At 37.9% G+C, this 288,358-nt stretch overlaps 10 protein-coding genes across 15 annotated transcripts in view; 2 read left to right on the top strand and 8 right to left on the bottom strand.

Annotated features, from left to right (window-relative positions):
- Positions 1 to 21,309, bottom strand: part of LOC311290721 (transcription initiation factor TFIID subunit 4) — a 96,911-nt gene extending 75,602 nt beyond the window's left edge. Inside the window, exons 1-7 of one of the 2 annotated variants that reach the window (XM_084409391.1) lie at positions 20,333 to 21,309; positions 17,675 to 17,817; positions 10,534 to 10,635; positions 8,948 to 9,091; positions 5,666 to 5,788; positions 4,804 to 4,893; positions 2,575 to 2,724 (exon numbers count right to left, since the gene is read on the bottom strand). In XM_084409391.1, coding sequence (XP_084265517.1) covers positions 2,575 to 2,724; positions 4,804 to 4,893; positions 5,666 to 5,788; positions 8,948 to 9,091; positions 10,534 to 10,635; positions 17,675 to 17,817; positions 20,333 to 21,260 — 1,680 coding nt within the window. In that variant the 5' untranslated portion in view covers positions 21,261 to 21,309. The remainder of the gene's footprint in view (positions 1 to 2,574; positions 2,725 to 4,803; positions 4,894 to 5,665; positions 5,789 to 8,947; positions 9,092 to 10,533; positions 10,636 to 17,674; positions 17,818 to 20,332) is intronic. The other variant, XM_084409392.1, reaches the window with a different exon arrangement.
- A 1,326-nt stretch (positions 21,310 to 22,635) lies between these two features.
- LOC311290797 (protein LSM14 homolog) lies at positions 22,636 to 38,730 on the top strand. Of its 4 annotated transcripts, none has more exons than XM_084409507.1 (11): positions 22,636 to 22,939; positions 24,591 to 24,754; positions 24,837 to 24,969; positions 27,689 to 27,781; positions 29,518 to 29,694; positions 29,786 to 29,869; positions 30,747 to 30,941; positions 31,869 to 32,040; positions 32,494 to 32,523; positions 35,154 to 35,397; positions 36,619 to 38,730. In XM_084409507.1, exons 1-11 carry the CDS (start codon positions 22,819 to 22,821, stop codon positions 36,637 to 36,639), a joined length of 1,434 nt encoding a protein of 477 aa, XP_084265633.1. In that variant the 5' UTR covers positions 22,636 to 22,818; the 3' UTR covers positions 36,640 to 38,730. The 4 variants fall into 4 exon arrangements, with proteins under 4 accessions (XP_084265633.1, XP_084265632.1, XP_084265635.1 ...); XM_084409506.1 differs by having other exon boundaries at positions 36,616 to 38,730; XM_084409509.1 differs by lacking the exon at positions 27,689 to 27,781.
- Positions 38,731 to 62,606: 23,876 nt separating this feature from the next.
- On the bottom strand, positions 62,607 to 85,600 carry LOC311291155 (uncharacterized protein; the record flags this gene model as incomplete). Its single annotated transcript, XM_084410028.1, has 6 exons — positions 62,607 to 63,178; positions 64,701 to 64,874; positions 82,490 to 82,663; positions 82,769 to 82,942; positions 83,101 to 83,271; positions 85,596 to 85,600. 6 exons carry the CDS (start codon positions 85,598 to 85,600, stop codon positions 63,175 to 63,177), a joined length of 702 nt encoding a protein of 233 aa, XP_084266154.1. The 3' UTR covers positions 62,607 to 63,174.
- Positions 65,103 to 79,366, bottom strand: LOC311290814 (ribonuclease inhibitor-like; the record flags this gene model as incomplete). The annotated part of the gene is made up of 10 exons (XM_084409527.1): positions 65,103 to 65,277; positions 68,601 to 68,771; positions 70,466 to 70,639; positions 70,906 to 71,076; positions 72,007 to 72,177; positions 72,327 to 72,500; positions 72,615 to 72,632; positions 78,674 to 78,797; positions 79,069 to 79,157; positions 79,224 to 79,366. 10 exons carry the CDS (start codon positions 79,364 to 79,366, stop codon positions 65,103 to 65,105), a joined length of 1,410 nt encoding a protein of 469 aa, XP_084265653.1.
- Positions 85,601 to 117,776: 32,176 nt separating the features above from the next.
- Positions 117,777 to 273,419, bottom strand: LOC311290790 (uncharacterized protein). Of its 2 annotated transcripts, XM_084409498.1 has the most exons (25): positions 273,246 to 273,419; positions 272,473 to 272,646; positions 272,161 to 272,331; positions 271,604 to 271,777; positions 271,284 to 271,457; positions 139,888 to 140,058; positions 139,378 to 139,551; positions 139,016 to 139,186; positions 137,146 to 137,319; positions 136,607 to 136,774; positions 135,820 to 135,993; positions 135,500 to 135,670; positions 134,847 to 135,020; positions 134,527 to 134,700; positions 131,818 to 131,988; positions 130,250 to 130,423; positions 129,179 to 129,352; positions 127,093 to 127,266; positions 126,362 to 126,535; positions 125,429 to 125,602; positions 125,166 to 125,339; positions 121,433 to 121,606; positions 120,480 to 120,641; positions 118,750 to 118,907; positions 117,777 to 118,406 (listed from the first exon to the last, which is right to left on the bottom strand). In XM_084409498.1, the coding sequence occupies exons 2-24, from the start codon at positions 272,502 to 272,504 to the stop codon at positions 118,793 to 118,795; spliced, it is 3,768 nt and encodes a 1,255-aa protein (XP_084265624.1). In that variant the 5' UTR covers positions 272,505 to 272,646; positions 273,246 to 273,419; the 3' UTR covers positions 117,777 to 118,406; positions 118,750 to 118,792. The 2 variants fall into 2 exon arrangements, with proteins under 2 accessions (XP_084265624.1, XP_084265625.1); XM_084409499.1 differs by lacking the exons at positions 271,284 to 271,457; positions 271,604 to 271,777; positions 272,161 to 272,331; positions 272,473 to 272,646; positions 273,246 to 273,419 and adding exons at positions 246,112 to 246,285; positions 246,778 to 246,951; positions 247,426 to 247,590.
- LOC311290813 (NACHT, LRR and PYD domains-containing protein 12-like) lies at positions 140,178 to 189,798 on the bottom strand (the record flags this gene model as incomplete). Its single annotated transcript, XM_084409526.1, has 24 exons — positions 189,444 to 189,798; positions 188,122 to 188,245; positions 181,651 to 181,755; positions 174,587 to 174,691; positions 174,260 to 174,376; positions 173,006 to 173,084; positions 171,289 to 171,484; positions 169,370 to 171,197; positions 168,995 to 169,165; positions 165,187 to 165,357; positions 164,824 to 164,997; positions 163,752 to 163,922; positions 163,457 to 163,630; positions 162,942 to 163,112; positions 161,826 to 161,999; positions 161,506 to 161,676; positions 157,015 to 157,188; positions 156,672 to 156,842; positions 156,343 to 156,513; positions 149,378 to 149,548; positions 147,463 to 147,636; positions 147,145 to 147,315; positions 143,319 to 143,492; positions 140,178 to 140,358 (listed from the first exon to the last, which is right to left on the bottom strand). Exons 2-24 carry the CDS (start codon positions 188,178 to 188,180, stop codon positions 140,178 to 140,180), a joined length of 5,253 nt encoding a protein of 1,750 aa, XP_084265652.1. The 5' UTR covers positions 188,181 to 188,245; positions 189,444 to 189,798.
- Positions 196,765 to 201,991, top strand: LOC311290795 (protein LSM14 homolog). The gene is made up of 3 exons (XM_084409505.1): positions 196,765 to 197,349; positions 198,486 to 198,729; positions 199,882 to 201,991. The coding sequence occupies exons 2-3, from the start codon at positions 198,520 to 198,522 to the stop codon at positions 199,903 to 199,905; spliced, it is 234 nt and encodes a 77-aa protein (XP_084265631.1). The 5' UTR covers positions 196,765 to 197,349; positions 198,486 to 198,519; the 3' UTR covers positions 199,906 to 201,991.
- LOC311290812 (uncharacterized protein) lies at positions 215,617 to 242,957 on the bottom strand (the record flags this gene model as incomplete). Its single annotated transcript, XM_084409525.1, has 17 exons — positions 215,617 to 216,391; positions 216,743 to 216,879; positions 218,521 to 218,682; positions 220,562 to 220,735; positions 227,535 to 227,708; positions 227,798 to 227,971; positions 229,374 to 229,547; positions 229,693 to 229,866; positions 230,012 to 230,185; positions 231,244 to 231,417; positions 236,097 to 236,267; positions 237,209 to 237,382; positions 238,238 to 238,408; positions 240,205 to 240,375; positions 240,947 to 241,120; positions 242,417 to 242,587; positions 242,950 to 242,957. 17 exons carry the CDS (start codon positions 242,955 to 242,957, stop codon positions 216,342 to 216,344), a joined length of 2,607 nt encoding a protein of 868 aa, XP_084265651.1. The 3' UTR covers positions 215,617 to 216,341.
- Positions 247,422 to 269,117, bottom strand: LOC311290811 (ribonuclease inhibitor-like; the record flags this gene model as incomplete). Its single annotated transcript, XM_084409524.1, has 7 exons — positions 247,422 to 247,596; positions 247,733 to 247,906; positions 248,514 to 248,687; positions 249,501 to 249,674; positions 258,248 to 258,418; positions 268,576 to 268,746; positions 269,110 to 269,117. 7 exons carry the CDS (start codon positions 269,115 to 269,117, stop codon positions 247,422 to 247,424), a joined length of 1,047 nt encoding a protein of 348 aa, XP_084265650.1.
- Positions 273,420 to 273,446: 27 nt separating the features above from the next.
- On the bottom strand, positions 273,447 to 285,925 carry LOC311291154 (ribonuclease inhibitor-like; the record flags this gene model as incomplete). Its single annotated transcript, XM_084410027.1, has 8 exons — positions 273,447 to 273,459; positions 273,639 to 273,812; positions 281,684 to 281,854; positions 282,004 to 282,177; positions 283,864 to 284,034; positions 284,515 to 284,688; positions 284,878 to 285,048; positions 285,912 to 285,925. The coding sequence occupies 8 exons, from the start codon at positions 285,923 to 285,925 to the stop codon at positions 273,447 to 273,449; spliced, it is 1,062 nt and encodes a 353-aa protein (XP_084266153.1).
- Between the last annotated feature and the right edge of the window lie 2,433 nt (positions 285,926 to 288,358).

Genomic DNA, 288,358 nt, shown 5'->3' with positions numbered 1-288,358 from the left:
CTGCATATTTCTCGGACTCGTTCCGCTGTTCCCGGACTCTGTCGCTACATTACAGCTCAGAGCCCACAAACCTCGGGGAGATCTCCTCGTGAACCTCGGAACGGCTGCAGGACACACTGTCCAACTCACCGCCACGATTATATACCATGAACGTATCCCATTTTCTCACACGAAAGAGCTTAAAAAAGATCGGTCTTTTGAAGATATTTAATATGCATTACCGTTAAAAAGTTTGGGGTCAGTAACAAGAAATTCATGTGTTATATTGATTAAAAGACAGTAAAGACATTTATAATGTAACAAAACATTTCTATTTATACAATATACAGAGCTTCAAAGGAACATGGTGAAGGAAAATAAATATGAGATGGAAGTAAAAATCATATGTCAATGCTTTTGCGTTTTCTTGCAAATGTTTTGCGCCAAAAGCATTGAATTTTTCATCCCATCTCACATTTTTCCATCACCATGGGGATCCGTATAAATAAATGCTGTTCTTTTGAACTTTCTATTCATCAAAGAATCCTGAAAAATTAAATATATAATGGTTTCCACAAAAATATGAAGCAGCACGACTGTTTTCAACACTGATAATATTCATAAATGTTTCTCGAGCAGCAAATCATCATATTAGAGTGATTTCTGAAGGATCATGTGACACTGAAGACTGGAGTAATGATGCTGAAAATTCAGCTTTGATCACAGGAATAAATTACACTTTACTGTATATTCACATAGAAAACAGTTATTTTAAAATGTAATAATATTTCACTGTTTCTACTGTATTTTTGATCAAATAAATGCAGCCTTTGGTGAGCAGAAGAAAATCTTACCGACCCCAAACTTTTAACAGTAGTGTATATCTGTGTATTTGTGGCTTTGAAATGATATAAAGGGAGATTATTTTCTTTTTTCAATAGGAGAAAAAACATTTCAAAACTAAATGAACACAAAGAAGTCATTTTCTTTCATATTCACCAATATACAATGCATTACGCTAAAAAGCAATACTTATCATTTATCAATCTTTTTTTAACTCTTTGCATATAAAATTTATAAAAATGGCCTCAACAAGCTTCTGAATGAATAATAATGATATGCAAATATGGGTGATCATAAGTTTCTTTCTTCTGTTGGACACAAATATTGATATATAGATATAGATATTGAAGAATGTTGGGAACCAGAGAGTTGATATAAGCAGTATTTTTCTCCTTTAGTGTTCAGCAGAAGAAAGAAACTCGTGCAGGTTTGAAACAACTTGATGGAGAGTAAATGATGACAAAATGTTCATTTTTGGGTGAACTATCCCTTTAATGAGGTCATGGCACTGATGATGATGTCCAAATGAAAAACATTTAGGGTAACACTTTATTTTACAGTGTCCTTGTTACATATGTTACATGTACTTACCATAGTAATAACAGTAAATTATGCATAATTACATGCAACTAATCCTCAACCAGACCCTAATCCTACCCTAACCCTATAGTAAGTACATGTAGTTGATTAATATTACTCAGTACTTAAATATATAATTACACTGTAACAATGACACCTTAAAATAAAGTGTAACCAAATGTAGTTTCAAAGTGACTAAAGAGGGAGTTTTGAGTTGCAAACATTACAGTCGCAAAGTACATTAAACTGGTTTATTCAAAAGAGCAAAATCCCTGAAATTACACGTAAATTGCACAGATTTGATGTTTTTTTTATTTAACCAGATACAACTTTCTGAGATGAAAAATCTCTTTTACAGAAGTGGCCTGGCCAAGATGAGCGGCACCGCACAACATTATCAAAAACTAAACTAAAAAATAAACACAAGATGATGTGCGTTTTCATCTGGCAGAAGATGCGTTTAGGGCGTTTGCAATGTCTCAAAACATTTCCTGTTAAATGTTAAATGTCTTTAAGATGTGTACTGAAATCTGCTTTTTTAAACAAGTGCATCAGATGTTTGTTGTTTTGCAGATGGATTCCTTTAACAGACGTACATGTGCTAAACGTGCTCTTATTTCCACACTATGATCTCACACAAGATACTAGTTATGGTATAGTATCTGCTGAAGTGTATGAATGAAAAAGAGAAAAGTGAAGCATATATGTGACCCTGGATCACGTCACCAGTCTCGAGTCGCACGGGTATATCTGTGGCAATAGCCGACAATACATTGTATGGGTCAAAATTATAAATTTTTCTTTTATGCCAAAAATCATTAGGATATTAAGTAAAGATCATGTTCCATGAAGATATTTTGTAAATTTCCTACTGTAAATATATAAAACATGTATTTGTGTGAGTGAATGCAGCACAATCTCCAACATAAATGAACAACTTTAAAGGAGATTTTCTCAATGTTTTTTTTGCACCCTCAGATTCCAGATTTACAATAGTTGTATCTCGACCAAATATTGTCCTATCCTAACAGACCACACATCAATGGAAAGCTTATTTATTCAGCTTTCATATGATGCATGAATCTAAATTCCATCAAATTGACCCATGTGACTGGTTTTGTGGTGCAGGGTTACATCTGAGCCCAGAAGAGCGAGTGAGTGGTGAGATCATACTTGAGGCAGGACAGCGGTGCTGTTGGGCTGGTGTGGACGAACACTGACACTCGTCTGGACCGGCGTCACACTGCTCTTGTTGGGCTGTAGAGGTTGAGTGAGAGAATGCTGGCTGTTCAGGAGAGACAGGCGCAACGCAGGGAGACTTTTCTGCAAACACAAACCCAATGTAAAATATGAATGCCATGATTTTATTGCCTTTTTTCCTGTCACATATTTCAGTAATCATTCATTCACGCCTTTTAAACAAATTCATCCTGTGAAAACATGGAATGTCTATGAATGTACAATTGAAATTGTAATTTAAAAACTTTTGCACATTTCTAATCGTGCTGCTTTGACAGGGAAATTTTCAAATACTGAACTTCTGATATAATTTTGGGGAAAAAATCTACTTGTAGAAGACCAGAACTTTTTTCCTTTGGAATAACGTGCACTGATGAATCATTCACAACAATAAAAGCATCTTATATGTGCAATTCCAATTCCACTTTAGAATATAAAGTTCTGTGTGTGTGAATTGTGATTTTTCTCATAGAGGCCGACAGAGATCATTAACCTCAGTAATCAAAGACGTCTCCCTGATGTCCCCGAGAGGACACCGCAGGCTCCCGATGTCTATTTCTGGAGGATTTTGACGTAAGCCAGCTAGCGTAGCATGACAGCGCGGCCGCATTAGCGTGCCAGGTCAGACCGCGCAGGATATGACACGTATTACGCCTGGCTGGACCTACTGAGCACGAGGAACCCAAGCCACATGTGTGTGTAACTCATTACAAGTAACTTGAGTTACGTAATCAGGTTACTTTTTCAAGTGACTAGCAAAGTAACGCATTACTTTTAAATTTACAGCAAAATATCTGAGTTACTTTTTAAGTGCAGAGACACATGTTGTGTGTAGACATGAAGGTTATTGTCGTTCTAGACTAAATGTGAGCATGCATTTACTAATCTCACTTGCACAAAAAATATTCAGTATTCCTCAAAATGAATAAAATATGTGAAATGCAAAATCAGAATAATACGCAAACCTCTAATAATTAAATATGTTGAATAAAACAAATATTTGTCTGCATTTAATCTCACTTTATTGACCAATGTACTTGCTGCTAATCTTCGATGATTCAGTTAAACCATAAGCAAAAATGACTTTAGATTTTTAGTTTTTATTGGTAAAGTACTGTAAGTGTTAAACTTTCTTCTCCCGCATCCTATTCTCCCGTTATCCAGAATGGCAGCACAGCTGAACGGTTTGCTTGAGCGGCGCCCTCTACTGTACACATGTGAATTTGCTTTTCCTTCAGCCTTATTATTTCAATTTTGGTCTGAAAGGGCCTTTACACTTGCCCAAAAATAGAACTAGAAATAGAAGAAAAAAACAAGCCCAGCCCAGGTGAGAAAAAGTAACGCAAAAGTAATGTAACACATTACTTTTCTTTAAAAGCAACTAACGCAATTAGTTACTTTTTAAAGGGGTGGTATAATGCCCTTTTCACAAGATGTAAAATAAGTCTCTGATGTCCCCAGAGTGTGTGTGTGAAGTTTTAGCTCAAAATACCCCACAGATATTTTTATATAGCATGTTAAAATCGTCACTTTTTGAGGGTGAGCAAAAACGCACAGTTTTTGTTTCTGTCCCTTTAAATGCAAATGAGCCGCTGCTCCCGGCACAGAGGGCGGAGCTTCAACAGCTTGTGTCCTTTTACCTCACACACACATGCACTGAAAATGTCTAAAACTTTTAGCCTTTATGTTCAAACCGAAGTCAGAAAGATGGAGAGACTCAAGAAGAAGTGACAACATGTAGAAGCAACAGGACATTTCTGAATGGTTAGTTGATGAATTTATGAAGCTGATGTGTAGTTATCTTCTACTCATTGATTAGCATATTCTGTCATGATAATCTATAAATCATGTTCCGGGGGCGGGGTTTATGTAAATTCTAGGGTTTGTGATGTCACTAACCCGGGAGGAATGTGGTGTACTCTCTACCAGCCGTTTGTTGTAGTCCTTAAAAAGTGATTTCTGTAAAAGCAAATATCTCCCTTTGCTTTGAGCTTTGAGCGTTGTAACTTTGCAGATGTTGTTTATGCTCACACAGCAACATTACACACTAACTAAAGTTAGAAAAGTCAAATCATAATCAACCACCCCTTTAAGGGAGTAACGTAATATTGTAACGCATTACTTTTCAAAGTAACTTTCCCCAACACGTGTGTGTTATCGTACCTTCAGGAAAGGGACCAGGTAAGGCTGCGGCGACGACTTGAGCTCGGACTGGAGCCGGCTGGTGAACTCCTCTGGATCGATCTTTGCGTCCTGAGAGGAGCGACAGCAGATGTTCATGTGTACAGCGAAAAAACATGCAAACTACAGGAAGAGGAGATGATTAGTGCAGGATGAAAATGAATGAGTTTACATGAGTCAAATGTCATTTTCAAATGTCAAGCTCAAATTTATTTGTATAGCGCATTTAAAAACAACCACAGATGACCAGAGTGATACACACACATAAACCAAATAAAACAAACACAGTAGAGAATGTCACAGTAGCAAAACTCGACTCAAGGCAAGGCAAGTTTATTTATATAGCACATTTCATACACTATGGCAATTCAAAGTGCTTTACATAGAAAGGAATAGAAATAATCACAAAATAAAAGCAAGGAAAATGGAAACAGTTAAAGTGATTTACATAGAAAGGAATAAAAATATCACACTACGGCAATTCAAAGTGCTTTGCACAGAAAATAAGCACAAAACAAGGGAAATTAAAACAGTTAAAAGAGATAAATTAAATAAATTAAAGTCAAATTAACCTTAGCTTTCAACTCAAAATGAAAGCTAAGGAACACAGGTGGGTCTTAAGCAACGACTTAAAGATGTCCGCAGTCCGAGCTGCTCTTATATGAACCGGAAGACTATTCCAGAGATTAGGACCAGCCACTGAGAAAGGCTCGCTCTCCTTTATTTTTTAACCTGGATCTCGGAACTGGATTATACAGGGATTATATTGGGGATGCAAAAATGAGGCCCTTAAAAAGAAGATCAAGAAAATCTGATGTTTCTGAAGCCGAACCGGCACACGTACCAGTAAATCCTGCACCAGTGCCTTCACGTTTCGAGACGTCTCCGGGGACGGGGAATTATGGGACGCCAACTTGATCAGCGTCGCCAAGAAGTTCTTGCACTTCTTCACGTTCTCCTGCATCTCCTGTCGAGCAGAGTGAGACTTTTAAAGACACGTGGAATCGTGCGCTCTGAGCCTCATAATGACACATCACAGGCCGAGCTGAGAAGCGTGTGTTGATTTGGACGGATGCTCGTGTCAGTAAACAGTTTATCCGGTTCTGACTCACACACAGACGCGCTCTGTTGTGCTTTTGTTGTCATAATCAGCGATCGGCGCTCACGGGGAAATAAAGTATTTTAATGAAATCCTCTAAATTCCATTTAAATGCTACCAAACTGTCAATCATTTGAGGTTAGAGAACGTGTCAATCAAAAGTCTTTTTTAAGGCGGGTGCGTGTTTCGCTGATCATCTTCCTGAGGTCGACGCTGAACTCAAATAATACATGAATGGGTGAATCTCATTAAAACATTTCCAGGTCACACTTCACCACAAATTCAAAAAGGAAAAAAGGGGCTTATTTTCAGGAGTGACACTGTGACTTCATGACAATTGAAGGATCCGGATGTTTTAATTTAGTTTTCTTTTTTTTTCTTCTGGTAATTCCAATTATTCTTGATTGAATTAACATGTGATATATCATTACGTATCAATATTTAATCATTTAAAGCTGCTCTAAGCCATGTTGGGTGACGTCACGTTGAGGCAGAGGTGGACAGTAACAAAGTACATTTACTTGAGTACTGTACTTAAATACACTTTTTGAGTATCTGTACTTTATTTAATTTTTCTGGACACTTTTTACTTTAACTTCACTACATTTGAAAGACAAATATCGTACACTATATTTCTGTCAAGGTCCTTGAGTAGAAAGTAGTAACGTCAGTCAGGGGATGACTTTGGTTGCAGGAGTTGCATTTTGGCTGGAAATGAAAGTCGGATTGACGTCAGAGCCCGACTGATGTTGGTTTCTGACGTCAACCCGATTGTCGTTTTCGACCACAATACAACGTCTCTCCAACGTTGGAGATTAACGTCAATCTGGAGTTGGATTCTGACATCAACCTGATGGTCATTTTCAACGTTGGGTTTGGTCTTCTAAATGCGAATTTTGTCATTGTTTTGGAGCACACTAGCTTATAGATAACAGTAAGGCTGACATATTCATACTAAAAGCTGAAAAACTTTAAATAGGGCAGTATTTGAGGGAACAGCCATTTGGGCGTCGGAAACCATTGTGGACGTTATTGAGTGACTTATTCAATCTCACATTCAATCCCACTACTGGAACTGTGTTCTGGAAATAAATGTGATATTGATTTGAGGGTATGCAGGCATAGATTCAGAGGCATAAGGTACTGTAAGTATTACACACAACAATGCAACAATAATTAAACAATGCATTGAAATGTACTTTTGATACTTAAGTACTTTTAAAAACAAGTACTTCTGTACTTTTACTTAAGTAAAAATCGGTCTTAACAACTTTTACTTGTAACAGAGTAATATTTGACCAGTAGTATCTGTACTTTCACTCAAGTAAGGAAGTTGTGTACTTTGTCCACCTCTGCGTTGAGGCTAGCTCGACCCTCCCTCCTCCTCATCCCGTCCCCTCCCCCTCCCTTCTGTGCTTCCTGAAACAGGCTTTTCCGATGTAAATTCAGGAAACTTCGCGTGTTCCTAAGTTCTCCTTTTCCCTATTCTTTGCTATTTGTTCATCGGAACGTCGTCTCTTTGGTCGTGTGTCGGCCATATCAAAATTCAAGAGAATATGACTATAACGTTAGTTGTTGTCGTTGTCTACATCTTTCCTCTAGCTAACTTCCCTCTTCATGCTTCTCTCTCCTCCCACCTCCACCCCCACCCCCAAATCATTCTTGTCTGTGATTGGCTGGAACAATGTTTGTTATGTTTCGTGGTCCAGCCTGGGCCAGTTTGTTCTTGTTGCCGTTTGTGGAGCCTGTGGTGTCTACAGAGACCGCGTGTCTTTACAGTGTGTTCAGGGGACAGGCAGCTAGCGGATAGTGAGGAGATGTTTGCTGGATGTGACAAAAAATTTTTCACCCTAAAGAACGCGTGACATCGCTTAGAGCACCTTTAAATAATGTATCATTATTTCTGTCACATTATGAACAAATAATAAAATAATTAAAATGCTATTTTTTGTAGGAATGAGAATTTGAGAAGGAAATGGCAAGAATTGAAAATAATACAAAAATAATGTCATCATATTAATAAGCTTCAATGCAAAAGCTAATTTTTTATATTCCTTTTGATTTTGGGGTTAAATATGACCTGTACAGATTCACCTGGATATACTGTTTAAAAGTTTGGGGCCAACATAATAAATAAATAAAAGAAATGAACACTTTTATTTAACAAGGATGCATTAAATTGATCAAAAGTGACAGTAAAGACATTAATAATGTTACAAAATCTTTAAATTTCAAATAAATGCTGTTCTTTTCAGCTTTCTACCCATCAAAGAACCCTGAAAAATAAAATGTATCACGGTTTTCTCAAAAATATGAAGCAGCACAACTGTTTTTAACACTGATAATAATCATAAATGTTTCTTGAGCATCAAATCATCATATTAGAATGATTTGTGAAGGATCATGTGACACTGAAGACTGGAGTAATGATGCTGAACATTCAGCTTTGATCACAGGAATAAATTACACTTTACACTATATTCACATAGAAAACAGCTATATTAAATTGTAATAGTATATCACTATTTTTACTGTATTTATGATCAAATAAATGCAGCCTCAGCGAGCAGAAGAGACTTCTTTCAAGACAAATCTTACCAACCCCAAACTTTTAAACACTAGTGTGTATGTGAACATGCATCTCTGTGTGTTTGCGTGCAGATGTTGTCTATAGGCGGACTCTGCCAAATGTGTGTCTGTCTATGCGTGAACATCCAGATGTGTTACCCTGGTGTCTGCTGGCAGCTGTGTGTGTGTGTGTGTGTGTGTGTGTGTGTGTATGTGTGTGTGTGTGTGTGTGTGTGTGTGTGTGTGTGTGTGTGTGTGTGTGTGTGTGTGTGTGTGTGTGTGTGTGTGTGTGTGTGTGTGTGTGTGTCAGGGTGTGTGTGTGGTTTGCATGCCATGGCGCTTAACCAAGTCCTGACAGTCAACCAGGGACGCTTGAGGGGTCCAACAGTCACTCAGTGGAGCTGAGAAAAGGAATAGATAAAGAGAGAGAGAAACTTTGATACGGGAGGGCACACAGACCTGGGAGACGACCGGGGCTCCGGGGGCCGGGGCGACTGCGCTCTGAGGGGCCAGTGGCATCTGAGTGAGGGACCCCTGGGGGCCCGGGGCCGGCTGGACCTGCTGGGGAGCTGTCACTGCCACGCCGGCTGCCACGGGGCCCTTCTAGAGGAGGAAGAAGCAGAGACACAGAGATAAACACAAGCTGACGTCTGCCTGCCAGCAAGGCCACAGAGAACAGGAGAGACGGCCACAGCGCGCACTGTCACATCGCGTGTCCCGAGAGAGCGCAGGACGACAGGAGCGAGGAGAGAGAGAGAGAGAGAGAGAGACAGATGGAGGAGGAGGAGGAGAACAACTCGGGTCACGTGATCCGCTGCACCTGACGACTCACAGTTCTTTGTCTTTACACTCTTAAAAATAAAGGCTCTAAATTGTGACCCTGGACCACAAAACCAGTCACAAGGGTCATTTTTTTAAAACTGAGATTTATAGATAATCTGAAGGCTGAATAAATAAGCTTTCCATTGACGTGTGTGGTTTGTTAGGATAGGACAATATTTGGAAAATTCTTAATTTTGTTATGTATTATTTTCTTTCTTTTAAAAATAAAGGTTCTAAATTGGCATCTATGATTCCGTTAAGAACTTTAACAGCCATGGAACCTTTCAGTTGCTCTTTAGAGTTCTAAAATGTTCTTCACAACTAATTAAAAATGATCACTGGAAGGTTCTTTGGGGATCCGAAAATGGTTCTTCTATGCCTTTTTTAAAGAGTGTATGAAAAGAAATAAGCACAGGAGTAGATTTAATGCTACTCGTTTTCAAACGTTTTTATTTATAGACACTATAGCAGTGGCAATATATTTAAATAATAAAAAATAAAAAAATTAAGATAATTTTAGGATTTAAGATTTTAGGCTTCATAAAAGTCACTTAAAATAAAGTGACAGTTGTTGAGGGAACCAATTAAAATAAGAAATATGATGTCAGCTTGCATCTTGAATTTAGGCATTTCCAGCTGTTTTTTAAGCTTGTTTTTTTCTTATTTTAAATCATTTTAAGTCATACCCTTGGATGTTTGCTGAGAGCCATGATAAAAATACAGTGTCCTTGTTGCAAATGTTACATGTACTTACCATAGTAATAACAGTAAATTCAATTATGCATAATCATTTTGGGCCTAAATTTGGGCCTAACCCTCAACCAAATCCTCCTACCCTAACCCTATAGTAAGTACATGCTGTTATATAACTACACTGTAACAATGACACTCTCATTAATTCATTTTTTTAATTAAAATAGAATTTTAACACAGAATTTTTTAATGCATTCAATTTATAAAACCTCTGAAATTCACTGGTCAGATACAGCTGGCATTTCTACCATCATAATGCTGAAATAAAAATAAAAACAACAAGAGAGAGAGAGAGAGAGAGAGACAGAGAGAGAGAGAGAGAGACAGAGAGAGCGAGAGAGAGAAAGAAAGAGACAGAGAGAGAGAGAGACAGAGAGAGAGAGAGAGAGAGAGAGAGAGAGAGAGAGAGAGAGAGAGAGAGAGAGAGAGAGAGAGAGAGAGAGAGAGAGAGAGAGAGGACTGGTGCTCACAGCGGGGCCGGTTGCGGTGCTGGTCTGGGCCGGTGAACTGGACTGGACCAGTTTAGTTTGAGCCGCGGGAGCGGGACGAATCGCCTGAGTGCTAACAGGAGACTGCAGGGAGGAGAGGAGCAAGAGAAGGAGAACATAAAGAAAGGAGGGGGAAAGAGAGAGAGGATTGAGAGCCGCGTTACAGAGGAAAAGACAAATGATCAGATTTGAAAAACAGAGCACTAGTGGGTGAGTAACTTCACGACACTAGAGATCTGACAGAGTTTTGTTTAGTACTGAGAGAACTAGAAAGACTCAAACACATTTTAAAATGTAAATCATGACAACTCTCATTATAATTTTAGTATGTTATTGAATATGCCAATGTTAATGTATTTGGTCACTACGCTGCTGCTGCTGCTGCTGCTGAGTAAGTATGGACTTGTAACTTCTAACAGACACACACACACACACACTGCTGTGAACATGTAAGATTTTCTGCTGCTGCTTAAATAGACATGAGTCCTGTGTCAGATCTAGGCAGGTGGAGCTGGGGAGCAGGAGGGGTTCAGAGGAACTGCAGGACTAGCTTACAGCAGACTATCAACCAGACTATTTAAATGTTGAGCAAGCAATCTCATTGGCTGCAGGATCAGCAGAGGCCAATCAGCTTGTGCCATGCGGTGATGATGTGATTGCTTGTAGACTGCAGGGGGCCAATGTTTCGGAAAACACTGAAGCTTCCCCGGGCGCCGCCATTGATTAGCGGACCCCCACCTGCTGTTAGCATGCCATTGACTCCCATTCATTTTGGCGTCACTTTGACAGCGAATAACTTTCCATCTGAGGCGTTTAAAGACTCCATTTGTCCATTATTTATTTCTAAAGAAACACGAAAATCTATAAAAGACTCCATTACCTTGTATCTTATGTTATGGCCCCTTAAAAATAGGCTAACGATTGCGTCATAACCACGCGTCTCTCTGTCGCACAGTAGAGAGATTACCGTATGGACGGGAGGAGAAGCTCGCAGGTAATCGGGGGGACGTGGAGGCAAAATGACAAAATAATTAATCAGAATACTTAGCAAAAGTTTCTCCTGCTCCTAGCTCATGGACAGCTCCTACTCACACTCTCCGTCTCTGCAAGATTTGGAAGGGAATGATTCAGATTTCTCTCGGCACAGCTACTAGAAGACAGACGGGTTGCTCACGTCACATCTACGTCGTCAAGCTCAGTTTGAGTCTGCGCAGTACGCTCAGTGCTTCTAATTGACTTCACTTTTCTCCGTTGAATCCAATGGGGTCGCTGTGTCCATTTCTTTCACTGTCTATGGTAGATGGCTGGTAGTTTCATGGCTGAACTATATATTTCTTCAACAGAATTTATGGCATAATGTTGATTATCACCGTTTTTCCCCCTGAAAAATCATGTTTGCAATAATGAACTTATAATGAGACAATAATGAAAGTGGACGTCTATGGGGTCAGACATTCTGGAGAATTTCTTTTCAGAATCAGGAAAAAAAAAAATTTCACCCTGGTCCAAAAATGAACCAGTCTGCCTGTAAACCTTCAACCTTCAATCCTTTAAACTATATAAAGCAGGGCTACGATGATACAGAAAGCAGAGGAGCCACAGTTTAACAGCTCTGAGGATTCGAGGGCAGATGCTCGTCTCTGAGCTCCTACAGAGAGAGAAGCGCCTGAGACACGGAAGAGCTCGCGGCCGCGCGCGAACACACACACACACACACACACACACTGACAGCGACGCCATCAGAACGAGTCTCTCGCTTCGTGCGGAAAGTTGAGTTGGCCTGTAAAGCTCAGGCAGTTGGAGGATGAATGATTAAACGCTTTCGGAGGAAAGAGGAACGTCTTCCGCTCGCAGGAGCGCAGGATGACTGACAGCAGGATGAAGGAGAGACGCCTGGGAATATAAACCCTCACCTCAGACACACGACACTGACTGACTGTCCTGACAGAGTTTATCTGGGAAAAACATTACCGCAGTAAATGTGATATTTTGCTAAATTACTAAAAGTGAAACTGCAGTAACATGTGGGGCCTATTAGTCAGTACTGCTACTAAAGATTTAATTCATAATAACTGTAACTATGATATTTTGGCTGAAACTATGATTACTGTGGAAAACTTTAACTGCTGTATGTAGAGTGAAAACTAACACTAGATGAGTAAAGTTTGTCATCAAACTTGACAAAGCCAGGTCTGAAAGTTTAAAATAACTTTGAAAAAAGCTTGAAATCTGAAGTTTTACTCAGAGAAAGTAAAAATAAAATTGCTTGTATGTGCCTACCATGATTTAACACATTGTTAGCATGATTGGCATTTTGCTAGCATGTTGTTGTTACCATGATAACATGTTATAATATGTTGTTAGCATGTTTTAATATGTTGCTAGCATTGTTTAAATTTTTTACATTTTGCTAACATGATTTAACACGTTGGTAGCATGTTTTAACATGTTGATAACATGATTCAATACATTACTAGGATGATAAGCATTTTGTTAACATTTTTAACATGTTACTAACATGATTAGCATGTTAACATTATGATTAACATGTTAGCATAGTTCAAACATGATTAACATGTTGTTAGCATGATTAACATTTCACTAACATACTGTTACCATGATAGGAATGCATGCCAACATGTTTTAACAAGTTGGCAACATGTTTTAAAAATGCTACTATCACTGTTAGCATTTTTTTAAACATGTTGTTAGCTTGATTAGCATGTTGCTAACATGTTCTAGCATGATTAACATGTTGCTAGAATATTTCTAACATGATTAACATGTTGCTAGCCTGTTTTAACATGAGTCTTGATGGGACTTGACATTGTCTTGATCGTCCATTTAACAAATAAGCTTAAAGTCCCCCTGTGGTGAAAATCCAGCTTTTAATGCTGTTTATGTGTCTATGTGGTGTTTTTAACATGCTTTAAGACAAATCATGAGTAAATTCATAAGTCGACACCATTGCTGAGTATTTCCTCCTTAAAACTGCAGTGAACCAAAGACAGTCTCAAAAACACGAAATCGCTGGTGTTTCTGACGTCACAAACTACCTTGTAACCAATCAGATCAAAGTGTGATCGTCAACCAGAGGATCTCTGAGCTGAGTGAGTGAGTGGAGGCGGGGCTCATTTGCATATTCATAGAACCACTTATACTAAATAAGGGTGTCGAGTTACATTCAAGATATTTGAAGGCAAGAAGACATTTTTTAAGGCTACAGGGGAACTTATAATCTTAAATCGTAGATCAGTATGTTGGCTTGACAAAGCCAACATAACTATATAGTGTGTTTAGATCTACAGCAATTTTATTTTAATGGTTGGCTTTGAAGAAAAATCCTCTTTTTTCTCTGCATTTCTCCTCTTATCTGTCTTGTTTCTCTTATGTTCCTCTACTATTGTAAGTCACTTTGGACAAAGTCGTCTGCTAAATGCTCAAATGTTAATGTGACGTAAACTAATTTGCTAAATATCAGAAATGTAATGTTTTTTAAAGACTTCTGAATGGCCTGATTTATTATTAGACATTGAGCCACTCATAAATCCGAGCGTCTGGCGCCATCTGGTGGCCATGAGTCAACATTACACTGACAAACTCATTTTATTATTATTATTATTTTCATTAGCCATTATTATAGGCATTGCCTATTAGTAAAATATTGCAAAAAAAAAAGGCAAATAGAACGGCTGCCTCCTTCTTGTGGTCGTATACTGTAAAAATATCCATACTTATATATTCAATTCCATATAAAGTAATTATAAAATTCAATAATTATTATAGAACTAACTATTACAGAAGCAAAAAATACTATTTAAATTCAGTTTTGTTAGTGTAAACTGGCATCGAACCCAGAGGAACACTGTACTGGAATATTCTGAACATGGATATTAATATGTGAACAGAGAATAGCTAACTGGATTTTCCTGTGGACTTATTCATGTTTGACACAAATAATCAAAACAAATAACTTAGTGTTTAATTTACACAACACTAAAGAAAGAGGATTATTAAAAGAGCAAAGAATAAAATAATTTGAAAAGCTTGATTAATTTACAGTAAGGCTGATCTCAGGGTGCAATAACTAAAGCGCGCCACTAGATGTCAGCAGTGCGTGTCTCCATCATCACTGCTACTGGCGATCAGGACTCACTCTGGGTTTATCACTGGACGGAAAAACAAACCGACAGAATGTTTAACGCAAAGAAGTTTTACTTTACAGATGGTCAGTCAGTGTTAACATAATTTTTGCATACTGATGTTTCAGATTTGGTGCAAATTTGCACAAGAAAATAGTGAAAGTTGAGTTTCTGAATTGGTAAAACCCCTTTTATATTTTCAAAAGATGTGAAGCAACTCTCCAGTAGAATAAGGAAACGTTTTATTAATATTGTTTATAAACAGGAATGATATTGGATTTAACATTAATGCATGAAGTATCATGATCAGTGTTTTACAGGCCAAATGCTTCACAACGTTGTGTTTTCTGCTTATATGAAACCAAATAATACAAGTGTCTAGTGTGCAAGAGTGCTCTGTATCTGTGGACAGGTTATTAATTATTAATTCATCAATTTACCTGCTATTTCATCTTTTCCCGGGACCCTGAAGAAGCATCATCTCAGGATCGATCACAGTTGATCTGCTTTGTGTCTTTATTTTGACAAGAATGAAACATTCTGACAGCAGTAGTTCATATCGCACTGAGCTAGAAGAGATATCGTATATGTTTACTGTGTGCAGATGATTTGATTATGGTTACTACTAGTAAAATCCTAATCAGTTCAGATGTGACCCTTTGGTGACCCCTGGTGGGGGTCGTGACCCGCTGCTCCAGATCCACACACTACCGGATCATCATGATGTTCTCCTTCCACCACAGATACATTCGTAAATAATAATAAAAAGAGAGTTATATATAATGAATGATGTTGACTCTCAATCTCAGGGAATATAACAGGAAAAGCATGTTCAATCTCTCAGCATATTCAGTCATATCAGTGACATTTTGCGTTATTAAATACGTAATAAAGTAAGTATTAGTATTAAGTATAATTATTAAATTTAAAAAGGTTGTCTGAACGCATCCGGTCTGACTTCAAACTGCTTGATGTCAGTTCGGTTTATAAAAGGAGGTTTAATATAACTAAAACAATTTGGGAAAAATTCGGTCTTGACTTTAAAGTGCCCCTATTATGCTTTTTCGGATGGGACCATTAATGTAATGAGTAATAATGCTGTTTGTGAATGTAAAAGTTCTGCAAAGTTGTTGTCTCCTAAAAGAAAAAAGAAAAAGTTAAAAAGTTTAAAAAAAAAGTAAAAAAAGAAAGATTCAATTCTGAACTGCCTGAAGTCAGTGATTCTAGTCTGTTACAAACTTAGTAACAATATAACATATTAGCATAATGCCAGCCTGTGGTCTTGATTGGCTGAGCAGCGTCTCTTAGCTGTAGTTAACACTGTAGTGTATCTGAGACTGGAAGAGTTTAGTTCGTGTTGTTCGTATCGAGAAGACGCTGTTTTCTGCTGACAAAGCAAATCCACTTTGATGAGATTGATACGGTAAAACCCACGCCATCGTTACTGTTCGTATCACTGTGATCAAGAGCTGAGATTCAGACTGGACCATCTGACCAATCAGAGCAGAGTAGACCAATCACAACAGACTGGAACATCTGACCAATCAGAGCAGAGTAGACCAATCACAACAGACTGGAACATCTGACCAATCAGAGCAGAGTAGACCAATCACAACAGACTGGACCATCTGACCAATCAGAGCAGAGTAGACCAATCACAACAGACTGGAACATCTGACCAATCAGAGCAGAGTAGACCAATCACAACAGACTGGAACATCTGACCAATCAGAGCAGAGTAGACCAATCACAACAGACTGGAACATCTGACCAATCAGAGCAGAGTAAACCAATCACAACAGACTGGAACATCTGACCAATCAGAGCAGAGTAGACCAATCACAACAGACTGGACCATCTGACCAATCAGAGCAGAGTAGACCAATCACAACAAACTGGACCATCTGACCAATCAGAGCAGAGTAGACCAATCACAACAGACTGGAACATCTGACCAATCAGAGCAGAGTAAACCAATCACAACAGACTGGACCATCTGACCAATCAGAGCAGAGTAGACCAATCACAACAAACTGGACCATCTGACCAATCAGAGCAGAGTAAACCAATCACAACAGACTGGAACATCTGATCAATCAGAGCAGAGTAGACCAATCACAACAAACTGGACCATCTGACCAATCAGAGCAGAGTAGACCAATCACAACAGACTGGACCATCTGACCAATCAGAGCAGAGTAGACCAATCACAACAAACTGGACCATCTGACCAATCAGAGCAGAGTAGACCAATCACAACAGACTGGAACATCTGACCAATCAGAGCAGAGTAAACCAATCACAACAGACTGGGCCATCTGACCAATCAGAGCAGAGTAGACCAATCGCAACAGACTGGACATCTGACCAATCAGAGCAGAGTAGACCAATCACAACAGACTGGAACATCTGACCAATCAGAGCAGACACTGCGAGAAAAGAGCTGATGCTGCAATTATATGATGAGAAAATTAAAGTTTTTTGTTGTTGTTTTTTTACCTTTGATGAGTGTAAGTAAACATATTTATGGAGACCTTTTGTAAAACCTTTAAAATAGTATAATAGGGGGAACTTTAATGCCTGTGATTTTGGCAATCCTATAAGATCATTACAGATCCCACTGTACGACATGGATCTGATAAACTTTAGTACGACATGTATGTAGGCTGAACGATGATGACACCTATCTATGACGCAAGTTAGGTTAGTAGTATAAAACATCAATCAATACACCATTTCATGTTGCATTTTTATTGGCTAGTCAGTAGACGAGGTCGTAGCAGCAAACACACACTGAGATGATCATGCTGAATCTCTCTCACTGTGCGATGAAGGATCACCGTATAAGAGCCACGAGCACAGACATCTCCTCGACTGCTCATCTTTCATCAAAATCAGTGTGTACCGGGCATAAGAAATGACTTTCAGTGAGTGTAGAGCCGTCATCAGACTGTGTGTGTGTGTGTGTGTGTGTGTTGTACCTGCGGGGTCGTGACCCTGAAGGTGGCTGTGCTGGTGGGTGTGGAGGGTCTCGGTGAGATGCTGTTCTGAGCCTGAGCCTGAGCCAGAGCCTGTTGAGGAACCATCACCAGCTGACCCATCTCTGTGCGGACCAGCACCATACCTCCAACACACACAACATCAGTTATTCAGCGGTGACCGGGACACACACACACACGCTCAATATACAGCAGTGCATCACTGACAGCATCAATGCATGCAACAAAGTTACTTACAATCAACAGCTGAAGCTCCAAAAGGAGATTCTGACTAATTATTATGGTTTTTTCCATCGCATATGTCAGTCTGGTGTCTTTATGCACATGCATTTCCCTCAAAATAACACGTGAAAAATAGCATTTGGGGAAATGACAGGAAAAAAGTTTTAATAAGTTGACAGTGTGTATTGTGAAATCTATTTCAAACCACATTTGTTCATATTATGCATGCAGATAATATTATTTTAAAGAATAAATCCAACACTGTACTGTCATTTATCACACAACTAGTGAACTCTGTTGATCAAACATGGAGAAAACGTGAAGGAGAAAAGAAATACTTCTATAATACTGACTCTTTTACATGATTATGTTGTTAGAAATTCATTGAAAATTAAAAATTTGTTTAGATTTTTTAAACACATTTTAAGCACTTTAAAAACTAACATTATGTCACATTATTAACATTATGAAATGTGCTATATAAATAATCTTTCCTTTGACATGCTATATGTAAAGTTTTTTATAAAAACACAACCAACGACTCGTTTAACAGCATATCACTGATTACACACATGATTACACTCACATCGGTTTAAAACAGCGATCGGACTCGGAGCTGAGATGAAGTTTAGATGCATTATTTACATTCACTTGTTTCATAACTAGTGCTGTAAACACTAATAATCTATGATAGTGATGATAGACTTTATATTTACTGAGCAGCAAAGTTTCATAATGAATCATACTTTAAAATCTAAACTCAGTCAACAAATACGGTAGACTAGAAACTGTCATCTGTGAAAGTTGTGAGATATCCTGTGACTTTCTGCTCATTATTGACTCCAAACACACTCACACTCATCAGTCAGCATCCACACACACCTGTGGAAACCTCACCTGCACCGAATAACAAAAACCCCAGCCTAGTTTGTACAGATCTGGGCTTGTAACTGAAAGACTTTAAACAGGTTTTATGTTTGAATCTCATCCATAATCTTATTTTTCACCTCTGTTCATTTGGAGATGAAACTAAAGTTATTAAAGTTGCATTAAAGCGTCGATGCTGCGGCCCCGGGAAGTATTCGCACCGACTCGTAAATGTAATGACTTGTGTCAGCATCATCTGGTGAGAAGTTTGTTTACATATACTGAAACCACATACATCACGGGGAATATTATTGGTCATGCATAAAAATGTTATTTCATACAAAATATTATATTACATAACAAAACATCACAGCAAGCATCAGCGTAAAGAGAGACAGCACGAACAAACTTCTCAAGCAAAACATCTAAATTCTTTGAAATTTAGTCAAGCAAGAATGACATTTACTATTTATAATTGTCACTTAAGCATCTAAATACTTTTTGGCCACTGAAATATATCATACTGAATTATTTATTTATTTTAAAAAAATTGCAAATAAAGTAAAAAGTCTTTAGAGGTCTCAGGACAACTCGGGACAGCTGACAGGCCAGCGCTGCATCATCACGAAATTACTCGCGCTGTGTGGATATTTATGTGCGCGCACACATATAGTGAGTTTACTAGTAAACATAGTTGGTTAAGTCTTAAGTGAACGTAAACAGTTCTATGCATGTGTAACAGTATCAGTATATTAGATCTGTGCATTAGCTCTTAAAGTGACAGTAGCCTAATATTCCTAATATTCCTAATATTCCTAATATTCCTGTTGCTGTCTGTGTTTTTAATGTTAATCAATCAACAAAGTTAATTAAACAACAAAGGACAAAGAAAAAGTCACTCTTGACTTAATAACTTTTGTAACTTTGAAATAAGTTGAAATACTAAATAACTAAAACATTATTATTATCCTTTAATAAGGATTAATAAGAATCTTTAGTTTAAACAGTGCAATTTTGCGTTTAAAAGACGTCTAAAACAAGGCAAAATTAAATGAAACGACTTGTCTATTCTTGGGAAATGGTTTAGACATCTATTAAATTTTCACTGACAGCCCAAATTTTGCCTTGTTTTAGACGTCTGGGCTGTTTGGACGGCTATTAGACGTCTTTTAAACGCAAAACTGCTTGCTGGGATGTTTGCTGGATATGCAGAGTTATTTTACATTTGATTACTTCATTAAAATACTGTACCTGAAAACAACTGTCAGATCTACCTGAAAAGCATTGTTTATTTTATTTGAATCTTTGTTATATTGTATTTATTAACTTGATATAATTTAAGTTTCTCGTGATGTTAGAAAACCTTTGATCGAAAAACTTCTTAAAAGAGCCGAATTAAACCAGACAGTGAAGGAAGAGCATCAACAAGTGCTCATGACAGAATGCACCTGATGAATGTCTAGAGAGACCGACAAGAAGTTTGAATATAAGAGTTTCCCAGACTTCCATCTGTCACTTCAGAGTTGGCAACATGTGAAAAAGACTCGGTACCTGGTGGGATGGTGAATCCGGGTGGCAGCTGAATGGTAGTTTGCTGTTGCGGTGGTCTGACGATCAGCTGCGGCGTTACGAGCCTCTGTTGCGCAGGAGTCTGCGCGGGTCTGACGCCCGGAGCCGCACTGACACTGACAGCGGGTTTGACAGGCGTTGCTGCGGGCGCGGCGGGAGGCGACGCGGCTTTCGCGTTGTTCCCGGGTGCTTTGCTGTGGTTCACCTGCGCGCCCGCCGCTCCAATCCGCGCGCCCTGCTGGACCAGCGCGGACACCGACGTGCCGTTTCCATTCTGCGCGATGCTGGCGATGATGTGACGCGGGAGTCGGTGCAGGGCGATGGTGGGCGTCCCGCGGTCCAGCGCGATCGCCTGCGGGTTACTGGCCACGGTGACAGTCGGGCTGGAGGTGCTGGGTGATGCTGATGCTGATGCTGCGCCGTTGAGACTGTGGGACGCTGAGGCGCGTCGCGCGCGCGCGTTCGGGTGTTTCTTGCGGGTGTCCCTCGGGCTCTCACCTTTGTTGCCCGGTGCAGGAGCGGATCCCCCGTCGGAGGCTGCAGCCGTAGTGATGATGATGATGCTGCCGTGAGACTTCAGAGGACTCTCCTTCTCCAGGGCTTTGGCGTGTTTCTCCATGCTGGCGTCTTTCGGGTCTGAATCCGGGTTGCGCGCCGCTTTCCGCGCGTTCTGCTGCTGATGTGTTTGTTGTTGTGGTTCTGATGGAGAGTCTACAGGAGCTCTTCCTCCTGCTTGCTGCTGCTGCTGCTGCTGCCTCGCGCTGCCCGGGCGCGCGTTCTCGGGCTGCGCGCGCGTCGCGTCGCGTTGACCCCCCAGCTGAGACTCCAGCGAGCCCACTAGATCGCTCACGGCTTTCTCGTCCACCTCGGAGAAGAGCATGTCTTCCAGAGGGTCGGAGGCGCCCGCCATGTTCGCTCGCTCTGTGTGTGTGATGGGCTGTCTGCTGGTGCGCGTCCACGAGCGCGAGTGCGCAGTCGTGTTACTATGGCATTGTGGGAATGGATATGACGTCAGAGGGCCAAAGCCAAACAGTTGTCCCCCTGTTACAACTCAAGGCGGTCGAGGATAGTCTACTCTCTACTACTAGTAGGCTACACACGAGTTTGGAGGGAAAGGATAGATAGATAGATAGATAGATAGATAGATAGATAGATAGATAGATAGATAGATAGATAGATAGATAGATAGATAGATAGATAGATAGATAGATAGATAGATAGATAGATAGATAGATAGATAGATAGATAGATAGATAGATAGATAGATTGTATGAATACAATTACATATACCATTTTATTGATTTCATTAAATATTCCATTAATATGCATTCTGTCTCTCTTTTATTAATAAAAGGTCAATGCAGCAAGTGAACGTTGCGTATACTTTCAAATAAAGTAGGGCAAAAGATACAGCATATTCAAAGGAAATTGACATTTAAGCTTTAGAAAATAGATTATGCTGGAAAGGTTTATGAAAGTTTCTGATTTCAAAGCATGATTACAAACTTGGAATAACATCATAAAGCTTTTACACTTTCACTGTATTCAGTGCTTCGTTTTTTTTTCTTTTTTTTTTTTTCTGCTGTTTGTAATCTGACATGCCAGATATGTAATTGTGAAACAACAAATGCCTTTGCAGATCTGCTCTCCTCATTGGCTCAGTGTGTGTGAGATCATAGAGCTCATCCTGAACACTCATAACATATCAGTTTCACAGCCACTGTTAACAAGGGTATGATAATAACTGTTGAATTAATAGGCTTATATTGATTACTTGCAGTAACTGTTGATGTGGTGGGATTTAATTTCATTTAACTTTAATTATTAATTTAATTATATATTACATTATTTTGTAATATAACAACATAATATAACATAACATAACACAATAACATGACATAATATAATATGACATGCTATAATATAATATAAAATGTCATGATATAATATAATATAAAATGACATAATGTAATATAATTAATAACAATGAACAATTGTAATAATTAACAATTCTCAATTCAATTGTGCTTGACAATAAATTCTCATTTAGCCATTCAGGTCAAATAAGTTAGGGTTAGGCTAGCCCTATTTCATTCTTTGGGTTAAGCTAACCCTAACCCAAATCAAAATGTCCCTTTATTTACTTCTTAGGTCTTACATTAAATAATACGCGTTAAATCACATTTTCTCTTACATAATTCCCAATGTAACGGGAATTTTCCTAAAATCCTGCGAACTCTCGCGATACCAGCGTGAGGGAGCGAGGGAGGGGGGCTAGGCTCGTTTCCCAGCATGCAACTCGAATCAGTTCAGTGCGGAGGAAAATGAACTCGGCCATGTCGTGTTAAACACAGGCTGAAAGAAAACGACGTCAAATCACCGAGAAACACTCTTAAGTCCGATAAAACCGAGCGCAAAGACGACCAGAGGACTCGAGCAGCTTCACGGGAGTGAATTAGAGCAGAAAGATGAGCGGAGGGACGCCTTATATCGGCAGCAAGATCAGTCTGATCTCAAAGGCCGAGATCCGATATGAAGGAGTTTTATACACGATCGACACTGAGAACAGCACTGTAGCTCTGGCTAAAGGTACATACAATATATACACACACTCAACATTATATATATGTACATTTAATATACCCACAGAGGACGTATATGAGGGAATTTCACATCAACACAGAGAATTCAGTGGTAGCCCTGGCTAAATGTAAACACAATACACTGACACTCACATATTTACACAAATCAGAGATCCTCCTGAGACAGCACACACGTTTTTTCAATTTAGTATTTGTTCATGTCAATACATTGTTTAGAGCATAAGAATCAAATGGGGAAAAAACATTTTTTTGTTATGCTGTGTCTTCTGTAGTGGATGGGATGAAATGACATGGGCAAAAACAATGGGATTTCTTTTCATTCGCCAATCAATTTTTAGGTTTCAGGATTTTTTTTAAACCACACTTTCTATAAAGATGATTCTCAACTATGTTATGAAAGATGTAACGGAATTAATTTACATGTCATTATAGGCTACTATATAACGATAATGCTATAAAATGGCCATAAATGGGTAGTCCTATACTATACAATGTATCTAGACACTGTATCTAATTTGCATAATAATGTGTTCCTGTGGCAACATGTAATGAAAAAAGAAGAGTAATAATTGGTGTAATTTTCGTAATAGTTGTTGTGTTATAAATATGATTTAAGTCCTGGTGTCCTGTTTTGTAAAGTCATATTTTTATATAAAAAAAAACAAACATAACATTTCCCTTAGATGTTTATTTATGACAAACAATTAAAAAAATAGTCCATTTTAAATGATGACAATTTCAAAATATGATCATATTTCCATATTAATGCTAAATTTGATCAGTAATTTAATGTCAGTCGTGTTTAAAGACCAAGGAGAAGTTGTTATGGTGAAACCTCCAAGCATTTGGTATCTGAAAAGCCCTGAACGTGCTCTTTACGGGACATTTAGACTTAAAACTGTTACATGTGTGTTGTCAGAGAAATTCACTACAGTATAATGTCCTCTACTGTGTGGACCAAAGTCTGTTCCTGGCTCCCAGGAGGACATGAGAGAGGTTGAATACACTAACACTGACAACAGCACTTTTCTGATCAGTTCGATCAGGCCTAAATCAGTTATAAACATTACAAAGACAAAGTAAACATACACACGACAGCACCTGGCTACAGGACCTGTAGGAAGACAGGGAGTGGATGAAAAAATTATATATGTGACCCTGGATCACCACGAGTCGCACGGGTATATCTGTGGCAATAGTCATCAATACATTGTATGGGTCAAAATTATCGTTTTTTCTTTTATGCCAAAAATCATTAGGATATTAAGTAAAGATCATGTTCCATGAGGATATTTTGTAAATTTCCTACCGTAAATATATAAAACATGTATTTTTGTGAGTGAATGCTGCACAATCGTGAACATAAATGAACAACTTTAAAGGAGATTTTCTCAATGTTTCGATTTTTTTGCTCCCTCAGATTCCAGATTTACAATAATTGTATCTCGGGCCAAATATTGTCCTATCCTAACAAACCACACATCAATGGAAAGCTTATTTATTCAGCTTTCATATGATGTATAACTTTCAATAAATAAATAAATTAACCCATGTGACTGGTTTTGTGGTGCAGGGTCACATATTGCTTCTTTTTTTGTGTGTGTGTGTGAATTTGAACATTTTCCTTTCTCTTCCAGTGAAGTCCTTCGGCACTGAGGATCGCCCCACGGACAGGCCTATCCCCCCTCGAGATGATGTCTTTGAGTACATCATATTCAGAGGAAGTGACATCAAAGACCTGACAGTGTGCGAGCCGCCCAAACCCACCTGTAACCTTCCTCAGGATCCCGCCATCGTGCAGGTGAGCTGCACACACACATTCAGGGGTTTCTGCAGAACATAAAGCCGTGTGAATGCTAACCTGCTCTTGTGTTTATGTACAGTCGTCTCTGGCATCCACCGCCGGCCCCTCGGCTCCTTCCTTCCAGTCATACGCCCCCTTCAGTCGGGCCCCGTACAACCAGTTCAGCTCCAGTCCCCTGGTGTCCCAGCCGTTCGGAGCAGCGGTCACTGGTGGTGAGTTCACACTCGCTCTTGTTGTTTACAAGGGTTTAATGTGCAAATAGAGCTCATTTTCAGAATTTTTGCCAAATATCAAATCGAAACAACATCAGGTGCTTTAAGGCAAGACACTACAGGCAAAACTATTGTTTTGTTTTCCATGCGCTGGTCAGTTTTGAATAATATAAAACAAGGACAGGCCAAACATTAGTCCCAAACTGATAAGTGATATCTTCTTGCAGAGCGTAGATCCAAAAGTAAATCAAAGATAAGAAAAAAAAGATCCGTACACGAATATCGGCCAAAAAGCTCTTGGACTTTTTTGCACTTTGGCTCTTTATTTGTGGCCTCTGGAAAATAAATCTTGTGAGCTTTTTGGCCGATATTCGTGTGCGGATCTTTTTTCTTTTATTGTTTTCCATTTGATCTATTTACAGTAGGGCTGTGTGATTAATCGTAATTGATTTTTCTATTTCGATTTTGGCTTCCAATGATTATGAAAGCAAGATTATCGAGGTAAAAGGATTATTGTGCCCTCTTTTCGCACCCTCTTTTCGTTCCTCCCTAAAAGCCAAATCTTAACATCCAAATGTAAAATGCAGTCTACTGTTGCTAAACTGCGGGATGTGCGTGATATTAAAACCGCATTAAGCCACGAAAGACACACTGTTCAGGTACGCGCCTAAACGGTCAAATAGCCTACACACAAATGTGGAAATGCTGTTTTGGTGAGTATCCTCATAAACACAGTCAGTTATGTTTTAAGTGAACGTAAACAGTATCGCGTGTATTGCATCCATGCAGCTCTTAAAGTGACTAATAAATCTGCTGCTGTTATTAATGTTAATCAAACAAAAGACAAAGGCTGCGTTTACACTTGGCTTTAACATGCGAGCTGTATCCGGATGTTGTCCACATACACACTGAAAAGACAAGTGTAAACGCGCTTCTGATGGGAATGTTATCCGATCAGCGTGTCCAGGTTCGGAGGTAGTCGAGGACGCATTGTGATCGGATCTCAGTGTAATGTAAACGCAACCCATGCGAGATCCGATCTGTTATCCAGATACAGAAGCCACTTGATGTGGACAGGTGTAAACACACTATGTCCTGATTGGCTCATGATCCGATCTGCTTGATTGGATCACGGTGATCGCATGTTAATGCCAAGTGTAAACGCAGCCAATCACTCCCTGCTCTTGAATGAATAACTTTTGTTTTAATAAGGTTGGGTCTATATTTAATGTATAACTGGAGTGTTATTTTACATTTGATTGCTTTATTCAATTTCTGTTGTTGGCTATTATGATCTGAATACCACTGTTAGTACATCTGGAAAACCTAAAGCACTGCTTATTTAATTACAGTTTTTGTTCTGTTGTATTTTTTGTTGTTTTGTTTGTAATTTCTTGCTTTGTTATTATTGTATTGCTGACCGTTTACTTGTCTTTTGTAACTGTTTTGAGGACTTTTTACTTGCATGAATTAAGCTAGTATTAGTTTTTGCTGAAGTATCGATCATTATGAAATTTCACAGACATTTAAAATGATTCATCGTGACTTTGAGCATATAATCACCCACCTATAATCGTGTGAAATAATCATGATTTCAATACTGACCAAAATAGCCGCGATTATGATTTTTGCCATAATCAAGCAGCCCTAATTGGCAGATTTCAATTAGTTCATATTTTTAAAGGCCGTTTTCTCAAAATCAGTCTGAAATCTCCACTTCAAGAACTTGGTTTCATTCTTACATTTATTGTGAAGGTTTTTACAGAAGGTTTACAGAAGGCGTTCAATCATTCTCCTGATTTATGTAACATTTTATTCCTAAAACATAGTGGAATTTTTTTTCTCCACTAAGTCAATATATGTCATCAAAAAATAAAGAAATGTGAACCTGGCTTTATCTAATTTTTGGACTTTCTGTTCTGGAGATGTATAAAAACGAGTGCATATATTATTAGATAAGGCCTCATTTGCATGTGTAAACATAACTTTTCAGAAAAATGTTACACTATTAAACTGTGGTGCCTTGCCTTGAGAGTTTGTCTACTGTTTGTCCTTATATTTTGAACTGTCCTGTTTTTGCCTTTGGTGCTAACATGGTATAAAAGCAGTGCAAGATAACTGGCCATATGTGAATAAATATGCACAATTTATACAGAGCATATCTGTATTTCAAATAGCAGGAGTCTAATCTGAAATGTGCATTACATTTTACATTTATTCATTTAGCAGACGCTTTTATCCAAATGAGAAGCAGTTAAACTAACAATAGGACAACAATATGCAAGTGCTGTGACCCTTCCCAGTTTAATCTAACGCAGTACGTGTACTTTTTAAATTATTTTTATAAAGATAATAGAATAAAAGATAGTGTTAGCACATAATATATGCTAAAAACCAGAGAAAAAAAGTAATTCGGCCCTTCTTGAAAACTTTACTACACTGTTGCCATCTCTTACATTAGCAGACAAGCTATTGCTCTTTTTCAATTCTTTGCAGTGTGTTTGAATACTTTTAAATGGATGGGAATATTCTGAAAATACAGTCGTTGTTTCATGAGGCACTTGCTTGGAGAAGATGCACAGAATATATTTTGAGTGAGTGAGGAACGGATCTTATGGAAAGGTTGATTGCATGAGTGTTTGACTGCTGCATAACCTTCACACTAGTGTGTGACGTGTTAAAGCCCACACTTAAAGTTGTGCACTTCCTCCCCTCACAGGAACGAGCTCAGGTCCTGCGTTCGGTAGCGAGGCGAGCACTACTGCCCCTCAGTCCCAGACCTCTCGCTCGCTGAGTGCTCACAAACCCGAAGGTAACCGGATGGCCGACGCTAACGTGTGCAGAGTGGCTTTAGTGTGTTCGTCTTTTGGCCCGTGATGATGCAGGATTACAGCATGTGTCTGTGCCGTGTGATAGTTTTATGACTCGAGTTCATTCTGTCAATTAGTGACTTTAAAGACAACATGAAATCAAAATACTAAATAAATTGTGGTCTTATTGTGCAAAGAAATATACAGTTTTCATTAAATTGCAAGAATTCTGTTGATATAAGCAATGCCAGACTATAGAAATCATAGCCACTTTTCACAATCCAATCAGAATGGATAAAATTTGTGTTTCTGTGATGTTAAATGCATTGCAAATGATGCATATTTCATGTTGTCTTAACCCTTAAATGCATGAATGTTTCGCCAATCATCATTATTATATATTCAGGTCTTCAGCGACTCAGGTCTATATCTAACACATATAGCCCTTTAACTGCCACGTTAGTATAAATAAAACTCTTGATATTTTAAAAACAATTACAAAAGGATAAAATAAAGCAGATTTTGTTACCTTTTGGAACTTGGAAGGATTCAATTTGAGTTGATGCTTTTTACCATCATCACCGTCATCGACAGTACATTCAGCATCTGGCTCAAATTCACCATCTCAACCATATTCTTGATTGGTTTCAACGTCTAAAAAAATGTCTTCAACGTCTTCTCCACCAGATCCACCATCAAGACAGTGACACTAATATCTGATTGCGTACAGTACTTACTCTACAATAAATCACAGCCATTTCAAGGTTTTGCTGATGATGCTTCTGTTTTCTTTTGTTTTATGCCTCAGTAATTATGAGTGAAACATCATATCATTGTGTGTCAGAGATTCGACTATTGTTGCACAGAAAAAAAGGTTACACAAGGACACTGTAAAATAAAGTGTTACCGAAAAAACTATACTTGCACTATTACATATTCGGGTCACTAGCGACCCTATACACTTCTATAAAAATGTAATAATTGTAATATTGTTTATAATGAATACAATGATTGAGGAATACTAAGAGGGTTGAGATCTAATTTCTAATAAAGAATGAATGTAGGACAGGGTAGTAAATGACGTCCTGGGTCGCTAACGACCTAAGGAATACGTTTTAGAGTTAATTAAGATTTACCGCATGAAGTGATACAGAGAACTGGTGTTTCCGTCATCTAAGGGCATTTTCACACCTATAGATCGTTTGTTTTGTTCCGAAACGGGGACTTAATTTGTTACAATGTTGCATTTTCTTGGTTCGGTTCGCTTTCACAAGGCAACCTGTGTTGCCAAAGTGTGTAAATGCAAGTCACATGCGAGTACAACTGTCCTCTTATTGGTCAGAATTTCCTCTGCGTCATCCATCAAGATGATTGACAGGTTCGCTCCATGAGCTTTTTTTTTAACTGTGATAACTAATGTGCTCTCTCACAGAATCAGGCACTACTGGTTTTTATATAACATATTTTCCATTATGAATAATAATACCATTTGGTCCGTTGGGATCGAATTGCTTTCACACCTCACTTAAACTTAAGTTCGTTTGCAATCGGGCCGAGACCACCGCGTTCAGGCAATCTCGGAGCGGTTGTTTTGGTGCTGATCCGAGCACGATTGCCTCGTTCACATATGCCTAAACGAACCGAACCAAAGGAGAAAACGCACCAGGTTCCAAAACAAATGCAAAAAATTGTTTTGTTTTTTTGGTCCGTTGTTCATTTTGTGAGTCGTCTTTTTCAGGTCGTTCCAGCCCATCTTTAGAGCACTCGAGGAAGACCCCGACCAAGGAGCATTCGGTGCAGACGGCCCCGGTCGCTCCCCCTGCGGTGTCCACCAGTTCAGGGAGTCAGAGGAGCGCTGGAGCCGCCCGACCGGCCCTCAACACACAGAAATCAGCGGAAAACCAGGAGCAAAAAGGTGAGAATCAGGGAAGTTCAGAGCTGGAAACTTATGTACAGATGTCGTTGAATTGTGAATTGTAATAGTGATATCTTTTGTTCATCTACAGCGTCTGATGTCCAGAAGATTCCTCGGCCAGAATCGGATTCAAACAGGCCTGATAACAAAGACCCAATCAAACGCCAGTCTGGCGGTGAGTCACTTTAAAACGTCTCTTCCGCATTTGCATATACAGAACTGGCCAAAAGTGATGTCCGGCCTAGGAAAATTGACACCTTCACCCTTTATTCAAGCATTATAAAAAAAAAAAAAATGTTTTTAAGATTATCTAAGCATATTTGTGTAGTTGTGCTTGGAGTCAGTGGTTTAATTTGTGATTTACATGCCAAATTGTGCGGGCATAATTTTTGGCCAGGCTATCATACAAAGACATTATGAACACATGCAAAAATGAGAGAACCAATGAAATATTAATATCTGATTAGCTTGTAGTCAATGTATGCATTTTCCTGTGAGCTTTTTGTTTTTCTATGCATTTAATTTTTTGCATAGTAAAATAAAGCCTGGAGCTGCAGTTGTTTTTTGCCAAACAATATTTTTCCCTCATATTTTGATGGTTTAATTGAACTTGTCCAGAGGGGATATTTGTTTATCCTGCATCACTTTTGGCCACTACAATACCATTTTCTCATGGAACTCTTTTGACAGTATTTTATATTTGTATTGTATATTTGAATGTACTTCTCTTTTATGAATGCTTTTCTTTTATATTGTTGTATTTCTCTTTAAAACTTTTCTTGTTTTTGTGATGCGCTTTGAGATGTAACTTTTAAAGGCGCTATAGAAAATAAAGTTTATTATTATACTGTACTTCATTGATCAGGGCCTTAAGCATCATTGTTAGATACATACTACATAGTTGTAGTTTGACTTTTTTGTGAAATAATATTTTTCCCTCATATTTTGATGGTTTAATTGAACTTGGTTAACCAGCATTGAACGTTTTTAATGACCCTGCATCACTATTAGCCACCACTCATCATTTGTGTAATGGTTGTTTCTCCCTCCAGGTGGCGCTCCTCCAATGAGAAGGGGGCGGGGCAGTGGTGGCGGAGGGGGCGGCGGCCAGCGCGGGCGGGGCAGATTTAACGGGCGTAGAGACGGACCAATGAAATTTGAGAAGGACTTTGACTTTGAGAGTGCCAACGCCCAATTCAATAAGGAAGAGATCGACCGCGAGTTCCAAAGCAAACTCAAGATTAAAGGTACAGTTACAGAGAACACAAACATGCATCATTAGCTATGTTTCCATCCAAAGTTGCGAATTTATGTGCAAAATTGGAATATCGCATAAAACGTTTGCAAATAAAGCACTGTGAGTCAAAGAGAACAAAATCATCACTTCCTTGTAAACTGGCGATAATTATCACTAAGAAAAAAGGAATGCAATAGGCCAAGCCACTGTATAATATAGGCCTATATATACTCCTCAGAGCACGCAGACGAAACACAAACGTTAACTTTCTTTCGGAGGCAGACGCCTGGGAACGCAGTCGTTTAAGACCGTTCTGGAAGGTAATTATACTGAACCACTTTGATGACAGAACGACCAAAACAGCATTTCAGATGCTGTGCATTGAGATCAGTCTGCTGGTTGGTCCAGTTATGCCGTCCTATTTATCCAGTAAATGTGTTTCCATCATAGTTTATGCTCATGATAAAAAAAAATTGGTAACACTATTTTACAGTGTCCTTGTTACATATGTTACATGTACTTACTATAGTAATAACAGTAAATTATGCATAATTACATGCAACTAACCCTCAACCAAATCCTAACCCTATAGTAAGTACATGTAGTTGCCTAATATTACTCAGCACTTAAATATATTATTACACTGTAATAATGACACCTTAAAATAAAGTGTTACCAAAAGAAATGTATGCAATATCCCAAAATGCGCATAAAAATCGGTGGATGGAAACATGGCTATTGTGCTTTTCGAGGGTTTAAAACATGTTATTAAATGTAATATTATTTATTTTTTGTTTAAATGCTGAAATATGTTGTTAACAGGTTTTGTGAGGTTCTCACTTTTTATGTTTTTTTTTTCATTAGGGTGATTTTTTTTTTTTTTTTTTACTGACTGTTTATTGTCAGATATGAGTTATAATGTCACTTTGCGCTGCAGATGAGAAGAGTGAGAAATCGGAGAAGACTCTGAACGGGGAGGAGAAGACCGATTCGGGTGTGGAGACCCAGAACAGTGAAGGCAACGCTGACGAGGAGGATCCACTGGGACCCAACTGTTACTATGACAAATCCAAGTCGTTTTTCGACAACATCTCCTGTGACGACACCAGGTGAGATCTCAGCTCTGTAGGATGTGCTTTAAGGGCTTTGATTTCAGTTCACAAGCTCTCGATCTGATATCGATTCATTTGGAAATATTGAGTTCATGTTTATTTTTTGTATTCGTACTGTTTTTCACATACTCTATATTAGGAAAGATACAGTAGTATGCTACATTAGTCACATGACCTCACTACAATGTTTAAGTCAGTATTTAAGTCCTGTTATTTCCTCGGAATTAGTTATTTTGCAGAAGTCCAGTTTTGTGTAAAAATGTCTTTTTAACAGTCTGAGTGAAAGATGTTAATTGTTGATGCTTTTTCATGTCTCACCTGGTTCAAACAGGGTGTAAATGCTTTGAGTGATTTAGTCACTATGGATTCAATGTAGTAATTTGTTGTTGTAAAGTTTAAAAATAACTGAATGAATCCTCTAACAGACATGCACTCTTCTGTCTTTTCTAGAAAGGAGAAATCAGGAGGTGCTTTTGGAAGGTATATATTTGGAGTCTTTTATTTATGTACATATATAAATGTTTTTATGAAGCCATGCTTATGATTCAGACTACCCAAATTCACATGTTGTCATGCAAGATTATTTATTCAGCTAGAAATGACTGTGACTGTGAGCTCTTTAATGTATTTGAAAAATATCCACTTTTACAAACAGTTAAAATCATTTAAATTAATTGGTCAGTGTGTTGAAGCCCTGATCAAATGATATATAACAAATGGGCAAATCAAAAATGTAAATTTGTGTTTTCAGGTGGCATGTTAAATGATTAGCCTACTACACATTTTGTTGTGCACTCATACAATAAATCCTGCCTGTTGCACATTTGTTCTTGACATCTTATAAAGCAGCTATTTTTTTGTATCAGACTGGAATACACTACATGCATTCTGCTCAGATTTTCAGTGTGGATGAGTTGCCAATAGTTGCCGAAAGTCTGCGCCAGTCTTCAGATTTTAGGCAGTCGGAGTTGAAAGATTTCACAGAAAATGTGTGTAATGATGGGCACAGGCTTTTTGTAGCTTCAGACTATGATATCAAAACATATTTGATATTTCGAGCCAATTTTAGAACGAATATCACAGTGAATGACGCGTCGTTATTGAAACCGAAGCTGTCCTTTATCTATTTCCTTCATCTTTATCTGTCCTTTAGTGTTGCGATAAAATACGATAACAATAGAAAAGTAAATGAACAGAACACGCTGAACAAATTAGCCTCAATATTTGAGTCATCAGCACAGATAAAACAACTGACTGCGCCACTCACCTCTACCTCCCATTGTAATCTATACTGTCTGTACTGTGAGTCTATGCTGACCGCGTCGTTTTTACTTTTGCGACTCGGCACACAGAGTTAATACAACAACTACGGTGGTCATGTTCTGCAGATCCATGTTTGTCTCGTTTCTCACGCATCTCCTAGCAATGTCTTGTGTGTTTCTGTGTGAGTTTGTTGTGTTCGGAAAAGTTGAAAGTCTGCTAGTGTATAGGAGCTTTCGCATCAGGTGGTTATTGTAACTCAGTTATAGGAACTAGCCATTCATTTACCATTATTCCATTTTCCTGGTTGCATTCGCACCGCCAGTATGAACTCTGAAGTCACAACTATGTAATTTAAGCGTGGCATTCAACATCTAGAGGATGGAGGACACTGTGAGCGGAGCTGTGTTTTTGTCATAATAACGGAGATGGAATATAAACATATAGTTGTGCGATTGAAAGAGCAAAAAGCAGGGCCAAGAGACGAAATCTATGACAACTTGCAGTGCTTCATTTCATCGAGGCTGAGAAAAGAACAACGCCGCTGACAAAGGCCTTATCAGGTAAATGCCGTTAACATTAGCTTTATGTTTATGTCTTATCCGTGTTTTACATGTTAATGGAGTAAGTATATGTAAACTGTGTTTACACGACTTTTTAAAAATGGCTTGTGCCAGTGTTTTGGATGGCATGCGTTCGGCCAATCAACGTAGGAGTTAATTTTGTCCCTCCAAAAGGCGCTTCTATAACTAAAATCCTTCCTAAATCTTGCGGTGCGAAAATTATTATAGTTATAGGCACTATAAAAAGGTTCCTCTGGTGCGAAAGCCCCTTATAATCCTCAGTCATTTAGTGTATGATGCTTAGGCCCGATTTCACAGACAGGGCTTAGATTAAGCCAGGATTAAGCCTTAGTTCAATTAGGACATCTAAGTAGCTTTTATAAATATGCCTTAGAAAAAACATTACTTGTGTGCATCTTGAGAAGAAAGTTGCTTTCAGTTAAAACAGCTCAAACACACATTGTAGTCGGGCTATCTTAAGCCTTGTTTGTGAAACCGAGGGTTAGTGTTTTAAATCTGTCCATATGTGAAGTTGTGTAGTGTATTCCAGTGCTGAGATGAATGTCGTGTAAACGTTGCAGATTAGACAGGCCGCCTGCCAAAGGTGGATTTTTTTTTCACACTGGGCCTTATTTTAAGGATCTAAGCGCATGGTCTAAAGCGCACGCTGCAAGTTCACTTAGTGCGTGTCTGAATCCACTTTTGCTAGTTTAACGACGAGACAAATGGTCGGCGCTCCCGGCGCATGGTCTAAAAGGGTTGTCCCTATTTTCTTAATGAGTAATGGGTGTGTTTTGGGCGCAACGTGCAATAAACCAATCAGAGTCTCATCCCCCATTCCCTTTAAAAGCCTGATGCGCTTGCGGAAACGGATCTGCTCGTGCGTGAGGTTAAAGCGTGCAAGCAGATCATCTATGGGACATAGTGTATGCGCATTCGGGACCCGCCTATAGACGCATATTACTAACTCGCTCTTTTAATAACAAAAAAAAAAATGCTGCGCCATTGACTTTAGACCAGGTTTCAGTTGGTCAATGGCTCAGTCTATTTCAGTTGACTCAAAATATCAACGCACCAAAAATGTGCCAGAACCCATGGGCACACAGATGGGCACAAATTCATTTGCTATTTAAACAATGTGGTGCAGGACATGAAAATGATAACTGCGTCGGGCTGAAACTATCAAAAAACACTTGCGTCGCGGCTGGCGCTGCTTTGCACCGGGTGTATGATAGGGCCCACTGTGTTGAATTGCTTTCTGATGTGTTTTTCATTCCTTCTCTTCAGGGAACGGAGGCAGACCTGGGCGGAGGAGAGGAGGATGAACGCAGAGACGTTCGGTATTCCACTGCGTCACAACCGCGGGCGCGGGGGTTTCCGTGGCAGAGGCGGCGGCATGGGCTTCCGCGGGGGGCGCGGGCGCGCGGCTAGCAGGGGCTCGTTCATGCCCTCCCGCGGGGGTGGAGGCGGGTTCAGGGGCGGCTTCAGAGGCGGCAGAGGAGGACGGGAGTTCGCGGACTTTGAGTACAGGGTTAGTACTTCCTCTTTTACCCCAGTAATGGACCAAACATTAATATTAGAGATGCACGATGTGTTGCACAGTGTTATTTTTAACTAAAAAACACTGTTGGCAATTGAAATATAGCTAAAATTAAATTTAAATATTAGATGAAAAAAATGTGCCTTGGCAACTAACTGAAATAAGTTTATTTACTAAAACTAAAATGAATTGAAGCAATATAGATTTTTTTTTAACAATAATTTACCAAAGCAGATAACAAATTTACAAAAATGTAAAGTAAAATTAAATGAAAACTAATAATATAAAAATGAAAGCTAATTTAAAGTATTAATAAATATTGTAATTGCATATAAATAATACTAAATTGTTGTGATTATTGCAGAACCAATATTTATTTATTGTATTATTTCTTTTTTTGACACTATAATAACAGAACAGAACAGAACTGAACGATGGTTTATTTAACACTTTTGTCAATACTGTAATTTCTGTAATATCACTCTTTCCTTGCATACAAAACAAAACGGTGACAGTTTTACTCTGACTATTTAATAACTATAAATTTAAATATTTGTTTTTGATGTAGAGATGCATCATTTGAAAGAGCCCAAATGTCACTAAAGTGTCTTTTATGTAACATCTAATTTGTGCATTAATGGCTGCGCACTAATACTTTATTAATTAGGAAGGCAAGTTATTTTATTGAATCCGATATTACAAAACCAATATCCGATTATGAAAAAAATCTTAAATATCGGTAAAACTGATCATCGGTCGATCTCTAGTATCAGCCATTTAGAGTCTGGCTGGCATTTTGTCTTATTTGCCTGATATTGGACTATTGAGATTTTCCCACAAAATTAAATAGTTTGCTCTTTTTCTACACCAATGAAATAAGAGCAAATTGATTAAATATGTCTCATAAATATTACTAATATTAGTTCATCTATTATGGCCCTACAGATTTCATTGACAGAATCCTGGAATCCAGTCGGAAAAATGGAATTTACTGTATAATATCACACAATATAAACAAGACTGAATTTGGGAAAAAGTCTAACTAATTTCATAGGGCCCCAATCTAAGTACTGGTAACATAAGGTTACGGTTAGGTTTAGAATAACTCAGTTATTGTTATTGCTATGATAAGTAGACTTTAAGGACTGTTAAATAAAGTGCTTTTCTAATGTTTGTCTTTGTTCTGTTTTTTTTTCCCGTTTGTTTCAGAAGGAGAACAAAGTGTCGGCGTAGTCCAACATGACGACCAGATCATCCGAACAGCCAAGAATCTCCGATCATCACGTCTAGATTACCGCTTTGACTCCTGACTAACGGGAACGCCTCTGTCTAACACCAGCGCAGGGACGCCTGCCTTCAGCTGGACACGCAGCTTTCAGTTTCTCCTTTCTTCCTTTTTTAGAAAAAGAAAAAAACAAACATTTGATGATCTTCTGATCTGCGTTCCATATGTTCGGAGGGGAGAGTTTGTGTACAAAATGCCGTAACTTCCATTGAATGACGATGATGATGATTATTATTATCTGGTATTTTTGCATCAACCTTTAGTTCCTTTGGTAATAAACAGAGGATGGTATTTGATATTATTCTGTTAGGTGTACAGAACCCCGCTGATACTGTGAGCGCTCCTCAGTCAAATAGCTTTATTATGTTATGATTTCCTTATTATTTTTATTTTTATGGATCTGTTCTCTGTCTCTCGAAGCACTGACACCCAGTGTCGAGGCTGTGGAGTTCGTGTCCGAGCTCTGACACCTAAACAAAACACTTTCAGTTCGACTCGCTCATCCGTCTGTTAAACGCAGGTGCTTTGCTTCAGTTCATAGATTGACATGGTTTGTAGAACTAGGTTTTGTAATCACCTTTTTAGTTCACTAGTTTATGGATAATCTGGTCAAGCCGTTTGTTTTTTTGCTGCATTCTACCGTTAACGTCAGACACCATTGTCTAGCTGTAGGTCAACTCACAAAAACTGGTTTATGATTGAATGTATCGATGAATTCAACTCTTTCTTTTAAGCGCTTTTGTCCTGAAGTCCTCTCTATGCAGGCGGTCGCGTTCTCCCTGCTGGATCAGACTGCTGTTCCTGTCTTCAAAATGTATTTTTAATATTTGAGTGCCAGTTATTCTTGCCTTTTGATGTCAATTATGTACATTTCCAAGAGGGCTTTTTGATATAAACTCAACTCGAACCTCTTTAACGACGAGCCCCATCACCGTTTAATGCCGAGATCTTCTGGAAAGATCCTGAAACCCTTTAAGAATCCGATTGGATGTTTTGAAATCGCGTTCATGTGCTCTTTAAAGACGACGCCGCCAGAGAGTTTCACACGGCACACATGATGCGAAGGCTAAATTCGATGTCATTTCATAATGCTCTTATACCAGATGAATCTCGTCTCGGAACGTAAACGTGATCGTTTGGATGAATTGTGGAGGGATTATTTTAGTTTAGTTTAAAATCAGGGACGTTCCCATTTTGCAGTATTCCAGCAACTTATAAGCAGGATAAAACGACTGACGCATCGTGTAAAAACCTTTACGACATGTTTCCATGCTCAGTCTGAACAGGCGGCGAGTTTCACCTGAAATAAGTGTCCATAATAAGCCCATAAACCCCTCTATTGTGAATAGTTCTGTTTCCTGTTTGATACACGTGTATGTTAATGTGTTATTTCAGGTACCAGCTGTTTATTGCTCTGTTAATGGAGTGAAGTTTGTTTACCCGGCGATCTCCTCTGAATGTCACTGAAGCACTAGTTCCTGCACTGTTAGATGGGAGGTCATTGTTGTTTTTGGTGTGCTTCATATTTTTAATTTGTGTTTCAGAGATCCAAAGACCGAATTACGGATAACATTTGGAGGAGAAGTGCTCTCTCTCAGCTGGTTCTGCGTTATTTTTCTCATGTCTGTCCCCAGAGTTTGCCGTCTCTACTTGTGTTAGCTATAAACCGCTCCCTTTAAAAAGCACTACGAACTGCAGAGATGTCCCGCAGGCAGCTAGTGAAACGCAGTCTGACCGATCGCTCAGACCAGGGCATGATGGGAAACCTCTGAGCGAACCACAGATATTGGTGCTGAGATGTGAAACGAGTCCTCAGGCCTGATATCGCCATGAAGTCGAGAGTTTGAACTGGACAGCCGTGCAGAAGCTTGATGTGATTACTGTGGTCAGTCCTCTGGAGGAATTTGATTGGCAAGTTTATGATTTTGTTTCTGTTTTTCTGAATTAAAGCAGTTGTTCATGGTGTGCTCGTAGAGGGCTTCAGACGGGGGCAAACTAAGGTTTTTAATCAAGAGAAATAAAGAAATAGTTGTTCAGTATCCTGTCCGTCCGTGTGTGTGTGTGTGTCCTTGCTTTTTTATCAATAAACATTTCTGTAAACGATAACAATTAGTCGCATGTGCAATAATAGCATTTTTATTGTTCGATTATTTTAACCCTTGTGCATTAATTTAAAAAAAGTTACACATGGTGTAACCATCTCCACTCTATACAAGGGCTACACAAAAGAAAGGGGTTCTGGTTTATGATAATTGTCTGTTACAAATCACACCAGAATCTTCAGTATGAGGGATCCATCTGACTTATTTTATATTGCTTAATTGCACAGTGAAAATGAAAATCCCCATCAAAAATAGCCATATGAATTAACAAAACATTGAAAACAAAACCCAAAAAGGAAATAAAATAAACTATACTTTGACAATCATAAGCAGCTTGTTTCAGTCTCAGATGGACACAATAGCAGTATTCAAATATTACCCATTCGTTTAAATACCACTTAATTCCATGGATAACATCACTTAGACAATCACATTAAAGCATAACTTATCTGTTAGGGTCCAAAGGTGCATGAAAGACATGAGCCAAGTCTCTGAGGGAAATCGTGAGAGAAGTCTTGGAGTCCAAGCAACAGCATCAATCCACAATGATCCATGGGGAAAAAACAGGATCCACTTTCACCCACAGTCCTTTCAGTAATTTTTCCATGTATCCACCTTACTCATTCCTGCAGGCGTTTTCTACATTCTCTCTTACAAAGAGCATATTAATACTCATTCAAAGTTTAGCAATATGTCAAAACATCACAAGTCAATCATAAAATAAATTCACTTAACATTGTGTACAGGTCAGTAATGGAGGCCCAAAACAGATAAATCACCATCTCCCCTTCACACCTGTGACTTTCCCCAACACCTTCTTCTCTCCAGCATTCTCACCGTGACCTCTAGTGGCCGGGATGAGAATTACACCATGTAATAGTGGAACTGTTACAATAGGTCCATAGTGGACAAAAAGTTGGATTTGTGATTTGCAGTAGTTTTCTCTCTCCAATAGAAGCATACAGACAATTGTATTTTATTACACACGTACAAACCACACTCTGATATCCTTACCAACACACCCACACAATTATCGATGCATAATTTATCCAATTGGCTCTATAATATGCAGAAGCAGAAAACAGCAATAATGCGAGTATTTGATTTATAGGCCAAACCTGAAAAATTGGCAGCATCTAGACAAAATTAGTAAAAATTCAAATTTTTAAGCCTTGCCAACAGAATGAAAGCCTCTTATAGTCAGCTGCAAATATGACTTGACCCCAAAAAAATTCTAACAAAAGGTTTCTCAGTGGTTTACAGTAGTATCAGATGTACTTAAAAACATACTAAAAGTTTACCAAAGTTTGACTCCAAGAAAGGCCCCATTTTCAAAATGGCGGCCGTCAGGACCCTTAAAATGACCATTACTCCTTTGTATTCCTCCTAGACCAGGAATACTGGTGCCAGATACATGTTTGGGCCATGTAATTTTCTAATTAACATATTTGCATGATATATAATTGATTACAGTACAATTATATATTAAAGCAATTGGTTACAAGCATATTTATGCAAAAAATAAGTACAATTTCCCTTAAGGAGAGACACTACAGGTGAATAGGGTAAATTTTTTAACTAGCAGATATCACCATGAAACTTTCCCAGTTGATTGTCTACATTAAGATGAGAAAAAAATGTATTGCAAGTTTTCTGTAATTTAATGTTTAAATATGCAAATTAGGCATTATCTAATTAAATATGCGCTTATTTGCATATATATATATATATATATATAATTTTTTTTTTTTTTACGAAATCTGAGTATTGGATAAAGCCAGGTTCAAAATAATTTGTTCATTGTGTCCACATATTAGATGGGGAAAAAAATTACGGTGTATGTGATGACAGGGTGCAGGGTGCTCCAGCAATCGCGGAGCAGCGGGATGATTTAGAACGCCAACTTTTGTTGAATTTATGAGAAATCTAAAGACGCAAACAGACAAAGTGTAGTAAAATAAAGAACTAAATGTGTATTTCAGACTCTTTTTTGCCACAAGTCTGAAAGAAGACATGTTATTGAAGACAAATATCCCAAAATCTCAAAATTGACCAGTAAAAAAAAAAAAAAGATGCTTATGCCTGCTGTGTCTCACCTTAAGTAATTGCATATTTCTCCTTTCTCATATCGTTTTGCCTAGTGTTGGTGGTTTCTGTGGTTTATAACCATTCTTTTGATTCCAATAAAGAATAAATTCATTAGAACTGTGTGGTACTGTCAAATTAGTCAAAACAGGGCTGCCACGTGAAGGCATGTGCTGATTGTCTGAACCCGTATAGAATCACACCAATTCATTGGCTGATGGTGTGGGCGCCTCCTCAGTGGTGCAACTTGAGAGCGGATTGACGTGGACAAAACTTTGGTGACATAATCAGGTCTAGGCCATAAGACCTGGGCCACACCTTCACAAGACCTGGGGCAAAATCCATACAAGGCTCACTCACAGAAAGAGCCTGCAGATCCCCCACGCGTTTGAGAGAGGCCAACGCTAACAAAAATGCCACCTTGAGAGTAAGAATCTGGTCCGGAGCTGACTCCAAGGGTTCAAAGGAGGGCTCTAATAGCCCCTCCAGAACAACTGATAAATCCCAGGTGCGGACAATAATAGGATGTGCAGGCCTCAAGTGTCTAACTCCACGCTTAAATGAGGAGACCAGACAGTGTTTACCTAAGGGGACCTCGTCTGACTCCCGATAGGCAGCGATAGCTGACATAAACTCTAAAGGTAGTTGCAGCCACTGCAGCCACAAATTTATCCTGCAGGAATTCCAGCACTGAACCGACCGGGCAGCTGAACACCAAGACTCAAAAACCTTGCACTTAGAGAAATACAGCAGTCTAGTAGAAGGCGCACAAGCGTTATCAATGGTCTCATAAACATCACTGGGAAGACCAGATGCCACTGTCGCTAGCGATTGCCTCTTATCGCCCACAGCCTCTATATCTCGGGTCAAGGATGCCAATTCCTGCCCTGGAGCTAAAACAGCAGATCTCTCCTGATATGAATCTGCCAAAGGGACTTCTCCACCAGGGAGCTCACTTCCGAGAACCACGTCTGGGATGGCCAGAATAGGGCTACCAGAAGGAGGCGGATCCCACACTCCCTCATTCTGCAAAGGACTGCAGGGATTCATTTGATTGAAGGGAATACATACAATCTCAACTCCAATGAGTGAGGGCATCTATCCACAGAGGTGTCGGATGAGCTGAGACAGGGAAAACCATAGGGGGCACTGTGTCGAGCTCTGCGACGCAAAGAGGTCCGCCTCGCCAAACATGCTCCAAATTAAAGCCACTGTTTAGCAGTGCAACATCCATTCCCCCGACTTGAGCTTCTGTCTCGACAGAAAGTCCGCTGCGATGTTCAGGTCCCCTGGAACGTGAACTGCTCTCAGCGAAAGAAACCTGTCTTGAGCCCAAAGGAGGAGGCGGTGCGCATGCCTGTCGAGGGTGCGCGACCACGAGCCCCCCTGGTGATTTACATGGGACACCACTGCCATGTAGTCCGTCCTTACAATGACATGAGTCCATCAGGGCCGGGAGAAATTGATCCAGGGCCAGATAGACAGCTTTCAACTTGAGGCATTTTATGTGCCACGAGAGAAGCTCGCCCGTCTAAACATCGTACGCCGGTCTGCCCTCGAAGACCGCACCCCAACAAGTCAAAGAGGCGTCCGTCGTGACAACCTGCCAATGGCAAACTAAACCCATCTTGACACCCTGAAGTAAAAAGGGGGAGTATTTCCACCTCCAAAGAGCATGAAGGCAACTGCGCGACACTCTCAGCAGGCGGAAGGCAGACCAAGAAGGGCGGATGCCCCTGAGTTTCATCCAGCACAGGAATGGTCTCATATGAGGGAGACCCAAGGGGAGCACAGGAGAGACTGCTGCCATGAGCCTCAGAAGCCTGCGACATATGCCCACCGCTACATGATGGCCGAGCCTGAAACAGGCCAAGCACGCACGGAGACTGGAAACTTGAGCAGGGGCCAGACGGGGCTGCATCGAGAGAGAATAGAGTTTGGCAGAGACCAAGAGACCAGAGGTGGTGGAGAATAACGTCCCTGTGACGAAACACCAATTCTCTGGAATGAGCCAGAATGAGCTAGTCGTCTAGATAATTTAGTACACAGATGCCCTGGAGCCTCAAGAGGGCCAGAGCTGCATCCATGCACTTGGAGAATGTCCGCGGAGCCAAAGCTGGACCAAATGGAAGGACCCAATACTGATACGCCTTTCCCCCAAAGGTGTATCTAACCTGAGGTCTAGTATAATGCCACCTTTATACTCAAAAACATCTATATAGTCCAGTCATTTTAAGCCAAAATGGGGGTCAACCTTGAACAAATTGCAACAGAAGCAAACTCAACTGATTTTGTATCCTCAATATGTCCTGAGTAAGGGAAAAAAAGTCCAGAAGAATTCCATTAGGGGAAAGTTTTGAAAAAGACCCAAACATAGCCTATTCACGCCTATTCATTCTTTTTCTTACGTGAATAGGGTAAAAAAGTTAACCTTTAGATATCACCATGAAAATTACTGAGTTGATTACTTGCATCAAGACAAACAAAAAATGTATTACAAGTTTTTTTTAAATAGTTTTTTAACATGGACAAACAGTGCATCTTTGTCAAATAATGAAGGAGTTTGGACATTTTAAGGGCTTCCTGCCCATCTTGGACGCCATCTTGAAAATTACACCTTTCTAGTTGTCAAACATTGGTAAACTTTTAGTATGTTATTAAGGACACCTAATACTACAAAAAACAGCTGCGAAACCTTTTGTTAGAATTTTTTTAGGGTTAGGTGTTTTTTTCCCATATATGCAGCCGCCTATTAACAAAGATTGCATAATTTTATAGTCAAATGGCCCTTGGATTAAAAAGAGCAGTTTTAATGGGTTTCAATTGGGACATTTAAAGGTCCTGAGAGGAACCATTTTGTGTACCTAGAGCTTTAAGGAAATGAGGGTGAAATAGTAAAAATCCAATACAAAAATACACACCTGTGCCAAAATTTATGAAATTGGCATTAACACTGGCAAAATGTAAAAAAAAAAAAAAAAAAAAAATTCATAAGGATGCACAAGGGTTACATTTTAATGTTCTTTTAAAAATATATTTAAATGGAATAACCTGATTCAAAAACAGTTGCTGAGGAGGGGTCAAACTAGAAATATTTTGGTTCACATGAATCACATATTTTAAGCTAGCGAGACGTAGGCTATAGTTGAGACACCTTAAATAACTTAAGTGCGCAGCAAGCACAAGTTGTGATTTTTGCTGTGCACATGCGTATTAGTAGCCTGGGTACCAGCCCGAACCCCGCACCCCGCCCACAACATTTCTTGGTCGGGAAGTTCGTGAATTCTGACTAGAATACGAGTATGACGAAATCAGGCTAGCGTATTAGTGTCCTCTTTTATGACTTAAAGGTAACTGGTAGGTATCATCACAAACGTTATTCTGTGCCCTAAAAACGGGCATATTTTATTTCATGCATGGGCGGATCTACAGGGGGGCAAGGGGGGGCAGGTGCCCCCCCCACTCTAGAGCCTTGCCCCCCCAGCTGCCCCCCTAACTTTGGTGATCCAAAAACTGTACTTACAAAAACAACCCACCACTATGTCCAATACATTTACCAAAAGTGAACAATTTAATTTTTAATTTTAAATGTATTATTCGCCCCTCCCCCCTGCCCCTCAAATACTTGCGTGCGGCGCCGCGTTCGCTCAGTCTGGCTCACAAACACAGCAAGTCTGCAAGGTGGTCCTGCAACCCGACTAGACTGAGCTGCCCCTGACAGAGCCTCTGAAGGTGAAGTGAGTTTCCCCAGGTGTAGTTTAAACACACGTTTAACTTAAAGTTACATTTGTAATGAATTTATTGTATGCTAAAGACGATTCAGCATCAGCAAAAACAGCGAGTCTATTACGTTAGCCAAAATCAGCGGTCAAATCGCTCCCTCGTGATTTGTAAGAGCACTCTTCCCTTTGATTAGCCTAATTTTGATTTTAGTAAAGACAAGAACAGCTTAATAAAAAATATAAAATATTGAGGGGCAGCGCTAGGGCTGGGCTAAGGGGGCTTAAGCCCCGAATGTTTTTAGTAAAGCCCCGAATATTTTGTTCAATTGTCTTTCTCACAGAGCAAAGCAATTAATCAGAAAAACAAATGTGAATAAGATTACAGCGGCCGCGATTACCTAATCACGAACAGTGCATATTACATTTTTATTTATATTTTTCCCTTTGCATTGAAGGTACTTTTGACGTGCTTTTGCAGCGTTGAGCATTGTAGCCAATCACAGACATGTCTGTTGATCACATCGGCCAATCAGAGGCGTTTAAATGAGTCGCTGTGCTGAAGATGTGTTTTGCGCGAGCTCACCGAGTTCACGTTCGCAAACCTGGCTGTCATTATTATTGGCAATAAACTTAAGATGCAAATAAGAGATTCACTTGATATTATTATTGATGCTGCTCTGATGCACTACATTACGCAACGCTCTGTTTGTTGTTAGGAAGACTAAAAGTTCAGCGGTCTAGCTCATCAATGTCAGAATGATTAAATAAGTTAACGAATGCCTGGTAAAATTTTACAATAGAAAAGTTCAACTACCGAGACAAGCAACGTATAGTTTGGGCTTCGTGTGCACATCTAAACGATCAAATATGTCAAAATGGCTGTCTTGGAGATTCTTAAACTGTTTATTCACTTAAATACAGTTTATGTCTTAAATGGGCGTTAATAGTTGGGAGAAAATATGATGCGTAATAATGATTAGAGATCTGCATTTGGTCTTAAAGGGGCAGCAGTCTAATAAACCTGCTGACGATTGCTCCATTAATGTGAATCAAACAACAAAAGGCAAAGAGAAAATCAGTCGCAGCTCTTGAATAAATAATTTTGGCTTTTATAACTTTAATCTATGATAAACTATGCTGTGTTATTTTAAATCTGACTTTATTAGATGTCTTTTTAGCCCATATTACTCCTGAACAGTAATGCCGACATTACTGAAATTAAAGCACTGGGTATATAATTTGTATATTTGTTTAATTGTATACTTTTTTTGTTTGACCATGTGTTTGTACTTTGTTTTTGGTGTCCTATGTCTTCTGAATATAAAACACAAAAGCCTGCACCCTTCTGCAACATTCTGCATGCATGTTTTATTTGTTTTGTTAAAGCATTGCTTTTTCTTTTGCTATAGATATTTATTTTACATTTCAAAATATAAAGCAATATTAAATGTGTTCATAATAGTTTTTTCCCCCTTTTTATATATAACAAAAAGAACCGATATAGAAGGTAAAGTACCGGATCGATAAGGAGTATTGGTAAGAGTAGTAATACCGTTAAAACCTTAACGATACCCATCCCTATTGGCAGCAACGAATTAAAAGTTATGGCCAATTTAACTGTGATTAAATTCAGTATATATACTTCTGCCATTTGTTGCCACCCCTCAAAAATTCCTGCCCCCCTCTCGCCACCCCATAAATATTTTTCTAGATCCGCCCCTCATGGTATTGCGTCATGCAAGGTCATTGCAAAATCTAGAGAAATGTGCGAGTTGGCCAGCGGGGGACAGTTGAGACACACATGTATCTACTGTAGCCTACCCCGCGGCTCCTGCCAGCCAGTTAAAGATTGAACCCCTACTGGAGTTCTATTACGAAACACGCTGTTTAGTTGTTCAGTGTTATATAACAGGTTAAATGTCGTAATTAGCCAGCATAGGACGCAAATGAAAATAAAATTTGATATTTGTGATATTTAAACTGTGTAGGCAAGGCAAGGCAAGGCAAGTTTATTTATATAGCACATTTCATACACAATGGCAATTCAAAGTGCTTTACATAGAAGAAATTAAAATAATAAAAAGAGATAAGAATAATTAAAACAGTTTAGAAGAATACAAAATAAAATACAGTACAAACAGTCGGACGAACATTGGCACAGTGCTCATTCAGTAAATGCATAGTTAAACAGATGTGTTTTGAGTCTGGATTTGAATGTGACTACAGTAGGAGCACGTCTGATCTCCTCTGGAAGCTGGTTCCAGCTGCGGCTGGCATAATAGCTAAAAGCGGACTCGCCATGCTTAGAGTGAACCCTTGGTATTTCTAGCTGATATGATCCTAATGATCTGAGTGATCTGTTGGGTTTATATTCAGTGAGCATATCTGCAATGTATTGAGGTCCTAGGCCATTGAATGATTTATATACCAGTAATAATACTTTAAAATCAATCCTAAATCTAACTGGGAGCCAGTGTAAAGACCTGAGGACTGGTGTGATATGTTCATATTTTCTGGTTCTGCTCAGAATCCTGGCGGCAGCGTTCTGTATGAGCTGCAACTGTCTTATGGTCTTTTTGGGAAGTCCAGTGAGGAGTCCATTACAATAATCCACCCTGCTGGTGATGAAAGCATGCACAAGTTTCTCTAAGTCTTGTCTGGAAACAAAGCATCTTATTCTTGCAATATTTTTCAGATGATAGTATGCTGATTTAGTTATTGCTTTGACATGACTACTGAAACTAAGGTCTGACTCTAGTGTCACACCAAGATTCCTGACTTGATGTTTAGTTGTTTGACCCCTAGAGTGAAGGTATGCGTTCACCTTGAGAACTTCGTCTTTGTTTCCAAACGCAATGACTTCAGTTTTGTCTTTGTTTAACTGAAGAAAGTTTTGACACATCCAACTGTTGACTTCATCAATGCATTGGCACAGGGAGTCAATGGGGCTGTAATCGTTGGGCGATAGGGCTAAGTAGAGCTGTGTGTCGTCTGCATAGCTGTGGTAAGCAATTTGGTTCTTTCTCATTATTTGGCTCATTGGGAGCATATACAGGTTGAACAGGAGTGGTGCAAGAATTGAGCCTTGAGGGACTCCGCATGTCATGGATGTCCACTCAGACTTATGGTCTCCTATACTCACATAATAACCTCTCCCATCTAAGTATGACCTGAACCATTTTAGGACTATCCCAGAAAGCCCCACCCAGTTTTCCAGTCTGTCAAGAAGTATGTTGTGATCGACAGTGTCAAATGCAGCACTGAGGTCGAGTAGCACCAGCACTGATAATTTGCCTGAGTCAGTATTTAAGCGAATATCGTTTATTATCTTTATGAGCGCTGTCTCTGTGCTGTGGTGCGGTCGGAAACCAGATTGAAAATTGTCAAAGTATCCATTCGAGCATAAGAATTTGTTCAGCTGATTGAAGACAACTTTTTCAATGATCTTGCCTATGAAAGGAAGATTTGAGATCGGTCTATAGTTGCTTAATATGGTCTTATCCAGATTGCTCTTTTTCAGGAGGGGCTTGACAACTGCAGTTTTTAGGGAGTTTGGAAAACTACCAGAGAGAAGTGAAGCATTTACCACTACTAGAAGATCTGCTTCTAAACTGTTTAACACACTTTTGAAAAACGATGTGGGAAGTGTGTCGAGAGCGCAGGTTGATGTTTTAAGGTGCTGTACGGTGTCTTCCAAAATTTTGCCATCAATTTCTTTGAAATCAGACATAGTAACTACTTTCTCTGGTGGTTTGATCTGTCTGACCCCAGCGCAAGTCAAGGATGTGCTGATCACCTTTCTGATATTATTGATTTTCTCAGAGAAGAAAGAAGCAAACTCACTGCACTTGCTGTCTGAGAGCATTTCACTGGGAATCTGGCTTGGGGGGTTTGTCAGTCTCTCTACAGTAGCAAAAAGAGTGCGTGTGTTGTTTAAATTGCTGTTTATAATATTTGAGAAGAAAGTCTGTCTAGCTTTGCCTAGTTCCATATTGAAAGCATGAAGGCTGTCTTTGTAGATGTTATAATGGACTACAAGTTTTGTCTTCCGCCACATGCGCTCTGCTTTTCTGCATTGTCTTTTCATATTTTGCACTACTGTTGAGTTTCTCCAAGGTGCCTTTTGTCTGCCACTCTTCTTCCTGACTTTAACAGGAGCAATATCATCAATTACACCTTTAACTTTTGAGTTAAAAGAATCAAGGAGAAAATCAACAGAGTCTGCAGATATGCTTGGTGTTAAGGATATAGCCTTCATAAATAGTACACTAGTGTTCTCATTTAAGCATCTCTTCTTGACAGACACAGATCTCGCTTCAGTGGCAGGAGAGATCAATATATCAAAGAAAATACAGAAATGATCAGACAGTGCTACATCCTTAATAACAATCGATGAAATGTTTAGACCCTTACTGATAAGTAAATCTAGAGTGTGTCCACGATTGTGTGTGGGTCCATGTACATGCTGAGTCAGATCAAAAGTTTTTAAAACAGTTTTGATTTCTTTTGCCATATTGTTTTCTGCATTATCTATATGGATGTTAAAATCTCCAGCAATGGCAAAACAGTCAAACTCTGAGGTAATTGTTGATAACAGTTCTGTAAAGTCCTCAGTGAAGGCTGGAGAGTATTTTGGCGGCCTGTAAATAGTGATAAGTAAAATGCGTGGAGCACCTTTTAACACAATACCCAGATATTCGAAAGACGGGTAATTCCCAAATGATATTTGCTTACATTGATAGATATCTTTAAAAAGAGCAGCTAGACCCCCACCTCTCTTAACAGCTCTGCAGACACTCATAAAAGTAAAGTTAGGAGGGGCTGCTTCATTGAGGATTGTTGCACTGTAGCTGTCTTCTAGCCAGGTTTCATTTAGAAGCATAAAATCCAGGTTGTTTGTGGTTATTAAGTCGTTAACTAGAAGTGATTTATTTTTAAGTGAGCGAATGTTTAAAAGAGCTAACTTAACAGACTTACTTTTCCCCACAGCAATATTAGTTTGACGTGTAATAGGCACCAGATTAGTTGGGTTTGCTGTACGGCTATTGAAGGCCTTAGACTTTCTATCATGTAATAGAACAGCAATAGAGAAAGATACAGGCACACTGGGTTCCCGCTTGTTTTGTAAACATTTGAGAAAGTTACTGTTATCAAAACGGGGACCCGACACATATCACTGAGAGCTGGTATCAGTTGTTTTTGGTTCACCTCGAGCAGAAGGAGGAGGGTGTGGGCCCTGGCGTTGTGGCAGAGGCCGAAGAGCTCTCACAGGAGGGGGAGGGGGAGGGCGAGCTGGGCCCGCAGGCTTTGGTGGTAGTGGTGCCTGTCTTTTTTTAGTTGGTATCTGGGGGCTTGCAGCAAAAGAGTGGGATAGTCTGGTTCCAGCATGCACCAGTTCTTCCATTTTCTGTGAGAAGCACAATAGTGGCGTTGCAGGGGAGAGGGAGAAAGTGTCTGGTGAGAGGGGCTGTTGCTCCGGTGTTATAGGAGGCTGTAATATGCTGTCCTGGCTTCCCTGGCTGTTTTCCAGGAAGTCGTCCTTGGGTGCTGAATCTTCAAGCAGTTCTGATATGGCTGTCTGTGGTGAGCTCTGTGTGCAGGGCTCAGCTGAGATTGTGTCCGTGAGCAGAGGTTGTTGTGGCGGAGTGGTGTTATCATGTCCATTTTGCTGCTGAAGTGAAGTCCCGTGGTCATTCATACTGTGTCCAGGTGTGTGTGTGCCATTCAGATTGAGTGGATTGGCACAAACCGCAGAAGGATGATTTAGGGAGAAGTAGATATTGTCCTTTAACACTCTTGAACCAAGTTTGTTTGGGTGATGGCCGTCCCGATGAAACAGTTGTCTCTGACTCCAGAAAAGATTGAAATTGTCAATGAAGTTTACTCCTTTTATATTGCAGGTTTTTTGCAGCCATGTATTAAGCCCAAGCAACCGTGAAAACCTGTTTGTTCCTCTTGCTGGTAGTGGTCCACTGATGAATGTTGTATGCTGTGTAGCCTATTATTAATGAATATATTAAATACAGTGTTCCTGTTTTATACATTTTAACCAGTGCTAAATTAAATAAAATTAATGAATTTAAATGGATGAATAAACAAACATGTTGCCCAATTGTTATTTTCTTTTATTTGTCTTTATTATATTTGCAATGAACGGTTAGTTACATTTACATCATTAAAAATGGGTGTCTCAACTGTACCACATATGGGTAGGCTAGTTGAGACAAAAAGCACCTTATTTTTATGAGCTTGTGGAAAATATAAACTATATGAGTAGCCTATTACTGATTGATAATATCTTAGTCTACAAGCTAATGTAATGTCATGTGGAAATTCACTTCTCAGTATCTATTTTTGTGTGAAAAATCAAAGCGCAAAAAGTGTCTCAACTGTAGGCTACTCGGTCTACCTTATATTTGCATTTTAGATTTTTTTTTTTTTTTTTAGCAGACGCCTTTGTCCAAATGAGGACTAAATTAAGCGAGTCGTCGTAAAGAGGCAAAAACAACGCAAGAAGTCTCAACGCAAAATACAAAGTTCAGGCATTGCTCAGAGTAGCGTAAACCAGACAAGGGAGGATTAAAGGAAAAGGATTTTTTTTTTTTTTTTGGCTGAGTCTTCTGGACGACTCAAAGTGTCAGTCAAGCCCAAGATATTAAGAGTAGATTGAGATGCAAAGGCTGGAATAAAGTCAGCTTTATTGACTGCTGACTGACAATCCCATAGACCCACAGAAAGAGAGAGAGGTGTGTGTGAGGATGAGAGAATGGGACGCAGATTAGGCTAACAGTATTGCGCTGCTCTCTGTGCGTGATGAGAGGTTGTCGAGAGACAACAGGAATGTTTTGAAAGCACATGTTGAGTAAGGGAAATAAGATAAAAGTGGGAAAGGAAAGCTGAGAAGAAGATAATTAAGTGCCTTACAGGTGTCCTTGCTCAGTGGAGTCGCTCAGTGGAGTCGCACAGGTAGAGTCGCACAGGTAGAGTCGAAGGTCTTTACCTGAGAGCTGAACGTTTCCGCGACAGCGCGCACACAACACAAATATATAGGCTAATGCTTTCAAACTCTTGAGTGAGGACAGCTGTCTCCGCACAGCAAAAGCAAATATCCCGAGAATGGGAGAAATGGAAACTATAGCTGTTGGACAGCGCCACACTTCAGTGGAATAAAATTCAAACTGCTACACTTTTCAGACGCGGCTGTGTTCTGTGAAGGTAAAATTTAAAAAATAAGCAGAGAATAGAAAATAGCTCTACCTAGTGGCAAATAGTAAACTGAGCAACAGGAGAACAGGAAAGTTTTTGGTTTAATATATTCTTAATATATAAGACTGCCAATGAACTAATTTCATGTTGTTTTATATTTTATTTTATTTAAAAAAATATCTGCATGATGCCGCTGCCTTTGTGATGTTGAATTTAAATGACATGTAAAATAAAGACATGTTATGTTACACTGTGATGTAATGGTGTTTTCTGGAAGGGACTAAAGAACAAAGTATTTTCATCAGCTGAAATGCAGAATACAAATGTTTTTATTAAGTTAAATAGACATTATATAACAGTTTCAGGTTATGTTTTAGTGTTGGTAACATGTCCCACATTGTCCCACACAAACTTATAATCGTCCCACATTTGGTTTGTTTGATGGTGGTCCCCCTAGTGTACAGTGTTTGTGTCCAGACATAGAAACACTGACAACAGAGAGTATAATGCTCTATGAAGTAAATGTATCTTATTAGTGGAATATTAAACGAAATATATAACACATATCTGTGGTGCGCGAGCTGATAAGAGAAAAACGCGCAGTGGATTGAGCGCGCCGCGGCACAGACGCGCGAGCTGGTCGAGCGCATCCCTTTATTACAGACATCAGTGGAATGTTTGTAGTTCAGTCGGATGTCAATGGCAAAGAAAGTAAAACGAGGCATGTAGCTGCTTATTATTATTATTATTAGAGAGAGAGCGAGAGAGAGAGAGAAATAGAGAGAGAGAGCACTTCTGTTGAATCATCTTGATTGCTGATTGTAGCTGTCGCAGATATTTTTTCACCTTTGAAAGTTTTTGGTTTGTTTGTTTGTTTTTGTTTTATACATTTTGTGTAATACTTATGTGAGAATTGTAGGCTATTGATCTACATGATAATTTGGTAATAGTGACACCTAGGCTACTGGGAAAATGATTAACATAAGACGTAGGCTATTGGTCATGTGATTTTATTTTTTGCGTGCTTACCGGAAAAGGAAAAAGAAAAAAGATAAGAGAGAAACACGAGGTGTCCATTCGATGTTTGTGATATGGAATATCTTGATTCCGGAAAGGAAAACATTAAAAGATCGAAGGCATCAGTTGAAGCGTGATTTTTCTGATCTGGAGAAAACCTTCAGGAGCCGTTATAGTGAAAAAACGTCTGTTTACATTCCCCTTGAGACTGCAAGTTCATCGTGGAAAAGGAAAGATTGCCAGACCTCGATGTGAAGAGCATAGTCCAGTCGACCTCGGTGGAAAACTGCAGCTGTTGTTTAAAGTGAGGACGCCGCCATTCTACTCGATTTCGTCGCATTGAAACTCTATTGCGTTTCGCGTGACTACATTCCTTGCCGTGCGGAAGGGCAACGCAAGACGATAGTGCTGCAGTGACGAATGACAGCCACAAGGCGGCAACGTTGCAATGTTTTTTGGACAATTCAGCTTTCAATAAGAGTTGGTACCTTTGGATTTACAGGTCAGACTGTATTTTTTCAGCTTGAATTTTCATTTCTTGGTTGAATAACATTTACTCAAGTTAAAATAGATAGCAAATGATTTTAACAAATGTTTGCTTTTGATACCTTTCAAGTTAAGTTGATAGAAGTGTGTAACTTGTTTAATAATTGACATTGTGCAATTTCCTCATGTTATCAGGGTTTAAAGCATAATAATAGTGTAGTTTAAAGCAAGTTACCAAACATGGAACAAGATAGACCAGAGAGCTTTGTCTTAGACCAAGTTATTCAAGCTCTTGAAGAAGAAAAGGCACAATTAGAGGGGAAATTAGAAACTGATATTGATGTCACTGACAGAGAAAAATATGAAGAACGCTTAGCTGAAATTAATGCAGATCTGGAAGTTAATAAGACGAGATTCCAGGAATCATCACGAGTTGAGCAGGCAGTTAGACGATCAGAAAGAGAAAGGCGTCCAACAGAAAAAATGCTTGAGTTGAGACATGACGAATTAGCAAAAAGAGAACGGAAGTTTATGTTCACGTACTTAAACTTCAAAGCTGAAGCTCAGTTCATCAGATCCAAGCTGAAAGAAGAGTGCTCTAAAACCGAGTTAGATGATATGATGGTGACATCAGAGAAACGTGAAGCAGAGTTAAAACAAATATATGAGAGTATTCGTGCACTGAACGTCCCATCTCAAGATATAAGGAGGAGAATGGATAGCTGCACTTCAGTTACTAGTGAAATAACTGCACTACTGAAAAGACGTTGCGCAGAAGTTGGCACAAAGGAGTTTGATGCTGAAGCTGTAAAAGAAACACTCACTCTGTTACTGCAAAGAGATGACGCCAGGTCAATTTATGGTTCAACTGTGTCGAGAGCTGAAAGAGATAGTCAGCATGGAAGTAATATGTCAGTAAAAAGAGCAGAAGCAGCGGCACGCTTAGCTGCAAAACGTGCTGAACTGAAGAGAGAACAAGAAATCTCAGCTCAAAGAAAAGAGGTACTAGCCCAACAAGAGAAGTTAAAAATGCTGGAAGAGCAAAGAGATCTTGAAGTAATGGAAGCTGAGTATATTGTGTATGCAGAAGAGGAATCAAGATTGAATGCTGAAATAGGAGATGCTAAAGAAAGAAGCACTATGCCTCCAAGTCAGCTTCCACTGCACCACAATAACCCTTCTTGCATCAAGAAAGAAACTTTAGCTCAACCTTGCTCTGAAAATGAGCTAGAGACAAAAGTAGATGAGGTCTTGTTAGTGAAAGCACTAAAAGAATCCCTGGCAATGACTAAACTTCCAGCTCCAGAGCCATTCACGTTTACGGGTGACCCACTCAAGTTCACAGAATGGCGCACCTGCTTTAAAGCTTTGATCGAAACGAACTGTACAAGCCCAGCACATCGGTTGTTCCATCTGAAAAGGTACATAAGTGGAGATGCGCTTAGTGTACTAGAGGGAACGTTTTATAGGAGTGATGAGGATGCATACACACAAGCTTGGGATGCCCTGAACAAACGTTATGGACACCCCTTTGTAGTTCAAAGAGCATTCAGAGCAAAGCTTAATAACTGGCCAAAACTTGGACCCAAAGAATCACTGAAATTAAGGGAGTTTAGTGATTTCCTCATCTCTTGCAAAAATGCAATGCCTCATGTACATGGTTTGAAGGTTTTGGACGATTGCGAAGAAAACCAGAAATTGCTTCAGAAACTTCCTGACTGGATAACAACTCGCTGGAATAGGTATGTCACTAAAGCACTAGATGAAGAAAAGCCATACCCAAGCTTCACTGAGTTTTCAGACTTTGTGGCAGAGGAGGCACACATTGCATGTAATCCTGTTTCCTCTCTACTTTCTTTAAAACATGCAGATGAAAGGCCTGGAAAGGATCAGAAACGTCTCAAGGCCAGTGCTCTGGCACAAAATGTTAAACCCTTTGCAAAGAGTGCATTGGAAAGAGAGAAAGGCACTAAACTAAACCCTTCTTTCACTCAGGATAAGAGACAAATAGAATGTGTCTGTTGTCAGCAAAATCATTTTATATACAAATGTGAAAAGTTTGCGGCAATGCCTCTTGAGGAGAAGAAAAGGTTTGTCATCAACAACAAGATGTGCTTTGGTTGTCTCAGGGTCGGCCATGTCTCCAAAAACTGTAGAAAGCGAGCTACTTGCAACATCTGCAAGCAGAGTCACCCCTCTCCACTTCATGAAGAACGCTCTCAAGGAGGAAAGCCAGAAGTTTCACCTGATGAAAGGGTTTCCACTAGCTTATGCAGTGTGGATATGGATAAAGGTAATCACACTTCGATGATAGTTCCAGTTTGGCTCTCTTGTGCAACTAAGGACAGCACAGAAATTCTAGCTTATGCATTACTGGACACGCAGAGCAGTAATACGTTTATCAGTCAGGACATCTGTGACAAACTGCAAGCAAACACAGAACCTGTGAAGTTAAAGCTGTCCACAATGACTGATAGAGCTTCAATAGAGAATTGTCAGAGAGCAGTTGGACTAAGAGTGAGAGGTTATAGTCTGCAAGAGTACATCGAGTTGCCACCTGTATACACTCGAGAATACATTCCCTTGGAACGAGATAGCATTCCTACTTGCAAGAAGGCTCAGAGATGGATTCACTTGCTCAGTGTTGCAGATAAGATGCCAGAGTTGTTGAATTGTCCTGTAGGGCTTCTCATTGGCTTTGATTGTCCAAGAGCTCTAAAGCCAACCCAAGTGATATCAGGGAAGGAGCACGAACCATATGCAGTCAAGACGGACTTAGGCTGGAGTGTAGTGGGATCCATAACACCCAATGTTTGCTCTAGAAATAGAGCAGGGTTCTGTCATCGCATTTCTGTGAAGGAACTCCCAGCAATCACACCTGCTTCAGTAATCAGGACGTTAGAAGCAGATTTTCGAGATACAGACTCAAGAGAAAAGACAATATCTCAGGAGGACATTCAATTTCTTCAACAGTTGGATGAAACGACTCATCACAACAAAGAAGGACATGTGGAAATGCCCTTGCCATTCAGAGAACGTCCTCAATTACCGAACAATAAGCAACTGGCTACGGTTCGTTTGAAGCATTTGAAAAGAAAATTGGAGAGAAATCCCAAGTACAGAGAAGACTATGTGAGATTTATGGATGGTGTCTTTAGAGATGGTGATGCCGAAGAAGCAGATTCCACACCGAAAGAAGGCAACGCCTGGTACATTCCGCACCATGGGGTGTATCATCCCAGGAAGCCAGAAAAAATAAGAGTGGTATTTGACTGTTCAGCCAAATTTGAAGGTACATCTCTAAATGACCACTTACTCACAGGCCCAGACTTAACAAATGCTCTTACTGGAGTGTTGTGCAGATTTCGTGAACATCAGATTGCAATTGTTTGTGATGTGGAAAAGATGTTCCACCGCTTTCATGTCAGTCCAGATGATCGTGATTTCCTGAGATTCCTATGGTGGGAAGAAGGGAACACCGGAAGGGAACCCAAGGAATATCGCATGCGAGTACATATTTTTGGAGCTGCATCCTCTCCGGGTTGTGCGAACTACGGCATAAAATATCTTGCCAGCAAATATGAGAGGGACTACCCACTAGCAGCGAGCTTCATTCGCAAAAATTTCTATGTGGATGATGGACTTGTCAGCGTTGATTCCATCGAGAAGGCCAAAAAGTTGGTTAGTGAAGCGCAAGAAGCTTTGACTAAGGGAAACTTGCGTTTACACAAGTTTGTGTCCAATAGCAGAGAAGTCTTGAGTGCAATTCCAGAGAGCGAACGTGCCAGTGTTGTGAAGGATGTAGATCTGAACTACAATGAGCTTCCAATACAGAGTGTACTGGGAGTAAAGTGGAACATAGAGATGGATACATTCTCATTCAAAGTTGACCTTAATGAAAAGGCTGCCACTCGGCGAGGAATTCTGTCAGTAGTTGCAAGTGTGTACGACCCATTAGGTTTTCTCGCACCCTATATCTTGACTGGGAAGAGAGTGCTCCAGGAGATGTGCAAACGAGGGGTAGGATGGGATGAACCTCTTCCTTCTGATCTGAAGCCAAAGTGGGATACATGGATCCATGACTTGGAGAACCTCCAAAAGGTCAAAATACCAAGATGCTTCATTCCTGAAAATATGGGCAGAATCCAGAAAATAGAGTTGCATCATTTTTCAGATGCCAGCAGTGAGGGTTATGGGCAGTGTTCATACATCAGGATTGTTGCTGATGAACAAGTACATTGTGCACTGGTCATGGGTAAGGCCAGAGTTGCCCCTACGAAGGTTTGCAGCATACCACGCCTTGAGCTGACCGCAGCCACAGTTTCTGCAGCAGTAAGTCATGTTCTTAAGGAAGAGCTTGATCTGAAGGTAAATGAGGAGTTTTTCTGGACAGATTCCCAGGTAGTGCTAGGTTATATTAAGAACGAAGCCCGGCGCTTTCATGTTTTTGTGGCTAATCGTGTGCAGAAGATAAGAGACTCTACAGATCCAAGACAATGGTTCTATGTGGAAACAAGTCAGAATCCTGCAGACTGTGCGTCTAGGGGTCTCAAGGTGGCAGACCTGATAGACTCAAGTTGGTTGATAGGTCCCAAGTTCTTATGGGAACGAAAGATTAGCACTCATGAAAAATCCCCAGTGCTTCTAGTAGGTGACCCAGAGGTAAAGGTCCTGAAAACAGATGCCTGTGTAAGAGGTAGCTTCCTTGAAAGATTCTCAAGATTCTCAGATTGGAATACAGCCCTCAATACTATTGCTAGGATCAAAAGACTGGTGAACAAAAACAAGTCAGGGTTCATTAGTGTAGAAGAGAAAGAGAAAGCAGCTATTGTGCTCATCAAGGCAGCACAAAAAGAAGCCTTTGAAGAAGAACTGAAATTGCTAAGTCAAAACCCTGCTAAGCTGCCAAAGAACAACAAGTTATACCAACTTGATCCAATCCTCGAGAATGAACTGCTCAGGGTTGGAGGACGACTAAGAAAGTCTAACACAGCGTTTGAGTTGAAACATCCAGTAATTCTTCCTAAGGAAGGCATTGTCACACAACTAATACTTGACCATTGCCACAAGAAAACTCAACATCAAGGCCGTGGTCAAACCTTGAATGAGCTCAGAGCCAGTGGATATTGGGTATTAGGTGCAAGCAATGTAGTGGCCAAGAACATCAAAAATTGTGTTACTTGCAGAAAGCTGCGTAGATCAGTCGAAGAACAACGTATGGCTGACCTTCCAGCTGACCAAGTGGAACCCTCACCTCCATTCTCGTATTCTGGTATCGACTGTTTCGGCCCTTTCTACACAAAACAAGGTCGGAAGGAATTCAAGAGGTATGGACTGTTGTTTACGTGCTTGAGCTCCAGGGCTGTACATTTAGAGATGCTAGAAGATCTTTCCACCGATGCATTTCTAAATGCCTTAAGATGTTTCATAGCAATCAGAGGAGCCGTGCGACAGATCAGATCCGACCAAGGCACAAATTTCGTGGGGGCTAAGAATGAGCTGGAGAAAGGTTTGAAAGATCTGGACCAAGAGAGGATCTCTACCTATCTTGCAAGTAAACAATGTGACTTCCTTATGAATGTTCCTGAAGCAAGCCACATGGGAGGTGTGTGGGAATGCCAGATAAGGACTGTTAGGAGTGTGATGAACGCTGTTCTGGCACAAGCTAAAGGAAGACTGGATGACACTTCATTAAGGACATTTTTGTATGAGGCAATGTCGATTGTAAATAGTCGTCCGCTTGCCACTAACACAATAAATGACCCAAAGAGTGTTGAGCCTTTGACACCTAATCATCTGCTCACAATGAAGACCTCAGTGCCCCTTCCTCCTCCTGGCAAATTTGTCCATGAAGATTTGTACGCTAGGAAAAGATGGAGGAGAGTGCAGTACTTGTCAGAACAGTTTTGGAGCAGATGGTGCAAAGAATATCTGGCCAACATAAGCCTCAGACAACAGTGGCACACGCCTAGAAGAAATGTTCATGTAGGAGATGTAGTAATTCTCAAAGAGGACAAAATAATACTGTTTATGAAAGTGTTGAAAGATGAATGAAAGTTAAGTAACAGCTTACAGGAAAATTGCAGGATTTATTTTATTTGTTCAAAATATTACTGACATAAATCCTTGTAATTTTGGTGGCAGTGTAGCTGTCGCAGATATTTTTTCACCTTTGAAAGTTTTTGGTTTGTTTGTTTGTTTTTGTTTTATACATTTTGTGTAATACTTACGTGAGAATTGTATTGATCTACATGATAATTTGGTAATAGTGACACCTACTGGGAAAAGGAGTAACATAAGACGTATTGGTCATGTGATTTTATTTTTTGCGTGCTTACCGGAAAAGGAAAAAGAAAAAAGATAAGAGAGAAACACGAGGTGTCCATTCGATGTTTGTGATATGGAATATCTTGATTCCGGAAAGGAAAACATTAAAAGATCGAAGGCATCAGTTGAAGCGTGATTTTTCTGATCTGGAGAAAACCTTCAGGAGCCGTTATACTGATCGTTCACTCAGCACGTGTTATTTGGATTAAAACTGAATCGTATATGTAAGTTAAACATGAACTGTTTCCTGATTTATGTATAACTAGTGATTCCCTACATTATCACTGAAGAGACGCCGTGTGGAAAGAGTTTCAGAAAGACATGCAGTTTTAAATTACATCTCCGTTCTCATTCTGGAGAAAGACCGTTTACTGTGATTGCTGTGGTAAAACATTTTTAGGAGGACAGATGCATTCTGCAGAACCACCTGAAAGTTCATACAAAAGAGAAGACTCATATGTGTTTTTTTGTAGTTTTAGCTATAAAAGTACTTTAAAATTACACCAGAAAAGACACAGCAGTGTGAAGGATCATTTGTGCTTTGATTGTGGGAAGACTTTTGTTTGAGATGCTGAGTCGCGACTGCAGTGAAGAAAAACTTTACAGTGTGACGAGATTCATTTGGTCAGAATCTCTGGAAAAACATGAGAATCCACAACTGAGAGAAGCCGTATCGCTGCCCTCCATGTGGGAAGGTTATCTTCTTAACTCAGTCATGCAGAAACAAAATGTTTGATATCTCAGTATTCATCGTCAGATCCAGAACATTCAAATACTATTCTGTGTCCTCACCAAACATGAGCCAATAAAACATTGAGCAATAAAACCTGTGACTTCTATATGAATATGCAACAAGACAATGAAACACTGAGTTCATCTTCAAGACCCAGTGTCAAGTGTGAGATTCAGATCAACTCAAAGATGATCTCCTCCCAAATGAACAATATCTAAATCTTTATGCTTGTATAAGGTTTTGCTTTACAATATTATTCAAATAATTATGCTTTATTAGGATTATTGTATTTTGTATCATTTTTATTTAAAGGGGTCATATAATGCCATTTTTGTACAAGCTAATATGATTCTTTAGGGTCTAAATTAAAAGTTTGTAATATACTTTAATTAAAAATTCTCATTAGTATTGTAAGAAAACACTAATTTTACCTGGTCAAAAACAGCTCTGTTTTCAGCACGCCGTTTCAGTGCATGTGTCTTTAAATGATAATGAGCTTTGCTCACCCCGCCCCTCTGTTCTGTGGGTACACCGTATCTAACACAATAACCACGTGTTATTCGTTATAAACATGTGATTATGAATTATATTGAGAACGTCGTACATAGAAAACATGCTGTAATGTACCCTGAGTGTAAACCTTAGACGCATTCATTGTGAAGCCTGCAGCAAGGTTTGCAAATTTCGCAAAGATTAATATAAATACTAATATAAAGGTTAATAAAACATTACACTCACATCTTCTGGAGGTTCAGCAGTAACATGTTGGTACCGATCCGTTTTTTCTCGTTTGTAAAGCTGTCTGGTGTGAAATGATTCGCGTAAACATGAAAGCATGGACGATCGTGGGGAATCCCCGTGAGGGAATCCCCGCGTCACACGTCAATCCTTTGGGCATATCTCTTCAAAAACAAAACTCAGCCACTGCATCTTCAACTGCTCAGATTTAGGAACATCCAAATGACTGCTGTGTTCCTTATTACATCTAAGAACAGAACACCACAATCGCGTAGACGCCATTCTACTCCAGCATATCAACAATGGCGGACTACTATGACGACGGCTGTCACAGCTTGCTCAGGGCGGGTCTTGTGTTGAAGCATGGCTGTCAATCACAATCGCGGGAGGGGCGTACGATCTTATGACGTCACAATATCGAACGGCTTGATTTCATAGATGGTCAAACATATAAGGAGATTAAAACAAAACCACTGGATGGATTTTAATCATGATAGGATGGTTGTGTACAGGCACTGCCAACAGACATTTCAGTGCAATCAACTTGTAAAAGTGCATGTACCATTATATGACCCCTTTAAATGTAATTTTATGGAGTAATAGTAGTGAGTGACTTTTGACTCTCTTACTCCTATTAGAAATGATGTAAGCTCCTTGCTGCAAGGTCACACATTACAATAAGCTTATAACAAAAGTTAATTGATATTTACCAAGAATGATGAAAAAGAAGAAATAGAAATATTGTTCAGACTTGTACTTGTGTTAAAGTCTTTTTGTGTCTCTTCTGTTTTGGGAAAAGACAGACTTGCGGAAAGAAACTTTAGAGTTGTGTGTTTGCAAATGTAGGCTAATCTCTTTTGCCATAAAGAGTTGAGCTGACTTCTGCTCTTGAATACATTTAAGTAAAATTTTCTTCGATTGATTGAAATCCTTAGTCCATAAGTCTTAACTGTACTTTCTCTATACAAAATATATCACAATTAGTTCATTTATGTCTTTCATAAAGGAAAGTAGAACATTTCTCTAATACTTGTTGGTAAATGTTCACTACCAAAAACTACAAAAAAGATTGGTGCTATTTCTATTTGTAGGCTATTGATGTTTTATATTATTATATAAAACTTATTCTTCACATGATATTGTGTTGACCTCTAGTGGTGAGCTCGAGAAATTGCATAATCTCTCTGCATCTGCTGTTGCATCTCAATACCAGTTACACTACAATTAAGGGAACTGAACTAATTAACTTTTCAAAATTATACATTTTAAACTAAACAAAAATAGCAAAGCTCTTTCTAATGCAGGTTTTGTTCCTCACTATGCTTTTTAATAAATGCTTAAAACATTAAGTGTGGTATGTTTTTCTTTATAAACCACTTTCTCAAACTATTTTACAAAAACAATTGCAGTTTTTCTTTATGAACCATTTTCTTAATAAATCGCTTTACAACAACAATTTACAGAGTTTTTATTCATAAATAAATTTCTTCATATACAATGATTATTACAAGTGTCTTTCTTGATATAACACTTCCATTATATAAGGTTACAATTAACCATAAAAAATTTTGTATTTTATTATGCTAACATATTGTGTAATTATACGATACAATGAGAAAATTATAATTGCAGATCAAAAAGCATTGGATAGAATATCTAGACTGGGGAATGCGAAAGCTACAACTTAAAATGTGGATTATGGGTGATAACAGGCGTTATCCGTATGTCAGTCAAAGAAGAGACAGAGTTTCATACAAATAAAATTGTATCAATAAAAATAAATATTCTGTATATAAATTGTAAGCGAAATATAATTGTAAAACAGATCAAAGATACATTTGACAGATTAAAATCTTTGCATCAATGTATCACACAATGTAATTTTAATTTTAGACTTTGTTTCTATCATTTAATTTGCTAAATTTCACAATTACAATAAGAAATGTTTTAATTGCTTAATTATGGAGGAGTTTCCCAACATCATTATGATGAAGGTCTTATACTGAAGACCCATATTCATGCTTATCCTCCTCTGAGCTGAGATCAGGCTCATCTCCCTCATCCATTTTACCTGTAAAAAAGCAAAACATCTTGAATGAACATAAGCAAAACTTAATACAAATACTTCTAAACAATATTTCAGGGTTTTTCCTAGGTCAAAAATGGTCTTCTGTGGTGGCTGATGAACACGGTCATCCACACACACACATGCTCAAAACACACACACACACACACACACACACACACACACACACACACACACACACTACATTCCATGTTTTATGGGAACATTGTATTGACACACACACACACACACACACACACACACACACACACACACACACACACACACACACACTCCATTCCATGTTTTATAGGAACATTCTATTGGCATAATTGTTTATATTCTGTAAAAGAAAACCTGTATATTCTCTCCCCTTACACTAACCCTACCCATCACACTTTTTTTGTTGCATTTTTGGTTTTCAAAAAATAATATTCTGTATGATTTATGAGCTTGTTTCCTCATGGGGACCAGGGATTGGGGGGATTTCAGATATTTCTATCTTTATGGGTAAATTTTTCCCAATACCGTAGGGTTTACCTGAACACATACACACACACACACACACTTGAATATGTGATTTATGGGGACTCACCATAGGCATAATGTTTTTGTTTTTTTACTGTACAAACCATATATTCTATCCCCCTACACTAACCCTTCCCATCACACAAACCTTACTGCATTTTTTGGATTTCAAAAAACAAACAAAATATAGATGCAAGCAGCAATTATCGGGTCCAAGCACAAAGAACACGACAAGTCATGCAAACATGGCTGGGAGCATCAGATCAACTGCAAAAACTCGCATTTAAAAACATTTTAAGATGATTGTAGGCAAAATGCCTGAAAAATCAAATACAATCACTAATAATGTGATTTAATGGTTTATCACTTTCGACCAATAGATGGCACTGTTACAAAACTGATGTGGTCTGGTCAGGAGTAACGGGTTTTTACCATAGACTGGTTTTTACCCACAAGTTCTGTCAAATATGTACAGGCTTCCTCTGCAGTAGGACTCAAAATCCTGCAGAAGGGAAGATGAAATTTAAATGTCTTTATGGCTTTAAGCAATATGTGAGAAACATCAGCACAGAGAAAACTGGCTTGTGAAACTGCATGTTTGTGAACATCTGGAGACTCACAGAACTGCTGTAGAGAGATACAGTGATGCAGTGAACCTGGGCTTGATGGCATTAAACTACAGTTTCAGAAACATTTAATACCATACTACTGAATACCATCAGTACAATTCAACCCTCTACAATGGGAGTAAATCACTTGCATCTGCGACTAAATTTTCACTCTGGGCACTAAATAATGTCTATCACAACCCTCAGTCTGGTGATTAAACTAAAAAATGTACTAGCCAATGGCGATTCTATTGCCAAGGTGTGCGTAGTATGTTGCAATTGTATCTAAACAAAACTCAGTAACCCCCACTACATAACCTGTGGAGCTTATTGTATTACTGAAAGAATATTTTGTATGAATATTTATTTTGCATTATTCCATCATGTCTCACCTCAGTGTCTTGAGATGACAGTTCTGATCCTGTAGTAAATCATCGAGCTCCTTCACTCCTGATTGTCCAGGATCATTTCCTCTGAGATCCAGCTCTATCAGGTGTGAAGGGTTTGATCTCAGAGCTGAAGCCAGAGCTTTATAACCTTCTTCTGTGATACTGCAGTCTGAAAGCCTAGAGAAAAGACATTTATTACCACTCAAAAGAAATACACGAAAAATTATTTGCATGAAAAACGGTCAAATGCACTTTATTTTCATTTATTTTAATCAGAGAATCAATAAATAAAAATCACATCTGACAGAAGCATGTATTTTCCTTTCCTTTTATTTACAACAGTAATATTTTAAATTAGAAAAATTAAAAATGTGATTAGTAAAATAAAATAATGGGTCATTGAACTCACCTGAGTCTCTCCAGTGTGCAGTTTGTACTTTCTAATCCGTTCTGGAGTTTCTTCACTCCTGAATCCTGCAGATTATTGTTGCTGATGTCAAGCTCTTTCAGACTGGAGTTTGATCTCAGGACTGTAGCGAGAGCTGAACAGCTTTCCTCTGTTAGACCACACTTACGCAGCCTAAAATGACGAACAGGACAGAGAATTAATACTTATATTTAGTGATCACTAAGAATGTGTGTTTTGGCCAGTGTTTGGTTCAGTTGATTGCTTTACAATAATTAAAAATGTACTTTTATGTAAACAGAGCTGCAATGTTTACTTTGGAAAATGATTTGATTATTTCTTTGAGAGAGTACATAAAAATACTGTTTTATACATAATAAACCTGAAAAATTATTTCATTTTCTAAGCTAAGATACATGTGTATACAGTGAAAGTCATGTCAGCATTGAAATACAATAATATCACCAATTCAAAAATAACCAAAAATGTAAATATTTAAAAAAGAAAATGTTGGAGAATCTGTATAACATATTTGTATAACATTATATTGTGTTATATATATATATATATATATATTTTTTTTTTTTGTGTGTGTGTGTGTGTGTGTGCGTGCGTGTTAAACAATTAAAAAAATTAAACAGAAGAAATTTTTTTTATTTCAACACCAATGTTTTGTCATTTTCATGACAATCTAATCAAATGGACATGTATAAATCAAATTTAAATATAACATGCAGAAATGTAGATGAATGTTAATACACACTTCAGTTTCTCCAATCTGCATTGTGTATTTTCCAACAGAACACAGATCTTCTTTATTCCAGAGTTTCCTAGTTTATTCTCACTCAGATCCAGCTCTATCAGGTTTGAAGGGTTTGAATTAAATGCTGAAGTCAGAGCAGCACAACCTTCTGCTGTAATACTGTTATTATTCAGCCTGAAGAGAAGAGAAAAAAGGGAAAAAGAAAAAGACAAGAATGTCTCCTCAGGGTTTTTTTTTTCTGCCCAAAAACACGTCCACAGTAACGGAAGGGTCATAAGAGAGTGGGGGCCTACTTTATTAAAGAATATGCATTTCAATAACACTGCAAAACTAGCAAAATGTAAGTAAAAACTTCTTAAACAATTAAGTAAACAATCAATGTAAAATCTAAGCAAATCATGAGCAATGAGACAAACACAACAGAACAGAGAAATGTTTTTTTCAGGTAGGAAATACTACATGTAAAAAATAAGGAAAAGAAATACTACCAACAAAATTTTATCAAATCATAAAATAAAAAACAGCATAGTCTGCATGAATTAAATATTGCTCCAAATGTTTTTCAGTCAGTTCATTTTGTTTGGTTAACATTAAGGACACAGAGAGCAGCAGGTAGGCTATATTAAAAGTTGTCACCTAAAGTTGTCACGAATTCAATATATTGATGTACATCTGATTTTATAACTGTTTACGCTCACTTAAGACATAACCGACTAGGTTTACCTGGATACTTGCCAAGTCAGGCATTTTGACAAACAGTGTGTATTGTAAAACTATACTGTACTATTGTACAAGTGTGTACAGAATATTAATGATGGATGGATTGTGGGTATATGTTTTGATCATCATTCTGAATCTGATCCAGATGTAATCTTTGGGCCTGTTTACACCTGGCCACTTGTGTTTTTACTGATCGGATATCTGATTTATCAAAACGATTCCATTTACATTTGGTCAAGTGGTTGATTTGGTTCAATTCCCGCGCTATATGCAGATTTAATGGAGTAAAACAACAAATACTGTATGAGCTGCATTTTATTACAATACAACTTTAACATAGTAGGATGTCCTGTTACTTTATCCTCTACAGTAAAAGACCTGGGTGTTATACTCGACTGTAACCTGTCTTTTGAAAATCATATTTCATATGTTACAAAAAACACCTTTTTCCACCTTAGAAACATTGCTAAGCTACGTGATATGCTATCAGTTTCTGATGCAGAAAAGCTAGTTCATGCATTCATGACCTCGAGACTAGATTACTGTAATGCTTTATTAGCTGGTTGTCCTGCATCCTCAATAAACAAGCTACAGTTAGTCCAAAATGCAGCCGCTAGAGTTATTATGAAATTAAGACAATGTCTGTACTATGTTATGATTGTACTGTACAATTAAATACAATCGTTGCTGAGTCTTCAGTCTGAAAACTTTACCTCAGGAAGGATGTACATTAACTGAATTAATTGAGAATCACAACTGAAAATCATGAAAAATCATTTATCCACGCAGCTGATTTCTGTAAATTAATGTAAAACTAAATGTATCTTGCAGCACAGGGTGAAGTCAGTATATACATTAACAACGATTTAAGACAAATATAATAAATTAAATCTAAAACTATGTAAATGGCGCTCTGTGGCACGACAGAATTTTGAACAAGGTCCTGAGCCGTAGCTGGGCGCCGCTGACAGACGCCGAATGACGCTGCCGGTGTGTGTACACTCATAGAGAATAATGTGTTCAGATTTTAAAGACGTGACGCTGCACATTCTGATCCTGTAGTAGATCATCAAGCTCCTTCACTCCTGAATGTCCAGGATAATTTCCTGTGAGATCCAGTGTGCAAACCCCTTAAGCCGAAGGTGTGTTGAGAAATTTTGTCAAGTGAGGCGCTAAAACCATGAAAGCTGCAGAGACATTTGAACTCAAAACATCCGGGCTGTGTTGGGAAGCCAAGAGAATATTGTTTTAAACAGTCATGTTCATATCATTAATTTTATTTGATAAATTACATTTACAGTAGGCTATGTAAATTGGGGTGAATGAACTTTGTTGAACATTTCTGCTAATCTTGTGTGCTAATCTAATTTCTCTTGTGTGTCTGACCTGTTGTTACAGGTATGTTAGCCTGGATGTGGGGATGTATTATTAATTAATTTGTTAAAAGAGTGTTCCCCTTGTGTGTTTGACCCATTCATTGGTCTGACCTGCCCTGTTATTGTTACAGGAATGAATGGTTACCTGCTGAGTATAATGAGTAAACCTGCCAAGTCTTTTTTTATACAAGGACAGTCTTCATCTATATAGCTGACTTGACCTAGTCTGCTACAGTGGCATAACACTTAACAGCAGAGTAGAATAGGGCTCTATGAGAGAGTTTTTGTTGTGGCCCTGTGGCCAGTTGCATGAAAATAGCTGCTAAGTTAAAACTGTGTTTTAAAACTAGTCTGGTCAACCAGCAATTAGCTATGGCTAATCAGTCTTAATTTTCAGAACTAGACCACTCTGCCTTTTTATGTAACTGGCTTAAAGAGATGATCAATCTTAAAGAAAAAAATGAGATGACTAATTTGTAAGGCTAGTCTAAGCACTTTATGTAAGCGGCCACTAATCTATATGATGGCTCAGTTAATCTTGGATTAATCTACAATGTCAATATTTTGAAAATGCAATATCAGATAGTATATTGTTTTAAAGATGCTTTGTAAAGTATAAAACAATGTAAAATACTTACATCAGTGTGTTGAGTTTACAGTGTTTATCCTTCAGTAGAGCAGCGATCTGATTCACTCGTGTATCTCCTAGTTTGTGTCCACTCAGATTCAGTTCTCTCTGGAGTAACGGGTTTTTACCCACAATTCTTCTCACATACTCACAGGCTTCATCTGCAGCAGGACTCAAAAACCTGCAGAAGGGAAGATGAAGCAGGAATTAATTCAGTTTTTGACAAACTGAAGTAATTATTTTATTAATAGTCTAATGTAAATCCTTGTTAACTTTGACAACAACAAAAGGTTATGCAGTTTACTGCATTACTGAATGTACAGCCACTTTTCCACTTTTGGGCCAAACTGTTCTAAGAACAATAAGAAACCGTTCCAGTAATATTTCCGCTTGATCCTGGTCTGACACAGCACAACTACAAACTGTCCTCAGGCCGGAGTACTCAGCACGATTGGCTAACTGTGCTGAACCACGCAGGTAGAATGTGGGTAGTGACGTCAGCACTGACGGTTCGCAAAGACCCGCCCCCTTTAGTTACTGTTCTGTTGCTATATCCGACAACTCTTTCACCACACATCATGGCATGCCACTCTCACGCCAGACATCATGTTCTCAAGAAGTGAAAAATACATTGTGGAGCAGAGAGGACACTGACAACGCACCGACAGACAGGACAGAGCAGGATACTTTTTATATAAAACAAAGTCTCATCTTTCAAATTTAGTAATTTTTAAAGAAATTTAAACAATAAATACCGTTTTGTGGCTCTTTAATGTGTTGTGACAGATAGCAGTAGCGCCTCAGTTAAAGCTACTCATGAACTGATCATCTCTTCCTTGTAGTTAATTTATAGCATCAAATAAACATCAGAAGGAATGTTGTCTCAACTGCGGAAAGCCGTCAACTCAGTACACACCATTTTTCAAGTTCTGATCCACGGACGTTAATCTATTAACTCTCCTGACTGCTTTGTCGGACAAATTGGCGGATTCAGCGGATGGTGGAATATGATTGGTCAGATAGCCTGTTAATCAAACTCCCTGCTAAGGGTAAATTGGACACTTGTCTGTCGCATGGCTACCAGTTTCTCTGTAGCTGCCAAGGCGCACTATTTGATTGAAGTAAACACAAGTAAATAATCAAATTAAAATCCTCCATCCTCCATAAAGTGATCGCTATTTACATCTAATGCCATCTGTAAACTATTGCATTACCAAGGAAATTACTGCTGCAGTTGTATTACATTCCAAAGAGCTCTGCTATCAGCCCCACAATTGAAAATTAAAATCACATCCGTTCTAGCTGGGCCAGATCGGCATGGAATAGAGCGGTAAAGCAAGGAGAACAGTTTGGCTAGATGGTGGAAAAGAGGCATACATTTCTCTTAATTCATCTGTATGTGTCAGGGTTCTGTCACCTCTGTTGGGTTTGTATCTGGTTTGGTGACAGAGCTCTCACATTCCCGGTTTGTCATGTGTTTGTGTCTAGTCTGGTTTGTTGAGAGAACATGGCTTGTCTTGTATTCCTTGTGCCATGTGCTCTCCTGTCAATTGTCTGGCCCCTCCCATCTTGTTACCTGATTATTGATTAATTTGCCCCACCTGCCTTGTTCGTTACCCTCTTTTGTTTGCTCCCTATTTGGTCTCCCTGTGTTTGCAGTCCTGTGCTGTTTCGTTGTCTATGTTTCCCTTGTGTTTATGTTCCTGATTAATGCCTCTAATAATCTTGTTTTTCCTCCATGGGGAGGTTTTTGTTTGTAGTTTTGTGTTGTTTATTTATTTAATAGATTCCTATCTGCACTTGAATCCTCGCTTCACTTTTTGACCATTCCGTGACCGTATGTCATTTATTTTGTATTATTTCATCACGTCTCACCTCAGTGTCTTGAGTTGATAGTTCTGATCCTGTAGTAAATCATTGAGCTCCTTCACTCCTGATTCTCCAGGATCATTTCCTCTGAGATCCAGCTCTATCAGGTGTGAAGGGTTTGATCTCAGAGCTGAAGCCAGAGCTTTATAACCTTCTTCTGTGATACTGCAGTTTGAAAGTCTAGAACAGGAATGAAAATGTAACGTGATTAATTCATTATTATAGAAATTCCAGAAATTAAAGTTTACTTGTAAGTCAGATTACTTTTTTCATGAAATTAATTTTAAATTCAAGGCAAACTATCAGAGTTACTTTTTTCAAATAAGCATGTTACTCTGTATTTTGTTATTTGTACAAATAATATGCAAACTAAACTTAGTTTCAGTCAGAAACTGATGACTAAATATGTAAACAAACTAAAGGCCCAGTGTTGCACATCATCTCACCTGAGTTTCTCCAGTTTACAGTTATTTCTCAGTCCATCAGAGAGCAGCTTCACTCCTGAATCCTGCAGATTATTATTACTCAGGTCAAGATCCTTCAGAATGCTGGAGTCTGAACTGAGAACTGAAGCCAGAGCTGAACAGCTTTCTTCTGTTAGATCACAATTGCTGAGCCTGATAATAATAATTGAAGAACATCAATAATGAAGATACATAATACCATTAATTGTAGGATAAAGACTACCATGAGAAGTTGACCAAAATGTATGGTGTTCCAGCCCTAAACAAATAAATAAGACGCTAAAATCCTGCAATGATTCTATGCCTTATAGCATCAACAGAATCACTGTTTTACACACAGCCACCATGCAGTAAATTCAGAGTTAAGATACAGATCCACACAAGGTGATCTAGAACTCAAATCTGCCTTATAAACTGTTACATGTATAGAATATGTTTTCCATAATTCAATAAATTGACCACTTATAGTGAGCTGTTACATATTTTTGTTTTCAAATAATGTGTCTCAGTAATTTCCAGTGATGTGATATTGTTCATGTGTTGTGGTCACCTAGTTCCTTAAATGCCACATGAAAATCTAGATTTTTCAGAGATAGGAGAGTTGGTTATGGAGCTGGTTGTATGATATGGTTGTAAAAAAATCTGTCCTCATGAGTGACTGTAACATAAGTGCACTGAAAGGAAATGTTTGAGCCTTTAATGAGCAGAACATGGAAGTACTAGTGCAAGTTGTCCATAACTTTTTCTTTAGGCCTTACTAGAAAAGGTACACAAGCATCTCTTTTACATAAACCTGTTTACCACCTTTCTGTGGACAATAATAATGCATTGCAAGTTAAATCCAGCAAATAACACTGAAATTTGGCAGATTTTATATTTATATTTTTAAATACAAATATTTATAATTGTAAATTAAATCAAATCTGAGTTGAAGACAGGCTTTTGCAAAAAAAACTAAAAAAATAAATAATAATAATAATAATAATAATAATTGACAAAAGACAAGGGGAACAGAACATCCAGTGTGTCATATTCATGTGATTTCTGTGGTGTTGAGTGTAGCTGATGGTGAAATGTACTCACTTGAGCATCTCTAGTTCACACACAGGCTTCTTCAGTCCCTCACAGATCTCTTTGACTCCAGAGTCCAGCAGACGGCTGTTGTTCAGGTTCAGCTCTTTCAGGATGGTTTTAGAGGAGAGAACAGTAGCTAGAACTGAACAGCTTTTCTCTGTCAGTTCACAATTATTCAGCCTAAACATAGAAACAGCATTATTTATTATTCAGCACATATTCACCACACACCATACCAACAGCTCTTCATATCTGCTGACACATATGACTGACAGTCATTTACAATCAATTAACAGAGAAGTTATAATGTATAAATCACACTGACTCACTTGATTTTCTCCACTTTGCTATGAGAGTCCATCAAAAGAGCAGAGAGCTTCTCTCCATCCAGATCTCCTAATTTATCTTCACTCAGATCCAGTTCTGTCAGCAATAATGGACTTTTACCCAGAACTTCAGTGAGACAGTCACACGCTTCCTGTGCAGCATCAGTTTTCAAAAACCTACAGGAAATAGAAGATAATTTTTTGGACAAATGTTTAGACATAAGATATTGTTTTGTTTCTGCTGCTTTGTTTGCGATCAAGACCGGTGACGTAAGTGATAATGAGCATCACCTGCAAGCCACACTGGGCCTGAAGGACAAGAGAGGACAAAAAAAACATATGATAGTACTTTTACTAGCTTTACAGCTAAACTTTTACTAGTACTTTTACAGCTAAAAACCCATGAAGAGTTATTGTGTAAATGGTCAAGACAGCAGCAGGAATGCCTCCATCATACACACAAAGATCTGCTACAAAGAGACATGGTTCAGAAACCTGTTCCTAACTGTAATGGAAAACATTGCGAATTCTTGAGCATTCTGCACTTTTTAGGGTTGCATCTTGGTGACATCATGTCTTGTTTTTAGTTTGTTTAGATATATTTGGCCCGTGTTGTGTTCATGTACAGTACTGTAACAAACGAATTGCACCAAAGTTAGTTTGGAAGTGGACCAAGACCCACCTTTCCATCATCTCGGTCCGCTTGTTTGGTGTGCACCAGGGTAAAGATTACATTGTTCACACTTAATCAAATGAACTGCACTAACAGAACAATCGCACCGGGGTTTACTTTAATCCAAACTTGTGTTCAGAAATGTATGTGTGCAATTTAATCCACAGAAGAAAAAAAATGCTTTCCCTTTGGAATGGTGTTTCTTCTCATTCTTCTAATGGCTTGGGTAGAACATCCTGAAAGCTTGGATAGGTAACGTTTTTCAAAATGTTGTTATACTGGCCAAAAGTCTTGTCACATCCTTAAAGCAATCAATAATTAAAGTGTTCTAAAGTGTTCTATATTTATCTTCTTTGGAAGTCTTTTTAGACACTAACATTTTCAGACCAATTTCATTTGGTCCGAATTAAATTATTGGGAGTCCTACCTGCCAGTGGGTTTTAATGGGTTTTTGATTAAATGCTTGAAATAATATCTGTGGTAAACACAACCTCAATATATTTTCATATTTTAATTCTACAATATAAATAACATCAGTAATACCCTCTTGTGATTTTTTTTAAGCTTTTACTTGTCTTGTAAAAAGCAGTTGCTAACAAGTGGCTAAATGCAACTACAGAGATCGTTGGGGAAATTAAACATCATCAGCCGAACAGGTAAACTCATCTACTCACTAGTCCATTTTCACAGCCTAGTTAATTGCACTCTTGCAAACTATTATAGTTGTTAGACTTGTAGGAAGCTTAGTGATGGTGTCATTGAAGTCATGAGTGTAGTGTGGCCATGTTGTAGTTAGTTTATAGCCTTTTGACTTCTGCAGATTGTATTTACACATCAATATTCTTAATTTGTGAAGATTATTATGATGAAAAATCATAAGCTTTTGACCTTATTGAATCCAAGATTGATAATGTCAGAGAGAAAATTATAACTATGCAGCCGTCTACTACAGTATCACATCAGTAGTGTCCCTGAGGAAAAATATCATTCATTCGTTGCAATAGGAGAGGAAGAATTGTCTAAACTCGTTAAATCATCTAAAATCAACAACATGCATGTTAAAGAATGCTACTGAAAGAGATGCTTCCAGAGGTCACAGATCCTCTCCTTAATATCATTAATTCATCTTTGTCACTAAGATATGTAACAAAAACTTTTAAGCTGGCTATTATTAAACTTCTTACAAAAAAAAAACACAACTTGATCCAAGTGAAGTGGTCAATTATAGGCCGATCTCGAATCTACCCTTTTTGTCAAAGATACTAGAAAAGGCAGTATCCTCACAACTATGCTCCTTTTTAGAAAGAAATGGTATCTGAGGATTTCCAGCCAGGATTCAGATCGTATCATAGTACTGAGACAGCTCTCATCAGAGTCACAAATTATTTGCTCTTATCGTCCAATCGTGGTTGTATCTCGCTATTAGTGTTATTCAATCTTAGTGCTGCACTTAACACTGTCGACCACAACATTCTTTTGAATAGACTCGAAAATTATGCTAGCATTAGTGGAATTGCATTAGTGTGGTTTAAATCATATTTATCTGGGGCCGTATTCACAAAGCATTTTATCTTACCACTAGGAGTACTCCTAAATCGCACTAAAGGATTTTAGCTAGGAGTTTTCTCTTAAAAGTTATTCACAACGCCTTTCAGACCTACTCTTAGTAAAGAAAAATGACAACTCCTAAACTAAGCGTGAGTCTTCATTGCTATGGAAGACGTCATTACTCATGCAGGAGCTTGACTGAAGTGACCACCTTGATTAGCTGATGATTGTAACGCGGGAATGATTCCAAACACCTCCCCTATGATGATGAGTGACACGTGACAGGTCTCAGAAAGCGTGCGCTACACAAGTAGTGTGAAGGACGGAAGATGATGAATAACTGAATAAATAGCCTAAATGAATAAAGAGTAAGGCAAAACAAATAGCCTAGTAGCCTAATGAAACATATGGATTGATGCAATATCTTTGCAACATTATTGAATTAATCTGTCACTATATGCCTCTGCCTACGTTTGCAAAGAGAAGAACATTTTAATTTGATTCACAATGAAACGTTACAATTAGTTTACATGCAATGAGTAGCCTAGTTTTGGTTGTTGTTGGTGGCGTTATTGCATCTCTAGTTATGCCTACAATGCAAAATTGTTCCCTCGCGATTGGAAGCTCCTGTAGCCGCCGTATACGCATTTTAAAACATCGCAACGTGAAATGCCACAAAAAACGGTTTGTGAATAGGTCTTAGTGAGTTAGGAGTCCTCTCGACTTCGTTTAAGCTGTCCCAGGCTTAGGTGCTACTTTTAGGGCTAAAATGCTTCGTGAATTACTCTTAGTCAAAAAAATTAGGAGTCCTAAAGTTACGAGTGACACGCCCATTATTTTTAGGAGTTGCTCCTAAATTCGCCAGTTAGGAGCTACTTTTAGCCTTAAAATTGTTTGTGAATATGGCCCCTGATCATTATCAGTTTGTAGAAATAAACTAAGAGATGTCATATCGATCACAAGTTCAGAATGGAGTACCACAAGGCTCAGTTCTAGGACCATTGTTGTTCATTCTGTACATGCTACCCTTGGGAGATATCATTAGGAAGCATGGGATTAGTTTTCACTGTTATTCACAAAATTAACAGAATGCATAGCTGATCGGTTCTGTCAACACTGCATTGGCTCCCTATTAAACATTGTATAAATTAAAAAATATTGCTAATTACTTACAAAGCACTAAATGGTTTAGCTCCCCAGTACTTGAGTGAGCTCTTAACGCATTATAGTCCTTCACGTCTATTGTGATCTCAAAATTCTGGCCAGTTGATAATACCTAGAATATCCAAATCCACTGCTGGCGGTAGATCCTTTTCCTATTTAGCACCTAAACTTTGGAACAGTCTTCCTAACATTGTCCGGGAAGCAGACACACTCTGTCAGTTTAAATCTAGATAAAAAACACATCTCTTCAAACTGGCATACACATAGACCACTATACATTCATATTATTCAAATCAGTTAAATGATTATAAGGCTGCATAGATTAGGTCAGTCGGAACCGGGAACACTTCCTATAACACCCGATGTACTCGAGAATGAGAATGGCATCTATGCTAATGTTAACTATAATCAGCCGGACCCAGGCTGTATCCAATTTAGATGGTGGACCTGCGCCTAGACACGACCACAACGCAAGTGTCAGCAGAGGTTGTCAACTTGATTGTCCCCTGTGAAGGCCTCATCGACACGCCAGCCATTGGCACTGATCTTCAACAAACTCGTCTCCATACGTGCAAGATCACTCCGATCTTCAACCAGATGGAACTGGATAATATTTTGAATGTTCCAATCTGACTTCTGACCTGTAATGCTGCCTGAATCGTTATCATAAACTGTTCGTTTGTTGGCCAGAGGAGTTTTTTTTTCTCCATTCTGTCACCTGATGGAGTTTTGGTTCCTTGACACTGTCGCCTTTTTCGCCTTTCTTCGCCTTTGGCGCCATTGGTTTTTGGCTTGCTTAGTTGGGGACATTTCATTTATTATTCAAAAATATTATTGATAACCCCCACTCTCCACTATAGAGAACATAGCCGTTAACCATCATCAGATTAGAGGCCTGCTTTCCAAATTTTACAACATTTTAGTACTTTCCTCAAAAGAAAGTAGTCTTTCTTATTTACAAGCAAGGAAAACTGATTTACAAACAGAAATTTCAGATGATGAGTGGAACAATTCTTGCCTGTTGCCACAGACGCAGACTATTAATACCAGGTTTAGATTGCTGCAGTACAAATGGTTATTTAGAACCTATATTACTCCTGTAAAACTTCACCATTTTGATTCTAATATTCCTGATGTCTGTGTAAAATGTGGTGTAGACAAGGGAACTCTTCTTCATTGTATGTGGCAGTGTCCAGAACTTCAGATTTTTTGGAAGGAGGTTACTAAATTTGTTTCCCGTTTGATTGAATGTAACATGCCTATGGACGGTAAACTCTGCTTACTTCACATTTTTCCTAATGGTTTTAAAGGGACTACAAAAAAGAGGAAGCTTGTTAGTTTCTGCTTATTGCAGGCTAAACATGTAATCGCTCTGAACTGGGAGGACACAGAAAGACCAAAGATAAACCAGTGGATTAAACTAATGTCTAGCAACCTTTTCCTTTTTATGTTTCTTTGTATATTTTTTTCAGTTGTATGTCTGGAAAATGTTTAAAAATTCAATAAAGATATTTGGGAAAAAATATATATATATATTATTGATCTGCCTGCATTGACACCATTATATCAGACCTGAACTGAGCTGGACGATGACATTATGGTTTTATCCAGAGTAGCTGTGGCTATATATATATATATATATATATATATATATATATATATATATATATATATACATATATACATATACACATATATATATATATATATATATATATATATATATATATATATATATATATATATATATATATATTAAATTGATCACTTTTTTTGCTTTTCTTTTTTTTTACAACAAAAATGAACCATCACTGAGCTTACTTAAGCTTGACTGTGACACTATTTTCTTCCGGAAACAAATTTGTTGCATTATTTTCCTGTTTCCCAGTGACTTGACTTGACTAAATGAAGGTGACTTGACTTTAACCATACTAAAGTTCACACAACAACTTCCAGTTCAAACACTTTAAGGAAACATTAAAACTGTGTACAGCTTGCATCGGTCATTGGTGGACCATAAAGCTGAGTTTGCTAAGTGTGTTCTACACGCAGCCGATAGATGGCAACATTAGCTTGAGAAGTGCTGTCGGAAATAATCTACACAAAAAATAAATGTAGCCCATTTAAAATTTGTTGTCATTATGCAGATTGTACAGTAACTGTTCAAAGTCAATTCGGAATTCATTCGGGAAGTACTTCTCAGAAAAACCCATAAGAATTACATCTTTGTGTTCTGCTAAGACAATGTAATACAATGTTCCAGACAATCATAATCTTCCATATTTTGTGATGTGATTAATTCAACAATGAATCAAAAGAATACATGTCTTCTCAACTGATTACTGATGTAGCATTGCATTATGGTAGCAGAAAGTTAAAATACAATTTCTTCACCTGATGGTTTTCAATCTATAGTGCACATCCTGTAGTAAATCACTGAGCTCCTTCACTCCTGATTGTCCAGGATCATTTCCTCTGAGATCCAGCTCTATCAGGTGTGAAGGGTTTGATCTCAGAGCTGAAGCCAGAGTTTTATAACCCTCTTCACTGATACTGCAGTCTGAAAGTCTGAAAAAACAAAACAATATTATGTATTCTTTGTTGAGAGATAGTTTATCATACAAGTACTTAATTAAAAATAAAATAATTCTGACAAACTAACAAAAATGTATGCTAAACTTGTTTGCTTTTCTCCAAAATGATCTACTGTATATATACATTAACCAAAACCTTTGATAATAAATGTATTAATTGAATCAACTGTCCAAAATAATTGATTTATTCAACCACATATTGTTTCAAAATGAATTTCTTCAGTTATACACAAAAGGAGATGTTAGGCAGGATATTAGGGTGTCACAGTAAAACTGAGATGAAGAGTCAAATTATAGCATTCATTTTCATCATTTTATCTAATCAAACATTATAAATGTATATAGAAATGTGCAATGATATAAATACACACTTCAGCTTTTCCAGACTGCATTGTGTATTTTCCAACAGAACACAGATCTTCTTCATTCCAGAGTTTCCTAGTTTATTCTCACTCAGATCCAGCTCTATCAGGTTTGAAGGGTTTGAATTAAACGCTGAAGTCAGAGCAGCACAACCTTCTGCTGTAATACTGTTATTATTCAGCCTGAAGAGAAAGAAAACAAAGACAGGAAACATTCTTTAGTTTATTTCTAGAATACAACAACAATAATAAAAAGAATAATGGTTCTTTTTCTGCAAACCCTTTAAAGAACAGCAATGACAGTAAACTATAAAATACTCACATCAGTGTGTTGAGTTTACAGTGTTTATCCTGCAGTAGAGCAGCGATCTGATTCACTCGTGTGTCTCCTAGTTCATGTTCACTCAGATTCAGTTCTCTCAGGAGTAACGGGTTTTTACCCACAATTCCTCTCACATACTCACAGGCTTTATCTGCAGTAGGACTCAAAAACCTGCAGAAGGGAAGATTAAGCAGGAATTAATTCAGTTCAAAACTAAACTTGATCTCATGAAAATACCAATTCAGAGGTTCTCCTCTGGCAGTTCTGGCAGTCTTGTCTTTGTTTAATATGACAGTGTCTTTGTTTGTGTTCACCATGTGCTCCTGCTCCTGTGTTCCTGCCTCCTTGTTTCCAATTCCCTCACTCTCTTGTTTAGTCATTGATTAGTCCTACACTGCTCAAAAAAATAAAGGGAACACTTTTTAATCAGAGAATAGCATCAAGTCAGTTAAACTCCTGGGATACTGATCTGGTCAGTTAAGTAACAGAGGGGGTTGGTAATCAGTTTCAGCTGCTTTAGTGTTAATGACATTAACAGCAGGTGCACTAGATGGGCAACAGTGAGACAACCCCCAAAACAGGAATGGTTTTACCTTTATCTTTTCGGACTGTTTTTCACCAGTTTTGCATTTGGCTAGGGTCAGTGTCACTACTGGTAGCATGAGGCGATACCTGGACCCTACAGAGGTTGCGCAGGCAGTCCAGCTCCTTCAGGATGGCTCATCAATACGTGCCATTGCCAGAAGGTTTGCTGTGTCTCCCAGCACAGTCTCAAGAGCATGGAGGAGATTCCAAGAAGACAGACAGCTACTCTAGGAGAGCTGGACAGGGCCGTAGAAGGTCCTTAACCCATCAGCAGGACCGGTATCTGCTCCTTTGTGCGAGGAGGAACATGATGAGCACTGCCAGAGCCCTACAAAATGACCTCCAGCAGGCCACTGGTGTGAATGTCTCTGACCAAACAATCAGAAACAGATTTCATGAGGGTGGCCTGAGGGCCCGACGTCCTCTAGTGGGCCCTGTGCTCACTGCCCAGCACCAGGGAGCTCGATTGGCATTTCCCATTGAACACCAGAATTGGCAGGTCCGCCACTGGTGCCCTGTGGTTTTCACAAATGATAGCAGGTTCACCCTGAGCATGTGACAGACAGGAAAGGGTCTGGAGAAGCCGTGGAGAATGTTATGCTGCCTGTAACATCGTTCAGCATGACCGGTTTGGTGGTGGGTCAGTGATGGTCTGGGGAGGCATATCCATGGAGGGACGCATAGACCTCTGCAGGCTAGACAATGGCACCCTGACTGCCATTAGGTATCGGGATGAAATCCTTGGATCCATTGTCAGACCCTATGCTGGTGCAGTGGGTCCTGGGTTCCTCCTGGTGCACAACAATGCCCGGCCTCATGTGGCAAGAGCATGCAGGCAGTTCCTGGAGGATGAAGGAATGATACCACTGAAGGGCCACCACGCTCACCTGACCTACATCCAATAGAACAGTGGTTCCCAATTCCAGTCCTCGTGACCCACTGCTCTGCACATTTTGTAGGTCTCTCTTATCTGACACACTCAGTTCAGTTCATGGAGTCTCTCCTAATGAGCTGATGATCTGGTTCAGGTGTGTTAAATAAGGGAGACATACAAAATGTGCAGAGCAGTGGGTCACGAGGACTGGAATTGGGAACCACTGCAATAGAACACCTCTGGGACATTGTGTTTCGGTCCATCTGACATCACCTGGTTGCACCTCAGACTGTCCAGGAGCTCAGTGATGCGCTGGTCCAGATCTGGGAGGAAATACCCCAGGACACCATCCGTCGTCTCATTAGGAGCATGCCCCGACGTTGTCAGGCATGCATACAAGCACGTGGGGGCCATACAAACTACTGAGTACCATTTTGAGTTGCTGCAATGAAATTTCAGCAAAATTGACAAGCCTGCTGCATCATGTTTTCACTCAGATTTCCGGGGTGTCTTTGAATTCAATCCTCTGTAGGTTGATCATTTTCATTTCCATCAAACGATGTGGCATCCTTTCGTTCATAACACATTACCCAGTCCATATTAGTATAGATATCCAGCATGATATTTTTCCCCATTGAGATCTGATGTGTTTTCAAAGTGTTCCTTTAATTTTTTTGAGCAGTGTAGTTTGTGTGAGTGTGATCTTGTCTAGTCTGCTGGTTTGTCAATAAATCCCTGAACAATAGATCCATGACAATAATATATAGCCACACAAAAACATAAAACTTGCCAAAACCCACTGGCAAAAGTAATGATTATGAATGTGTCGTGAAAAACAGCAAGGAGACAGCCTAATCATTCATTGATATGTGTTTTCACCTGACTCGTCACTTCTGCAGTAGTGGACAAACCTATATGCAAATTGATTACATAATCTGAGAATATTTTTTGCAGTTGAATTAGTTAATTTCAAAATAGACATTTCAAGCTTTCTATAAATATATTTCCTATGTCTGTGATGCAAGTACACTGAGTTTCATTCTATTTTTTGACATGCTCAAGTTCACACTTCACAGGGACTGAGACGGCAGACAGCGCATCCTGTTTGTTTTCATTATTTTATAAAAGCACAACGTTTTGTTTTTATATTGAGCGTGCACAAATAAAATAAGCCCCTATACAGTTTTTAATTATGTAGTAATCTTACCTGTATGACCAAAAGTAACAGAGTATCTTAAGTTAAATGCAAGTGATTGCACCGGCACCTCCATGTTAACTGTCATGCAGCACACTGCTATTCAACTTCAACACTCTGCACAAACATATGAATATGCACCAAATAATATCACACATTTTTCTATGTTAGCATTTGAGCGAGCTGTAATATAAAGCTGCTAATAGTTAATGTGATAAAAATGTGATGAGGCATATTTGAGGTCGGTGAATGATAGGCGAGCATTTAGATTTCCTGCCCAACTGTAATTACCACAAGGACCAGCCAATAATGATCCATCTGTCGTGGACTGCGTGACTTGACACTTCCTCTGGAGTTTTTTTTCTTCTGCGACTTACCAACTAATACAATTTGGTCAACTAAGCCTCTTCTTGTTGACTACTAGGGTGCAGCCCTAATCTGTACATTATGTTTTGTTTGTTTTTTCATCACGTCTCACCTCAGTGTCTTGAGTTGACAGTTCTGATCCTGTAGTAAATCATCGAGCTCCTTCACTCCTGATTGTCCAGGATCATTTCCTCTGAGATCCAGCTCTATCAGGTGTGAAGGGTTTGATCTCAGAGCTGAAGCCAGAGCTTTATAACCTTCTTCTGTGATACTGCAGTCTGAAAGTCTAAAAGCAATTGAATAGTCTTATAAGTCAAACAATTAACTAATTCAATAAAAACAAGATTTCTTTTTCAGGATTATCATATTCATAATTCTCAGGCCTTAAAAAGTCTGACAATAATTTTTTATATATATATATATTTTTTTTTTCTGTAAGTGACAACACTGACATAAGATTTCTGCCCATGTTTAAATTCAAACCTGAGTATCTGCAGTGTACACTGTGAATTTCCCAGTAGAGTGGAAATTTCTGTTACTCCAGAGTTTCCTAGTTTATTCTCACTCAGTTCCAGCTCTTTCAGGTTTGAAGGGTTTGAATTAAACGCTGACGCCCAAACAGAACAACCTTCTGCTGTAATACTGATGCAGTTAAACCTTTAGAAGACAGAACAAAGCAAAAAATAAAAATGGTGTATATATGCATAATTTTATCCACGAATATGAGATTTGCATTATAACAGATTTTTAAAAATTACTTACTTCAGCTTTTTCAGTTGACACTGTTCATTCTTGAACAGCACAGAGAAGATCTTCACTCTTGAGTCTCTCAGTTCAGTCCCACTCAGATTCAGCTCTGTCAGATTTGACGGGTTTGAATTTAAAGCTTCAGTCAGAACACGACAGTCTTCATCTGTGATTTTGCTGTTATTCAGACTAAATAAAGAGAAACATAGTTAGAAGTTTTATTTACACATTTGAAGAGTTGACAACTACTGGTTATGGTGATGATGACATTGCAAAATATACATAATACGCTAAGGAGCAAGTTCACACTTATAATAAAAAAAATATATTGCTATGATAAAACTTACATCAGTGTGTTGAGTTTACAGTGTTTATCCTGAAGTACAGCAGCAAGTTTCTTCAATCCTGAGGGTCCTAGTTTACATTCACTCAGATTCAGTTCTCTCAGGAGTAACAGATTTTCACCCAGAACTCCGTTCACAAACTGACAGGCTTCCTCTGCAGCAGAATTTAAAAACCTGGAGAAGGGAAGATAAAGCAGGATTCAATAAAATTCTTGACTAAACCTTTATTTAAAAAAGCATCTGATTGCAATTGAAAACAGTGTTAAATGTATTATGTTCAATTTACTTTGCAATGGATTGGATTAACCCTTGGGGGCTCAACCTGTTTTTGGGGCCCGTGAGATGTTTTGATATGCCCTGACATTTGTGCTTTTTTCAGTTGCTTATAAATATATTAATGGCAAAAGTGTTATTACACTCTATTTAGCACAAACAGGGCTACCATAATATGTGAGCAACAACATGTTTGTATTTTTTTGTAATACATTGATTTAAATTTTGCAGGACATTTCTTGTTTGGAAAGGCAATATGTGTGGGGGCGTGAATGATCATGAATAATGCTCTGATTCACACCTGAGAAGACAATGACCCGCATAATGAGCCTTTCAGTCAGGTATGTCAAGAGTATGTATAGGGAACTAAAGAATGTGAGGAAAAAATTATATACTATATAAATATACAGATGTGGCCTTTAAAAACGCGCGTTTTCTCCCGTGGCATTCGGCAATTCGTCTCGCATAGTCTCGCAGAATTCTGCAAGTGCTTTCAGGGGGGCCTACTTAAATATTCCCTCAATGTTTTTCGCTTCACAGAATTTCCACCAGGTGGCGCATAAAAAACAACTTTACATTAGATTTTTTATTTTACTTCACATTACGTCATGATTGTGAGAAAACATCCACGATAAAATATAAATTATAAATAGTAGTAGACACAAATATTTACAGTACTGTATTATACAGACATTTGAAAATATTTGTAAATCCAAAAGGTTCATCAAAGTTGTCTTAATACAGACAACTTAATACAGTATCTTAATACAGCTGTATTTTTTTTTTTATATACACTAAATCACCCTAACATAATGAAAGGCTTAAATAATGCGACTTACCCAGATTCTTAATTCGTGCAGATTTTTCTTGTGTTCTTGTTCTTGTGAGGTAATGTTGCAGCACAACGCGTTGCATTTATATTTTGGGCGCATCTGATGCCATTACATTATAAATAAATATTTTAATTGAACTGTCTTAATGCATTAAGCATAACGATTTTTCCACGTTAGTCTCAGAATGTCCGGGGTTGGCTTGAGGTCTTGCCGACAGTTTGTAAATCTTTTAAATATTCATATTCACAAAATCCATATAAAGGGTGATCAACAGTTATGACTTCTAAAATAAAATAAAAATGACCAGATAAGAGGTATCTGATTGACAGTTTGACAGATGTTGTTTTAAAAATTGATTACATCATTATGGGGAAGTGGTATTAAATATTTGGTAAAACATAATAGGCCTACAATTATTTTAATTACGCATTTTTATTCAGTTTTGCTTTTACAAAATGTTCCCTGTTTTCTATATAATTAATTTAACCAGAGATGTGCGTTATATCGCCTTTTGATAATTCTTTGTGTTGTCGAATTTTGACACAGTTTCATTGTTTGTTCGTAATAATTTGATTCATAATTATTGAATTTTTTCTAAAAGTAGCAATATTTTAAAGAGATAAAAAGACAGAGAAATGACAGAGAAATTACGTTAGTCTGGTCACAATTATGGCCAGATCAATGAATCTATTGCAGAAATACAAGACAAAGTGCATGAGAAAATTAGAAGTATGCAAAAGAGCACAGTTCAGATATTGTTAACTGTAATTGAAGCGGGTTTTATACACGTTTCTGCTTTTTTAAATTGACAATTTAAAATTTTATTCGCCAACACATCAACACGTTTTGTGATTGATTTACGGATTTATTACAGAAACTTGTCAGAAGCAAAGATATTGTACTAGCATAGGGGTCGATTTCTGTGGTTAGAATATGTCTAAATACGCTGTGAATGTGCATTATACGCTGAGTTTCGGTTCATTTATGAGACGAACTCCAGTTCACTCGCCGGCGCCACCATGTCGTGATTCTGCTATATTACTTCTTAAATCCAGGCAATTGGTTCATGAAACATTGATTAAAATTAAGATATAATTAATACAAAACGAAATTCAATTTAAAGAAAGGCAGCTGTTCTGTTTGAGGAACATAACAATATTGCTGGCCATAAACTGAGAAAGTGCACGTCCGGTGTGCGATAACTCGAGTTGTTTTAGACGCGACGCGCCACGCTTCTTGTCCGGTGTGCGACCCCCTTAACAAAAAGAAATCAAGGGACATTTAGAATAGATAAAAATGTGCGTGTTGAGAATTTATTTGTTAGAAGACTATTTAAAAGAATAGTTACGAAAGTTAAGATTAATAAGTTAAAATGAATAAGTTAACAATTACCGCATCGCTAAAAAGAGACTTGAGAGTTTGAAAAGGAAACTAAGCAAGGATGTCACACTCTACAGCAGATACAATGAAGTTGTGGAGGACTACTTAAAACAAGGAATGGCTGAGGATGTGCCAAGGGAGCATGCATCACCACAAGGCAGTCAGACATATTACCTACCTCATCACGCTGTATTGAGAGAGGATAAGGCAACAACGAAACTGCGGGTTGTGTTTGATGCGTCATCCCACGAAGATAGAAGTCCCTCACTAAATGACTGTCTCTTAACAGGTCCCAATCTGAATCCAGATCTGATGAGTATTTTGATCAAATTCAGACTGCATGAAATCGCATATATGGCAGATATCAAGAAAGCATTTTTGCAGATTTCACTCTCAGAAAGAGATTGGGACGCTGTAAGATTTCTGTGGTTCATAGGACCACCAACAGAGGAGAAGGAGGTGACGCTTCACATGCTGAGAATGACGAGAGTGGTGTTTGGAGCTTCATCAAGCCCATTCTTACTCGCAGCCACCATTAGGAAGCATTTAAGACAGTATGAGCTAGAACACCCACAAGTGGTAGAAGTCCTCAGCTCCTCACTCTATGTCGATGATTTTATTTCAAGTGCAAGTGAGGTGACAGAGGCACATACAGTGACAACAACAGCCAGGAACATTATGTCTGCTGCAGGCATGGAGCTATGTAAATGGATGACAAACTCTCCTGAGCTCAAAGAAAAATGGCAGAAGAGCTTGATGGATTTTGCTGTGCAACCAGAATCACACGGGTCTCTGCTGAAGATGCTGGGTATGGTATGGAGACTGGCCAAAGATGATTTTGTGTTCGACCTCAGGGGGCTGCTTGATATTCTGAAAGAAAGAGAAAACACAAAACGAAGTGTTCTGCAGTCTTCTGCTCGCATTTTTGACCCTCTAGGATTCCTGACTCCCTTCACCATCAGGATTAAGTGCTTGTTCCAAGAGATGTGGGAGAGAGGGCTCAAGTCGGACGAGGAACTGCCACCTGATCTGCCACCTGATGGCAACAGTGGTGTTCAGAGCTCCCTCAACTGCATCAGGTCTCAATTCCACGATGGTACCAAACACACATGCCACAGCAGGACGGTCAAGAGTTAAAGCTACATGTGTTCTGTGACTCGAGTGACAGGGCTTATAGTGCAGTTGCTTATCTTCAAGGAGAAACAAAGGAAGGAGAAGTGACCATAAGCCTGGTTGCATCCAAGTCCAGAGTGGCTCCACTCAAAAGGATGACACTGCCACGCCTGGAGCTAATGGGTGCTGTAATAGCAGCCAGGCTGGGGAATACCCTCATGAAAGCACTGCAGCTAGACAAGACACAACTCAGACTATGGACAGACTCAATGATAGTGCTGCATTGGATTTGTGGTTCTGCTCATAAGTAAAAACAGTTTGTAGCAAATAGAGTCACAGAGATCCAGTCTCTAACTGACCCACAGTCATGGTCTCACTGCAAAGGGAAAATGAATCCAGCTGACCTCCCCACCAGAGGCCTAAATGTGCAGGACCTGAAGCAGAGCACATTGTGGTGGAATGGTCCTTGTGTTCTGATGTCATCTGATCAGTCAGAGAGCACTCAGGAAGATGTCCAGGAAGATGAGGTAAAGTTGGGACTCAGATCCAAATACCAGATTGCTGTACAGCTTGTTAAGCAAGACCAAGACTTCTTTAGCCCTATTTTATGTCTGGAGAAGTACAGCAAACTAAAAACAGTGCTCCGGGTAACAGCCTGGATAAAGAGGTTTATCACCAACACCCGCTCAAGCATAAAAATCAGTGGTGAACTGACGGCAGAAGAGCTGAATGAAGCAGGAAAACACTCGAGGGTTCAGAACCAGAGTTTCAGCTCTGAAATTGATCTGCTGAAAGCAGGGAAATGTCCCAACACTGACTCCAGAATCCGAGAGCTAAAACCATTTCTGGATGAAGATGAGCTGCTCAGTGTGGGAGGAAGCCTCCAGCATTCTGATCTCTCTTAGAGAGAAAAGCACCCATGGATTTTGCCCAACAACCACCGATACACAGAAATGTTGGTGCAGTATGAACATGAGAAGATAATGCATGCGGGTGTAAGAGACACTTTAGTGCAGACAAGAGAGAAATATTGGATTTTGAGGGCACGACAGGTAGTGAAGAAGGTTGTGTCCAGATGTGTACTCTGCAAGAAATTTAATGCAAAGGCTGGACAGCAGACTACCGCGCCACTGCCAAGAGACAGAATAACAGAGTCACCGCCATTTGAGACCACTGGTGTGGACTTCGCAGGGCCACTCTATGTGAAGACACAGAACGTTATGACAAAAGCGTATATAGCACTGTTCACTTGTGCTGTAACCAGAGCAGTGCACTTAGAGCTGGTCACAGATATGTCTACAGAGAACTTCCTGCTAGTGTTGAAAAGATTCATCTCAAGAAGAGGATTATGCAAGGTGATCTATTCAGATAACGCCAAGACGTTCAAGAGAGCTGATCAAGATTTGAAGGAGCTCTGGAAAGGCATTAAAGATCCTCAGCTACGGGAGTTCTTCTCAGAGAAGGGCATCACCTGGCGGTTCATAGCTGAAAGAGCAGCCTGGTGGGGCGGATTCTGGGAGCGGTTGATAAGGTCAGTCAAAATTATTCTCAGAAAAGTGCTTGGCAGAGCTAAACTCAACTTTGAAGAAATGTGCACCATTCTGACTGAAGCTGAAGCCATAATATAACTCGAGGCCGCTCACTTATGTGCACAATGATGTGGATGAGCCAGAGCCACTAACACCTGCTCACCTTCTTGGTTGGTCAGAGATTGACCTGCTTGCCTCCTAAGCCATGTCCAGCTGAGACTAACCATCCCACAGCGAACAAGGAGGAGATAAACAGGAGGTGGCGCTACAGACAAAGACTTATGACCAACATCTGGAACCGATGGCGGAGAGAATATTTGCTGGGTTTTAAGTCGGCTCATCGCTGCGACACCCCACAGCCTTCTCTGCTGAAGGTCGGAGATGTTGCACTCATCGGAGAAGATAAAACCCCAAGACAGAGCTGGAGGCTAGGAAAAATTGAGGAACTGTTTCCAGGTCGCGATGGCCGTGTGAAGTCATGTGTAGTTCGCACAAGTTCAGGGACTGTACTGCGGAGACCCATCCAGCTTTTGTATCCTTTGGAAATTATATAAACTGTAGTTTATGGGGGGGAGGATGTTGAGAATTTATTTGTTAGAAGACTAAAAGAATGGTTACGAAAGTTAAGATTAATAAGTTAAAATGAATAAGTTAACATTAATACCGACAGTTAATACACAAAACTAAGATTAACAGTTCATATGTGGTTAAAAACGAACTATGTGTCATTATGATTTGTGAATTGACTTCTTTTTGCCAAGATGCATTGAGCAATGGTAAAAGTCACGTGAAGTTTTGTTGATGGTTCTGGGAATTTTTGGCAACAGTCATCTTTGTTGATGATTTGCTAAACAAGCACACGCTGTATTTACTCTTGTTTTTTTTTTTCATTAAACGTCTAAATCGAAGCAACGTCTCGCTTCATTATTCTTAGTTGCTAAGATGATAAATGTACAACAGTGCGATTAATTGCGATTAACTGCGAGTTAACTATGACATTAATGTGATTAATCGCGATTAAGTATTTTAATCATTTGACAGCACTAATATATATATATATATATATATATATATATATATATATATATATATATATATATATATATATATATATATATATATACACACATACTCACCTAAAGGATTATTAGGAACACCTGTTCAATTTCTCATTAATGAAATTATCTAATCAACCAATCACATGGCAGTTGCTTCAATGCATTTAGGGGTGTGGTCCTGGTCAAGACAATCTCCTGAACTCCAAACTGAATGTCAGAAGGGGAAAGAAAGTTGATTTAAGCAATTTTGAGCATGGCATGGTTGTTGGTGCCAGACGGGCCGGTCTGAGTATTTCACAATCTGCTCAGTTACTGGGATTTTCACGCACAACCATTTCTAGGGTTTACAAAGAATGGTGTGAAAAGGGAAAAACATCCAGTATGCGGCAGTCCTGTGGGCGAAAATGCCTTGTTGATGCTAGAAGTCAGAGGAGAATGGGCCGACTGATTCAAGCTGATAGAAGAGCAACTTTGACTGAAATAACCACTCGTTACAACCGAGGTATGCAGCAAAGCATTTGTGAAGCCACAACAAGCACAACCTTGAGGCGGATGGGCTACAACAGCAGAAGACCCCACCGGGTACCACTCATCTCCACTACAAATAGGAAAAAGAGGCTACAATTTGCACGAGCTCACTAAAATTGGACAGTTGAAGACTGGAAAAATGTTGCCTGGTCTGATGAGTCTCGATTTCTGTTGAGACATTCAGATGGTAGAGTCAGAATTTGGCGTAAACAGAATGAGAACATGGATCCATCATGCCTTGTTACCACTGTGCAGGCTGGTGGTGGTGGTGTAATGGTGTGGGGGATGTTTTCTTGGCACACTTTAGGCCCCTTAGTGCAATTGGGCATCGTTTAAATGCCACGGCCTACCTGAGCATTGTTTCTGACCATGTCCATCCCTTTATGACCACCATGTACCCATCCTCTGATGGCTACTTCCAGCAGGATAATGCACCATGTCACAAAGCTCGAATCATTTCAAATTGGTTTCTTAAACAATCAACATAGGAGTTAATTTTTCTCCCTCCAAAAGGCGCTTCTATAACTAAAATCCTTCCCAAATCTTGCGGCGCGAAAATGGTTATAGTTATAGGAACTATAAAAATGTTCCTCTGGTGCGAAAGCCCCTTATAAGGTTTAATGTATGATGCTTAGGCCCGATTTCACAGACAGGACTTATATTAAGCCTTCGTTCAATTAGGACATCTAAGTAGCTTTTATAAATATGCCTTAGAAAAAAATATTACTTGTGTGCATCTTGAGAAGCAAGTTGCTTTCAGTTAAAACAGCTGAAACTATCTTAAGCCTTGTTTGTGAAGCCGAGGGTTAGTGTTTTAAATCTGACCATATGTGAAGTTGTGTAGTGTATTCCAGCGCTGAGATGAATGTCGTGTAAACATGTTGCAGATTAGACAGGCCGCCTGCCAAAGGTGGATTTTTTTTCACACTGGGCCCTATTTTAAGGATCTAAGCACACGCTGCAAGTTCACTGAGGGGCGTGTCTGAATCCACTTTTGCTAGTTTAACGACGGGACAAATGGTCTGCGCTCCCGGCGCATGGTCTAAAAGGGTTGTCCCCAGGGTTTAAATTCGGATTTATTATGTGGGGGGTCTCTCCCTAGGGGGGTCCGGGGGTATGCCCCCCCGGGAAATTTTTTTTTGAAAAATAAACTATTAAATGGCATTTTCTGGAGAGTTTTGTGCAAAAGAAATGGATAAATTGAGTCTTACATAATCTGTGAAAAACTGCAAGGTTAAGAGCATATTTGCATTGTTGTAGTATCAACAGGTATTAGGACATTTAGCATTTACATTACTGTTAATCAGCAGTGGTAGAATGAAACGAAGTACAAATAGCTTACTTCGTTTCTGTAGGCCTAAGTAGAATCAATAGTGCATACTTTTGACTTTTACTTCGTTACATTTTGCAGTAATTATTATACTTTCTACTCCACTAGATTTCTACAACGTTTCGTTACATTTTCTGATCAGTTTTTCCCCTGCCAAAACAGGGATTGAAAAAAATGTCCTGTTTTCGGTGCTGATGCGGTGGTGACGCGTTCATGTAAGGGTGGCGCTGCCAATAAAGCACCTAAAAGCTGTCAGAAAGAACCGGCAAAAGTAATGATTATGAATATGTAAAATATAGCAAGGAGACATTTTAATTATTTATTAATAAACAAGTGTTTTCTGTGTCAGTGCCCTGCATAGATGAAGTTGACGATGCTATCCTCGCAATCTTCGCAGTAGTGAACGCGCCAGAGAGAAATGCACATTGCACATGTTTTCTTTCGTTTTGAATTGTCATGTTTAAAAGAAGACCTTCCAAGCTTTCTATATAGATATATTTATCAGGTCTGTCAGGCAAGTAGGCTCCCTTGAGTCCAGTTCACTCGCCGGCGCGTCCGTGTCGTGATTATCTATTGTCTATATACTAGCCTATATTTAAATGAAATATATGAAACATTGATTAAAATTAAGATACAATTAATACAAAACGAAATTAATTTTAAAGAAAGGCTTTGTGCTTTCTGTTTGAGGTCTCAGTGAAAGTTTTAAACAGTCTTTTAGTGCCGCTTTCAGCGCTCACGTCTGTAACATTGTTTTTTCCTCATATGCGAACATGAAAAATAAAATAAAATGAATATGTTATGTTCTGTGGAGAGCCAACCCTTCTTCATCCGGAGGGTAGTTACTGTGGTTTGCAGTGTAATTCACAGAATTACAAAAAAAATATTTCGCCACCTAAAAGTTAAAGATTTTTTGTGTCACGTCCACGGCATGTCATGTGTAGCCTATTTTCCTCATATTAAATATAAAACGCTTGATTACACATTGTATTACCTTGTTATGATATAGTGACCCATACAATGTGCCAAATATATTTTCATTACCTTGTCTTTCAATGCAGGGCACTGTTTATACAACCAACATTGTGCTGAACTTGACTAAATTGATCTGCTGCTGCAGCGCGGCCAGCAGCTCGTGTTTTTTTTTTTTTTCATTTTTTTTTTTTTTTTTTTTAAGGCAGTAACGTTAGAAGGTTCTGGAACTTTTGCGCGCTTCCACATCCCGTGCAACAACGGATCTCCCAGGAACATTCATTATTGCTGCGTACATTTATCCGTGTCGGAGTTTTGAGAAGTAGCCTATAGATGCGCATGGCATGCGCGAGCGGTGAGCGATCATGGTCGACTGACAACGAGATTAAGCAGCTGAACAAGACTACGGCCGTGTCACGATTGTTCTCATCTCAGCTCCGCCGAGACTAAATAGACATGCCATTTCAAAATCTTTCATTTATAATCAGAAATATGTTTTCAAAAGCATCACTTTCATCAAATTTTATGTGACATAATTTCCAATAAGAAACTGACTGCAAACGAGCAGGCTTATGTGCCGGGGCTGAGCCCCGGAGAGCCCCGGCCCAATTTAACCACTGTTTGTCCCTATTCTCTTAATGAGTAATGGGTGTGTTTTGGGCGCAGCGTGCAAAAAACCAATCAGAGTCTCATCTCCCAGTCCCTTTAAAAGTCAGATGCGCTCGCGGAAACGGATCTGCTCGTGCGTGAGGTTAAAGCGTGCAAGCAGACCATCTACGGGACATAGTATATGCGCGTTAAAGGACCCGCCTATAGACGCATATTACTAACTCGCTCTTTAAATAACAAAAAAAAATACTGCACCATTGACTTCAGACCAGGTTTCAGTTGGTCAATGGCACAGTCTATTTCAGTTGCCTCAAAATAGCAACGCACCAAAAATGCGCCAGAACCCATGGGCACACAGATGGGCGCAAATTCATTTGCTATTTAAACAATGTGGCGCAGGACATGAAAATGATAACTGCGTCAGGCTGAAACTAGCAAAAACACTTGCGTCGCGCCTGGCGCTGCTTTGCACCGGGTGTATGATAGGGCACAGTGTGTTGAATTGCATTCTGATGTGTTTTTCATTCCTTCTCTTCAGGGAACGGAGGCAGACCTGGGCGGAGGAGAGGAGGATGAACGCGGAGACGTTCGGTATTCCACTGCGTCACAACCGCGGGCGCGGGGGTTTCCGTGGCAGAGGCGGCGGCATGGGCTTCCGCGGGGGGCGCGGGCGCGCGGCTAGCAGGGGCTCGTTCATGCCTTCCCGTGGGGGCGGAGGCGGGTTCAGGGGCGGCTTCAGAGGCGGCAGAGGAGGACGGGAGTTCGCGGACTTTGAGTACAGGGTTAGTACTTCCTCTTTTACCCCAGTAATGGACCAAACATTAATATTAGAGATGCAGGATGCGTTGCACAGTGTTATTTTTAACCCCAAAAAAAAACACTGTTGGCAATTGAAATAAAGCTAAATTAAATGTAAATATTACATGAAAAAATGTGCCTTGGCAACTAACTGAAATAAGTTTAAGTACTAAAACTAAGATGATCTACACTTTTACATAAAGTGTCTTTTATGTAACATTTGTGCATTAAAAGGTGGTATCAGTGATTTCAGGCCCAAAAATATTTTTATTTGTTTTCCTAACGATCCGCTAGCTGCCCGCCCCATAAGCATGCCGTCAAAAAACCGCGTCTCTGTAGGCAGCCTAGGCTCTGAGATCTGCACACAAAAACAAATGGTTTCACCAACCACTCAAAAAAAAAAAAAAGAAGTGTTCCAACCAATCACCGACAGGGGGAGGGTGTTGTGAGGTTGAGCCAGCTTCTTCTTCAGCTCCGACTTCGCGTGCAGCCGTGCAGGAGCACAAAACCTCACAACACCCTCCCCGTCTGTGATTGGTTGGAACACTTTGTTTTTGTTTTGAGTGTTTGGTGAAACCATTTGTTTTTGTGTGCAGATCTCAGAGCCTAGGCTGCCTACAGAGACGCGTTTTTTTGATGGCATGCTTATGGGGCAGGCAGCTAGCAGATTGTTAGGAAAAAAATATATATATTTTTGGGGCTGAAATCACTGATACCACCTTTAATGGCTGTGCACTAATAGTTTATTAATTAGGAAGGCAAGTTATTATACCTTTGTGCACCACTCGCAATTCTCAAGATGCCCACATTTAGTGTTGAATCCGATATTACAAAACCAATATCCGATGAAAAAATGGCATTTTGTCTTATTTGCCTGATATTGGACTATTGAGATTTTCCCACAAAATTAAACAGTTTGCTCTTTTTCTACACCAATGAAATAAGAGCAAATTGATTAAATATGTCTCATAAATATACCTAATACTAGTTCATCTATTATGGCCCTACAGATTTCATTGACAGAATCCTGGAATCCAGTCGTAAAAATGGAATTTACTGTATAATAATCACACAATATAAATAAGACTGAATTTGGGAAAAAGTAAAACTTACTTCATAGGGCCCCAATCTATATATTGTGAAAGTACTGGTAACATAAGTCACAGGTTACGGTCAGGTTTAGAATAACAATATTGTTATTGCTATGATAAGCAGTGTTGTGCCTGAACGCGTTCATTGAACGATAGTTCATGAACTCGTTCATATTTTGGGCGAACGTGAACTGAACGTACCGTATTACTGCCTGATGAACGTTAATGTGAACTCGTTCATTCTGGTGTCTGTGAACGCCACGCTCTCTCAGTTTAAAACTTCGTTCAATAGGATGCCAGATTTCAATAGAACCTTCCAGGCGAAAACCCACCTAAAACCGGCCTTAATATGTAGCGGAAAAAACACCCAATCTGGCAACACCAGCCACCAGTGTAGACTGACTCTCTTGTTCGATCTCGTTCATCAAAATGAACAAATGTTTTTTCGAATCATTTCGTTCATTTAAGGGGCTTTAAATGTTATACTATTAACTGGCAAATTCCCCGAACACATCCACCTACGCCATCTTGATCATATTCTGAATTAAGAAATCATTATAATGCAGTCAAACATCGTTTACAGGGAACATATAATTACTTTACCTCGAGTCTTTCGTTCATTTGTCACGTGACAGATGCAATGAATGGATTGTTCGTGAACGACTCATCACTTACGTTACAAATCAAATCAAAAAGCAGCAAGGAGGCGTCGTATGATCATTTAAACGAGTTTTATGACAAGGTCAGTGAGGATGGGAAAAATCTGACGCATAGCTTCAGTGTTAAAACTGATAAAATAATTGTCTGTGGTTCTTCTATATGGGCTGTGGCAATAATTTTGAAAAATAATATCTTGCAGCAACATGGAAAAAAAGAACGAACTAGTTCATTTTAAAATTTGTGAACTGAACTTTGAACTAGTTCATGTAGAAAGTGAACTTTCCCAACACTGATGATAAGTAGACTTTAAGGACTGTAAAATAAAGTGCTTTTCTAACGTTTGTCTTTATTCTGTTTTTTCCACGTTTGTTTCAGAAGGAGAACAAAGTGTCGGCGTAGTCCAACATGACGACCAGATCATCCGAACAGCCAAGAATCTCCGATCATCACGTCTAGATTACCGCTTTGACTCCTGACTAACGGGAACGCCTCTGTCTAACACCAGCGCAGGGACGCCTGCCTTCAGCTGGACACGCAGCTTTCAGTTTCTCTCCTTTCTTCCTTTTTTAGAAAAAGAAAAAAAAAACATTTGATGATCTTCTGATCTGCGTTCCATATGTTCGGAGGGGAGAGTTTGTGTACAAAATGCCGTAACTTCCATTGAATGACGATGATGATGATTATTATTATCTGGTATTTTTGCATCAACCTTTAGTTCCTTTGGTAATAAACAGAGGATGGTATTTGATATTATTCTGTTAGGTGTACAGAACCCCGCTGATACTGTGAGCGCTCCTCAGTCAAATAGCTTTATTATGTTATGATTTCCTTATTATTTTTATTTTTATGGATCTGTTCTCTGTCTCTCGAAGCACTGACACCCAGTGTCGAGGCTGTGGAGTTCGTGTCCGAGCTCCGCCACCCAAACAAAACACACTTTCAGTTCGACTCGCTCATCCGTCTGTTAAACGCAGGTGCTTTGCTTCAGTTCATAGATTGACATGGTTTCTAGTACTAGGTTTTGTAATCACTTTTTTAGTTCACTAGTTTATGGATAATCTGGTCAAGCCGTTTGTTTTTTTGCTGCATTCTACCGTTAACGTCAGACACCATTGTCTAGCTGTAGGTCAACTCACAAAAACTGGTTTATGATTGAATGTATCGATGAATTCAACTCTTTCTTTTAAACGCTTTTGTCCTGAAGTCCTCTCTATGCAGGCGGTCACGTTCTCCCTGCTGGATCAGACTGCTGTTCCTGTCTTCAAAATGTATTTTTAATATTTGAGTGCCAGTTATTCTTGCCTTTTGATGTCAATTATGTACATTTCCAAGAGGGCTTTTTGATATAAACTCAACTCGAACCTCTTTAACGACGAGCCCCATCACCGTTTAATGCCGAGATCTTCTGGAAAGATCCTGTAACCCTTTAAGAATCCGATTGGATGTTTTGAAATAGCGTTCATGTGCTCTTTAAAGACGACGCCGCCAGAGAGTTTCACACGGCACACATGATGCGAAGGATAAATTCGATGTCATTTCATAATGCTCTTATACCAGATGAATCTCGTCTCGGAACGTAAACGTGATCGTTTGGATGAATTGTGGAGGGATTATTTTAGTTTAGTTTAAAATCAGGGACGTTCCCATTTTGCAGTATTCCAGCAACTTCTAAACAGGATAAAACGCATCGTGTAAAAACCTTTACATATTTCCTTGGTCAGTCTGAACGGGCGGCGAGTTTCACCTGAAATAAGTGTCCATAATAAGTCCATAAACCCCTCTATTGTGAATAGTTCTGTTTCCTGTTTGATACACGTGTATGTTAATGTGTTATTTCAGGTACCAGCTGTTTATTGCTCTGTTAATGGAGTGAAGTTTGTTTACCCGGCGATCTCCTCTGAATGTCACTGAAGCACTAGTTCCTGCACTGTTAGATGGGAGGTCATAGTTGTTTTTGGTGTGCTTCATATTTTTAATTTGTGTTTCAGAGATCCAAAGACCGAATTACGGATAACATTTGGAGGAGAAGTGCTCTCTCTCAGCTGGTTCTGCGTTATTTTTCTCATGTCTGTCCCCAGAGTTTGCCGTCTCTACTTGTGTTAGCTATAAACCGCTCCCTTTAAAAAGCACTACGAACTTCAGAGATGTCCCGCAGGCAGCTAGAGATACGCAGTCTGACCGATCGCTCAGACCAGGGCATGATGGGAAACCTCTGAGCGAACCACAGATATTGGTGCTGAGATGTGAAACGAATCCTCAGGCCTGATATCGCCATGAAGTCGAGAGTTTAAACTGGACAGTCGTGCAGAAGCTTGATGTGATTACTGTGGTCAGTCCTCTGGAGGAATTTGATTGGCAAGTTTATGATTTTGTTTCTGTTTTTCTGAATTAAAGCAGTTGTTCATGGTGTGCTCGTAGAGGGCTTCAGACGGGGGCAAACTAAGGTTTTTAATCAAGAGAAATAAAGAAATAGTTGTTCAGTATCCTGTCCGTGTGTGTGTGTGTGTGTGTGTCCTTGCTTTTTTATCAATAAACATTTCTGCAAACAATAATAATTAGTCGCATGTACAATAATAGCATTTTTATTATTAGATTATTTTAACCCTTGTGCATCAAAAAAAAAAAAAAAAGTTATTCTTGGTGTAACCACCTGCACTCTAAAGGGCTACACAAAAGAAAATTGTTTGTTACAAATCACACCAGAATCTTCAGTATGAGGGATCCATCTGACTTATTTTATATTGCTTAATTGCACAGTGAAAATGAAAACCCCCATCAAAAATAGCCATATGAATTAACAAAACCCCAAAAGGAAATAAAATAAACTATACTTTGACAATCATAAGCAGCTTGTTTCAGTCTCAGATGGACACAATAGCAGTATTCAAATATTACCCATTCGTTTAAATGCCACTTAATTCCATGGATAACATCACTTAGACAATCACATTAAAGCATAACTTATCTGTTAGGAAGGTGCATGAAAGACATGGGCCAAGTCTCTGAGGGAAATCGTGAGAGAAGTCTTGAGTCCAAGCAACAGCATCAATCCACAATGATGCATGGGGAAAAATCAGTATCCACAGTCCTTTCAGTCATACAAAGAGCATATTAATACTCATTCAATGTTTAGCAATATGTCAACATCACAAGTCAAGCATAAAATAAATTCATTTAACATTGTATACAGGTCAGTAATGGAGGCCCAAAACAGTTAAATCACCATTTTTCCTTCACACCTGTGACTTTCCCCAGCACCTTCTTCTTCTCTCCAACATTCTCACCGTGACCTCTAGTGGCCGGGATGAACATTACACCCTGTAATAGTGGAACTGTTACAATAGGTCCATAGTGGACAAACATGTCCATGTCAAAAAAATGTGAAGCTTAGGAGCACTGTCACGGCTGTATACTGTGTATTGTCGTCTTTGCCGTGTTTGGGTGTGTTTTGCTCCTCCTACAGGTGTGCTGCGGAGCTGAGGCAATCAGGTGGATTGGGTGCACCGGTGCACAGGTGTGCCTGTCATTAAAAGCGTCCTGTTTGGCGTCCTCATGGAGCGTTCCATTCTGTCAGATCGATCCCTGGCCAGGACCGAGATGTTGATCGGCGTTGCGGCGTACTACGAGAACTTGAGAGACAGTCGTTGTAATTAAGAAAGTGAAAATAAAAGAGTATTGTAACCGCCGTCAACCGTTTCCTCCTCCTTCATTGTTGCTCCCTAATAAGGGCGTAACAATTGGGGGCTCGTCGAACTAAATTTGTGTTTGGATTCGTGCGAATGATTTTGAAAAAACGTTGTCTTTGAAGGAGGGTAAGAGGTAGGATATTTGAATTTAATATATTTGTATATTATCCATCTATTTGTAAATTGCAAAAGTTGGAACGCTCCATTAATTAGTTAGGCTCTATAACATAATTTGTTGGGAGTATTTGAAGAACAAACCTTCCGGGTAGGTTTAGTGCGTGTCTTTGGGCACGTAGTTTTTTATTTTAGTTTGTTATTTTTGGTTGGCTCGGGGCTTAGAGCAGTTGTCTCGGGGGCACATCCGAGGTTTGGGGGGCGACTCGGCAATTGGTCGTCTTCCCAAACTTGCGGGATTTAGTGCGTAAGTACCCGGTCTTGGGCCAACTGAAGACTAGGGTTTATTTAGTTTAAATGGATGGTTTGGTTTCTTTAAATAAACCCTGATTTGTCACTTTAAAAAAAAAAAAATCCTTCTGTCGTTTTGTGCGTAATATTTGCTGAGCGTGTGTTTTGTAAGCGTGATATTGGTAATTATGGCAACCGATGTTATTGAAGCATTTTCTCAGACTCCGTCCGAGGAATTGTTAGAGGAAATGACCAAAGAGCAATTGTTAGAGTTAGCTGCGTATTATAAAATCGAGCTAACGTATAATCAAAAAAGGTCAAAAGACGGAATTAAGCTAATCCTTGAAACTGCGCTGTGTGATCTTAAAATCTTGAGAGGAAAATCTAAATTGCCGGATTCAGCTGCGTTGCCTGCCGTGAGTACGCCTGTTCCAACCCTTCCGTTGTCTGCTTTAAGCACTCTTTCATTTGAGCAACAGAAAGAGTTGTTGATGATACAACGTGATACTGAGTGTGAGAAACGTCGTTTGGAATGTGAGAAGGTCCGTTTGGAGTTAGAGTTGGAGGAGAGCCGGCAACAGTTAGAGCAACAGCGTTTACAGATTGAAAGGCGTCGACTAGAGTTACACGAGGAAGGTAAGCCGGTGGGTGCAGGTTTTGATACTGATTCGACGAAACTGAGCGTGGCTCATAATTTACGTTTAGTACCGCCGTTTAATGAGGCTGAGGTGGAGATTTTTTTTCTCCTATTTGAGCGAGTCGCAGTAGCATATAAATGGAGTAATGTTGAACGCGCTATGCTGCTTCAGTGCGTTTTAACAGGTAAAGCCCAACAAGCCTATTCTACGCTATCTGATGCTGACAGCCAGAATTATGAAGCCATTAAAGCGGCGGTGTTAAAAATTAATGAGCGTGTCCCAGAGAGTTATCGGCAAAAGTTCCGTACGTTACAGCGAAAGGGGAGTGAAACAAATGTTGAGTTCGTAAGAGAATTGACTGTGCAGTTTGACCGTTGGTGTACAGCGGCAGATAGTACAACAATGGATAAGCTGAGAGAGTTAATTTTATTTGAACAATACAGAAATACACTTCCCGAGACGATAGCTACTTATGTTGCGGAGCGTCAGGTAAAAACTGCTTCAGAAGCTGCACTGCTGGTGGATGACTGGGAGCTTATTCATAAGCCCCGTGCTGATAAATTCAGTGAACGTCAGGTTCATACACGGGGGAATTCTTCCGTTGTCCCTATCGGTCCAGCCAGGCGTTTTGTGAGAAAAACAGCGAGTGACTATGATAACTGTAACTACTGTCTGGGTAAAGGACATTGGAAGTCAAATTGTCCAGTGCTTAAGTCAAAATTTGTTAGACACGCCCATTCCGCGAAGCCTGCTGTCCTGGCTACTTCTGTTCCTGTATTAAATCAGGCGGGTACTTTGAAAGGAATGCCGGTGGTAGCGCCCAAGAATGTAGAGAATCACCAGCACTTATTTGAACCATTCATTTTTAATGGTTTTGTGTCGCTTCCAGGTGGTGTTGAGAGAGTGGCAGTGAAAATTCTCCGAGACACGGGGTCATCCGAGTCGTTTATTTTGGAGTCGGTGTTGCCCTTCTCAACTGAATCGCACACTGGTAGCTCGCTTTTGATTCGTGGCATTGGGCTTAATACGTTATCCGTACCCCTGCATAAAGTTGATTTGACCTGTGAATTAGTGCATGGGGTGGTGGATCTTGGTATACGTCCTATTCTACCTGTTGATGGCGTTTCACTGATCCTCGGAAATAACTTGGCCGGCGGACGCGTTTGGGTTAATCAATCGCCCTCTTTGGTTGTGACTAATGCACCGTCCTGTACTGATGGTCCGGATGACAGTGCGCAACAGTATCCGAAAGTGTTCGTCGCGTGTGCAGTGACTCGTTCTGGTGCTCAACCTAGGGCTGAAGAGAAAATCAGTGACGCTGAAACGTGTTTCGTTTTGAGTGATTATCCCATAGTGGTTTCTCGGGAAGAGTTGTCTACTGAACAGCAGAATGATGAAACATTAAAACCACAATTTGAACAGGTTGTTGACAGCACTGAAATTCGTGACAGATCGCAAGGTTATTTTATTGAACAGAATGTTTTACTGAGAAAGTGGTCTCCACATGCTGTTGATGGTATGGGAGATTCTGTCATTCAGGTCGTGATACCAGTAAAGTTTCGCTCGCTAGTGTTGAAAATGGCTCACGATCAGCTCGCCGGTCATGCTGGTGTTCAGAAAACTTATGACAGAATTCTTCGATACTTTTACTGGCCTCGTATTAAAAAGGACGTTGCCAGTTTTATTAAGACCTGTCATACGTGCCAGCTTACCGGCAAACCGAACCAGTCGTTAAAACCGGCTCCTCTGCGTCCAATTCCGGCTGTATGTCAACCGTTCGAACATCTTATAATTGATTGCGTCGGTCCTCTTCCTCGTTCGAAGGCTGGAAGTGAGTACCTGTTGACAGTGATGTGTCAAGTTACGCGTTATCCAGCTGCGTTCCCATTGCGCTCGATTAACACAAAATCTATTGTGAAAGCGATCACTCAGTTCATGTCTATTTTTGGGTTACCAAAAATTATCCAATCAGACCAAGGAAGTAATTTTACTTCGAAATTGTTTGCGGAGGTGCTTTTCGAGCTGGGTATTAAACACAATTTGTCAACAGCGTATCACGCCCAGAGTCAAGGGGCACTCGAACGTTTTCATTCTACGTTAAAATCACTATTGAGAGCCTACTGTCTGGAAATGCAGCGGGATTGGGAAGAGGGTCTTCCGTGGTTGATGTTAGCAGCCAGGGAGGTTACGCAGCAGAGCATTGGGTTTAGCCCAAACGAGCTGGTTTTTGCACACAAAGTCCGGGGGTTATTAGCTGTCTTGCGTGATCAATGGATTGATTCAGAACCACCGGAAAAAATTTCAGAGTACGTGCTGGGTTTTCGTCGTCGGCTTTCATTAGCTGGGGAGTTAGCTGGGAAATGTTTAAATAAAACTCAGGGGAAAATGAAAAAATTGTTTGACCGATACACTGAACAACGGAAGTTTAGTGTAGGAGATCAGGTCATTGCGCTTTTGCCTGTTGTAGATTCCCCGTTTCAAGCCAAATATACTGGGCCGTATGAGATAATACATTGCGGGGCCATGGATAACTACACGATTCTGACGCCAGACCGAAGAAAGAGATCCCAAGTCTGTCATGTAAATCTCCTTAAGCCTTATTATCAGCGAAACCGACCGGTCTCAGTGGCGCCTGTGGTGCTAGTGGACAGCTCCCCTCAGTCAGGTGTTTCACAGGACATGAGTATGTCTGTGGACGAATTAGATTCTCCTGATGACTGTGTGTTATTGGGTCGTTTAAAAAATTCTGAAACGTTGAAAAATCTGTCTTTCAATCTTAAACATTTAGACGCGACGCAAAGTCAAGAATTGATGAGTTTGCTTTCTGAGTTTCCGGAGCTGTTTTCGGATGTTCCAACCCAAACGACACAGGTAGAGCATGATATCGAGGTGGGCGAGGCTGCTCCTATCCGTCAGCGTTTTTACAGGGTTCCACTGAACAAACGAGAAGTGTTAGAAAAGGAAGTCCAGTATTTGCTGGATAACGGATTAGCCGAGCCTTCATTTTCCAGCTGGTCCTCGCCGTGTCTGTTAGTTAAAAAATCGGATGGTACGTTCCGTTTTTGTACAGATTATAGGAAACTAAATTCTGTTACAAGACCAGACTCTTTCCCTCTGCCGAGAATGGAGGACTGTGTCGATCAGGTCGGTGCCGCAAAATTTGTGACAAAATTAGATTTACTGAAAGGCTATTGGCAGATTCCGCTGACAGAGCGCGCGCGCGAGGTTTCATCATTTATAACACCTAACGGATTATTTTCTTACCGGGTTATGAGCTTCGGTCTTCGAAACGCACCGGCGACGTTTCAAAGAATGATGAATAGAGTTATTGCGGGACTAAAGGGCGTGACGGTTTATCTGGATGATACGATCGTGGTAAGTGATACATGGCCAGAACATCTTAAACGTTTACGTTTACTTTTGGTCCGTCTCTCTCAAGCAAATCTTACATTGAATCTCGCCAAGTGCGAATTTGCAGGAGCGACAGTTTCGTATCTCGGTAAGGTAGTGGGGCAAGGACAGGTGCGTCCAGTGAAGGAGAAGGTGAGAGCAATAGATGAATATCCTGTTCCGGTCACTAAAAAGGAGTTAATGAGTTTTCTAGGTCTAGTGGGTTTCTACCGCTGTTTCTGTAGGAACTTTTCGACGGTCGTTGCCCCTTTAACGGATCTATTGAAAGCTAAAGCCTTGTTTGTTTGGTCTGAGTCTTGTCAGAATGCCTTTGAGGCAGTGAAATCGTTGCTTACTACGACACCTGTCCTTATGGCACCTCAGCTGGAGAAAACTTTTAAGATTCAGGTAGATGCCAGTAAAGAGGGAGCAGGGGCAGTGTTAATTCAAGAGGATGATGCAGGTATTGAGCGGCCGGTTTGTTTTTTCTCGCGTAAGTTCAATAGTCATCAGAGGAACTACTCCACAATTGAAAAGGAGGCACTTGCGTTAATTTTAGCACTCCAACATTTCGAAGTGTATGTAGGTGGGAACAGCTCAGCGGTAATAGTTTATAGCGACCATAATCCGCTTACATTTTTACATTCTCTTAAGAATCCAAATCAACGGCTGATGCGTTGGTGCCTGTTTCTTCAGCCCTTTCATTTGGATGTTAGGCATTTGAAGGGCTCAGAAAATATAGTGGCCGATGCGCTGTCTAGGGCACCATTGTAAAACACTTTGTAAGTTGTTGCCTTGGATGAAGAGTTAACAGGTTTGTTTTTTTCTATTTATTATTCTATCCACGTGGGGGAATGTTTTGATATTGTGTATGTATAGGCCTATACTAAAATGATGTGTTGATGCGGTTATGAATGCTTATTGTTGGCGGAAACTTATTGGTTTCCTTTTCTTAAGGGGGGGAGTGTCACGGCTGTATACTGTGTATTGTCGTCTTTGCCGTGTTTGGGTGTGTTTTGCTCCTCCTACAGGTGTGCTGCGGAGCTGAGGCAATCAGGTGGATTGGGTGCACCGGTGCACAGGTGTGCCTGTCATTAAAAGCGTCCTGTTTGGCGTCCTCATGGAGCGTTCCATTCTGTCAGATCGATCCCTGGCCAGGACCGAGATGTTGATCGGCGTTGCGGCGTACTACGAGAACTTGAGAGACAGTCGTTGTAATTAAGAAAGTGAAAATAAAAGAGTATTGTAACCGCCGTCAACCGTTTCCTCCTCCTTCATTGTTGCTCCCTAATAAGGGCGTAACAAGCACAAACTTAAGTTTGGTCTCATTTTAAAGACCCTTGGCAGATTATTGTTGAAGTAAAAAAAAAAAAGTGAAACTTTTTAAAAGTTATAGAGGTATATGATTTATCATTATTTTATATGTCTGATGAAGAGCCTGCGTGCTCGAAACGTCACATACGCTATGCGATAGTTGTCTTGATAATAAATATTTTTTGATAATTTTGGAGCTTAGGTGTTGGCGACTTTATACTTTATTTTTTAATCATTATTTTATATAAATTATATATTTTATGAAACATGTTTAACTCTAAAACTGCTATAAAATCAAAGCCATAAATCTAAACAACTTGTGGTCCAAGTTTGAGGTTGATATCTCAGAAAATGAGCTTTCAGTAAGATTTAGTTTGGCGCAGTCCCAAATTTTCCCCATTAGATGCCAGCAAAGCTCCACTGGTGTACAGTGGTTGGATTTGTGATTTGCAGTAGGTTTTCTCTCTCCAATAAAAGCACACACACAAACCACACTCTGACATCCTTACCAACACACCCACACAATTATAGCTGCAGAATTTATCCAATTGGCTCTATAATATGCAGAAGCAGAAAACAGCAATAAAGCGAGTATTTGATTTATAGGCCAAACCTGAAAAATTGGCAGAAATTCTAATTTTGAAGCCTTGCCAACAGAATGTAAGCCTCTTAACAAAGATTGCATACTTTTATAGTTAAATGGCCCTGGGATTAAAAATCGCAGTTTTAATGGGTTTCAATTGGGACATTTAAAGGTCCTGAGAGGAACCATTACCGCTTTAAGGAAATGGGGGTGAAATAGTAAAAATCCAATACAAATACACACCTGTGCCAAAATTGATCAAATTTGCATTAACACTGGCAAAATGTAAAAAGAAAAAACTGAAAAAGACACAAATTTCCATAAGGATGCAATAAAGGATAAAAATATATTTAAATTAAATACCCTGATTCAAAAACAGATTCTGAGGGGTCAAACTAGAAATATGTGGGTTCACATATTTTAAGCTAGCGAGACATGTGTACAGTTGAGACACACCACACCACATATGGGTACAGGTGAGAAAGTTGAGACAAAAAGCACCTTATTTTTATGAGCTAATTGTGGAAAATATTACCTACTTATGGGTATTATTGATTGATAATATCTTAGTCTACAAGCTAATGTAATGTCATGTGGCATGTCATGTGGAAATTCACTTCTTCTCAGTATCTATTTTTGTGTGAAAAATCAAAACGCAAATAGTTTATAATACCCTATATTTGCATTTTAGATTATTATTATTATTATTATTAGGCCTATTATTTTTTTTACCAGACGGCTTTGTCCAAAGCGACTTACAAATGAGGACTAAATTAAGCGAGTCATCGTGAAGGGGCAAAAACAACGCAAAAAGTCTCAACGCAAAACACAAAGTAGCGTAAACCAGGGAGGATTAAAGGAAAAAGGATTTTTTGTTGTTGTATTTTTGCTGAGTCTTCTGGACGAATCCAGGTCTCAGTTAAGCCCAGAATACTAAGAGTAGATTGAGATGCAAAGGCAGGAATAAAGTCAGCTTTATTGATTGCTGATGCTGACTGACAACCCCGACCCACATAAAGAGAGAGGTGTGTGTGAGGATGAGAGAATGGGACGTAGATTAGCAGTATTGCGTTGCTTTCTGTGCGTGATGAGCAGGAATGTATTGAAAGCACATGTTGAGTAAGGGGAAATAAGATAAAAATGGGAAAGGAAAGGAAAGGGGAGAAGAAGATAATTAAGTGCCTTACAGGTGTCCTTGCTCGGTGGAGTCGCACAGGTAGAGTCGAAGGTCTTTACCCGAGTCGGTCTTCATGACGAGGCTGAACGCTTCCGCGCGCCTCCCAACATTGGAGTGTCCGTGCTCAACTAAGGCAGAGGCGGCATCTATGCCGGTGAACCGAACAATGGAGTAATGATTCAGTTCGACTCCAAAGACAAGACGATGCTCACCCGACTGGCCAATAGGAACGTGGCCCCGCCCATGACACAATTTTCACAGTGAAAGCAGAATCCTGACACGAGAGCAAGAAATTGCATCGAGAGCAAAGAAAAGCGTTTTGAGAGAAACACTTTTTTTTTTAGAAAAAATGTTTTCACACTGATAGCAAAATATATATATTTGAGAGTTTTTTTCAAAGTATTTTGAGAGAGATTTTTTTTATCAGAAATAATTTGTAAAAATTCAAATTTATATATTTTCTATGAGAAAATACTTTCTCTCAAAACTTTTTTTAGTCTCAAATATTATTATTTTTTGCTATTGGTATGAAAACTTTTTCTCTCAAATATATTTTTTTCTCTCATGAAATGCTTTTTTGCTATCAGTGTGATAACTTTTTCTCTCAAACTTTTTTTTTCTTCTCTCAGATCATTTATTTTCTCGCATGCAATAAAGACACAATTCTCTCTCCATATTCTGCCGGCGGAGTTCTCGCCACCTTTCGGAGGTTTTTCCGATGTAAATTCGGTACTTTGCGTGTTCCTTATCCTTGTCCCTCTTCTTTGCAATTTGTTCATCGGAACGTCGTCTCTTTGGTCGTGTGTCGGCCATAATTCAAACTTCCCTCTTCATGCTTCTCTCCAAACCCCACCCTCAAATACTTCTTGCCAGTTATTGGCTGGAACGCTGGAACCATAGGGGCTGGAACCAGTGGTTAAATTGGCTTTTGTAGGGAGGGGGAGCCCTTATTTACGGTGGTCATCATTAAAAATTGCGCCATAAAATGACTTAATGTGTTTTACACCAAAGGGGCTATTTTTCCAGTATTAATGTGTAAGGTTGAGTAGTTATTCAAACAAAGATAAATACTTTACAGTTTTTTATTATTTTTTACCTTTAATGTTAACAAGCAGGCAACGGATTTCACCCTCGGAAAACGTATGAAATTGAACATGTTTGAAAATATTGGTTGGCAAATACACTGTTAACCCTTGCTGTAAAATAAGGCCAAATTCTGACAATATCATACCATTTTCCATTAAAACAGTAATATACCGTAGAAAACAAAAATAGCCTACAGGAATATACTGTGAATTAACAGTGCTCAAAATCGACACTCAGAGGCTGTTTTCACAATCACACCCTATACCCTCATTCACTATTCCCTACATTAGTTCACTAATATAGTCCCCTTAACAGTGAATGAAAAGACGTGAGTGAATTGAGACACTGATGAACACCTGATAAGCAGAATCACTGAAGGACAGAGAAGAACAGAAAAAAGAGAAACACAAGAACTGCAACTGACTTCCAGCCACCGAGTGTGAAACCAGTTTACAAACCAGTTTAACATGATTTCTTTCATACAAAAGTTATTGTTGAGAATTAACAGATATTTAGTTGTTGATGTTTTATTGAAAATAATAAAGTTATTATCACCATGATGGAGATCAGTATTTGTTTTAGTTGGGCTCTTGAACCATTGACTTTATTATATCAATTTTTCTCTGACTGCTTTAACTATGAGTTTATAAAACACATTTGTTATGCCAAGAAATAATCAAGAGAAAGATGATCAGGTGTTTATGACTGTTGTGTTGATTACATAATCATCCTGGACATGTCTGATTCTCTGATCTTAACCAGTGTAAAAGCTGTGGACTTATTTCTATTTCATATTAATCATATTTGTTAATCTATAACGTGAAATACAATGTTTCTGTAATTAGTTATTCTGAAGTATATTGAAATAATATTTTAATAGTGCTTTAAAATATCTCCTACTTGTCTTAGACACAAACAGACATCAACAATCAGCATATGAATCTCAACAATGGTGACAGTAAAAACTTTCATGTCGCAATGCATGCTGGGTTCCAGGATAGTATAAAACTCCCAGCATGCACTCCTGCATGAATGAATAAATAAAAATAAATTATTGCCACCACTGATGAAAGACATATGCATTAACAATTTCTGTAGATGTATGACAGAAATAAAGTCATACTGTTAATAATAAGTGTAATAATGTGTAATGGCTGGAAGTCAGTTGTAGTTATTCTGTTTCTCTATTTTCTGTTTGTGTGATCCTCTTTCCTTCAGTGATCCTGCTTGTTAACAGCAGGTGTTCATCACTAATGCTCAACAATCACTTATTTCACTTATTCACTTATTATTCAACATATTCACTTAATTATCTCACTGCAACACTGCGTCAATGTTACTTTTTACTCTTTGTAGTGTGGATTTTCCTGTGGGGTTGAAAGGGTTAACAGTGAAAGATAAAAAGTCACACCCACGAAATGTATTTTAACAGTAATAAACTGTAAGTTATAAAACACTGTTGCCAGTAGTTTACTGTAAAATGTATTTTTTGGGTCACCATTGTGCTGAAGAGTAGAGCCTGTGCTTCAGTCCAGGAGAAGATCTACAGACATTGATGATACTCTGCATGTTGCTTTATTTAACAGGCGGTGCCTGTGTAGTTGCTGGTCCAGTGGAAATCTTTTTATGTTCAATAGTTTTTTAGTGGTTTCAAATGAAAGAAGTTCACAGTAATACTTTGCTCACATTATTTATGCATTATAAATTTTAGTTAATACATTTAAATGACAGTTGGTCAATTTAAGGCAGTCGGGTTCTGCAAGTGAAATTAGTTAACTTGAGTTTTAATTTAGTGGATTTTTACAGTAACATACTGTAGATTACAGCAGGGACGTCGTTTGGCCTATTTTAGGGGGGCTGAAGCTACCCCAAAATGTTCCTAAGCCCTCCTAAATGATAACAAGAACAACAATAACAATTCGATTTATCAATAACCATATCCTCATTCATATTTAGACGCAACAAATGATATATATAAAGCTACAAAAAATAGCCGAAAAGTCGGAAGTTGGACTGAAGTACAAAGAGTCGAGATGATGCACCGCACCGTCTCGTTGAATTGGTGTGAACTGTGGCAGCTTTCAGAGCGTTGCAGACCGGAGCGCTGCAAGAAACTGGAAGATTCATCTCGTCTCGTCGTTACTCTAGTCTGAAGTTGAACTCGCCCCCCTTTTACTCTTTTACTGTAAAAAAACCTGGTAAGGTCTAACGGTGTATGTAAACATCTTTTTAAACAAGAAAATTATGTTGATTTAAGAGAATCAGGGCCAATTTCTTTGGCAGTTTATGTTATATTAGTCAGATGTTAGATAATTATATACTTTTTAAATATTTTATTTTTAAATATCAAATTGGTGTAAAAAAGAATATGAACATTTTAGTAACTAAGCAGAATTGTATTAGGTTTAGTAACAATTTATATTGTTTACATTGTACAATTTCTGATAAACTACTTTTTTTTATTGCTTGACACAAATTTAATGATTTCAATTCAGTTCAGTGCTTGTGATTTGATTCAATATTGACTCATTTGGATAAATATTAGGTAGGCTACACAAGATAGGCGTTCATTTTTCTCAAGACAAAAAAAAAAAAAAAAAAAACTCACCTAATCAGCCCAGACATATAATGCGTTTTTTGAAATTATAACAACAACAACAACAACAACAACTGTATTTAACATTGTTCATTAGCTACAGATCATCCGTTCACGTGACGCTAACAGTTATAGGGATCTGTCACGTCACATTTACAAGCGCCAAAACGGTATTTATTGCTTGAATTTCGAAATAAAATTGACAGAATCTGAGAGATGAGATTATTTTTTATAACATAAGTATCCTGCTCTGTCTTGTCTGTCGGTCTCCGTGTCCTCTTTGCTTTGCAATGTTACTGTGCTTGAGAAAATTGATGTGTGGCGTCACGTGAGAGCGTGAAAGTTGGCAGCGGGCCTTAGCAGACAAATCAAATAAAAAACAGTGCGAGCGAGGCTACATTAGTCACATTAGAAAATGAAGTTGTAGGTTGTGTTTGAAATGAATAATTACGTATCTTATTTATCTGAGGTAAAGTAAACCAAATACTCACGTATGCTCGATAAAGAATTAGACGGCACAATGAGCCCATCGGGCGGTTGAATTTAAAAAATTGATTTTGTTAGCCGTTCGCGGGTTTCCATGGTAACGTCGCTGGTGGGCGGGGTGCAGACAGATTCGCATATGACGTCGGATAATTCCATGTAGCCTGGGTGTCTCTGTGTAGTCTTGCTAATTATTCAGTCTCATATGCCATGTATTTACCAGGAGATGAAAAATAATTCAAGTGGAATAACAATATTTGGTGCTGAAGGAGACGGAGCTGAGCTCCGGCATGGTGTGTTGTGGACCCGAGGAGGCGGAGCTGCGCTCCGGTGCGCTCCGGCCCAATTTAACCTATGGCTGGAACACTATTTGTTGTGTTTCGTGGTGCGGGTGAGCCCAGTTTGTTTTTGTTGCCGTTTGTGGAGCCTGTGGTTTCTAGAGAGACCGCGTTTTTTTTACAGTGTGTTCAGGGGACAGGCAGCTAGCGGATAGTGAGGAGATGTTTGCTGTATGTGACAAAAAAATGTTTTGGCCTAAAAAACGCGTGACATCACTTAGAAGAGCACCTTTAATTTTTGGCAATCGTGCAACAAATTTACACAAAAAAAAAACTTATGATAAATGACATTGAATTGAAATAGAAAAAGTAAAATAACTTAAATTTTTAAAATAACTTAAATTATTCAGAGATATTGTTGACTTTATTGTTGAGTAATAATCGATGAAAAATTATGCTGGAAGCCACATATACATTGTATATGCCAAAATATCCAAATCAATTGGAAGTGTGTGGAAACACTTACAAAACGAAGACTGAACCTATATTCATACTTCAAAAGAGAGCCTTAAGAATTGTAAATAAAACCACTTATAGAGCACCAACTCCACTTTTCATCAAACTAAAAGCACTAAAATTCAGAGATATTGTTGACTTTAAAACTGCTCAAATTATGTATAAAGTAAATAATCAACAGCTATCGAAAAGTATCCAAGGGTTGTTTCAAATGAGAGAGATCAAGCATCACTTAAGAGGAATTTGTATATATTTGCACGGGGGTTACGGGGGTCTTGACCCCTTCAAAAATCAGATCCAGCTAATATAACCCCACAATATCATCACATCATTCAGATTAAAATAAATATGAAATATTCCGAATGAATACTTTTGTTCGTTTTCTTTATTAATTTCATTTGCCAGCAAGAAAGATAGTTTTTGAAATTTTCAAAAGACACTTATAAATGCTAAATATCACTGCATTACAACCAAAGGAGTTCATTTATGGAACAACTGCAGTGAAGAGATGAAATCATGTACAACAATGAGCAATTTTAAGAGAATATTTAAAATGAATATATTGAATGGATATGAAAAGGAATCGAGGCGTTAGTATTGTACACTGACTGTATGGTTTCTGGGATTAAATACTTAATCTAGTTTGGATGGATTATAATTGGGTTTGATATAGACAGACGGAAAAGAAGAAGATAGATGTAAATGTGTATACATGAAGGTATGCATCTGTGTCTATGTGTATACATGTGTTTAGTGTATACTGTAAGTACGGTGTATGTGTATGTAAATATTTAAAGCATGTTTTGTATTTAATTGAAGAATAAAAATACAGAAAGGGGGTAGGACCAGAAAAGTTGATTTTTGAACTTCTTCCTACTCCTTTTTGAACATGGGAATTTCTTATTTGAATTACTTACAATCATTTTGGAAGCTTGTGCTGAGAAGTCCATGTCCTTATTTATCTGTTATTTTAATTATATAGGCTATATACACTCACCTAAAGGATTATTAGGAACACCTGTTCAATTTCTCATTAATGCAATTATCTAATCAACCAATCACATGGCAGTTGCTTCAATGCATTTAGGGGTGTGGTCCTGGTCAAGACAATCTCCTGAACTCCAAACTGAATGTCAGAATGGGAAAGAAAGGTGATTTAAGCAATTTTGAGCGTGGCATGGTTGTTGGTGCCAGACGGGCCGGTCTGAGTATTTCACAATCTGCTCAGTTACTGGGATTTTCACGCACAACCATTTCTAGGGTTTACAAAGAATGGTGTGAAAAGGGAAAAACATCCAGTATGCGGCAGTCCTGTGGGCGAAAATGCCTTGTTGATGCTAGAGGTCAGAGGAGAATGGGCTGACTGATTCAAGCTGATAGAAGAGCAACTTTGACTGAAATAACCACTCGTTACAACCGAGGTATGCAGCAAAGCATTTGTGAAGCCACAACACGCACAACCTTGAGGCGGATGGGCTACAACAGCAGAAGACAGTTGAAGACTGGAAAAATGTTGCCTGGTCTGATGAGTCTCGATTTCTGTTGAGACATTAAGATGGTAGAGTCAGAATTTGGCGTAAACAGAATGAGAACATGGATCCATCATGCCTTGTTACCACTGTGCAGGCTGGTGGTGGTGGTGTAATGGTGTGGGGGATGTTTTCTTGGCACACTTTAGGCCCCTCAGTGCCAATTGGGCATCGTTTAAATGCCACGGCCTACCTGAGCATTGTTTCTGACCATGTCCATCCCTTTATGACCACCATGTACCCATCCTCTGATGGCTACTTCCAGCAGGATAATGCACCATGTCACAAAGCTCGAATCATTTCAAATTGGTTTCTTGAACATGACAATGAGTTCACTGTACTAAAACGGCCCCCACAATCACCAGATCTCAACCCAATAGAGCATCTTTGGGATGTGGTGGACGGGAGCTTCGTGCCCTGGATGTGCATCCCACAAATCTCCATCAACTGCAAGATGCTATCCTATCAATATGGCCCAACATTTATAAAGAATGCTTTCAGCACCTTGTTGAATCAATGCCACGTAGAATTAAGGCAGTTCTGAAGGCGAAAGGGGGTCAAACACAGTATTAGTATGGTGTTCCTAATAATCCTTTAGGTGAGTGTATAGGCCTCCAAAATGAAAAAGGTTTAATTGATGTTTGTTAATCATTAAATTTAGGTGAATGTTTGATTATTCAACTCTTTATTGAAATTACATTCGTTCATCCCGATTCCTGTACGCTTTGAGTCTCACACCGGCCGGTACGATTTCATAACCACAAGCTTGTCAGTCTCTCAGTCTAGAATATATTGTTTAGTCCCCATAGATCTGAACACACTTAATTAAGGTAAGATTATATCTAACCAGAGGTCACGACCATTACCATAGAAACAAGCTGACCAACTTAACTACTTCTAATGGTAACTTTGTATAATCATGTCATGGTTCCTATAGGGGAGAGCGAGGCACAACCTAAAGGCCTGTTCACACCGGGACGAATTTCGCGCGCGATATTCGCCGACGTTTAACGCCTCGTGACTAAACAAAGGGCGCCAATGTGAGTGTGCACACCGACGCGAAAAACGCCACGCGTAAAAGCGTCATTTTTAAAAAAACGCCTCGGGTTCGTTTTTTTGGTTTGACGCGCCGCGTCAAAAACTATCCGACCAATGAGATTGGCGCTTTTGCTCACGTGTCTGGAGCTTCTGAAGTTACAGTAAAACACAACTTGGGGGCGCTCAAACACAAAACGGTCTTGCCGAGCACACATACAGGCGAAGAAGATAGCGTCTTCACTGCTGGGAAGAAATAAGACGAGGAAGATGCAAGGCAAGATGAATGTAGAGCTGCTGGCCTCGTTGGTGTCGGAACATAAAGAACTATATGACAAACGCGACTACAAAAATCTTGATAAAAGAGAACTGTTATGGAGTGGTATTGCAGAGCAAATGGGCCTTGATGGTGAGTTTCATTTTACTTAATTGTCTTTCATGTACATAGGCTTGTAACTTCCCACGAACGTTTGACAATCGCGCCATCTAATGTCAGGGAATGAATTTGCATGTTCACTCGGCTCATCGTCAGCGAAAATCGCTTGGGTGTGAACACAAAAAACGCGTTGAAAAACGCTGGCGAATAACGCGCGCCGATATTCGTCCCGGTGTGTAAGGCCCTTTACACTGTAAAAAAAAATTACATCCCCAAGTCGAAAATTTCTAGTGACTGATAACATCTACATTTTTCAAATAGTCTGACGTATTATTTCTCATTGAGCCAATGTTAACAGACTATTGCAACAAGTTGGCAATACGCTGATTTCACGCAGCCGTTATTTTGAAATCGAAAGCGAGGCTCCGGTGGGAAGAAAACCGGAAGTGTCGCCTTTAATCATAGGAGAGTCGTGAATGCGATGGCGTATGGTTGTGTTTAATGATGTTGTGTCAATTCTAAAACTGTACATACATTTCTTTCATACTTTAGACTATATACAGTGAAATTTATTTATAAATAAAATAATTTTTATATATATAATTCAGAGAGTAAAAAAATGAAGCAGGAATGAACTATATACATATCCTATATTAGATATTATCTTCCAATAGTGTAAATCGCGGCAGCAGCTTCAGGTTGGTAGTCCAAGGCATTGTTGTTTATCTGTACTTCCGGGGTTCTTCCCACCGGAGCCTCACTTTCAAGTTCAAAATGGCGGCTGCGTGAAATCAGCGTATTGGCACTTGGGCCAATTTAAAAATTTAGATGTGAGTCGTGACCAGTCACTAGAAAATTTTGACTTGGAGAGGTTAGAATTTTTTTACAGTGTACGCGGGGCTAGTTTTAATAACTTAGTGTATTTACTAGTTGCCATATCAACACTACATAAAAAAAAAAAATAGAAAAAAATTGGAAAGATATCACTGAACATTTATTTAACCATAGCAAAAGTTAATTTCTTGCTTATGTTAATTTTTCATCTCTATTTTTGGTGTTTATTTTAAATTAGACAAATCCTATATATTTTAATCTCCAATATGTTATTTAACAGTTGATATGGTTCTTTAATGCTTCGCTAACTAGCAGAAGACACTCGCCGGGTTTAAATCCCAGTTGTGCAGGCGGGGCATGTTGTCACACTGCATTATTTCAGATTCAATATGAAAAATGCTGCAGATGACACCATCAGGACTGTGTTGGAATTGAGAATAATTTCTTTAGCCCAGCATCATCAGGAAAGTAAAAAAAAAACCCATAGGCCTATAAAACTGCCAATTTTATTTGTTCATTATTTATTTTATTGGATTTTAGTTGGACTTGGTCAGAACTGTTTAAAAAAAGAGTTATCTGCATGATGCCGCTGCCTTTGGCCTCAGTGATGTTGAATTTAAATGACATGTAAAATAAAGACGTTATGTTACACTGTGATGTAATGGTGTTTTCTGGAAGGGACTAAAGAACAAAGTACTTTTTTATCAGCTGAAATACAGAATACAAATGTTTTTATTAAGTTAAGTTTTAAGTTGTGTAGCCTACATAGAAACACTGACAGCAGAGGGTATAATGGGGATACAAAACAAGGCTGTCTATGAAGTAAATGCATCTTATTAGTGGAATATTAAACTAAATATATAACACATATCTGTGGTGCGAGAGCTGATAAGAGAAAAACGCGCAGTGAATTGAGCGCGCCGCGGCACAGACGCGCGAGCTGGTCGAGCGCATCCCTTTATCACAGACGTCAGTGGAATGTTTGTAGTTCAGTTGGATGTCAATGGCAAAGAAAGTAAAACGAGGCATGTAGCTGCTTATTATTATTATTAGTAGTAGTAGTAGTAGTATTAGAGAGAGAGAGAGAGAGAGAGAGCACTTCTTTTGAATCATCTTGATTGCTGATCGTTCACTCAGCAAAGGGTTATTTGGATTAAAACTGAATCGTATATGCAAGTAAAACATGAACTGTTGCCTGATTTATGTATAACGAGTGAATCCCTACATTATCACTAGAGAGAAGCCGTGCACATGTGATCAGTGTGGAAAGAGTTTCAGAAAGACATGCAGTTTTAAATGACATCTCCATTCTCATTCTGGAGAAAGACCGTTTACTGTGATTGCTGCGGTAAAACACATTTTAGGACAGATGCATTCTGCAGAACTCCTGAAAGTTCATACAAAAGAGAAGACTCATGTGTTCTTTGTGTGGAAAGAGTTTTAGCTATAAAAGTACTTTAAAATTACACCAGAAAAGACACAGCAGTGTGAAGGATCATCTGTGCTTTGATTGTGGGAAGACTTTTGTTTGAGATGCTGAGTTTTACAATGTTTACAAGTGTGTACAGTGTGACGAGATTCAGTTGGTCAGAATCTCTGAAAAAACATGAGAATCCACAATTGAGAGAAGCCGTATCGCTGCCCTCCATGTGGGAATGTTATCTTCTTAACTCAGTCATACAGAAACAAAATGTTTGATATCTCAGTATTCGTCGTCAGATCCAGCACGTTCAAATGCTATTCTGTGTCCTCACCGAACATGAGCCAATAAAACATTGAGCAATAAAACCTGTGACTTCTATATGAATATGCAACAAGACAATGAAACACTGAGTTCATCTTCAAGACCCAATAATATTCAAATAATTATGCTTTATTAGGATTATTATTGTATTTTGTATCATTTTTATTTAAATGTATTTTTATGGAGTAATAGTAGTGAGTGACTTTTGACTCTCTTACTCCTACTAGAAATGATGTAAGCTCCTTGCTGCACGGTCACACATTACAATAAGCTTATAACAAAAGTTAATTCATATTTACCAAGAATGATGAAAAAGAAGAAATAAAAATATTGTTCAAACTTCTACTTGTGTTAAAGTCTTTTTGAGTCTCTTCTGTTTTGGGAAAAGACAGACTTGCTGTAAGAAACTTTTGAGTTGTGTGTTTGCAAATGTAGGCTAATCTCTTTTGCCATAAAGGGTTGAGCTGACTTCTGCTCTTGAATACATTTATTTAAAGTAAAATTTTCTTTGATTGATTGAAATCTTTAGTCTTTAAGTCTTAATTGTACTTTCCCTATACAAAATATATCACAATTAGTTCATTTATGTCTTTCATAAAGGAAAGTAGAACATTTCTCTAATACTTGTTGGTAAATGTTTACTATCAAAAAAATAAATAAATTCTATTTGTAGGCTACTATTGATTTATTATTATATGAAACGTATTCTTCACATGATATTGTGTTGACCTCTAGTGGTGAGCTCGAGAAATGGCATAATCTCTCTGCATCTGCTGTTGCATCTTAATACCAGTTACACTACAATTAAGAGAACTGAACTAATTAACTTTTCAAAATAAACAAGTTTTTACTTGTATTTTATTATGCTAACATATTGTGTAAATATACAATACAATGGAAAATGAGAAAATGATAAATGCTGATCAAAAAGCATTGGACAGAGTATCTAGACTGGGGAATGCGAAAGCTACAACATGTGGTGGATTATGGGTACATGAATGCTGTCAATATTAAATCTTAGTCTGGGCTGGTGTGTGATAACAGGCATTATCCGTATGTCAGTCAAAGCAGAGAGACAAGAGTTTCATTCAAATACAAATGTATCAAAAATAAATATTCTGTATATAAAATGTAAGCAAAATAAAATAAAAAACTGATCAAAGTTAAATAAGTAATATAAAGATACATATGACAGATCTGACATTAAAATCTTTGCATATGTATCACACAATGATGTAATTTTAATTTTAGACTGTTTATATCATTTAACATATTTAATTGCTAAATTTGATAATTATAATAAGAAATGTTTTAATTGCTTCATTATTGAGGAGTTTAATCCCAACATCATTATGATGTAGGTCTTATACTGAAGACCCATAATCATGCTTATCCATCTCTGATCTGAGATCAGTCTTATTCTCCTCTGAGCTGAGATCAGGCTCATCTCCCTCCTCCATTTCATCTGTAAAAAAGCAAAACATCTTGTATGAACACTAAATCGTCAAATAACCAGTCAACATAACTCACAATGTGTATGTATGTTTCTATTAATGCTGCATTATTTAATTTCTAAGCCTGATCATTTTTAAAATACAGAGCTAGTATAATTAACTGTACATTTGTTAAAGCAATGCTATTTAAAGCTGTTTAAATGTGCTATATAATACAGGTATGAAAAGCTTGAATTTGTAATAGCTGTGGGTTTTGCAGTGTTACTATTTATGAATTGCTTTTTTAGCCACATCTCGCTAAAATTACCATCATACACACACAGTATTCATTTATTACAGTATTATAGCATGAACCTTCTGAGGATCCTTCATCTGATGATGGCTTTTCTTGAGCTGTTTATTTCACAGGTTCATCCGGGGATGAAGTAAACCACCATCCACCAATGCTACTAATGCCACTGATGAGGTTTACACCAGTTTTCCAGAGAACGCCGCCTTCTTCCTCTACGAGGCTGTGAGGAGGAATTAGAAGAGAAAATAATCAGTGTTGAGTGGAACAAGTTGCAAATTAATTATTATATTTCAATTAAGTACAAAGTGTAATAGACTGAAACTAACATTACATTCCTGTAAACAGATTAGTTTCTGATTTTACATCATTTGGCATACACACTTTCACCTAAGCTAAACTTAATACAAACATTTCTAAACAATATTTCAGGGGTTTTCCTAGGTCAAAAATGATCTTCTGTGGTGGCTGATGAACACGGTCATCCACGCACACACACACACACACATGCTCAAACACAGTACAAACAGTACAAACCGTATATTCTATCCCCTACACTAACCCTTCCCATCACACAAAACTTGCTGCATTTTTTGGGATTTCTAAAAAACAAAAAGTAAAGCTGCAAGCAGCAATTATCAGGGCCATGCACAAAGATCCTACGGTGGTTTCATCTTGATCAGACTAACGGTTTCGAAGATATTGTGCTAAATCACGATCTGACTTGTAAATCATGCCGTGAATATGAATATGATTTTTAGGCAAACCGTTCAGAAGTGTATAATCTGCACGCATCTCTGCACCAGTAGGTGGCGCTGTGCCGAAACGCAGCATGTAACCTCAGGTCATGCTTGTGATGACGTACCAAGTTTGGTCTGAATACGATAAAGCTTGTGGAGATACAGCCTTATGTCTATTTTCGCAAGCGCTCCGTAAAATTCTTTGCAAGTTCTCTTTTTGTCGGCATAGTCTGCAGATGATCAGATTAATTTTCGTGAAAATCGGAGCAACGGCCCAGGAGGAGTTAGAAAAAGTAGGTTTTACATTTAGGAAACATTTTCATGATGGAAATAATTTAAAAAAATTATTTTGTTATTAGCATAAACGTGAGTCCAACTTTGGACAGGTGGTGATTGAGTTAGATACTCCAAATTTGCCTTAAAAAACAGTTTAGTGTTTTTTAAGCCATTTGGTTTATGAGGACACAGAAAAAGACAGTATAGACTTTATTACTTTATAAAATACTATAAATGAATGCATTTTTTCCCATCATTCTGTAATAAGATGCCACATCAGATCACAGAAGGGAGTTATTTTAAACATTTGATTGATGTTATATTGAAAGAAACATGATATTAATGTGATAAATTGTGTTTTTACGGTATGCTAAGATAACATGCTAGCCCTTATGCACCTGTTGCCAGAGGAGCGATAATCCACTAAGATCACTGGAGTGTTTCTTTGAAAGGGCATTTGATACAAACGGAAAGAATGTGAAGTTAGATATTTGATCAACGAAATAAGGCATTTTTATTCACACTGTTTTAATTACTTTAAGTACCTACATTACTTAAGAGTAATAAAATGCTCCATGTCATTGTCACAAGTGCATCAGTTATTTCAGATATCACTTTAGATGACCAAATAAAGCTTTGGCGGGACAAACATTATTTTGGTGAAAGCCAAAATATTTTTAGTGCCAATAAAACCCTGTATTTGTTTTTTAAATATAATACATCTAAATTAGCATTCCTATGTTTGTTAGTGTTACTGCAACTAAAGGATGTTTACTCACCTCAGGTTACAGCTTGAGCTGTTCATCACGTCGATGAGCTTCTGCTTGGAGGATCCGATGTAATTTTTACTCAGTTTAAGCTCTTTTAAAAACTGGAGTGCTTTTGTGTTTGTCAAAGACTGAGTTAAAGAAGAAACATCTGTAATGCCACAGTCGTTTAGACTAGAAAGAGACAAACAGACAGAAGAATTTTTATTAGTTTAACTTTTTTAACTCAAAATTTTTCAGGAAACATCAGTCATCTCAATAGAAACCATGTGATGAGAGGCTTCCAGTGGCAGAGAAATTCACCTACATGAATTTTACATCAATATCAAATCTGACAGGAAAATTCACAGTTGCCTGATTTGCTCATCAAAGTTACACTAACTATTCAAGGCTATCATTTAATTGGTGTCTCCTCAGCCCAGCATTCTTCAGTGCTGCAGAATAAAGAAGCGGACTGGAAAATGTTTCACACCTGCTTCACATCTGGTCTACTAATATTTAATTACTAATATCATCTAATTAATTTACACATTATTGTACTTTAAGCTCTGTTTGGTTTAATGCATGTGTTCTAGGCAACTTAGTCATGCAATTAACCCACTGCTGTTTACTCTGTGGCTGAAATCATCTCATCATACTTGTACATTTTTCAAGACTGTGAAGTTACTGACTGACAGAGGGTCATTGTGCCACAGAGTACTGTTGAATACAGTATAAAGCTAATGGATTATGAAATCATCACCTGCCACCGGCCTGCCACTATGGCCAGAACTGACCTGCGCTTGGTACTTGGTGGGTGTCAATTTAAGACCCTGCTTTCATCAGATCACTAAGGAAAATGATTTTCCATAAAATAATGTAAACTCAGGCTCTTCATGAGATATTGAGTGAAAGTGATTTGGTTAAATTGTTTTATGTAGAAGTGATTTTAAGCATTTTGATTCTTGTATGTGAACGTTACTGACCTCAGTATCTCCAGTTTACACTTTGAATGCTTCAGTAAGTCACACAAGATCTCCAGTCCTTTGTTTTCTATTTGATTCCCACTGAAGTCCAGCTCTCTCAGGTGTGAAAGATTGAAACACATTCCTTCAGTCAGGAGATAGCACTGATTCGCTGTAATACTGCATCCACACAGACTGAGGACAAAGAGAAACAACAATGGCTCAAACACATGTAAATTCACCATGAGTAAGTGTCGTACAATATAATACAACAAAAACATGGAAACTTAATTATATAACCGTAAACCATGAGAGGAGTATAACTAGAAGGAAACTAGTTATAACTCAGGTAATAATTAAATCATCTTCAAAACTTCTGAGAGTTATAAATGTACATTAAGACAGGTTCAATATAAAATTGATTGAAAAACTGAATCAACAAATTTATTAGAAATATAATTAAATGGACTATTTTCTTTTTTTCTTTTTACATGCTTTTTGGGAATGCAGTCAGGTAAGACGGTTCTGGTAGGTAATTATACCGAACAACTTTGACAACAGATTTTGGTATTTCTGAATGTCCAAAACAGCATTTCAGATGCTGTGCAACGAGATCAGTCCACTGGTAGTCCAGTTATGTCATCTCATTGTGCAAAGTCACATGACTTTTTTTAAATGCGCATCAGGGAATTAATTTGGTAAATGTGTTTCCATCATGGTTTATGCACGTTTTCTTGTTTAATAAAAACCTGAGCTGGATGAATTTTTTATGCACATTTTTTATAATCTATGCACATCTTGATATTTGCTCAAACATTTATTTTGGATCATTTTTAACCCAAAAAAGTTACGGACTGCAGCTTTAACAAAAGCCATCTTTACATTGCAAAGGTGGAACAAGCTGCATCTGAAATAGCATGAATGTTTATTTACACAAACTGTTTAATGTTACTCATAAATTATAAAGTTAACAGGAACTCATTACAGGGTCATTACTGTTAATTAATGCTCTTGATATGAAGACTACACATAATCAAGCCCAATCTCCTGGTACTGCGCATCTACAGCACGAGCTCATGCTTTCATTTTGCGTGCTCTTTATATGCATAAATGACCTTTTACGTGCATTAAAAACACACTTTTTTATCGTGCATATGATACGAAATATACACACCCAACCGCTATATTTTGCATACCAGATTCATGTAAAATAATACTTTTGCGAATAAAGAGCACATTAGATAGGCTATGCAGTGGCAGGAGCGATCGTGAGGCTGTATATTGAGTCTAGCCCGAGTTTAAGCACTCACAAACACTCCGATTAAATCAGGAAAGCTGACGACACTGCGACATGAATCTCTTGCATCGATTCTGCACTTTGTTATTTATTATGGGAGAATTCTAGCCTGGCTCCGCCCTCCTACGTACTTCCGCTCAATCTGAATTTTCCTACTCCCGTACTCCGTCTGGGTTTGCGGTATAGAGCTGGTAAGTCCCGCCCCCTTCGCTAACCCCGCTGGACCTCTAGGTTGAAAAATTGTCAATGCAAGTGAATGGGAGAAAATAATTATTTTCTGGTCCCGTTTGAATTGTGCCATGAATGTGAACATATGTTGTCTGTGAATTTTTTTATATAATTTTTCGTGTAAAGAATGCTACAATTTAGCGGGTAGAAGTTTGATACGGTTAGACTTTGTGTGAGAGAACTTTGTGGACTACAACTCTTCGCTGCATCAGACGGGAATCTGAAGAAAAAACAGCCCATTTGGTTTGAATGGTGACATTTGGGTACAAAACACACAGGCATCTCGATCTGTCTCCATAGATTATCGCAGCATTAGCACCGTGATTTGACAAGTGGAGGGAAAATGTGTTATGGGGTGACGTCACATAGGCGACATGTAGTCTTTCTCGTTATGTCTTTTCCACAACTGCTAGCCGAAGAATCATACCATATACTGTCAAACTCGTAACATGACAAATTATATTAAAAATTCACAGACAACATATGTTCACATTCATGGCACAATTCAAACGGGACCAGAAAATAATTATTTTCTCCCATTCACTTGCATTAACGATTTTTCAACCTAGAGGTCCAGCGGGGTTTTACGGAAGGGCGGGACTTACCAGCTCTATATTCATGGGTTTTCTCCGGTCAAATTTTTACCGGTCCAATCAGCGAAAAGAGGGAGTGGCTGAGAACGATGACGTTGAGGTCGTGCGCTAGTTTGAGTTGTAAGGTTACGTCACAACCAAATGTTAGCGATTGGTTATGGCAGATCCAGAATGGCTCTGGGCAGATCCAAAAGTTTTAAACTTCAACAGAGTATCTGCCTTCAAGGAGGTTAACGCTTGTCAATGGAGAGTGGCCAGGTAGGTAGGACCAGACTAGGAGAATTAGCAAGTTCCAGTCAGAATTCAGTCAGAGAGCGCGCGCACTGAACAGAACTCTTCATTTCAGCGATGACTAATCTGAATGTCTCTGATTGGCCATACCACTCATAAGCTCAACAGAAACGTGTGCGATTGGTTATAATGCTCAACGCTGCTAAACGAAATCTGATGGAATCGAATGAACGTCAAGTATTGTCTAATTTGTTTAACCAATATTATCACTTAAATTAAGGAATAGTTCACTTTAAAATGAAAATTCTGTCATTCAAACAGAATATGAATATGAGTATGAATTTCTTTCTTCTGCTGAACAGAAAGGAAGATATTTAGAAGAATGTCAGTAACCAGACAGTTTTTGGGTCCCATTGACTTCCATAGTAGGAAAAAAATATACTATGGAAGTCAATGGGACCCAAAAACTGTCTGGTTACTGACATTCTTCTAAATATCTTCCTTTCTGTTCAGCAGAAGAAAGAAATTCATACAGGTTTGAAACAACATGAGGGTGAATATATGATGACAGAATTTTCATTTTAAAGTGAACTATTCCTTTAAACATATATTCTATTATATAAATATTTTTAAACAAATTTCCATGACTTTTCCAAAATTTTCTTGGTTTATTTATTTTCCCAAAACTTTCCAGGTTTTCATGACTGTACGAACCCCCAACCCTGTGTTATACATTTTTACAATGTATGTAATGATACAATGTGTAGCCAGTGTACTGTCACTGTCTTTTAAGTAAGCAATCCATATGTAGATTTGTGTTTATGTTTTTGTTGCTTTTCCATTTGATTAGTCTTAAATGTCTTCATTTATTGTTTGCAGTGTGTTTGGCAAGCTTCACACCATATCCACGCTTTCCTCCAGTCACAACAGTGAACATTTACTTGCTTTCTGGAAGAGATAAAGCCACTTGAAATTGAGTTTTTATTTTATTTATATTCTAAGTACCAATATTCAATATTTTTTGTATAAAAAACTGCTAACATCCAGAAACATAAGATCTCTTAAAAACATTTCATAAAATACATTTCATGGCCCCATTTATAAAAGTAGATTTTGTAAAAAGTACCATAAGTGCTGTAAAAACCATTTAACTCCATCAGAATAATCTATTATCAGTTTTTAGTCTGTTCTCATTTTGCAGTTTGTCAGATTTCAGCATCTGAAACTTTCTACTGATAGACATACTGAACCATCAGTCCATTAGCTCAGTCCTTATTTTCATGAGACAAGGAACTACCAAAAGACACAGTGCTATAAACAATGTGACTGGTCCTGTTGTCTTAAAATAACTAAATAGTGAACTTTAAATCACACTGTAACTGCTGTAAAGTATAATGATACTAACTGTAGATTTTCCAGCTTGCACTGTAACCCGCCCAGCAGAACACTAAGTCTTTCAGCTCCAGTGCGTCCTAGTTCATTCCCACTGAGGTCCAGCTCTCTCAGGTGTGATGGGTTTGATTTCAGAGCTGAAGTCACAGCAGAACAATCTTCAGCTGTTATATCACAGGATCTTAACCTGCAATGGGAGAAATGAGAAAAACTTTTCATTCTGTTTCATTTAAACACCAAAGCACTATTTTCTTTGCTGTAAGTGAATCTACTGACCTCAGTCTCTCCAGTTTACAGCGTGAATCCTTCAGTAGCTCATACAAATGCGTCACTCTTCTGTGATTTAGTTTATTCCCACTGAGGTCCAGCTCTCTCAGGTGTGATGGGTTTGATTTCAGAGCTGAAGTCAGGAAGCCACACTGCTTCTCTTTAATACTGCACTTACACAATCTGAAGATTAAAAAACAACACAAAGACTCAGACAAAGACAATGACTTAGATCTATGATGTCATCTTATTCTCTTTCCCCACTATTGTTCTCCAGAATTTTCCAGCAATCCATGTCTTCACAGTTTACAGAAAGGAAGAGTACAGAATCTCTAGTACAAAAGAAACAGCAGAAACAAGAGACTGATGTTTTTACCACATAAACAAACTAAAAATGATCATCAAACATTACTTGAGCTCACAAAAGACGCGACATGTGAACGGCCCCTAACGAGGGAACACACCTGAACTGAAGACTAATTACAAGTAACCTAGGACACTAACAGGCAGGGAACGAAAGAAAGCAGATCCAATTACCAAATTAGAAAACTGACCAGAAGACTAAAACAGAAATCAGGACATGAAAACTTTAAACAAACTGGAAATGTGACCGTATAGTTCCCATTGATTATTTTTAACACTGGTCACACTAGTACTGTGTGCTGGAAACTGTTATAACAGCAGATGTGAATAGCATAAAATTTCTGCAGAACAACACGTACACAATTAGTACACTGACATTTGAATTGAATTGAATCAAATTAAATTGAATGCAATTACTCGTTAGTTAGGCACCTAAAATTAAGTGTGACCAATAGGAAATGCAGTTGCAGTTCAGGTGAAATGCTGCAGTATAAACAGTGTAACCTAAGCTCTGTTGTCTTTAACTAAACAGTAAACTTTAACCACACTGTAACTGCTGTAAAGTATAATGATACTAACTGTAGATTTTCCAGTTTGCATTGTGGGTCCTTCAGTAGATCTCCTAGGTTTTTAAATCCTGAGTCTCCTAGTTTATTCCCACTGAGGTCCAGCTCTCTCAGGTGTGATGGGTTTGAGTTCAGAGCTGAAGTCACAGCAGAACAGCCTTCATCTGTCATATCACAGCCTCTTAACCTGCATTATGAGAATGTAGCAAGAAAATAAGACAGAAGAAAAGAAGATAACTCTTATTCTGTAAAGTCACATCCTCTTCGTAAACAGACAAAACAAAACAGACATTCAGAGGAAGAGAGATCATCATTCAGGGCAGTACACTGCAACATGTACACTGAAAAAAACATAACTACCTTCCTAATATCCTCTGTCCAGCTGTTTTGGAGTGATGCATTCATCAAAATCAAAATTTGTTTATATTTACAAAATACAATTAAGTTCTCACAGCAGCTGCAGTTTTCCATATGCGTTTTATCCAAATAAACGGGTTATTCTCTACTGTGACAGGCGGATGATTTGTGTGCACAGTGTGCAGACATGACTAATCGATAATCAAATTCATTATTTGATTTATTTGATTATAAGCGATTTTTGTATGTTAAAATAAGGTTTATGTACATCCCTGTCATTTATTTCACCAGATCACTAAATACTAAAGTTGGTATTTTTTACAAGTATATAGCTTAGTGTTCAAGCAATTTTAAGCAGTTTGATTCTTGAATGTGAATGTTCCTCACCTCAATCTCTCCAGCTCACAGCGTGAATCTCTCAGTACACCAGATAAGTGCTTTGCTCCTGAATTGTTTAGTTGATTCCCACTGAGGTCCAGCTCTCTCAGGTGTGAGAGGTTTGGAAGTAGAGCCGAAGTCAGGGTGTGACACTGTTTCTCTGTAATACTGCATCTACGCAGACTGAAGACACAAAGAGAAAAGACAATGAATCAGAGCTGATGATCAAACTAAGATTTGTAAATATTTGTAATTCTCTCTTATCAGCATTTTGAATTTCAGAAATGTCAATAAGTTATGGCAGTGGTTCTCAAACTGTGGATAGGCTACTGCAGGGGCGCGGGAGATCAGCAGAAAGAAAAGAAAAAGCAGCCGTTGCAAAGGCGTTCAAGTGCATGAATAACAGTTAGCGCTCTGTCTTTATAAAGAGGCATCGAACGGCAACTAAGTTCAGACTGTTGACTTGTCACCGTTGGAACAAGCCCAACAGAGAAGTTGCTCGCCACATAAAAGCACCACATAAAAGGGGGGGGGGGGGGGGGGTGTCATGGGGGGTTAGGCGGCAGATCTTTTTTAAAGGTTTAAAGGGGGGCACGACCGAAAAAGTTTGAGAACCACTGACTGAGTTAGGGAATGTTTTTTCAAAATGCAAAAAAGTTTACACAATTTCAGATCAACTTCGAAAGGGGTTCTTCCATGTCAATGTCAACATTTGGGTGCTACATTTTTACAGTCTCTCTCTACCACCAAATCAGATCAATAATGTTGATGACATCATTCTGCATTTAAGTTTCCATTAATATTTTCTGTCAAATCAAATGCACCCTACATTTTTATACTGCCCCAGGCATGGGAAAAAAATGAGTTACTGGTATTGTAATAATTGGTATTGCCAGATAAAAGAGATCTTCCATGCTATCAGCCATCAGCTGATTGTTTAACAGCTTACGATCAGAGCTGATTATATCCTGTCAATCAAAAGAGGGAGGGATTAAGATAAATATCAGATGATAAAGATCGGTGGCCGAACAATTGGTACATCACAATTTAATTTGCTTTGTTCTGGAACAGGCACTAAATTATTTTGCAGCTTTAAAAAAAAAGAAAAGAAAAAAAAAAGTCATGTTTCAAAACTCTCAATTAGACACCTCCTCGGGACAGTTTTTTCAGTCCCGCTCCCAGCCCCTCCCACTAGATTCTGTCCTGCTCCTACAAAAACATATGTAACCTTCTGCGGCTCCCCACGCATACTTAGATCACTACGTCCATGAAATTTCCATTAAATAATTTCAAGTTACATGTCGCCTTGCCACAACATCATAGCACATTTAACAGAAAAGCAATCATAGGCTACTGTGTGCATGGTTTGGCATGGCAGAATACATGCAAAAACCGCTCCCTTTATAATCACTATAAAGCTGACATCACACAAAACTTAGTTATAATCAGTTAAGTTGACTGCACAAAAAAATATTTGTTTGTGATATTGAGGGGACTCATGAGAGTGTGAACAAAATCCAGCACTGAACAAAAACTATGGAGTTTTGAGCAGTGAGTGGATTAACTTAAATACATCTGATTGGTCACTGCGTAAAAGAAATCAACAGTCTGTGATAGGCTACATTGCTCGATGCTGTAAAAATAAAACTCTGCATTTTCTTGCATTTGTAAATCAATTTATTTTTATTTGAGTTGTTCCTGTTACTTTTGTGCAATAGATGAATAATAATTTCTTTGTTTTTAGATATCTTATGGATGAGATCCCACGGGATTGCAGGTCTCTATCCACAACCAAATATTTGCACACATCAACATACTTTAAAGTAAAAACTCTGTAGATATAAAATATAAGCTTTTGGAATTAAAGCATATACAGTATGTGTACTTAATTTAAATTATATACAATCTGTGAAAGTAATTTTTATCTAAATGTGTATGTTATTAATTGTTTACTTAATTTTAATATATAACATTATTGTCTGCTAAGAGAAAAACTGCTCTGACTCAAACAAATGAGGGAATGGTATTATCCACTACTGTAAAAATAATATTAAATGTAATGTAACATTTTATGTCACTAAAACAAAATACTTACATCAGTGTGTTGAGTTTACAGTGTTTATCCTGCAGTAGAGCAGCGATCTGATACACTCGTGTGTCTCCTAGGTCACGTCCACTCAGATTCAGCTCTCTCTGGAGTAACGGGTTTTTACCCACAAGTTCTGTCAAATATTTACAGGCTTCCTCTGCAGCAGGACTTCTCAAAAACCTGCAGAAGGGAAGATGAAATTTAAATGTCTTTATGGCTTTAAGCAATATGTGAGAAACATCAGCACAGAGAAAACTGGCTTGTGAAACTGCATGTTTGTGAACATCTGGAGACTCACAGAACTGCTGTAGAGAGATACAGTGATGCAGTGAACCTGGGCTTGATGGCATTAAACTACAGTTTCAGAAACATTTAATACCATACTACTGAATACCATCAGTACAATTCAACCCTCTACAATGAGAGTAAATTTTTACTCTGGGCACTAAATAATGTCTATCACGACACATTGGCTAATCAACTCAATTTACTCGCCAGTGTGTGTGTTAGAGGCAAAGTATGAGTTTGGAATAGTCAGAGTGTTCAGCAATTGAAAATATATCTGAGCGCTTGAGAGTTTCGCTCTCCGTCTGTATTATTTCAATTCAGCTCAATGGATGCGCAGCCAGCATAAGGATTGTCCACATGAGCACCACCAGCCCTAATTTCAGTTAAAATGACAAATATGTATGCATACCAAGTTTTAGTTCTAATTACTAAAGTTCTATCATTAAATATTGCTTGATTATCATTATATAATGCTTGATTGACTGATGTTAAGAGTGTACGTTCAGATATTTAAAAAGCTGTGGCATTTTACAAAGACAAGCAGATATTGATGGAATCAGATATATATATATATATTTTTTTTTTTATATTATCAGTCTGGTGAGTAAACAAAAAAATGTACTAGCCAATGGCGATTCTGTTGCCAAGGTGAGTGTAGAGGGTTGCAAATGTATCTAAACAAAACTCAGTAACCCCCACTACAAGACTTGTGGAGCTTATTGTATTACACATATTTTCTATTAATATTTAGCATGCATATTTATTTTGTGTTATTTCATCACATCTCACCTCAGTGTTTTCAGTGAACACTTCTGATCCTGTAGTAAATCACTGAGCTCCTTCACTCCTGATTGTCCAGGATCATTTCCTCTGAGATCCAGCTCTATCAGGTGTGAAGGGTTTGATCTCAGAGCTGAAGCCAGAGCTTTATAACCTTCTTCTCTGATACTGCAGTCTGAAAGTCTAGAAAAAAAGGGAATTTATAAAATTCATCAAGTTATTATTTTATGATTAATATAATTAAACATATTTCATACTGTTTAACAGTGTTGGGGAGTAGCTAGCTACAGTACAAGTAATGATACCACTAACATAACTACATTTTTTTGTATCTGGACAGTAGCTCAGCTACTTTAAAACATTGTAGCTTTTCCAGTAGCTAGATATTTTTTCGTAGCTGTGTAGCGCGACTGAAAGCTACACACCATTTTGCATTCTGATGAATCATGAGCCTGTAATGCACTGAAGCAGCAGAGTCTTCTTACTAGATAAACTACATTTGTTCATTACCACCATCTGTTGTTACGTCATGCATTTTGCGACTTTACAGTCAAACAAGAGATTGTCTGATGATTATAAAAAAGATGTACAGGAATGGATATTTCATGTGAATCGGCTGTAATTTATGCAAACCAAAGATTAAAATGCAGTCTACATTAAAGACTTAAAGCACATATGGAAGGTGAATAATAGTTTTTTTAATGTACTACTTATCCTGCTTTATTGCACTCTATATCAAATGTGTATTTCTATTTTAATTACAATAATGAACCACCATAGATTAATCTGTCCTGTTAGTTTTGTAATGAACCTAAAAGATCACTAATCGAACTGAAATAAAATTGCAATATAGTAGTGCGCTTATTACTTGGCAAAGGATGGTTGCGGTTAGCCTGGGTTTCCCCATACTGCCTTGCTCGCAGCGCGATTCTATTCACGCTCAATGAGACTTGGTCTGACGTTAGCCAGGCTAGGTTGCGGTGGGATTTCAAGCAAAGCGCGAGCAGCTCATGATTTGCGTCTCAGAGCGGCTCTTTTCACAGTAAATAGCCTACCGCATGTGCTGTGAGTTTAACCTGCATTTTTGATTACTCCTGTGTATCCAGTTTGAGTTTGCATACATTTTGTTCTTGTATTGATGTTACATTTGTAACATTTTGCACTTTGACAGTAAGTTTGAGATCAAACGATTGGGACACTTTTTGCCATTCAAATGACTGGGAAAAATTGTCCCAGTCAACCTGAATTCACCCTACTCATTGAAACCATAATTGCATTACAACATGTTGTTTTAAACCCCCCAAATATTTTACTAATAACATTATTCATTAACAAATATTCAGTTATTTGTAACAATGTCATTGTAAAAAAAAGAAGGTTCAATGTAGCTAGCTACTTTTTAACAGAAACTTGTAGAGTAGCTACAAGCTTGAATGTAACTTTACTTTAACTTTTGAGTAGCTTGTAGCTTGTCAAACTACAGATTCAGAGTAGCTTCCCCAACACTGCTGTTAAAACATAAATTGTACTATGAAAAAAAACATTCAAGTTAAGTGCAATCAAACAATAGTTTGTACCTGAGTTTCTCCAGTGTGCAGTTTGTATTTTCTAATCCGTTCTGGAGTTTCTTCACTCCTGAATCCTGCAGATTATTGTTGCTGATGTCAAGCTCTTTCAGACTGGAGTTTGATCTCAGGACTGTAGCGAGAGCTGAACAGCTTTCCTCTGTTAGACCACACTTACGCAGCCTAAAATGATGAACAGAAGAGGGAGAATTTACAAACACATTTCCAGAGACGTTGGTACATTTTGTAAAATGCACCAATAAAATCAACAGTCTTTCTTTAACCTTTATTTAACTGACCTTGTTTTACTGACCAACTTAATTGTGTTTTGAAATAAATAAAAAATGTGACGGCTGCATCACACGCTAAAAGAGTTGGGACTGAGGCATGTTTACCACTGTGTAACATCATCTTTCCTTTTAAATAAACTTTTTAACTGTTTGGGAATTAGAGTTTTGCAAGTGGAATTTTTGTCTAATCTCGCTTGTTACAAGACTTCAGCTACTAAACCGTCCATGGTTGTTGTTCTCTGAATCTCCTTTTCATGATGAGCCATACATTTTCAATAAGAGAGATCTGGGGCCGTATTCACAAAACATCTTAAAGGGCACCTATTATGACCCTTATCACAAGATGTAAAATAAGTCTCTGATGTCCCCAGAGTGTGTATGAGAAGTTTTAGCTCAAAATACCCAACAGATCATTTTTTACAGCATGTTTAAATTGTCACTTTTTGGGGCTCAGAAATACACGCCGTTTTCGTTTTCAATGAAGCTAACTTCGGCAGCTTGGTGTCATTTACACACTCATTAAACTTTGACGGGTGAGGTGCTGACAAAAGACGGTCATTGCAACATTGTAAAATGATGGCGCCATGGAGCCATGTGCTTTTTTTTTTTAAACTAATTTAATAGGGTTTAATGTTACATTATCAGCTTGGAAAGTACGCTAATTTGACTAGAAAAAGATTTAAGAAAGTTACAATTCAGGAAAAAGGTGGATTGGCAGAAGTACTTGCTTTTTGGTGTGTTTGCATTGCAGGAACTAGGAATTTTAGTTATAGGAACTCCTTTAAAGGGGAACTAAATTAGCTCCTACTACAGAGTAGGGTCTAAACCAGCACTATGGGTACTATAGTGACGTAAGTGTACACTGACTGGCTGAATACATGAGAAACGCAGATACTGAATATTTTTAAAAGATGTGTAAACACAGTTTAGATATACTTACTGCAAGCTTACATCACTGAGTTCCAACTGGTGGTGTGCATGCAAACAGGAAAATTACCCCAGGGGGATATTTTAAGAGTTCAGGTGCAAAAGCCTCTAAGTGCCATCTGAAATTTTCTTCTAGAATGATCATTTTTATCAAGCTTGTATATTTAAATTCAATAATTTCACTTAAATGGCAATGAAAATTACCTATTAATTGTCATTTAAGTGAAATTACTGAACTTAAATATATATGCTTGAATAAAAATTATCATTCTAGAAGAAAATTTCAGATGGCACTTAGAGGCTTTTGCACCTGAACTCTTCATTTATTCTTTATTCCCCATAACTACGCAGGTGCAAAAGCCCTTAAAGGAGCTGTATGTAGTTTTCAGCAGCCTCTAGCGGTGATGTTTCAGATTGCAACCAATAAGTTTACAAGCGCGTGCTCGAATTTATGAGCGAGCACTGTGGGTACCGGCCAGACTGAGACGCAACACACAAAGCATCACCACAACATGCTGGAAACTCAGGTAAACTCCCACTGCAACGTTACAATAAGAGGCTACTTTTATCAGCTTGACGTTGAACTAATGCTCCATGCTCGTACCATGATAAGTATGGAACCCTATTAACCGTGCCGAATTTTGCCACTGCAAGCACCACTTCACATTTTCTTCAGGAAATGTACATTCTAGGTTTGTAGATAAGGTTTCTCCATGATTCAAATGCCCTGCTGATGTTGATCCGTGTTTTTTACCCGAAGTTCATCCGATTCACGTCTGGCCTGACGAGCTTCAGCAGAACATTTTTATTTTATTTTTTATCAATATGTGGAGTTTGTGTTGGAGTCTGTGTTGTGCTGGGCGCAGGTCGTTTCTTAGTGTTATCAGGCATGTCATAAGTTGCATAAGTCATAAGTCCATGTCATAAGTTGCAGTGTCGTCGCTGTTGAGTGCAAAGTCAGTAGGCTAGACGAGGCGAGAGGCTCGGGAGCGCGCATGCAGGTGACGTCACTGGCGGTAAATCCGACCCGGGACCTTCACATAAAAATAAGAATACTTGCTTTCAGAGGTAATAGCAAAACCCGCAAAGTGGATCATTTTAATGTGAGATTACAACCCCTTCACACACAGACAATAAAAAAAGGATTCGTTTTGGTAGAAAAGCTACATACAGCACCTTTAAAGAAGGGTTTCAAACTAATTTTAGGTTAAGGGCCAGAAGGGCAGAATTACTCTTTTTTTTTTTTTTTTTTACCTTAGTGCGCTGACAATTACATTAATATTAACCATACAAACTACAATTTCTATCCGTCTGTATTCAGCGTCTGCCTGTGTTAACGTATACAAATTGTGGATGTTTTACACAAGCTGTTTTTTGCAGGTCCGGAATAGAGATCGGACAAAAATAAAAATAAATAAAAAAAGTTTAGATTTATGGTCAGTGGAGCAGAGCATCTCTATTTTTATCTTTTAAATGTACAATAACAAGTGAACACAATACTCACTTCAGTGTGTTGATTTCACAGTGTTTATCCTGCAGTAGAGCAGCGATCTGATTCACTCGTGTGTCTCCTAGTTTACGTTCACTCAGATTCAGCTCACTCAGGAATAACGGGTTTTTACTCAAAATGTCTCTCAAATACTGACAGGCTTCATCTGCAGCAGGACTTTGTAATATCCTAGAAACAAAGACAGTACATTGATATTTCACAACTGTGCACGGCACAGATGTGGTAAAAGAATATTGATGCAAGTAAGTGCAGAAATATAGTTTGATGGTTTAATTTACTTTCAGATAAAATCTTAATTTGTAGAAAACACTCACCTCAGTGTCTTCAGTGAATGGCAAAACATCTTTTGTACATTAATGAGGTGTTCCACTCCCAATTGTCCAGGATCATTTCCAGTGATATCCAGCTCTATCAGGTGTGAAGGGTTTGATCTCAGAGCTGAAGCCAGAGCTTTACAACCTTCTTCTGTGATACTGCAGTCTGTAAGTCTAGAAAACATGAAAACTTAGAATGAACACTAGAACTAAAATGAACACTGCTGTAAATACAGTCAGTTTTGAACTGTAAATAGTTGAGATAAGAAGGCATGTTGTGTAACAGTATATTGGATTAGTATTCAGTCTTAAGTGACAGCAGCCTAATAAACCTGCAGCTATCATTTTAATCAAAGAACAAAAGACAAAGAGAAAAACCCCTCACTGCTCTTGACTCAATAACTTTTGTAACTTTAGTTGTAAGCATTAGCACCTGAAAAACATAAAGCTGTGTTTGTTTAATTTGTCTTTTCATTCTATTGTATTGTGCCACCATTTGCTATTTATTTGTTCCTATTTTATTACTACAAAACAAAATAAAAAAAAACTATTCTTAGATTATCCTCACTTCTGAAGGCGAGTGGACTCAAATATATATAACTGATAAGCAAGTGTTGTGGTGTTGAGTGTAGCTGATGGTGAAATGTACTCACTTGAGTATCTCTAGTTCACACACAGGCTTCTTCAGTCCCTTACAGATCTCTTTGACTCCAGAGTCCAGCAGACGGCTGTTGTTCAGGTTCAGCTCTTTCAGGATGGTTTTAGAGGAGAGAACAGTAGCTAGAACTGAACAGCTTTGCTCTGTCAGCTCACACTTATTCAGCCTAAACATAAAAACAGCATAATTTATTATTCAGTACATATTCAACACACATCAGATCAACAGCTCTTCATATCTGCTCACACATGTGACTGACAGTCTTTTATAATCAATTAACAGAGAAGTTATAATGTATAAATCATGTTGACTCACTTGATTTTCTCCACTTTGCAATGAGAGTCCATCAAAAGAGCAGAGAGTTTCTCCCAATCCAGATCTCCTAATTTATCTTCACTCAGATCCAGTTCTGCCAGTAATAATGGACTTTTATCCAGAACTTTAGTGAGACGCTCACACGCTTCCTGTGCAGCATCACTTTTCAAAAACCTACAGGAAGTAGAATTACAAATCAGATAATATTCCAATTTTATGCCTTTTGCAGCTTCATCCTGAATGAGTCACTAAACAGAGTAGAATGATTTACTACAAGCATTTGTATCAATGAATTAAACCAAAATGAAATTTACAGCATGTAATAACCATAAAATATACATAAACATACAGAACGCAAACAAACAATATGCCATTTTCATGTATAACCAGTAAGAGAAAATACAGAAATGTATTTTCATTGTTTTCACTTATTACTTCTTTACACATAAAACAGAATATCTATAATTACAGTAGCTGATCAAAACTAAAACATGCCCAAAACTAATACTAACAGAAAATGATAATATGATATGATAATTTGTCCAAACACACACGACACCGCCAGACAAATACACTGAATCATTATCAGTAATTATATGCTGAACACAAATATAACAAAACTACTTATTAATGGAAATAATAGGGGAAATTCTATTGTCCCAGTGATCAGACAATAATATCTCGGCCACTGATATATTTTGCACCTCTAGTCTAGTGTAGTATTAATGTATAGTGTTGTGTAATATCTGGTTAAAATCATAGTTATGATAATTGTCTCGTTTATCACCTGATGGTCTTTAATTTACAGCGTTCATCCTTTAGTAAATCACTGAGCTCCTTCACTCCTGATTGTCCAGGATCATTTCCTCTGAGATCCAGCTCTATCAGGTGTGAAGATCTCAGAGCTGAAGTCAGAGCTTTATAACCTTCTTCTGTGATACTGCAGTCTGAAAGTCTGTGTATGAAAGAAGCTGTTAAGCACTTAATGATCTACACTACATAAGCAAAACACGTGTATAAAGTGAGATGACTTTATTTAAATCATAAAAAAATAAAAATAATTATTATAATTATTATAAAAAGCATTGCCAAATGCTTGGCAATTAGAACATTTGGTGTGAAAATTTACCAATATTTTTATTTTAATATTAGCAAATATCTGACCCCACAGACAAGCACAAGATGTCTTAATATAACATCTGCCTAATTTGAATATTTCAATTTCATAGAAACATAGCAATGTACAAAAATGGTAATTTCAATTAAATGGATGTACACAGAAAAGTACATTATCATGCAGAAACGTAGATAAATGAAAATACACACTTAATTTTCTCCAATATGCATTCAGTATTTTCCAACAGAACACAGATCTTCTTTATTCCTGAGTTTCCTAGTTTATTCTCACTCAGATCCAGCTCTATCAGGTTTGAAGGGTTTGAATTAAACGCTGAAGTCAGAGCAGCACAACCTTTTGCTGTAATACTGATATTATTCAGCCTGAAGAGAAACAAAACAAAGACAGGAAACATTCTTCAGTTTATTTCCATTTCCAAAGTTTATTTCCATTTTTTTAATGAACAGCAATGACAGTCTTAGGGTACGCTTACAACGATATGCTGAAAAGTTTTTCCTTTGAGTTTTCCGCATACAGACGACACCATTATCAAAACGATCCCCTTTCCCACAGATCCGCGAAACCGACTGAAAACACTGTATTCTGCTGCCAGTCCACTAGATGGCGATGAAAAACTGTAGACTAAATACATAATGCGCATGTGCATGATGTAATCGTCTTCACAGATTGTCAGATTCGCGTCTTTGCTGTTTACATGGAGACCGTTTTCAAAAACTTGCACTTTGAAACCCGTTTTCAGGCGCCCAAACGCAAAATATGGGGATCATTTTGACAATTGTCTGTGAGCGAAAAAAAATCTAAAGGAAAAACTTCTCCATTTTAAGCATATCGTTGTCGTGTAAATGTACCCTTAATTGCTTCTTGTATTATTGTGATTTGTAAGTTATAAGTGGCATAAATGCAGGTTTATGCACAACTGCCAGCCTGCAGGGTGAGTAGACTCCAGAAGCTTCAAACACCTGTTTGCTGCTCAACAGTGGATTTTTTTTCATAGCTGGCCTTTTAATAAAATTAATTTGTTTTACAGAAACATTCCTTAATAATCCTTTGTCTGACCAAGTTCTTCTTTGCTCACAAATTCACAAATCTTTTGACAGTTTGACAATCTCTATTTCATTTTCGCCAAATGATAGTTTTCATGCCTATTGTAAGACAATGCATTATTTCATGCTTTTCATCTTCAGAAACATCTTCCTTCCTCTGCATATTGCATGAGGACTGCTTAATAATGTGGAACAACCTCTTTAAGAAATGTTACCATTTACCTAAGACGACGTGGCAAAATACTATAAAACTTTATAGTATTTTTAACTTTATAGTAACTTTATTTAAAAATCCACAGTACCCTCAAGACTATAACCAACAAAGGTCCAGGCAGGCTCCAAGATGTCTGCTCTAGCACCGATATCAACTTTTCTTCTCCTGCCGACATTAGCCAGTCTAATGGACTTCAGAGACAATCCAGGTGCAGGAAGGAAAGATAGATAAAGCCCATAAAAAGCACTTCTCTCCATTTGATTCATAGAATTGCAACTTCACCATCAATGAACTGCTGATGTAACCCCTTCTGTCCTAACCGAACCGCATTTAACACTTCTGTCCTAATCAAGCTTTGCTGAGGCACTTCTGAAATGTCTTCCATGTGTTGTTGTCATGGTCTCAAACTCAGTTCCTGGAGGGCCACAGCCTTGCAAAGTTTTGCTCCAACCAGCTCCAAATGACATGTGCTTGGAAGCTTCTAGTAATGCGGAAGAGCTGGATTAGCTGGATCAGGTGTGTTTGATTAGGGTTGGAGTAAAACGGTGCAGAGCTGTGGCCCTCTAGGAACTGAGTTTGAGACCAGTAGAGACAGATCTACTTCTAAATAAACAATATTCTTGTCATGAAAAATGAGACAGAAACATCAATTGTGAGCGGGGTGGCCAAGCTCCACTCCTGCAATAAGAGCACTGTATCAAATGATACATTTAAATGTCAGTACATATTAGCTGATGACACTTAATATAATGTGGGATACTTCAATGCAATGTATAAATTTGAAACGTGTTAATTACTCACATCAGTGTGTTGAGTTTACAGTGTTTATCCTTCAGTAGAGCAGCGATCTGTTTCACTCGTGTGTCTCCTAGTTCACGTTCACTCAGATTCAGTTCTCTCAGGAGTAACAGGTTTTTACCCACAATTCCTCTCACATACTGACAGGCTTCATCTGCAGGAGGACTCAAAAACCTGCAGAAGGGAAGATGAAACAGGTTTAAAATCAACTAAACTTAGTGTAATCAGTTTGTTTCATTTACCTTGAAATAATTTTAATATAATAACCTGCACAATTTGTTGTTGCATAAAAGTTAGTGAAATAATGTTTCTATGAATAATTCACCAGCATATAATTTATGTTATATTATTTCATCACGTCTCACCTCAGTGTTTTCAGTGAACACTTCTGATCCTGTAGTAAATCATCGAGCTCCTTCACTCCTGATTGTCCAGGATCATTTCCTCTGAGATCCAGCTCTATCAGGTGTGAAGGGTTTGATCTCAGAGCTGAAGCCAGAGCTTTATAACCTCCTTCTGTGATACTGCAGTCTGAAAGTCTACAGATAGGACATTTATTTATAATAGGATTTATTATCCTTTAATATCAATATCAATATTAATATCACTGCAAAAAAGACTTCACTACAGTATTATTTTAAAGGGGTCAAAAGCATTTTTTTAAATTGTATAATGTTTGACTGCGCAGGTTGACTGCAGTGCTACAAAAATACTCAGAACATATCAAACCTTCTGTAACAGACAAAGCAATAGTGACACAAACATTGTTACTCACACTTGTATGTTGCGACAAAAGATCAAGAAAAAATGTATTCTCAGTTCACAGCCCCTTTAACTTTGAACAAAATAAATTTTCCTTAAACAAACAATCTCACCTGAGTTTCTCCAATGTACAGTTTGTATTTTCTAATCCGTTCTGGAGTTTCTTCACTCCTGAATCCTGCAGATTATTGTTGCTGATGTCAAGCTCTTTCAGACTGGAGTTTGATCTCAGGACTGTAGCGAGAGCTGAACAGCTTTCCTCTGTTAGACCACACTTACTCAGCCTAAAATGATGAACAGAAGAGGGAGAATTTACAAACACAAAGTACTTGATGCCAACATGTTTTTGTCACCAAATGTCTTTAAGATGCTTTAAATCTACAATAACATATGAACACAATACTCACATCAGTGTGTTGAGTTTACAGTGTTTATCCTGCAGTAGAGCAGCGATCTGATTCACTCGTGTGTCTTCTAGTTCACGTTCACTCAGATTCAGTTCTCTCAGGAGTAACGGGTTTTTAATGTAAAAAGCTTCAGTCAGATATTTACAGGCTTCATCTGCATCAGGACTTTGTAACAACCTGGACAAAGGAGAAGTATGCTGACATTACCTGCTACCAATGATGTGCAAGACTAGTCGACTAAACGGTACAGCTGCTAGTAGTCAACACTAAAAACAACAGTCGATTACACAAAGAAAAATAAAATACACAAGATTTTTTTTTATCAAATTACTGTCGTTTTAATGTTTCTGTGACGAGCAGAGCACGGCCCAGAGCCATGAAAACAGAGCTCGCATCCCAGGAGCTCTGGAAGGATAAAAGGAGTAACGACAGTGTACGACGAGAGAGGACCAGGGCTGCGTTTCCAGATAACGATGGATCTTAGCACTTACGAGGATTTTCTACGAGCGACTTTTTGAATGTTCATGTTCATTTCACGTGCGTTTCACAAAAACGAACTTAGCACGATCGCACGCAGCTGTGCTTTAAGTGCTACTTAAGAGTCGCTGTCCGTTTGTGAAGTGCTGAAATGTCACCTTGTAGAATGGCTCGTAATTGTAGCACACACTTGTATTTTGGAATCTATAAAAAGCACAAACCTTCGGGTGGAGACACCAGCAAATTGGCTGAACCAAAAAAAAAAAAAAAAAAAAAAAAATTATATATATATATATATATATATATATATATATATATATATATATATATATATGAAGAGTTCAGATGCAAAAGCCTCTAAGTGCCATCTGAAATTTTCTTCTAGAATGATCATTTTTATCAAGCTTGTTTATATAAGTTCAGTAATTTCACTTAAATGGCAATTAATAGGTAATTTTCATTGCCATTTAAGTGAAATTACTGAACTTAAATATAAGAGCTTCATAAAAATGATCATTCTAGAAGAAAATTTCAGATGGCACTTAGAGGCTTTTGCATCTGAACTCTTCATATATACACATTTTTCTAAAAGAGGAGATTAATGTCATTTTAGATGAGGTGGAGCTATACAAACCTATTATTTTCAGTAGGTTTAAGGGCAGTCAAACAAATAAACAACAACAAAAAATCTAGGAGGATATTGCTAGAAAACTGACTGCAACTAGGGGCATTAAAAGATCAGGGAAGGAGGTCAGGAAGAAGTGGCAAGCCTTGCTAAAAGGAAATGGGCACTGCAGAGGACAACATTTAATAAAACAGGTGGTGCCCAATGAGTCCTCCCTTCTCACAGCAGAGGAAGAAAAGGCATTGTCAATACTTGGCACAAGTGCTTCAGATGGCATTTGTGGTGGTATTGACATCCATGGAGGAGTAGGGGTAACTCAACCTGAGCCTGAGTCAGGTCCTTCATGCTCAGAGGAACTATCAGTTTCATCTGCCATCTCCCAGCACATCTCCTAGTCCTCCAAACAACCCTCCCAGGCCTCAGCCTCCATCTTCTGTTGTCCAGACTGCAGCCACACACCTCAGCAGTTTGAGAATCTTTGTAGTTGTAGTCAGGACATATGAGAGTGTCCTTACTTAACAGGGAGGAATAAGATGAAGAGGTGGTGGAGGAGGAGGTCAAAGATGGCATGATGGGACCACATGATGGCCAACCAAGAAATGCCCAATACATGGCACAAGTCATTGACAGATTTTTTTAGTTCATCCCTATTTTTCCCAGTCTTTGAAGCATATTTCATCTTTTATAAAACAATTTGTTCATTCATTTAATTTAGATTAAAATTATTGGATTAAATTATTTCAATTTTTTTGTTTTTGTTTTCTGCCCTTTTTAATTATTTCATTTAAAAAATTCATTAAAACAAAAAACGAGTAATAAAGTGTACAATAAACTTGAAGTAGGCTACAGTCGAAACCTTATAATCACATTGCACTTGAATAAAGGTGTAATCTGCCGGATGTCCTGCAGGTGACCTCATAACTCTGTCTTCTTACGATGCACTTAGGGATTTACGATTACTCCAGAGCACTCGTAGATCTACGATGATTTTCAAGTGCTACTTAAATTACATTGCTTTTGGGAAACAGACCGTAATATTAAGATCAGTCGTACGATCGTTTTTACTATCTTCTTTGGCTTACGATGCTTTTGGGAAACGCAGCCCAGGCCTGGGACATTTAAGTTGCATGTTGTTTATGTATGTGCAGCAGTCGGCCATGATGCACCTGACGTTTACTTTCGTTTTATTTACTTTGTCAATAAAACTTAAGTTTACAGTTCACCGGTTCCCCCTTCTTCCCTGAGCCCTGAACTTTGTTACATTTATATTTAAAGGCATTTTAAATAACACATTAAAATAAAACACTGGGGAAAATAATACCTTAAGCTGTAGGCCTACTCTTTTAATTTTACCTCAGATCTCACATGCGTTTTCTTCCTGTCAGTCGCGGTGAGCTCAGAAATGTCCGCGTTTGAAAGACAAGCAATGAGCGGGAGAATTTTGAATTAAAAAAAAAAGTTTTAAAGGGAAAAAAAGTTTTATGAAAGCTGTGACACGTCAAACTGGCATAATTCCACTGGAGCCATGCGTAAACATATTCAACACATGAACATAGGTGTGATAGCCAAAGCAATCAAATGCCAATCATGTCATTCACTTCAACTCTGAGAAAAATATCTTATCTCTGTGACGACAGCAACAGACATGTTCCCACTCAGTTCTGTTGAGGGAGAAGGCTTCCGAAAAGTCATAACGCAAGGCAAGCGTACTGCATATTTATGACCTTTTTAGCAGCATTAATTATGGGATTCGACTGTTTGATTTATTGTTTCAAATGGATCATATGTACGCACAAGTCTTTAGGGGGTTTCTTACTTTAGACTAGTCGAGTCGGTTACAAAACTTCCATTTAAATGACTGTCAAATTAGTCGAAGCGCACATCCCTAACTAACCTGCTATAGTGATATATGCTAATGTTGTGAAAAAGACTTCAGTCATTTCATAGCTTTTATAATTGTTTTTTGATAGTAAAATTCTCGCCCACCTAAAATGCTTTTAGGATTATTGAACGTTACTATTTTAATAGCACTTACCTCAGTGTTTTCAGTGAACACGTCTGATCCTGTAGTAAATCATCGAGCTCCTTCACTCCTGATCGTCCAGGATCATTTCCTCTGAGATCCAGCTCTATCAGGTGTGAAGGGTTTGATCTCAGAGCTGAAGCCAGAGCTTTATAACCTCCTTCTGTGATACTGCAGTCTGAAAGTCTACAGAAAATACATAAACACAAATTTTAATTAACATTGCACTGTAATATCAATAAATATGACTAAATCACACTACATCTTAACATCTTAACTGAATCAGATATGCCACAGTTTTATTCTGCTATTAATCACCAGGAATCTGTTATTGTTACATATGGGTGAGTTTGTTCTAAATTTGATCTTAAATTTAGGTTATTATAGTTAGCCTATAGGCTACATGTATTAATTCATTTTCATTAATATTGTATTTACTTAGGGATACAGATGACGCTGTAAAGTTATTATAAAGGCCTGCTCATGCAATGACAAATGTTCCTCAAAAAAAGAAGTCTGCACTAAAAAAAATTAAAAAAAATGGAAAAAGCCCAACCCCAAATTAAATTTTTTTTTTTTAGGGGTGTAACAGTACACAGAAGTCACGGTTTGGTTAGTACCTCGGTTTTGGGGTCACTGTTCTATACGAGTTTGGTATAATAGGAAAAATGGTCACACTTTAGTTTAGGATCCAATTCTCACTATTCACTATTAACTACAACTTTGCCTCAATAAACCCCTAATTACTGCTTATTAATAATTAGCTATGTAATTGTTAAGTTTAGATATGTGGGAGGATTAAGGGATGTAGAATATAGTCATGCAGAATAACACATTAATATGTGCTTTATAAACAGGGGTGCACATACGTTTTTCAGTCTGGTTCTCATGAGAGCACCTGGAGATTCGGTCTGGTGCTCACACAGCACAGAGTGTGACCCATTAAATATAACTATATATATATATATATATATATATATATAAAAATGACTAATAGTATTATTGCACTTTATTTAGTTTGTTTTTTGGTAACACTTTATAATAACTGCACACTATTAATCATTAGTTAAGCATTAGTAAACAGTTAATTCATCATTTATAAAGCATTAATAGACATTAATAAGCAATTTATAATTATGGCTATAAATGCTTTATTCTTGATTTATAAGCATATCTATAATGTGTTCAATAATTGTATTTTCATAATTTATTAATGATCAATTTATTATTTTTAAATGAAGTATTGCATTATTTACAAACCAGTTAATTAGGTGCCTTGTAAAGCGTTTATAAAGGAGATTTAAAGACTCGGTTATCTTCTAAACAGAAAAAGGAAACAAACACAACAGTGATACAGAACAAAAAAATATTTAACAGCCTTTAAAATCTCCTTTGTAAATGCTTTACAAGGCATAACTAGTCCTCACTTTAGATGAGCTCACAAAAATAGTTAACTGACCACTACTAAATGCTTTATAACTACCTGAATTAATCATGAATTACAGTAGAAATACATGTTAATAAACCATTTATTAACACACTAAGTAACTATTAGTACATGTCTGAATAATATGTATGAATGTACATTTAAATAATTTATTAATCATTTACTTACACTTTCTAAGTGATCTTATGAACCACTGACAACTCCCAAATAACTGGTTTGTAAATAATGCAATACTTATACAATAAAGTATGAAAATACAATTATTAAACACATTATAGATATGCTTTTAAATCAAGAATACAGCATTTATAACTTTATTTATTTATTGTATTTATAACTGTATTTATAAACTGCTTATTAATGTCTATTAAAGGGTTAGTTCACCCAAAAATGAAAATTATGTCATTAATGACTCACTGTCCATTGCCCAGAGAGCTAATACAGACATCATCAAAGTAGTCCAAGTGACCCCAGTGGCTCAATCTTAAGTTTATAAAGCGACGAGAATACTTTTGTGCGCAAAAAACAACAAAAATAACGACTTTATTCCACTATTCATTTTCTTCTCTCTGGGCCTCGAGTTTTTTTACGTAGTGTTTTAGCGCAGCGCTTCTGGGTTGTACGTCAGACGCATCACACACATGACCAGCGTCGGCCAATAGTGAGCCTACGTGTGATGTACAACACAGATGCTCTACGCAGTTATACTACGTGAAAAAACTCGAGGCCCAGAGAGAAGGAAATGAATAGTGGAATAAAGTCGTTATTTTTGTTGTTTTTTGCGCACAAAAGTATTCTCGTCACTTTATAAACTTAAGATTGAGTCACTGTAGTCACTTGGACTACTTTGATGATGTCTGTATTAGCTTTCTGGACATGGACAGTATACCGTACATACATTTTCAATGGAGGGACAGAAAGCTCTCGGACTAAATCTAAAATATCTTAAACTGTGTTCCGAAGATGAACGGAGGTCTTACAGGCTTGGAACGACATCAGGGTGAGTCATTAATGACATAATTTTCATTTTTGGGTGAACTAACCCTTTAATGCTTTGTAAATGAATTAACTTTTTACTAACGCTTAACTAATGATTAATAGCATGCAGTTATAAAGTGTTACCAGTTTTGGTAATAAAATAATAAATAAAATAATAAATCGTGTGATTATACCATTATATTTTAAAATAAAAAATTTGCAAACCTAAAACTCAGCAAGCTCTTATTTTGGCAGGTTGCCAAGAAGTAAGTATAGGCACTGCCAGTTTTAGCCTTTTTTTTTACAGTCTATGGTTTTAGCACTGCAGAGTGAAGCGTGTTATTAGCCATGTTTCCATCCAAAGTTGTGAATTAAACTTATGTGCAAAACTGCAATATCACATAAAACATTTGTGAATAGAGCAGCGTTTCCATCCAGTGAGTCTAAGAGAACAGAATTGTCACATTCTCATAAACTGGCGCTAAATATTCACTAAGAAAAGCAGGAAAAGCTACTTACTGTATATAATCATTTTCGCATAAGCCTATAATAAATTACTTGCGCCTCAGAGCATGCAGACGAAATGCAATAAAGCCAATATCTTGCTTTCTTCTCTGCAGTGAACTAGGGTTACATGCGTGACAGAGACGTTTGTTCTGCCTGGCAGCATTTAGTCCCCCTGAGTTAGTTGGTACAGTCCTCCTATAGTGTATTACAAACTAAGCAGTAAATAGAAAGCACTCTTTCATTAGTCATATTCTAGCAGGGATGATAAAAACAAAAACAACAGGTATTTGGTTACAATCCGCTACAAAATTTTATTTTGTGATATAAAAGACAAGATAAATGGAATAATGAAAAAAAGTAATTGTGTATTTGAAGTGTCAGAATTTGCTCCACTTAGGCTATATTTAAACATTCAAAGCTTATGCCTAACCCTCCAATACTTTCCGCAATCTGCTCCCTTTCAAAGTAAACTCCTTTGTTCGTGAGAACAAAAAGACACATTTAAAGTGTGCCCACTAGTGGACCTCTCTTCAAACGCTCAATACGCACATGAGCTATTCTACATGTTTTCAAACAGTTCATCCTATTTAACCAATACTATTTAGATTTTTTTTCTCATTGAATTAAATTTATCAAACAAAACCAGAGCTGCCCAATATCAATCTCCAAACCCTGTTCCAGATTCTTCCCCTGGTATTTAATGTCACTTAGCAAAAGAGTCAGTGAGCCACCAAGGCAGTGTGTTATTTATAACGGCAATAGCTCTGGGCATTTTGACAAAGTGTGAATCTTATTGGTTGGTCAGTTTTCTTCAAAGTGCAATGGAAAAAAATAACAGCTCTCCATAAAAGACAAAAAATTCACGTCAGTCTGAATGAACAGCAGTTTATGGTGAAATGTACTCACTTGAGTATCTCTAGTTCACACATGCGATTCTTCAGTCCCTCACAGATCTCTTTGACTCCAGAGTCCAGCAGACGGCTATTGTTCAGGTTCAGCTCTTTCAGGATGGTTTTAGAGGAGAGAACAGTAGCTAGAACTGAACAGCTTTTCTCTGTCAGCTCACAATTATTCAGCCTGAACACAGAAACACCATAATTTATTATTCAGTACATATTAAACACACTTCAGATCAACAGCTCTTCATATCTGCTGACACATGACTGACAGTCTTTTATAATCAATTAACAGAGAAGTTATAATGTATAAATCATGTTGACTCACTTGATTTTCTCCACTTTGCTATGAGAGTCCATCAAAAGAGCAGAGAGCTTCTCTACATCCAGATCTCCTAATTTATCTTCACTCAGATCCAGTTCTGTCAGTAATAATGGACTTTTACCCAGAACTTTAGTGAGACACTCACACGCTTCCTGTGCAGCAGCACTTTTCAAAAACCTACAGGAAGTAGAAGAGAATTTTAGATGAGATAATTTGTTATAATTTTATAACTTTTGCTGCTCCCATCCTGCTTATGAGTGGAGTTATAAATCAAATATAGAAAGATATATAGATCATTCCCAATAGTATGTTTCATAGTGTATGAGTGTGATGTAGGAAAATCAATTCCAGGTCAGGTTAGGAAATTCTTCTTATCAATTCCTTTCTGTGGATTTTAATGTGATTTTAAACCATTCAAGATGACTGAAGTACTTTTGTAACTGAATTTGTAATGCATATCTTACATTTGATTTCAGTTTCTGTACCTGAACATCTGAAAATCTTAACATTTGTATCTTTTAGTTGTATTTATTTGTGTTATTGCTTATGTGTTTATTTGTTCTTATTTAATTGCTGAGTATTTATTGTATTTAACGATGCTTGTAATTTAATTTAGTTAGAATAGCTGTTTTTGCTGTGGTATTTTTGTTAAAACCATAGGTAAAAGTTCCTTGTATAAGTTCTTTAGCTTTTAGATTTTTGTTCATGGTATTCAGCTGCAACGGAACATTTCGGAAAAAAGACTGTGAATGATATTGTAACAGTTATTCTGTTTAGTTTAGTTTTCATGGACTTTTAATTTGCATTCTTCAGTTCCTTTTTTCCTTTGTTCAGTTTTCCCACTTCTCTGTTGTCATGGTAACTAATATGATTTGAATCATGTTCAAATGTGTCGTCGTTGATCACCTCATTTTTACCTGTGTATTTAAGTTCCTGTGTTTTCAGTTCTAATGTGTCTGGTCACATTAACGTTAAGTTGTGTTTGCTCGCCTGCCTGCCTTTTGGATTGTTTACTCGTATGGATTATTAAAGCCTTTTTGAACCTAATCTTCATCATCCTGTTCTTCCTACAACCCAAACGTGACATTTTTATTTTTTTACCTTATTGGAATCAAAATTAGGAATTGATAAGAATCAATAAGCAGAATCAGAATTAGAATTTCAAAAAATTCAAATGTCCAACTCTAGTGTGATGTTTCATTTGGTTTTTGGTTGTTCCTAGAGTTTAGAATTTGTTTCTAAAGCATTCCTTTTAAGTTTTAGCTTTATAACCATAAACTAACGCTTACATAAGGCTGCAAATAGTTTTGTGTGTGTGTGTGTGTGTGTGTGTGTGTGTGTGTGTGTGTGTGTGTGTGTGTGTGTGACAACCAAATAAGAACTTGTATAGAATGTTTTCTTCAATTAATAATTTTATAGATGTCAAATATTTTTTTTCAGTTTGTGTTGATGAAAGAGAACTTGCTATTATTAAATGTAATCATTTTTTTGGTGTGTGAAAAATGAACTAGAAATTCTAAAATTGGAGATAAGCAGCAATCACTACAAAATTGTAATGTTTACTGGATATTATGTGATGTTTTAATGTTTATTACAATTGTGGAAATAAATTGCTTCATTTATTGACAAAATATGCAAGTTTTACTGTTTAAGGAAATATAAAATCTGCACCGTTTTCATCAACGCAGCAGAAGTGTAGTAACTGATAGTGTTAATGTTCTGTTTATACCACAAGTGTATTGCTTATGAAAACAAATTCATGATCTTGCTAAATTTAATCCTCCATATTATGTGATGTGATTAATAAACAATGGATCAATACAAGACATGAAAATCAACTGATTATTGTTTTGTTGCAGCATGGTTTCAGGTTATTTTAAAAGTACAATTTTATTAAATATTTCAAGGTTTTAATCACCTGGTCTTTAATGTACAGCGTTCATCCTGTAGTAAATCATCGAGCTCCTTCACTCCTGATTGTCCAGGATCATTTCCTCTGAGATCCAGCTCTATCAGGTGTGAAGGGTTTGATCTCAGAGCTGAAGCCAGAGCTTTATAACCTTCTTCACTGATACTGCAGTCTGAAAGTCTACAGAAAAACAGAAGAAAAAACAAACAGTTGTTGTTATTCTATTTGGAGACACAGATTATCGCATCACTAATGGTATTTATGAATGGCTTCTGACAAATTGGACAAATTATGAACAAATTATTGCCATATAAAATAAAATCTCCCTTAGATATAAATACAATATATGCATTGACCAAAACCTTATTAAATTAAATAACTTTAATAACCTAATCTTATTAAATTAATAGTTCACCAAAAAATGAAATTTTTCAAATCAACATGAATTTTGTCCTCATGTTGTTTAAACATTCATTTTCTTCACTAAACACAAAAAGAGATGTTTAAACATAATTTTAGCCTCAGTCATAGTGTAAATTTAAAAAGTAGTAAAACTTTTTTTTAAGTTCATCTAATTAAATAAACCTTAATAAATGTACATAAACATGCACAAATGTAGATGAATGTTAATACACACTTCAGTTTCTCCAATCTGCATTGTGTATTTTCCAACAGAACACAGATCTTCTTTATTCCAGAGATTCTGAGTTTATTTCCACTCAGATCCAGCTCTATCAGGTTTGAAGGGTTTGAATTAAACGCTGAAGTCAGAGCAGCACAACCTTCTGCTGTAATGCTGTTATTATTCAGCCTGAAGAGAAGAGAAAAAAGAAAAGAAAAGAAAAGGTCTCCTCAGGTTTTTTTTCTGCCAAATCTACAGTAACGGAAGGGTTTTCATGGTCAAAGAGAGTGGGCACACTTTCTTAAAGAACACAGCAATAACATAGCAAAACTAGCAAAATGTAAGTAAAAGCTTTTTAAGCAATAAAGTAAACAATCAGTGTAAAATCCAAGCAAATCATGAGCAATGAGACAAACACAACAGAACAGAGACATTTTTTTTTTTCAGGTAGGAAATACTACTACATGTAAAAAATAAAGTAAAGAAATACTACAAAAATTGAATCAAATCATAAAATAAAAAACAGCATAGTCTGCATGAATTAAATATTGCTACAAAAGTTTTTCAGTCAGTTAATTTTGTTTGGTTAACATTACGGACACAGAGAGCAGCAGGTAGGCTATATTAAAAGTTGTCACCTAATGCACGGATTCAATATATTGATTTACATCTGATTTTACAACTGTTTACGCTCACTTAAGACATAACCGACTAGGTTTACCTGGACACCTGCCAAGTCAGGCATTTTGACAAACAGTGTGTATTGTAAAACTATACTGTACTATTGTTCAAGTGTGTACTGAATATTAATGATGGATGGATTGTGGGAATCTATGTTTTGATCATCATTCTGAATCTGATGCAGATGTAATCTTAGGGCCTGTTTACACCTGGTCAGTTCTTGTGTTTTTACTGATCGGATATCTGATTTATCAAAACGATTTCATTTACACTTGGTCACATAAATGTGTCTCCGCAAAACAGATATAAATCTGATCTTTAATTCCCGCGCTATATGCAGATTTAATGCATAATGCAGAGTTCACGACACCGAAAACAACAAATACAGTATGAGCTGCATTTTATTGATCATCAGCTAATTTCAAAATCGAACACTGTAATAAGAGAGAGCGCAGAAACAGCACTGGTAAGATCATTTAGTTTCCTTACTTTTACATTCATTTGCGGCAGTTTGCTGAAGAGATGCTCAGCTGCTCATCTGCGGTGATGTGTGTTGCAGTAGCACTCTCATATCTGGCTATAACCTCATATAGCCTATAACACACTCTCACACGTTTATTTTTTTTGACATTTTTGGGAGGAGTAACATTTACACAGTGGTGCGCCGTCAGGGCCAGCAGGGCCTTCTCTGCTGGCCCTGTCAAAATCAAAAAAATATATTTTTTCATAATTAAATTAAATTATTGTGTGTCTGAACATGTCTAAATTCAAGTCTATCAGTACGTTACGATTATATTCCCAGAAAGAAAGAATATGGTTATTTTTTGTGAGTCTGAGCTGGATTTTCCATATGTCATCTAAACGCAGCTCCATGGACCAGCACTAGTATAGCTAGCCTTCCGTTGAAGCTGCCATTTTCCATTTGATCATAACTTTGACTGACGTGTGTTTTCAGCCAATCAAATTGTGATGCGTAGTGAAAGAACGCCCCAGAGGCCCAGTGATGTGTCGACGGCTAGCCCGCGCTGATGTCATCAACATGTGTGGGGGGAGGTTGCATACTGTCTATGGGAGGTTGCTATATAATGTTAAATCAGATAGAATACATGTACAATAACAATTTTTGGGAAAAATAACATTACGATCAATTTCAATAGTACACTGGGTCATTTTGGGTACATTTGAGAATTTCTACGTGAGTGTTGATCGTTACTGAAGGCCCTTACTGAAACCCCACGGTACGCTACTGCATTTACATATGTAGTTTCAACAACCATATGCATTTAGACTTGTTTAGTTTTAACTGGAATGCATCTCCACCTCCAGTTGTGGTTTGAGCGATTGGATTTAAATCCGTCTCGAATGCGTTTCGGAAGGCATTTATACCTGGTCTTTTCACGATCAGATAGCTATCCGATCTGAGGATTTTTGGATCCTTTGTTGGATACATTGTCTATTCAGATATTCATGCAACAAAATATTCTCGGGGCCATGAAAGTGTGGTGAAAATGATCAAAAATGCTGGCAACCTTTTAAAAAAAGAGAGGAAAATAGTTAAGTGCAATGGGCTATGCAGGGGAACTGAATTGGGTGCTCGCATGCTGACATGCTTCGTGTGTGTGCACACAGGGGTCCACCTGTAAGCTTATGAGTGCAGAATGTAGTTCTCTTTTACAGTTTATTGCACTTTTAATAACTTATTAATCATGTTTTACTATTTTCTAGCTCATGTTAACTTTAATTAACCCTGCGCTCTGCAGATACACTAACTTACAGTGATATAAAATATATATCAAAATCTCTATGGATTGAAGCTTGTCGCTCAGGGTGTGTGATATTGACATAAAAAATGGTCAATCTCAATATTTTCTGGGATTTTATTGATAGTAGTGACAGAAATGACTTTTCCAATAAGTTTAAATAGATTTTTACCTTTTATGGGCATTTTAGCTTAATGAAGCATTTTTTTCTAACCTAATTAAATGTGTGCATAAAATCATAAATAAATCATATTTTGCATTAAATTCTAACATTTAATCAATGAAGTCAATTAGAATAATAAGACAAAATGGCTGTTACCAAGCAAATTAAATCAGTATCAACAAAATTCATCTTTGCAATGCAGAGGAAACACAGAAGCTGCTTCTGAAGTGACATTTAGATGCATTTACAGTCACAGACTGTTTAATGCAACTCAGTGGGACATGAATACATTTAACCTGCAGTTACAAATGCATAAATAATATTTTGATGTTTTAAACATAAAAAGCTGAATACTGATATTTGAAATTGTTAATAAAAATAAAAAGATACTTTAAATTGTGAATTAAAACAGCTAGTAGGTGGCAGCAATTCACTGTTAAAGGTCCCGGTCTTCGTGATCCCATGTTTCAAACTTTAGTTAGTGTGTAATGTTGTTGTTAGAGTATAAATAATATCTGTAAAATTATAAAGCTCAAAGTTCAATGCCAAGCGAGATATTTTATTTAACAGAAGTCCCCTACAGCGAACGGCCGGTTTGGACTACATCCCTCTACTTCCTTCTTTAATGACGTCACTAGAACAGTTTTTTGACTAACCTCCGCCCACAGGAATACACAAAAAAAGGGGGCGTGGTCTTGTTGCGCTCCCACGGAGAAGAGGAAGAGTTGCGTTTGTACAGTGTGTTTGTCGCCATGTTGTCGAGACGCTGTTATTTTCATCCAGGAGTCCAATCACCTTTGTTTGGCCTTCCCTGAGCGCATGCATCTCCACGTTATGGTAAGAGGCGTGACCTTTCCGGGCAACGTGCGCTAAGCTGCTGTCGAATCACAACACAGGAACCGCTGGCACAATCAGAACTCGTTACGTATTTCTGAAGGAGGGACTTCATAGAACAAGGAAGTCATCAGCCCGTTTTTAGGACAGTGAAAACAGCGGTATACAGATAAGTAAATTGTGTGAAAAATACTGTGTTTTTTTACACGCGAAACATGAACACATGATATATTGCACACTGTAAACACAATCAAAGCTTCAAAAACACACGAAAAACGGGACCTTTAATGAGTGAGTCATTGCAATTCAAACGATTCATTCAAACTGGTGATTCATTCAGACATACAGCGGCATTTTTGCCCCCTTATCTTAAATTTTGGGGAAATCTAAATGCATTTTAATAGACCAAATATAGATAAATATATATAAAACAGACTAATGCCACTCTAAATGCGCACTCGCACTGGTCAAACCTACTAGAATACATCACGTTTCTGTGCACTCTATGGGTCATATCATACACGCGGTGCAATGCAGCGCTAGGTGTTAAACAAGTATTTTCTGCTAGATTCTGCCCGATGCAGTTATCATTTTCACGTCCTGCCCCACGTTGTTTAAATAGCAAATGCATTTGTGCACATCTGTGAGCCCATGGGCTGCTGGTCTGTAAACGAGGTGTGTTCAGGCGCATTGTTGGCACGTTGCTATTTTGAGGCAACTGAAATAAGACTGTGCCATTGACCAGCTGAAACCTGGTCTAAAGTCAATGGCCCAGTATTTTTTTTTTGTTATTTAAAGAGCGCATTAGTCATGTGCGCCAATAGGCGGGTCCACAACAAGCATACACTCTGCTTATTACACACACATACCAAATATTACAAATAAAAAGGATTACAATGTAAAAGATTAATATTGTGTACATAAAGATATGGTGGAATCTGGCTTGTCCCATAGATGGCCTGCTTGCGTGCAGTGGATCTGGACATGCCCTAAGTGCACTTGCGCCGTGTGCTTTAGACCATGTGCTTAGATCATTAAAATAGGGCCCTATGAGAGAGCTTTTGTTGTGGCCCTGTGGCCAGTTGCATGAAAATAGCTGCTAAGTTAAAACTATGTCTTAAAAACTAGTCTGGTCAACCAGCAATTAGCTACGGCTAATCAGTCTTAATTTTCTGAATTAGATCAATCGGCCTTGATGATAAGTCTTAAAGAAAAAAATGAGATGACTAATTTGTAAGGCTAGTCTAAGCACTTTATGCAAGGGGCCACTAATCTACAGTATATGATGGCTCAGTTAATCTTAGATTAATCTACAATGTCAATATTTTGAAAATGTAATATCAAATAGTATATTGTTTTAAAGATGCTTTGTAAAGTATAAAACAATGTATAATACTTACATCAGTGTGTTGAGTTTACAGTGTTTATCCTGCAGAAGAGCAGCGATCTGATTCACTCGTGTGTCTCCTAGTTTACGTTCACTCAGATTCAGTTCTCTCAGGAGTAATGGGTTTTTACCCACAATTCCTCTCACATACTGACAGGCTTCATCTGCAGTAGGACTCAAAAACCTGCAGAAGGGAAGATGAAGCAGGAATTAATTCAGTTTTTAGCAAATCGTAGTTTTTTATTTATTAATAGTCTACTGTTAATCCTTGTTAACTTTGACAACAACAAAGATTATGCAGTTTACTGCATTACTGAATTTACAGCCACTTTTCCACTTTTGGGCCAAACTGTTCGAAGAACAATAAGAAACCGTTACAGTAATATTTCTACTTGATCCTGGTGTGGCACAGCACAATTACAAACTGTCCTCAGGCCGGAGTACTCAGCACGATTGGCTAACTGTGCAGAACCATGCAGGTAGTATGCGGGTAGTGACGTCGGCACTCAGAATTGACAGTTTGCAAAGACCCGCCCCCTTTAGTTACTGTTGCTGTATCCGACAAGGATATAACAACTCTCTCGCCACACATCATGTTCTCACGCAGTGAAAAAAACATTGCGGAGCAGAGAGGACACAGACAACGCGCCGACAGACAGGACAGAGACGGATACTTTTTATATAAAACAAAGTGTCATCTTTCAAATTTAGTAATTTTTAAAGAAATTTAAACAATAAATACCATTTTGTGTCTCTTTAATATGTCTGACAGATCAATGTAGCGCCTCAGTTAAAGCTGCTCGTGAACCGATCATCTCTTCTAGTTATTTTATAGCATCAAATAAACATGAATGAACATCTGAAAGAATGTTGTTTCAACTGCGGAAAGCCGTCAGTACACTCCGTTTATCAAGTTCAAATCCACGGATGTTAATCTATAAACTCTCCTGACTGCTTTGTCGGACAAAATGGCGGATGGCAGATTATGATTGGTCAGATAGCCTGTCAATCAAACTTAAGCAAGGAGAACAGTTTGGCTAGATGGTGGAAAAGAGGCATAAAATTCACCTGTATGTCATTTATGTTATATTATTTCCTCACGTCTCACCTCAGTGTCTTGAGTTGACACTTCTGATCCTGTAGTAAATCACTGAGCTCCTTCACTCCTGATTGTCCAGGATCATTTCCTCTGAGATCCAGCTCTATCAGGTGTGAAGGGTTTGATCTCAGAGCTGAAGCCAGAGCTTTATAACCTTCTTCTGTGATACTGCAGTCTGAAAGTCTACAGAAAAGACATTTATTACCACTCAAAAAAAATACACGAAAAATGATTTACATGAAATACGGTCAAATGCACTTTATTTATTTTATTTTATTTTAATCAGAGAATCAATCAATAAAAATTTTTAAAAATCACATCTGACAAAAGCATGTATTTTCCTTTCCTTTTATTTACAACAGTAATATTTTAAATTTGAAAATTAAAAATGTGATTAGTAAAATAAAATAATGGTTCATTGAACTCACCTGAGTTTCTTCAATGTACAGTTTGTATTTCCTAATCCGTTCTGGAGTTTCTTCACTCCTGAATCCTGCAGATTATTGTTGCTGATGTCAAGCTCTTTCAGACTGGAGTTTGATCTCAGGACTGTAGCGAGAGCTGAACAGCTTTCCTCTGTTAGACCACACTTACGCAGCCTAAAATGATGAACAGAAGAAGGAGAATTTACAAACACAAAATACTTGATGCCAACGTTTAGTGATCACTGAAGATTAGTGCTTGTGAGTTCTGTAGGGTTCACCCGATTTAAGATAATTTAAATGTCCAATAAAAATGTTAGAAAAGTTCAACTCACATCAGTGTGTTGAGTTTACAGTGTTTATCCTGCAGTAGAGCAGCGATCTGATTCACTCGTGTGTCTCCTAGTTCACGTTCACTCAGATTCAGCTCTCTCAGGAGTAATGGGTTTTTACCCACAATTCCTCTCACATACTGACAGGCTTCATCCGCAATATGACCCAAAAACCTGGAAACAGAGTAAGTACATTACATGCCATTTCATTTGGGTATTTTCATAATCTTGTGAAACGGCCTTTAGTCTTTTCAAAATCGAATTTATAAATGTGTTTTTGACAGTTGAATTCTCTTTTGGCAAAAAAGGGATTAAGACTATAGAGTGTTGTTTTAATAGCACTCACCTCAGTGTCTTGAGTTGACAATTCTCATCCTGTAGTAAATCACTGAGCTCCTTCACTCCTGATTGTCCAGGATCATTTCCTCTGAGATCCAGCTCTATCAGGTGTGAAGGGTTTGATCTCAGAGCTGAAGCCAGAGCTTTATAACCTTCTTCTGTGATACTGCAGTCTGAAAGTCTACAGAAAAAAAATTAAATTACATATTAAATTTTACTTTGTACAGTAGTTATGATTAATTAATTACGGGACAATAGTCTGAAATCACAAAATATGACAAAATCACACTAGATCTGAATACCTTACCAGATATGAGTAATTGTTTGCAGCAATAAGTAAAAATGTAACTGTAAAAGTTTACAGTATTTCACTACATTTGAAGAAGGAAGTATTTGTAACATGTTTGTAAACTTTAAAAGGAATATAAAGATCTACACACTAAAATGAAAAGCTTGACAGTTTAGCTCTTGCAAGTGTAGAAATCAATTTTTTTAAGATCAATTTTACTACTGTACTGTGAAGCTCCATTTATATAATGTTTTATTTTACAGTGCAAATGTATTACAATAGTAGCATACTTCTGTCTTTATTATTATTATTATTATTATATTTAAATGGTTTGGCTTACTAAAAACACCAGTGTGTAATTAATATGACAAATATTAATACACTATTAAATACTATCACAACTAAAAAGAAGACTGAGTCAGCTTTAAACTCCAGGTGCACATCAATGTAAAGACATATTTTACTCTTTTCAATTTGGTAACTGAAAAGGGGTTGGAGCTCTTAATTTTTCTCTCTGAATGTGTACCACATTAATGCATTAAAATGTACAACATTATATGCGGGTTGGGAGGAGGGCAGGCAGTCTTCTACTTAACCATATAACCATGGTTTCGTCTGTAACTAGTGTTCTATTTACTATTTCTATTTTTCTATTTAACTGGAAGATAAATACCTAAACAGTTACAAGGAATCCCCTTGCACTGCAGCGCACACTTGCTGGCAAGGGAGATAAATTCATGAAAACGCACAAGCCGACCCTGCAGCACAAATCTTGGGGAGATGCCCAAGACATTCAATTGTGACAAGACACCAGAGGCTTTTGGAGGTGACCTGGATCCTGAGCCTGTCCCCACATGATGAGAATGAGTTTAAGGTAGTCTTCCTGTGCAGCTGGTAAAAAAATTCAACCAGGTACCAATGGTAGCCGCCGCAAATTTTTCTGACATACCTCTGGCAAAGAAGGCTGAGCCAACTAAACCTGCCATCAAGCTTGCACAAGCCTAAAGCTATGCCATAGAGGTTGGCAAGAATGCATATGGCTTGTCCTGCTCAGTTAGTTCCATCACTAACGGGTAAGACGAAGCTTCGGTCAGAGAGGAGTGTAAAGCCACAAGCATGTGGGGTAAAGAATTAGAAACACGGCCAAAGCATTGCTGTAAAATTGTACACACGGGACAGTAGCTCATCAGTACATCTGTACTTGACATTGGGGCATCGCACGTTTTCCCAAAGTGCCTCATTAGTAGACACAATGAGTGCTGCCACACTAGATTTTATAGGTGGTGCTACCAAGTCCCACTATTTCAGGGTCCTGCATCACAGCCAGTGTGTGAGCCAACTGATCCAGGCATGTTGTCTTTGAGTTTTCGTAATGTTGTCACCAATACAGACGTAAATAATGGCACTGACGCATTGGGTGCAAATGCATTTTCTAATTAAACAACGCGGCGCAGGACGCGAAAATGATAACTGCGTCGGGCAGAGACTAACAAAAACACTTGTGTTGCGGCTGGTGCCACATTGAATAAAACTTCACATACACACTCTGGAGACATCAGAGACTTATTTTACATCTTATAAAAATGGGCATACTAAGTGTCTTTTAAAGGAGCTGTATGTAGTTTTCAGTGGCCTCTAGCGGTGATGTTTCAGATTGCAACCAATAAGTTTACAAGCGCGTGCTCGAATTTATGAGCGAGCACTGTGGGTACCGGCCAGACTGAGACGCAACACACAAAGCATCACCACAACATGCTGGAAACTCAGGTAAACTCCCACTGCAACCTTACAAAAATAGGCTACTTTTATCAGCTTGACGTTGAACTAATGCTCCATGCTCGTACCATGATAAGTATGGAACCCTATTAACCGTGCCGAATTTTGCCACTGCAAGCACCACTTCACATTTTCTTCAGGAAATGTACATTCTAGGTTTGTAGATAAGGTTTCTCCATGATTCAAATGCCCTGCTGATGTTGATCCGTGTTTTTTACCCGAAGTTCATCCGATTCACGTCTGGCCTTACCAGCTTCAGCAGAACATTTTTATTTTATTTTTTATCAATATGTGGAGTTTGTGTTGGAGTCTGTGTTTTGCTGGGCGCAGGTCGTTTCTTAGTGTTATCAGACATGTCATAAGTTGCATAAGTCATAAGTCCATGTCATAAGTTGCAGTGTCGTCGCTGTTGAGTGCAAAGTCAGTAGGCTAGACGAGGCGAGAGGCTCGGGAGCGCGCATGCAGGTGACGTCACTGGCGGTAAATCCGACCCGGGACCTTCACATAAAAATAAGAATACTTGCTTTCAGAGGTAATAGCAAAACCCGCAAAGTGGATCATTTTAATGTGAGATTACAACCCCTTCACACACAGGCAATAAAAAAAGGATTCGTTTTGGTAGAAAAGCTACATACAGCACCTTTAAGAGAATAGGGACAACCCTTTTAGACCATGTGCGCCGACCATTTTTCCCGTCGTCAAACTAGCAAAAGTGGATTCGGACACACACTAAGTGCACTTGCGCCGTGTGCTTCTAATAATTTAGAAATAAATGGCCATATTCTACCCTGATTTTAGCCCTCTGATTTAAATGTATCCTTAGTTTTGGTTTGTGTCATGCCAAAGTGTCATATGTTTTGCTGTGCTTTGTCAGAGAGTGCTCTTATGCAAATCTGTTATTTTGTGTTTGTTTTCATGCATGCAAATATGCACGCAACTACTTTTACTTTTGGCTAATTTGGTGGTTCAAAAGACCAAAACTTCAGCAAAACCTTGCCGTTTGACTCAGAAGAACAAAATGAATGTGTTTCCTTGATGAATCAATGCTGCAGAACTTGATGATGCAACCACGCTTACTAACGAGCCCCTGAATGTCCAACGAGACAAATGTGATACCACTGAAAAGCTGAGAATCTCCCCTTCACTGGACTTTTTAAATAGGTTAAATAGGGCGTTTCATAGGTTAGCTCCAGGTAGTTTGTTAAGAGCTAATCAAATTTCAGAGGGATCTCCTGTCTATAGGTCTCCTCAATTCATTCCACAAGTTATTGATCTGATATAGGTCTGGGCCCTGACTGGACCAAAATGTTGTTCAACTTTTTCTTCTTCTTGAAGCATTCTTGTTGATTTAAATTTGTGTTTGGTGTTATTATCGCACTCAAAATGAAATTCTATTTCATCTTTAGGTTTGTGATTTTGTTGTCAAAATAGAGTTGTATAGAGCAGAATCCTCCATAATGTCACTCGCATTTCAGAATGAAAACAAAAACCCAAGAACACTATACCCTGGGTTCTCAGACAAGGCTTAAACCTAGTCTCAGACTAAAATGCATGTTTGAGCTGTTTTAATTGATATCTTAAAATATGTCAGTGCCATTGTTTTGTCTCAATATGTACACCAGTAATGTTTTTTCTAATTTATGTTTATAAAAACTACAATGCCCTAATTGAACTAAGGCCTAATCATGGCTTAATATAAGCCCTGTTTTTGAAACCAGGCCTATATTTTCTTATTTAGCATGCAAAGTTAAGTTAACTTTAATCTTGCATCACATAGTCGCCGGCGATGCATAAAAGATGTGATGTTAGTAGCTACCTCGATTTTTATACATTTTTAAAGCTACTCCAGTAACGTCAGGAGCTATGGAAAATTTGCCTGCAGATCAATCACATCACTATGGCAGTGAGACTTTGAGAAGTCAGATGGTCGTTCAGTTGTTGCAAATGCGCCCAACGCACCTGAACACACCTTGTTTTCAGACCAGCAGCCCATATGGGTGCACAAATGGGCGCAAATGCATTTGATTTTTAAACAACGCGGCCCAGGACGCGAAAATGATAACTGCGTCGGGCTGGAACTAACAAAAAACACTTGCATTGCGCCTGGTGCCACATTGCACCGGTGTATGATAGGACCCTCTGTGTGCGAGTGATGTATGTTTGTGTGCTTAAATGAAAACAGTGCATTAATATAGAACGAACCTGACCTGAACATGTGAATTAAACTGTTTTATTGCACAACTTCCAGCCAATCAGATTTGAATATTCAGACAGACCACTTGTATAATTAATTACAATAAACCTGTAAACATTGGGTTGATTTTAATATCTTTAATTTAGTTAAAATGTGCACATAGCACTAAGAAAATATTAGTATTAGATCAGCACAAAAAAGTTATCAAACATCCTTAAAATGTGGTGAACTGTACTCACTTGAGTATCTTCAGCTCACACACAGGATTCTTCAGTCCCTCACAGATCTCTTTGACTCCAGAGTCCAGCAGACGGCTGTTGTTCAGGTTCAGCTCTTTCAGGATGGTTTTGGAGGAGAGAACAGTAGCTAGAACTGAACAACTTTTCTCTGTCAGATCACAATTATTCAGCCTAAACACAGAAACAGCATTATTTATTATTCAGCACATATTCAACACACATCAGATCAGCAGGTCTTCAATTTTGATCACATATGTAACTGATAGTCTCATATAATGAATTAACAGAGAAGTTATAATGTTTAAATCATGATGACTCACTTGATTTTCTCCACTTTGCTATGAGAGTCCATCAAAAGAGCAGAGAGCTTCTCTCCATCCAGATCTCCTAATTTATCTTCACTCAGATCCAGTTCTGTCAGTAATAATGGACTTCTGCCCAGAACTTTAGTGAGACACTCACACGCTTCCTGTGCAGCATCACTTTTCAAAAACCTACAGAACACAGAAGAGTATTTTAGATAATTCTGTCAAAATGTTTGTTTTTTTGCACCTTCCATTCTTTCAAGCTAAGCAAATACATGATGCACAATGCGAAAACAATGCAAAATCAATAAAAAATGTTTACTGTATGTTAAAATATATCAAAACTAATATATAATTATTGTGAGGAACCTTGATTATTTCTAACTGTATTCAGTAAATTATTTCTAATGATTTGAGTCAGTCACTTAGCTAGGTACAGCAATGTGGCGAATGTAGGAACCAGTCTCCACCTTAAACAGATATCTATACCGAAGGCTGTGTATCAAATCCATTCAAGCAGATAATTTTCACTTGACTGTGCTTTTCCATTGTTTTTCTAGTACTTTTAGTTGTGGTATCGAAATTGTGAAATTTCACTGGTAACTAAAATGTAGGTTTCAACCTTATACAAAGTTATGGGTCAAAAATAACTATTTTATTTATTTATTTTAGTTTTGGTGGGGGCTAGTAAAAATGATTAATTGAATTGTATCAAGAATCAAATTAAGAATTTTCAAGTCATATACACAACATTATTTAAAACATAATGACATTATTTTATAAAATTTCCATGGAGCTTTCTGGAAGCTTATTACCCAGAATGCTATAATTTATCTAAAATTTTAAATTTGAGAATTAGAAGATTGTTATACGATTACAGAAATGGTGTTAACTGATTTTAAAATTAGTTTTGGAGAAGTCTAATCAGAAATTCAAAATTATGTAATTATGTTTTATCACAAGGTTCGTGTCACAAAATATAGTTGTGTGACTGTTGAATTTCAGTAATAGGTATGCTGTAAATTCCTCAACCTTTAATTGCCATTCCTCTCCAATTCCCAATCCCCTTAGTTTCATATAGCAGATATCACATTTGTGGCTTATTTTGAAATATTTTAAGACATTAATCACCTGGTCTTTAATTTACAGCGTTCATCCTGTAGTAAATCACTGAGCTCCTTCACTCCTGATTGTCCAGGATAATTTCCTCTGAGATCCAGCTCTATCAGGTGTGAAGGGTTTGATCTCAGAGCTGAAGCCAGAGCTTTATAACCTTCTTCTGTGATACTGCAGTCTGAGAGTCTAGAACAGAAAGGAAAATGTAACATTCAGACGCTTATTCAGTTATTCTACAATTTATAAGAACAGAACACAAATTGTGCATGTTCTACACTAAAAAAAACAAGCAAACTAAATTTCAAATTTTCATATTAAAATCATGAAATGGAACCAATAATAACTTAAAATAAACTTATTAAACTGAATTTCTCATTAATAGAGATTTACATATTAATTCATACTTACAGTGCTTAGTACAATATTTAATAATACTGCAACTAATATATTTTAGCCTTAATAATCTTCATAATTTTCAAGACTATAATATATATTATCATATTGAAATGTGGATAAATAAAAATACACACTTCAGTTTAGTCAATCTGCATTGTATATTTTCCAACAGAACACAGATCTTCTCAATTCCTGAGTTTCCTAGTTTATTCTCACTCAGATCCAGCTCTATCAGGTTTGAAGGGTTTGAATTAAACGCTGAAGTCAGAGCCGCACAATCTTCTGCTGTAATACTGTTATTATTCAGCCTGAAGAGAAAGAAAAAGGAAACACTCTTCATTTAATCTTAAAACTTTCTTTATGAAAAATGACAATGTTATTTTTATAGATATTTTACATGTTAAGTATTAGACCAAGTAAAATACTCACATCAGTGTGTTGAGTTTACAGTGTTTATCCTGCAGTAGAGCAGCGATCTGATTCACTCCTGTGTCTCCTAGTTCACGTTTACTCAGATTCAGCTCTCTCAGGAGTAACGGGTTTTTACCCACAATTCCTCTCACATACTGACAGGCTTCATCTGCAGGAGGACTCAAAAACCTGGAGATAGAGGAAGTACATTGACATTACGTGCCATATAATGAATTTTCACAAGTTTTTCCAAGAGCCTTTAGTTCCCTTTCGAAAGGGAACTTGCACTGCGCCCTGAGACGCTTTGGAGAACGCCTCAGTGTGACTGATGACTGAAGTACTGTGTTATCACGGCAATCGTATTGGCCGGCGACAGCCATGGCGTCACTACTAGCGAGACCAGGAAGTATAAAAGGGCGCCTAGAGAACGTGTCATCCTCTTTTTGTTTCCCTTTTCAGGGACTGTGTTGCTGGTACTGTGGAGAGAATATCATGGCTTCCTACAAGCACTTCAGGAAGTGTGCCGACCCGTGTAAAAGATTTCAGATATCTGGTGACACTCATGTCCTCTGCTGTCTGGGTGAGGAGCTGTTTCCCACGTTGTAAGAGAAAACACTAGAGACCACATTGGTGTGAGTGTGGCAGGCCTCCTCTTCTTCGAGAGTCATCCTGCTGAGGCCTCCACTCCCCATAGCCCTGTGGAGGCGGTATCTGTCTCTGGTTAGAGACTGTGGTCAGGTTCATTCTTTAAAGAAAGCAGGTTGTTGGCTTCAGCTGATAGAGCATGATAGCCTCCCTGGTATGGGGGTTGACGTTGGTCCCCCTGAAAAGTGGCAGGCTAGAGGCATTTGGGTCTGGGCCATTAAGGAACCCCTCTCTAAGTCCTTCGTGTGAAATCACAAAGGTGCTCCCTTATTAAAGCATGAAACTTGGGCAGTGGCCATAGGAGGTAGTGCTACTGACAGCCTGGTGCGTACCAGTTAAGTAGTAAATGTATTTGTGCTTGTCACAGTCGTGATTGGCAAACATCCCCTCAGCATGGGGGCATTAAAACTACTGCACATTTATAAAAAAAAAAAAAAAAACTCACTTCAGTGTCTTGAGTTGACACTTCTGATCCTGTAGTAAATCATCGAGCTCCTTCACTCCTGATTGTCCAGGATCATTTCCTCTGAGATCCAGCTCTATCAGGTGTGAAGGGTTTGATCTCAGAGCTGAAGCCAGAGCTTTATAACCTTCTTCTGTGATACTGCAGTCTGAAAGTCTACAACAGAAATGAAAATATAAGATTCAGCTTATTAACTAGTTATACTTAAAATCACCAGAACAATTTTAAGCCCTAAAGGAAATGGTTCGTGAATTATCGTTTCTTTCTTGTACAAATTAGAGAATAGAAAAAATAAGATATAGATGCAAACAAAAGAGACCTTTAATATGTTAGAAATCATCTGACCTGAGTTTCTCCAGTTTACAGTTATTTTTCAGTCCAACAGAGAGCAGCTTCACTCCTGAATCCTGCAGATTATTATTGCTCAGGTCAAGATCCTTCAGAATGCTGGAGTCTGAACTGAGTACTGAAGCCAGAGCTGAACAGCTTTCCTCTGTTAGATCACACTTACTGAGCCTAAATAAAATATTACAAAACATGATGAAGACACACAACTGTACCATTAACTGTAGGAAGTAGAGAAAAGATCAGAAGACTACAACCTGAAAAGATTATTTGATTGTTATGAATTTTACTTTCCAGCTATTATTAATACTGATGTTTAAAAGTGTTTAACAAAATTTATCTCATGTAATTGCTGTGTAAGTTTGACCTGAATGAACCATTTGTATAAAAATGAGTTGTCTAATCAGGTTCATCATCAGGTTCACTCTTGAGAGATCGCTCACAGAGATGAACGACATGCTTGCTGACACTGACATGTTCAGGTCAAGCTAACGTTACTCCTCTCGTTCTAGAGAGTATGTTGCTCCCTGGAGCCTCTATGCACAAGCCCAAGGATATACCCTAGATATCCTCGGATGTTTGCTCTGAAGAAAAGAGCCTAATGAGAATCAGGAGGAGAATCCTGAGAGCCATTTGAATTAAAATGAGTTGTCTAATCAGTGAGAAGTATTCAAACCTTATTTGAGACAATTTAGAGTGACTGTTAAAAGTTCCTTTTTCTGGGTCCAACGGTGAAGGTGTCTTTATTAGTGCCAATTGGAAACCTGAAGTTTTTACTGAAGTAATTGCATTGAATTAACGTTACAAAGTGATGTTGCTTTAGTATCACTGTTGCACCCTCAGTTACAGGTGAAGCAATGTTAAGATTTCAACCACAAATCAATGGTAATGCTATTGAATCAACACTATACTATGATTCTACATCACTGATGCGGAATCAATATTGAAATGAAAAAAAATAATCTATGGTAATTTTGTTGAATCAACATTACACTATGATGTTGATTTTACATTGGAGATTTGCTAACGAAACACATTCAGAAAGGCAACTTGTAAACATCACAATATACATATGAAATTGGATCATGAAAAGTTGGTATCGATCCATCTTTCAGAATCAACTTTTGTAAATCCTGTGTTTTACTTATGTGCAAAGTAGTCTGGTGTCAAATGACTTTCACATACTGGTATATTAATTTACTTGGACACATTCCCTTCATAAATGAAATGGGAGTTTATGGAGACTCTTATGTTTATTATTACAGCCATCAACAGATCAGTTATAATGTTTACGTAGCTGAGACATATAACAGGCATATAAGACATATAACAGATGGTCAGTCCTGAGTGCTGCTGTCCTGCAGAGTTTTGCTCCGACCCAACTCACCTTCCCTTCAAGTAGCTTTAATAATCCTGAAGACATTCAGGTGTGTTTGATAGGGTTAAAGCTAAACTATGCAGAACAGCTGCACTCCAGGACCGATGTTGTCTATCCCTGCACTAGCTGTTCTAGCAACAATATAACAATGGCGGACTCTGTGCTTCTCACTCAGGGCTGTGTCTATGCTAATAGGAGATCGTCACCAGTGGGTGGGTCTCTCAAAAACAAACAAAATATTTTCTCAAAACAAGCGAATCCAGATTTCATTGACATCATTGTAGGGAGAAATCTGGAATCGCTTGTTTTGAGAGAATGTTTATGATTTATGGGGATTTAAAAAAAAGGATTGGGTGGATATTAACCATTTTAGGCTGGTTGTTTACACACACTGTGGACACACATATGTGTTCAAACACCTTATAAAAGTAATTTTTGCATAATAGGTCCCATTTGTTTTTATTTATAATTTAATATAAATGTATAGCTATTTTTTCCCCGAAACATTCTTGTTTTGAATAGGCTACCATTTAATTTAAAGGGGACCTATTATACAAAATGTACTTTATAAGTTTGAACACAGGTGTTTCCACAGTGTGTGTAAATAACCACCCTATAATGGTAAAAATCCACCCACTCCTTGTTTTATAATCCCCATAAATCATAAACAGCATAGTTTAGCTCCAACCCTAATCATACACACCTCAATATCTTCAGGACTACTAAAGCTATGTGAAGGATGGTGAGTTGGGTTGGAGCAAAACTCTGTGGGACAGCACCACCTACAATCCGTGAGCCTGTGATATGTGTCAGCTACGTCAACATTATGTAATAATAAACATGGAGTTTCCATAAACTCCAGCATCTGAGCCACTAAGTACGCAGTGGTGTAATTTTATTTATGAACGGAATGTGTCCAAGAAAACAGGTCAATTTTACATTGTGTATGTAATTTTACACCAGACTGCTTTGCACACGAGGGTGAGTAAAACACAGGATTTCCGCAGAAGGTGATGGAGATGGATCGAAACCAACTGTTCATGATCCAATTTCATATTTATTTTGTGATGTTTGTAAATTGCCTTTCTGAATATGTTTCGTTAGCACATTGTCTGTTGTTTCTTACTGTATTCACAAAGACCAAAGCCATGCCGTTATTTTATTTTTTACCCCAAAATGCTCATTGTCTGTATAATTCATAAATGCATCTTCATTCTTATTAAGTCTCTCAAACAGTGTGTAACTTCAGCCATGTTAACTGTGCAGTATGCTATCAAGCTAATTCAGCTGTGGTTAAACAACACAATAAAACGTGCGGAGCGGACAGAAACGATCATGAAAAATGCTTGCGTTTGCAGCGCACACTTCATATCAGTTCAGGTTGAATAAACTATTGTCTTTTGTTGGTATGGATTATGGTTTGATTACATGTCTAAAGATTTCTCATTCATGCCCACCTAATCAGAAATTGGGGAACTAAGTGATTTCTCACGTAACGCTTACTTTTTACGCGCAATAGCTAACTTTGTTAGTCGTACAACTACAGTAGCAGTTTACCAACGACCAGAGACTAAACATAAATGAAACCTTTTGTGTCGTCTCTCTTTCTACAATTATACACACTATACACACTCGGTTTTTCTTTTATGTAAGTGTAGATGTCAGGCCACTCCTGTCAGTTCGTCCATCCATTGAGTCAAGTGTGCCAATTTCTATATGTCATAAACTAAAGGGCACTAAAGGGCAAGGCTTCTAAAATTTGGGGCGTGATATTTAAATGACTGTTTTCAGCTGGCACATTTATCAATGTATGATCAGTCATAGGATGGGATTGGCAGCATACAAATGTCTCATGAATTATGAAATCACACGTGAACCCTGTTGCAAGATGATTTCTGTGCTCGGATCTGCGCTCGTTTCTACGTTAAGACTGATAAATGAGGCCCAAAGAGAAGCAGCAAAAAGGGAAGTTAAAATTAAAATTTTAAAAGCTAAACAGGTATTAATGTGAAGTAGAGAGTAAACTGACTGAAAAAAATCTTGCATCAGCTTAGTCTGGTATGAAAACTATAGTAGGTATATAGTAAAGTATGATGTCTGGAATTCGGACATCAATTGCGGTTCCCAAAAGCAACGTTAGTCAACAAACTTCGTCGTTATCAGCGTAGTGTTTCATGTTTTAAAGTTTTATGATTTTTTTTTTTTTTTTACATGGATTGCTCAATCTCCTGTCTGCACAACAAATTTATCCTAGGGTACTAAAAAAGACACCTTGACCTTGATTATACTGAATGTTCATTGGATGAACAGATTAGTCAACTCAGATATTACCTTCGCTATATATCAGTTCATTCTTAATAGTATTTAAAAATTACCACAATTAATTAACAATATTTCCCTTTGTTCTAATTGTTACATCAAATAACTTACCAAAGTGTCTCCAATTTACACTTTACACTCTCCAGTCTAGTGCAGAGCAGCTTCACTCCTGAATCCTGCAGATTATTATTGTTCATGTTCAACTCTTTCAGATTGGAATCTGATCCAAGAACTGCAGCCAGAGCCGAACAGCTTTTGTATGTCAAGTTACAGTCATTTAGCCTACAAAAGAATTACAGATTACAGAGTTTTCTACATAATACTTATATACTAAAATTATAATAAAATAGTCAAATTAGACTTTATTTCCACTGTATTCATTAGAGGAAAAATATAAATAAATAAAAACTACAGATATAAATTAAATATATAGATGGTATACAATTAAGAATTAATTCAGATAAAAACAAAAAGTAAAAGACTTACAGAGCTCTTTTGGAGGCTTTGATGACCGCTGATAGTCTAATTAGACACTCGTCTGATTTCTTAAATTTCTCAAGCTCAAAGTCTTCCAGCTCCTCCTCTGATGTCAACAACACAAAGACCAGAGCAGACCACTGGGCAGGTGAAAGGTGAGATGAGAGACTTCCTTCTCTAAGTTGTGTTTGAATGTCTTTAACCAGAGTTTGGTCATTCAGTTCATTCAGACAGTAGAACAGATTGATGGACCTTTCTGGAGATAAATTTTCTTCAAACTTTTGCTTGATGTACTGAACTATGTCCTTGTTGCTCTGGTCATTGCTGTCTTGCTGTGTCAACAGACCTCGTAAGAGTGGATAATTAGACTGAAGTGATAGACCAAGAAGGAATCGAAGGAAAAGATCCAGATGTCCATTGTCACTTGCGAGCGCCTTGTCCACTGCAGTTTTCAGCAAATCAATCATGGCTTCATTTTTGTTTTCCTGCTCTGTAGACTCTTGAACAAACACACTTTTCTTATTGATGTCTAGAAAAAGATGTGCATAAAGGGCTGCAATAAACTCTTGAATGCTCAAGTGAACAAAGCAGTACATGGTACCAATAATGATTCCCGTTTCCTCTTTAAAGATCTGTGTACACATGCCTGAAAACACTGATGCTTTAGAGGCATCAATACCACAGTCCTTCAGGTCTGTGTCATAGAAGATCAGGTTGTTTTTTTCCAGCTGATGAAATGCCAGTTTCCCCAGTGAAAGGATGGCATCTTTATCCCAGGAAACATCTGGTCTGTATTCTCCATCATACTTTTGTCTGCTCTGCTGGATCTGAAAGCGGAGAAAGTGTGTGTACATTTGTGTCAGAGTCTTGGGAAGGTCTTCAGTATTTGATTCCTGCAGTGTTATAGAGGCGTCCTCAGTCAGATTTTTTGTATTATTTATTTTCTCCTCCAAAATGTTTTGGAGGACAGTGGCTGCAATCCAGCAGAAGACTGGGATGTGGCACATGATGAAGAGACTCTTTGATTGTTTAACGTGATCAATGATTCTGTTGGCCATTTTCTCATCAGTGAATCTTTTTCTGAAGTACTCTTCCTTTTGTGCGTCATTGAACCCTCTGACCTCTGTCACGCGGTCGACACAGTCAGGAGGAATCTTAGTGGCAGCCGCTGGTCTGGTGGTGATCCAGATGAGAGCAGAAGGAAGAAGATTTCCCTTGATGAGGTTCGTTAGGAGAACATCCAGAGAGGCTGGTGACGATACATCACGCCACGTCTCATTGTCCTTAAAGTTTAAAGGAAGGCGACATTCATCCAATCCATCAAGAATGAACAGGACTTTGAATTTATCCTCTCTTGTAAGGTTCAGTCTTTTTATCTCTGGGAAAAACTGACTAATAAGGTTCATCAAGCTTTGTTTTTCTTTCTCCTTTAAATTCATCTCTCTGAATGGAAGAGAAAATATGAAGCTGATATCATGATTTTTGCTTCCTTCAGCCCAATCCAGAATAAACTTTTGCACCGAGATGGATTTACCGATGCCAGCAACTCCTTTTGTCAGTACAGTTCTGATCTTCTTGCCTTGTTCAGGTGATTCAAACAAATTTGTGCATTCAATCTGTATCTCTTGTGATTCAGCACGCCTGGAAATCTCAATCTGTCTCACCTCATGTTCTGTATTGACCTGGTCACTGCCACCCTGAGTGATATAGAGATCTGTGTAGATGTCATTCAGATCTATGGAGTCACCTTGCTTTGCAATTCCTTCAAACACACATCGATACTTCTTCTTCAGGTTCAATTTGAGTTGTTGTTGTTGATGAATAAAGACAAGCTCATCTAAACACACAAACAGAAATTAAAATACTTGATCCTACTTTTCTCTCCTGACTTTAAGTGACAACATGACAGATGGTCATGAGCCTCTTACCTTTTAGAGTATCTGCAAGTTCATCTTGCTTCATACTTTTTAGGAAGTACAGTGTGATATCAAGAGCTGCTTCTTTGATGCTACACATGTCATCTATATAGTCCTGCACAAAGTATTGGGTGTTCTCCTTTTTTAGTATTTTCTTAAACTTTTTCAGCTCATTCTTTATGAATACAATAATTTTGTGCTCAAGGTCCTAAAAGCATAAAAACAAAGATGGGTACAACAACAAAATGTAACCAAATTCACATCCATATATGAAACATATGGTTAAACAAATTACAGACATCAGAAGAACAAGCATTAATGAAGCTGTGATAATGTGAAACTACAAATAGTAGGGGTGTAACGATTCATCAACTACATCGATATATCGATTTATATTCTTAATGATCCAACTACATCGATCTGTGCTCGGCAAGTTATATCGATCTAGACATATATCGATCTAACATCGTTTTAAAAGGTAATGAATCGATTGTATCGATACTATGAAATAACGCATTGGATTTAAGCACGTCAGACTTAAATCACCGGCAAAAACAGGATGTTTTTTTCTAAGCACTTTTAATGATAAAGGCGTTAACCGTTACTCGATTCAGTCTGCCTATCTGTGACGTGATCGCCATGCGTGACACGCCAGCAGCAGCGTGAAGACAACAAGCAGCGCAAAGTCTCTCACCTCAGAAAAACGGACTTTCCTGTCCTCTCAGCCACTATACTGCAGTAGCGCGCACTCTTCAATTGCACGCGCAAATGCGGCGGCGCGCGCTGCAGGCTTATATAGTTTCACTAGCTATAAAGCACAAAATAAACTACAAGCATGCAACGTCGTTACGTTTTAAATTAGAAAAAGTGTTGTCCACATTCAGTATCTGCAGTCTGATGATGTTGTCAGGCTATATGTCCGTGTCATTATTCTATCATTATTTTCATAACTTGTAACGAAATAAAGTCTCTCACCTCAGAAAAACGAAATCTCATGTCCTTTCATCGTTATACTGTGCTCATAGCATGCACTCTTTAATTGCACGTGCATAATTAATTGTTACCTGATTCTCTTTCAAGAATCTTTGGCTAAAAAGTCACTGAATCGATTTCAAGTCACTGAATCGTATCGGATCGTACCGTTCTAAATGAACCAATATCGTCCTTGAATCGTATCGACAACCACGAATCGCGATACGAATCGAATCGTTGTTAAAACGAATCGTTACACCCCTAACAAATAGCATATAAAATAAAAATGAAAACTCCAGAACACCAGTTAGCTTGAGCAAACTATTTATGCAATAATTTTAGGTACAATTATTGAAAGTACCTAGTTAAATGACAAACAAGTGTTTGCCTATATGCAGTTTTTACAGGTGCATTGCTGCTGCTGGATTATGCTGTTAACTTCTTAGACAAAGGCAGTAAATGTAACACACATACCAGAATTAAGGTAGGCAAATATTATAATTACAGAATGTCAATATGACTGTGCCCCAAATCATACATAAATTACAAATCATACAGAATTGTAGAGTTGCTAAATATTTTTTACATATAATTGCAAGTTTAATGAAGCTGCTTGTCTACCAACATGAAAATATATTAGTCATGATTGACATGTGGATGTGTACACAACTGAAATGCTAAATACATTAGTTAGTGGTCTTTTTTAGAATAAAAATACACTATTTTACAATAATTACAAAACCAAATTTTTCCATACCTGAAAGACCATGTTGAGATTTTCTCTGAACTTCTTGAAGCGGTCACTCTGAAAGTCTGTTTTTTTCTCATACTGAATCCTGTTAGCAAAATAAATGTGCTCATTGTTTATAGTATATCTAATAAAATACAGCATGTGCAACATTAGACAAAACTAGAACTGGAAACAGCATTTTTTTGCAAACAAATGTCAAAATTTGGTTGTTTAATGTTCTTGTTTCATGTCTGTCATGTGATCCCCTGTTCAAGTCATGTGATCTGGCCATGTGTTCCCTTGTCTGTTGTGTCATGTTGTCATTGATTCATCGTTTCATTGTTAACAGGTGTCCCTTGTCTAGTCATTAGTCTTGTGTGTATTTAAGCCCTCATGTTTGCCATGTGTCTTGGTCTAGTTTTGTTCCACTGTAACGGCTGTCGGTAAGTGTCATGATTCATGTCATGGTTTTGTTTTGTTTTGTTTTCTTTTCTTTTCTTTTCTTTTCTTTTCTTTTCTTATGTTATTATAATCAAAGCTGCACTTGAGTTCTATCTTCAAACTTGCCTGGATTCATCACAACAAATCTACAGTATGTTGATAAGGAGCTTCAAATGTATACAATATAAGATCATTCTCAAGATCAGTATGACCAGTGTTTTCTGTTTTTATTTCTTATGGGGTATTTTTTTTATTTCATGAAGGTATATGCAAGCATCCTTAGTGATTAATCTCTGTAAAAACTGACTGAAGACATCAATGTCACAGTCCAATAGCCAAAGAGTATTATCACACAACTCACGTGACATAGCAAATAAACGTTGTCTTTTTAAAGGGATAATTCACCCAAAAATGAAAATCCTGTCATTTACTCACCCTTAAGTTGTTCTAAACATGTATACATTTTGAAGAGTGTTCATAATTAAAGTGCATGGTCCCAATTGACTCCCATAGTATTTTTTCCCTGCTATGGAAGTCAGTGGGGCTCAACAACTGTTTGGTTTTCATCATTATTCAAAATATCATCTTTTTTATTCAGCAACTTGAGGGTGAGTAAATGATGACAGAATTTTCATTTTTAGGTGAACTATCCCTTCATGTATTTTAACACATATGCAAGGTGCTGCCTTTTATTCAAAAGGCACAATGTACAACATTTTAAAAGCCAGTTCACTTTCAAAAAAAATAATAATTATGAATTCTAGCATGGTTAATAGTTTATGTTGTAAATTAAACTAAAACGTGACCTGTGTTATTTAAAAGTTGTTTTTGTATGCCCACCTGTTGAGAAGAAAAGATGCCAGTTCCACATCACTGTTCATTCCCTTTTGAACCTTTAGACTTTCCCACCGTGCAATTTCTGCACCAATATTTACTGTGGTCTTTTGTCCTTTGTAACTAAATCACAAAAAACAACAAATCACATGGAAACTAAAAGATTCACAGATGTCTTTATAATTTGGTCAAACAATTATCAAAGCAGCAGATTACCTCTATCCAACACTGATCATTTCAGAAAAAGGTTTTAATGTAAATAAAGTTTCATGATACTCACTGAAATACTTTCTAACACAGTAAATATGTGACCAACAAGAACACAAGAAATACCTTTTGGTAGATGTTGTTTTCTCACTGAAGCTTGGCTGTCCACCACCTTTTGAATGGTCACTCCTCATAGACACTAGGCTGGACTCAGGTGAGCCGGATCTTTCCCTAATACACAAAGAGCAAGCAGAATCGATTTATTGCAGGAGGTCCCACTGTAACTGATATCTACATCTGCTTTTCAGTTCTGTTAGCTTACATTGCTACTGCTTTTTTAAGTTAAGTTTTTATAAACAAAAATAAATCCACAACATTGATAATAAACTTCAGAGTCATTTTCAGTATATAAATCAGAATCAGAATGAGCTTTTATTTGCCAAGTGTGTGCAAACACACAAGGAATTTGTTGTGGTTTTACAGGAGCTCTTGGTACATACATATAAATAAACATACATATATGACACGAGAACAGAAGAACATTTAAATAAGACCAAGTGAAGAAATAAATAATAATGTATACATCTGGAACGGAACAGAAGACTTCTGTACAGATTTGTAAATTATGTACTGTGTATATACAACCATATAAAAATATGTATATATATATATTGTGAGGTTTGTATGTCTTGTAATAAAATAAAGAAGCAAGCACAGACACAAGTGTGTATTTCTTTCTTCTCTTTGCTACTCTTTTCTTTTCCTTCCTTCCACTGTCATCTAGTGACTAGCCTACACAATAACTCTGCAGACACAACATTTCCAATTTTCTTTGAAGTATTTTGGTCAGGGTACTGTCTTGGAGCTTTACAACATGATACCATACTCTATTCCAAACACTGTAAGTATTATAGAATTAAAGAATTACTTTAAGAAACAATTTACCTCTTTATATAAAAAAAGTTATATTAGCAAAACAAATAGACTAGGTCGATTTTCAGATAATGTGACACCCTTGGGCATTTTTTAGTAAAAGTTGGCAAACAGACTTTTCTAAGGGTATTTTTTCTGCTGAATCCATTTTTGCTGTTTGCCAAGCTGTATCTCTTATGTGAAACCCAGTAGAGCGCAAACTTCAAGATGACCAAAATGTCAGGAAATTCTATATTTATAAACTTTACATCATGCATGACATCAATTAACGAGAAAGTTTATTTAGGTGGGAATTAAGATACTTGTATGTGATAATGATAATTGCATTATTTCTCATTGTAGTCATGAAAATATCTGTTTTTCTCCTTATTTCAAATGGACAAATAGAATATCTAAAATGCGAGAGTCATTTGTTTGGAGTCACATGCATACTATTGTCTTTGGATCAAAGTGTGTGAATTGAGTTCAGAGTTATCCAAGAGGTTTTTTATTCTACTTTCTACTTTCTATTACTTTCTGCAGTTATTTCCACACATCGTATTTTTTATCAGAATTAATTTTTATATCCAAAGAGCGACATGAACCAACACAAAATATTCCAGTTGTGGAATTGTACCCATGAAGTTGGTCAGATTATAAGATCACCAATTATGGAAGCTGTGTGTAGTTTGAAGCCTGACCGGTCAATGTTATTGGATACTTGCATTATATGCCAAGAATCCAAGAAAGATAAGCTATACAATGCGACAGAACAGGGCCTTTTGACACTAAAAGCAGCTGCACAAAGTAGAGGCAAGCTTCACGATCCTCATCACAGAGAAGCAATTGACAGAGTGCTTCTTGTCCAGAACACAGAACAGCACGTGGTCTGGCACCGCTTGTGCTATGCGTTCGCGGTATTCCCATCCAGAGCGCTGGTCTCTGCATGCGTGGATAATCAACGAATAACCGTTGCCTTGCCAGAAGGGGTCGTGAACACGATCACGCAGTCTAGAGCTCCTTCTACGAGAAGACTCTACGTGTCTAAATGGTCAGTGTTCTCCAAATGGTGCGCTACAAAGAGCCTGGACCCACGCACATGTGGGGTTTCGTGGGTGCTCTCATTCCTTCAAGAGCTGTTGGACAAGGGCAGGTCCCCTTCCACGCTCAAAGTGTATGTCGCCGCTATTGCAGCGTTCGCAGAGTCGACGCGCAGCCGTGCGATAGGAAGGAACGAGCTCATCATCCGCTTCCTTAGAGGAGCCAGGAGGATGAACCCCCCGACCCCCTTCGGTTCCTATTTGGGATCTTTCTTTGGTCCTAGAGGCCCTGAAAGCTTCTCCCTTTGAACCGTTAGAATCCGTGGACGTAAAATACCTTTCGCTCAAGACGTTTTTCTGATAGCTCTGTCTTCAGTAAAACATGTGGGGGATCTACACGCGCTATCCGTTAGCCCCGCGTGTCTCGAGTTCGGACCAAATGACTCTAAAGTCATCCTCAAACCGAGACACGGTTATGTCCCCAAGGCGATTGGCACTCCCTTTAGGGCGCAGATCATCTCCCTATCGGCTCTGCCAGCATCCGATAGCGAGGACAGTGATAACCTCCTATGCCCCGTCAGGGCGCTGAGAGTTTACATCACACGCTCTGCCGCCTTTAGGCGTTCTGAGCAGCTCTTTGTTTCGTTTGGCGGGCGCACCAGGGGTCTCGCCGCCTCGAAACATAGCCTGTCCAGATGGATAGTGGACGCTATCGCAGCAGCTTATGCGTCCAAACACCTGCAGTGCCCTATGGGCATCAGAGCCCACTCCACTAGAGGCATGGCCACGTCGTGGGCTTGGTCCAGCGGGATTTCTATTCATGACATTTGAATGGCGGCAGGCTGGGCCTCCCCCTCTACATTTGTTAAGTTTTATAACCTGGAAGTTTCCGCCTTGCAGGCTAGACTTTTATCAGTCTAATTGGTGTGTATGTTCTGCCCAGTTTGTTCGTGTACAGGCTACTCTCACGTGACTATTAGCTCTTCTGGTTGAGCTGTACTAAGGGCGAAATTCTCTATACATAGACCGGCGGAGCCACTCTGTATTTCCCTATGAAGTGCTTATGTACATGTGCTGGCCCGCGTTGCTGGCCGCCTGTTTCCCTGGGACTCACGCACTGGATGCTCGGCGCGCACGCCATTGACAAGGGGTTCCCGTAGCGTAAGCAACTTACGCAATACGAGAGAACCTCTCGTAAGAGAACGTACTTGGTTACCTAACGTAACCTCGGTTAGTCAGACTACTGTTTGGAATTGATCAGCTGCAACTGCGCCTTAAGATGTATGATTGCACGATGTAAATGTAAAAAGTCTCGTCTGCGTTGCTCTGCTGCATGCAAGTGCAAGACAAGTAATGCAGAATGTAGCAAAATGCTGAACTGAATAAGAGCACTGCTCTGTGTTGTTGTGATCATATTGGAGAATCTTGTTGTACCATTACATTTTATATGCCATGCAGTTCATGTTTTAGTTATTATTCAGCTAATGTTATGTCCAACTTTATAAGGTAATTTTAGGCCAAGTTTACTGTGTTTATTTCCTTTATCTGTTCAAAGCTAATGTTAGTGGTGTGACACATTACCGTGATAAATAAACCAAAAGAGAATTTAGTTTGGTTAAATTTAAGTCCTTAAACTTGTTTACATGGACATGTAAATGTTGAAAAGTAATAAACACTCTTAACATAATGTAATAGGATGATGGTTTAAGATATAGGCCTTTTGCTGCCACCAGCATGATGTTGATGTTCTTACATGGACATACTCAAATACACAAAATTACAAGTCAGTGTTTACCAGAAATATTGTAAGACAGAATGACTAACTTGTTCTGACTATTCTGTTTGTTTCCTTTACTCAATAAATGCTATAGCACAATAAAAACAGTTTATCTTTGAGCCAGTGCTGAGAAATTTGCTCATTTTGGCGTATGAGGCGGTCATCTTGGATTTTGCACTCTACTGAGTTTCATGTAAGAGATACAGCTTGGCAAACAGCAAAAATGGATTCAGCATAAAAAATACCCCTAGAATAGTCTATTTGCCAACTTTTACTCAAAAATGCCTGAGGATTTTTATTTAGGCACATTTTTTGTGATTTCAACCTGGTCTAAAATGGTGTATTAACTCCTAGCACTTTCTTTAAAGCTGCAGTCCGCAGTTTTTCCTCTTTGTCGCCATCTCTGTTCGAAATCTGCAATTGCAGTAATTCGCGGAATTATCAACTTTACGTGGGTTGTGCCTCGGCACTGCACAGCGTGGATGAATTCATGTTTTGAGGAGAATGTGTCAGTCGCTGCGCCGGTGTGAATACTGGCATTCGCAATCAAAGATTCTACTTTTTGGAAGTATGACCAACATAAGAATTTTCACCAGAAAATGTAATCCGAACAGAAGTAACATCCACTTTTGTTCTGACCAACTAAGGGGAAAAAAGCATTGCAGTAAATCACGCTGATTAAATCTAACGATCGCTTATCATATCACGTTAAACCATGCAAATTATTGTTCTCAAATTGTTAATGTTAACAACATCAGCATTGCACATCTACATTTAATGCCATTCCGATGCTTATCCTTGTTTTCGCATGGGCTCGGTTGTAGTCTCTTTTTTTTCCCTTAGCTGATCCGAAGTCCAAAGTCTTTTGCATTTTACAACGGGTGATTCTCCAGTTGTCACTGGTGATTGTCGTTTGAACCTTTCTGGATCCGCCATCAAATTGATTTTTAATTATATCAAGTGCTGTGAGAAAAGGCTATAAATCTCCACCTCCAACATCCTCACACTCATAGCCTACTAGCCAAGACTACTCTTTATGTGTACAGATGTGATTAATGATGCAAAGACATGCTCGAATTTCCTGCGGAAATCCACCAGTACCACTAAAATTAAAAACATTATTACAAGCTTACTGTTTTAAATCGAGCTAAGGCAAGCAGATAGTTTTGAACACTGGCTGGTTATGTACTTGCTCAAAAATTTATTTTGGATAATTTTTTACCCAAAAAAGCTACAGACTGCAGATTTAAGGAGTGCCTTAATAATGTTAAAACTAATCCAAGTAAACAACCAAAACAACAATTGACTGGATTTGAATCATGGACTATTTCAGTACCATTGCATCTATTTATTTCTCTAACACAAAGTCCTTCAACCAAGCTGGTTGTTTAAGAAATCTCACACTTCTTCTAGGACTCGTTTGCTGTTCCTTTACATGAGCATGAGGCTGTAAGCTTGGTTTCCCTTCTGGTGTTTTTCCCAAACTTATCAACACCTCATTTGGAACTCCAGTGAGACGAGACGCAATCCATTTCTTCCCATCTTCCAACAGGAAGGTATTTGGACCAACTCTCCTTCTCACCAAACATGGAGCAGTGTACCTTGCTGAGCCTTTGTGAACATGCTCTGGTTTCTTAATACGCACCCAGTCGTTTTCCTTGAATTTGGGTACCTTAGCTCCTCTCTTTTTGTCAGTATAGTCTTTACATTTCTGCTGTTTATGTGTCACAGTGTGTTTGATCTCAGAATATGTCTTCACTTACATGCTGACAGACAGGATGTCCAATTTTGTAAGCATACTGAGGCCACGCAGGAGTTCAAAATGTGTTTCTTTTCCAGAATTGCAAATTGAATTAATTGTTTCAACACTCTATTAAATCGTTTCTACTGCCCTGTTGGCCTGTGGATAATATACATGTATGGAGTACATATGTTGAATGTTACCCTCCTTCAGAAAGTCAGCAAAAGCAGTAGATGTTAGTTGTGGACCATTATCAGACACTAAGCATTGTGGATTACTTTCTCTACTGAAGATGGTGTCCAGGAAGATTATTGTATTGTGACATCTGTTGTCACTTGCGATACAAAAGCTACTTCTGGCCATTTACTATAGTAGTCTACCAGTGTTGTGGAGTAGCGGCAATCCCATGTAGCAGACTCAAACGGTCCCACAAAATCGATGGCTACCTTTTGCCATGGACCGTTAGGTAGTTCCACAGGTACGAGAGGAGCAGGTTCAGGCTGTTTTGTCGTTCAGCTGACATGTCAAACATGAGGCAATCAGAGTTTCTACACTTCTGCCCATTTTCAGCCACCAGTAGAGCTCGCAAAGCATTTGTTTTGTCCGTTCATTGCCATGGTGTCCTTCGTGAGATAAATTCACTAGTCTTGTACGCAGAGACAATGGAACTAATAGGCAGTGATCCCCTCGCATAATTAGCAGATCCTCCACAGAAAGCTCATGTCTGATGTGAAAGTAAGGTTCTAGTTCTTGTTTCACTGACTTCTTGTTTTTAGGCCAGTCATTCTTGATCTGTGCACGAAGTTGGGCTAACTGGAGGCAGCTCTCTGATGCAGAAGAGAACTCAGAGACTGACAAAGCAAGTAAGTGAGAAACAGTGGCGACCATTTCTGGTTCATCTGTTGGTTCACTCGTCTCCATTTTTCAATACTCCACACACAAGCCAGTGCTTCCTTTCTTTGAGCTGATGAAAGAGTTCGGGAGGCAAATGCCACGATGCGCTCAGTACCATCAGCGTTTAGCTGAGAAAGGACTCCTCCCACACCTTAATCAGAAGCAACTCACGCAAGTTGGCAGTCAGGGATCGAATAGAGCTAGAATGGTGTCTTCAGGGTGGTAAAACTTTGATCAGCCTTATCAGTCCAGAAAAAGTTCTTGTCAGTGGAGGTTCTCAAAACTTCACGCAGGGGTTCAACCACTGTTGCGTAGTCAGGGAGAAATTTACTATACCAAGACATAAGGGCCAGGAATGAGCACAGTTAGGCCGTGTCACGAGGAGCAGGTGCGTGAACAACAGCAACTACATTATCAGGGTCTGGATGTAATCCCTCTTTAGAAATCGTGTGAATAGTTTCATCAGTCCGCTGTGTCCTTTGCCTAAATTTGCCTTTGTGACAACATTAACTGCAGGAATGAAATATCTTCTAAAATATCACTGTTCATTCCCTTTTGAACCTTTAGACTTTCCCACTGTGCACCAATATTTACTGTGGTCTTTTGTCCTTTGTAACTAAATCACACAAAACAACAAATCACATGGAAACTAAAAGATTCACAGATGTCTTTATAATTTGGTCAAGCAATTATCAAAGCAGCAGATTACCTCTATCCAACACTGATCATTTCAGAAAAAGGTTTTAATGTAAATAAAGTTTCATGATACTCACTGAAATACTTTCTAACACAGTAAATATGTGACCAACAAGAACACAAGAAATACCTTTTGGTAGATGTTGTTTTCTCACTGAAGCTTGGCTGTCCACCACCTTTTGAATGGTCACTCCTCATAGACACTAGGCTGGACTCAGGTGAGCCGGATCTTTCCCTAATACACAAAGAGCAAGCAGAATCGATTTATTGCAGGACTCAGGAGGTCCCACTGTAACTGATATCTACATCTGCTTTTCAGTTCTGTTAGCTTACATTGCTACTGCTTTTTTAAGCTAAAGGGATGGTTCGGAGTAAAATCGACCTAGGTTCCAATGCACCATGACCCAAACACTTTCAATAAACAAAAAACAAAACAAAAAAACAATCCAGTGAAGAAATGTTTTTTTTGTGTTGACACAAATCTTGTGCGATGTCCTAATCTGCCAGGATAATCACACAACGGGTACAAGTCCGCTAATGACACGTCCGATTCGCGAACTAATGACTCCTTTGAACCAATTCCATTTAATGAATGGTTAAAACTAGTGATGGCAAAATGAGGCTTCCTGAACCACTGAGACCTCGCAGCTCATTGCTTCAGCCAAAAGTTCATTACTCGAAGCTTCATTCAGCATTGCTCACTAGTGACCCCTAACTACTGCGCAAAGAAACAGCAGACAAATTAATTCTGAACCAGTGTAAAGTAAACTGCAACAGAATAGTCTGGGGTGGTAAAAATTGTTTCTGGGGGTTATTGTGCAGTGAACTGTTACTAGTTTTAGTGTAGTGTTGTGCTTGCTTATTGGACTGGGGATATAGAGAAGCAACACTGCAGTTTGGGGTGGGTGAAGGAAGGATTACAATAGATTTTTATTGAGAAACAGAATTATTTCAAGTGTGTTGGGGTTTAGACGATTCCTCATCTCGGACAAAATCTCTCCAGCCTTGGAAAAGATCCTTTCACAAGGAACAGAGGATGCAGAGGAACATAAAAATGCCAGTGCCAGCTGGTATACATGAGGATACTGATGCTTCTGTTGAGCCCAGACAGGGGAGGATTTCCTCTTTCTTGCTGGCTCCATTACCAGGAAAAAGGAAAAACCCGGTGGCGCGAGTTTCGAAGACCCTTTTTCCGGAAGCGACACTCAGACCGAACCGATGACGTATCCACACAAAAACATTTTTGGTAAAATTGTACTTTTAAGAGTAGATTTAAATGTGGGTACTTTTACTTCAACTCGAGTATATTTCTAATGAAAAAACTGTACTTTCACTTCGTTACGTTGGGCGGCGTTCCTCTCGTTACTTTATTTTAATGCAATAGGCTACATGTTGTTAAATGAGTAGTTTTAGTTATACCAAGCATGCTGTATCTTTTTTCTTGGCATGAACAATGCTCAGTTCACAAATTAATCACTCTTTTGAGTCGATTCTGTTCAGATTTCATCAAACAAGTTGGCAGATCTGTCTAAATTGGTTCACGAATCAGTTTGAATGATCTGATCAGTTTCCTGCACTCACTGAATCGTCTGAAGCGCTTTCAATTCACACTCGACTCGGAGTCGTAACAGGAAGATTTAAGGACATCAAGCGCGTTGGATGAAATGGTCGTGGACCTACAGTTCAGTCAGTGAAAGCAAATCTGCAAATGCATCATATTTTTGTCAGCGATGAAGATCTTTATTAGTTGAACATCTTCGTAAGCTGTCTGTGAATGAATGATTCCACAGGACGATACATTCGATTTCCTTTCATTCAGGTAATACATTTTACAACCAAACAGATTATTACGCCATGATAGCACTACTACAAAGTATGACATTACACGTTTTTTGGACATATACATCAATTTATACATTAACTAAGCAACCATTGTCCACAGTTTATGAAATGAACACCCGCCATCCCATGGTAATGTGTGTGCAGTAATGTGAATGCAAAACTCTGCAGAGTCACTTTATTTCGACATTGTCTAATAATCCAAATTTAATTGTATAAGTTACTATTATACAAACCAAAGGACAGGCAATGATTTTCGGGCTACAGATGGCAGAAATAATGCTTGTCTCTTCTGTTTTTGTAGCAAAGAAAGCCTATCTAATTATGATAATAATAGTCATTTATATTAAAAATATCAAAATAATATCATGTTATTTATATATTTATTATTATATTATTATTATTATATATATATATGTGATCCGAAGTAACTAGCTACTTGAGTAGTTTTTTCATTAGATACTTTTTACTCTTACTCAAGTAACTATTAAAATAATTACTTTTACTTTGAGTAAATATTTCTATAAGTACTTGTACTTTTACTTGAGTACAGTTTTTGGATACTTTACCCACCTCTGACTGTTTGTGGTAAATGCAGTTGGGTTGTCGACGTCAAAACACTAAATAAGCTGTGAATCAAATAAATGTATTATAAATAATGTTATGACATTTTTTTTTACTCTTACACTGAATGTTTGGATTTTGTGAAGGTGTGAATCATTTTTGGTTAATATTTAATATGATAAAGTCCTGTGTAACGAATTATTAATGAAGGCAGGCTTCTGGGGGGGTGTTTGGCTCGAGGTCATGGTGCAAAGGACCCTAGGTTGATTTTACTCCGAACCATCCCTTTAAGTAGGTGACATAGTATTTTGAGATTCTGTGTATGGGCATTTTACCCACCGAGCTGCTGTTAACTACGCCAAGGTAAACTTTTGCATTCTATCACCCCTTTAAGAATTACAGCAATGCAGGGATCTAGAATACACTGATACACAAAGAACCTTGTGTTTTTTACACTTTAAATGCAATAAGACGATGAAGAGAATTTAGTTTAGTGCACGCGCTGTGACAGCTGCTGTCTGTGCATTGCAATTAGGCGTGTGCGCTCATCAAATTTAAACTGGCAAGGCACGCCACGTTTCTCATACACAGTTTAAAAGCGGCTGAAATCACAGTAACAAGTATCTTGCAGGTGTCGTCGATGGATATTGCTTATATTGGATAGCATCCTCGATGTCGGTGATCTACAGTGAAAGTGGACATCACGATAACAACTAAGTGGTGAATGGAACTTGTTTACAGGTCCCGCCGTGGTCACATTTATGCCACAGTCATTTTGCAAACAGGTTATTCAGTCCTTGATGGCATCGGAGGTGTTATATTCGCTTGTTGGACAGATCACAATTTGAATTTTTGCAATGCAATAAGACCCCCCTCTCGATCTGTTATGCTCTTGAGATGCCATTTTGCTGGAGCTGTCAAGGTAGCCTATCATGCCAGTCAAAGATGGGCACAAATACATCAAAAAGTATTTAATTACAAATTACAAATACATACTCATCAAATGTATTTAAATAAAATACAAAATACTGCTGTGAAAAAAGTATTTAATTAAAATACAAGTAATTTGTAATTAATACAAGTAATTGTAAAAAATACAAACACAATTTACAGTCTTTTGTAGTGTAAGTGTGGAGTTAGATACATGTAAGAGTATAGAATATCGCAATATCATCATTTAGTGCAGAAGATCCGCTTTTAACGTACATGTTGCCACATACTGTCATAATAAAAGATAATTACGCCTATAACACTATATTTGTATTATATTATACAAAAACTAGTTAACGCTACTGTGAGGGTGTTTCTAATACCGTGGCTGTGACAAAGTTGACATCTTTCGTCTGACTGCCATTATCAATCTATCTCTATTTTTTTTTTACTCTTTTTGAAAGTTGTGAAAACGCTGTTGTGGCGTTTTACTTTTGCTATTTGAGCAAATGGGAACAAAAAATATATTTAATGTAGTCTCTCATTCACTGCTATAGAAGTTTACCCAACTATGACGCCTTCCACTTCTGAGAAACCCAGAAATGTGAACAGGGTCAATAGGATGTGTCACATCACGTGATTTACTTGCCAAAAACTGTGATAGGCAATTTGGTTGTATTTTATTACTATGGTCCTAGGGATAGTTCACCCAAAATTGAAAATTAGCCCATGATTCACTCACCCTCAAGCAATCCTTCGTGTAAATGACTTTCTTCTTTCAGACGAATACAATCAGAGTTATATTAAAAAATGTACTGGCTCTTCCAAGCTTTATAATGGCAGTGAATGGCTGTATATTTTTTGAAGTCCATCAAAGTGCATCTATCCATCATAAAAGTGCATCTATCCATCATAAAAGTGCATCTATCCATCATTAAAGTGCTCAACAGGCTCTGTGAGGGTTAATAAAGGCCTTCCGAAGTGAAGCGATGCGTTCGTGTAAGAAAAATATCTATATTTAAAACTTTATTAACTAACATAACTAGCTTCCAGCAGACGGCCGTACACAAGTCGACTTGCGCCACAAAAGTAACACTTGACGACGTATGGCGTAGGATGTAGGAGAAGCGTAAGCTTCAACGCCTCTCTCGGTTCAAACAAACAGGACTGGCCAACAAACTCAAGCTCCTCCCACATTTCTCTTTAAAAATTGTTGTTTTAGGCTTCTAATTCCTGACTGGTGTATTGTTTTGCTCTATCCTCTGCGCTTCCGCATTCGTCATTACGTCGTGCATCAGGTCAAGTGTTACTCTTTCACCGTAAATCGATGCGTACGGCCACCGGCCTTATTTTAGTCGATAAAGTTTTAAATGTGGATATTTTTCTTACATGAACGCATCGCTTCGCTTCAGAAGGCCTTTATTAACCCCCGCAGAGCCGTGTGGAGCACTTTTATGATGGATACATGTGCTTTGATGGACTTCAAAACTTAAACAGCCATTCACTCCCATTATAAAGCTTGGAAGAGCCAGTATATTTTTAATTATAACTCAGATTGTCATATACAATTATAAGGAAGAATGTCATATACACCTAGGATGGCTTCATGGTGAGTAAATGATGAGGTGATTTTCCTTTTTGGGTGAACTATCCCTTTAACCCTGGTGATGAAAGTTAATATATGCTAAATAAAATGATATATTTAAAAAAGTATTTTAGTATTTTAAATACAAATTACAGTCTCTCTAAGTATTTAATTACAAATTACATTTCATTTATTTTTGTTAAGGAAAATACAAATTACAAAATACTCAAAAGTAATTAAATACGTATTTCAAATACATGTAATTAAAATACTGCCCATCTCTGATGCCAGTGATGTCACAGACCATTGAAGCTCAAGATGGCTGCGCCCTAGTAACAAAACAACAAACTAACATCACTGTTTTCCCCCCATGTAACCACTTCAGCAGTTTTAAGTGTCCTACCACAAATAAAAATAATAACACATCTGTTATTTTACCTTTACTTCCTATTTCATTTCAGTTCCCCTTTAAAGACGGAGTTTGGTTTAGTGTTGATGGCAAACCTTGTTTCCCGAAACATTTCTTCAACCAATATGCTAAATTGATGCACGGGTTGGAACATGCATCAGAAGGGGGGATGGTAACTTTTGTTTTGGAAAAAAAAAAGAAAAGAAAAGAAAAAAAGATGTTTGCTTTGGATATTGTTTGGAAGACCCCATTTATGGGAATGGAAGGGGTTAAACAACGAGTGCCATCAACTGAGTTGTGTGAACATGACATGTTGTAAAGACATGTCTTCTTTTCTATCTAACATTTATGTTTAGGTAAAAGCAGCTCAAGGAAAGGCAGCTGATACCCCACTGCACGACATCAAACCGGGAGATTTATGAAGTTATAACGGGATTATGAAAATGTGAAAGTTCTTGTTTAAATTTTAGTATAGTGATGGTTTTGGTGTTAGTGTACCTGCCATGTGTAATACTATATTTCAGCTTTAGTGGAGAGAATGGTGAAAAGTACAGTTTCATACCAAATGCTTCAAATGTCTAATTATGACGATCAATTTAATGATGCATATCCAAAACCAAAGAAATTTAATGATGCCACGACCAGCGGATGTTACAGCAAAACTTATTGAGTTAAGAGTTGTTTTTTCCATTCTGAACATCTATACTATTTCTTGTTTTTACTATGTTGACTGAGGGTCTGATTTAATGTCAGGAGTGCAATAACAGTGTTTATTCATTCAGCCCGGCTTCAGATAAAAATCTTTACTTACTTGCTAATTATTAAGATTAAGAGAGTGATCACCACCTTTTGAACGGTCACAGAGTCTGATCTTTCACTAATGACAAAGAGCAGAACAAGACATTTGATGTTCCAAATGGTAATTATATACAGTTTAACAGTTTTAAGTAGTTTAACAAAAACTATATGAACTATTTCTATCTTAACCGCAGACATTAACTTTGAACACACTAGTTATCTTTTGCTGTGTTTAACATTTGATTTGCCAAAAGTTCATTTTTTTTTTCCACTCCACAGATTCGATTGGATGGAAACAAGCTGTTTGTTCTAGAATTAGTGTAAATTGTGTAAAACATTAGAAATTTCTAAACTAAAGTTTTGCGCACAATAATAGTGAGAGAAGCACTCCTTGTTAGGGTTTTGTTCCTCACAGGGAAAAACCTGACACTCCTGTAGTGTTTAAAATGATAGTGTGAAAACGGCTGCAGTCTTACCTCTGTTTCTCTGAGAGACTCATCTTAGAGAGAGAGTCCTTTCCTCGCTCCTCCGACATTACTGCAGTTAATCAACCAGTGCAAGCAGATCAACACGGGTATGTAAAAGTCAGCTCAACATGACCTGGAGATACAATATGTTAATGAGATGTTACAAACAAATATACTGCCATGTAGTGCAACAAAATGGCGTTTTAATACTTCAGATCATTAATTAAGGGATAATCCATGACCAGCAGTAAATTAAACGAGTTTAAAGCACAACATAGAGGCAAAGAACCACATGACAAAGCAGAGTGCATTCAAATTGTTTCATGCACAGCTAGCTCTATTATTTATATATATATATATATATATATATATATATATATATATATATATATATATATATATATATATATATATATATTAACTGAGCATTAGAGAGTAATATAATGTAGCCATTTCGTAGCGAAGCATCTTTATTAATAAGTCGCAGGGAAACGTTATAACATTGCTGGCTTAAAACTTCTCACAACACGTCTAACCCAGATTGCACAGGTATGTCTCTAAGATGCCCGTTAAAGAACGCTTCATGTGGAAACATCTGATAAATACAGTTTTTATACATTCTAAATCATAAACTGCTTAATCTTAAAAATAATTTTTAAATGTCTATTTTAACATCTGACAGGAAACATCTTAGAGACATATTGCAGATGAGCAATATTTTTTTTTACACTCATTTATTTCCAAAACTGTTTATTTCTTTATTAAATTATAATTATTCTTTTCATTTTTTATTTGATCATTGCCCAAAGTTCACAATCTATTTTATTATTTTTTAAATGCTCCTAAATGAATGTGCGCATTGAGGAAAAATGTAATATACATCGAACATAATAATTAATATCTGTGTGAACCAAAATATTATATTCAGCAGATTATTATAATTGTATTAATTATATTTGACATAAACGAACATTCACTATGAGGTTAATCTGTCTTAACTCTGAAGGTCTATTTTAAAATACTTTCGATTTCGCATTATCACAAAACAACCCCCCGAAATGAAAAAGGAAAACCCTTCTGAAACGTATTATTGGTTTAAAATAACCATTTCGAATAAACTTCATGTATTAACTTTCATCGTCTTCAAAATATTTATTCGTGTAAGTTAATTTCTAGCAGCATCTGCGTCTGTTTGGAGTAACGGGCCTATAATACTTCCGGGATAAAACAGGCCTACTTTAACTTCGAATTTTAAATTACGGTGATAAAAACAGAATAAAATCAATACTATATTTCCCAAAATAACTGTAATCAAGAAAGCTAAAACTTACTTTAAGTCTGAACAGAAATTAGACTTTAATTTCATTTCAGTCCTTCGGAGTGTTCGCTTGTCACATGATAGTACAGTCACAGGTGGAGGAGATTTCTCGTCTGTTCATCGATTAACTGCTCAATATGACTTCCTCCTTTTGCAAGTTCGGGTGTGTGTGCTGTTTAAACGAGTGTTCTCACTGATACGCTTGTTGTAATGCGCGAGTTTTCACGAGTTTTATAGTCTTAATATTATTTCTTATTCAAAAGTGGTTTTCTTTCGTTTAACACTTTCGGTTTCGTTTCTAAAAACGAAGTGCGCATTTGCTCCTCATTCTGCCTGTCACGTGTCCTGTTTTCTTTTTTTTTATCCTCAAGTCTCAAAATCTACCAGTACTGTAATTGCATTAGGAGACATCAAGGCAAGGGATGATCACACCAAATAGGCTATTGATTTGATTTAATATAAATTAATGAATTAATAAAATCTATTATTTATTTTTTCTTTTGTTGCCTTGCGTTAGCTTGCCTCTTCTGGGAAGACCCTGTTTACTCCTTGCATTAAAACATACTCCACATGGTGGGGCAACATTACAGTAGATATTGGAAATATGTGAACTTGTTTTTTTACAGTCTATGGTGTGAACACACACAAGACACATTTATAATAGGCTTATATGTATATATGTATGTAAATCTCTCTCTCTCTCTAAGTAAAGAGTTAAACTGCACACTCACTCAAATATTTTGATAATTTTCAACGTCATACATGATAAAACACACATTAAAAACTTTTCCCATATGGTTTGAATGTAGATTCTGGTTTGAGTTGTTTCTTATAAATGAGATGATCTAATTATCTAATTTATATCTTAATATACATTTTTCTTAAAATAGCTTACAGATCTGGACTAAAATGTAGGTATGTGCACTTAATGTGGGATTTATCATACTTATCATACTTTATCTTTACCAAGTTCTCTTTAACTTGCATCTCATAAAGGTGTGTGTTTGCTAGCTACTTAAGGAAATGAAAATCTCTTTGAAGATCGGGAGCAAATTGATGCAACCCACACTCACCTGACATCAATTCTGGGCAGCGCACACACCCACACACACACACCCACAGTGACAAGATCAAATTCACCATGGATTTTCTTTTTTTTTTAAATGTATATATATTTTTTTTATCAGTGAGCAGAAGCACATTGACAGGAGGATAGAAAAACAGTTAAAGCCGTAGGAGAGTAATCTACGGGAGTCATCATAATTCATAAATGGGGTTAATACAATTTTTTTTTGTGAACAACAATATTGTCTCTTTCTTCTAAATGGCCCTTGGAATTTTAGAAAAGGGATAAATTGTGTTTGTCTTCATAAAATGCTCTGTAGGACACTGTTTTGTAGCTGTATGACGAGAATAGTACAGCAGATATTTCATCAAGGATCCATATGATTACACGGTACTGTATGTCTAATGGGCTAAATATGGTTAATGTGTAAGTTTCGAGCGTCGATTTAAAGATGTTATTTCGTAGTATATCCCCCTACTGGACACATCAGGAACAACAGGGGCGTAAAACTGCCTGGGCCGTATATCTACCGGCTCCAGGTCTGCAGCCTCCCATGTAGAGGGTTTTCACAACACGTCATCAATCCGGAAGTCGGCCATATTGGCGGCACTGAACATAAACAATGCCACTGAACTGAACGGATTATGCTGCTGAAAAATTGTCATGTTTTGGCCTGTACTAATCGGTCGCACCGGGAAAAAACATTTGGAGTTCTATAGACTGCCAAAAGTTAAAGAGAAGTGTGCAAAAAACTGATGAAAGAAGACATCTGTGGTTGAGAGAGACACAGCATCAGCTCATCAACCACATGTGCAAATGAAGCGTTGACTATGGCTAAAATGTTGACGTAAAAATTAGTTCACTATGGCTATGTTCACATTTTCAGTCCAAATCCGATTATTTTTGTATCCGATTGGAATCTGACATAAAATGATGTCCACGTGTCCATGCAGCTCTTTCGTTTTCCGGAATATCTGCATTGGTTTCTATGGCAATGACGTTGCATTGATGGAGGGGTTTGCATTTGCAATAGAGATGTTGTCTTATTTAAATTTTACAACATGCAAATGTGTAGCCGCTGGACTACTGTGTCTTGAGCTGCAGAACTGTTGGAGGCTGGTATGCACAGCTTTTTTTCCGCACTATTGTCTCCGCCGGTTTCAAAAATAATAATTTTCTGCTCGTCCGGTACTTTGCAATAACACAGCCTTGTTTCGGCAGCGACTTTCAGCATGTTTCCTATAACAACGTCTGACGTTTACATTTTACGTGGCGTTAGAAAGTCACATAAACCACAAGAAATCCGACCAGAGCGTTCAGACTGATTTCCTGATATGTGATTTGAATAGGATTTAAAACCACATATGGATGTAGCCAGGGATGGGCAGTATTTCAGATACATGTATTTAAAATACGTATTTGAAATACAAAATACTATTTTGTATTTTGTATTTTAAAGCCTTTGGAAAAATTCAAATGTAATTTGTATTTAAATACATTTAAGGTGAGTATTTTTGTATTTTCAAAATACATAAAATACTTTTTGCCAGTCAACCTCTTTATCAGGGTATTGATTTTGTGCATCAACTAGTTCAGACATTCGCTCGCTCAGCATTGGATCAGCGATTTTTTTTTTTTTGGAATAAGGTGAGAATGTCATGATCTATTCTACTTGTTGATTAAAGTTAAAATAGTGCATTATTCACTTCAGTTAACATGAAAGAATAAAAGTGCACAGACAAGTGGGAAAATAGTAGCCTGGGAAAACCCAGACAAACTTCCGACAAATTTAGATTTGCTCTGCAAGTAGTCTGGCAAAGAGCTCATTCAAGCCGATTTCTAATCCGTCCAAATCGAGGCACCAATCAGAAACGTTGAGGCGGGCTTTACACAATGACGATCGCTCTGATTGGTTTTAGGTCTATCCAATTGCGCCCAGAGGCATTTGAGCGACGTCCGTTGGTGAAGCGCACCAACTTTTAAATGCATTATTATATTCAAATTGCAAACACATGAGGACAGTCTCCATGAAAGACCCACTGGCAGATGAACGTGCTACTACATTTCTCTCCGAAACGGTAGGAAATTAAATTCGATTTAAAAGAGGATTTTAACTGTGACAAGATGATTGACAGGGCAGTTTACGTGACATGCACGCGACAGATCCGTCCGATAAAGATGACGAAGTAGTATGTCCCAAAGCTTGCCTACTTTTTTGCTACACATTCAAAAGTAAATACCTTTTCTTCACAAAAAGAGTACAGACTTTTATGGCGTAGTGTAACTTAGGCAAATTGGGATGCAGCATATTATGGCTTTACACGATGACGATCGCTCTGATTGGTTTTAGGTCTATCCAATTGCGCCCAGAGGCATTTGAGCGACGTCTGTTGGTGACGCCCCTTTGGAAATTAGTTATTAATGAAGCTTTGCCAGACCATAACTCAGTTACTACTGAGAATGGTCTGGTTTTAACCAGGCTAGGAAAATAGCGTTAGCCAATCAGTCTTGACCGGTTGTTGATTTTTATCAACTAGCTTGTCAAATGTGTTTAAAGCATTACTGCATGTTAGGGCTGGGTGATATGACACTATCATAGTGATGATATAAAGTGTGAATTGATGGAACTTTTTCTAAATCGTTTACATAGATAGGCCTAATTGTGGGGTAAGCTAATTTATCCGTGCAGCTTGGAGTGGAAAAACAAACACTGATGAATGATACTCCACAAAAATCTTCAGCTTTTAGTTTTATTGTACATAAAAAATAATAATAAAAAAGGGGGTGGAGTGTCAAATGAATCTAAATTAATTCTAAATTAAATCTCTATTTAGATACACTTTCTAATTTGAATAAACTTATAGAAACAAATAAACTTCACATAAAATAAACATAAAATTACTTAAAAAGCATTGGACTACCTGCAAAAAAAAAAGAGTTTGAAATTCAGTTTATGCTGTGGAATCAAAACTGATATTGAGAATTGTGAAAACATGATATTGTTACTGTGAAGTAAAATTGAGGTCATATGGCCCATCCATATTCTTAGATATTAGAAAATGTTCCCACAGTTTTACATACAGTATGAATATTTTAATAGTGTTCCACAAGTAATAGACTACATTGTAACCAGAAATAAGTATATAAATGGCTGCTATTTTCCATAAGTTTATTTGTAATTGCCAGAAAGAAAAAAAGAAAGAAAGAAAGAAAGAGATGAGGTTAGGAATGAAAAGTCAGTACGGCCTATGTAGTTTCTTCATTCATGTGACCTATCCCTGCACTGGATGGCCAATTCCACATGTATTTTGTGTATTTTCAAAATACAAAATACTGTATTTGTATTTAAATAAATTTTTTCACACAGTATTTTGTATTTGTATTTAAATACAATTTTCCACGCAGTATTTTGTATTTGTATTTCAAATACATTTCCATGTATTTATGCCCATCTCTGGATGTAGCTTGAAACGGATTTCATGTGATTATTTTTGCTGTTCACGTTAGCTAATTCTGATCAGATTTCAATCAGATATGAACAAAAATCGGATTTGGACTAACAATCTGTCAAAATGTCACGATCTTTCCTGCTTACTAAGTCCTTCTCTATATGATTTAGCAGCTTCCACATGTTTTTTTTCCGTGATTTAGACATCATAAATTAGTGTAACAAAGTGTTCAGTAGTACATTAACAGTGCAATCCATGCTGTCGTTTACATCCGAATATCTCCAATATGGCCGCGCATCCGAGTAACTGACCAAACCGTGACGTAGGTGCAAACACTCTATAGGGACAGAGGGGAAAACTACAAGGATTAGATTCTACTATTTTTATGTGGCTGGGGGCACTTTCTGAGCACTTTTTTTCTTGGATGTAATGCTGCCGCAGTAGCCCAGAACAGACAACATTAGTCCCAGAACATTGGTTAGTGCGCATGCACATGAACGGGGGTGTGGGGAGTGGAGGAGAGAGAAGCATGAAGACGGAAGTTAGCTAGAAGAGAGATGTCATAGACAACCACAACGACTAACATTAGAATTATATTCTCTTGAATTTTGATATGGCCGACACACGACCAAAGTTCCGATGAACAAATGGCAAAGAAGAGGAAAAGTAAAAGGAACGTGCGAAGTCCCGAATTTACATCGGACAAGCCTGTTTCAGGAAGCACGGGAGGGAGAGGGAGGGGGAGGGGGCAGGATGAGGAGGAAGGAGGGTCGAGCTAGCTTCCGTTTTGTTTGACAATACTTCGAACGTCAACAAGAAGTGACGTCACCCAACATCGCTTAGAGCACCTCAAGTCGAAAAAAACTGTGATCAGCCCAAAGTGGGCGTAACTCGAAGGGGCGTAACTTGAAGTCTTGCAGGCTGCAGACAGATTCTATTGGCTGTAGTGGACATGCACCATTACGTTTAGAAATAGACTAGCTTTGTTTCCAAATGAACCCCTCTTCTCAGGGAACCAAGGTTATGTTAGGTAACCGGTGACGTTCCCTTTTGAGTCGGTCACTCGACACTGCATCACCGAAGATGGCGCTATCGGGATCTAAAATTCCGCCGTAAACTCAGTCATGTCGTGATTGCCTCCAGACTGCATTAACAGCCGCCATTCAGTTACATGGATAGGCAACGTCACTATCGCCTAGCAATGTTCATCCAGGGATATCAGACATCCATAGCGCGAGGCTGAGCACTGCTCAGTGTTTATGGTTAATGGCGAAGGTCGTGCCAAAGCCTTGTACTGATGTCCACTGCAGCGGCGATGCCGGTGCTGTCATGAACATGATACAAGCGTGGTAAACACCGTGCAGATGAAACATGAAGGCAGCAGTAGCACTGGTGCCGTCAGTCATATACAGGTGCTGGTCATATAATTAGAATATCATCAAAAAGTTGATTTATTTCAAGAATTCAACTTAACAGGTGAAACTAATATATTATATAGACTCATTACATGCAAAGTGAGATATTTCAAGCCTTTATTTGTTATAATTTTGATGATTATGGCTCACAGCTTATGAAACCCACGAAATCAAAATCCCAGAAAATTACAATATTACATGAAATCACACAGTAATTACACAGTAATACCATGGTCATTGAACCAGGTTTTGGTTCTTTTGGCAGTGTGGGCCGGTGCAAATGCTGCTGGAAAATTAAGTCAGCATGAAGTGCTCTGAAAATGTCCTGGTAGACGGCTGCGTTGACTCTGGATTTAATAAAGCACAGTGGACCAAAGTCCTCTTTTCTGATGAGAGCAAATTTTGCATCTCATTTGGAAACCAAGGTCCCAGAGTCTGGAGGAAGAATGGAGAGGCACACAATCCAAGATGCTTGAAGTCCAGTGTAAAGTTTCCACAGTCAGTGATGGTTTGGGGAGCCATGTCATCTGCTGGTGTTGGTCCACTGTGTTTTCTGAGGTCCAAGGTCAACGCAGCCGTCTACCAGGAAGTTTTAGAGCACTTCATGCTTCCTGCTGCTGACCAACTTTATGGAGATGCAGATTTCATTTTCCAACAGGACTTGGCACCTGCATGTGCCAAAGCTACCAGTGCCTGGTTTAAGCACCATGGTATCCCTGTTCTTAATTGGCCAGTAAACTCGCCTGACCTTAACCCTATAGAAAATCTATGGGGTATTGTGAAGAGGAAGATGCGATACGCCAGACACAACAATGCAGAAGAGCTGAAGGCCACTATCAGAGCAACCTGGGCTCTCATAACACCTGAGCAGTGCCACAGACTGATCGACTCCATGCCACTGATCGACTCCATGCCACGCCGCATTGCTGCAGTAATTCAGGCAAAAGGAGCCCCAACTAAGTATTGAGTGCTGTACATGCTCATACTTTTCATGTTCATACTTTTCAGTCGGCCAGCATTTCTAAAAATCCTTTTTTTGTATTGGTCTTAAGTAATATTCTAATTTTCTGAGATACGGAATTTGGGATTTTTGGGAGTTGTCAGTTATAATCATCAAAATTAAAAGAAATAAACATTTGAAATATATCTGTCTGTGTGTAATGAATGAATATAATATACAAGTTTCACTTTTTGAATGGAATTACTGAAATAAATCAACTTTTTCATGATATTCTAATTATATGACCAGCACCTGTATATCAAAGTGAATGACGCGTCGCTATTGAAACCAAAGCTGTCCTTTATTTCCTTTATCTTTATCTGTCCTTTAGTGTAGCGATAAAATACAATAACAATAGAAAAGTAAATGAACAGAACACGCTGAACAAATTAGCCTCAATATTTGAGTCATCAGCACAGATAAAACAACTGACTGCGCCACTCACCTTTGCGTAACTCCCATTGTAATCTATACTGTCTGTACTGTGAGTCTATACTGACTGCGTCATTTTTACTTTAATAAGTTAATACAACAACTACGGTGGTCATGTTCTGCAGATCCATGTTTGTCTCGTTTCTCACACGTCTCCTAGAAATGTCTTGTGTGTTTCTGTGTGAGTTTGTTTTGTTCAGAACCAGTTGAAAGTCTGGTAGTGTATACTTTTGCATCAGGTGGTTATAGGAACTCAGTTATAGGAACTAGCCATTAATTTACCATAATTACATTTTACTTGTTGCATTTGCACCGCCATTATGAACTCTGAAGTGACAACTATGTAATTTAAGCGTGGCATTCAACATCTAGAGGATGGAGGACACTGTGAGCAGAGCTGTGTTTTTGTCATAATAACGGAGATGGAATATAAACATATAGTTATGCGATTGAAAGAGCAAAAAGCAGGGCCAAGAGACGAAATCTATGACAACTTGCAGTGCTTCATTTCATCGAGGCTGAGAAAAGAACAACGCCGCAGACAAAGGCCTTATCAGGTAAATGCCATTCACATTAGCTTTCTATATGTTTATGTCTTATCCATGTTTTACATGTTAATGGAGTAAGTATATGTAAACTGTGTGTTTACACGACTTTTTAAAAATGGCTTGTGCCAGTGTTTTGGATGGCATGCGTTCAGCCAATCAACATAAGAGTTAATTTTGTCCCTCCAAAAGGCACTTCTATAACTAAAATCCTTCCCAAATCTTGCGGTGCAAAAATGGTTATCTAAGTAGCTTTTATAAATATGCCTTAGAAAAAAAAACATTACTTGTGTGCATCTTGAGAAGCAAATTGCTTTCAGTTAAAACAGTTGAAACATACATTTTAGTCGGGCTATCTTAAGCCTTGTTTGTGAAGCCGAGGGTTAGTGTTTTAAATCTGTCCATATGTGAAGTTGTGTAGTGTATTCCAGCGTTGAGATGAATGTCGTGTAAACATGTTGCAGATTAGACAGGCCGCCTGCCAAAGGTGGATTTTTTTTGACACTGGGCCCTATTTTAAGGATCTAAGCCCATGGTCTAAAGCGCATGCCGCAAGTTCACTTAGTGTGTGTCTGAATCCACTTTTGCTAGTTTAACGACAGGACAAATGGTCAGCGCTCCCGGCGCATGGTCTAAAAGGGTTGTCCCTATTCTCTTAATGAGTAATGGTTGTTTTTTTTGCGCAACGTGCAAAAAAAAATTCCCTTTAAAAGCCAGAGGAGCTCGCGGAAACGGACCTGCTCGTGCGTGAGGTTAAAGCGTGCAAGCAGATCATCTATAGGACATAGTATATGCGCGTTGTGGACCCGCCTATAGGCACATATTACTAACACGCTCTTTAAATAACAAAAAAAAATACTGCGCCATTGACTTTAGACCAGGTTTCAGTTGGTCAATGGCACAGTCTATTTCAGTTCCTCAAAATAGCAACGCACCAAAAATGCGCCAGAACCCATGGGCACACAGATGGGCGCAAATGCATTTGCTATTTAAACAATGTGGTGCAGGACATGAAAATGATAACTGCGTCGGGCTGAAACTAGCAAAAAACACTTGCGTCGCACCTGGCGCTGCTTTGCACCGGGGTGTATGATAGGGCCCACTGTGTTGAATTGCATTCTGATGTGTTTTTCATTCCTTCTCTTCAGGGAACGGAGGCAGACCTGGGCGGAGGAGAGGAGGATGAACGCGGAGACGTTCGGTATTCCACTGCGTCACAACCGCGGGCGCAGGGGTTTCCGTGGCAGAGGCGGCGGCATGGGCTTCCGCGGGGGTCGCGGGCGCGCGGCTAGCAGGGGCTCGTTCATGCCCTCCCGCGGGGGTGGAGGCGGGTTCAGGGGCGGCTTCAGAGGCGGCAGAGGAGGACGGGAGTTTGCAGACTTTGAGTACAGGGTTAGTACTTCCTCTTTTACCCCAGTAATGGACCAAACATTAATATTAGAGATGCACAATGTGTTGCACAGTGTTATTTTTAACTAAAAAACACTGTTGGCAATTGAAATATAGCTAAAATTACATTTAAATATTAGATGAAAAAAATGTGCCTTGGCAACTAACTGAAATAAGTTTATTTAATAAAACTAAAATGATAAAATGAATTGAAGCAATCTAGAATTTTTTTTAAACAATAATTTACCAAAGCAGATAACAAATTTACTAAAATTTAAAGTAAAATTAAATGAAAACTAATAATATAAAAATGAAAGCTAATTTAAAGTATCATAAATATTGTAATGGCATATAAATAATACTAAATTGTTGTGATTATTGCAGAACCAATATTTATTCATTGTATTTCTTTTTTTGACACTATAATAACAGAACAGAACTGAACGATGGTTTATTTAACACTTTTGTCAATACTGTAATTTCTGTAATATCACTCTTTCCTTGCATACAAAACAGTGACAGTTGTACTCTTTCAGACTATTTAATAACTATAAATTTAATTTTTTTTTTTTGATGTAGAGATGCATCATTTGAAAGAGTCCAAATGTCACTAAAGTGTCTTTTATGTAACATCTAATTTGTGCATTAATGGCTGCGCACTAATAGTTTATTAATTAGGAAGGCAAGTTATTTTATTGAATCCGATATTACAAAACCAATATCCGATTATGAAAAAATCGTAAATATCGGTAAAACTGATCATCGGTCGATCTCTAGTATCAGCCATTTAGAGTTTGCCATTTTGTCTTATTTGCCTGATATTGGACTATTGAGATTTTCTAAATTTCATAAATATAGCTAATACTAGTTCATCTATTATGGCCCTACAGATTTCATTGACAGAATCCTGGAATCCAGTTGTAAAAATGGAATTTAATAATCACACAATATAAACAAGACTGAATTTGGGAAAAAGTCTAACTAATTTCATAGGGCCCCAATCTAAGTACTGGTAACATAAGTCACAGGTTATGGTTAGGTTTAGAATAACTCAGTTATTGTTATTGCTATGATAAGTAGACTTTAAGGACTGTTAAATAAAATGCTTTTCTAATGTTTGTCTTTGTTCTGTTTTTTTTTTCACGTTTGTTTCAGAAGGAGAACAAAGTGTCGGCGTAGTCCAACATGACGACCAGATCATCCGAACAGCCAAGAATCTCCGATCATCACGTCTAGATTACCGCTTTGACTCCTGACTAACGGGAATGCCTCTGTCTAACACCAGCGCAGGGACGCCTGCCTTCAGCTGGACACGCAGCTTTGAGTTTTTCTCCTTTCTTCCCTTTTTAGAAAAAAAAACAAAAAAAACATTTGATGATCTTCTGATCTGCGTTCCATATGTTCGGAGGGGAGAGTTTGTGTACAAAATGCCGTAACTTCCATTGAATGATGATGATGATTATTATTATCTGGTATTTTTGCATCAACCTTTAGTTCCTTTGGTAATAAACAGAGGATGGTATTTGATATTATTCTGTTAGGTGTACAGAACCCCGCTGATACTGTGAGCGCTCCTCAGTCAAATAGCTTTATTATGTTATGATTTCCTTTTTATTTTTATGGATCTGTTCTCTGTCTTTTGAAGCACTGACACCCAGTGTCGAGGCTGTGGAGTTCGTGTCCGAGCTCCGCCACCTAAACAAAACACACGTTCAGTTCGACTCTCTCATCCGTCTGTTAAACGCAGGTGCTTTGCTTCAGTTCATAGATTGACATGGTTTCTAGTACTAGGTTTTGTAATCACTTTTTTTAGTTCACTAGTTTATGGATAATCTGGTCAAGCCGTTTGTTTCTTTGCTGCATTCTACCGTTAACGTCAGACATGTCTAGCTGTAGGTCAACTCACACAAACTGGTTTATGATTGAATGTATCGATGAATTCAACTCTTTCTTTTAAACGCTTTTGTCCTGAAGTCCTCTCTATGCAGGCGGTCGCGTTCTCCCTGCTGGATCAGACTGCTGTTCCTGTCTTCAAAATGTATTTTTAATATTTGAGTGCCAGTTATTCTTGCCTTTTGATGTCAATTATGTACATTTCCAAGAGGGCTTTTTGATATAAACTCAACTCGAACCTCTTTAACGACGAGCCCCATCACCGTTTAATGCCGAGATCTTCTGGAAAGATCCTGAAACCCTTTAAGAATCCGATTGGATGTTTTGAAATCGCGTTCATGTGCTCTTTAAAGACGACGCCGCCAGAGATCGAGTTTCACACGGCACACATGATGCGAAGGATAAATTCGATGTTTCATAATGCTCTTATACCAGATGAATCTCGTCTCGGAATGTAAACGTGATCGTTTGGATGAATTGTGGAGGGATTATTTTAGTTTAGTTTAAAATCAGGGACGTTCCCATTTTGCAGTATTCCAGCAACTTATAAACAGGATAAAACGACTGACGCATCGTGTAAAAACCTTTACGACATGTTTCCATGCTCAGTCTGAACAGGCGGCGAGTTTCACCTGAAATAAGTGTCCATAATAAGCCCATAAACCCCCTCTATTGTGAATAGTTCTGTTTCCTGTTTGATACACGTGTATGTTAATGTGTTATTTCAGGTACCAGCTGTTTATTGCTCTGTTAATGGAGTGAAGTTTGTTTACCCGGCGATCTCCTCTGAATGTCACTGAAGCACTAGTTCCTGCACTGTTAGATGGGAGGTCATTGTTGTTTTTGGTGTGCTTCATATTTTTAATTTGTGTTTCAGAGATCCAAAGACCGAATTACGGATAACATTTGGAGGAGAAGTGCTCTCTCTCAGCTGGTTCTGCATTATTTTTCTCATGTCTGTCCCCAGAGTTTGCCGTCTCTACTTGTGTTAGCTATAAACCGCTCCCTTTAAAAAGCACTACGAACTGCAGAGATGTCCCGCAGGCAGCTAGTGAAACGCAGTCTGACCGATCGCTCAGACCAGGGCATGATGGGAAACCTCTGAGCGAACCACAGATATTGGTGCTGAGATGTGAAACGAATCCTCAGGCCTGATATCGCCATGAAGTCGAGAGTTTAAACTGGACAGCCGTGCAGAAGCTTGATGTGATTACTGTGGTCAGTCCTCTGGAGGAATTTGATTGGCAAGTTTATGATTTTGTTTCTGTTTTTCTGAATTAAAGCAGTTGTTCATGGTGTGCTCGTAGAGGGCTTCAGACGGGGGCAAACTAAGGTTTTTAATCAAGAGAAATAAAGAAATAGTTGTTCAGTATCCTGTCAGTGTGTGTGTGTGTGTGTGTCCTTGTTTTTTATCAATAAACATTTCTGCAAACAATAATAATTAGTCGCATGTGCAATAATAGCATTTTTATTGTTAGATTATTTTAACCCTTGTGCATCAATTAAAAATAAGTTACACATGGTGTAATCACCTCCACTCTATACAAGGGCTACACAAAAGAAAGGTTTTACTATTGAAAATTGTCTGTTATAAATCACACCAGATTCTTCAGTATGAGGGAACCATCTGACATATTTTATATTGCCTAATTGCATAACCCCCCCCCCCCCCCCATAAAAATAGCCATATGAATTAACAAAACATTGAAAACAAAACCCAAAAAGGAAACAAAATAAACTATACTTTGACAATGATAAGCAGCTTGTTTCAATCTCAGATAGACACAATAGCAGTATTCAAATATTACCCATTCGTTTAAATACCACTTAATTCCATAGATAACATCACTTAATCACATTAAAGCATAACTTATCTGTTAGGGTCCAAAGGTGCATGAGGGACAGAGGCCAAGTCTCTGAGGGAAATCGTGAGAGAAGTCTGAGTCCAAGCAACAGCATCAATCCACAATGATCCACGAAAAAAATAAAAATAAATCAGTATCCACTTTCCCCCACAGTTCTTTCAGTCATTTTTTCATGTATCCACCTTACTCATTCCTGCAGGCGTTTTCTACATTCTCTCTAACAAAGAGCATATTAATACTCATTCAAAGTTTAGCAATATGTCAAAACATCACAAGTCAATCATAAAATAAACTCACTTAATATTGTATACAGGTCAGTAATGGAGGCCCAATCGTGACCTCTAGTGGCCGGAATGAAAATTACACCCTGTAATAGTGGAGCTGTTACAATAGGTCCATAGTAAGTAAAAAAAAAATTTGAAACCAAATAAAAGTTATAGAGGTTTATGACCAGTATTTTATGAAACATGTTTAACTCTAAAACTGCTATAAAATCAAATTTGAAGTTGATATCTCATAAAATGAGCTGTCAGTAAGATTTTGTTTGGCGCAGTCCCACATTTTCCCTATTAGATGCCAGCAAAGCTCCACTGGTGTACAGTAATAAAGCGAGTATTCGATTTATAGGCCTAATCTGAAAAATTGGCAGCATCTGGTTAAAATGAGTAAAAATTTAAATTTTGAAGCCTTGCCAACAGAATGAAAGCCTCTTAACAAAGATTGCATCATTTTATAGTCAAATGGCCCTGGGATTAAAAATCGCAGTTTTAATGGGTTTCAATTGGGACATTTAAAGGTCCTGAGGGGAACTATTTTGTGTAGCTATAGCTTTAAGGAAATGGGGGTGAAATAGTAAAAATTCAATACAAAAATACACACCTGTGCCAAAATGTATATAATTGGCATTAACACTGGCAAAATGTAAAAAAAAGACAAATTCCACAAGGGTTAATGCTCTTTTAAAAATTAATTTAAATGAAATACCCTGATTCAAAAACAGTTGCTGAGGAGTCAAACTAGAAATATGTTGCTTCACATATTTGAGAAGCCTTAAATAACTTGCGTGCGCAGCAAGCACAAGTTCTGATGTTTGCTGTGCACATGCGCATTAGTGTCCTCTGATCGTGGGAAATTTGAACAACGGACGCATCTCCGATCCGAAGATACCGGCAAACGTTTTTTTCTTATGTAAGACGTTCACTTCGCATGCACTCTCCACAGTGAATAGCTTATTATTCCTATATGACTGTTAAACGTAACTGGTATCATCACAAACGTTATTCTGTGCACTAAAAACTGGCATATTTCATGGTATTGTGTCGTGCAAGGTCATTGCAAAATCTAGAGAAATGAGCGAGGTGAGCTGTTAAATGTCGTAATTAGACACGCAAATGAAAATAAAATTTGATATGTGATATTTAAACTGTGTATTATTAATGAATATATTAAAATCTTGTTGCTGTTTTATCAATTTTAACCAGTGCTAATTTAAATAAAATTAATGAATTTAAATGGATGAATAAACAAACATGTTGCCCAATTGTTATTTTCTTTTATTTGTCTTTATTTATTATATTTGCAATGAACGGTTACATTTACATCATTAAAAATGGGTGTCTCAACTGTACCATGGTACTGTCTCAACTGTACCATGGTACTGTCTCAAATGTACAGTGGAAATTGTGGAATTGTGGAAAATATAAACTATATATATATATATATATATATATATATATATATGAGTATTATTGATTGATAATATCTTAGTCTACAAGCTAATGTAATGTCATGTGGAAATTCACTTCTTCTCAGTATCTATTTTTGTGTGAAAAATCAAAATGCAAAAAGTGTCTCAACTGTACTCAGTCTACCTTATATTTGGGTCAATGACGTGACGGGTCATTTTTTTTGTCCAAAGGCCTTAATAATAATTAAAAAAAAACAAATATATAACATCCAAAGTATGTAAGGTAGTACAGCTTGATCTCTTTTACTGAATCCAAAAGGTTTTAATTATATTTTACTACATATAAAGATTACATTTTAAAGATTTTGAAGTGTCAAAAGGTCATTCAGTTTAACCGTTCGAAGGCCAATACAGCAATTTCATTTGATTAAAATATCTTAAAATTTAATACATTTATATATTTTATATATAATAGTCATTGCTTTGTTATGAGAAAGAATGTCCGGAAAAATTATTTTCATTGATGTCATTCAGAGTAACCAATATAAAGGGCTCCATTTTGGATCAAGTCATGTGGTCATTATTATTCGACAGGATGTGACATCATTCAGACACCTGCAAAGGACCACATGGTTGTGAAGCAAATTAATTAACTCTCTCTTAACTATTAGAAAAATTCAGGTTTTCACTTGCTCATACACATGTCCCCAAATATCAGGTCATTCGGTACAACCGCTATAAAACATGCAATGTTGTAATATTTTAAAAACTTTTACTAAATATAAAATGTTTGATTGTTCTTTTGGTAGCTAGCTAGCAAACTAACAAGCTAGGCAGCTAGATATCAGCCTGTTAGCATTGAATGAAGATTTTATCATTCGTTATAACCAAAAGAGTCATTCAGTTAAACCGAAATTTTGGTTATAACGAAGACTTACTGGTTGTATCGAATGACAGCAATGTATGTTGGTCATATTTGTACATATCTGGAATAAATAAATAAAACATTTTATTAAAAATGTCCTGGGCTCGCATGAACTTCAAGCCGGCTAAGTCAAGGTCCCTCGTGCTGAAGAAAGGGAAGGTTACTGACAAGTTCCACTTCTCACTTGGCACCACCAAGATACCATCACTGACAGAGGAACCTGTGAAGAGCCTGGGGAAGGTGTTCAATTGCAGCCTGAGAGACGCAGCTTCCACAAAAGCGACCAACCAAGACCTGGAGACCTGGCTGGCCGTGGTGGACAAGTCTGGCCTTCCTGGCAAGTTCAAGGCCTGGATTTACCAGCACGGTATTCTCCCTCGGATCCTCTGGCCCCTCCTGGTGTATGAAGTCCCCATTTCAACGGTGGAAGGCTTTGAGATGAGGATCAGCAGGTTTCTGCGCAGGTGGCTGGGACTGCCTCGAAGCCTGAGCAGTATCGCTCTATATGGGCAGAACAACAAGCTGAAGCTCCCCATGAGCAGCCTGCGCGAGGAGTTCATGGTGACGCGGTCCAGGGAGGTCCTGCAGTATCGGGATTCCAGTGATCCAAAGGTTGCCCAGGCTGGGATTGAGGTCAGGACAGGGCGGAAGTGGAGGGCTGCCGTGGCAGTGGACGACGCAGAGTCAAGGCTACGGCAAAAGGTGTTGGTGGGCTCAGTGGCACAGGGGAGAGCTGGCCTGGGCAGCAGAAGAACTCCTCGCTACGACAAGGCGGAAGGGAAAGAGAGGAGGTCGCTGATCCTGGAGGAGGTGCGTGCAGGAGTTGAGGAGAAGCGAGCTTGTCAGATGGCTGGGATGCGGCAACAGGGCGCCTGGACAAGATGGGAGCAAACAGCGGAGCGCAAAGTCACATGGACTGAGCTTTGGAAGGCTGAACCCTACAGGATAAAATTCCTGATCCAGGCGGTCTATGACGTGTTGCCAAGTCCATCCAACCTCTTCTCCTGGGGAAAGGTGGAGACACCAGCATGCCCCCTCTGCCAGAGGAGAGGAACGTTGGAACACATCCTCAGCTGCTGTCCAAAAGCCCTGGGCGAAGGGCGTTACCGCTGGCGGCATGACCAGGTCCTAAAAGCCGTAGCGGATTCTATCTGCAGTGGAATTAGCCACAGCAAGAGCCTCTGCCCAGTGAAGACCATAGCTTTTGTCAGAGCTGGGGAGAAGTCAACACCAGCTGCCCGGGGCACCTCCTCTGGCCTGTTGGCAACGGCGCGCGACTGGGAGCTGTCAGTTGATCTGGGCAAGCAGCTGAAGTTCCCTGAAGCAGTTGCCATAACAACATTAAGGCCAGACATTGTGCTCACCTCAGAGGCCTCCAAGCAGGTAATTCTCTTGGAGCTCACAGTGCCTTGGGAGGACCGTATGGAGGAGGCCAATGAAAGAAAGAGGGCAAAGTACTCCCAGCTTGTGGAGGGTTGCCGGAGCAATGGGTGGTGGGCAATATGCCAACCCGTCGAAGTGGGATGTCGAGGGTTTGTGGGCCAATCCCTTTGCAGGGCCTACAAAATGCTTGGCATCACAGGGGCGAGCCAGCGAAGGGCCATCAAGTTGGCCACTGATGCTGCAGAAGTAGCATCAAGGTGGCTGTGGATCAGGAGAGGAGAGGCATGGCGTGTAGGGTAGTAGCGCTACCTGGACATAAGCTGGGACCTGATCACCCCAGCTGGGTCGCCTAGGGGAGGGGGTCTGATTGTTGAAAGACCCGAAACCCCCCGTGATCCTAGGTTACATCACTGATGATATGTCCAGGTGCACCAGACGGTGTATCTAAAATATATTAAAAGAAAATGTGCAGAGTATATTATTATAAAATTTAAAATATAATTTTGACTGAATTTTTATAGATTTAATTATATCTATAAAATAAAATTTATATCCTGTTAAAAAAAGAACAGATGCTCGCCAAAAAAAGGGAAAGGTATCATTTGTTTTTATTATTTATATTATTATATTCAATAATATAGGTGCCTGAAAGTACCCCATAGACATACTATGGTGAAGGGAATGCCCAAAAAACCTGGATTGTGCATGTTTATCCTACTATGGTAAATTGCATTAGCCTGGCTAACGTCAGACCAAGTCTCATTGAGACGTGGTCTGGGAACCACATGTTCATTTTCTCGTATTTGAGGCGTGGTTTACGAATGCCCAGAGCCGTTTATTGGGCGCTATGAATGTCTATCAAATGCGCCTGTACGTAGCTCATAGCCAATCGCTTTAATTATACCAGATGACGTATGTAGAGTGACAGAAATTCTACGAGGAAGACGACGTTGGGTCAGAGATTTATTTGTACACGATGGCGTTCAGCGAATATTGCCGTTTGTGCTAGATAAACATGAGGGTAGAAGGTAACGTCGAGTCTGATGCCATGTTGAATCCATAGATATAAACAAACTGCTTCGGTGTCGTCATCGTCTTGCTACTCCCTCCCCGTTCTGTGATTGGTTCCCTTTTTCAGGGGAAAATCTGGTCCATGGTGTCCAGACTGCCTAGCAGCGTGAATAAAATCGCGCTGCGAGCAAGGCAGTATGGGGAAACCCAGGCTAAAATTGCATAGGGATTTTGTATTGAACATGATTTTGCAGCACAGTGTCATAGAGACAAGGGGGTGGGCTCATTTTACTCTGGCAATCAATCAGTCTTTCAAGATCATCATGAAGCCATTAAGCCACACCCTAGCGACCATTAAGAGCACCCTAGCAACTATTTACATAGACTACCATTATAAAAGGCCCAGAAGGATATCTTTGCAGCACATCGTCATAGAGACAAGGAGGTGGGCTCATTTTACTCAGGCAACCAATCAGTCTCTCAGGATCATTGTGAAGCTATCAAGCCACGCAATAGCAACCATTAAGAGCACCCTAGCAACCCTAACAGAGAGGGATATCTTCAAATCCGAACATTTTTCATGAATTTATAGCCTAGCAGCTCATTGTTTAACAATTTAAACACTTGTTCCAAGACCAATTAAATGCTTTAATGTTTTAGGGCCCTATCTTGCACCCAGCGCAATTGACTTTGTACAGCGACGCATGTATCATTCCTATTTTGCACCCGCACACAGCGGACTTTTCCCTCCACAGACAATCGGCGGTAAATTAGGAAATGAACTTGCGCTCCCGGGGGCGGTTCAGCGAAAAGAGGAGGCGTGTTCTGGCGCAAACGTTCCCTGGTGCTATTTTGCAGTTTCAGAAAAAAATTCCGCCACAGACCAGGAAAAACCTCGTCTAAAGTCAGTGGCACGTTGCGCATGTTGCTATTTTAAGGGCGCATGCTTGGCCATAATGTAGCGTGTGCACAACACACACACACTTTGCTTCTCTCATCTACACAGAAGAAGCAGTTTTCATTTTTGCAAACCATACATTTGTAGGGGATCTACAAATTTGTGATTAAAATTGTGAAGACTTTTATTTTGACGTTTGACACGGGCGCCGCCATTTTGGGTTATGACGAGTCGCACGAGAACAGAGTAGAGAAGAGCAGCAGCAAGCTGAAAAAACGAATGTCGATCTCGGGTAGTCAGTCACGATAAAAAGTCGAGTTTAGACCCGCGACATACATAAGAGCTCCATGACGTTGCCTCTGAGTGTTTGTTTATGTGAACAAGGTTGTTGAAGTGAGTGTTAAAACAAGTTTTCTGCCGTGTTCGTGCGTGAAGCTAGGCAAAAGACCTGTTAGTTTCAGTAAGTTTCAGTCGCGTATGAGTTAAATACTTCCGTGTTTTATTTGTTTAAAACAGTTTTTGTTTCATTTGTTCAAACGAACTTGAAACAGTGAATGCTGCTGATCGTGTGAAGAAAAACGTTAGCTGAGTCGTCGGATATTGCGTCTCAATCCAATATTATGAAGCTGCAGACTCGGAGCCTGCATCTACAGTCCCGCACCCAGAGTCCCGCATTCTCAGACCCCTCGTTTTTCGAGACAGCGCCTCCTGCTGTTCCGAAGATCGTATAACACCCTTATCCAAATGCCATTGAAAACAAAGAGGATGCAATATTACGGTCTCGTTTTATTTAAAGTTATCCAAATAAATATTTGCGTTTCCTGCTTAATGCATGTGCCAAAAAAAAACTCATTGTGTTCTCTGACTAACAAATTACCCAGTAGTTATTTTTTGAGCGTGGGTGTAATTGAAATAAAATTACTGATGGAAGGGATACAAATTTCTAATTTTCTTTCAGGTCAACCTATAATGGTCTAATTAACATTATACCATGCTAACATTACAAAACCTGTTTTTTGATATTTTGAATGCAAAGTAAAACTCAAATAAGAATAGACAAAACACAGATAATAAACAATTCTGTACTTTATTTAACGATCACCTAAACATCATCTTGCTGTAAACAGGACAAAGCAAAAAAAAAAAAAAAAAAAAAAAGGAAGAAAGAAAGAAAGAATTGTTAGTGACTTTACTTTTCGTCTTCAAATGCATTAAAAAAAACTCATTTATAAGTCGCTTTGGATAAAAGCGTCTGCTAAATGAATAAATGTAAAATGTAATGTAAATGCATAAGGTAAAATAATTACTTTCTGGTAATTCCTTCTTTTTGCAATCGCTCTGTCAAATTCCTTGACTTCACTAAAATAAAAGATGAATGCCATTGTCAAAAATATTGTGTAATAATAAATAAAAAATTTTTTTGCAAATGCAAATTACAAGCATACCTAGGGAGAAAAGGTCCAGACCGGTAATTAAAAAAAGGTCAAAAGGTAAATCTGATTAAATAATTAATGATGACATTCTTTGATATTAACACACTTAATAATTGGTCTACTTTAATGTCAACTAATTTTAATCAAATTTTTACAATGGCTTGTCTACAAAAAGTCCAAGGTTAAAGGCTACATTAGCTATCAAAATATTTTCGGGGAAAAAAGGCGAAAAAACATACATTAACGGCTCAAATTCTGTTACAAACTTGTCTTTACAAATATTAAATGGACTATTCATATGTTGGTGTATCGATGAGCTATAAAGTAGTTTGATTAAAAAAGAAATCGAATGAGTTTGATTCGCTAAATAAAATTGACGATACTCACGTTTCGGCTTAAGTTCTTCAAATATTTAACCGATCCAATTTGATAGGAGGCGCTGTCTCGAAAAACGAGGGGTCTGAGAATGCGGGACTCTGGGTGCGGGACTGTAGATGCAGGCTCCGAGTCTGCAGCTTCAGCTGGGATTGCGGCCTCGTTGAATCAAGCTGCCGTCGTCAGGATCGCGAGGATAATCGCTGAGGGTCAATGAGTGAAGAAACAGTACCCTGCCATCCGTTGGTCATCATTCAGCACATCATCCGCGAACAAAGAGTGGTGATATACATTATTTTCCTCTTTTCCTACTGAACACTGGTAAGCAAACTATAATTTTCTGTCAGTGAGTCATCAGAACTGAACTGTGATCAGTGAATTTTCCTGCAAAGGGATTCATAGACTTTCTTTTGTGCACATAAACTGAACTTTTTGACCGTGAACTCATAAATGGACTGAGTATAACTTTTTCCTTTCTTTTCCTGGATTTTTTAATCAGATCTTGGATTTTTGAACCGAATTGAAGTGAACTTTAAGTGAATCAAGTGAACTTTATTTGAAAGGTTGAGTTAACTGAAGTGAACTGTGAAACGTTTGTCTACTTACTAAAAGTGAAACTGATTGTTATTTTGTTGAGATTGAACTGAAACATTTGATTTTTCTCTCTTTATTATTTTCCACATTTTTATTTCACTTTAATTGATCTGCATTTGAAATTGTTTTACACTTCCTGTGAAAACAAAGAAAACAGAATCATTTCAATTCATGCAGTAAAAAAAAATGTTATTTTTGTTTGTTAAGCTAAAACTGTTTATGCTAATTTTGAGTCACTTATACTAAGGAGTGGGGGCGTCTTACCTATCCTGTTAGATCCGGGGAGGGCGGGTTTTGCAGTCAACTAGGTTTAACTCCTGAGTTTTCTACATACACACACACACACACACACACATAAATCAGATAGTAAATCCTGAAGCCCACCTCGCCGATTCTTGAGCATTACACATTGCAACACGATAGACACCACACACAACAAAGCTAGCAGTTGTACAAAGACTAAAAGCATTGGGTGTATGGCAAGCCGTTTTAGCTTTAATTGTACCCAGCGTTACTCGTCGTAATTGCATTTTTACTAGTAAGAATTCAATTAGAGAGCTCTACAATTCAATTCTTACTAGTAGCAATTACAATTAGACAGCTCTCTAATTCAATTCTTACTAGTAACAATTACAATTAGAGAGCTCTACAAATGAATTATTACTAGTCATATGTCTCCATTGACTTCCATTCATTTTTAATTACAGAGCTCTACAATTGAATTGTTACTAGTAAGAATTACAATTAGAAAGCTCTACAATTGAATTGTTACTAGTAACAATTACAATTAGAGAGCTCTACAATTCAATTATTACTAGTAACAATTACAATTAGAGAGCTCTCTAATTGAATTTTTACTAGTAAAAATATGAATTAAAGATATGTATAATTGCAGAGCTCTGTAATTGAATTAAAGAGCTCTGCAATTGCATTCTTACTAGTAACAACTCAATTAGAGAGCTCCCTAATTGGTATTCTTACTAGTAAGAATTGAATTAAAGAGCTCTGCAATTGTATTCTTACTAGTAACAATTGAAATAGAGAGCTCCGTAATTAAAAATGAATGGAAGTCAATGGAGACATATGACTAGTAAAAATTAATTTGTAGACCTCTCTAATTGGAATTGTTACTAGTAAGAATGGAATTAGAGAGCTTTGTAATTGTAATTCTTACTAGTAATAATTGAATTAGAGAGTGCTCTAATTGTAATTTTTACTAGTAATAATTGGATTAGAGAGCTCTCTAATTGTAATTGCTACTAGTAAGAATTGATTTATAGAGCTCTCTAATTGAATTCTTACTAGTAAAAATGCAATTACGACGAGTAACGCTGGGTACAATTTAAGCTAAAACGGCTTGCCATATTGGGTGGGGGGACTAGGATCCTGTTGCTCACTCAGTCTTCCTTAGTATAGGCTAGTGCTGAATATTTCCCCCACAAGGCGGTGGCATATTTCCCTCCGCCACACATTATTACAAGGAAAAATATTCTTTTTTTTAGCAGACGCCTTTATCCAAATGAGGACTAAATTAAGCGAGTCATCGTGAAGAGGCAAAAACAACGCAAGAAGTCTCAACGCAGTAACGTACAAAGTTCAGGCATTGCTTAGAGTAGCGTAAACCAGACAAGGGAGGATTAAAGGAAGGATTAAAGGAGGATTTTTTTTTTTTTTTGTCTGAGTCTTCTGGACGACTCCAGGTGTCAGTCAAGCCCAAGATATTAAGAGTAGATTGAGATGCAAAGGCTGGAATAACGTCAGCTTTATTGACTGCTGACTGACAATCCCATAAACCCACAGAAAGAGAGAGAGGTGTGTGTGAGGATGAGCGAATGGGGCGCAGATTAGCAGTATTGCGCTGCTCTCTGTGCTTGATGAAAGAGCGTTTGTTGAGAGACAACAGGAATGTTTTGAAAGCGCATGTTGAGTAAGGGAAATAAGATAAAAATGGGAAAGGGGAGAAGAAGATAATTAAGTGCCTTACAGGTGTCCTTGCTCGCCGGAGTCGTACAGGTAGAGTCGAAGGTCTTTACCCGAGTCGGTCTTCACACGAGAGCTGAACGCTTCCGCGACAGCGCGCACACGACACACATATAGGCAAACGCTTGAGTGAGGACAGCTGACTCCGCCCTTACAATTAGCACAGCAAAAGCAAATATCCGAGAATGCGAGAAATCGAAACTATAGCTGTTGGACAGCGCCATACTTCAGTGGAATAAAATTCAAACTGCTACACTTTTCAGACGCGGAGCCTGTTTTGTGAAGGTAAATTTGAAAAAATAAGCAGAGAATCGAAAATAGCTCCACCTAGTGGCAAATAGTAAACTGAGCAACAGGAGAACAGGAAAGTTTTTGGTTTAATATATTCTTAATATATAAGACTGCCAATTAACTAATTTCATGTTGTTTTATATTTTATTTGTTCATTATTTATTTTGTTGGATTTTAGTTGGACTTGGTCCGAACTGTGTAGCCCTCAAACCGTATTCACTTTATAGTCCTTAATTCTGTAATTGTGGACAAAATGTTATATCACTGTCTTCGATAAAATTTTGTCTATCCATTTATGGTGTTTTTATTTTATTTTGGGGGTATTTTTGAATTTATTTACTTCAAAAAGTACCATATTTTCTATGTAAATTATGCTTATTTTTTTTAGTGTGAGTTTTTGGCATGATGAGAATGTTGTACAGGATCAGCCCTTCATTTGTGTGTTTGTTAGATATGCATTGTATTGGATCTATTGATTTATTTTTACAAAAAAACAAGAAGAATGCTCTAAATTACAGTTTTTGCTCTAAATTACATTACTTTCACTTTCACTTTCACTGTCACTTTCACTTTTTCCCATTCATTTCTATGGGTGCCCATTTTTGACCCAAATACAAGATTAAGGATTTTTTTTTTTCACCCACTTAACATTGTAGAATTGAGTCAAAAAAAAATTGTGTGTGTTCAGGAGACAAACTTAGGAAAAGTGGCCAAGTCTTGTACCGCTCTGATCAAGGGAAGTATTTTTTAAAAATAAATCAAAATAATTTTGCCCACATTTGTCCAGAATACGGTTTTAGGGTTAAAAAAAAGTTATCTGCATGATGCTGCTGCCTTTGGCCTCAGTCTCAGTGATGTTGAATTTTATGTAAAATAAAGACATGTTATGATACACTGTGATGGAATGGTGTTTTCTGGAAGGGACTAAAGAACAAAGTATTTTTATCAGCTGAAATGCAGAATACAAATTTTTTTTAAGCTAAATAGACATTATATAGCGTGCGTGTCCCTTTTTCACAGAGGTCAGTGGAAAGTTTGTAGTTCAGTCGGATGTCAATGGCAAAGAAAGTAAACTGAGGTATGTAGCTGCTTATTATTATTATTATTATTATTAGAGAGAGAGAGAGCACTTCTGTTGAATGCTCTTGATTGCTGATCGTTCACTCAGCACGTGTTATTTGGATTAAAACTAAATCGTATATGTAAGTAAAACACGAACTGTTAGGCCTACCTAATTTATGTATAACGTGATTCCCTACATTATCACTGAGAGAAGCCGTGCACATGTGATGATCAGTCTGGAGAGTTTCAGAAAGACATGCAGTTTTAAATTACATCTCCGTTCTCATTCTGGAGAAAGACCGTTTACTGTGATATTTTAGGACAGATGCATTCTGCAGAACCACCTGAAAGTTCCTACAAAAGAGAAGACTCATATGTGTTCTTTGTGTGGAGAGAGTTATAAAAGTACTTTAAAATGACACCAGAAAAGACACAGCAGTGTGAAGGATCATCTGTGCTTTGATTGTGGGAAGACTTTTGTTTGAGATGCTGAGTCGCAACTGCAGTGAAGAAAAACTGTACAAGTGTTTACAGTGTGACGAGATTCAGTTGGTCAGAATCTCTGAGAAAACATGAGAATCCACAATAGAGAGAAGCCGTATCGCTGCCCTCCTGTGGGAAGGTTATCTTCTTATCTCAGTCATGCAGAAACAAAATGTTTGATATCTCAGTATTCATCGTCAGATCCAGCACATTCAAATGCTTTACTGTGTCCTATAACATGAGCCAATAAAACATTGAGCAATAAAACCTGTGACTTCTATATGAATATGCAACAAGACAATGAAACATCGAGTTCATCTTCAAGACCCAGTTTCAAGTGTGAGATTCAGATCAACTCAAAGATGATCTCCTCCCAATGAACAATATCTAAATCTTTGTGCTTGTATAAGATTGTGCTTCACAATATTATTCAAATAATTATGCTTTATTAGGATTATTTTATTTTGTATCATTTTTATTTAAATGTATTTTTATGTAGTAATAGTAGTGAGTGATTAAAATAAATGTAAGAGAGTGTGTGCATGGTTTGAGTTGTTTTTGACTCTCTTACTCCTACTAGAAATGATGTAAGCTCCTTGCTGCACGGTCACACATTACAATAAGCTTATAACAAAAGTTAATTGATATTTACCAAGAATGATGAAAAAGAAGAAATAAAAATATTGTTCAAATTTCTACTTTGTCTCTTCTGTTTTGGGAAAAGACAGACTTTCTGAAAGAAACTTTTGAGTTGTGTGTTTGCAAATGTAGGCTAATTAAGAGTTGCTGACTTCTGCTCTTCAACAAATTTCTTTTAAGTAAAATTGACTTTGATTGATTAAAACCTTAGTCTATAAGTCTTAACTGTACTTTCCCTATACAAAATATATCACAATTAGTTAATTTATGTTTTTCATAAAGGAAAGTAGGACATTTCTCTAATACTTGTTGGTAAATGCTCACTATCAAAAACTACAAAAAAGATTAGTGCTATTTCAATTTGTAGGCTATTATTGATGTTTTATTATATAAAACTTATTCTTCACATGATATTGTGTTGACCTCTAGTGGTGAGCTCGAGAAATGGCATAATCTCTCTGCATCTGCTGTTGCATCTTAATACCAGTTACACTCCAATTAAGGGAACTGAACTAATTAACTTTTCAAAATAAACAAGTTTTTACTTTGTATTTTATTATGCTAACATATTGTGTAAATATACAATACAATGGCAAATGAGAAAATTATAATTGCTGATCAAAAAGCATTGGATAGAATATCTAGACTGAGGAATGCGAAAGCTGCAACTTAAAATGTGGTGGATTATGGGTACATGAATGCTGTCAATATTAAATCTTAGTCTGGGCTGGTGTGTGATAACAGGCATTATCCGTATGTCAGTCAAAGCAGAGAGACAGAGTTTCATTCAAATAAAAATGTATTATAAATAAATATTCTGTATATAAAATGTAAGCGAAAAAAAAAAAGCGAAAAAAAAACAGATCAAAGTTAATTAAATAATATAAGATACATATGACAGATTTGACAGATTAAAATCTTTGCATATGTATCACACAATGATGTAATTTTAATTTTAGACTGTTCATATCATTTAACATATTTAATTGCTAAATTTGACAATTACAATAAGCAATGTTTTAATTGCTTCATTATTGAGGAGTTTAATCCCAACATCATCATGATGAAGGTCTTATACTGAAGACTCATAATCATGCTAATCCTCCTCTGAGCCGAGATCAGACTCATCTTCCTCCTCCATTTCACCTGTAAAAAAGCAAAACATCTTGTATGAACTCTAAATCATCAAATAACCAGTCAACATAACTCACAATGTGTATGTATGTTTCTATTAATGCTGCATTATTTCATTTCTAATCCTGATCCTTTTTAAAATACAGAGCTAGTATAATAAACTGTACATTTGTTAAAGCAATGCTATTTAAAGCTGTTTAAATGTGCTATATAATACAATACAGGTAGGCTATTAAAAGCTTGAATTTTAATGGCTGTGGGTTTCGCAGTGTTACTATTTATGAATTGCTTTTTAGCCGCATCTCGCTAAAATTACCATCATACACACACAGTATTCATTTATTACAGTATTATAGCAAGAACCTTCTGATGATCCTTCATCCGATGGTGGCTTTTCTTGTGCTGTTAATTTCACAGGTTTATCCGCAGGTTTAGACAAACCTAACCATCCACCAATGCCTTTGATTATTTTTGTAACCATGCCTTCTTCCTCTACGAGGCTGTGAGGAGGAATTAGAAGAGAAAATAATCAGTGTTGAGTGGATCAAGCTGCAAATTAATTATTATATTTCAATTAAGTACAAAGTGTAATAGACTGAAACTAACATTACATTCCTGTAAACAAATTAGTTACTGATTTTACATCATTTGGCATACACACTTTCACCTAAGCTAAACTTAGTACAAACATTTCTAAACAATATTTCAGGGTTTTTCCAAGGTCAAAAATGGACTTCTGTGGTGACTGATGAACACGGTCATCCACACACACACACACACACACACACACACACACACACATTGGGATTCCATGTTTTATAGGAACATTCTACTGGCATAATTGTTTTTATTCTGTAAAACTGTATATTCTCTCCCCTTACACTAACCCTACCCCTAAACCTACCCATCACACTATTTATTTAGCATTTTTGGTTTTCAAAAAATATTATTCTGTACGATTTATGACCTTGTTTCCTCATGTGGACCAAAAATTATTTCTATCTTTATGGGTAATTTGTTTTCCCAATATCGTGGGGTTTACCTGAACAAACACACACACAAGGCATCCTTAAGCATAAAATGTTTTTTTCTTTTTTTTCTTCTAACTGTATTCCATTCCCCTACCTATCTCTGCACCAGTAGGTGGCGCTGTGCCGAAACGCAGCATGTAACCTCAGATGCTTGTGATGACATGTACCAAGTTTGGTCTGAATATGATAAAGCTTGTGGAGATACAGCCTTATGTCTATTTTCCCACATGCTCTGTAAAATTCTTTGCGAGTTCTCTTTTTGTCGGCATGGTCTGCAGATGATCTGGTTTAATTTTCGTGAAAATTGGAGCAACGGCCCAGGAGGAGTTAGAAAAAGTAGGTTTTTAGGAAAATTGTAAATGGCGGAAACATTTTCATTATGAAAAAAAAAAAAAAAATGGTTTGTTATTAGCATAAACGTGAGTCCATTGGACAGGTGGTGGCGCTAGAGGGATTGAGTTAGATACTCCAAATTTGCTCCTAAAAAACAAACAGTTTAGTATATTTAGTTTTAGCCATTTGGTTTATGAGGACACAGGAAAAGACAGTATAGACTTTATTACTTTATAGAATAAATGAATGTATTTTCCCCATCATTCTGTAATAAGATGCCACATCAGATCACAGAAGGGAGTTATTTTAAACATTCGACTGATGTTATATTGAAGAAAAACATGATATTAATGTGATGAATTGTGTTTTTACGGTATGCTAAGATAACATGCTAGCCCTTATACACCTGTTGCCAGAGGAGCGATAATCCACTAAGATCACTGGAGTGTTTCTTTGAAAGGGCATTTGATACCGGAACCGGAAAGAATGTGAAGTTAGATATTTGATCAAAGAAATAAGGCATTTTTATTCACACTGTTTTAATCCCCTTAAGCTTATAAATAAAATGCTCCATGTCATTGTCACAAGTGCAGCAGTTATTTCAGATATCACATTAAATGATCAAATAAAGCTTTGGCGGGAAAAGCATTAATTTAGGTGGAAGCCAAAATATTTTCAGTGCAGGCAAAACCCTGTATTTGTATTTGAAATATAATACATTTAAATATGCATTCCTATGTTTGTTAGTGTTACTGCAACTAAAGGATGTTTACTCACCTCAGGTTACAGCTTGAGTTCTGCATCACGTCCATGAGCTTCTGCTTGGAGGATCCGATGGTATTTTTACTCAGATCAAGCTCTTTTAAAAACTGGAGTACTTTTGTGTTTGACAAAGACTGAGTTAAAGAAGAAACATCTGTAATGCCACAGTCGTTTAGACTAGAAAGAGACAAACAGAAGAATTTTTATTAGTTTAAGTTTCAACTAAAAATTTTGCAGGAAAAATCAGTCATCTCAATAGAAATCCATGTGATGAGAGACTTCCAGTGGCAGAGAAATTCACCTACATGAGTTTCACGTCAATATCTATAAATTACAGAAATGTCTGTCTGTCTGTTATTCGCATATCTCTCGAACCGTTAGTGCGATGGATTTCAAACTTGACAGGTGTCTCGCTACGGGCACGAGTAAGTGCAGTGCCAAGTTTGACGTTGTGTGGATTAGAAATGCAAAAGATATCGGTAAATATATCGGTAAAAGAAGCACTTAGAAGGTAGTGGTTTAAAAATAAACATTATGACAATCACTCTGTCAGCTACACTGTTTACTTCTGAATATTATAGTTTATTCTGGTGCGCTTAAAGTTATCGCTACTGTGTAATAGTAGCCTATGCTATTCACCAACTAAACATATCCTATTCAATGTGTTCACAGTCTCTTTCACGGGCATCATTTGTAGTTGCCTATTCACAAACTGTTTGCTCCAGCATAGCGTTTTCTCCGAGTTCACTGTGTGCTTTCTACTGTTGTAAACTTTTCTTTCGTCGAAGCAAGAAAACCAGGAGACGTTTGGGATCACTTTCAAGAAGTTATTCTTTATTGAGGACTTCGCGTTGACGTGGCTGCAGGAATCCAAAATAATCTGACTAACTTAACTTTACATGGTTTTCTTAGGCATTTCAGTGGGCTGTCCTTAATGGTGCTGACCATGCACACAGCCTTAGTTAGGAATGACCACTAAATCTAATCATTTAAAGACAATAGAGGCAATTACCCCCAACTGACTTCCCCAAATGGTATAAACACAAATGGTCACGAGAACTAAGACTATGTAACATTCACACACAGTTCAACTCTTAGTTGGAAGATCAAAGACTAACAAAACCCCTGACTATTACAATGTTTAGACAGCTGACTTCTAATCAGTAAATTGATGCCATCATGTTCACCCTGAATGCCCAATACAGTGTTATTCACCTTAGTTTTTCATGTGATTCTATGTAAGGAAGTTGGATCAGCAGATCTTAAACGTATTACCGTAATAAAATTGTAATCCAACACTACCATGCACAAATAAAAATATCACTGAACTTTTGCTGTGTAATTGTAACAATGAGCACTAAAACACACCAAACCATCAATTACTAAAAACACACACAAAAACTGATTTTGCACGGGCATTTTGCACTAGTCAATATCAAATCTGACAGGAGAATTCACAGTTGCCTGATTTGCTCAAAGCTACACTAATTATTCAAGGCTATCATTTAATTGGTGTCTCCTCAGCCCAGCATTCTTCAGTGCAGCAGAATAAAGAAGCTAATTGGAAAATGTTTCACACCTGCTTCACATCTGGTCTGCTAATATTTAATTACTAATATCAACTGATTAAATTACACATAACTGTACTTAAAGCTCTGTTTGGTTTGTTGCATGTGTTCTAGGCAACTTAGTCATGCAATTAACCCACTGCTGTTTACTCTGTGGCTCAAATCATCTCATCATACTTATACATTTTTCAAGACTGAAGTTACTGACTGACAGAGGGTCATTGTGCCACAGTGCACATACAGTATAAAGCTAATGGATTATGATATCATCACCTGCCACTATGGCCAGAACTGACCTGCGCTTGGTACTTGGTGGGTGTCAATTTAAGACCCTGCTTTCATCAGATCACAAAATAATAAAATACAAATAATAAATTATATTAAAAAAATAATGTATTCATGAGATATTGAGTGAAAGTGATTTGGTTAAATTGTTTTATGTAGAAGTGATTTTAGCATATCGATTAATGTATGTGAATGTTACTGACCTCAATTTCTCCAGTTTACATTGTGAATGCTTCAGTACTTCACACAAGATCTCCAGTCCTTTGTTTTCTATTTGATTCCCACTGAAGTCCAGCTCTCTCAGGTGTGAAAGATTTGAACACATTGCTTCAGTCAGGAGAAGGCACTGTCTCACTGTGATACTGCATCCACACAGACTGAGGACAAAGAGAAACAACAATGGCTCAAATACATGTAAATTCATCATGAGTAAGTGTCATACAATATAATACAACAACAAAAACATGGAAACTTAATTACATAACCATAAACCATTAGAGGAGTATAACTAGAAGGAAACTAGTTATAACTCAGGTAATAATTAAATCATCTTCAAAACGTCTGTGAGTTATAAATGTACATTAAGACAGGCTCAATTTAAAACAGATTGAACAACTGAATCAACAAATTTAATATAAATATAATAAATAGACTATTTAGATAGAGATTTCTGCTTTTTAATGTGAGAAAAATGAAGAAAATAATGAATAAATCAAAATTAAAGTCAATTATGTGTAGTTTAACATCACTAATACATTTTTTTTACTTAAAGCTGCAGTACAGAAGATTTTTGGTTAAAAAAAGTAAACCTTACCCAATTTAAGTAAGCTTATAATGATTTATAATTTGAGACAACAGGTCATATTTTGTGGGAAATTTTAGATTAATGTAATTTATCTTAAGTTTCAACTTCATTTCCATAAAGAGAAGTTTTAAATAATTACATAATTTGTAATTAGTTTGTAACTAATAAGCAACATTATTATTACACTCAGTGTAAATTACAATCTTCTGTTGTATATTGCACACCTGTACAGATGGTCTATCTGTTTATTTTGTTATGTACAGTATATACTTGTGTCTTTCACATATCTTTATTATATATCTTGTATTTTACTATTTGAGTACTGCTGTTGTCTCTGTGAACTGAAAGCTTCCTCTGTCACCAAAGCAAACATACTTGGCAATAAAGCTGTTTCTGACTTCTGACATTAAATGTCGACATTTAATCTACATTTATTTACAATCTTTAAGTGTGTTTGTAATAAACATCAAGCCAGCATATTAAGTCCCCTTGTAGCCAATAATTGTATCCCTTAAATCCCATCTTTGATAATCAACATGACATACTGAAACATTTTTTGTCCTATGAAAATAATTTCTTTATGCCTAAAAATCAGTTGAATGTAACTCTACACCCTAATAACTCTGTCGCCTTTGGCTTTTGGCTTGATTATTTAACAATATTATTGATCTGCTGCATTGACACCATTATATGAGAACTGAACTGAGCTGGACGATGACATCACTGTTTTCTCCAGAGCGGCTACATATAAATGAACTAAATTAATAACTTTTTACAACAAAAACTAACCATCACTGAAATTAAGCTGGACTGTGACACTATTTTCTTCTAGATATGCTTCTTCTAGACACAAACTTTGTTGCATTATTTTCCTGTTATCACTGTAAAGCTGCTTTGAAACAATCTGTATAGTAAAAAGGGTTATATAAACGTGACTTGACTTGACCCTTTATTAATTTAGTATCCACAGTTCTGTGAATTTGCAAATGAGTTCCCGCCTACATTCCAACTGTGTTTTTGAAGCTGTCTTTGGTAAATTGCAGTTTTGAGGAGAAAATACCCAGCAATGGTGTGAAATGATGAATTTGTATACGTTTGGTCTTAATATGTCTGTTTGGTGTTTTTAATATGCTTTAACTATATTAAAAAATATATTTTCACCACAGGGGGACTTTAATACTAAGATTCCAAATGTATCGTTAGCTATGTTTCCATCCAAAGTTGTGAATTTAACTCAAAACTGGAATATTGCATAAAACATTTGCGAATAGAGCAGCATTTCCATCCAGAGAGTTGAAGAGAACAAAATTGTCACTTCCTGATAAACTGGTGTTAGATATCACTAAGAAAAGTAAGAGAAGCCATTGTATATTATAATTTCTGTATATAATAAATGACATGCAGACGAAATATTTACATTTACATTTATTCATTTAGCAGACGTTTTTATCCAAAGCGACTTACAAATGAGAACAATAGAAGCATTAAAACTAACAATAGGACAACAATATGCAAGTGCTGTGACCCTTCTCAGTTTTTTTTTTTTTTTTTAAATATAGAATAGAAGAGAAAGTGTTAGTATTACTGGATCAAGTGCTGTCAAAAAGAAATGTGTTGAAACAAACGTGTTGTCTTGCTTTCAGAGGTGGAGACCTGCTTTTAGGAATGCAGTCAGGGAAGACGGTTCTGGTAATTATACCAAACAACTTTGACAACAGATTCAGGTATTTCTGAACGTCCATTACAGCATTTCATATGTTGTGCAACGAGATCAGTCCACTGGTTAGTCCAGTTATGTCATCTCATTGTGCAAAGTCAAATTACTTTTTTTAATGCGCATCAAGGCATTCATTTGGTAAATGTGTTTCTATCATGGTTTATGCACGTTTTCTTGTCTAATAAAAAACTCATCTAACTCAGGTTTTTTATGCACATTTCTTAGAATTTATGCACATCTTGGCATTTCCATCCAGTTTTTTAATGCAATTTCCCTTGCCCTGAGGATGGTCGTTTGTCCGAAAGCTTGGTGATTAAATTTGCTTAAAGGATTTAAGTGTGCAGACAGTTTATTTTTTGAGATTTTATGCAATTTCCCAAAATGTGCATATAGGTAGATCATGAAAACATCGCTATTGTTAAGATTGCTGCTAGCCTGCTAATGAAATTAGTACATACAGGAAATTAGAAATATTTTCTAGGTACATATTAAATAAGTTCAATATTAATATATTGTGTGAAGAAAAAAATAATCAGCCTGATCTATGTCAGTCTAGTTTATCTTTGCTGTTATCAAGGTTTGTACACATTTCTACCAAAATTTTTTCGATAACTTTTCCATGACTTTTGAGGCAAATATGTATGACCTAACATTCCATGAAACATCTGTGTATACATGTAAAATTTGAACATGGATTTTTATTCTTATTTTACATCACAGCATATCTTAATTAATGACAAGCGATGTGGCTTAATACAAAAATATTTCAATAACGCTGACACACCAGTAAGACGGTTAGATAAAATACTGTGTCTGACCCTCAGAACTACACGGTTGTAGCAACGGATTAACATACAGCAGTGGGAGGCAACAATGTTTAATAAGTAAAATTTAAAAATACTACTGTTATTGTGTCACGAAATGTAGTTTTAAGAGTTTTTCAGTCGACAATGTAGTTGTTTAAAGCTCAAATCTGTGGTTTATTTATAAAATAAAATAAAATTTAAAATGTATATTTTTACCTATTTAAAAATTTGATCTGACGTTTTCTGAGTTGTGAGATCCAAGCGATCACCGCGCGCTCAGCGCTCATGTACCCCGCCTGGAACAGCCGTACCTCGGCTAGTGCTGCTGACGTTTGTCGCTGGCTCTGGTGTCTCTAGTGTATATCTAACGGGCGATGTTTGGTCTCATTAATCTATAATTTGTTCCCTGGCAAATCGTTTTGGCTGAGGGTAAAGTGAAGTTTCATAACTTTATATATTTAGGCTATTTAACTTTAATGTTGTAGCCTGCTGTATGTTTGACTGAATCGTTTACTTTATTTCTTGACTTGTATAGCTTGTAAAGCTTATACTGTATAAAGCTTAAATGTCAGTTTAATGATCAATATTATGTTTCATATTTTTTTTTATTGTCTATATTATTCTGCAATTGATATTACATTGTATATTTGCTGTTGTTGTTCTTCTTCTTCTTATATTATACCACTTGTGATTATCAATCTATTATAGTTATGCTGTTAAAGGTGCATTGCGCAAGTCTCTGAGTTTTTGCAGAACTATGCCCCCTTCTGGCGACATGCGAAACTGCAACCAGAGTTGTGCACGCAGTTACGTGGAGTTTGCGTTGGGGTTTGGGATGAACTAGAAGCCGGTCTCTTTGAATCCATCTTCTACTTTTGCAAAAGTCGCTTGAGTTGTCTTCGCTGATGCGGATAATGGCGGCGAATACACAAACCTGTCAGACATAGCCAGGTAAGCGTGAACGCGCATGACGTCACGCCCAGTCGATTCCGTCCCGAATCCCTCTTATTTATTTTACTGTACAGGATTATAGAGGCAATCGCAGTGATCATAGAAGGGCTCATTCAGCCCATCAGGCAATTGTTTAAGCATGTATGGGTTAGAAAAATGGGTATTTTTAACATGAAAAGTTGCTTAAAGGTGCCTTGTGTAAAAATAAATAAATTCATACTCCACATTCCATACCAGATGGGGTCAGTATACCTCCAGAAAGTGAGTTGGTCTACTCTAGAGTATGAATATCTTCAAGCTACTCCCCTTCACCTTTACGAGTGAATATGTTCATATTCGTTTTGTTCATATTACATTTTTATTGTTAGTTTGAATTACATTAATTTGACAGACAGCATTCGCTGATGTTGACCAAGCTAGCGCCAACGTAACCAGAGCTTCCAACTCTCACGCATTAACCGTGAGACACGCAAACACTTTTCACACGCTCTCACCCCACACATCAATTTTCTCGAAAAATCGCGAAGCAAAGAGGACACGGATACCGACAGACTAGACAGAGCAGATTAGTTATGATATAAAAAAAAATCTCAGCTCTCAGATTCTGTCAATTTTATCACGCAATTCAAACAATAAATACCGTTTTGGCGCTTGTAAATGTTACACGACAGATCCCTAGCGCACGTAAACCGAACATCTCTACTAGCTAATAATAGTAAAAAAACACGAACACTGAAAGATACAGTAACGTTAGGCTACAACTTACCAAAATATATTCCTCATACATAATATCGACCAATCAGTGTTTTTTATCAGCGTGAAGAGGTCAATAACACAGCTGGAGAACAATTATGTCAGATTTACCTCAGGAAAGCCATTTAATATACATAATATAGGTCACGTAAGTTAGTTGGCAAGAAAAAAAGAGCAATAGAGATTGTGCTATGTGTACTATATTACAATACTGTATTTATGAAAGTTATATACGTTTATCGAACAGCCTTCGATACATTTCTATGTTATAACTTCCCGAAAATCTACACAAACATATAAAACAAACTTCTAACGAAATACTAACAGCATCTTACTTACCAATCCAAAAGAAATGTTGCAAGTTCGGAGTCAAACCTCATTTTTTTCATGTCCATTAGTTGTCTCCAGCGATGGAAAGCAGTGCCAATGTTTACTCTGGTTCTGTTCCTTTTTTATCAGATTTTATTTGAATGTAGTAGTGGGGCTGTAGGCTACTTTCCACACGATTGACATCAGGTTCAAGTACGCCCACAAGCCGTGCGAGTTATTCGTGCATGTTTGGCTGGTGGTTATGTTGCCCGCATACCGCCTCCCATGGCCGAAACTGGTATTACGACACCTGTCGGGCCGTGGCTAGTAATGCTAATGCTAATTTAGGTTGATATCTCTGCAGCACTATAACTTGACATTTTTTTAATGACATCATCGCCCTTATTTCTTCTCATTCTTTTGATGCATGTAGCTCATTTTTTGGAAATTTTTACCTCAATTTTTACACATGGCACCTTTAATGCACCTTTAAATTATTGTACTATTCATAGTCACTATTTAACTTATTATTTTTATTGTCTATATTCTGTAATTGATATTTCATATTCTATTGCTATTATTATAGTATTATACATAAACTATATGCTATTATCAATATATTATTATATTATTGTACTTATGATATTATACTATTCACTACTATTTTATTTGCTGTATACTGTTTGTTTATTTTATTGACTAAAATATTTACTATTACTTCTCACTTTATCTTATAAACTTATAATATTAATATTAATAATATTATCTTTAAACTTATATAAACTATAATCTTATTTAATATTTGCATTGCACTGTAGTTGTACCATATCATATGTATTACCATAAAGGATCCATCAGTTATCTTTATTATTGCTAAAATCGGATCAATGACAGAAAATGCTTTTTCCACAATAAGAAAACTTTATTTCATTTAATGTGAAAATTAAATTCTATCTCAGTATGGGGGTCTTCACAATTCTTATCCAAGAATAAAAAGCCAAATACATGACAAGCCTGAGCTTTGACAATTCCTTATTAAAACAATATTTTATAAGTCTAACTATCGAGATTTTAAATAACTAGAGATGGACCTTTTTGTACACCACATACAAACCACTGAAATCGGGTGATGAATGTAATTTTTTTGTTGTTTTTATCCAGAAAAACCGCAGCTCACCCGTTTACTTGTATTTGATTACAGCGCAGTCTTGCCGTCAGCAAAATGGCGGAGGCGTTGACGTATCGCAGCAACGTTCTAAAGCGGCCAATAGGGCGTTTATGTATTTATAATGTCTGTGGTTTGAAGGAAAGCGTGGATATGGTGTGAAGTTTGCCAGTCGCAACAGTGAACATTTACTTGCTTTCTGGTAGAGATAAAGCCACTTGAAAGTGAGGTTTTTTTTTCATTTATATTCTAACTACTAATATTCAATGTTTTTGTATAAAAACATGGCTAACTTCATAGGCTAACATCCAGAAAAATAAGATCTCTTAAAAACATTTCATAAAAGACATTTCATGACCCCTTTTATAAAAGAAGATTTTGTAAAAAGTACCATAAGTGCTGTAAAAACCATTTAACTCCATCAGAATAATCTATTATCAGTGTTTAGTCTGTTCTCATTTTGCAGTTTGTCAGATTTCAGCATATGAAACTTTCTACTGATAGACATATTGAACCATCAGTCCATTAGCTCAGTACTTTTTTTTTTTAGACAAGGAAAGACCAAAAGACACAGTGCTATAAACAATGTGACTGGTCCTGTTGTCCTAAATTAACTAAATAGTGAACTTTAAATCACACTGTAACTGCTGTAAAGTATAATGATACTAACTGTAGATTTTCCAGCTTGCACTGTTTCCCGCCCAGCAGAACAGCAAGATTTTCAACTCCAGTGCCTCCTAGTTCATTCCCACTGAGGTCCAGCTCTCTCAGGTGTGATGGGTTTGATTTCAGAGCTGCAGTCACTGCAGAACAAGCTTCAGCTGTTATATCACAGGATCTTAACCTGCAATGGGAGAAATGAGAAAAACTTTTCATTCTGTTTCATTTAAACACCAAAGCACTATTTTCTTTGCTGGAAGTGAATATACTGACCTCAGTCTCTCCAGTTTACAGTGTGAATCCTTCAGTAGCTCAAAAAAATGCTCCACTCTTGAGTGTCTTAGTTCATTCCCACTGAGGTCCAGCTCTCTCAGGTGTGATGGGTTTGATTTCAGAGCTGAAGTCAGGAAGCCACACTGCTTCTCTTTAATACTGCACTTACACAATCTGAAAAAAAGAAAAAACACATAGAACAATGACTTAGATCTATGATGTCATCTTATATTCTCTTTCCCCACTATTGTTCCCCAGAATTTTCCAGCAATCCATGTCTTCACAGTTTTACAGAAAGGAAGAGTACAGAATCTCTAGTACAAAAGAAGCAGCAGAAACAAGTGAATGATGTTTTTCCTAACCACATACATACATACAACTAACATGATCATCAAACATTAACCAGCATATAAAATAAGAATGCATGAAGCTAGAATCAAATGATTTTGTTGTTTTTTTAAAAGCAGATGGTCTGTTCTTCATTTTGATATATTGCATGTTCAGATATTCATCCAACAAAATATTCTGGGGGCTATGAAACTTTTGTGAAAATGATCAAAAATGCTGACAGTACAGAGTTAAATAGATACAGTATAGGCATTTAGTCTGTCATAGAGTGTATAGCCGTCAGGCCAAGCGGTTTTCCACCTTTTTCACCGTTAGGTCGAAAGGTTCTCTTTGTTTAACCGGTGCTGACCCGGACTAGCTAGTACGGATATGGTTTAGTTTCACTGCGGGGCTGATAACGGAGCTCTTTGGAATGTAATACAAATGCGTCAGTCGTTGCCTCTGTAACGCGAAAAAGTAACGAGCAAAAGTCAGGGATTACCAAAATGAAAGTAGGTATAATTAGATAGTCTCCATAATTATACTTTCAGTTTGGTAATCCCTGGTTGTCTGGTGTTAGTTGTGCACAGTTCTTTTGCTACTGCGTTTCCTTGTGTTATTTCACTTCTCTATTTGAGATTAAAGTGATCTTCTGTGGACTTTTTTCTTCTCGCTGCGCCTGGAAAAACGAGTGTCGCACGTCTACACTTGAAATAACTAACTTGAGTCGCGCAAAAGACGCGACATGTGAACGGCCCCTAACGAGGGAACACACCTAAAATGAAGACTAATTAATCTGTAACCTAGGACACTAACAGGCAGGGAACGAAAGAAAGCAGAGCCAATTACCAAACTAGAAAACTGACCAGAAGACTAAAACAGAAATCAGGACATGAAAACTATAAACAAACTGGAAATGTGACAGTATAGTTCCCATGGGCTATTTTTAACACCGTCACACTAGTTCTGCATGCTGGAAACTGTTACAACAGCAGATGTGAACAGCATAACATTTCTGCAGAACAACACGTACACAATTAGTACACTGACATTTGAATTGAAACAAATGAAATTGAATACAATTACTCGTTAGTTAGGCACCTAATATTAAGTGTGACCAATAGGAAAATGCAGTTGCAGTTCAGGTGAAATGCTGCAGTATAAACAATGTAACCTAAGCTCTGTTGTCTTTAACTAAACAGTAAACTTTAATCACACTGTAAATGCTGTAAGGTATAATGATACTAACTGTAGATTTTCCAGTTTGCATTGTGGGTCACTCAGTAGATCTCTGAGGTTTTTAAATCCAGAGTCTCCAGGTTCATTCTCACTGAGATTCAGTGTTCTCAGGTGTGATGGGTTTGATTGCAGAGCTGAAGTCAGGATGCCACACTGCTTCTCTTTAATACTGCATTTACACAATCTGAAGATAAAGGGTGAAAAAACACATAGAACAATGATCTATGATGTCATCTTATTCTCTTTCCCCACTATGTCTCCTTGTTGTCTTTAACTAAACAGTAAACTTTAACCACACTGTAACTGCTGTAAAGTATAATGATACTAACTGTAGATTTTCCAGTTTGCATTGTGGGTCCCTCAGTAGATCTCCGAGGTTTTTAAATCCAGAGTCTCCTGGTTCATTCTCACTGAGGTCCAGCTCTCTCAGGTGTGATGGGTTTGATTGCAGAGCTGAAGTCAGGATGCCACACTGCTTCTCTTTAATACTGCATTTACACAATCTGAAGATAAAGGGTGAAAAAACACATAGAACAATGATCTATGATGTCATCTTATTTTCTTTCCCCACTATGTCTCCTTGTTGTCTTTAACTAAACAGTAAACTTTAACCACACAGTAACTGCTGTAAAGTATAATGCTACTAACTGTAGATTTTCCAGTTTGCATTGTGGTTTCTTCAGTAGATCACTGAGGTTTTTCACTCCAGAGTCTCCTAGTTCATTTCCACTGAGGTCCAGCTCTCTCAGGTGTGATGGGTTTGAGTTCAGAGCTGAAGTCACAGCAGAACAGCCTTCATCTGTCATATCACAGCCTCTTAACCTGCATTATGAGAATGTAGCAAGAAAATAAGACAGAAGATAAGAAGATAACTCTTATTCTGTAAAGTCCCATCCTCTTCGTAAACAGACAAAACAAAAAAGACATTCAGAGGAAGAGAGATCATCATTCAGGGCTGTACACTGCAACATGTACACTGAAAAAAACATAACTACCTTCCTAATATCCTCTGTCCAGCTTTTTTGGAGTGTGTTGCAGCCATCAACATCAAAATGTGTTTATATTTACAAAATACAATTAAGTTTGTCAGTGAAAATATTAAAAATCCTTTGTTCTTTTGTTAGTTAAATAAAGGTTAAAGAGAGCTGAATCACAGATTCTTGATTTTATCACATTTTACAAAATATGAAAACTTTTCTGGACATGGGGTTGTATCATTATTATTATTATTTATTATGTATTTATTTAATAAGAATTATTATTCATATGACAGTAATAGCTAATATAATGTAAATCAAATGCACTGTAAAATAAATGAAAATGTATATTTCTTAAGTAAATATATATGTTCTACTTTACAGTAAATGACCAAACTTTTTTAATTTCTTCACTTGCATTACTCTAGAGCTTTTATTTAGTCAGAAAACTAAAAGTGCAGCAAAAACGTTTTCGGGTTCAACCCTTCATCAGTGCCATGTGCTTCCAAGCATCCCCCTGCACAAGGCAAGATCCAGTAAATCCTCACGCAAGAGCGCTTGATGCATCTCATGTTTCAGTTGGGTTGTGACTCGTGCACCTTTCACACAGCAGCTGCAGTTTTCCATAAGCGTTTTATCTAAATAAATGGGTTATTCCCTACTGTGACAGGCGGATGATTTTGTGCACAGTGCGCAGACATGACTAATTGATAATCAAATTCATTATTTATTTGATTATAAGCAATTTTTGTATGTTAAAATAAGGTTTATGTACATCCCTGTTATTTATTTACAGTGTTACACTGTTATTTATTTACTTACAGAGAATATTTTTTACAAGTATATAGCTTAGTGTTCGAGGAATTTTAAGCAGTTTGATTCTTGTATGTGAATGTTCCTCACCTCAATCTCTCCAGTTTACAGTGTGAATCTCTCAGTACACCAGATATGTGCTTTGCTCCAGAATTCTTTAGTTGATTCCCACTGAGGTCCAGCTCTCTCAGGTGTGAAAGGTTTGGAAGTAGAGCCGAAGTCAGGGTGTGACACTGATTCTCTGTAATACTGCATCCATGCAGACTGAAGATACAAAGAGAAAAGACAATGAATCAGAGCTATGATGATCAAACTAAGATTTGTAAATATTTGTAATTCTCTCTATCAGCATTTTCCATTTCAGAAATGTAAATAAGTTAGGGCAGTGGTTCTCAATCAGCAGAAAGAAAAGAAAAAACAAGCCGCTGCTACGGCGTTCAAGTGTGTGAATAGCGGTTAGCGCTCTGTCTTTATAAAGCGGCATCGAACGGCAACTACACTGAATCGTTCTTCTTCAGACCATTGACTTGTCACAGTTGGAACAAGGCCAATATAGAAGTTGCTCGCCACAGAAAAGCACCTCTTCAGCGGACCAAATCACAGGCTGCGATTGTGAATGCGCCACTCCGCTGCTGTGTGTGTTCTGGTGAGACGAACAAGAAGCTGAGCTCGTGAGGCGCTGTCAAAAGCTGTTATATATTGGGGATTTGAATGGGCAAATATATTGTATATCGTTCATCCAAAGCATCACTGAAATATTTAAATGTTTTTGTTTATTTAAATTAAAAGTTAAGTTCTGATCTATAATTCTCTCTTACTGTTATATGACATTACAATTGCAGGTGTTTTTCATTGCACATTTTTCAAATGTAAAAAAGTTTACACAATTTCAGATCAACTTCGAAAAGGGTTCTTCTGTGTCAATGTCATCATTTGGGTGCTACATTTTTAGTCTCTCTCTACCACCAAATCGGATCAATAATGTTGATGACATCATTCTGCATTCAAGTTTTCATTCATATTTTCGGTCTAATCAAATGCACCCTAAATTTTTATACTTCTCCAGGCATGGGAAAAAAAATCGTTTTTTTGTTTTTTTGTAATTGGTATTGGCAGATAAAAGCGATTTTCCATGCTTTCGGCCATCGGCTGATTGTTTAAAAACAGCTGACGATCAGGGCTGATTATATCCTATCAATCAAAAGAGGGTGAGATTAAGATAAATATCAGCTGATAAAGATCGGTGGCCAAACAATTAGTACATCACAATTTAATTTGCTTTGTTCTGGAACAGGCACTAAATTATTTTGCAAATAATTTTCCTACAAAAACATATGTAACCTTCTCCGGCTCCCACCTGCAACTTTCACGCATAAAAGCATACATAGATCACTAAGGCCCCGTCCACACTACTGCGTTTTCGTTTAGAAACGGAGACCTTTTGCTACGTTTGCACCTCCCGTCCACACTAAAACGACAAAAACGGAGACCCAAAACGGAGAAGTTTAGAAACGCTGCCGACCCGTTTTTCGTTTTGAATCTCCGGAGGGCGTTTTAGTGTGGACGGGTCAAAACGGAGGACTTTAGAAACGATGACGTAGTAGAGGCTCACGCTCGGATCTGATTGGGTGTCATCAGTCATGGCGTAGGCTATATCTTTTCTAGCAGCTGTTGTGCAAGTAAATTCTGCATTTTACAATGCTAACTGCCTACATGCGCCGGAGGCAAGCTATTATTCGAGCGATCTGTGACAATTCCCGGTAAAATAGTGACAATGTGACAATTCCCGTGTGCAACTGACAATTCCCGATAAAATAGTTTACGTTTGACAATTCCCGGTATCGACCGTGTACATGGAGCGTCGGTTTTGGGTTAACCCGGGAAGAACCAGCGCATGGTGGGATAATTTTATCAATGAAGTTGTGTTTACACCGGCTCGCGCATGCCCAGTGTTGGTGAATGGTCACGTGATCCGCGTTTTCAGTCGTTTTAATGTGGACGGAGATCAATTCTAATACGCAGCTAAAACGCTGGTGTGGACGGAGATCGTATTCGTTTTAATTCTCCGTTTCTAAACGAAAACGCAGTAGTGTGGACGGGGCCTAAGTCCATGAAATTTCGATTAAATAATTTCAAGTTACGTGTCGCCTTGTCACAACATCATAGCATGAACGCTCTCAATAAAACATTTGTTATTAAAGCATCAACATTCACAAACCACTGTTAGTTTAACAGAAAAGCGATCATAGGCTACTGTGTGCATGGTTTGGCATGGCAGAATGCATGCAAAAAGCACTTCCTTTATAATCACTAAAAAGCTGACATCTCACAAAACTAGTTATAACCAGTAAAGTTGACTGCACAGAAAATATTTTATAATGTCTACAATGTGTTTGTGATATTGAGAGGACTCATGAGTGTGTGAACAAAATCCAGCACTGAACAAAAAACTACTGCGTTTTGAGCAGTGAGTGGATTCTAACCCGGCACAAATGGGTTAAATACATCTGATTGGTCACTGAGTAAAATAAATTAACAGGCCGCGTTTCCATTAAAGATTTGCGCAAAACTTTAGCGATGTTTTCTAAATATCGATAAAAAACTATTGCGAAATGACGGCATGAACGTTGCATTGCACACACACCTCTAAGCAAAATATAGCTCATCCTAGATCTCCAATCAGCACACAAAATACATTATAAGATTATAATGAAATATAATGCTAAAAAAATAACATTAAACAGTAATTGTTTAGTCTTCATCACTCATGGGAACTTGGGAATTATTTTCCCCTTTAGACACTTTATCCAGCTAAATGTGCGTCAGTATGTCAGGTGCATCGACGCATTAACGTCAAACAAGTCTCTTGTGGTCTACAGCTCTGTTGCTTGGACATGCCTATATTTTGAACAATATCTGTAGTAGTTGGATCATTGCCAGTGATATTTCTCTCACCACAGGAGGTTTACCAGCACCGTGCTGCAACTATTCAGTCTTGTGATCTCAATAGTTTGATTGTTCTACCCACTCTCCCACAGTTACCCTGAGGCTGTAGTAATGTGGGTGCCCCTGTATTCATCATTTCAGTTTACGGTTGCCGTTTAGTCTGATACTTAATGTCAAATCTTATCCAGCACTATTCCACATCTGACTTACAAACAGTAAGCATACAGCCCTAAACCAAATGAGACATAAAACAGATTCTATATATCTTCTACAAGTGATATTTCAGTGTTGTCTGTCTGGGCATGTTTTATAAAATTTCCTTTACTATGAGTCATTTCACAACCTGATTAAAAAGTTACATCACCAAGAAGGTGTTAACAGTAACCCTAACAATAAGGTTGAGTGCAATACTGAATATCCGGTTATCATTTACTGGTACTCGCACTGAAATCATTCCAGGAATTAAAGACAGCATGAATTAAGGAGTGCACAATATTATATTAATTTGTATTTATACTTCAACCTAATAAATGCTGTAAAAGTATTGTTAGTGCATGATATCTAATGCATTAACAATATTAAACTTAAGTGTTGCGAATAAAATAAGAGCTATAATGCAGTAGATCCAGTGACACGGGATCTGGGAAATGAAAACCTCAAGCCCACAGAGCTGTTCAGTCATGCCGAACCTGGAAGACTCATTCTCTACGGGTCCTCTCTGGATTTTCTGATGGGTTGGCACAATACGAATGTATTGTAGGAGTGTATTGTTCCTGCAATCTCCAAATGCAATGCAATACAATGGAGAGTGCTCATTGAAGCCTTATGTTCAAACAAATATTCAGTTATTTGTAACAATGTCATTGTAAAAAAGAAGGTTCAATGTAGCTTGCTACTTTTTAATAGAAACTTGTAGAGTAGCTACAAGCTTGAATGTAACTTTACTTTAACTTTTGAGCAGCTTGTAGCTTGTCAAACTACAGATTCAGAGTAGCTTCCCCAACACTGCTGTTAAAACATAAACTACTATAAAAACTCAGAAGGCGCGGTGTGTTTGGACAGAATACGAGACAGAGTTCTTTATTAAATTCACATAAGACAAAATAATGACAGAAATACTGGATTCTAAACCTCAAAGAAATGCCACAATCAAGACCTCGGAGCAAAAATGAGTGAGAAAAACCCAGAAACACCTCATATGTGCCGCTCACAGACACAGTATAAGGGTCTTTCCTTGCCATTAATGCTTGGATAACATGCCTACGTTTCCTTCCATTAATAATAATAATGTCTAGTGCGGTGCGTGGCTGTGATATATATAAACTTACCAACGTCCGTTGCCATGATTTTTGGAATGACTTATCGCAAGAGGAAAAAATCACGTTTTAGCCACATAACACAACGCCGTCATTTCGCAATAGTTTTTTATCGATATTTAGAAAAAAAAAAAAAAAAAAAAAAAACACAAAAGTTTTGCGCGAATCTTTAATGGAAACGCGGCTAGTGATAGGCTACATTGCTCAATGCTGAAAAAAAAACTAAAAAAAACTGCATTTTCTTGCCTTTGTAAATACATTTTTCTTTTATTTCAGGTGTTTTGTTGCTTTTGTGCAATAGATGAATAATAATTTCTTTGTTTTTAGATATTTTATGGGTGAGATCCCACGGGATTGCAGGTCTCTATCCACAACCAAATTTTTGCACACATCAACATACTTTAAAGTAAAAACTCTGTAGATATAAAATATGAAATATAAGCTTTTGGAATTAAAGCATATACAGTATGTGTACTTTAAATTATATACAATCTGTGAAAGTAATTTTTATCTAAATGTGTATGTTTTTAATTGTTTACTTAATTTTAATATATAACATTATTGTCTGCTAAGAGAAAAACTGCTCTGACTCAAACAAATGAGGAAATAGTATTATCCACTACTGTAAAAATAATATTAAATGTAATGTAACATTTTATGTCACTAAAACAAAATACTTACATCAGTGTGTTGAGTTTACAGTGTTTATCCTGCAGTAGAGCAGCGATCTGATTCACTCGTGTGTCTCCTAGGTCACGTCCACTCAGATTCAGCTCTCTCTGGAGTAACGGGTTTTTACCCACAAGTTCTGTCAAATATGTACAGGCTTCCTCTGCAGCAGGACTCAAAATCCTGCAGAAGGGAAGATGAAATTTAAATGTCTTTATGGCTTTAAGCAATATGTGAGAAACATCAGCGCAGAGAAAACTGGCTTGTGAAACTGCATGTTTGTGAACATCTGGAGACTCCCAGAACTGCTGTAGAGAGATACAGTGATACAGTGAACCTGGGCTTGATGGCATTAAACTACAGTTTCAGAAATATTTAATACCATACTACTGAATACCATCATTACAATTTAACCCTCTACAATGCGAGTAAATCACTTGCATCTGCGAGTAAATTTTCACTCTGGGCACTAAATAATGTCTATCACGAGCCATTGGCTAATCAACTCTTAGATTTTACTCGCCAGTGTGTGTGTTAGAGGCAGAGTGTGTGTGTTAGAGGCAAAGTATGAGTTTGGAATAGTCGGAGTGTTCAGCAATAGAAAATATATCTGAGCGCTTCAGAGTTTCGCTCTCCGTCTGTACTATTTCAATTCAGCTCAATGGATGCGCAGCCAACATAAAGATTGTCCACATAAGCACCACCAGCCCTAATTTCAGTTAAAATGACAAATATGCATTCATACATGGTTACCAAGTTTTAGTTCTAATTACTAAAGTTCTATCATTATATAGTGCTTGATTATCATTATATAATGCTTAATTGACTGATGTTAAGAGTGTACGTTCAGATATTTAAAAAGCTGTGGCATTTTACAAAGACAAGCAGATTTGATGGAATCATATATATATATTTTATTATATCAGTCTAGTGAGTAAACTAAAAAATGTACTAGCCAATGGCGATTCTATTGCCAAGGTGTGCGTAGACGGTTGCAATTGTATCTAAACAAAACTCAGTAACCCCCACTACAAGACTTGTGGAGCTTATTGTATTACTGAAAGAATATTTTGTATGAATATTTAGCATGCATATTTATATTGTGTTATTTCATCATGTCTCACCTCAGTGTCTTGAGTTGACACTTCTGATCCTGTAGTAAATCATCGAGCTCCTTCACTCCTGATTGTCCAGGATCATTTCCTCTGAGATCCAGCTCTATCAGGTGTGAAGGGTTTGATCTCAGAGCTGAAGCCAGAGCTTTATAACCTTCTTCTGTGATACTGCAGTCTGAAAGTCTAGAAAAAAAAGGGAATTTATAAAATTCATCAAGTTATTGTTATTTTATGATTAATATATTTAAACATATTTCATACTGTTAAACAGTGTTGGGGAGTAGCTAGCTACAGTACAAGTCACGATACCACTAACATAACTACATTTTTTAGTATCTGGACAGTAGCAGTTACTTTAAAACATTGTTGCTTTTCCAGTAGCTAGCTACTTTTTCCAAGTAGCCGTGCAGCGCGACTGAAAGCTACACTCCATTTTGCATTCTGATGAATCATGAGCCTGTAATGCATTGAAGTAACGCAGCGTCATCTTCTTACTAGATAAACTACATTTGTTCATTACCACCATCTGTTGTTACGTCATGCATTTTGTGACTTTACAGTCAAACAAGAGATTGTCTGATGATTATAAAAAAGATGAACAGGAATGGATATTTCATGTGAATCGACTGTAATTTATGCAAACCAAAGATTAAAATGCAGTCTACATTAAATACTTAAAGCACATATGCTTGTCCCAGTCAACCTGAATTCACCCTACTCATTGAAACCATAATTGCATTACAACATGTTGTTTTAAACCCAGTAATATTTTACTTATAACTTTATTCATTAACAAATATTCAGTTATTTGTAACAATGTCATTGTAAAAAAGAAGGTTCAATGTAGCTTGCTACTTTTTAATAGAAACTGGTAGAGTAGCTACAAGCTTGAATGTAACTTTACTTTAACTTTTGAGCAGCTTGTAGCTTGTCAAACTACAGATTCAGAGTAGCTTCCCCAACACTGCTGTTAAAACATAAACTACTATAAAAAACATTCAAGTTAAGTGCAATCAAACAATAGTTCATTGAACTCACCTGAGTCTCTCCAGTGTGCAGTTTGTATTTTCTAATCCATTCTGGAGTTTCTTCACTCCTGAATCCTGCAGATTATTGTTGCTGATGTCAAGCTCTTTCAGACTGGAGTTTGATCTCAGGACTGTAGCGAGAGCTGAACAGCTTTCCTCTGTTAGACCACACTTACGCAGCCTAAAATGATGAACAGAAGAGGGAGAATTTACAAACACATGTCCAGAGACGTTGGTACATTTTGTAAAATGAAATCAAATCAACAGTCTGTGATTTGTTACTTTTCTTTAACCTTTATTTAACTGACCTTTAAGTACACAGAAAAGATTTCCAATGTTTTACTGACCAACTTAATTGTGTTTTGAAATAAATAAAAAATGTGACGGCTGCATCACACGCTAAAAGAGTTGGGACTGAGGCATGTTTACCACTGTGTAACATCATCTTTTCTTTTAAATAAACTTTTTAACTGTTTGGGAATTACAGTTTTGCAAGTGGAATTTTTGCCTAATCTCGCTTGTTACAAGACTTCAGCTACAAACCAGTCCATGGTGGTTGTTCTCTGATTCTCGTTTTCATGATGAGCCATACATTTTCAATAAAGGCCCTTTCACACTGGACGCGATTTTGACGCACGAATAATTCGCGCAATGGTTTTATTTTTTGATCAGCTGTTTGTGTAATGAGCGCTTCCACACCGAACGCGAATGTGCTGCGGCGAAAAAACGACTTTTATTTTTTTCGCTGCGATGCCGATTTTGTTTTTACTTTTGCGGCGACAGAAAAGGCTTCAGCCAATCACAAACTACAAGGACAACGATTTGAAAGACAATGTGTGGCGTAGCATTGCCAACCAACTCGGTTATCACGACTGTGAGTATGTTGTGTGATGGTTTAGTCGTTGTATAGTCCTGTGCTGTGTAGGCTAGCAGGCTAAACTACATTTGGGATAGAAAGCTAACACTATTATCGTCAAAGATAGAGACAGAGACCGTGTTTACTTTGAACATGTAACAAAATGTAGTGAGACTATTTAGGGCTGCTTTTAGTATATACTATACATTCTTTGTGTGATATCTACAGTTTCTAGTCAAATGATTTTAACTAACTTACTTCGTGTGTTACATGTGTAGTGACATTAAACACAGTGCGTTTTGTAAGTTAGTTGAAGACGCAAAAAACTGTGCACATTAGCACTCCCCTTCAGACTCTGTTCTTTAAGATTGGGTGCACCCAAAACCTTCTTTTCTGTCTTTTAAAGAAAATGAAAAGCTCGTCTTCACTGGATGATGATGATGATGAAGTGTCCATGTTTTCTCAGCTGTCGGCGCGAAAGTTTTGGAATGTTGAAGCTCTCTGAACGTCACAGACGTCGCAAATTCGCGTCGCGGCTGATGTGAATGGTTTTGACGCAAACTATTCGCACACGAACTACTCGCTTTTCCGTTACGCTTTTTCGTTACGCATCCGGTGTTGTAAAAATACAACCGATGCTGTAAAAATAAAAACTGCATAATCTTGCATTTGTAAATACATTTTTATTTTATTTTAGTTGTTCTTGTTGCTTTTGTGCAGTAGATGAAATAATTTCTTTGTTTTTAGATATTTTATTTTTAGATGCTTCTATTTGCGGAAGTCCCACGAATAATTTTATTCTCCCACAACCCGCACTTGCCCATCAAATCTTGTCCCGTGCCGCACTCTGTTGCGTTGGGTGAGATCCCACGGGATTGCAGGTCTCTATCCACAACCAAATTTTTGCACACATCAACATACTTTAAAGTAAAAACTCTGTAGATATAAAATATAAGCTTTTGGAATTAAAGCATATACAGTATGTGTACTTAATTTTAATTATATACAATCTTTGAAAGTAATTTTGACTCAAACAAATGAGGAAATGGTATTATCCACTACTGTAAAAATAATATTAAAATGTAATGTAACATTTTATGTCACTAAAACAAAATACTTACATCAGAGTGTTGAGTTTACAGTGTTTATCCTGCAGTAGAGCAGCGATCTGATTCACTCGTGTGTCTCCTAGGTCATGTTTACTCAGATTCAGCTCTCTCAGGAGTAACGGGTTTTTACCCACAAGTTCTGTCAAATATGTACAGGCTTCCTCTGCATTAGGACTCAAAATCCTGCAGAAGGGAAGATGAAATTTAAATGTCTTTATGGCTTTAAGCAATATGTGAGAAACATCAGCGCAGAGAAAACTGGCTTGTGAAACTGCATGTTTGTGAACATCTGGAGACTCACAGAACTGCTGTAGAGAGATACAGTGATACAGTGAACCTGGGCTTGATGGCATTAAACTACAGTTTCAGAAACATTTAATACCATACTACTGAATACCATCAGTACAATTCAACCCTCTACAATGCGAGTAAATCACTTGCATCTGCGAGTAAATTTGCACTCTGGGCACTATAATTATCATTATATAATGCTTGATTAACTGATGTTAAGAAAAAGACATTTTAAAAAGACAAGCAGATATATATAGTATATCAGTCTAGTGAGTAAACTAAAAAATGTACTAGCCAATGGCGATTCTATTGCCAAGTTGTGCGTAGAGGGTTGCAATTGTATCTAAACAAAACTCAGTAACCCCCACTACAAGACTTGTGGAGCTTATTGTATTACTGAAATAATATTTTGTATGAATATTTAGCACGCATATTTATATTGTGTTATTTCATCATGTCTCACCTTAGTATCTTGAGTTGACACTTCTGATCCTGTAATAAATCATCGAGCTCCTTCACTCCTGATTGTCCAGGATCATTTCCTCTGAGATCCAGCTCTATCAGGTGTGAAGGGTTTGATCTCAGAGCTGAAGCCAGAGCTTTATAACCTTCTTCTGTGATACTGCAGTCTGAAAGTCTAGAAAAAAAAGGGAATTTATAAAATTCATCAAGTTATTGTTATTTTATGATTAATATAATTTTATTTTCGTACTGGTCAACAGTGTTGGGGAGTAGCTAGCTACAGTACAAGTAACGATCCAACTAACATAACTACATTTTTTTGTATCTGGACAGTAGCTCAGCTACTTTTAAAACATTGTAGCTTTTCCAGTAGCTAGCTACTTTTTCCAAGTAGCCGTGTAGTGCGACTGAAAGCTACACTCCATTTTGCATTCTGATGATTCATGAGCCTGTAATGCACTGAAGCAACGCAGCGTCTTCTTACTAGATAAACTTCATTTGTTCATTACCACCATCTGTTGTTACGTCATGCATTTTGTGACTTTACAGTCAAACAAGAGATTGTCTGATGATTATAAAAAGGATGAACAGGAATGGATATTTCATGTGAATCGACTGTAATTTATGCAAACAAAAGATTAAAATGCAGTCTACATTAAATACTTAAAGCGCATATGGAAGGTGAATAGTAGTTTTTTTAATGAACTGCTTTATTGCACTCTATATCAAATGTTTATTTCTATTTTAATTACAATAATGAACCACCATAGATTAATCTGTCCCGTTAGTTTTGTAATGAACTTAAAATATCACTAATCGAACTGAAATAAAATTGCAATATAGTAGTGCGCTTATTACTTGGCAAAGGATGGTTGCGGTGGGATTTCAAGCAAAGCGCGAGCAGCTCATGATTTGCGTCTCAGAGCGGCTCTTTTCAGTAAATAGCCTACCGCATGTGCTGTGAGTTTAACCTGCATTTTTGATTACTCCTGTGTATCCAGTTTGAGTTAACATACATTTTGTTCTTGTATTGATGTTACATTTGTAACATTTTGCACTTTGACAGTAAGTTTGAAATCAAACGATTGGGACACTTTTTGCCATTGAAATGACTGGGAAAAACTGTCCCAATCAACCTGAATTCACCCTACTCATTGAAACCATAATTGCATTACAACATGTTGTTTTAAACCCAGTAATATTTTACTTATAACTTTATTCATTAACAAATATTCAGTTATTTGTAACAATGTCATTGTAAAAAAGAAGGTTCAATGTAGCTAGCTACTTTTTAATAGAAACTTGTAGAGTAGCTACAAGCTTGAATGTAACTTTACTTTAACTTTTGAGCAGCTTGTAGCTTGTCAAACTACAGATTCAGAGTAGCTTCCCCAACACTGCTGTTAAAACATAAACTACTATAAAAAACATTCAAGTTAAGTGCAATCAAACAATAGTTCATTGAACTCACCTGAGTCTCTCCAGTGTACAGTTTGTATTTTCTAATCCGTTCTGGAGTTTCTTCACTCCTGAATCCTGCAGATTATTGTTGCTGATGTCAAGCTCTTTCAGACTGGAGTTTGATCTCAGGACTGTAGCGAGAGCTGAACAGCTTTCCTCTATTAGACCACACTTACGCAGCCTAAAATGATGAACAGAAGAGGGAGAATTTACAAACACATGTCCAGAGAAGTTGGTACATTTTGTAAAATGAAATCAAATCAACAGTCTGTGATTTGTTACTTTTCTTTAACCTTTATTTAACTGACCTTTAAGTACACAGAAAAGATTTCCAATGTTTTACTGACCAACTTAATTGTGTTTTGAAATAAATAAAAAATGTGACAGCTGCATCACACGCTAAAAGAGTTGGGACTGAGGCATGTTTACCACTGTGTAACATCATCTTTTCTTTTAAATAAACTTTTTAACTGTTTGGGAATTACAGTTTTGCAAGTGGAATTTTTGCCTAATCTCGCTTGTTACAAGACTTCAGCTACAAACCAGTCCATGGTGATTGTTCTCTGATTCTCGTTTTCATGATGAGCCATACATTTTCAATAAAGGCCCTTTCACACTGGACGCGATTTTGACGCACGAATAATTCACGCAATGGTTTTATTTTTTGATCAGCTGTTTGTGTAATGAGCGCTTCCACACCGAACGCGAATGTGCTGCGGTGAAAAAACGACTTTTATTTTTTCCGCTGCGATGCCGATTTTGTTTTTACTTTTGCGGCGACAGAAAAGGCTTCAGCCAATCACAAACTACAAGGACAACGATTTGAAAGACAATGTGTGGCGTAGCATTGCCAACCAACTCGGTTATCACGACTGTGAGTATGTTGTGTGATGGTTTAGTCGTTGTATAGTCCTGTGCTGTGTAGGCTAGCAGGCTAAACTACATTTGGGATAGAAAGCTAACACTATTATCGTCAAAGATAGAGACAGAGACCGTGTTTACTTTGAACATGTAACAAAATGTAGTGAGACTATTTAGGGCTGCTTTTAGTATACTATACATTCTTTGTGTGATATCTACAGTTTCTAGTCAAATGATTTTAACTAACTTACTTCGTGTGTTACATGTGTAGTGACATTAAACACAGTGCGTTTTGTAAGTTAGTTGAAGACGCAAAAAACTGTGCACATTAGCACTCCCCTTCAGACTCTGTTCTTTAAGATTGGGTGCACCCAAAACCTTCTTTTCTGTCTTTTAAAGAAAATGAAAAGCTCGTCTTCACTGGATGATGATGATGATGAAGTGTCCATGTTTTCTCAGCTGTCGGCGCGAAAGTTTTGGAATGTTGAAGCACTCTGAACGTGAATGGTTTTGACGCAAACTATTCGCACACGAACTACTCGCTTTTCCGTTACGCATCCGGTGTGAAAGGGCCTTAAGAGAGATCTGGGGCCGTATTCACAAAACATCTTAAAGGGCACTTATTATGCCCCTTTTCACAAGATGTAAAATAAGTCTCTGATGTCCCCAGAGTGTGTATGTGAAGTTTTAGCTCAAAATACCCCACAGATCATTTTTTACAGCATGTTTAAATTGTCACTTTTTGGGGCTCAGAAATACACGCCGTTTTTGTGTGTGTCCCTTTAAATGCAAATGAGCTGCTGTTGCCGGCAAAGAGGGCGGAGCTTGCGCTCAGTGTCAGGACAAGCCTTTTTACAGTCTATGGGACAAGCTCATCTTCTCATGGAATGATTTTATCAAAACAGAAACTCTCAGTAACGCTGTTCATTTCGACCCGGAATCGGACAATAATGCCCACAGAGACAGAGAATATATGCTGTATATAGAACAGGTATAGTTTAGTTTAATTACGGTTATAATGTATTTGTCATCTGCTTTTATCCACTATTAATACAAGCCTGTTGTAGCGGACCACAGTTTTACTCCAGAGAATCACTGTAAGAGCTGAATGAACACAGTATAAGAAGTGCACATTAAAGTCTTGTCCATAAACTCTCTCTATCTCCATTTCATTATAATCAAGAAACACAGCAAAGTACACAAAACACTTGTTACAACTAACAGTAAACAAATATATACACCTTTTCAGTGGCTGCTTAATAAACTGGTAAACTTTATATCCGTAAAACGACTCGATGAGCTGTCATAAAGTGCACCCCTCCCTTCCATTACTGCCGTGATCAGTACATTAGGCCTATCACTCCGGAGACTGTAAGCTGGATCATGAACAGTTGGTACTAATCCATCCTCGAGTAACAACGGGAGTAAATGACGACTGTTATGTCCAAGACTGTTATGTGACTGTTATGAACAATTAAATGATAATTGTTCACGTTAAACCATATAGATTTAAATTGAATTAAATATTCTATAATATATATATATATTATATTATATTATATATATTATAATATAATATTTTCATTAAATTGATTTTTGGGTGAATTTCAGGTGATCTCAGCATGAGAGAGAAAAGGAACGGGGGAATGGGGGCTCAAGGGAAAGAGATGTAGATTAGGATGATGCCTAGTTGAGACTTACGTCTCGAAGGGTGGTGGTATTTTCACAAGATAGAGTTCAAATGTTAATTTCCAGAAAGGTCCTTTGTCTTCTCAGGGAGTGGTTGTTCCTCAAACAGACTGCCCAGCATTTTCTAATTTCTCAAGTCTTACAATAGGAACCCATTCTATGAGTGCCCATCTGTTTTCAATGAAGCAAACTTCGGCAGCTTGGTGTCATTTACACACTCATTAAACTTTGACGGGTGAGGTGCTGACAAAAGACGGTCATTGTGACACTGTAAAATGATGGCGCCATGCTGCCATGTGCTTTTTTTAAACAAATTTAATAGGGATTAATGTTACATTATCAGCTTGGAGAGTTAGCTAATTTGACTAGAATTTTTTTTAAGAAAGTTACAATTCAGGAAAAAGGTGGATTGGCAGAAGTACTTGCTTTTTGGTGTGTTTGCATAACAGGAACTATGAATGATTTTACTTATAGGAACTCCTTTTAAGGGGAACTAAATTAGCTCCTACTTCAGAGTAGGGTCTAAACCAGCACTATGGGTACTATAAGTACACTATCAGTGTACACTGACTGGCTGAACAGTTTACATATACTCACAGCAAGCTTACATCACTGAGCTCCACCTGGCGATGTGCATGCAAACAGGAAAATTACCCCAGGGGAAGATTTATTCTCAGGGGACCGCCCTGGTGACTAGTTCCTATAACTGAGTTCCTATAACTACCCGGGTGCAAAAGCCCTTAAAGAAGGGTTTCAAACTAATTTTAGGTTAAGGGCCAGAACCTTTAAACCTTAGTGTGCTGACAATTACATTAATATTGACCATACAAACTACAATTTCTATCCGTCTGTATTCAGCGTCTGCCTGTGTTAACGTATACAAATTGTGGATGTTTTACACAAGCTGTTTTTTTGCAGGTCCGGAATAGAGATTGACCAAAAAAAAAAAAAAAAAAGTTTAGATCTATGGTCAGTGGAGCAGTGCATCTCTATTATTATCATTGTTCAAATCATCCCGCTGGCCGGATTAGACAAACCTGTAGGCTGTATTCAGCCCACGGCCGTATGTTTGACACCCCTGCCTTACAGTGTTTTGGTCACCTGATTTCTTTGAGACACTTTAAATGTACAATAACAAGTGAACACAATACTCACATCAGTGTGTTGATTTCACAGTGTTTATCCTGCAGTAGAGCAGCGATCTGATTCACTCGTGTGTCTCCTAGTTCATGTTCACTCAGATTCAGCTCACTCTGGAATAACGGATTTTTACCCAAAATGTCTCTCACAAACTGACAAGCTTCATCTGCAGCAGGACTTTGTAATATCCTAGAAACAAAGACAGTACATTGATATTTCACAAGTGTGCACGGCACAGATGTGGTAAAAGAATATTGATACAAGTAAGTGCAGAAATATAGTTTCATGGTTTAATTCACTTTCAGATAAAATCTTAAAACTATTGCAGTTTAAAGCAGCACTCAGTAGTTTCGGGATTTCTTCGCTGTATTCTCGCTTTTTGCTCTCAGGTTTCTCTCTAGAGCTCCCCCCACAGCTTCGGAATAGATATTTGACAACACTGTTGTAAAAACTCGTTGGCGATTCTCAGACACCAGAGGCTAGAAGATCAACGACATCAACGTCGTTTGGCCCGCTGGCTCAAAGTTGCAAGTGCGGATTTTCCGCTCACGGGCACCAGGGGGGTGCGAAACGACCACCATTCAACCCGAAATAAGTAATATAACCATTCCAATGACTCCGAAGCTGTTCAGTTAAGGTAAAAAAGTTACTTAGTTCACCTTTAATTTGTAGAAAACTCACCTCAGTGTTTTCAGTGAATGGCAACTATTCTTTTGTACATTAATGAGGTGTTCCACTCCTGATTGTCCAGGATCATTTCCTGTGAGATCCAGCTCTATCAGGTGTGAAGGGTTTGATCTCAGAGCTGAAGCCAGAGCTTTATAACCTTCTTCTGTGATACTGCAGTCTGAAAGTCTAGAAAACATGAAATCTTAGAATGAACACTAGAACTAAAATGAACACTGCTGTAAATACAGTCAGTTTTGAACTGTAAATAGTTGAGAAAAAAGGCATGTTGTGTAACAGTATATTTGATTAGTATTCAGTCTTAAGTGACAGCAGCCTAATAAACCTGCTGCTATCATTTTAATCAGAGAACAAAAGACAAAGAGAAAAACCCTCACTGCTCTTGACTCAATAACTTTTGTAACTTTAGTTGTAAGCATTAGCACCTGAAAAACATAAAGCTGTGTTTGTTTCATTTGTCTTTTCATTTTATTGTATTGTGCCACCGTTTGCTATTTATTTGTTCCTATTTTATTACTACAAAACAAAATTAAAAAAACTATTCTTAGATTTTTCCTCACTTCTGAAGGTGAGTGGACTCAGATATATATAACTGATAAGCAAGTGTTGTGGTGTTGAAAGCTGATGGTGAAATGTACTCACTTGAGTATCTTCAGCTCACACACAGGATTCTTCAGTCCCTCACAGATCTCTTTGACTCCAGAGTCCAGCAGACGGCTGTTGTTCAGGTTCAGCTCTTTCAGGATGGTTTTAGAGGAGAGAACAGTAGCTAGAACTGAACAGCTTTTCTCTGTCAGCTCACAATTATTCAGCCTAAACACAGATAATTTTATATATTCATCACATATTTATCACACATCAGCTCTTCATATCTGCTCACACATGTGACTGACCGTCTTTTATAATCAATTAACAGAGAAGTTATAATGTATAAATCATGTTAACTCACTTGATTTTCTCCACTTTGCTATGAGAGTCCATCAAAAGAGCGGAGAGCTTCTCTCCATCCAGATCTCCTAATTTATCTTCACTCAGATCCAGTTCTGTCAGTAATAATGGACTTCTACCCAGAACTTTAGTGAGACACTCACACGCTTCCTGTGCAGCAGCACTTTTCAAAAACCTACAGGAAGTAGAATTACAAATCAGATAATATTCCTATTTTATGCCTTTTGCAGCTTCATCCTGAATGAGTCACTAAACAGTAGAATGATTTACTACAAGCATTTGTATCAATGAATTAAACCAAAATGAAATTTACAGGATGTAATAACCATAAAATATTCATAAACATACAGAACGCAAACAAACAATATGCCATTTTCATGTATAAGCAAAAACCAGTAAGAGAAAATACAGAAATGTATTTTCATTGTTTTCACTTATTACTTCTTTACACATTAAACAGAATATCTATAATTACAGTAGCTGATCAAAACTAAAACATGCCCAAAACTAATACTAACAGAAAATGATAATGTGATATGATAATTTGTCCAAACACACATGACACCGCCAGACAAATACACTGAATCATTATCAGAAATGATATGCTGAACACAAATATAACAAAACTTGTTAATGGAAATAATAGTGTAAATTCTATTGTCCCAGCCAATTATATCTCGGGCACTAATATACTTTGCACCTCTAGTCCAGTGTCGATTAATGTGTAGTGTTGTGTAACATCTGGTTAAAATCATAGTTATGATAATTGTCTCGTTTATCACCTGATGGTCTTTAATGTACAGCGTTCATCCTGTAGTAAATCATCGAGCTCCTTCACTCCTGATTGTCCAGGATCATTTCCTCTGAGATCCAGCTCTATCAGGTGTGAAGGGTTTGATCTCAGAGCTGAAGCCAGAGCTTTATAACCTTCTTCTGTGATACTGCAGTCTGAGAGTCTGTGTATGAAAGAAGCTGTTAAGCACTTAATGATCTACACTACATAAGCAAAACACATGTATAAATAGAGATGACTATTTACAGTGCTATGCATAAGTTTAGACACCCATGCTAAAGTTAACTAAAAAGAGGAATAAAAAAATCTTTTAGATTCCATCTTTTGGAAACTGAACTTAATGCCTTAATTAAAAAAATTAGGAAAAATCCAACCTTTAAGGACACCAATTTTCTTTGTGAATGAATAATGTATCGTAAATAAATAAATGTTCTTCCTTAAAATACAGGATGCATAAGTCTGGACACCCCTATGTTAAATTCCCATAGAGGCAGGCAGATTTTTATTTTTAAAGGCCAGTTACTTCATAGATCCAGAATACTATGCATCCTGATAAAGTTCCCTTGGCCTTTGGAATTAAAATAGCCCCACATCATCACATAGCCTTCACCATACCTAGAGATTGGCATGGTTTTATTTCAGTTAGCCTAATAGCTGGTTTGATTTGCATTGAGAGATGATCTTATGGAAAGTACTCCATGCCAATCTCTAGGTATGGTGAAGGCTATGTGATGATGTGGGGCTATTTTAATTCCAAAGGCCAAGGGAACTTTATCAGGATGCATAGTATCCTGGATCTATGAAATAGATCAAATATAAGCAACAGATGTCTTAATATAACATCTGCCCAATTTGAATATTTCAATTTCATCAAAACATAGCAATGTACAAAAATGGTAACTTCAATTAAATGGACATTTTCACACACAGAAAAGTACATTATCATGCAGAAATGTAAATAAATTAAAATACATACTTAATTTTCTCCAATATGCATTCAGGATTTTCCAACAGAACACAGATCTTCTTTATTCCAGAGTTTCCAAGTTTATTCTCACTCAGATCCAGCTCTATCAGGTTTGAAGGGTTTGAATTAAACACTGAAGTCAGAGCAGCACAACCTTCTTCTGTAATATTGTTATTATTCAGCCTGAAGAGAAAGAAAACAAAGACAGGAAACATCCTTCAGTTTATTTACAATTCCAAACATTTTTTAATGAACAGCAATGACAGTCTTAGGGTAGGCTTACACCAATATGCTTAAAACGATATGCTGAAAAGTTTTTCCTTTGAGTTTTCCGCGTACAGACGACACCATTATCAAAACGATCCCCTTTCCCACAGATCCGCGAAACTGACTGAAAACGCTGTATTCTGCTGCCAGGCCACTAGATGGCGATGAAACACTATAGACTAAACACAATGGGCATGTGCATGACGTCATCGTCTTCACAGATTTGCATTTTTGTTGTTTATGTAATGGAAAATTTTGATTTTCATTGATTTACAGTATGGATTTTCATTTGCAGTAAGACATTGAAATGATACTATCGCTGACTATGTGTTTCTAAACTGAGTGAACTGTGAGACATCGGGGGAGACAGCTTTAAAGGGTCAGAGGTGGTCCAATTTGGGACTTCTGAGTTTGTAAGCATAAACTCAGCAGAATTAGTTCACTAGCTAAGAAACCTTCCCTTCTTTAGATAAGCCGAAACCTTGAGAAATGATATAAAGGCAGCTCTGCCCCTCCCTCCCTGTCGCACTTGCTCCAGTGTGACTTCTGTGACTTCTGTGTGGGCAACTGGGCCTATTCTTGCAAGAATAAATATTTTTGAAAGACAATTGGATTCAGAGAGTCTCTTACACAGTGATGATAATGTTCAAGAAATTTTTGCCACAACATTTACACGGAGACCGTTTTCAAAACTTTGCGTTTTCAGGCACCCAAAACGCTGTTGTCGTGTAAACGAACGGCCAAAACGCAAAATATGGGGATCATTTTGACAACCGGTGTTCCTTAATAAGCCTTTGTCTGACCAAGTTCTTCTGTGCTCACAAATTCACAAATCTTTTAACGGTTTGACAATCTCTATTTCATTTTCGCCAAATTATAGTTTTCGTGCCTTTTGTAAGACAATGCATTATTTCATGCTTTTCATCTTCAGAAACATCTTTCTTCCTCTGCATATTGCATGAGGACTGCTTAATAATGTGGGGCAACCTCTTTAAGAAATGTTACCATTTACCTAAGACGACGTGGCAAACTACTATACAACTTTATAGTATTTTTAACTTTATAGTAACTTTAAAAATCCACAGTACCCTCAAGACTATAACCAACAAAGGTCCAAGCAGGCTCCAAGATGTGTGCTCTAGCAGCGATATCAACTTTTCTTCTCCTGCCGACATTAGCCAGTCTAATGGACTTCAGAGACAATCCAGGTGCAGGAAGGAAAGATAGATAAAGCCCATAAAAAGTACTTCTCTCCATTTGATTCATAGAATTGCAACTTCACCATCAATGAACTGCTGATGTAACCCCTTCTGTCCTAACCGAACCGCACTTGACACTTCTGTCCTAACCGAACCGCACTTGACACTTCTGTCCTAACCGAACCGCATTTAACACTTCTGTCCTAACCAAACCGATGATCACTTAACACTTCTGTCCTAACCGAACCGCATTTAACACTTCTGTACTAACCGAACCGATGATCACTTAACACTTCTGTCCTAACCGAACCGCATTTAACACTTTTGTACTAACCGAACCGATGATCACTTAACACTTCTGTCCTAACCGAACCGCATTTAACACTTCTGTCCTAACCGAACCACATTTAACACTTTTGTACTAACTGAACCGATGATCACCTAACACTTCTGTCCTAACCGAACCGCATTTAACACTTCTGTCCTAACCGAACCGCATTTGACCCTTCTGTACTAACCGAACCGCACTTGACACTTCTGTCCTAACCGAACCGCACTTAACACTTCTGTCCTAACCGAACCGCATTTAACACTTTTGTACTAACTGAACCGATGATCACCTAACACTTCTGTCCTAACCGAACCGATGATCACCTAACACTTCTGTCCTAACCGAACCGCACTTGACACTTCTGTCCTAACCGAACCGCACTTGACACTTTTGTACTAACCGAACCGAACCGCACTTGACACTTCTGTCCTAACCGAACCGCACTTGACACTTCTGTCCTAACCGAACCGCACTTGACACTTTTGTACTAACCGAACCGAACCGCACTTGACACTTCTGTCCTAACCGAACCGCACTTGACACTTTTGTACTAACCGAACCGCATTTAACACTTTTGTACTAACCGAACCGCACTTGACACTTCTGTCCTAACCGAACCGCACTTGACACTTCTGTACTAACCGAACCGCATTTAACACTTTTGTACTAACCGAACCGAACCGCACTTGACACTTCTGTCCTAACCGAACCGCATTTAACACTTCTGTCCTAACTGAACCGCACTTGACACTTCTGTACTAACCGAACCACATTTAACACTTCTGTCCTAACCGAACCACATTTAACACTTCTGTCCTAACCGAACCGCATTTAACACTTTTGTACTAACCGAACCGCATTTGACCCTTCTGTACTAACCGAACCGCACTTGACACTTCTGTCCTAACCGAACCGCACTTGACACTTCTGTACTAACCGAACCGCACTTGACACTTTTGTACTAACCGAACCGCACTTGACACTTCTGTCCTAACCGAACCGCACTTGACACTTCTGTCCTAACCGAACCGCATTTGACACTTCTGTCCTAACCGAACCGCACTTGACACTTCTTTACTAACCGAACCACATTTAACACTTCTGTCCTAACCGAACCACATTTAACACTTCTGTCCTAACCGAACCACATTTAACACTTCTGTCCTAACCGAACCACATTTAACACTTCTGTCCTAACCGAACCGCATTTAACACTTTTGTACTAACCGAACCGCATTTGACCCTTCTGTACTAACCGAACCGCACTTGACACTTCTGTCCTAACCGAACCGCACTTGACACTTCTGTCCTAACCGAACCGCACTTGACACTTTTGTACTAACTGAACCGATGATCACCTAACACTTCTGTCCTAACCGAACCGCATTTAACACTTCTGTCCTAACCGAACCGCATTTGACCCTTCTGTACTAACCGAACCGCACTTGACACTTCTGTCCTAACCGAACCGCACTTGACACTTCTGTCCTAACCGAACCGCACTTGACACTTTTGTACTAACCGAACCGAACCGCACTTGACACTTCTGTCCTAACCGAACCGCACTTGACACTTTTGTACTAACCGAACCGCATTTAACACTTTTGTACTAACCGAACCGCACTTGACACTTCTGTCCTAACCGAACCGCACTTGACACTTCTGTACTAACCGAACCGCATTTAACACTTTTGTACTAACTGAACCGATGATCACCTAACACTTCTGTCCTAACCGAACCGCATTTAACACTTCTGTACTAACCGAACCGCATTTGACCCTTCTGTACTAACCGAACCGCACTTGACACTTCTGTCCTAACCGAACCGCACTTGACACTTCTGTCCTAACCGAACCGCACTTGACACTTTTGTACTAACCGAACCGAACCGCACTTGACACTTCTGTCCTAACCGAACCGCACTTGACACTTTTGTACTAACCGAACCGCATTTAACACTTTTGTACTAACCGAACCGCACTTGACACTTCTGTCCTAACCGAACCGCACTTGACACTTCTGTACTAACCGAACCGCATTTAACACTTTTGTACTAACCGAACCGAACCGCACTTGACACTTCTGTCCTAACCGAACCGCATTTAACACTTCTGTCCTAACCGAACCGCACTTGACACTTCTGTACTAACCGAACCACATTTAACACTTCTGTCCTAACCGAACCACATTTAACACTTCTGTCCTAACCGAACCACATTTAACACTTCTGTCCTAACCGAACCGCATTTAACACTTTTGTACTAACCGAACCGCATTTGACCCTTCTGTACTAACCGAACCGCACTTGACACTTCTGTCCTAACCGAACCGCACTTGACACTTCTGTACTAACCGAACCGCACTTGACACTTTTGTACTAACCGAACCGCACTTGACACTTCTGTCCTAACCGAACCGCACTTGACACTTCTGTCCTAACCGAACCGCATTTGACACTTCTGTCCTAACCGAACCGCACTTGACACTTCTTTACTAACCGAACCACATTTAACACTTCTGTCCTAACCGAACCACATTTAACACTTCTGTCCTAACCGAACCACATTTAACACTTCTGTCCTAACCGAACCGCATTTAACACTTTTGTACTAACCGAACCGCATTTGACCCTTCTGTACTAACCGAACCGCACTTGACACTTCTGTCCTAACCGAACCGCACTTGACACTTCTGTCCTAACCGAACCGCACTTGACACTTTTGTACTAACCGAACCGCATTTAACACTTTTGTACTAACCGAACCGAACTTGACACTTCTGTCCTAACCGAACCGCACTTGACACTTCTGTACTAACCGAACCGCACTTGACACTTTTGTACTAACCGAACCGCACTTGACACTTCTGTCCTAACCGAACCGCACTTGACACTTCTGTCCTAACCGAACCGCACTTGACACTTTTATACTAACCGAACCGCATTTAACACTTTTGTACTAACCGAACCGCACTTGACACTTCTGTCCTAACCGAACCGCACTTGACACTTCTGTACTAACCGAACCGCATTTAACACTTTTGTACTAACCGAACCGAACCGCACTTGACACTTCTGTCCTAACCGAACCGCATTTAACACTTCTGTCCTAACCGAACCGCACTTGACACTTCTGTACTAACCGAACCGCATTTAACACTTTTGTACTAACCGAACCGAACCGCACTTGACACTTCTGTACTAACCGAACCGCACTTGACACTTTTGTACTAACCGAACCGCACTTGACACTTCTGTCCTAACCGAACCGCACTTGACACTTCTGTCCTAACCGAACCGCACTTGACACTTCTGTCCTAACCGAACCGCACTTGACACTTTTGTACTAACCGAACCGCATTTAACACTTTTGTACTAACCGAACCGAACTGCACTTGACACTTCTGTCCTAACCGAACCGCACTTGACACTTCTGTACTAACCGAACCGCACTTGACACTTTTGTACTAACCGAACCGCATTTAACACTTTTGTACTAACCGAACCGAACCGCACTTGACACTTCTGTCCTAACCGAACCGCACTTGACACTTCTGTACTAACCGAACCGCACTTGACACTTTTGTACTAACCGAACCGCACTTGACACTTCTGTCCTAACCGAACCGCACTTGACACTTCTGTCCTAACCGAACCGCACTTAACACTTCCGTCCTAACCAAACCGATGATCACTTAACACTTCTGTCCTAACCGAACCGCACTTGACACTTCTGTCCTAACCAAACCGATGATCACTTAACACTTCTGTCCTAACCGAACCGCACTTAACACTTCTGTCCTAACCGAACCGCACTTGACACTTCTGTCCTAACCGAACCGCATTTAACACTTCTGTCCTAACCGAACCGCATTTAACACTTCTGTCCTAACCGAACCGCACTTAACACTTCTGTCCTAACCGAACCGCACTTAACACTTCTGTCCTAACCAAACCGATGATCACTTAACACTCCTGTCCTAACCGAACCGCACTTAACACTTCTGTCCTAACCGAACCGCACTTAACACTTCTGTCCTAACCGAACCGCACTTAACACTTCTGTCCTAACCGAACCGCACTTAACACTTCTGTCCTAACCGAACCGCATTTAACACTTCTGTCCTAACCGAACCGCACTTAACACTTCTGTCCTAACCGAACTTAACACTTCTGTCCTAACCAAACCGATGATCACTTAACACTTCTGTCCTAACCGAACCGCATTTAACACTTCTGTCCTAACCGAACCGCATTTAACACTTCTGTCCTAACCGAACCGCATTTAACACTTCTGTACTAACCGAACCGCACTTAACACTTCTGTCCTAACCGAACCGCACTTAACACTTCTGTCCTAACCGACCCGCACTTAACACTTCTGTCCTAACCGACCCGCACTTAACACTTCAGTCCTAACCGAACCGCACTTAACACTTCAGTCCTAACCGAACCGCATTTAACACTTCTGTCCTAACCGAACCGCATTTAACACTTCTGTCCTAACCGAACCGCACTTAACACTTCTGTCCTAACCAAACCGATGATCACTTAACACTTCTGTCCTAGCCGACCCGCACTTAACACTTCAGTCCTAACCGAACCGCACTTAACACTTCAGTCCTAACCGAACCGCACTTAACACTTCTGTCCTAACCGAACCGCATTTAACACTTCTGTCCTAACCGAACCGATGATCACTTAACACTTCTGTCCTAACCGAACCGCACTTGACACTTCTGTCCTAACCGAACCGCATTTAACACTTCTGTACTAACCGAACCGCACTTAACACTTCTGTCCTAACCGAACCGCACTTAACACTTCTGTCCTAACCGACCCGCACTTAACACTTCTGTCCTAACCGACCCGCACTTAACACTTCAGTCCTAACCGAACCGCACTTAACACTTCAGTCCTAACCGAACCGCATTTAACACTTCTGTCCTAACCGAACCGCATTTAACACTTCTGTCCTAACCGAACCGCACTTAACACTTCTGTCCTAACCAAACCGATGATCACTTAACACTTCTGTCCTAACCGACCCGCACTTAACACTTCAGTCCTAACCGAACCGCACTTAACACTTCAGTCCTAACCGAACCGCACTTAACACTTCTGTCCTAACCGAACCGCATTTAACACTTCTGTCCTAACCGAACCGCACTTAACACTTCTGTCCTAACCAAACCGATGATCACTTAACACTTCTGTCCTAACCGAACCGCATTTAACACTTCTGTACTAACCGAACCGATGATCACTTAACACTTCTGTACTAACCGAACCGCACTTGACACTTCTGTCCTAACCGAACCGCATTTAACACTTCTGTACTAACCGAACCGATGATCACTTAACACTTCTGTACTAACCGAACCGCACTTGACACTTCTGTCCTAACCGAACCGCACTTGACACTTCTGTACTAACCGAACCGCATTTAACACTTCTGTCCTAACCGAACCGCATTTAACACTTCTGTCCTAACCGAACCGCATTTAACACTTCTGTCCTAACCGAACCGCATTTAACACTTCTGTACTAACCGAACCGCACTTAACACTTCTGTCCTAACCGAACCGCACTTAACACTTCTGTCCTAACCGACCCGCACTTAACACTTCTGTCCTAACCGACCCGCACTTAACACTTCAGTCCTAACCGAACCGCACTTAACACTTCAGTCCTAACCGAACCGCATTTAACACTTCTGTCCTAACCGAACCGCATTTAACACTTCTGTCCTAACCGAACCGCACTTAACACTTCTGTCCTAACCAAACCGATGATCACTTAACACTTCTGTCCTAACCGACCCGCACTTAACACTTCAGTCCTAACCGAACCGCACTTAACACTTCAGTCCTAACCGAACCGCACTTAACACTTCTGTCCTAACCGAACCGCATTTAACACTTCTGTCCTAACCGAACCGATGATCACTTAACACTTCTGTCCTAACCGAACCGCACTTGACACTTCTGTCCTAACCGAACCGCATTTAACACTTCTGTACTAACCGAACCGCACTTAACACTTCTGTCCTAACCGAACCGCACTTAACACTTCTGTCCTAACCGACCCGCACTTAACACTTCTGTCCTAACCGACCCGCACTTAACACTTCAGTCCTAACCGAACCGCACTTAACACTTCAGTCCTAACCGAACCGCATTTAACACTTCTGTCCTAACCGAACCGCATTTAACACTTCTGTCCTAACCGAACCGCACTTAACACTTCTGTCCTAACCAAACCGATGATCACTTAACACTTCTGTCCTAACCGACCCGCACTTAACACTTCAGTCCTAACCGAACCGCACTTAACACTTCAGTCCTAACCGAACCGCACTTAACACTTCTGTCCTAACCGAACCGCATTTAACACTTCTGTCCTAACCGAACCGCACTTAACACTTCTGTCCTAACCAAACCGATGATCACTTAACACTTCTGTCCTAACCGAACCGCATTTAACACTTCTGTACTAACCGAACCGATGATCACTTAACACTTCTGTACTAACCGAACCGCACTTGACACTTCTGTCCTAACCGAACCGCATTTAACACTTCTGTACTAACCGAACCGATGATCACTTAACACTTCTGTACTAACCGAACCGCACTTGACACTTCTGTCCTAACCGAACCGCACTTGACACTTCTGTACTAACCGAACCGCACTTGACACTTCTGTGTCAAGCTGTGGCCCTCTAGGAACTGAGTTTGAGACCAGTAGAGACAGATCCACTTCTATATAAACAATATTCTTGTCAAGAAAAATGAGACAGAAACATCAACTGTGAGCGGGGTGGCCAAGCTCCACTCCTGCAATAAGAGCACTGTATCAAATGATGAATTTAAATTTCAGTACATAGCTGATGACACTTAATATAATGTGGGATACTTCAATGCAAAGGATAAATTTGAAACTTGTGTAAATTACTCACATCAGTGTGTTGAGTTTACAGTGTTTATCCTGCAGTAGAGCAGTGATCTGATTCACTCGTGTGTCTCCTAGTTTACATGCACTCAGATTCAGTTCTCTCAGGAGTAACGGGTTTTTACCCACAATTCCTCTCAAATACTGAGAGGCTTCATCTGCATCACGACTCAAAAACCTGCAGAAGGGAAGATGAAGCAGGTTTAAAATCAACTAAACTTAGTGTAATCAGTTTGTTTCATTTACCTTGAAATTATTTTAATATAATAACCTGCACAATTTGTTGTTGGATAAAAGTTAGTGAAATAATGTTTATAAAAATAAATTGCCTGCATATCATTTATTTTGTACAATTTGATCACGTCTCACCTCAGTGTCTTGAGTTGACACTTCTGATCCTGTAGTAAATCACTGAGCTCCTTCACTCCTGATTGTCCAGGATCATTTCCTGTGAGATCCAGCTCTATCAGGTGTGAAGGGTTTGATCTCAGAGCTGAAGCCAGAGCTTTATAACCTTCTTCTGTGATACTGCAGTCTGAAAGTCTAGAAGAAGACAAAGAGACAAATAGTCTTGAAACTGTAATTACTCCTTCAATAACAGACCTGCAAACTCACATGAATGAAATCACTGTGGGGGGGTCAGGGAATTTTTTTGTGATTTAAACATGTAAATGGCACGTTCTGGTGCATTCTAAGAAGAATAGAAATATTAAGCCTTTGAACTTTCAGTGCATAGAAGAGCAAATAGGACAAACTTCTTTTACAATTCTTATTAAAAGATGTCATAACAGTAGAAAACATAGCATTTCATTTGTAAAATGTTAATTATTTCATAGTCACTTATTACAAAGTAATTATATTGCAATCTAATGACTTATTTGTACAATATATATATATATATATATATATATATATATCAGTGTTTCCCCTACAATGTATTAAGCAGCGGCGCAGCGCCGCCGCTGGATTTTCAGCACCGCTGCAAAATCTTCACATGATCAGTAATATCACGACATTCACTTACACACGTTGTCATAAGGGGCCGTTCACATGCAAATATTTCAAATGTGGGCGCGCGGAAAGCGCACTCATAATAAAAGCGACGCGGCGACAGACACAACGACACCACGACAGACGCCACTGGAGAGTGAGCAAGCGTTTGTGGAAAGGAGAAGCGGTACGAACTTTTCTCCGTTTAAGTCTATGGGGTCGCTGTGTCCATTTTTTTACTGTCTATGGAAAATATGCCGTCCCGCCCTTCCGTGTTCGGCGATCAGGTTTCATTCTCACGCAGCTTGTTTCGTAACTTCACGTGCGGGTCTTTTCCGCTCCGTGTTTGCGCCGCGCTCTCCGTTCCGTGTGTGTGTGAGTGTGTGTCGGCGCACTGCGCTCTCCGCTCTGTGTTTGCGCTGCGCGTTCTGCTCCTTAACGGCCCAAACGCTCCAATCATGTTGGCTACCGATCACGCACTGGAAAAGCAAAGTCCGCTCAAATAACGTGAAATATCTCAGTAGTAGACTTCTGTTTGCTGAGCTGGTATAGCAATGCTGGGCAACAATGGTAAAATTACCTGCTCTGATCACATGCTCTGGTAATAAGAGCTTTGTATGACTATACTTTATTTTGACAGTTAATCAAAAAATAAATCTGTTAAATCTGAGTATGTTGCATAGAACTGAATGAAGAATAATATATTGATGTTTTATATTTTAATATAGGGCTATTTTCTGTCCAATTTGTGTGGACATTTTTCTTTTTTCCCCCTTTTTTGTGTGTTGTTTAATTTAATTAGTGATTCTATATTTAAATATTGATGATTACAAGTTTGGGGGAAATGCGATTAATTGCGATTAATCACAGCAAATTGTCTTTCTTACATTTGAGCCCCTGCCCCTGATTAACTCTTTGCACGTCCCTGGAGGTTAGTGAAGTAAAATAGGCTATGCAAGCTAGTCACCTTTTAAACTAATGAAAAGTTTCATTTGGATTTTAATGTTCAAAATATCTACAGGATAAAATAAATGAAAGTACTGGTTACATGATGATCTATCTAAGTGCAAAAGTGTGTTACAAAAAAAAAAGATCAGTAGTGCAGATGAGGGAGGAAAGAGTTTCATTTTTCCACTATAAATTTCTACCTTACATCTGAAAATTAACACAAAAGAAAAACATGAATAATCCTGTCCTAATCCTGTTTGTGACCAGTCATGGTATGTCAAATTTGTATGTCTCAAAATGTCCATTTCTATCCACAAAACTTGCCAGAAGTCATGGTTTAAGGGGTTATTAAAAAAAATAAAAAAATAAAAAATCTTGCATGAGGTGTATGTGTGGGTTGTCTATTAACGCACCAGTTGTCAACGATGATTGTCGTTTTGTACTTGCTGGATCACAAACCAGCATTAAAACTACAAGTTTAATTGCATTCAGCTGCAGTAAGAAGAGGCTACAACCGATTCCACCACCTGCTGCATCCACACACGCGATATAGCTTACTATCCAGGACTCCTTCTTTATGTATACAGACGTGACGTAATGATGCAAAGACGAATGGCAGAAGCTTGATTTTGGATCATTTTTAACCAAAAAAAGTTACGGACTGCAGCTTTAGGGTCCTTTTGTTACAATTTAAGGCTGTGTTTACAAAAATCCGCTCGAGATCCGATTTTTTCGCATCTGATCTGAGCCACTTCCAAATGTGGTTTTAAATCAGATACATATCCGATATCTGGACATCGACCTTCGTCTTAACAAGCAAATCCGATTCCCCTTTGAATTCCCAGGCGATGACGACCCGTTTATTTACAAAGATAGCTTTTTAATGTTGTATTATGAGGCAGACGTGCCTGTATACGCTCGCTCACAGCTTTAGAGAGTGATTTGTGTGGTTCCCATTAATGTCAATAGTAAAGAAATTCTGGAAAACATGAGAGTGGGAAATTTCACAGTGAAAAGTGTAAAAAAGATTGACCAAAGGAATAGAGAAAAAGGAGACAGTCAATACTGATTGAATTTGAGGAGAAAGAGTTACCTAAAGAAGTATATTTTGGTTTTGTAAGATATAATGTGAGAGAAACAATGAGATGCTACAACTGTCAGGAGTTTGGACATACAGCTAAAATGTGTAAAGGGAAAAGAAGGTGTACTAGATGCGGAGGTGAACATGATTATGGGATGTGTGGTGAGGGAACAAAACCTAAGTGTTGTAACTGTGGAGGAAACCATAGTGTAGCATCCTGGGGATGTGAAGCAACTTTAAAAAAAAAAGAGGTGGTGGAGCAGAAGATAAGGTTAAAAGAGAAGGTGTCATATGCTGAAGCAGTTAAGATGACTGGACAGAGGAACCAGAATATAGAGAGGGAAGAGTGAATAAAAGAGAAGAGGAAATTAATAATCAGCATGGATAGAGAAAAAGAAACTGGTCACATTCATTGCAGGAATAATTAATGCATAGGAGATTAAGTCAAAGACAAAGAATTCAGGTAATTGTGAAAGCAGCAGAACACCATTTGGACATGATGGGGTTGAAATGGGAGTAAATAAATGGCGAACTCAGAAGTCAGGAGACATCATGATTGGGTTCATAATCCTAATAATGTTAATTTTACAATGGGATGTGAGAAGTCTGTTAGCTATTGGGCAGGACTTTAAGCAATTTGTTGATAGTAGGATAGAAAAAAACAGATTGTGTGCATTCAAGAAACTAGGTTAAAACCTCAATTGGATTTTTTTTAATGTGTTACGGCCTAAGCCTTATGAGTGTGGTATTTGTATTTTGTGTTTGTTTGTGATCTGATTAGTCTTTTCTCTTCTGAGTGTTAGGCTCCGCCCCTGCACACCTGTGTCCCGTTGCTCTAATGGCTCCTGCTAGAGTATATAAGAGAAGTGTGAAACAGAATGAGACAAGCAGCAGTGAATCCCGTGCGCGTCATGATGCCCAGCCAGCCGTTGAAGACAAGCTGTGTTCTGTCTGATGTTCTTTTGGTTTGATCTATTTGTCAGTGTCTGTTAAGTATATGTTGACTTTGGTATAGTTTAAGTGTTATTGTTACATGTGGAGAGTGGTGACAGAGATGTGAGTTTGTGCAATCATTTATTAGTCTTATAATAAATGTTTAAATTGCTCTTGGCCTCGTGTCTCCTTTTATGTTGCTGACCCCTTTTCTCAACGAGCATCTTACAGCAGGGGTTCGTAACATATGATTATGTGGTGGTAAGGTATGATAGAAGGGAGGGGTGAGGAGGAGGGTGTGTATAAAGCAAGGAATACTGTACCAAGTCTTAAGAGTGGGAAATTAACGAGAATGGGCTGGAAATAGAGAGTTGGTATTATAATCCTTGTAAAAGGCTAGAGAAAGCCAAGCTAGAAGAGATAGAGGGACAACATTTTAATAATATTATATGGTGTGGGGATTTTAATGAAAAAATTGCAGCAAAATGTGATTGGACAGTGCATAAAAATGAATGAATGAGCTTTTCATATGTAATACTTTATACCCAAAGCGCTTTACAATACGTTCAGGGTCTCTCCTCTACCACCACCAGTGTGCAGCATCCACTTGGAAAGATGGCACAATAGGCAGTGATCATTGTCCAGTGTGGTGCAAAATAAATCTAGAGGTAGTATGGAGTATTGAGGAAGCAAGTGGGAAATGGATTTTTGAGAAAGCTGATTGGGGAAAATTCCAGAAGGAAAGTAATAGATTGATTAATCAAATTAGTGATGAATTGAGTGTTGAAACATTAGACAACCTAATAAAGCAAGAAATAATATCAGCAGCAGCAGAATCCATTCCCTGTAAGATGTAAAAAGAAAGCAGTGCCAAGGTGGGATGATAAATGTAAAGAGGCAGTGAAAAATAGAAATAAATAATTTAGGTTAGTTAAAAGAACACATAATTATCAGCATTTGATTCAGTATAAGCAAGCTCAGGCAATAGTAAGGAGGACAATCAGACAGACAAAAAGAACATTCTGGAAATCTTATTGTGGCACAATAGGAAATACAACTCAAATAGGTTAAATATGGGGAATGTTTAAAAAGATGTGGGGATAAAAGAGAATGGAATTATCCAGTTATGACTGAAGGAAATGAGATTGCGACAACAAGGAAAAGGTAGAGATGATGGCAAAAGGTTTTGTTACTATAAACAGTTCTAGAAGAATAGGAATAGAAAGAACAAGAGCACAGTATAAGGATGTGATATGCAGGAAAGATAATGTGGATGAGGAGCAAGATGTTCCTTTTAGCATGGGAGAGTTGCAGAGAGCACTGGATAGGACAGGGAAACCGGCGTTACAGTGTGTAAAAAGTGCGAAAAGTGTGTTACAGTATGTTCAAACATCTAAGTATAGAAGTTCTGGAGAAATGATTGATGTCATATAACAAGGTGTGGGATGAGGGAAGGCTTCCACAAAGCTGGAAGGTGGCAGTAATTATTCCAATAAGGAAGCCTGGAAACGATGCAAGTAATGCTGGTAATTACAGACCTCTTTTATTTAGTCAGAAAACTAAATGTGCAGCAAAACGTTTTCGGGTTCAACCCTTCATCAGTGCCATGTTCTTCCAAGCATCCCCCTACACAAGGCAAGATACAGTAAATCCTCATGCAAGAGCGCTTGATGCATTCTCATGTTTCAGTTGGGTTGTGACTCGTGCACCTTTCACACAGCAGCTGCTTTCCATGCGTTTTATCTAAATAAATGGGTTATTCCCTACTGTGACAGGCGGATGATTTTGTGCACAGTGCGCAGACATGACTAATCGATAATCAAATTCATTATTTTATTTAGTATATAAGTATATAGAATAGAATAGAATAGAATAGAATAGAATAGAATAGAATAGAATAGAATAGAATAGAATGAGGCATTTATATAGCGCTTTCATACTACTGTGCACCCAAAGCATACAATCCTATGAATGAATACAATCATATCAGGGGATCTCTCCTAATAGAGCCGAAGTCAGGGTGTGACACTGATTCTCTGTAATACTGCATCCATGCAGACTGAAGACACAAAGAGAAAAGACAATGAATCAGAGCTATGATGATCAAACTAAGATTTGTAAATATTTGTAATTCTCTCTATCAGCATTTTCCATTTCAGAAATGTAAATAAGTTAGGGCAGTGGTTCTCAATCAGCAGAAAGAAAAGAAAAAACAAGCCGCTGCTACGGCGTTCAAGTGTGTGAATAGCGGTTAGCGCTCTGTCTTTATAAAGCGGCATCGAACGGCAACTACACTGAATCGTTCTTCTTCAGACCATTGACTTGACACAGTTGGAACAAGGCCAATATAGAAGTTGCTCGCCATATAAAAGCACCTCTTCAGCGGACCAAATCACAGGCTGCGATTGTGAATGCGCCACTCCGCTGCTGTGTGTGTTCTGGTGAGACGAACAAGAAGCTGAGCTCGTGAGGCGCTGTCAAAAGCTGTTATATATTGCCGATTTCAATGGGCCAATATATTGTATATCATTCATCCAAAGCATCACTGAAATATTTTAATGTTTTTGTTTATTTAAATTAAAAGTTAAGTTCTGATATATTTCTCTCTCTTACTGTTATATGACATTACAAAGTGAAACTATTCCAGGTGTTTTTCATTGCTGGTTTTGAATGTAAAAAATCTTTCCGTTTTTATTTTAATTTAAATAAAGTTTTTTTTAAAAACTTTTAAAAAAAGGGGGGGGGGGGTGACAAGATTTTTTTAAATGGTTTAAAGGGGCGCGACCAAAAAAACACTGAGTTAGGGAATGTTTTTTCAAAATGCAAAAAAGTTTACACAATTTCATATCAACTTCAAAAGGGGTTCTTCCGTGTCAATGTCATCATTTGGGTGCTACATTTTTACTTGTTACCACCAAATCGGATCAATAATGTTGATGACATCATTCTGCATTCAAGTTTCCATTCATATTTTCTGTCAAATCAAATGCATCTTAAATTTTTATACTTCTCCAGGCATGGGAAAAAAAAAACCTGTTATAATAAGTAAAGTTGACTGCACAAAAAACATTTTATAATGTCTACAATTTGTTTGTGATATTGAGAGTGTGAACACTGAACAAAAAACTAAGGCGTTTTGAGCAGTGAGTGGATTAACTTAAATACATCTGATTGGTCATTGTGTAAAAGAAATCAAGTCTGTGATAGGCTACATTGCTCAATGCTGTAAAAATAAAAAAAACTCTGCATTTTCTTGCATTTGTAAATACATTTTTCCTTTCTTTCGTTGTTCTTGTTGCTTTTGTGCAATAGATGAATAATAATTTCTTTGTTTTTAGATATTCTATGTCCCACGAATCATTTTATTCTCCCACAACCTGCACTTGCCTATCAAATCTTGTCCCGTGCCGCACTCTGTTGCGTTGGGTGAGATCCCACGGGATTGCAGGTCTCTATCCACAACCAAATATTTGCACACATCAACATACTTTAAAGTAAAAACTCTGTAGATATAAAATATAAACTTTTGGAATTAAAGCATATACGGTATGTGTACTTAATTTAAATTATATATACAATCTGTGAAAGTAATTTTTATCTAAATGTGTATGTTTTTAATTGTTTACTTAATTTTAATATATAACATTATTGTCTGCTAAGAGAAAAACTGCTCTGACTCAAACAAATGAGGAAATGGTATTATCCACTACTGTGAAAATAATATTAAATGTAATGTAACATTTTATGTCACTAAAACAAAATACTTACATCAGTGTGTTGAGTTTACAGTGTTTATCCTGCAGTAGAGCAGCGATCTGATTCACTCGTGTGTCTCCTAGGTCACGTCCACTCAGGTTCAGCTCTCTCTGGAGTAACGGGTTTTTACCCACAAGTTCTGTCAAATATGTACAGGCTTCCTCTGCAGTAGGACTCAAAAACCTGCAGAAGGGAAGATGAAATTTAAATGTCTTTATGGCTTTAAGCAATATGTGAGAAACATCAGCACAGAGAAAACTGGCTTGTGAAACTGCATGTTTGTGAACATCTGGAGACTCACAGAACTGCTGTAGAGAGATACAGTGATACAGTGAACCTGGGCTTGATGGCATTAAACTACAGTTTCAGAAACATTTAATACCATACTACTGAATACCATCAGTACAATTCAACCCTCTACAATGAGAGTAAATCACTTGCATCTGCGAGTAAATTTGCACTCTGGGCACTAAATAATGTCTATCACGAGCCATTGGCTAATCAACTCTTAGATTTTACTCGCCAGTGTGTGTGTTAGAGGCAGAGTGTGTGTGTTAGAGGCAAAGTATGAGTTTGGAATAGTCAGAGTGTTCAGCAATTGAAAATATATCTGAGCGATTCAGAGTTTCGCTCTCCGTCTGTACTATTTCAATTCAGCTCAATGGATGCGCAGCCAGCATAAGGATTGTCCACATAAGCACCACCAGCCCTAATTTCAGTTAAAATGACAAATATGCATGCATACATGGTTACCAAGTTTTAGTTCTAATTACTAAAGTTCTATCATTAAATAGTGCTTGATTATCATTATATAATGCTTAATTGACTGATGTTAAGAGTGTACGTTCAGATATTTAAAAAGCTGTGGCATTTTACAAAGACAAGCAGATTTGATGTAATCATATATTATATATATATATATATATATATATATATATATATATCTCAGTCTAGTGAGATATAAAAAAAATGTACTAGCCAATGGCGATTCTATTGCCAAGATGTGCGTAGACGGTTGCAATTGTATCTAAACAAAACTCAGTAACCCCCACTACAAAACCTGTGGAGCTTATTGTATTACTGAAAGAATATTTTGTATGAATATTTAGCATGCATATTTATTTTGTGTTATTTCATCATGTCTCACCTCAGTGTCTTGAGTTGACAGTTCTGATCCTGTAGTAAATCATCGAGCTCCTTCACTCCTGATTGTCCAGGATCATTTCCTGTGAGATCCAGCTCTATCAGGTGTGAAGGGTTTGATCTCAGAGCTGAAGCCAGAGCTTTATAACCTTCTTCTGTGATACTGCAGTCTGAAAGTCTAGAAAAAAAAGGGTATTTATAAAATTCATCAAGTTATTGTTATTTTATGATTAATATATTTAAACATATTTCATACTGTTAAACAGTGTTGGAGAGTAGCTAGCTACAGTACAAGTCACGATACCACTAACATAACTACATTTTTTTGTATCTGGACAGTAGCTCAGCTACTTTTAAAACATTGTAGCTTTTCCAGTAGCTAGCTACTTTTTCCAAGTAGCCGTGTAGTGCGACTGAAAGCTACACTCCATTTTGCATTCTGATGATTCATGAGCCTGTAATGCATTGAAGCAACGCAGCGTCTTCTTACTAGATAAACTACACTTGTTCATTACCACCATCTGTTGTTACATCATGCATTTTGTGACTTTACAGTCAAACAAGAGATTGTCTGATGATTATAAAAAAGATGTACAGGAATGGATATTTCATGTGAATCGGCTGTAATTTATGCAAACCAAAGATTAAAATGCAGTCTACATTAAAGACTTAAAGCGCATATGGAAGGTGAATAATAGTTTTTTAAATGTACTACTTATCCTGCTTTATTGCACTCTATATCAAATGTATATTTCTATTTTAATCACAATAATGAACCACCATAGATTAATCTGTCCCGTTAGTTTTGTAATGAACATAAAAGATCACTAATCGAACTGAAATAAAATTGCAATATAGTAGTGCGCTTATTACTTGGCAAAGGATGGTTGCGGTGGGATTTCAAGCAAAGCGCGAGCAGCTCATGATTTGCGTCTCAGAGCGGCTCTTTTCAGTAAATAGCCTATCGCATGTGCTGTGAGTTTAACCTGCATTTTTGATTACTCCTGTATCCAGTTTGAGTTTGCATACATTTTGTTCTTGTATTGATGTTACATTTGTAATATTTTGCACTTTGACAGTAAGTTTGAAATCAAACGATTGGGACACTTTTTGCCATTGAAATGACTGGGAAAAACTGTCCCAGTCAACCTGAATTCACCCTACTCATTGAAACCATAATTGCATTACAACATGTTGTTTTAAACCCAGTAATATTTTACTTATAACTTTATTCATTAACAAATATTCAGTTATTTGTAACAATGTCATTGTAAAAAAGAAGGTTCAATGTAGCTAGCTACTTTTTAATAGAAACTTGTAGAGTAGCTACAAGCTTGAATGTAACTTTACTTTAACTTTTGAGCAGCTTGTAGCTTGTCAAACTACAGATTCAGAGTAGCTTCCCCAACACTGCTGTTAAAACATAAACTACTATAAAAAACATTCAAGTTAAGTGCAATCAAACAATAGTTCATTGAACTCACCTGAGTCTCTCCAGTGTGCAGTTTGTATTTTCTAATCCGTTCTGGAGTTTCTTCACTCCTGAATCCTGCAGATTATTGTTGCTGATGTCAAGCTCTTTCAGACTGGAGTTTGATCTCAGGACTGTAGCGAGAGCTGAACAGCTTTCCTCTGTTAGACCACACTTACGCAGCCTAAAATGATGATCAGATGAGGGAGAATTTACAAACACAATGTCCAGAGACGTTGGTACATTTTGTAAAATGAAATAAAATCAACAGTCTGTGATTTGTTACTTTTCTTTAACCTTTATTTAACTGACCTTTAAGTACAAAGACGAGATTTCCAATGTTTTACTGACCAACTTAATTGTGTTTTGAAATAAATAAAAAATGTGACGGCTGCATCACCCGCTAAAAGAGTTGGGACTGAGGCATGTTTACCACTGTGTAACATCATCTTTTCTTTTAAATAAACTTTTTAACTGTTTGGGAATTACAGTTTTGCAAGTGGAATTTTTGCCTAATCTCGCTTGATACAAGACTTCAGCTACTAACCAGTCCATGGTGGTTGTTCTCTGATTCTCGTTTTCATGATGAGCCATACATTTTCAATAAGAGAGATCTGGGACCGTATTCTCAAAACATCTTAAAGGGCACCTATTATGCCCCTTATCACAAGATGTAAAATAAGTCTCTGATGTCCCCAGAGTGTGTATGTGAAGTTTTAGCTCAAAATACCCCATAGATCATTTTTTACAGCATGTTTAAATTGTCACTTTTTGGGGCTCAGAAATACATGCCGTTTTTGTGTGTGTCTCTTTAAATGCAAATGAGCTGCTGTTGCCTGCAAAGAGGGTGGAGCTTCAAGAGCTCATGCTCAGTCACGACAATATCATGATATAATATCAAAACAGAAACTCTCAGTAACGCTGTTCATTTCGACCCGGAGTCGGACAATAATGCCCACAGAGCCAGAGAATATATGCTGTATGGACATAGAACAGGTATAGTTTAGTTTAATTACGGTTATAATGTATTTGTCATCTGCTTTTATCCACTATTAATACAAGCCTGTTGTAGCGGACCACAGTTTTACTCCAGAAAATCACTGTAAGAGCTGAATGAACACAGTATAAGAAGTGCACATTAAAGTCTTGTCCATAAACTCTTTCTCTCTCCATTTCATTATCATCAAGAAACTCAGCAAAGTACACAAAACACTTGTTACAACTAACAGTAAACAAATATATACACCTTTTCAGTGGCTGCTTAATAAACTGGTAAACTTTATATCTGTAAAACGACTCGATGAGCTGTCATAAAGTGCACCCCTCCCTTCTATTACTGCCGTGATCAGTACATTAGGCCTATCATGAACAGTTGATACTGATCCATCCTTGAGTAACAACGGGAGTAAATGATGACTGTTATGTCCAAGACTGTTATGAACAATTAAATGATAATTGTTTACATTAAACCGTATAGATTTTTGGGTGAATTTCAGGTGATCTCATCATGAGAGAGAAAAGGAACGGGGGAATGGGGGGCTCAAGGGAAAGAGATGTAGATTAGGATGATGCCTAGTTGAGACTTACGTCTCGAAGGGTGGTGGTATTTTCACAAGATAGAGTTCAAATGTTAATTTCCAGAAAGGTCCTTTGTCTTCTCAGGGAGTGATTGTTCCTCAAACAGACTGCCCAGCATTTTCTAATTTCTCAAGTCTTACAATAGGAACCCATTCTATGAGTGCCCATCTGTTTTCAATGAAGCTAACTTCGGCAGCTTGGTGTCATTTACACACTCATTAAACTTTGACGGGTGAGGTGCTGACAAAAGAGGGTCATTGCGACACTGTAAAATGATGGCGCCATGCTGCCATGTGCTTTTTTAAAACAAATTTAATAGGGTTTAATGTTACATTATCAGCTTGGAGAGTTAGCTAATTTGACTAGAATTTTTTTTAAGAAAGTTACAATTCAGGAAAAAGGTGGATTGGCAGAAGTGCTTGCTTTTTGGTGTGTTTGCATAACAGGAACTAGGAATGATTTTACTTATAGGAACTCCTTTTAAGGGGAACTAAATTAGCTCCTACTTCAGAGTAGGGTCTAAACCAGCACTATGGGTACTATAAGTACACTATCAGTGTACACTGACTGGCTGAACAGTTTACATATACTCACAACAAGCTTACATCACTGAGCTCCACCTGGCGATGTGCATGCAAACAGGAAAATTACCCCAGGGGAAGATTTATTCTCAGGGGACCGCCCTGGTGACTAGTTCCTATAACTGAGTTCCTATAACTACCCGGGTGCAAAAGCCCTTAAAGAAGGGGTGTCAAACTAATTTTAGGTTAAGGGCCAGATGGGCAGAATTACTTTTTTTTTTTTTAAACCTTAGTGTGCTGACAATTACATTAATATTGACCATACAAACTACAATTTATATCCGTCTGTATTCAGCGTCTGCCTGTGTTAACGTATACAAATTGTGGATGTTTTACACAAGCTGTTTTTTGCAGGTCCGGAATAGAGATCGGACAAAAAAAAAAAAGATTTTTAGATCTATGGTCAGTGGAGCAGTGCATCTCTATTATTATCATTGTTCAAATCATCCCGCTGGCTGGAGCCCATGGCCGTATGTTTGACACCCCTGCCTTACAGTGTTTTGGTCACCTGATTTCTTTGAGACACTTTAAATGTACAATAACAAGTGAACACAATACTCACATCAGTGTGTTGATTTCACAGTGTTTATCCTGCAGTAGAGCAGTGATCTGATTCACTCGTGTGTCTCCTAGTTCATGTTCACTCAGATTCAGCTCACTCTGGAATAACGGATTTTTACCCAAAATGTCTCTCACAAACTGACAAGCTTCATCTGCAGCAGGACTTTGTAATATCCTAGAAACAAAGACAGTACATTGATATTTCACAAGTGTGCACGGCACAGATGTGGTAAAAGAATATTGATACAAGTAAGTGCAGAAATATAGTTTCATGGTTTAATTTACTTTCAGATAAAATCTCAATTTGTAGAAAACACTCACCTCAGTGTTTTCAGTGAACGGCAAAAATTATTTTGTACATTAAAGAGGTGTTCCACTCCCAATTGTCCAGGATCATTTCCTGTGAGATCCAGCTCTATCAGGTGTGAAGGGTTTGATCTCAGAGCTGAAGCCAGAGCTTTACAACCTTCTTCTGTGATACTGCAGTCTGAGAGTCTAGAAAACATGAAAACTTAGAATGAACACTAGAACTAAAATGAACACTGCTGTAAATACAGTCAGTTTTGAACTGTAAATAGTTGAGAAAAAAAGGCATGTTGTGTAACAGTATATTGGATTAGTATTCAGTCTTAAGTGACATCAGCCTAATAAACCTGCTGCTATCATTTTAATCAAAGAACAAAAAGACAAAGAGAAAAACCCCTCACTGCTCTTGACTCAGTAACTTTTGTAACTTTAGTTGTAAGCATTAGCACCTGGAAAACTAAAGCCGTGTTTGTTTCACTTGTCTTTTCATTCTATTGTATTGTGCCACCGTTTGCTATTTATTTGTTCCTATTTTATTGGAACGTGAAAGATTGATGGTGAAATATACTCACTTGAGTATCTTCAGTTCACACACAGGCTTCTTCAGTCCCTCACAGATCTCTTTGACTCCAGAGTCCAGCAGACGGCTGTTGTTCAGGTTCAGCTCTTTCAGGATGGTTTTAGAGGAGAGAACAGTAGCTAGAACTGAACAGCTTTTCTCTGTCAGATCACAATTACTCAGCCTAAACACAGAAACACCATAATTTATTATTCAGTACATATTTATCACACATCAGCTCTTCATATCTGCTCACACAAGTGCCTGACAGTCTTTTAGAATCAATTAACAGAGAAGTTATAATGTATAAATCATGATGACTCACTTGATTTTCTCCACTTTGCTATGAGAGTCCATCAAAAGAGCAGAGAGCTTCTCTCCATCCAGATCTCCTAATTTATCTTCACTCAGATCCAGTTCTGTCAGTAATAATGGACTTCTACCCAGAACTTTAGTGAGACACTCACACGCTTCCTGTGCAGCAGCACTTTTCAAAAACCTACAGGAAGTAGAATTACAAATCAGATAATATTCCAATGTTATGCCTTTTGCAGCTTCATCCTGAATGAGTCACTAAACAGTAGAATGATTTACTACAAGCATTTGTATCAATTAATTGAAATTTACAGCATGTAATAACCATAAAATATACATAAACATACAGAATGCAAACAAACAATATGCCATTTTCATGTATGAGCAAACACCAGTAAGAGAAAATACAGAAATGTATTTTCATTGTTTTCACTTATTACTTCTTTACACATTAAACAGAATATCTATAATTACAGTAGCTGATCAAAACTAAAACATGCCCAAAACTAATACTAACAGAAAATGATAATGTGATATGATAATTTGTCCAAACACACATGACACCGCCAGACAAATACACTGAATCTTATCAGAAATGATATGCTGAACACAAATATAACAAAACTACTTATTAATGGAAATAATAGTGTAAATTCTATTGTCCCAGTGATCAGCCAATAATATCTCGGGCACTGATATATTTTGCACCCCTAGTCCAGTGTAGTATTAATGTGTAGTGTTGTGTAATATCTGGTTAAAATCATTAATTGTCTCGTTTATCACCTGATGGTCTTTAATGTACAGCGTTCATCCTTTATTAAATCACTGAGCTCCTTCACTCCTGATTGTCCAGGATCATTTCCTCTGAGATCCAGCTCTATCAGGTGTGAAGGGTTTGATCTCAGAGCTGAAGCCAGAGCTTTATAACCTTCTTCACTGATACTGCAGTCTGAAAGTCTGTGTATGAAAGAAGCTGTTAAGCACTTAATGATCTACACTACATAAGCAAAACACATGTATAAATAGAGATGACTATTTAAATGATAAAAAAAACGAATAATTGTAATAATTATTATAAAAAGCATTGCCAAATGCTTGGCAATTAGAAAATTTGGTGTGAAAATTTACCAATAAATACATTATCATGCAGAAATGTAGATAAATGAAAATACATACTTAATTTTCTCCAATATGCATTCAGGATTTTCCAACAGAACACAGATGTTCTTTATTCCAGAGTTTCCTAGTTTATTCTCACTCAGATCCAGCTCTATCAGGTTTGAAGGGTTTGAATTAAATGCTGAAGTCAGAGCAGCACAACCTTCTGCTGTAATACTGTTATTATTCAGCCTGAAGAGAAGAGGAAACAAAGACAGGAAACATCCTTCAGTTTATTTCCAATTCCAAACCTTTTTTTAATGAACAGCAATGACAGTCTTAGGGTACGCTTACAACGATCTGCTTAAAACGATATGCTGAAAAGTTTTTCCTTTGAGTTTTCCGCGTACAGACGACACCATTATCAAAACGATCCCCTTTCCCACAGATCCGCGAAACTGACTGAAAACGCTGTATTCTGCTGCCAGGCCACTAGATGGCGATGAAACACTATAGACTAAACACATAATGCGCATGTGCATGACGTCATCGTCTTCACAGATTCACGTTTTTGTTGTTTACACGGAGAGCACCTGGAGATTTGGTCTGGTGCTCACACTGCACATAGTGTGACCCATTAAATATAACTATAAATATTTTTTTTTCTAATAGTATTATTGCACTTTATTAGGGGCAAAGCCCTGAAAGGTATTGTATCTGTTAGTTTTCTTCTTCTTCCCAAATGGGAGTAAATGGCAGCCCTATCAACGGAACATAGGAAAATGATGAAATTTGGTACACTTCTAGTTATGCTAATGAATAGTAATTGGACCAATTTTTGAGTCTCTAGGAACAACTCCATAGCGCCACCACCAGTTAAAAAATTCAACATTGAAATGGTTATAACTTTTGAACCCTTTGATCTAGAGAAATGAAACTTAGTACACCTGATTCCTCTCATCATGCTGATCACAACCAATACCTTACATTAAGGGCGTTTTCACACCTGAAAGTCCGCACCAAGGTCCGAACCAAAGGTCATGTTTTGATACATTGTATACATTTGGTTAGTTTTGGTTTGGTTTCACATTGCAATTATGCGAGCGCACTAAAGAACTTTACATTACGTACTTGCGTCCTGTCGTCATCATCTATATGGGCTGCATCTTGACATTGATTGGTTTGTAAACGGACGTGCGTCTGACGTCAGTGTGTTGTCAATTCGGTGTGTGTACGCGCGCGCACGCATTTGAATCAGCTGGAAGAAATGCGGTGGGCAGGACTGACAGATCTGCACATAAATATTCTTCTTCAGTTGTTTAGGCTACGCGGGAACCACCGGAACTTCCTGTAAATAGTCTGAAAGTCCGAACCATACAGAAAATGCTTTCACACTAGAAACGAACCAAACCTTTGCTCAGTTTGATCCGGATCGAGACTACCTCTTTTCGTCGGACCAAATTTCGTCTGTTTGGTCCGGACCGTGGTCCGGGGGAGGTTTCACACCTGTAATTTTGATTCTGACCAAACTGAAAAGTCCGAAAGTCCGGACCAAACAAGGTAGGTGTGAAAGGGCCCTAAGACTCCGCCCATTACAGTAGTAGCCATTTTGAAAAATATAGTATTCAGTTTTTTCGCAACGCCTCCTTCAAAATTTGTCCAATTTTGTCCAAAATTTGCTCAAATGATCTTTTGACTGAGCCGCACAGAAGTGAGTGAACAGATTTTTTTTATTCATCTCTGTTCAAAAGTTATAATGTCGCAAACTTAACGAGGTCCACCCAAAATCGGGTAAGAGGCTGTATCTCGGCCAAAGTTTGATCAATCGAAACGAAAATTGGTACAATTCATCGGAAGCATGATTTGAGGTTCCATGCCAAAGTTGGGAACAGCGCCACCTACGGGTCATGAGATATGGAAAATTGCTATTCTGGCCAATAACTTTTGAACAGTTTGTCAGAAAATCATAAATCTGGTATCTATGGATTTCTTGCATCATGCCGAATCAGTGGATACCGAATTATCCAAGATCAGATGAACCATGTGTCCGTCATTTTGGATTTTGTCATAATTTGCAAATACTTTTAAACTATTTGACATATCTTCACAAAATTTAGTATGGATCATCGACACAATGTCCTGAAGGTACATGAGAAGATTAAACACAGCGCCACCTAGTGTTACAGCGATATAAGGTCTTTTGCAAAAACGCTTATAACTTTTGAAAACATTGTTCAAATTTTGATTTCTTTATGTCATTATGTTCCTTGGCTTATGCCGATTCTGACGCTATCTCATTTGTCATTTTTCAAGAATGTGACTGTCCGCCATATTGGAGCAAATGAAAAATAGTTTTTTCGCTACTCATCCAAATTTTGCTCAAAATTTGATCAGATGTTCTTTGGACTAAGCCGCACAGAAGTGAGTGAACAGATTTTTGATAGTTGCCACCGTTCCCGAGATATTCCTCTCTGAAGTTGACCTAGCCTGTGTTTGTTGTCTTATGCTATTTAGCTTAGCATAATCATTGGTTAGCATGCTAACCAGATGCCATTCTTTCTAATGTGGCTCTTCAGCTATCAGGTTAACCATAAGCTACATTAGCATTAAGTTAGCTTAGCATGCTAGTCTGGTTAACATGATTTTGTGTGCTTATTCTTACACTGAAGCCTCTCCTCTGCAGCTCTGTAATTCATGTCCTCTGAGTGGCGCAAGTTGCTAAACCGCATATCATGAATCCCGAACCATTCTGGTCGTGGGTTCGAATCCTGTGTGGGACAGCTTTAAAATTGGGTATAAAGTTGTCATTTATGGGTAAGAGCTGTACTAATGTTTACACTGGGATCAGAAATAAGTGTATTTATTACTACATTCTGTATTCGTTCTCATCAGAACTTCTGTTCATTTTGATTTCATCCTCTCTGTACTTCTGAACCCATCTGTTCTTCATGTACATTCTATTTCTGCAGTTAATTCATCATTTATAAAGCATTAATAGACATTAATAAGCAGTTTAAAAATACGACTAAATGCTTTATTCTTGATTTATAAGCAGATTTATAATGTGTTTAATAATTGTATTTTCATAATTTATTAATGATCAATTTATCATTTTTAAACGAAGTATTGCATTATTTACAAACTAGTTATTTAGGTGTTGTCATTGATTCATAAGATCACTTATTAATAAAGTATGAAAATACAATTATTAAACACATTATAGATCTGCTTTTAAATCAAGAATAAATCATTTATAGCCATATTTATAAACTGCTTATTAATGTCTATTAATGCTTTATAAATGATGAATTAACTGTTTACTAATGCTTAACTAATGATTAATAGCATGCAGTTAGTATAAAGTGTTACCCATTTTGGTTATAAAATAATAAATAAAATAATAAATAGTCTGATTATACCATTATATTTAAAAATAAAAAAATTGCAAACCTAAAACTCAGCAAGCTTTTATTTTGGCAGGTTGCCAGGAAGTAAGTATATGCACTGCCAGTTTTAGCCTTTTTTTACAGTCTATGGTTTTAGCACTGCAGAGTGAAGCGTGTTATTAGCCATATTTCCATCCAAAGTTGTGAATTAAACTTGTGTGCAAAACTGCAATATCACATAAAACATTTGTGAATAGAGCAGCGTTTCCATAGCCTGGCTGCGCCCTCCTACGCACTTCCGCTCAATTTCATTTTCCTTCAGTACGACGTCTGGGACTGCTGTATATTCTTAGGTTTCCAGAAATCAATTTTTTGTAGGACCAATCAGCGAACAGAGGGAGTGGCTGAGAACGATGACGTTGATGTGATCACACACATGACTAGCGTCGGCCAATAGTAAGCCTATGTGTGACGTACAACACAGACGCGCTGCGCTAAAACACTACGTGAAAAGACTCGAGGCAGAGAGAAGGAAATGAATAGTGGAATAAAGTCGTTATTTTTGTTTGTTTTTTGCGCACAAAAAGTATTCTCGTCGCTTTATAAACTTAAGATTGAGCCACTGTAGTCACTTGGACTATATTAACGATGTCTTTAATACATTTTCTGGGCCAGCAAGTTTCAATCCCTTAAGAAGCCTATGGAGGAGTGATCCAGCTCTCAGATTTCATCAAAAATATCTTAATTTGTGTTCCGAAGATGAACAAAGGTCTTACGGGGTTGGAACAAAATGAGGGAGAGTAATTACTGACAGAATTTTCATTTTTGGGTGAACTAACCCTTTAATGATTAGACCCAGCTTCGACAGTTGACTGAATACATCACTGTCCTTAGTGTCAAATATACATTTAGAATTTACAATTGTTCCTTGAACTCTTAAATTTGATGAACAAACCTGCAGCTCTCGTTGACAGACATCTTATTCTAAACATAATCCTCTGATCATTCGGAGTTGTTGTTTCCGGCCGGTTTCGGCGCATGACATACGTCACGACCACACGTTAGCGATTGGCTATGGCAGATCCTGAGTGACTCTGGGCAGATCCAATAGTTTTGAACTTTAACAGAGAACCCGCCTACAAGGAAGTAAACGTTTCTCAATGGAGAGAGGCCAGACTCTCTGTACAAATGAAATGTACGAGAGTCTGGTAGAACCAGGCTAGCGTTTCCATCCAGTGAGTCTAAGAAAACAAAATTGTCACTTCCTGATAAACTGGTGTTAAATATTCACTAAGAAAAGCAGGAAAAGCTACTGTATATAATAATTTTCGCATAAGCCTATAATAAATTACTTTATTTATTATATATAGACTAAAGCCATTATCTTGCTTTCTTCTCTTCAGTGAACTAGGGTTACATACGTAACAGAGACGGTTGTTCTGCCTGGCAGCATTTAGTCCCCCCTGAGTTAGTTGGTACAGTCCTCCTATAGTGTATTACAAACTAAGCAGTAAATAGAATGCACTCTTTGATATGCAATGGATGATAAGAACAAAAACAAAAGGTATTTGGTTACAATCAGCTACAAAATTTAATTTTGTGATAAAAATACTAAATAAATGGAATCATGAAAAATAGTAATTCTGCAATAGAAGCATTAGAATTTGCTCCACTTAGAATATATATTTCAAAGCTTATGCCCAACCCTCCAATACTTTCCGCAATCTGCTCCCTTTCAAAGTAAACTCCTTTGTCTGTAAGCACAAAAAAGACACATTTGAAGTGTGCCCACTAGTGGACCTCTTTTCAAATGCTCAATACGCACATGCGCTGTTCTTCTTCTGCTCTTTTTCCTGTTGTGGTGGTTAAAAAAACAGCGTTGCGTCCCCTTCTGGATTGGAGTGTGAATCGCGTGTATTCTTCGTATAGCCAGAGCCCGTATACGGAGAGCCTACCCACTCCCTATTAAGCTCTATTGTACCGAATTTTGGTTGTAGTACCACCAGAGTTCCACTGGGGGCGATCGCCATGAGTGCAAAATGAATGGGAGTCAATGGGGCTAGACAGCTAAATTAGTCTCTTTCACCCGATTGCCGTTGAGAAATCTCAGATCTGATTGTAGATTTTGCAAGTTCAACATGGGTTTTAGGTCGAAAGTTGAATGAACGAGTACTTATGTCCTTTTGATTTCTTACAGGTTAAGTTGTTGTTGCCCATAACACGCTAGCATTCTGCTAATGAACGCTGATTGGTCAGTGAAGGACTGATTACGACCAGAGATACCGCTTGATGGCATCGTGTCATCCGCAGCGGGACCAGAAACAAACAAAACAAAAACTCTTCTAGCACCTGTGTTTACCTGTGTCAGCTGTGTTGTCGATGCCTCGAGTGAAAAGAAAGTGCAGAGCGCGAACACACCAGAGTGAGTGAAGGATTGCCGTTAAGCAGTATCTCTGGTCGTACATGTGTATGACGTCATTGACACTTTAAAACACTTTTTAAAGCAAATAAGTGACTCAAAAAAATCTAACACCCAGCAATGTGTAATTTATTTGCATCTCCTTTCGAATACAACATTCAAATTACTAGACAAAAAATTATATCCTGAGAAAAGTGGATTTTTATTGGTATAGCGCCATAGACCTCCATTCATTCTGCACTCGTCCTGTGAGCGCCCTCATATGGAATCAGAGAGGAACTGCAACCAGTTCAGAAGCCGGAAGTGTACTGAGAGTGAAACTTCTCGCCATATTAGACATTCTCTGGTATAGCTGAATGCACCGAACCCTGATGTCCGTACCGTGACGTATCGTTACACCACTACTAATTATTAACAATAATAAAACTTTACTTAAGCTTTCACTTTAATAATTACTGCTATGTCTTCAAATATAGACTTATTGGCCTCTGTCAAGATCAAGTTTTAATTATTGTGTTTGGTTCTGTCATTTTAAGTTGACCTTGTTTTCTAGTGTGTGTTTGTTCTCTTGATTAATGACACTGTTCACCGGTTGTCTAATTTATTATCTATCTAGGGTATGTTTACATGGCATTGATGTACTAAAAACAGACGACAAGGTTGTCAAAACGATCCCTATTCACAAGAATCTGTGAAAACAACTGAAAAGGCTGTATAATAATAATAATAAAAATAACAAAAAAATAAATAATTATATAGCGCCTTTAAATTATACTTATGCTGCCAGGCCAGTAGTTGGCGATGTCACTTAGTCAAGAAACACCCCGTGAAAAACATAATACGCATGAGTGAACACGTAGTACGCATGCGCATGCATGATGGCACCATTTGCAACAATTACACTAGCACTTTAGCACTTTAATCCATGGAATTGTGTTGTCAACAATGCCCTTTTTTTTCTTTTGTGAAGTACAATATGTCGGTGCTTCTCAGGTTTTTGTCGATGTGTTTTGTGATTTGTAATGTCTTTGTGATGTTTTGTATGAAGCAACTCTGCACTGTGCCCAAGCAGAATTTCGCCTCGGGGACAATAAAGTTAACCAACCTACCTACATTTTCACAAATTTGTGTTTTTGTTGTTTACATGAAGACTTTAAAAGCATTGTTTTCAAAACCTAGCTGAAACCAGTTACTAAAAGCTTGCATTTTCTGGCCTTCAAAACACCATTGTTGTGTAAATGAACAGCTAAAATGCATAAAAAGTTTCTCGGTTTCAGTTGAAAAGGTTGTCGTGTAAACAGCCCCTTAGTTCTTCTATGTATTAATACTCCCTGTTTGGTTCAGTTCTTTGTCCAGTCTTGTCTTGTTTGAGTGGATGTGTTTCCCCTTTGATTCTCATCTTTATTCTGTGGATAATTGTATTAAAGACAGGCACGCTAATTACACAGCCACGCATAACAGCCTCTAAGTTCTGCATCAATTAAGGCTTCCACATATTTTGAAGCTTAAAGAAAGAAATGAACTCAAAACATAGAACAAGACAAAAAATATACCTTTTACTTGTCACGTTTTGGTTTTGTTTCATGTTCCTGTTTCATGTCTGTCATGTGATCCCCTGTTCTAGTCATGTGATCCTGCCATGTGTTCAGTGTTGTCATTCGTCCTTGTGCATTTAAACCTTCATGTTTGCCTTGTTCCTCGTCAGTAATTGTTTGTGTAACCACTGTTTGTAAGCATTCTGTTCATGTTCATGCCATTGTTTTATGTTTGATGTTGTTTTGTATAAATAAACTGCACTTGGGTTCTACAGCTTGCTGTCAGTGAACTACTTTACATTACTCTCTATTTGGAAGCACATTTTGTAAATTAATTAGTACAACATTTATTTATTTATTTATTTTTCCGCATGTCATGTATGGGGATACAACCACTTATGTAGAAAAACTCCACCTAGGCTGTGAAAAATAATATTTACATGTTTTTAAACAGTTCATCCTACTTTACCAATCCTTTTCAGATTTTTTTTCTCATTGAATTAAATTTATTAAACAAAACAAGAGCTGCTCAATATCAATCTCCAAACCCTGTTCCAGATTCTTCCCCTGCTATTCAATGTCACTTAGCAAAAGAGTCAGTGAGCCACCAAGGCAGTGTGTTATATATAACGGCAATAGCTCTGGGCATGTTGACAAAGTGTGAATCTTATTGGTTGGTCAGTTTTCTTCATAGTGCAATGGAAAAAATAACAGCTCTCCGTAAAATAAAAAAAAATTCACGTCAGTCTGAATGAACAGCAGTTTATGGTGAAATGTACTCACTTGAGTATCTTCAGCTCACACACAGGCTTCTTCAGTCCCTCACAGATCTCTTTGACTCCTGAGTTCAGCAGACGGCTGTTGTTCAGGTTCAGCTCTTTCAGGATGGTTTTAGAGGAGAGAACAGTAGCTAGAACTGAACAGGTTTTCTCTCTCAGTTTACCGTTATTCAGCCTGAACACCAAAACAGCATTATTTATTATTCAGTACATATTTAACACACATCAGATCAGCAGGTCTTCAATTTTGATCACATATGTAACTGATAGTCTCATATAATGAATTAACAGAGAAGTTATAATGTATAAATCATGATGACTCACTTGATTTTCTCCACTTTGCTATGAGAGTCCATCAAAAGAGCAGAGAGTTTCTCTCCATCCAGATCTCCTAATTTATCTTCACTCAGATCCAGTTTTGTCAGTAATAATGGACTTTTACCCAGAACTTTAGTGAGATAGTCACATGCTTCCTGTGCAGCAGCACTTTTCAAAAACCTACAGGAAGTAGAAGAGAATTTTAGATGAGATAATTTGTTATAATTTTATAACTTTTGCTGCTCCCATCCTACTTATGAGTGGAGTTATAAATCAAATACAGAAAAAAATATAGATCATTCCCAATAGTATGTTTCATAGTTAGTGTATGAGTGTGATGTGGGAAAATCAATTCCAATTCAGTTTAGGAATCGGATAATTGTACGAATTTAAATTCTTCTTATCAATTCCTTTCTGTGGATTTTAATGTGATTTTAAACCATTCAAGATGACTGAAGTACTTTTGTAACTGAATTTGTAATGCATATCTTACATTTGATTTCAGTTTCTGTACCTGAACATCTGAAAATCTTAAACATTTGTATCTTTTAGTTGTATTTATTTGTGTTATTGCTAATGTGTTTATTTGTTCTTATTTAATAGCTGAGTATTTATTGTATTTAATAATGCTTGAAATTTATATTAGTTAGAATAGCTGTTTTTGCTGTGGTATTTTTGTTAAAACCATAGGCAAAAGTTCCTTGTATAAGTTCTTTAGCTTTTAGATTTTTGTTCATGGTATTTAGCATGGTATTATAACATATTGGAAAAAAGACTATGTGAATGATATTGTAACAGTTATTCTGTTATACGTGTTTAGTTTCGTTTTCATGGACTTTTAATTTGCATTCTTCAGTTTTCTTTTGTTCAGTTTTCCCGCTTCTCCTTTGTTGTCATGGTAACTAATATGATTTGCCATCATGTTCAAATGTGTCATTGATTACCTCGTTTTTACCTGTGTATTTAATTTCCTGTGTTTTCAGTTCTAATTTGTCTGGTCACATTAACGTTAAGTTGTGTTTGCTCGTCGCCTGCCTTTTGGATTGTTTGCTTGTATGGATTATTGAAGCCTTTTTGAACCTCATCTTCATCATCCTGTTCTTCCTACAATGACAATTTAAAAATTTGTATCTAATTGGAATCAAAACTAGAAATTGATAAAAAATTGTAATTAACAAGCAGAATCAGAACTAGAATTTCGAAAAATTCAAATCATTACCCTAGAGTTTGGAATTTGTTTCTAAAGCATTCCTTTTAAGTTTTAGCTTCATAACCTTAAACTAACCCTTATAAGGCTGCAAATAATTTTGTGTGTGCGTGTGTGACAACCAAATAAAAACTTGTATATAATGTTTTTTTCAATGAATAATTGTTTATAGATGATGAAAGAGTTGATGAAAGAGAACTTGATATTATTAAATGTAATCATTGTTTTGGTGTGTGATAAATGAACTAAAAAGTCTAAAATTGGAGATAAGCAGCAATCACTACAAAATTGTAATGTTTACAGGATATTATGTGATGTTTTAATGTTTATTGCAATTGTGGAAATAAATTGCTTAATTTATTGACAAAATATGCAAGTTTTACTGTTTAAGGAAATATAAAATCTGCACCGTTTTCATCAACGCAGCAGAAGTGTATAAACTGATAGTGCTGTTAATGTTCTGTTTATACCACAAGTTTATTGCTTATGAAAACAAATTCATGATCTTGCTAATTTTAATCCTCCATATTATGTGATGTGATTAATAAACAATGGATCAACACAAGACATGAAAATCAACTGATTATTGTTTTGTTGCAGCATGGTTTCAGGTCATTTTAAAAGTACAATTTTATTAAATACTTCAAGGTTTTATTCACCTGGTCTTTAATTTACATTGTTCATCCTGTAGTAAATCACTGAGCTCCTTCACTCCTGATTGTCCAGGATCATTTCCTCTGAGATCCAGCTCTATCAGGTGTGAAGGGTTTGATCTCAGAGCTGAAGCCAGAGCTTTATAACCTCCTTCACTGATACTGCAGTCTGAAAGTCTACAGAAAAACAGAAGAAAAAGCGAACAGTTGTTATTATTTTTGGAGACACAGATCATCGCATCACTAATGGGATTTATGAATGGCTTCTGACAAATTAGACAAATTATGAATAAATTATTGCCGTAGAGTGTGCAAAAACGTGCCAATATGATATTTTTATTTTAATATTGGCAAAATCTCCCTTAGATATAAATACGATATATGCATTAACCAAAACCTTATTAAAATAAGTAATTTTAATAACTTAATCTTATTAAATTAATAGTTCACCAAAAAATTCAATTCCATAATGTTGTTGTTGTTTCAAAATGTATTTTCTTCACTAAAAACAAAAAGAGATGTTTAAACAGAATATGAGCCCCAGTCATAGTGTAAATTTAAAAAGTAGTAAAACTTTTTTTTTCAGTTCATCTAATTAAATAAACCTTAATAAATGTACAAAACCATGCAGAAATGTAGATGAATGTTAATACACACTTCAGTTTCTCCAATATGCATTCAGGATTTTCCAACAGAACACAGATGTTCTTTATTCCAGAGTTTCCTAGTTTATTCTCACTCAGATCCAGCTCTATCAGGTTTGAAGGGTTTGAATTAAATGCTGAAGTCAGAGCAGCACAACCTTCTGCTGTAATACTGTTATTATTCAGCCTGAAGAGAGAGAAACAAAACAAAGACAGGAAACATCCTTTAATTTATTTCAGCAACAATTCACAATACAGTAACAGAAGGATACATTTATTTGATAGATCAACTAATCTCAATCCTCAAAAAGTTTAAAGAGCAATGACAGTCTTTTATTAGACTTTTGTAAAGTATAAAACAATGTAAAATACTCACATCAGTGTGTTGAGTTTACAGTGTTTATCCTGCAGTAGAGCAGCGATCTGATTCACTCGTGTGTCTCTTAGTTCACGTTCACTCAGATTCAGTTCTCTCAGGAGTAACAGGTTTTTACCCACAATTCCTTTCACATACTGACAGGCTTCATCTGCATCATGACTCAAAAACCTGCAGATAAGAAGATGAACAATTCAAATAAATTCTTAAACTTGATCTAAGGAAAAATAACATGAATATGTGTGTGAAATGGCTCATTTTGTATTAGTGAAACAATGTTCATAAAAATAAATTGCCTGCATATAATTAATTTTGTACTATTTGATCACGTCTCACCTCAGTGTCTTGAGTTGACACTTCTGATCCTGTAGTAAATCACTGAGCTCCTTCACTCCTGATTGTCCAGGATCATTTCCTGTGAGATCCAGCTCTATCAGGTGTGAAGGGTTTGATCTCAGAGCTGAAGCCAGAGCTTTATAACCTTCTTCTGTGATACTGCAGTCTGAAAGTCTAGAAGACAAAAAGAGACAAATAGTTTTAAAACTGTAATAATTACTCCTTTAATAAAAGACCTGCAAACTCACAGAAGGTGAAAAAGGTGACAGGTTTATGAATGTAATCACTGTGGGGGGGGGCTGGGAATTATTTTGTGATTTAAACATGTAAATTACACGTTCTGGTGCACTCTAAGAAGAATAGAAATGTTAAGCCTTTGAACTTTCAGTGCATAGAAGAGCAAATAGGACCAACTTCTTTTACAATTCTTATTAAAAGATGTCATAGCAGAAGAAAACAAAGGATTTAATTTGTAAAATGTTAAACATTTCATAGTAACTTATAATTATATTGCAATCTAATGACTTTATTGTACTAAAAATATATATATATTTTTAAATAATTTACTCCCATTAAAGACAAAAGCTATCCAAAACACAACTTATTTAATAATACATATTAAATACAAAGTTTATAATGGCGGTTATTGTTCAATAAATGATATTTTATATTTTAAAGCTGCAGTCCGTAAGTTTTACCTTTTTGTCGCCATCTCTGTTTGAACCCTGAAATTGCCGTTATTTGCGGAGTTATCTTCTTAGGTTGTGCATTTCTCAGTGCGGAAGAATCGAATGTTTTGAGGTGTGTGGGGTGTCTATCAACGCACCAGTTGTCAACGATGATTGTCGTTTTGTACTTGCTGGATTACAAACTGGCATCAAAATGACAAGTTTAATTACATTCAGCTGCAATAAGAAGAGGCTACAAATGATCCGCCACCTGCTGCATCCACACACGCGATATAGCTTACTATCCGGGACTCCTTTATTATGTATACAGAAGTAATGATGCAAAAACGAATGGAAGAAGCTTGTTTTTCCCTGTGGAAACCTACTAGTACCACTCAAATTATAGACATAAACAAGCTTACTGTTGTGAATTGGGCTATCGAATTGAAAATCGTTTTGAACACTGGCTGGTTATGAACTTGCTTTCATTTTGGATTATTTTTAACCAAAAAAAGTTACAGACTGCAGCTTTAGGGTCCTATTGTTACAATCCAAGGCTGGGTTTACACTGGCACACTTTTACTCATATCTGACACGGATCGGAATTTGTTGCACATGTGTAAACACAAAATTCCGCTCGAGATCCGATTTTTTCGCATCCGATCTGAGCCCACCTCCAAATGTGGTTTTAAATCAGATACATATCCGATATCTGGATATCGACCCACGTCTTTACAAGCATATCTGATTCCCCTTTGAATTCCAAGGCAAGGACGACACGTTTATTCACAAAGATAGCTTTTTAATGTTGTATTATGAGGCAGACGTGCCTGTATGCACTCGCTCACAGCTTTAGAGAGTGATTTGTGTGGTTCCCATTAATGTCAATAGTAAAGAAATTCTGGAAAACATGAGAGTGGGAAATTTCACAGTGAAAAGTGTAAAAAAAGATTGACCAAAGGGATAGAGAAAAAGGAGACAGAGTCAATACTGATTGAATTTGAGGAGAAAGAGTTACCCAAAGAAGTATATTTTGGTTTTGTAAGATATAATGTGAGAGAATATGTACAGAAACCAATGAGATGCTACAACTGTCAGGAGTTTGGACATACAGCTAAAATGGTGTGGGGATGGGATGGGCATAACAAATTGTGGGGGAGTGGAAAAATTGACTACAATGGTCAAATAATAGAAGAAATGCCAGAAGAGAAGAATTTAGTGTTCTTAAATAATGGTGTATGTACAAGAATTGATGTTAACACTGGAAAAGAATCAGTGTTAGATTATTATTAATCAAATTAATGATGAATTGAGTGTTGAAACATTAGACAACCTAATAAAGCAAGAAATAATATCAGCAGCAGCAGAATCCATTCCCTGTAAGATGTAAAAAGAAAGCAGTGCCAAGGTGGGATGATAAATGTAAAGAGGCAGTGAAAAATAGAAATAAATAATTTAGGTTAGTTAAAAGAACACATAATTATCAGCATTTGATTCAGTATAAGCAAGCACAGGCACTAGTAAGGAGGACAATCAGACAGACAAAAATAACATTCTGGAAATCTTATTGTGGCACAATAGGAAATACAACTTAAATAGATAAAATATGGGGAATGTTTAAAAAGATGTGGGGATAAAAGAGAATGGAATTACCCAGTTATGACTGAAGGAAATGAGATTGTGACAACTAACAAGGAAAAGGTAGAGATGATGGCAAAAGGTTTTGTTACTATAAACAGTTCTAGAAGAATAGGAATAGAAAGAACAAAAGCACAGTATAAGGATGTGATATGCAGGAAAGATAATGTGGATGAGGAGCAAGATGCTCCTTTTAGCATGGGAGAGTTGCAGAGAGCACTGGATAGGACAGGGAAAATGGCTCCAGGAAAAGATGAAGTGTGTTACAGTATGTTCAAACATCTAAGTATAGAAGTTCTGGAGAAATTATTGATGTCATATAACTAGGTGTGGGAGGAGGGAAGGCTTCCACAAAACTGGAAGGTGGCAGTAATTATTCCAATAAGGAAGCCTGGAAACGATGCAAGTAATCCTGGTAATTACAGACCAAACGCATATATGTAAGATAATGGAACGCATGATTAATGAAAGACTAATATACCTTTTGGAGAGTAGAAATCAAATGGCTAGATGTCAAACCGGTTTAAGAACTACAGGAAGAACTACAATGGATCCTGTGATAAGTTTGGAGGAGGAAAAAAGGAAAGCGCAAGTAAATAAAGAAACTGTAGGAGCAGTATTATTAGATGTGGAGAAAGCATATGATATACTGTGGAAGGAGGGACTCCTAATCAAACTACACTTAATGGGAGTTGGAGGGAAAATGTTTAATTGGATTATGGATTTCTTAAATAGAAGGAATATACAGGTAAAAAATGGGTTAGATTTATCAAAGCAATATGCTGTAGAAAATGGGACACCACAGGGAAGTGTACAACTTTATTCTTCATCATGATTAA

This window comes from Rutilus rutilus (genome assembly GCF_951802725.1).
Source record: "Rutilus rutilus genome assembly, chromosome: 5".
Lineage (NCBI taxonomy): Eukaryota > Metazoa > Chordata > Actinopteri > Cypriniformes > Leuciscidae > Rutilus > Rutilus rutilus.
The sequence above is the reverse complement of the archived record's forward strand: the minus strand, read 5'-3'. Positions and strand labels throughout refer to the sequence as shown.

Excerpts from the sequence above, each read along its gene's own strand:
- LOC311290795 (XM_084409505.1), top strand. The coding sequence starts at position 198,520 with ATGAACGCGGAGACGTTCGGTATTCCACTGCGTCACAACCGCGGGCGC. Across the intron at positions 198,730-199,881 it reads TTGCAGACTTTGAGTACAGG|AAGGAGAACAAAGTGTCGGC; the intron begins GTTAGTACTTCC and ends CGTTTGTTTCAG.
- LOC311290797 (XM_084409506.1), top strand. The coding sequence starts at position 22,819 with ATGAGCGGAGGGACGCCTTATATCGGCAGCAAGATCAGTCTGATCTCA. Across the intron at positions 29,870-30,746 it reads AATCAAACGCCAGTCTGGCG|GTGGCGCTCCTCCAATGAGA; the intron begins GTGAGTCACTTT and ends TTCTCCCTCCAG. Across the intron at positions 35,398-36,615 it reads TCGCGGACTTTGAGTACAGG|AAGGAGAACAAAGTGTCGGC; the intron begins GTTAGTACTTCC and ends CGTTTGTTTCAG.
- LOC311290790 (XM_084409498.1), bottom strand. The coding sequence starts at position 272,504 with ATGGACTCTCATAGCAAAGTGGAGAAAATCAA. Across the intron at positions 131,989-134,526 it reads TGTGAAATCAACACACTGAA|GCTGCGTAAGTGTGGTCTAA; the intron begins GTGAGTATTGTG and ends TCATCATTTTAG. Across the intron at positions 129,353-130,249 it reads TGTTCACTGAAAACACTGAG|GTTTTTGAGAAGTCCTGCTG; the intron begins GTGAGATGTGAT and ends TCCCTTCTGCAG.